General features: G+C 41.1%; 1 protein-coding gene and 1 pseudogene across 9 annotated transcripts; both read right to left on the reverse strand.

Moving 5' to 3' along the window:
* Positions 1–6,156: 6,156 nt before the first annotated feature.
* Positions 6,157–223,051, reverse strand: PLCL2 (phospholipase C like 2). 9 transcript variants are annotated; one of them, XM_061587414.1, is made up of 7 exons: positions 149,011–149,348; positions 147,509–148,061; positions 66,096–68,582; positions 60,936–61,139; positions 35,451–35,526; positions 26,096–26,205; positions 6,157–6,424 (listed from the first exon to the last, which is right to left on the reverse strand). In XM_061587414.1, the coding sequence occupies exons 2-7, from the start codon at positions 147,806–147,808 to the stop codon at positions 6,392–6,394; spliced, it is 3,210 nt and encodes a 1,069-aa protein (XP_061443398.1). In that variant the 5' UTR covers positions 147,809–148,061; positions 149,011–149,348; the 3' UTR covers positions 6,157–6,391. The 9 variants fall into 9 exon arrangements, with proteins under 9 accessions (XP_061443398.1, XP_061443396.1, XP_061443390.1 ...); XM_061587412.1 differs by lacking the exon at positions 6,157–6,424 and adding an exon at positions 10,698–10,904; XM_061587406.1 differs by lacking the exons at positions 6,157–6,424; positions 149,011–149,348 and adding exons at positions 19,166–20,207; positions 222,897–223,051.
* Positions 9,770–9,917, reverse strand: LOC133365696 (U1 spliceosomal RNA; annotated as a pseudogene).
* Positions 223,052–253,346: the final 30,295 nt, after the last annotated feature.

Below are 253,346 nucleotides of genomic sequence, written 5' to 3' on the forward strand. Positions count from 1 at the left end.
TCAGAACAGGTGTGATCTTTTAGCCATTCGCATATTAACACTCCTAAATCAGGAATGTTCCTTTTGTGTCTGGTCTTTTTAAAGAGACCAAGTCCTCATTATACACTTCCCTGACGAGATGTAAGAATGTAGGAAGAGCCTTGCTGGATCAGATAAAAGGTCCAACTACTCCAACATCCTGTTTCCTACAGTGGCCAACCAGGTGCCTCTGGGAAGCCCAGAAGCAGGACACAAAGGCAACAGACCTCTCCTGCTGATGCTTCCAACAATCTGGTCTTCAGTGGCATAAGGCTTCATAAACTGGCATATTGCCTTCACAAAAAGTGGCCATTGACAGACTTAACCTCCATGAATTTGTCTAATCCCCTTTAAAGCCATCTAAGCTAGGAACCATGGAAAAGAATGTCATGCATTAATTTGATAGATTTCCCAGGGACAACAGTTACCTCAAAATGAAGCTGGCTCAGTAAGAAGACTCTTTCTGAAAAGGAGCCTGTGTATTATTGTTATAAACTACTTGTGATCTTACTTTATTGGCTTGCCTGCTAACATTGAATGCTGATTTAATTGGCAGTCACAGTCTACTAGGAATTGAAGGTGATGCCCACCTGCCAAGACAAGGACTGAGGCCAGTGTTCTGTCCAGGTGTATTCATGGCAAGAGAGGAAAACAGAGGCAGGTTTTGGTCTTGCCATCAAAATCAAATGGTACCTTTTTGCTGCTAGCTGGGGGGGGGATTTTGTGGCAGGGAAGGAGGCGTCAGGTCCATCACTGTCTCTTTGCTTCCCTTCTGCTCAACTTGTTTGGATTGATCAAGAACAAATCCTGACAGACTAATCTTATCTCATTTTTTGACCAGGTAACCTCCTTGGTAAACTGTGGGAATGCTGTGGACATAATATATCTCGACTTCAGCAAAATGTTTGACAAAGCGTCCCATCATATTCTGATTAGCAAGATAGCTAAATGTGGGCTGGATGGAACAACTATCTGGTGGATCCACAGTTGGATACAGAATTGTGCTCAAAGCGTGCTTATAAACAGTTCCTTCTCAAACTGGGGGGAGGTGATGAGTGAGGTACCGCAAGGCTTGGTCCTGGGTCCAGTGCTATTCAACATTTTTATTAACGACTTGGATGAGGAGGTGCAGATAATGCTTATCAAATTTGCAGATGATACAAAATTGGGAGGGATAGCTAATACCTTGGAAGACAGAATCAAAATTCAAAGGGATCTTGATAGGCTGGAGCATTGGGCTGAAAACAACAGAATGAAATTTAACAGGGGTAAATGCAAAGTTCTACACCTAGGAAAAAGAAACCAATAAGATGGTATAAGATGGGGAATACTTGGCTTAGCAATACTACATGCGCGAAGAATCTTGGGATTGTTGTTGATCACAAGCTGATATGAGCCAACAGTGTGATGTGGCTGCAAAAAAGGCAAATCCTGTTTTAGGCTGCATTAACAGAAGTTCAGTTTCCAAATCACATGAAGAATGGGTTTCCTCTATTCAGCACTGGTTAGACCTCATCTTGAGTACTGTCTCCAATTCTGTACACTGCACTTTAAGAAGGATGCAGACAAACTGGAACAGGTTCAGAGGAAGGCAACAAGGATGATCAGGGAACTGGAAACAAAGTCCTATGAGGAGAGACTGAAAGAACTGGGCATATTTAGCCTTGAGAAGACTGAGGGGAGATATGATAGCACTCTTCAAGTACTTGAAAGGTTGCCACACAAGAACAAGAACTCAGACACCTGTAATAAGTCTTGGACCCAGATGGAGGTGCACATCACCACCATGCACCTAAAATATGCATCCAGCCCAGCATATTGCTCATCCAGATGTGTGTCTTCCTTTGCATCAGCTAATGTGCGCAGGCACCAACCTCCCTTGCTGGATTAGAGCAATTAACCCTGAAATACTATACATGGCTATTCAGAAGTTAGTCCCATGGAATTACGTTGGGCTTACTTCCAGGTAATTTGATTCAGCCTACGGCCACATCCACACCATACATTTAAAGCACTCTTATATCACTTTAACAGTCATGGCTTCCTCCAAAGAATCCTGGGAATTGTAGTTTGAGGGGAATAGGGATTTCCTAACAACTCTCAGCACCCTTAACAAATTACAGTTCCCAGGAGTCTTTGGGGGAAGCCATGACTGTTAAAGTGCTATCAGAGTGCTTTAAACATATCGTGCAGATGTCACCTAAGTCTCCAGTATTCCCACTGACTGCACTGACTCTTCCTACCACCAGGTGAAGCAGAGAGTGCAAAACAGTATCTTTGTATTTACTATACTGTGAACTGTAGAGGTGTAAAGCTGCACTTCAGGTCTAGGGTTTCTAACTCCCGCTGGTGTTTGTTTGTTTTAAAGGACTGTGATGTTTTAGCCTAGCATTTTCTAGAGTAGCCACCTGGAGGAAACGTGCAAATGTCACTGGGATAAATTGTTAGGACAATTTGAAGAAGACTGATGATGCAAAACCATAGGATACTATAGGGATAAGCCTGAGAGGGAGATTAGGAACAAAGTTTAACCCCTACAATAGGATAATTTAGGCTCAGACTACACATTAAGTGGAATTCCTGGGTCAGGCTATGAATTAATGGAAAAGATGGGTTGACAGGAAGAGACTGGTTAACCCTTTTTTCCTCCTGGAGGTTTTTTTGGGGGGGGTTGTACAAAATTGTCCAGAGGGGGGAAGGATTTTGAGTCCCCAAATGCACTTGACTCCAGTTATCTTGGCCGTGGGGGTGGAATGCAAAGGAAAGAATTGATATCTAGTTTGACTCTTAGAGCTGCTCTCCTGGAATGAGAGAGAAAGAATGTAAGCCACTCCTTTTTGAAGTCTGGCTTTCTACTCATAACAGCACTAATGTTGTGCCTCTAATGTTAAGAACATGAGCTTGTCTTTGCCGTTAGTCTATCAGCAGGAAAGCACAAAGTTGAAGTCTATAAATATGATCACTTAATTATATGGGGCTAGTATTGATGTGTCTTCACAGCAGGCACCATAACAAACGGCGAGTTTCCTTGTGTAACCCTGTGGAGTAATTATTTACTGACAAGCTACTAACTAGAAAGCAGAAGCACCTACCTATGATGCAACAATTGCACACTCCCATTCCCCTGAGCAGCAAGTAATTCTGGACAGTCTTCATAGGGTAAATGTCTTCTGGAGACGCAGCAATGGAAATTGATCATGTCTTTGTAAACATATATTTACAACTGTGCAGGTTGAACAGGTGCTACGAGAGATGCAAAAAAAGCACAATGTAGGAATCTAAATCTTAGCCAAATGCTACCATTTGCTGATGCTTATTCTACAGTTCCCGGTATGCAAGATTTAACCTGGATAATCGGTGCATAGTGAATTCCCATATGGGCTTGGCTATCACCCTGCTTGGCTATCACCCTGCTTATCTTTTCTATGGAAAAGGGCCTGATAGGTTTGTAAGCCACCAAGTGCCATTCAAGATGCTGGTTATTGCCTATAAAGCCTTTATCAGCTTAGGACCAAGCTACTTCAAGTACCATCTCCTCATATGAGAATCGGCTCATCCTGTCAGATTGGCTGTTGTGCCCCTCTTGCATGGATTGTTGCTTTCTGAAGCAAGGCTGACGGCCTTATCTTTGGTGGTGCCCCATATGTGGAACTCCCTGCCCCCAGAGGTTCATAATAATAAACCCTCTTTATTTGTGTATTACTGTTTAATGTATCAATTGGTGGTGCTGTTCTTTAGTTTCTTAATTTGTGTTTTAATAGTTGGCTTGATCCTTTTATGTTTGCTTTTATATTTGTAAGCCTCTATGAGCAACTCCTTTGTGGAGGGGAATAGTGAGACATAATTTATTTAAATAAAATAGTCTGCGTGTGTTCTGAACAAAACATTATTTTTTATTCTTTTGATTAATTTGAATCATTTCTATTGGGATGAACCATTGAAACAGTCTGTCCAGGTCACAGAAATGTTACAGGGAGGGAGGAAGAGTCAGCAAGCAGTGAAACTGACAGATATAAAATTGGTTAAATGCAAATCCTTTGTCCAGTCTATTAAATGTGTCTCCTTTGTCTGGTCTTTTTGAAATTTAACAGAGAAGTAATAGAATACCAGAAAATTTCATGCTGTTTCGATAGAAAACACAGAAGTTAGAGGCAGAAGGAGACTAACTGGATCAATATGGAAATAGTAAAACATGTGGGAAAGACCTAAACAAATGCAATTAAAATAAATAGAAAATGAAATGAATGCAATTTAATTAAAGTGCTTAAAATGAACATGAATGGAAAGATTAAACAAAACAAAATTTTGCACACCTTTAGTGAATGTCAACCTCTTGCATGTTGACCAAACTGTGATATCTAATTGAAAAACAGTCTATTGTATTATTTAAATTAAAAAGTTTTGTTGGTTCATATTGCCTGGTATACTGATTTAACTATTTTCTTTGAGGACCTATTTATGTTTGAAATAAGCTGCAATTGTGTTAGACGTTGTGTTGCCTGGCAAGCAATAAAAACAAGTCGTCCAGTGCTATACTTGAGACAAACTGATTAGTTAAATAATATCATTACACAACATAAACACCATTAAGCATGATAGATAAATGTAACAATCTAGCAGATCTTGCCTGTCCACTCGTCCTAAAGGTAAGTGGTCTCTAATTTCATTTTGACTGAAATTAGTTCCCAACAGTGACAACTGCATTACTCTACTTTTTAAAAGAGCAGTACATTGCACAGAAGCTGGCTGGAAAATTATATACTTCTTGAATCTAAAGAATCACACACACCACAAACATTAATGCATCTGCTTTCACCAGTTAAGTTAGAATATATACTAAGAAAGGAGCAATCATATGCTCCTGGGAGCATAGCCACAGAACTGACTATATGAGGTCAGAAAAGGAGGCCTACCGTCGGAGACCTCCACCTTGTGGCCATGGAAATCGCGGCCACCATCCCACATCTGCCATTGGTGCTCCAATACTGGTAGGTGCTGAAAAGGGGCCTTGAATCCACAGGATTGAAAGTGTTCTGATTCCCCTGACGTGCTCCTGAACTGACCAAAAAACTATACCTGGGAAATTAGGAAAACCTGTCTGCAGCAGGCAGGGGGAAAGGAAGAACCCCCCCACACACACACATCCCCATTTTCCATCCTGGCCAGCACAATCTGACTGCACTTAGGAATGGGTGGTTTCTCCAATCAAGGAGTCTTTCTCCAGTTCCTCCTCTCCCCCCCCCAATCTCCATGGACATGAAAGAAGCCACTGCATCATGGTGAATGGTCAGATCTTCACAGCTATGTTACAGGGAGTTAGTCTACATTTAACCCTGTACCCATAATGGACTGCCAATAAAGCTGAGTTAAATGCTCCATCCTCTTCTTTCTCCTTGTGGAATATACATTCAGTGACAAATGCAAAGACTTCCTGCATTTGTATATAATGAAGATGAGAGAGGGGCACAAATGATTGTGTGGGCAGTTCCTGCACTCTATTTTTTGGGCCATAGATTAGCGTGACCAATATGAGGTTCTGCTTGGGGTTTCCCATGCAGACTAATAATTGGCAAGTGGGAATGAAGAACATGGCCTTTTCAACTGTAGCACTGATGATCCAGCTGCCCTCCCTACAGAGGCCTTGTCCCTATGTACCATCCAGCACCTGGTGGATGCTTAGCTCTTTATGGAGGCCTTCGGGGAAAGGTGAACCAATGTTAAGTTATTTTTGCTGATTGTGTTGTAATAGTTTATCATGTTGTTTGATACTAGTCCTATTCAGAAGAAATACCCAGGCACTGAATTAACATGTTAACTGAAAACATGGCCACACCAACTGCTCTTGATGTTATAAACGCCAGCTAGCTCCACCAGGTGATGTCTGTGCATACGCCAGTGTCTGCAGTCTTTGTGTGAATTGCATCATGCATAAAAGCAGTGGCGACTGGTGGCTCCGATGTCAGTGAGACAGTGAATCCACACTGGGTTTGAGTCCTGACTGAAGCTGCTGAACTGCTGAAGGACATCGGACAGCTCCTTGAAAGTTTGGCCTAAAACCTGGAGCAGATTCACTGCTCCACTGACATCGGAGCCACCAGTCTCCCAGTGCATAAAAGCATCAGCACAATATGCAGCCCTGAGCACGCAGGATCCCAGATCCTGTGGATGCTTTTGTCTGTGCAGCTGTGCATGTGAAGGCTTCTTCCCTGCAGATGTTTGCACTGTAGGCATGATTGCCAGGGTGCAGAGGCAGCTGGCATCCATAATGTCAGAGAGATTTCTGGGCAACGTGTCCCCGCCCCACCCCATTCAGGCACTACTAATTCAATGTATGAACCTGCCTTCTAAACAGGGTTCTTGTCTGGATTGTTTCTTATCTCCATGTTGTTACCTGCTGTGAGTTCACCTGATGAAAGAAAAACAGGAAATTAGACATTTGAAAAAATAAAACAAAAATATTAAAACAAAGGCTGTTTTTGTGCTTTTGATGGTGCTAAGCTGCAAAAAATACAGAAGGCCTGAAATGAAAAGCATTCAATATTCAGAACGGTTTCACTCATGGTACTTGAAGAAGGCCCATTATGAAGCATGTCAAAATCAGATGGCAGCCTCAGCCCTATCATTTCTTGCAGAGCAGGGAGAAAAACAAGTCCTTTTCTCAGTAATTGGTTGCTGTATTGTCCTTATCCCCATTTTCTTACTATCGAATCTCATTTGCTCATTTATTCTGTGATTTAGATTGACAGTGCCCCTCCACTGTTGTTCTCATTACTGCCATCCAAAGGACAGTATGGTCTTCGTTCATATTGGAAGGACTCAGAAAGGGAAAGGTTGCCTGCTACAGTCCAGCTCAGATGCAATTTGATCCTTCCACACCTGCTGGTAATTTGCAAGATGCAGCAGCTGTCCCGACTGCAATTCAACAGTCATTGCTTGCACGCAATGCTAATAATGGTCTTGGGAAAGACTATAGCTCAATGATAGTCTGACCTGGTATCGTTTTGTTTTTTTTCTCCCGGGTAAGGGAGGGGGACATTTGTGGGACTTTCTGACTCTGGTACCTGCCTTGGATTTGCTGCATTTGGTGCAGGTAGCAAAATGCCTTTGGCTGACCCTGGCTGGTGCTATGGATAAACATTCCATACACACAACATCATATATAAATACCTTTCCCATGTGGGTTGGCTCATTTTTGTTCAGAATGAGGATGCACCTACTCAGACCATCCTAACTCTGCACGTGACTGGGATTTCTTGCATGGTAAGTGAATGTATATGTGGCAAGGGGCATGGACTGCTGACATAGGCAAGTACTTTACGTGTGGTGCCATCATGGTGGTTACAGCCTCAGCACATTCACAAACACATTTAGCAGATGTGTGCAGATTTACAGAGGTGTGTGCTATTTTATTGAGAACAGAAATGGCTGAGTGCGAAGATGAAAAAGACATTTCACTTAATCATGTTGTGGTAGGCAGGATTTGTGAGATCTGTACTTGTCACTGATCATAAAAAACAATATCCTTCATGGCTTGCACTTAATTCATTACTATTTCAATATGAAAAAGGGCTCCGTTCCTCACAAGCCTTTTATCCCCTAATTGGATTTTCCTGTTATTGATGCTCTCATAATAATGGCTACATCTGAATGGAATTTATGCAGTTAGGTGACATTTAAAATCTGCACAGGAACAGCACACGAAGGCACTCTCTGTAATGCACCATTAACTGTATGTCATTTCCCCGATAAGTTCTCCGCTCTCTGTCACACACACATGCCACAATTCTCAGCTATCTAGTGTTATGACATCTATGCCATTTAAATGTCTTACTATAAAATGTTTTTTCTTCCTTCCAGCACAAACCTCTTTATAACACAGACAAATTTCAGTTTTTTGTTTCTTACAAACATTTCCCAACATAAACCAATACCATCTTACAATAATTGATTTTGAGTTTGTGTTTCAAAATAAAATATCATACAGAACAAAATTACAATGTACCATTTGTACATTGGTCTAGTGCTTAGAGTGTTGGACTAGGACCTGAGAGATCAGGGTTCAAATCCCCATTCAGCCATGGTCACTGCCTCTCAGCCTAATCTACCTCACAGGGTTGTTGTGAGGATTAAATTAGGAGGGGGGAAACCATGTATGCCACTTTGAGCTCCGTTGCAGGAAAAGTGGGATATAAATGCAATAATAAATAAATAAGTAAGCAAGTAAGTAAGTAAGTAATATAGGCACTGTATTTATGGAGTGTGCTTGTTATATTAGTGGCATTTCATGGTTCAGACTTGTTCACGTCTACAACTATTCAGAAAACAGCAACCATTTTGATTTAATGGACACACCCAGCTGGTAAGTGGCATGATAAAATGTGGTTAGTTTACATAAAGTATCTAACCATTAACTGAAGTTTTATGCATGAGCACATCCAAGTTGGTATAACCCCTTTGTTGTTTGTCCGGAAATCCTTTACTAGACTTAAAGTGACCACAAAACTATGGAATCTCATGTAGCTCTAAAAATGTTTCCCAGTAATTCCATTGGTAGAGGATCCTTTTGCATTCAATGGGGCCTTACTCCCAGGTAGGGATAGAGGAGAAATACAATTTGGTTCACACTTAAAGCCAAATTAATCAAATTTGCATTTAACGAAACAATATGAAAACAAAAACACTTATCTCAATTTTATGATGCAGTTCTCCAGCCAAACAATGTTTACAAAAATGCATATAAAAATGAATACAATTAGTTGAAATAACATATAAAATATATTAGGACAAATTGGTTGCAAAAGGTTGAATGTTCATCAAAGCAGCAGACAAAATGTGTTTATTTGGAGAAATGTGCACTAAAATGCTAAAAAAAAACATGGTTTTTTTTTTAAAAAATTGCAAATTGCTGCAGAAATGTGAACAGAATTTAAGACTAGAAAAATGAGAAGCTAAGAGAACTGACATTGGCAGATCCTTCCATCCCTACTCCTTGGTAACATGGCTCAATCTAACCACAGTTTTAAATAAGAAAGTTCCAATACTAGCACAGAAAGCCCTTCCCTTGCTAAAGTATCTGTGCATTTAACTAGAGAGAACCTGATCTTTACGTACAAGACAGCATGAACGCAGAAGAAATCCTTCCACTGAAGAAATGGGGCAGAGTGTATGAGCCCACAGTAATCTGAATTAGGGCATGTGAGCTGTGTGAGGCATTCATCTTACGCAGCAGATGTTGGGGACAGCAGCTGCACGCTGGTCATTGTCCCTGGCGGCCATTCCCAGCTTCCCGAGTGTGATGCTTGCTTGTTACGTTACTTAAGTCCATTGATTTCAATGGGGCTGCTCAGAAAATGACTAAAGTTAAATATCACCCATAATTAAGAATACCAGTTTCCTTAAAAAGTATCTATGCCTGTGTTTTGAATGTACTCTCTTTCTCTTTTGGACAAATCTTTACATTATGATCCATTATCACTCTGTAAATTATAACCAACACTAAACAGTTTTCAGCCAAATTAGAACATAAGCAGTCATTATTATTAATTGTTGTTGCTTACAACAAAAAAATTGTCTCAAAGCAACTTAATTTTTTTAAAAATCCCATCCAATACCAAAATTCAAAATACACCAAAAGAACATTATTCACTAAAAGTACTCACCCTACAATAACATTAAAATATCATCTCCTACCCCACACAACTACAAGATGAACACCAATTAGGAGCAAAATGTCTGGGTGAATAAAAACATGGCACTTAAAAATTGATTACCACAAATTATGCAATCGAGTTTCCCACATTTGTAGAAATTGTAGGGGTCAGCACACCTGGAGTGCAATGGATGAGCCTCACCCTGGGACCACCTTTATGATCAAGGTATCTTCCATGCCAGGTACGTATGCCAGTCTCTGAAAAGCTTTCCTAAGGACATAGGAAGCTGCCTTATACAGATTTATATGGTCCATCTAGCTCAGTATTTTCTACATTGACTGGCAATGGGGCTCAAGGGTTTCAGGCAGACCTTTTTTACTCAGCTGTATCTGGAGATGCCAGGGATTGAACCTGAGGCCTTCTGGAAACAAAACACTGAGCTACAGCCCAAAATTTCAATATTGAGTGGCTCTTGTCTCACCTAAATTGATTTATTAGATTATCAACTATTTAGCCAATTGGAAAGTTTATCTATACGTAGTTAGTGTGACTTCATAGCAATGGTATCCTGAGCTGGGCTCGCCACATTAACTTTTATTTTGCCAAGTAACCTGATCAAGTAGCATGTGTAATGGTGAGGGAACTAGTTTTGACTAGCTTGTGATTGACATCATTAGGCTAAGAAGCTCACAAGATAATTCACTAATAGGCAAAAAACCTTGTGGTTTAAGAACGTACCTATCACCAACAGATATTTCTATAAAACTTTAAAAAGCAGGGAAATCGGGCAGCTGTAGTGAATGCACCAGGGGAGCAGGACACCTGACCTCCTCTCTGAGATTTATTTTATTTATTTATTTATTTATTTATTAAATTTATATACCGCCCGACTAGCGATAGCTCTCTGGGCGGTGAACATAAAATAGTATAAAAATACAATGAATAACAAAATAATATTAAAATACAATCAGCAATACAATAAACATTTTTAAAATTAGATCAATGTAACTTAAAATGCTTCAGAGAATAGGAAGGTTTTGACCTGGCGCCGGAAGGAAAGCAGAGTCGGCGCCAGGCGTACTTCCTCAGGGAGACTGTTCCATAGTTCGGGGGCCACCACTGAGAAGGCCCTAGATCTTGTCATCACCCTCCGGGCCTCCCTGTGAGTTGGAACCCGGAGGAGGGCCTTCGTAGCAGAACGTAGTGCACGGGCCGGTTCATATCGGAAGAGGCGTTCTGCAAGATATTTTTATTTATTTATTAAATTTATTAGTCGCCCATCTGGCTGGCTGTCCAGCCACTCTGGGCGACGTACAAAATAAAAACATACAAATACATTAAAACATTAAAAATCTCAACAATAATAATAAAACCTAACCCACCCCAAAAGCCTGTCTGAAGAGCCAGGTCTTCAAGGCCCGGCGGAAGCTCATCATAGAGGGGACATGGTTGAGATCATTTGGGAGGGAATTTCACAAAGTGGGGGCCACAATTGAAAAAGCCCTCTCTCTAGTCCTCACCAGTCTAGCTGTTTTAACTGGTGGGATAGAGAGAAGGCCTTTTGAGGCTGATCTTGTTGAGCAGCATCCTTGATGATGTTGGAGGCGCTCCTTCAGATAGACTGGGCTGAGACTGTATAGGGTTTTAAAGGTCAGAACCAACACCCTGAATTGGGCCCGGAAAACTACAGGTAACCAGTGCAACTCCTTCAGCACTGGAGTGATGTGATCTCACTGGAGGCTGCCTTTGATCAGGCGAGCCGCCGCATTCTGTACCAGTTGCAGCTTCCGGACCATTTTCAAGGGTAACCCCACGTAGAACACATTACAGTAGTCTAGGCGAGAGGAGACCAGGGCATGTACCACAGATGGGAACAGATGGTTGGGAAGGTAGGGGCGCAGCCTCCGTATCAGATGGAGTTGATACAGCGCCGCCCGGCTCACAGTCGAGACTTGAGCCTCCATGGACAGCTGGGAGTCAAGAATGACCCCCAGGCTGCCGACCTGGTCTTTCAGGGGCAATATTGGACTGTCCTATAAATTTGTCAAAATGCAAACACAATTTGAGTTGGTCTTTCACAGCCCAATCCACTTCTTGTGTAGCTTGGAAGAATTTGGTAATATGTAATAGAATTATAGGTACTCTGTGAACATGGCTGATTTTTAATGAATTTCAACAGATTATGAGAACTCTGACAGAAAAAAATCCAAAAGGGGTCTCTTTTTACACTTTGAACTCTCGATTCTCTCTGCTTTCTGTATCACCATGAACATTTAGAGGGTTGTTAAGCAAGCGTTTCTGAGTTCAGGACTATCAGTTTTGTAAGGTTTTGTTCTGAAATGAGCTTATGGGAAGCATCAGAATGGCATGGGGGGTATTTTCAATTTAACATTGCGGAATGCGAAAAATCCATGCTGACTATAGTATACAGCCACTCTTGTGGCTGTGTAATTTTGTCTTAACAGGCCTTTCCCAACCCAATATCCTTTGAAAGAATTGCTTCAGTTAAATCAATAAGCCTGTGAGGAATAAAATGGACAGTTGCTTTTTAAAAGCCATATAAACAGATATTAAGTGATTCAGCGGAAAGTTGTTGCTATACATTTGCCAAGGGAGGAGAAAAAAAGCGGCTAGCAATTGAGGACCACTGCTATGATTTGAACGAAGTTAGGAGTGCCTGATGTATTATATTCTTTGAAGAAATCACTCAGGCTAAGATACATTGGGCAGTGTAGAAAGAATAACCCAGAGTAATGCAAATATCTATGCCTATCATCAGATAGCTTACACTGCTATATATGATAGCACGGTGGGGTGAAGCGGTTATCTCAGATCAGCTCTTACAGAGAACCTTCTAATCATGTGATACCCACTAATGAATACAAGTTTATCAGTGAAACCCTGTGTGGTAATGTTTACCTCACCTGGATTCCAGTTTAATCAGACAGAGTATTGGTAAGAACTTCATTTCCAATGTAAAGAATTTTTTTAAACTGTTTTAAAGGGAAAAGCTCCACATTTTTAAAGCCAGGATGTATCAGGTTGACAGCTGGCAGAAGGCTTAGAAGTAAATTTGAATCATACTATACTGGGACAGCCTACTCTGGTAGAGACCATTTCTGACACTCTCATTGTTGTGTAGAATAAGGAATCTATGAGCAGGTGCATGTTGTCAGTCAGGCCAGCATTTTTTTAAAAAAAACACCAGTATTGCCTTTTGAATTTCCTTTTCTACACCTCTTAATGGTTGCCAATGCAGCTGGTCACCCTATGAAGCACACACATATGAAATAAACCCATGCCAATGTACCCTGCAAGTTTCCATGTAACTGCAAATGTCCTTTATGTTGTTGCCAAGTAAATGGCTTCTAATAACCTGCTCCCTGCTCCAGCAAATTATTCCAGGGCCAGAACACTGTCTCATAATGACAATGAATCGTTCCTTAAGCAACTTAATAGCACTTCACAGCAAGCCCTGTCTATCTTGAACTATGGTTGCCAGCTGTCTCGTTTTTTTTATGTGATATCCCACTTTAGAGACTTCAGGGAGTGTTCCATTTGCTTCAAGCAGAGGACAATTATTGTCCCATATGGAGAGACTAAGGTACAAAAATGCTGCTGCCTGCACACAAGGATTGCCCCCACTCTATCCTGGTGAAATCCATGGGGGCACAACTTTGACTGGAGCCTTCTTGGGCTCATTGAGAACAGGTCAGAAAGCTGGCCTATAACCATTTGTTGAGAAGATCCACTATACCAGTGGTTCCCAACCCGGGGTCCAGGACCCCCAGGGGCCCGTGAAGTAATCCAGAGGGGGCCGTGAACAGTAAAGAAATGAATTATTTATTAATTTTTTAAAAAAGTCTTCACTCCCTCTACACTGTCTGCTTTCCACTGCCGCTGCAGATGACACCTCCCCCTTGCTCCAAACAAGAGGGGAGGCCTTTTCTGAAGCTCCAGAGAGTCTTTCAGGTGCACTAAGGATAGGCATCTGCCTATAAAATACATGGCAGATGCCAAAGGAGGCTGAGGGTGGAGCTACCGGGAAGAAGAGGGGATTACTATCACTGATTCCTGTCTCCTTGCACTGCCGCTACTGGCAATGCCCTTGCTTAGAATGAGAGGAGAGGGCTTTTTGTGAAGCAAAAAGAAGCAAGGCTGCAAAGAAAGGCTGCTTTCCCCCTTCCCTCCTGGCAGCCAGCCTGCCTCCCTGGGGGGAGGGGGGTCACAATTTTTTTTCAGCTTATAAAGGGGGTCCTGTGCTCATAAAGTTTGGGAACCACTGCACTAGACGTTTCTTCTTCAGATACAATGCCACAACTTAGGGAAGAAAAAGGCCTTGGAAGAAAATCTGGAATTCATATGACATTGGTTCTCATGGCACATTGTGGCACGTAGAGAATGGTAGAATAATGGCCTTAGTTTGGATAATGAAACTTGACAGAGAGACATATTTTGTTCTCCGGTTATTGGGCTAAGTTCCATCATTTAATATTTTCAAGCAATTTGCTCTTCCTCCCTCCTTCATTCCTATTTACAGACTGTCATCTCCTTTGTTGTTGCATCCTTCGCTTATACCCACCCTCACCAATCTCTTGATTTAATAATAATATTATAATAATACAATAAATTTGCTTCATTGCTATTAGAAAATGCCAAGAGATGCGACTTTGCTCTGGAAACTTGTCTCATTGGCTGAGGCACCAATCAAAATCAGACAAATGGCAGAAAGAAGATAACCCATTGCTTATGTATTTCTTCCAGTAGACAAACTAAAAACCCTCAGGGACTTGAAACATTAGAAGGGATTAAGAAACAACTGGGAGATGAAATGAATTTAGAATAAATTAGACCCTTCATTAGCCTTCTAAAAACAACATATTTTAATTTAATAATAAGCTCGCTAAAATTCTGGACAGATTAATAGCTCAAGAACAAAGTAAGAAATTAATTCATCCCACTTCTAAAACAAACCTGTAAGACCTATCAAATCCATTTTTAATTATTTCCAATACTGTCACATTGAACACAGCATATTTTCCTGCATGTTCAAAACCATTTCATAGAATCATAGAATAGTAGAGTTGGAAGGGGCCTATAAGGCCATCAAGTCCAACCCCCTGCTCCAAAACACCCTCTCCCCCTGAATAGAGCTCAGACAGCACCATGGTATACTCCACAGTTACGAACTCTGAGGCGGGAGGTGAGATGGCTAGAGCGCCGGTGGCGGAAATCTAGCTCTGAGGACGATCGGACACGGGTTAGAGTCGCTGCAGCAGCCTACCATGTGGTGATAAGGGCAGCAAAGAAGGATTTCTATGCTGCCTCTATTGCATCCGCAGAGTGTTGTCCCAGGAGGCTGTTCCAAGTGGTCTGGAGCCTGGTCGGTCCAGTTGCCCCGGAACCGATGGAACATGTTAAGGCCTCCTGTGATGAGTTTGCAAAGCACTTTGCGGATAAAATCGATCGAATTAAGAGTGCTATTCCATGCACTGTGAACACAGTGAGCAAGCCAGAGGTGGCTAGTGGTGCTCTGGTGGTGTGGGATCGGTTTCGGCTTCTTCCTTCTGATGAAGTGGACAAGGTGCTTTCAACCTTAAAGCCAACCACTTGCTTACTCGATCCTTGCCCGTCGTGGCTAATTATAAGCTGCAAGGATAGACTGGGCGAAGGGATCAAGGCAGTGGTAAATACGTCCCTGGAAGAGGGAGTAATACCATCAGCCCTCAAGGAGGCAATAATCAAACCGATTCTAAAGAAGCCCTTCTTGGATCCCCAAGATTTGAACAACTTTCACCCAGTCTCAAATCTGCCATTCTTGGGCAAGGCGGTTGAGCAGGTGGTGGTGCAGCAGTTGCAAGCGCACTTGGAGGAAGCGGATTATCTGGATCCATTTCAATCAGGCTTTAGGCCTGGACATGGGACTGAAACGGCCTTGGTGGATGATATGAGGGCACTGGATAGGGGCAAATGCACCTTCCTTGTCCTCCTTGATCTCTCAGCGGCTTTTGATACTGTTGACCACGGTATCCTTCTGGACCGTCTGGAGAGATTAGGTATAAGGGGCACTGTGTTGCAGTGGTTCCATTCCTTCCTCTCTGGTAGGTACCAGAGAGTGGCATTGGGGGATGAGGTTTTGGATCATTGGCCTCTCACTTGTGGGGTGCCACAGGGTTCCATCCTCTCCCCGATGCTGTTCAACATCTATATAAAGCTGCTGGGGGCTATCATCAGAGGAATTGTGCTGCAGTGTCACCAGTATGCGGATGACACGCAGCTCTACTTCTCATTCAAGTCCTCACTGAGGTTGACTGTAGAAACCCTGTCCAAGTGCCTGGAGCCGGTGAGAGGCTGGATGGGAAGGAATAAGCTGAGGCTGAACCCTGACAAAACCGAGGTACTGTTCGTGGGAGACAAGGGAGGGTTGGGGGATGTTGACCTGGTCCTCAACGGGGTACAATTGCCCCTGAAAGACCAGGTCCGCAGCCTGGGGGTCATTCTCAACTCCCAGCTGTCCATGGAGGCTCAGGTCTCAGCTGTGAGCCGGGCGGCGCTGTATCAACTCCATCTGATACGGAGGCTGCACCCCTACCTTCCCAACCATCTGCTCCCATCCGTGGTCTCCTCTCGCCTAGACTACTGTAATGTGCTCTACGTGGGGTTACCCTTGAAAACAGTCTGGAAGCTGCAACTGGTACAGAATGCAGCGGCTCACCTGATCAAAGGCAGCCGCCAGCGAGATCACATCACTCCAGTGATGAAGGAGTTGCACTGGTTGCCGGTTATTTTCTGGGCCCAATTCAAGGTGTTGGCTTTGACCTTTAAAACCATATACGGTCTTGGCCCAGTTTATCTGAAAGAGCGCCTCCAGCCTCATCAAGGATGTTGTGCAACAAGATCAGCCTCAAAAGGCCTCCTCTCTATCCCACCAGTTAAAACAGCTAGACTGGTGAGGACTAGGGAGAGGGCTTTTTCTATTGTGGCTCCCACTCTGTGGAATTCCCTCCCAAATGATCTCCGTCATGCCCCCTCTATGATGAGCTTCCACCGGGCCTTGAAGACCTGGCTCTTCAGACAGGCTTTTGGGGTGGGTTAGGTTTTTTATATTGTTGAGATTTTAATGTTTTAATGTTTTTGTATGTTTTTATTCTGTACGTCGCCCAGAGTGGCTGGACAGCCAGCCAGATGGGCGACTAATAAATCTAATAAATAAATAAATACAGGAATCCAAATCAAAGCATTCCCGACAGAAGGCTGTCCAGCTGCCTTTTGAATGCCTCCAGTGTCGGAGAGCCCATTACCTCACTAGGTAATTGGTTCCATTGTCGTATGGCTCTAACAGGAAGTTTTTCCTGATGTCCAGTCGAAATCTGGCTTCCTGCAACTAGAGCCCATTATTCCGTGTCCTGCACTCTGGGAAGATCGAGAAGAGATCCCAGTCCTCCTGTGTGACAACTTTTCATGTACTTGAAGAGTGCTATCATATCTCCCCTCAGTCTTCTCTTCTCCAGGCTAAACATGCCCAGTTCTTTCAGTCTCTCCTCATAGGGCTTGGTTTCTAGTCCTGATCATCCTTGTTGACGTCCTCTCACCTGTTCCGGTTTGTCTGCATCCTTCTTGAAGTGCAGAGACCAGAACTGGATGCAGTATTCAAGATGAGGCCTAACCAGTGCTAAATAGAGGGGAACTAATACTTCACGTAATTTGGAAACTATACTTTCGTTAATGCAGCCTAATATAGCATTTGCCTTTTTTGCAGCCACATCACACTGTTGACTCGTATTCAGCTTGTGATCATTTACCTTGTAGGCTTTTAGTTTTCCTCCAGGATAGCATACCCTGTTTATCTACAGAACTGTACAAAGTTCTGATTATTCAGAAGGGAGCAATGCAGTGCAGAGGGACACCACAAATGGGATTGCACCATCAAGGGACACCACAAATGGGATTGCACCATCAAAGGAAACTGCTTGCACTTTGTTCTTCCTGTGCTTTAGTCTTTAACAAGAGGGTTCTGTTTGTGAAGAAGAAAACAAAAGCAGCTGAGGCACAGGCAGGAAGCACAACTTCCCAGTGATTTTAGGTGTGTCTTAATGCATTAATGTTGCACTGGTGGGTTTGGAATCATATCTTTAAGATGCATAAGCTAGGTAGGTTTAGACTTCTTACTGCACTGGAACCATTGACAAGTGTTTAAAAGTACAAGGTAGAGGTAATAGGCGCAGGTTCTTATAGCTGGTACTGAAATGAAGCAGCTAGGATGTTAAATTTTTGTGAAGAGATGGGGGAAAGGGAGGGACTAGAACAAATTACACATGGAGTATTGCAATACTTGAAGGAGAACAAGAATGCCCTAACCAGCTGAATGGATGTTGAGGTGCTTGACGACAACTGGAGGATGGCAACATATGATGATGACTTGAGATAACAAGGCTGTTGGTCTGCTGAGCAAAAAGGTTTTATCCATCCCAGCATTCAGTTGGGATAACCCTTCAGTTCCACAATGCTGTATTTGTTTCATCCACTTGAAAGATGCTGCTAGTTTATATACGTGCTTTGCTTTGGTAAAACATTTGGCATTTGACTGACACAACTGTACCCCATCTGCCTTCCTCACAGAGGTGGCAACCACATGTCAAAGAAGCCATTCCCAGCACCTGCCCCATGCACTAGCACAAGAGAAGTAGGACTGCTCCTACTGGTTTGTTTGTTTTATTGGTTGCACGTCTTCTCTGGCCAAACTCAGACTGTACCCTGACTGCCATCCATTCAGCAGAGTATCATCATAGACAGGGTGTTAAAGACATCTCTGTGATGACATCAAGGATGAGGAACTGATTGTGCGGGCACAGACTTCGGTATAATGTTATCTGCTATGTGCAGCCTTTCGCTGTAGAACAGCCTCCAGTATTCTCCCAGACTGATCCTCTCTTCATACTATAGTCTTGGTTTGAATTATTAATGTTTTGTACTCCAACACTTCAGTTATTTATACTTAAAACTGCAATTATCTTTGAGTAAGGTATTTCAACAATGTGGCTTAACTATAAAGAGATAACTAAATGGTGCATATATTTATTGAAAAAGCTGTGCTAGAACGGAATGGCAGTTTTGAGGAGCACAGAACTCTGGACATTTTAGATCCAGTTTGTCTTCTCATATCAGCATGGCAAACACCCACTTGATAATCCAGTCTCTAACAAAATCAGGGTTATAGTTGGCAATATTACTCAACAAAAAGACAATTTAAATATCTGAAAACTCATTTCATTTGTTTCAAATTTATTGCACCTTGTGATGTCATACCCACTCTATTATTTTTAGCAGAAACATTAGGAGGCAGATCTTGGTTTGTGTATTCAGCTACAGTGAGTGTGAAATTTTAAAAACCAATCTATGTTAAAGTCAAGTAATGAGAGTATTGATGAATCTAGAAGTTTAAAAAAATATTTAAAAACCTGAAACACAACAAAAATTAAACTTCAGTTTAGGTCAATAACATGGGGATTGTATCATAAAACATTTTAATGTGAATACTTCTTCACTTCCACAAAATGATAAAACTATTTACAATAATTTGTTTGCAGTTTGGTCACTTTTACATTAGCTGCAGATGTTCTTAGGTGGAAATAGGTATGCACCTTACTCAGGCATTTAATGGCTGACTGATTGCACATGTTCCTTCTATGCAATGGCTCTCCTACAGTGCACTGTGCCAGGAGTAAGCACTTTGTATTTACATTCCCCTTTTTATTTATGGCTCAACAACAACAACAAATAAACCCAAACATCAGTAGCACTTTCAAACCAGAACACTGCCAAGTATCTTAATCACACAATTCTGTTTAATGTGTGCATTTGCTTACATTTTCGCCCTGATTTTTAAGTCAGATGTGCAATGGGCCTAATACAACAAACTATGATAGAACTGCACCACTCCCAAATGAAGGAAATTGCACTGCACACCTAGATTTTCCCCAAAAATCAAGGCACTTTTCTGAGCAATAACAAAAGCTCCTTCCATTCCATTATAGCATATTTCCAGTCAGGAAAGCCAGTTTGCTTCTCTATCAAATGACAATGATATTTTTTCTGCACAAGGTTATTGAATGATGACATCTTTTACACATATACAGAGTGTTTTAACCAGCAATATTATTTCCATGTTAGAAACAATTCAATTGTCTTTGCACACAGAATTGCTACGTACATTCACAGTTTTCATGGATTGTAATTAGCTTCTCCAGTTGTGCTTTTAAAATTCCAGGATTTCCTTCCACTAGTAAGTGCAAAGCAAAATGTCTTGTGCAGTTACAATGGTTGCAGAGTTATAAACTCCAAAATAATGAGAATGTTCTTTCATTCTCCATTTTCTTCACCCGCCTTTTCAGGTATAGCTTCCAGGCTTCGACGGGGCTTTGACACCTCAGTCGTTTCAGATCCTGGCTTATTCAGTCCACATGAAAGAGTGGCATAGTGGATTTGTTTTAGGTTCTCCAATGCTTCGTTTTTAGCATATTTGAGAAGATCAGCCTGACCCTGTTAAGAACAAAACCAGTCATAACTATCAATAATGAAACCATTTTCCAGTCTTGAATAATTGTACATCAGTTTAGTTCATGAAGATGAAAACCAGATTACTTTGAGAGAAGAGACACACAGATACAGTGCTGGATTTCTCTGTATTCAACTGGTTGAATAAATTAAAAAGGCAGGAATCTTTCCCACCAAACAACTCGTCAGACGACTTTTGCCAGAGTTTTAGTGTTTTGGATGGAATCCAAGAACCATCAGGAGTTTATTATTGTTTCTGATCCAGCAACTACATTGCCTACATACTGAACCTCCTTGTAATCTTCAGTGAGGAAATACAAACTCTGTGCACACAGTGAGGAATCCCCAAGTGCTCAGGGACAGTTCCCTTTCAAAAAAAGAGAACTGCATTCATGCAAAAAAGACAAATAATTGGGTGTTAGAAGATATTAAACCAGAACTATCACTAGAGGCTAAAATGATGAAACTGAGGTTATCATACTTTGGACACATAATGAGAAGACATGATTCACTAGAAAATACAATAATGCTGGGAAAAACAGAAGGAAGTAGAAAAAGAGGACGGCCAAACAAGAGATGGGTTGATTCCATAAAGGAAGCCACAGACCTGAACTTACAAGATCTGAACAGGGTGGTTCATGACAGATGCTACTGGAGGTCGCTGATTCATAGGGTCACCATAAGTCGTAATCGACTTGAAGGCACATAACAACAACAAATACACAAGCACATATTCACACACTGACTTTAGGCTTTGGCTTATTTTCAGTTTTATTTTCTAGTGTACCACGTGTAGGCAGGATAACTGTTTACTTATTGGAGCTAATGTACCTATAAGAAGTTTTGGCATGGATGGCTTATGGGATAAGTACTGCATTAATGAAAATAAGCATATAGGAAGGGTTGTAGGATATGCTAGTAATATTCACCTCACTGCTAGAGGGGGCAGAAATGTCCTTTTCACTAGCAACTCCTGTGAACTGTTGGTAGGATGGCAAGACATTTCTCCCAAAAGCATAAGAAAAACTGCTTCCAGGACAATTCTCCTGACTTTATCACAGGTACAATGCTTTGCGAAGCAGAAGACCACAAGCCTGGCAGATTCCAGATCTGGAGAATAAGGCAGAAACTGCGCTCCCCTAAGGACTATGCCACTGCTCTTGAAAAAAACAGCATGCTCAATAACATCGTAGTCTAAGAACACACAGAAGCTCTTGCAGAACTAGGAAAGACAATTATTTACGTTTCTACCCAATGTTATATATAATATTTTTATGAATTGAAGAGGACTATTTTTTTTGTCTAAGTCACTTAACTGGAGAATTAAAATAGAGAGACCAGAACCCTGGAAACAAAGGGTTTTTTCTGTAAGGGAGAACAGATATCCATGTGACTCTGACTTCAACAGCATTCTTTAATCTGTCAGACGAAAACTGGTGTCTTTTTTAAAAAATTCCCATAAAACCTGAAACAAGTAAAGTTGATATAAAACATTCCAGTAGAGCCAATGTATCATATGTATGTTATCACAAATGTTTCTATGAACTTCAGCACAACATAGTTTATTTTGACTTTATTTAGTTCACTTTGTCTGATTTGTTTGTTTAAACCCAAGCTACTCACAACTGACTTTTGCTAAAATAAACTGAGTGAATTAAATGTTGGGTATAATCTGCAGAGTGCCTAGAATCCAAGTGAAGCCCCACTGAAACAAAAAGCAAGTCTTCGTGACTGAAGTTTGCTTACTTGTTACTGCTAAATCAAGTTACCTGTAACTGACGGGATTCAGAAGAAAATAGCAACTAACCAGCCATCTTATTTTGAGGTGCGTGGGAGAAGAGACAAAACAGCCCTCCCACCCATTTCAGTTATTTAATTCATATTTGCTAGCATACATTCATAGACAATATTCATCTCAGCCAATATATCAAGCCTACATTCTGATCCAGAAGTACTTGAGAGAAACACAAGTTTGCATACATAAATAGAAGCTTTGGGTTTTATTTCATTAAGTCCTACACAGAGCAGACCCACTGAAATTAATGAACCTATGTTAGTTATGCCTATTAACTTCAATGGGTCTACTCTCTCAGTATGACTAGCATTGGACACCACCCACAAAACTGTTGCACAGCCATCAGTGTGTTGATGCAAACACAGTTCTGTATGTAAAACAAGATTGCCTCTCCCTCTTCACACTACCTGTCTTTTGAGCATCTGGTATCGCTGACACCATTTCCATACAGAAATTGCATTATTTGTATCAGAGTATAGATGTTTAACTTAATTATTTATAGCTGTACATTAAATTGTAAGCTTTTCAAACAGACATCCATTGTTTGCCCACTGGGAACTTTTTTCTTTACAAGCACCAATGAAATGACAGAATTACTATTCATTTCAATAGATCTTATCAATGAGACATTCCTAATGTTTTTGCTGCAAAACATGGTTCAATGTCCCAATGACAATTGTAAAACTATTGCAGAGGAAGGTTAACATGGCATTGCTGAGTCAGTGGCAAAAATGAATTTAAAAGTTGCTTTCCACATCCATTTTAAACCCATATCTATACTGTCACAACATCCAACCCTTCAAAAGCCAACCTTCCTATTAATTATTCTCCTCATTCTGAAATATCCAGAAGACACCAAACTTTTGTGGCATAGATTTTACAATGTTAATACCATTTTCTCCACAAGCAAAAGTCAATACTTCATGATTTTTCTCTGCAAAAATTGCACTAACTTAACTCACTCTCAAGATGCATAGGTACTTCCACTGAGACTCCAAGGTAGTCTTTGCCATATGAAGACCAAAATGTTAAGCAAAATATTCAAGAAGCTTAAAAGCTGCTTATTGCTTCCAGACAACAGTTGTCACTGGATGAGGAGCACTGGATTTTATAGCCCTCAGACAGGTTCCTAGGTTTGTGGAAGTTAATTTTAATGGCAATTAATTTTAATTTTAGAATACTTTTCATGAATGGCATATGTTGATTTCTGAAATATTACTATTAAATGAATTGTATCAGGGTCCTGAGTTTGCTAAAGTTTGTAATTTGGGAGGGCAAACTGCAAGATTTTTTGTCCCGTTAAAAAAACCATTTCACTTTGTCAAGGGCTTGGGCCATGGGCCATCCTGTCACAGGTGCTTGATAAGTGCAGCCTTACATGCTGTAAAAGCAAGAAAACACTGGTTGCATGGATATGATGCGTGGGAGAGAATTAAGATGAGGGTCACAGTTTGTACGTTGAACGTATTTCTACAGTCGATCCTATGACAAACTAGTGAGTGGGAAGAATGAAGCTGAGAGGACATGAGATGGAACTGTATTTTTGAAAAATTGAAAGAAAGCTTTCAAAAGTGTGTGGGAGAGAGAGAATGGCATGAAATTTTATGTCATTAAAATAGCTTCCACAGTTTAATGCAGACATGAGTTACTTAGTGGGCAAATGGAACATTTATCTGTTTGAGGAACAAAGATGGGGGTTGAATTAGGTGATGAAATGCAGACAAGCAGCTGCACTAACTTTGTCACTTCTTCATTTGCTGAGTGGAAAACACTGCAGATAACAAATAGAAAGAACTCTGCATTTTAATTGTATACCTCCGTATGAAAAAAGGCTTTGTTTATTACATGATTTCATATTCAAGCAAATGTAAAGCAAAAATGTTCTGATGGAGTTAAGCATAGAGAAGAAGTGTGAGGCAAGCATATGCAGTTACTAAAAAAGAAAATATGTTAATACTTTCTCTCCTGTGTACATCATTAAGTACCATTGAAAAATTTTGAAAGAATAACAAAGTATTTAATTTTCTCTTTCTAACTGTATTAACATTAATACAGCTGCTTCTTTTCAAAGAAGTAAACAGATTTCTAGTAGCTACACAGAGCATCTTTAGAGTGATAATTATTCCAAGTTTATAGTCAGACAATGGAGGATTCTGCTATCACTAGAATGTTTTTAAAAAGAAAATATCAAAACAAACACACTGATAAAATTGATATTCTTTTAAATAAGGTTTAAAGAAACAAAAATAAAAATACAGCTATCTTTGATCTCTATCATTTCTCCTGCCCAAATCCATGCAACGGGCTAGAACAAGGATGGGGAACCTCTGGCCGGCAGACCAATCTTGGCCCATCAGGTGGTCCAATTTGGCCCACAAGGCCATTTCCTCCACAAAAAACAACACCCAACACATCAGTTAATGGGTGGAAGAGTGGAGTTCAAGTCTGCCTTGGCTATGCACCCTGTTCCCTACAGGGAATAGGTGCTTGGAGCTAAAGCAGCAGGATTTAATCCTCCACTTGTCAGCTGAGGAGCAGGGGGTTAAATAGAACAGATGGGCACAGCTAAAGCAAGCAGCCCTGGTTTGGCAAAGCACTTGTTTCTCCCCTCCCTATAAAGTAATCGTAAGGGGATTAAAAAGCTGCCTTTCAGAAGCATTGCCTGCACATGGGACTTCTGAAAGACAGCTTTTTTTCTCCCCTCCCCATCACTTGATGGGGAGAAACAAGAGCTTTGCCAGCAAAAAACAAGCACTTTTGTTAACCCTATGCTAACACTTCCTCAGCTGGCTGGACAACCCACCTGTCAATCATATCATGTCATAATGACATCATTTGACTGACATCTAGGTTGTCCTGCCCACCTGGCTTGTGGTCCTTATCTGGCCCCTGGAGCCAAAGATTCCCCACCCCTTGGTTAGACCAACTGGTAACCCCTCTCCAAAGATGCATGTTTAAGAGGGTGCATAACAGTATGTTTTAAAATGTCTTGAGGTCACTGAGGTGAAGATATAGCAATCTGAGATTCAGTTATGAAGTTTAATGGTCTCACTATGGGCATAGCATTCTCTTAACATAATTTACTTCATATGGCTATTGAACTCATTTTATTTTTGCCAAGTTCCTTGTATGAAGGGCAGGATCTAAATAAAACAAAAAATGTATATCCCAGCCTCTTCCTATGATCCATTGAGTCCGTATGCCAGTGATTTCCAAGTGGCCCTTTTTTTTTAGCCGCATGCTCCTTTATAGATGTGGGTTTTCCACACAAGGCAGCAGAATGGGTTATGTAGGAGTTATGTTGAGGGGTGACACACACAGATGGGTCTGCATGTGGAAGAAACTTTAGAATCCACCAGCTCAGGAAATGCATTTTCCGGCCCAAAGATTCTTAGTCCACACCTGCAGTTCATCATCTTTGCAGAACAGTGCAACTTCACAAGTGCACCTGACACCTAGAAGCTGGTACTCTGACTATCCCCAATAGGGTCCACTGATTTCACTGCTTTGCACTCATTCCATTCTTGTCATCTCTAGCTAAGATGATCAGGTAATCAGATAATGTGAAAGACCTTTGCCTGAGACCCTGAAGAGCTGTTGCCAGTCAGAGTAGGCTAGGGATAAGGAACCTGTGACCCTCCAGTTGTTGTTGGATTCTGTCCCATCAGCCCCAGCCTGCATGGCCAATGGTCAGGTCTTATGGGAGCTGGTAATCCAGCAACATATGGAGGGGGCCACAGGTTCTCCACCCCAGTTTAAACGCTTCATAATCTGTGCGGCTTTCCCCCCCCCTTTTCCTGCTATTTCTTGCAAAACATGACCAAAACTAGACAAAGTATTCCAGCTGCATCCAACTAATGCTGCAATAAAGAGTGATGCAATTACTGTTCATGTTCAGGATTCATTGTTTCTGTAAATTCAACACAAAGACAGCATTTCAATTTTCAATCATAAAACCATTTAATCAGTAGAACCATTCTTGGCATCAGTCTGATGTTAATTATCATCCTTATGGTAACAACATAAACACGACAGTTTATGGTTAAAAAAGAATTCAACCTTAAGTAAAGAGAAATACCTTTAGGATAGTAATATTCCAGGTAAAGCTTTCCACTGCTTTTTGTAGCTTTCTCTCCTTTAAACCTTCCTTTGCTCCTATACTTTGTATGTTTTCATGGAACTCCATTGCTGGGGGAAGGGGAAAAAAAGCATTTACATTTTTATTTAATTTTAATTTTCCTGCTAGATTATTTTGTTTTTAATGTGTCATAAAAATAGCAGAAATGGAAATTGTATTGTCTTCATAAACAAATATTCATTTGTTTTTAATTTTACAGTGAGGGATCCTAATCTAGCCTGGTGAATGAAAATCACAGCAAAAAACTACTAACCCACCACTGTAAGCCTCAAAACCAGTTAATAAGTGAATATGCCCAGGGACTGAAACAATTTCCTCCCACCTGTTGGAACTGTCATGCCAATAAGCTTGACTGATTATCACTGGATTTAAGAGCATGTAACTCTATGGACTATGAAGTGTTTTAGTGGTGCATGTCATGCTGATGTGAACTGGGCTGAAAAACGAGCACAATTATTTGAATCCAATCAAGAGCCGATACAGATGTTTTCAGGATGTTGGCTGGATTCCGTTTTCCTCTGCATGTGCCCCTTGTTGATTGCTAATACGTGTGCTATTACTATAGAATAAGATCAGAAAAGAAAACTAGCCTGTGTTAGGCTTCTATGGATTAAATATGTTATGGCAAAACTGTTGTATGAACAATAAAATGCCAAGAATGAATATATATCTAACAACATGAAGTTGCCACCTATGTTACTGGCTTTCACTGATCTCTAGGCTACTCACATTGGAAGGAGAAAGAGTAGGTGACCTAAGAAAATGTGAAGAAAATAAAAGGATACTTTATACAAGAAACACTTATCTATATATTAAGGTTATAATATAAATAATGAAAGATTTGCTGCAACACATCTATTTTTTCAATTAATTTGTGTGTGAGCACACAGAAGAACAAGGATCAAAACTTTGTATAATATCAATTTCATGAGGGTCTTTTCAATTTCAGCAACTTTGTGGAATCCCTTCCCCAGGGAGGTACACCTGGTGCTGTCTTTCTCCTTTTTTCCCCCAGTGCCAAGTGAAATGTTTTTCACCAGGTGCAGGAAAGGGCAACCAAAATGATCAAGTGATGGTAGCAACTCCACTATGAGGAAAGCTAACAACATTTAGGGCATTTTAGTTTAGAAAAAAAGGTGAATAGGGGAGCACAACAGAGGTGTATAGAATCATGTAAGTTGTGGAAAAAGGAGAGAGAACAAACTTCCTTCTTCTCACATGATACGAGACTGGGGGTTATCTAATCAAGTTACATGTTGGAAATTTCAGGCCAGGCAAAAAACAACCTTCTTCACACAATGCACAATTAAACTATGGGATTTACTACCACAAGATGTAGTAATCGCCCCCCAACGTGGAGCCTTTAAAAGGGGTTTAGATCAATTTGTGGAGGATAAGGCTATCAATGGAAACTAGTGATGGTGGCTGTGTACTACTTCTAGTATCAGAGTGGTGTTCAATGCATCTGAATACCAGTTGCTGGGAATCATGGGCAGTAAGAGCGCTGTTGTGCTAATGTCCTACTTGTGGGTCTTCCGTGGGCATCTAATATGCCCTGGGGGAGTTCCCAGTAGATAGAGCAGGTGACCCTGCTGAAGCCCTTGTCATGCTGTGGAACAGCGAGGCGTGTTGGGCTCTTGATACGGCATTGTGGAGCCCGGTTTGCACCTTGGTATACCAGTAAGCTAAGGGCAATGAAACAGGCTGGACAACGGCTAGAACGCAAGTGGCGAAAGACTTGCTGTGAGGCTGATCAGGCATGAGTAAAACATCATAACCATGCCTACTGTGTGGCAGTGAGGGCAGAGAAGAAGGCCCACTTTTATGCCTCCATCACATCCTCAAGTAGCCGTCCAGTGGAGCTTTTCCGTATTGTCAGGGGTCTGTTGACATCAACTCCAGGAAATGGGAGTTTTAGACCCTTTGGAGGCCCACTGTGAATTGTTTGCAAGGCACTTTGAGGGTAAAGTTGCTTGCCTCCATAGCAATCTTGATACCCCATCCACATCTACTGTAGTTCCCAATGAGGTGTCCAGGTGCAACGTCTGCTGCAACTTCTTGGGAATGGTTTCAGTTGATGCGGTTGGATGACGTAGACAAGGCACTTGCAATGATGCGGCCAGCAACGTGTCCTCTTGACCCTTGCCCATCTTTGCTTATTAAAGCTTGCCGAGGGGGTTAGACTGAGTGGATCCAGGGTGTGGTCAATGCATCATTGCAGGAGGGAGTGGTTCCAGCCGCCTTGAAAGAGGCAGTGATCTGACCACTCCTGAAAAAGTCCGCCCTGGACCCATTGGTTTGTGACAACTACCAACCGGTTGCAAATACCCCCTTTTTAGGGAAGGTGATTGAGAAGGTTGTGGAGCAGCAATTGCAAGTATTCTTGGATGAAACAGATTATCTTGACCCATTCCAGTCTGGGTTCAGGCCTCGTTATGAGACTGAATCTGCCTTGGTCACCCTGATGGAGAAGGGCAGGGGGAGTGCAACCCTGTTATTCTTACTTGATTTCTCAGCAGCTTTTGATACCATTTACCATGGTATCCTTCTGGACCGACTTGGTGAGATGGGTATTGGAGGCACTGTTTTACAGTGGCTCCGATCCTATCTCCAAGGTCACTCTCAGAGAATAGCATTGGGTGACTGTCTTTCAGCCCCCTGGCAGTTGTGCTGTGGGGTGCTGCAGGGTACCACCTTGTCCCCTATGCTGTTTAAAATCTATATGAAGCCCTTGGGAGCGGTCATCAGGAGATTTGGGGCAAGGTGTCAGCAGTATGCTGACGATACCCAGCTTTATTTCTCCATAACATCTGAATAGGGAGAGGCAGTGCAAGCCCTTGGCCGCTGCCTGGACTCGGTGGTGGGCTGGATGAGGGCCACTAAACTGAGTGTGAATCCTAGCAAGATGGAGGCACCGTGGGTTGGTGGCTCCCAAGTTCGGATAATTGGTTGGTTGCCTGCTTTGGATGGGATCGTACTCCCTCTGAAAGAGCAGGTTCATAGTCCGGGGGTGCTCCTGGATCCATCTTTGTCACTAGAGGTCCAGGTTACCTCAGTGGCTAGGAGTGCTTTTTACCAGCTTTGGCTGGTAAGAAAGCTGCAGCTGTTTCTGGACCGGGATAGCCTAACCACTGTTGTCCATGCACTGGTAACCTCTAGGCTGGATTACTGTAATGCACTGTATGTGGGGCTGCCCTTGAGGTTAGTCCGGAAGCTGCAGCTGGTGCAAAATGCGGCTGCGAGACTGCTCACTGGGGCAGGGTATCGCCAACAAGTCACCCCGCTGCTGAAAGAATTGCACTGGCTGCCCATTTGCTGCCAGGCCAAGTTCAAGATTCTGGTTTTGGTGTACAACAAAGCCCTATACAGCTTGGGACCAGGATATCTGAAAGACCATCTTATCCCTTATATACCCAGTCGATCACTGTGCTCTGCAAGTGAGGGCCTCCTGCAGATACCATCTTATCAGGAGGTCCGTTCTACACTATATATGAAACTGACCTTTAGTGTGGCGGCACCCACCCTGTGGAATTCCCTCCCCTTAAATATTAGGCAGCCACCATCTCTGTTATCTTTTTGGCACCTTTTGAAGACTTTCCTCTTTCAACAAGCCTTTTAAGTTGAGACCTATCCCAGTCTGCGTCTGTGTTGGAATTGCTTTTTAATTTTTTTTTAAAACCTTTTTTTTAAAAACAATATGTTTTTAACCCTTGTTTTTTAAGATGTCTTTAAAGCTTTTTAAAAAAATGTTTTTAAAGTTGTTTTGTTTTAATGTATTTAAAGGTCTGTTTTTATGATGTTTTAAAGTGTTTTTAGTGCTTTTGTTTGCCGCCCTGGGCTTCTGCTGGGAGGAAAGGCGGGATACAAATAAAATAATAAATAAATAAATAAATAAATGTGGTCACTGTGAAAGCAAGATGCTGGACTAGATGGACCTTTGATCTGATCCAGCAGGGTTTTTCTTGTGTTCTTATTTGCTGAAGCCTTTTAGGGGTTTTTTTTCTTGATATTTTACCTAGAATCTTTACCTGCTCTGCTATATATTGTTTTATTGTTTATTTTTACTATTTGTTACTGTTTTTATCATTGTAAACTGATCTGAGAAGCAGCCAATAAATATTAAAGGAATTTCAAGACTCATCCCAAGATATTTTTAACAGACATGACAAAAAACCTTTACACTCTTTCCTTGCATCACCATCTTAACCTATATGTGTCTATTCAGAAGTAAGTTTTATTAAAATCAACAGAATTGCAGCCTAATATAATTGGGGACTACACAAAAATAATCTGGTAAAATTTTCGTTCCCATTTTCTTTTAACATTTCTCATTTATCTCACAGCTCACAAGAAAAGAACATCATGTAACATGTTTCAAGAACTGAGACAATGTTTCATTTATTGTCTTTCATAAAAATGCACTAAAACTAATTATACGGGGTGGGGTATGTATCTATACAAACACACGCACACATTTTAATCTGCTGGTAGTTCAGATGTATGCTTTAGAATTTTAATCTTGTTTCGGTGTTTATTCCTTAAAGTTGCCACAAAAATCATTACGTTTGCCCTGGTCTAACTCTTCTATTATTTATCAGTGATTTGTTGGTCAACTTGTTGGAGACAAAACATATTATTTTTAAAAGCCTATTACGTACCCAAGGCTGCAATCCTAAACAGACTTACTATAGAGATTAATCTTTTTGAAGTTGGTAGGACTGAGTAAACATGCTTAATGTTCATAACAAAACAGTTATATTGTTGGATTATACTTTTACATAGTAGAATCTGCCCCAGTTAGTTACAACATGGACTACTGGGGAGGAGGGGGCTGTTGAACGTCAAACAGAAGGCAGGCATAAGCAATCATACATGATTCCCAACCATCCATACCCACACTTGTTTTAATGCTCAACCATCTGTCTATTGTTTGACTAATGAGCTCACATGTGAAAAGCTGTGATGACCAATCCAAGATCATTTTGGATTATGTATAGTTGACACCTGCAATGATAGCATTCAAGTAATATACATGGTAATTCCTCTGTGCAGTCCTTGCAAAAGCTACTATACAATGGGGAGACATTTCTTGAACTCTCTTTTTTTCATCTTTTGCTGTGGTGAGGGCTTATTAGAAATGGATAAGAAATCCCAGGATAATAGACACACCAGCTATCATTATATGAAAATATGTAAAAAGCAGAAAAAGCTGAAATTATTGCTGAGTTCAATGTATTGCTGAGTTCAATGCTGACTTTAGTGATATGTTGAAAAATTACAAAATCTATCTACACTAGAGGAAGAAAGCTAGTTCAACAGCTGTAAGGAGAGTGCTCATCTTGTATCATCTAGGTATGTTTTCCTCAGGACTGTCATCAAGCAAGGTAATGCTGTATTGCAATTACAGGAAATCTAAAGGAATGGGCGTGAATCATAATCTGATCTGGAAATTCCAACAGAACAGTTGAACATTTTATATAACTTTTCACATTACGATGACATCTTCTTATAAGAAGCATGAGGACCACCAAGAGGGGAATAGAGGATGCTGCTGTACCAAGTACAGTTCCAGCAGGGTACCAAACTGGAAGCTGCTCCCCCCACCCCAAAAACGTAAGTCTTTAGGTCTCATAAGATGAATGTTATGAAGCAAAATGTGCAGCCACAGTTCAAAGTAATTGGTTTGTGAGATAAAAGCCTTTAGTGTTTTAGCCAAAGAGTGAAGTCAGAGCTGTGATTGATGCTAAAGAGAAATTTCAAGTCATACAAACACCAGCAAAGAGCCCGAAATTGCTCTAAAATAACCCACCACCATGGAGAAGAGACTTCCTGGCTCATTTTGAAGCTGTCTTCTCTGGTGCTCGAGTTTTTCTCTAAATTCAGACAAAAGAGAAGAACTGCCTGGTGTACTTTGAAGGGACTTCCTGGATTATTTATTCAAGCACAGGGATCTGAATCTTAGTTGCTATAAATCTTAAATCTCTTTTGACACCACCACCCCCAATAATGCCAAGGCTGGCCTTGCACTGAATGTATTGCCAGCCTAAGATCAATTAACAAAAGCCTAAAGTAACGTAAGAGATTTACAATTCATGAAACTTTAATTCTTTGAATAGGCAGAAATTAAGCAGGTTAAGTCTTTCCTATTACAGAACTAAAATTGGGGGGAACTTTTACTGGTTGACCATATGTCTGTTGGACATCTTATGGCTTGTGTGCGGCCCTTGATTTGTTTTTGGGACCTCCAACCAACCTACAAATGAAAATGATGCAAAGTGCATGCAAATTTGTGTCCTCTTTCATGAGTGAGCAGAAGGCCCAATCCACATACAGGGTACTGGGCCCATGAATTCCTGTTAGAATCCCTGAGAAGTATCTCATTACTTTTAAGAAAAAGAGCAGATTGTTTCAAACAGCAGTTTCCCTTAATTCTGCTTTGCTAATTTGTGTATTGAGTCTGATGAGAGGAATGAATTAACCAATATGTAATTCTAATACTGATCAGTGAAGCAAATATTTCTCTCCTAAGCAATGCAACCTGATGGCGCATTCATGGTTTTTGTATTAATTCATGCCTACTACATTCTGATGGATTAGATAAAAAGGCTTACTTTCTGCCAACTAAACAAGATGCCAGTTAAGACGATAGCTCTTTCATTATGCAACATAGTGACTTACACATCTTGTTTACAATTTCAAATAAGAAAAAAAAATCCCCTTAGATCTGCATTCTTGCAATTCTCAATACAGTGGCTACAAAGGCTCTAAAAGGCAAAATTGTCATATGGCATGAATGACAAATTGCCTTAGGAAATACACTTGCAGGCTGCCATTTGGCTAAAGAGGTATTACTGCAGGAACGAACACTACTGAAAAACAGCATAAACGAAAAAGAAATGAAGATGTCTTAAAAGGGGGTTCTTTCTGATGCAAAGAAGTAGAATAATAGCTCTATACAGATGGTTTTTTGTGGTCAACGTTCTGTTGATACAGCATTAAGACACTGAGAAATCTCTTCAGTTTTTAATACTACATACAAAACTGTAACATGTGAAGGAGAACACTAGGCTGCAAATGTTCTACCTGACATGTTAGTTTTCTATGTGGAGGAAATTATTTTGTATGGAGGAGTCAGTCGTGTGTACCTCCATCTGTAGCTTGAAGTGGTACCCCCCATACACACACCTTTAGGGGTGAATTAGACTTAAAATAAACTATTGTGCCCTTTACTTAAAAAATTGTAGAGTATTTCTATAGAGGTTAAGAATGAATTACTCATTTAAGCCACAAATTGATTTAATTAATTAATTAACACAGCAAGTTGGGTTAACAGATCTTTTTTCTGAGCTTATTAACAAGACTAAAAATTTACAAGTTAACTTGTTAAGGATTCATCATGCTAAAACAGAAGCTCACATTTTGTAGCTCTACCCTTCCCAACATTTTCATATAAACCCCATATAATCAGTAGATATATAGTCGTGTGTATGAGAGAGATTTATGTAGACTGACTCATGCGCGCACATACACACAAAACACGCAGAAGGATTTTGATCCTTAAATACAACCAGCCTATGGTAAAATTCCATTGCAATCAGTTTCACCCTCATGGATTTGTGGGATTAGAAATGTAGCTCAAGGTTGCTGCTTCCTGAAATAATTTACAAAGTCAGGATACCATGTTAAAAAATACTAACCTTTCTCTTAAATCCTTCATAATGAAGGAAGACTTGGCCTTAATTAAACACAGTACAAAAAAATATTCAGCAACCTTGTTTGACATAGAATAAACATAGGGGTGACTAAACACTGGAGGTTTATCAGCTACACCAAGGTACTTATTAATACAAATACTTGACAGCTGAACATGTTACATTGAACCATATAAAGCAGTTTGCTAAATTATGCCCTGACCCATGGAGCAAGTCAGACTTCATATGTATATCTCATTCAACTACCCCATCTACCACTTCACCTACTCAGCTACACCACAGAGGGCTCCCAAATAATCCAGAGGCATGTGAAAGCTACTTAAAACTTTTACCAGTTTGCTAGACAGATTACTGAAATTGCCTGGACATGGGAAGAGGCCACATAATAGCAGTGATCCAAATAGTTAAGACATTGTAAATCACAGCAGCCATATGAAGCAGTCTCTAGGAACTTCAACATGAGGACCAGAAGATGCACACTGGCACAAAGAAAAGGCACTATGAATGAACTAACACCACCTCCAAAGTGAAAGTGCTAGTAAGACTTTTTTTAATTGGGTAACAAGTATTTCCACCAATACTTCAACAGTGCAATCCTATACCTGTCTACTTAGAGAAGATCAATGGAGTTTACTCTCAGGTAAAGATATACGATTACAGCCTTGATAGACCAAGTGGGAAGGAGCAGGTTGTTATACAATTCTTCATCAAAGAGAAGAGAGTTCTGTCCAACTAAAAAATGCTATGCTATTTAGACCAATAATCATCCGTCACTTTCTCTTTGTAAAATTATCAGACCTTAATATTTCAAACCCTTCAATAATTAAAACTGTATCTGTTCAGTTCAACGGCAAAATGCATGCCTTTGTGGTTCTAGGAAATTTAACCACACCTGCAAAGGAAGTTTTTTTTTTCTGCTTTACAAACAAGAAAAATTAAGTACAAACTAAATGACCTATAAACGTGAGATCCGCTGGCTCACAACCCACAACACCACACACATTGCTTCCAGATGGCTTAAATCCATATTTAGTGAAAATATAGTGCGTTGGCAGGATTTCTCTATTGCACAGTCAAATAAAAGATGGAAATAATTGAGAGAGGTTGTATACTATGTATTATAAATATTATATGTGATTTAAAATGCCATTAAACTTTCTTTGTCAGGTGGAAGCTGCTCATTTAATACTTGTCCCAGTTAACACGTTTAGATTTTGGCATTGGCAGACTAAGGCAATCTTGATTCTTTTCCCAGTTAAGACTCGTTTGTGACCTTTGACAAATCACTTGCCAAATGTTTCATTCAGCCAAAAAAGAAGTTTATATTCACTGTGAGTAGAAATGAAAAATGAAAGAATAGAATACTCCATGTATTAAATAAATGCCTCTAACATAACCCTTGACATATTGAACACAAAACCAAAAAGTAAGTAATTTAAATTCATCTATTGAATCCTGTTGGTTATATAACATCTTGATGTGGAAAATTTTTATGTTTAGTAGATTACAGAACCCATTGCAGAATGCAGAGCAAAAGTGTTACATGTATTTGTATTTTTTTTTAATAAGAGAGTTGTCCTTACCTGCTTTTTGGCACTGGGCTATTTTTTCATATACATTATCTGCATTTTCTATCAGAGTCTTGATAGTATGAATCATCTGTAGTAACAAAATAACTTGTTTAAGCATTTAAATGAACATATCAAAAAGAGATTCCTGACCTATCCAGCCCCATGAAGCTGGCACTGACTGTCACTCTATGTCCTGGGTCTCAGCAGAGGATCTTTCCCAACCCAAAGCCCTTTCTTACCTGAAGATACCAGAGATTAAACTTGGGGCCTTCTACATGCAAAGCATGAGTGCTACCATTGCCCTTCCTTAAACTTTTAAATGTAACATTCTCAGAAAAAATGGAATTACTACATTATTGGTGACTATTGCATTGCTACTACTTTTAAAAAGCTATTGTATTTAGAAGATTTATATCCTACTTTTCTCAGAGTCTCAAAGTATCTTTCTGATAGCGTGGATTTTAACTTGAAAAGTTCATATAGGTACTAGTCAATCTGGAGTTTGATATTATATGAATGTGCAAGTTTGTATAATAACTAATATCTCCCTAATGAAAATATATCCACAATGCTGTTATTTATACTTATTCCTTTATCTGATGAAATGCCAAATAGTCCTTCTTCGGTAGCTCATATTCCAAGATTGTGTATGAGTTTGTGGATTCTACATTCAGCTTTACAATAAAATACATAGGTTGCTCCTTTTAAAATACTTCTTCCATGAAAACATTTTATACACATTTCATTCCACAAATCCTGGAAGCCACCTTGAACTCTGATGTGGATTTTATGGCTAGAATTTAAATAGGTCCAGCGTAGAAGCATAAAGGCCCATAATCCTGAATTGAGTATCTCTTGTCAGAACAAAAAGTTGTCAAACAAACAGGGCCTGAGGTCTGTTAACCATTTTCTCACAGATCCATTTCCTAGCAAGGAGACCAGAACAATGACACTACCATGCCACTGTATTGATGGGTTGAAATAGTTTTCAGTAAAGAAAGGGAGAACAGCCACAACACTGCGTCTACAAGAAGTGTCTCTGAGCCAGATGAGGGCAACTTCGTATAGTTTTGTAATCCCCACACTCCCGAGAACAGAACTGAAGGTGTCGGAGCATGGGCAGATGGTCCTGTCTTAGTTTCTCTCTCATAAGCAGGGTGCAAAAGGTCATGCACTGATTAACTGCCTGATGTGTTTGTTTAAAACTCTGCCTCTAATAGTAAACAATTATTTTGTTTATTATTAGCAGAATGAAAAGATTACAGAGCCAACTCTATAAATAAATAAATGCACAGAAAGACAAATAACTTTTAAATTATTTTTAAACTTTTAAAAACATTAGGAAGTAACATCAATTAAGCAGACAAAAATCTTGGCATGCCCTTAATTATACTGTGCTGGATCATAAATCTTGAGCTCACCAACTGATTTCATATTCAACATTTTTAAACTTTGGCCTATGAAGCAGCCAAGTTTAAGGATAAAGGATTGGATCTAGACTACATCATGTTTAGAGTAAACCCATTAAGTCCCATTTATTTAAATAGGTTTTCTCTAAGCATGACAAAGTCTGGAGCCATCTCCAACATTTTGTGAGTGTTAACTTTGTAAAGACTCAATGCAATAGTCTTCAATGCAGCAAGAAGTGCACATCCACTTTGTGGTTGTCATGCTTACATGATCCATCTCCAAAATACAAAAAAATCCAACCGCAGTAAGGAATCCTCCATAGTCTTCTTTTTGTTTTGAGATTTATTATTTACTTATTCCTTCAGTGTCTCACTTTCAGGGTACTTGGAGTTCATTCAAAAAACTGTTTTTCATTACCTCCACTCAGTGAAGTAAATTTACTTGAGCTTTATTCTAGTTTGCTGTCTTCCTCTATCACAACGTATTTTTCTGCTTCACCCTGAAACTACTCTGTACACTGTTCCAGACCAAATGGCTCAATATGCAGAATCAAATCATGACTTAATAATCTAAGATATGCACAAGCTTTGTGCACCCACATAAAGTCCCTTTACTCCTTCCTTTGTGCAAGTGGCAAAACAAGTCAACAAGCAGCAGTTAACCATAGCTTCCCATTAAAATGTGAACTGGAAATTGTGGTTGGTGGCTTCCAAACAAACTATTTCTAATGGTACTTCATATGTGCACAGTTGTGCACCATCTTAAGTAGCTAAGAATGCTTAAGAATATCTTAACTACTCAGGGCTCAGGATCTATGCAAATATCAAATACAGGGAAAGGTGATGGTGCCAGGGCATCCGGTAAGGGAATATTAACCCACCAAACAAGGCAATTCAATAATTACTGACAGAAGATAAAAAGCTATTTGTCAGATAGTGATCCCTTGAGAACATATACTAACTGAGATGGGGAGTAACCACTGAGTAGCCACAAGTCTATCATAAGTAGTACATGAGTATGTAGAGGCCTTAGTGGGTGGTTAATCTGTGGCCCTCCAGATGGTGTTGGACTCCAGCTCTCATCAGCCCCAGGCACCATAGCCTATAGTCAGGTATGATGCGATTTGGAGTCCAACAACACTGGTTGAGTGACTGGCCCAAGGTCACTCACTTGTATCTCAGCCAGAATATAAACCTCTGTTACAGATAGCATCCAATCATAAGTCATGCATTTATGGGAGTAGGATATCACATTTGCCCAAGTACAAAAGGTGGCATATCTAGTGCTGGGAAAATCACCCAGAGAAGCACAACTTGTGCTTAGTACACAACATATAGATAACACTGCATGTTTTGTGTTACAATTGATTATGTGGAAATGCCTGGAGTTTACTTTTCAACTTTTTAATCCTGGTGCCATTATCTTCAGGATTAGGCAAAACTATTTAGTTGGTAAAGTGTCTGAGAGAAGCAGAGATTAACACTTTTATTTGTATTCAAATGCAGTATTATGAAAATTATAATGATATTTGGAAAATTGTTATTTGGTATGCATGTAAAAAAAGATCCTCCGTGGCACAGAGTGGTAAGCGGCGGTAATGCAGCCGAGGCTCTGCTCACGGCCGGAGTTCGATTCCAACGGAAGGAGGAAGTCGAATCTCCAGTAAAAGGGGTCGAGATCCACTCAGCCTTCCATCCATCCGTGGTCGGTAAAATGAGTACCTGGCATATGCTGGGGGGTAAAGAAAGGCCGGGGAACTGGCAATCCCACCCCATATATACGGTCTGCCTAGTAAACGTCGCAAGACATCACCCTAAGAGTCGGAAACGACTCGCACTATAAGTGCGGGGACAACTTTACCTTTACCTTTTTATGCATGTAAATCTAATTTTTTCTCTACACCTTTTGTTGTATGCCACCAGCACTACTACCAGGCATACTTAATTAACACAGCAAGAAAATAGAAAAGCCTTGCTGGGTCAAGCAAAAGGTTCATCTTGTCTAGCATCCTATTTAACATGGTGACCAACTCCATGCTTTTGGGAAGCCTCAAGCGTGGCATTAATCTCCTGTCTGTTGTCCTTCCCCCCAGCAAATGGTATCCAATGGCATACTTTCTCTAACCGTTGAAGTTCCATTATAACCTTCGTGACTGATGGACCTATGTTCCATCAATTTGTATAATTCCTTTTAAAGCCATCACCACATCTTGGGGCAGTAAATTCTATAAATTAATTAAGCATTGTGTGAAGAAGCATTTTATTTTTGTCTGTTATGAATCAACTAGGTGCGCCTGGCGCCAACACTGTTATCTTTTTGGCACCAGGTCAAGACTTTCCTCTTCTCCCAGGCATTTTAGCATGTGTTTTTAAATTATTTTAAATTTTTAAATTGTGTTTTAAATTGTTTTTAAAAGATGTGTTTTAAATTTGTATATTTGTTTTAATGTTTTTAGTTACTGTAAACCGCCCAGAGAGCTTCGGCTATGGGGCGGTATATAAATAAAATAAATAAAACAATAATAAACAATAAAGTTAGGTACTCCTGGTATAGACCAAGAGGATATGAGCGTGCCCAAACCACTACTATGTTCTTAGTTTATTAGCATTTTTCAATGTCGTAGTCCTCCTTCAATTCCTCTTTCAGCAAAGCAAACTAACCTCATCTCAAGTTTGTTAGTTGCCTTTGGTTAAATGCTTTTCCAGAGGAGTGGGCATGTTTGGCAGGCTCAAAAAGGAAGATGTTATTACAGAAATAATATGGCTTGGGAGAAGGCCCACTGATGATATACATATCACTCTATGGTAAGTGTAATGAGTTTCATAACTTCTATAATCATATTGGTAACAATGCATAAAATATATTAAACTTAATAGCTAATAGCTTTCAATATGATTTCTGAAACTTTACCTCGTTCGTATACATTATAATTTCAATGGTAACAACTTCTGGGACTGGTGAAGTACAGGCCTTCACTTCAGAGCAGCTTTTTATGTCAACCTCTCTGACAGCACATAGAGAAAAGAACTGGCAAACAAGACAGCAATCAATAGTAACCTCATTACAGACCAGCTGTGGTTAGGCCCAGACAGTCAAAGTCGATTTATAATGAAGTGTAATTGATCTTTCTACTGCTTTAAGTGCTGTCCAAAATTGTCAATGTAAGAAAACAAAGCTTCTGGGCGTTACTTATGTTTACACTAAAGTACTTGTCAATAAGACTGCTTGGCCAAGGTTTAAGAGATCAAATCTGTGTGAAGTTCCCAATTTCACTGCTTCTCAAATACAGAAATCATATTTATATTGTGGACTACATGGGGCCATTCATCCATGAGGCATGTAGAAAACCTGCAGAGAAAACTCTTGACCTCTGCAGAGCAGCTTGAAAGTATATTTCCTAATTTAACTACCTTAAAGTGCACAGACCACATCGCTGACAGAGCAACAAGCTGCATGTATTTAATATGGGCTCCTTTTGGGAGAAACGGCAGGATATAAATTTAATTATTGTTATTAGTAATATCATCCCTGTTTCCTCTCCTTCCTATCTCAGCTGCCTTCTGCTAAAATAATGCCCCTTCTACCCGAGAATATAAGATACAATGCAAGTTCATACATTAGTCATTAGTTGTACATATATCACTGTTTCTAGGCACCAGGTAGAAACATTTCTGTTCAACCAGGCTTTTGGAGCTTAATTTTCTACATATTGTCAGGTGGGAATGAGTTGGATTTTGCTTTTGTGAGTATTTTATAAAATATTATATCATTATGTTTTAAAGATTTTCAGCTGCTTTGAAATCATTTTTTGGAGAAACGCAACTAATTAATGATGATGATACATAGAACCTACATATCTATAAATTAGAAGGGTACAATCTGTTAAGAACGTAACAGCAGCCTTGCTGGAGCAGACCAGAGGCCCATCTAGTCCTGGATCTTGTTCTCATAGTGGCAAACTACATGCTTATGGGAAGACCACAAGGAGGCCATGAAAGCAATAGCACTCTTCCTTGTGCTCCCCAGCAACTTTTATTGAGTGTACCGCCCTGGGCTCCTACTAGGAGGAAGGGCGAGATATCAATCAATCAATCAATTGCCTCTGATACTGGATATACTTACACAGCCATCATGACCAGTAGCCACTGATAGCCTTATCCTCCATGAATCCACCTAAACTCCTTTTAAAGCCATCCAAGTTGGTGGTCATCAACTTGCGGCAGGGAATTCCATAATTTTAAGTATGTACTAGTATATTTTTCTGTCCTGAATCTTCCCACATTCAAACTCATTGCATAACCTCAGGTTCTAGTACTATGAGAAAGGGAGAAAAGTTTCTTTATATCCACTTTCTCCACATCATTCACAAATTGTATTGTTAGGAGTGCTCAGGCTAATCCCCACTTTGGGTTCTTTGGAGTCGAAGGGGTGGCAAGGCTCTGGACTACATTTCCCATCCACAGCCCATTTTCTGACTCATTGTGCCTTCCTGAGTATCATGAAATGAGGACAAGATGCAAGGACCATCTTTTGGCACTTTTAGAGAAACGTGAAGAGTCTGAATTAAATGTTATGTCAATGATTTCCCTCATGCCCAGTAGAACAATCCCATTGTTCAAAGACAGCATTAGAAACAGAACTAGTTTTTCTGAGTGTCAGCAAGAGATACACACATAACATGAGATCACCCCTCCTTTCACATTGATTGGTACGAGGGAAAGTGTATTTAAGAGCAGGGTTGGAGATCCAGAATGGTGATCTGAACTCTAACATGCATAACTATGCTCTCAAGGAATACAACGCAGGACTCCAGGCCACAGATCAGGAAGGGAGTTTGTGTCTCGGGGTAAACCTTGAGGCAAAAAGATTCTTTCCTGTTTTTTGGTCAGAGCTCCTTCACATCACTTCAGCTATATTCCACTGCCCGCTCCTGGGTCTAGGATAGGTAATCTCTGCTACCTGTCATTCCTTATAGTAGTAGGAATCTCTTTTATCTCTTTAGTTTAAAGTTATGAATGGGTTAGGATATGAATGATGAATGCTGCCACGCACCCAGTAATTTTGTCATGCTATTCTTCTCTTTTCTCTCAATAAAAGAAAGCTTTGCTTTAGTCTGGTTTGGACCTGAAATTCGTGAGTTACACACACACTATTTAGTTAACATTTCAGGGCAAAGCGCTTGGTTTATCCCTAGCAAAAGATCCCCCTCCTCTCAAGGAGGCGTGTTTAATAGGACACGTGAGTGGCAGGTTCACACACTCAGGTTCCCAACAGACAGTTCTGTCCCCCCTTACCTTTTTTTTTTTTTTGCTAAAATGAAAGTGTTGGGACACTCTTCTCTGTGTGAAAAGTGATAAATAAGTAAACTAAAATGCTGCAAACTTTCTTCAAAAGGAAGTTGCTCCTATCCCATGATCATTTTTGGTTGCCATTTTCTGTACTTATTCTAGTTCTATAATATCTTTTGTGGAAAGTTTAGGAAAGGGCAACGAAAATGAACAAGGGGATTGGAACAGTCACACAATCCTATCTGTACTGTTTTATCCCTTTCAAACCTAAAATACTATGGTGGTGCAGACACCCTTTCTTTGAATTACCTCTTCTTGGAAAGTAAGTTTTGCTTGCAATTTTTGTTACAGAATTTCCAGTGCCAAACCAGGAACCCACTACACAGTGTTAAAAGTAGCATATCTATTTGACAGTGGGATGGTTACTTCAAGAAAGCAAAATAAAACTCTGACTGCACACTAGGATCCCTTTCTGGATCCCAGCTGTCAGGTCCTATTCATAATTCATAAGAACTCTTTGGATCTCTCACGAAACAACTCCTCTGATGTCCCACCATTTTGGTATTTCACACATAACATAACCTTGGAAGGTTTACATTTCCTTACATTAAAAGTACAATCAACCTGTTTTTGTATTATCCACTTTATCTCATTGTTATAAGTTACCCATTTAATTTATAAGAACTTTCAGCTAAAGGGAAGCTGACCCAGGAACTGTTGTACTTTTGGAGACCTTCATGATAACCACAAGGCATAGTGAGAATGAAACAAAAGTGTAAATCAGAGATAGCCCATGCACTCACTATGGAAACCAAGATTTGTTTTTATAACATTCCATAAGGAAATGCCATGTTTTCAATCTATTACACAGCAAAGGCTGCAGCATGTTAAAACACAAGTTATCAACTAGCTATGCAACATAAAAGAAAGAGTTCTTATTCTTAATTTAATTTAAGCATAGTTTGCCATAACTCCACCATAGACATCACTGTGATTTACATACAATCCCTATACATTTGCAGAAACACCATTTCTTGCCAACAGAGACTTTCCTTGCCTCCTATATGTAGGTGATCCTACCAAATCATCTTTTTTGACAGATTCCTAATGTATTGTTGTGATGCTTCCAGGTACATACAACTACAAGTGTGGTTTTACAGGAGCAAATACCAACAATGTTTCACATGCAATGTGGACAGGCCTTTTGCTTTGTACTGAATCTGAGCTTTCACAGCCTTTCACCTTGCTCCTAAAAGTTATGAAAATGTGCACATATTGTAATATAGTTTCAAACAGTGTTTAAGTTTCCAGCCCAACAAAATTCTTAGATATATTAATATTAATTAAACTGATTATTTGTTTGCAACTGTAAATACAACCTCCTCACTATCTGGGCCCTGCCATCAGAGCTCATGGTAAAGAAAATGATGGTAATCCAACTGTGACTGTCCATTGACAGAAAAAAACTGTTAGCAGAATAGGGGAGGGAAGCAATTTTTGGCAACTCCCACTCTGCCCTGCAGCTTCCAAGCCCACCATCATACAGTCCACTCTGGAGGGTTCTCCAAGCTTCTGAAGCAGATTTAGAAGAGGCTGCAAGGCTGCAGGAAAGGGACTCAGCAAAAATTACCTCCCTCCTTCTTTCTGCGGATGGATGTTAGAATAGCACCCTATGCTTTTTTAAATTACCTCTCATCATCCGTTTAAAGAATGAAATCATGTATGTGGTTGTGAAACTTTAGTCTCCGTTGGCTCTCCATGTGCAATCATCCAACTCTGCAGCATAGCAAAGATGGATAATTCTCAATGCTTAGAAATGCTTCAGAAAAGTGAGGGGAATAAAAGGAGGACACTGCCAGTGTTCCAGGCTGCACAGTGGTGGGATCCAATTCTCTTCAATCAGGTATCAATAATATATTATGCCAACAGAATAGAATCCCCAAAGGAGGAGACTTTGCTATCATTCTTTATCTTTCAGTAAACACATACACATTTACACAGCTACTCAGTTCAAATTGGAAAAAGAAGGAACAGAATACAGTGATGCCCATGTGCATGATTGTGAGATCTGCAAGTATGCAACAGTGAAAACTTGCGGGACTGCCCCATGTCAATTCTATGGCCCACACATTGTCTCCAGAGCCCACCCACTCTCAGTGTGAAAATGGAATGGGTTTTCGCACATTGCTAAAAACATAAAGGCCAACAAAAAAAGATTATTTAAATACATAAGCAGCAAGAAGCAGTTAGACCAGCCTTTCGCAACCAACTCCCATCAGCCTCAGCCAGCATTGCCAATGGCTGAGGCTGATGGGAGTTGTGGTCCAACATCTGGAGGCACACCGGTTGGGAAAGGCTGAGTTAGACCTTTGGATGACAAGGGAGTCAAAAGTGCGCTAGAAGGAGAATAATGAGATTGCAGAGAAGCTGAATAAATTCTTTATTATTTTATTTTACTTATTAGATTTATATCCCGCCCTTTTTCCCAGTAGGAGCCCAGGGTGGCAATTCTTTGCGTCTGTTTTCACAGTGGAAGATATAGAGCAGATCCTTGTGCCTGAACTTTCACAGGAAGGGAGTCTGAGGAACTGAGGCAAATAAGTTTGACAACAGACAAAACAGAGGCAACTAGTGGTGACAAGAAACAAAGTTGTAGGCCTTACAGACAAAATAAAATTGCACAAATTGCCGGGTCCAGATGGCATCTACCCAAGCGTTTTTGAAGAACTAAAATGTGAAATTGTTGGTCTACTATAAGAACATAACATAAGAAGAGCCTGCTGGATAGGCCAGTGGCCCATCTAGTCCAGCATCCTGTTCTCACAGTGGCCAACCAGGTGCCTGGGGGAAGCCCGCAAGCAGGACCCAAGTGCAAGAACACTCTCCCCTCCTGAGGCTTCCGGCAACTGGTTTTCAGAAGCATGCTGCCTCTGACTAGGGTGGCAGAGCACAGCCATCATGGCTAGTAGCCATTGATAGCCCTGTCCTCCATGAATTTGTCTAATCTTCTTTTAAAGCCATCCAAGCTGGTGGCCATTACTGCATCTTGTGGGAGCAAATTCCATAGTTTAACTATGCGCTGAGTAAAGAAGTACTTCCTTTTGTCTGTCCTGAATCTTCCAACATTCAGCTTCTTTGAATGTCCACGACTTCTAGTATTATGAGAGAGGGAGAAGAACTTTTCTCTATCCACTTTCTCAATGCCATGCCTACTTTTATACACTTCTATCATGTCTCCTCTGACCCGCCTTTTCTCTAAACTAAAAAGCCCCAAATGCTGCAACCTTTCCTCGTAAGGGAGTCGCTCCATCCCCTTGATCATTCTGGTTGCCCTCTTCTGAACCTTTTCCAACTCTATAATATCCTTTTTGAGATGAGGCGACCAGAACTGTACACACTATTCCAAATGTGGCCGCACCATAGATTTATACAACGGCATTATGATATCGGCTGTTTTATTTTCAATACCTTTCCTAATTATTGCTAGTATGAAATTTGCCTTTTTCACAGCTGCCGCACACTGGGTCGACATTTTCATCCTGCTGTCCACTACAACCCCGAGGTCTCTCTCCTGGTCGGTCACCGCCAGTTCAGACCCCATGAGCGTATATGTGAAATTAAGATTTTTTGCTCCAATATGCATAATTTACACTTGTTTATATTGAATTGCATTTGCCATTTTTCCGCCCATTCACTCAGTTTGGAGAGGTCTTTTTGGAGCTCTTCGCAATCCCTTTTTGTTTTAACAACCCTGAACAATTTAGTGTCGTCAGCAAACTTGGCCACTTCACTGCTCACTCCTAATTCTAGGTCATTAATGAACAAGTTGAAAAGTACAGGTCCCAATACCGATCCTTGAGGGACTCCACTTTCTACAGCCCTCCATTGGGAGAACTGTCCGTTTATTCCTACTCTCTGCTTTCTGCTTCTTAACCAATTCCTTATCCACAAGAGGACCTCTCCTCTTATTCCATGACTGCTGAGCTTCCTCAGAAGCCTTTGGTGAGGTACCTTGTCAAACGCTTTTTGAAAGTCTAAGTACACTATGTCCACTGGATCACCTCTATCTATATGCTTGTTGACACTCTCAAAGAATTCTAATAGGTTACTGAGACAGGACTTTCCCTTGCAGAAGCCATGCTGGCTCTGCTTCAGCAAGGCTTGTTCTTCTATGTGCTTAGTTAATCTAGCTTTAATAATACTTTCTACCAGTTTTCCAGGGACAGAAGTTAAGCTAACTGGCCTGTAATTTCCAGGATCCCCCCTGGATCCCTTTTTGAAGATTGGCGTTACATTTGCCATTTTCCAGTCCTCAGGCACGGAGGAGGACCCAAGGGACAAATTACATATTTTAGTTAGCAGATCAGCAATTTCACATTTGAGTTCTTTGAGAACTCTCGGGTGGATGCCATCCGGGCCCGGTGATTTGTCAGTTTTTATATTGTCCATTAAGCTTAGAACTTCCTCTCTCGTTACCACTATTTGTCTCAGTTCCTCAGAATCCCTTCCTGCAAATGTTAGTTCAGGTTCAGGGATCTGCCCTATATCTTCCACTGTGAAGACAGATGCAAAGAATTCATTTAGCTTCTCTGCAATCTCCTTATCGTTCTTTAGGACACCTTTGACTCCCTTATCATCCAAGGGTCCAATTGTCTCCCCAGATGGTCTCCTGCTTTGAATGTATTTATAGAATTTGTTGGTTTTTATGTTCTTAGCAATGTGCTCCTCAAATTCTTTTTTAGCATCCCTTATTGTCTTCTTGCATTTCTTTTGCCAGAGTTTGTGTTCTTTTTTATTTTCTTCATTCGGACAAGACTTCCATTTTCTGAAGGAAGACTTTTTGCCTCTAAGAGCTTCCTTGACTTTGCTCGTTAACCATGCTGGCATCTTCTTGGCCCTGGCGGTACCTTTTCTGATCTGCGGTATGCACTATATATAAGCCCTGAGGTAACCCAGCAGGACCTACACCTTGCTGCTGTGGCCTCCTGCAAAACTCCATCTGCAGGCTTCCTCGGGTGTCAGCTGCTACTCCCTGCAAGGCCTTGGTGCCAGCTGAAGCCAGTTGGGGCTAACAAGGGAGAAGCCAACTGCTTGAGGGTGGGGAAGAGAGCTCCCTTTTATAAGAGCCACCTCTAGCCAAGGCTCTCCCCGCCCCCCAGTGTCAGGTGTCTTTTAACATGTGCTGGGGTAGAAGTAGTCGGGGGCCCGCCATTGAGGTAATATTGGGCAGGCGACGTAACAACAGTGGGAGGCAGACTGGCCATTACAGGGGGATATAAGACATCTTCGTGCTTGCATCCCTTCTGGTCCCCCTTCAAACCCTCGGGACACTGGTAACTATGCTGGGAACTCCCTGGATCTTACTGTCCTGCTGATGAATGCAAGGTCAGTGACTAATAAAACCACTTTAATTCAGGACTTAATCCTGGATGAATGCGTTGGCCTTGCTTGAATTACCGAAACCTGGCTAAATGACCAAGGCAAAGTAGGTTTCTCCCAGCTCTGCCCACCAGGTTTTGTGGCACTCCAGCAGTCTAGATCCAGGGGACAGGGAGGTGGAGTCACAACTGTCTGCATGGAATCTATCTCCCGTCAGGTACACCTCCAGCTTTGAGTGTGTGTGCCTGGCATTGGGTCAGGGAGACAGAGTGGGGATTCTGTTGGTGTACCATCCATCCTGCTGCCCAACAATCTCCCTCCCTGACTGGTGTAGCTGGTCTCGGCGTTGGTGTTACAGTTCCCCAGGTTGATGGCCCTCGGCGACTTCAACATACATGCTGATGTTAGACTCACAGATCCAGCTCAGGACTTCATGGCTGCCATGACAACCATGGGGCTCTCCCTAATATCATCTGGACCAACGCATGTGGCAGGACACACACTTGATCTTGTGTTCTGATCGGGACAGGAACAAGGTGATCTAAGGGTGGAGACGTTCTTAGTGACTCCGTTGTCATGGACAGATCACCACCTGACAAGGTTTAGACTTTGTGCTCCCAGTAACCTTTGCAGGGGTGAAGGGCCAATTAAGATGGTCTGCCCCTGGAGACTCATGGATCCAGAAGGCTTCCTGAATGCTCTGGGGGATATTCCCAGCATGACTGGCAATACTGCCGAAGCCCTGGTCAATCTCTGGAATACGGAGGTGACCCGGGCAGTAGACACTATTGCTCCAAAGCACACTCTCTCACTAGGGAAGGCCCATAATACACCTTGATTTAGTCAAACCTTGGGCCTGATGAAACGGCAGGGACGACGGCTAGAGCGACGATGGAGAAAAACTCACCCCACTTCTGATCGAACACAGGCTAGAGCCCATTTTCGAGCCTATCATGTGGCAGTGATGGCAGTGAAGAAAGGGCACTTCTCTGCCACCATTGCGTCTGCTCAGTGTCATCCGGAGATTCTTTTCCAGGTGGTCTGGGGTCTTTTGGTCTCTGGCCCTACATTAGACTCTGAGCTCTAGTTGCTCGCTGTGACATGTTTGCAAGGCACTTTGCAGATAAAATTGCTTCATTCAGACTGACTTGGACTCCTCATTAACTACAGTTGTGCCAGATGTCCCCGAAGCTTCCTCTGGTCATTTTTCTATGGATATTTTTCTGCTTGTAAAGCCTAAAGATGTGGACAGGATTCTGGGAGAATTGAGGGCCACTACTTGTTCCCTTGACCCTTGCCCGTCCTGGTTAATCAAATCTGCCAGAGGGGGAGTGGCTGAATGGTTGGCATATTTAATTAGCACCTCCCTGAGGGAAGGTTCTATACCAACATTGTTGAAGGAGGCTGTGATAAGACCTTTGTTAAAAAAGCCTTCGTTAGACCCTGTGGATCCTAACAACTTCTGCCCAGTCTCTAATCTTCCCTTTCTGGGCAAGGAGATTGACAGGGTAGTGGCTGCTCAGCTCCAAGTTTTCCTGGATGAATCGGACTATCTACACCCTTTTCAATCAGGCTTCAGGCCTGGCCATGGGACAGAGACTGCCTTGGTCGCCCTGCTTGATGACCGACGCTGGGCATCAGACAGGGGGAGTGCATCCCTGTTGGCGCTGCTGGACCTCTCAGCAGCCTTCGATACAATCAACCATGGTATCTTTCTGGGCCGTCTAGGTGGGATGGAATTGGGAGGCACTGTTTTACGGTGGCTCCGGTCCTACCTGACAGACAGGACCCAGAAAGTGGTGCTGGGAGACTACTGCTTGACCCCCTGGACGTTGGCCTGTGGGGTACAGCAAGGTTCCATTCTGTCTCCCATGCTCTTTAACATTTATATGAAACCACTGGGAGAGGTCATCAGGAGATTTGAAGTACAATGTCATCAATATGCTGATGACACTCAGCACTGTCTCTCCCTACCATCTGATTGCAGGGAGGGAGTGCTCATTCTAAACTGGTGCCTGGAGTCTGTGAAGGGCTGGATGTGGGCTAACAAACTGAAACTTAATCCAGACAAGAAGGAAGTACTGCTAGTCAAGGAAAAAACTGCACCAGGGATGGGGTTGCAACCTGTTCTGGATGGGGTTGCACTCCCCTTGAAGGAGCAGGTCCGCAGTTTGGGAGTCCTCCTGGATCCTGCCCTGCTGCTTGAATATCAGGTGGCTGCAGTAGCCAGGAGTGCTTGGGGCCAACTCAAACTGGTCTACCAGCTGCGTCCGTTCCTGGAGGCAGTTGACTTGGCCACAGTGACAGATGCATTGGTGACATTGAGGCTTGATTACTGTAATGCACTCTATGTGGGGCTGCCTTTGAAAACGGTTCGGAAATTGCAGTTGGTTCAAAATGCAGCAGCCAGAATGTTAACTGGAGCATGGCGCAGGGAGCATATTACCCCTGTGCTTTATTGACTCCACTGGCTCCCAATTTCTTTCCAGGCCCAATTCAAAGTGCTGGTTCTGACCTTTAAAGCCCTAAACGGCCTTGGACCAATGTACATGAGGGACCGCTTACCTGCCTGGGATTTAAGATCATCTGCCTCTGTTCTCCTTTGTGTGCCTGGAATAAAAGATGTTAGATTGACAGGCACACAGGAGAGAGCTTTTTTAGCTGTGGCACCCAAGCTTTGGAATACTCTACCCCAAGAAGTTCACTCTGCTCCCTCCCTGTCGGTTTTCCAGAGATATCTGAAAACGATCTTGTTCTGAAGAGCATTTGGGAGGGACTGAAGGTAGAGCCTGACACTGATTTTATGCCTTCTACATTAAATTTTACCTTTGTAGTCCCTTTAATACCATGTTTGATTTTATTTTTGTAAGCCACTCTGAGGGCCCTATTATAGGGTAGGAGAGACAGACAGACAGACAGACAGAGACAGAGACAGAGAGAGGCTGTATACTATAGCCAGCATGGATTGGTCACATTCCGCAATGTTAAATCTAAATAAACCCATGCCATCCTGATGCTTCCCATAAGCTCACTTCAAAACAAAACCTTACAAAACTTATAGTCCTGAACTCAGCAATGCTTGCTTAACAACCTTCTCAATTTTCATGGCGATACACAAAACAGTCAGAGAGAATAGAGAGTTCAAAGTCAAAAAATAGAGGAGGGAAACCCAGAGCCCTTTTGGACTTTTTTCTCTGAGAGTTCTCATAATCTGCTGAAATTCATTAAAGATCAGCCATGTTCACAGAGTACCTGTAATCCTAATACTGACCTTGCCCCATACTCTGACCTTCATCTTCTGCAGTTTAAAAGTTAAAAAATGCCTGGCTGATTTTTAATTAATTTAAGAAATATTGGCTGGAACCCTATGATAACGCGAGGCATGCTCGGTAAGAACCAACTGTCAGTGTCATGGCTTCCCTCAGAGAATCCTGGGAAGTGTGGTTTGTGAAGGGTGCTGAGAGGAGACTCCTATTCCACTGACACAGCTCCAGTGCCAAACTGGTTTAACAGTTAGCCACTCTGATTGAAGGTCTGTGAGGGGAACAGGGCGTCTCCTTTCAACTCTCAGCACCCTTCACTAGCTACACTTCCCAGGATCCTTTGAAAGAAGCCATGACTGTCCAAAGTGAACTAAAGGCCTGGTGTGGATGTGGCCAGGGACAGCTTTGGTTTAAATTTGGGTGGGAGGCTATGTGTGCCTGCTGTAGAATAAAAAGGTGAGGGAAACGCTGAAAAGCAATGATACTGTTCACAATGTTTTCCTTTTGGAAAGGAAAGAGTTTTCCCCTCTGTCCAGTGGCCACCCACCCAATCTCATCCCCTCCCCTCCCTGCCCCTCCACCAGGTCAGTGTTGGACTAGGACCTGGGAGACCAGGGTTCGAATCCCCACACAGCCATGAAGCTGACTGGGTGACCCAGTCACTGCCTCTCAGCCTCAGAGGAAGGCAACGGTAAAACTACCTCTGAATACCATTTATCATGAAAACCCTATTCAAAGGGTCGCCATAGGTTCGGTCAACTTGAAGGCAGTCCATTTCTTGTCAACATTTAAAAAAAACATTTTAAAAAAAGCTTTAAAAACATCTTTTAAAAAGGGTTAAAAACATTATTAAAAAAACATATTAACAAGCAATTCTAACACAGACGCAGACTGGGATAGGACTCAACTTAAAAGGCTTGTTGAAAGAGGAAAGTCTTCAAAAGGCGCCAAATAGATAGCAGAGATGGCGCCTGCCTAATATTCAACGGGAGGGAATTTCACAGGGTAGGTGCCGCCACACTAAAAGTCCATTTCCTATATTGTGCAGAACAAACCTCCTGATAAGATGGTATCTGCAGGAGGCCCTCACCTGCAAAGCACAGTGATCGACTGGGTATATAAGGCGTAAGACGGTCTTTTGGGTATTGTTAAAAGGATTAGAAGTAGAGAGTAGTAATAAGTGGACAGTTTAACCCAACTGAGGAATGGAGAAAGTGGAGCCCTCCAAGTATAGGGACCTATAATTTTTAACTTGTTCATACATTATTTAGAGTTGGGGTGACCATGACATAGCCAGATTTGCTGGTTATACCAATTTGTTCCGGGAGATTGTGATACAAAAAGATTGTGAAGAGCTCCAAAAGGATCTGTCTAAACTGAGTGTATAGGCAGTAAAAATAAAAATGCAGTTCAGTGTAAACAACTGCAAAGTGATGCAAGTTGGGGCAAAAAAATCTTAATTTCCCATATAGGGGTCTGAGGTCATGAGGTCTGAACTGGCAGTGACTGACCTTGGGATCACAGTGGCTACCTCAATGAAGATCCACTTGGATACTGAACCCAGTTTTGGTCATCTCAGCTCAAAAAGGAAACTGTAGATCTGGAAAAAGTTTCAGAAATAGGCAACCAAAATGATTGAGGGGATGGAGCAACCCCCTATGAAAAAAGGTTACACCATTTGAGGCTTTTTAGTTTAGGGAAAATGTAAGGGGATACATGATATAGAGGTGTATAAAATTCTGCATGGCATACAGCAAGTAGACAGAGAGAAGGTTCTCTCATAACACTAGAACTCAGGGACATCCAATGAAGCTAAATGTTGGAAGATTCAGAATAAACAAGAGAAAGTACTTCTTTACACAGCACATAGTTAAACTATGAAATTGGCTTCCACAAGAGACAGTGATAGCCACCAAATTGGATGACTTTAAAAATGGTTAGAAAAATTCATGGAGGATAAGGCTATCAATGGCTCCTAGCTACAATGACCATGCTCAGCCTCCGCTGTTGGAGGACTGTGCCTCTGAATGCCAGTTGCTGAGAATCACAAGTGGGGAGAATGCGGCTGCACTCAGGTCTTGCTTTTGGGCTTCCCATCGCCATCTGGTTGGCCACTGTGAACTGGATGGGCCATTGGCCTGATCCATCAGGCTCTTTAAGTTCTTAATGTGAAAATGGAATGTGTTACTATCTTTAAGTCCTTGGTGTCCAACACAGTCGCCACATGTGATAAAATGGCTATTGACCTATGGTGAATTGGTGCTTTACTTCTACCATCTATTTTTTTAAATAAATGTTTAACTAACATTCTTTTATACATGTACCAGTTCAAAAATTGTCCATCCTCAGCCTTAAAAACTCACAGATTCGTCCTTGGGTCCAATACACTTTTCCAATTCTTAAAAAATACAGAATTCATGCAAGATCAATTTCATCTTGACATCTACAATTCTCAACTCTCTCAAGAGTTTGTGGGGTTTCTTTCTTTGGAGAACCACCTTTCAAGACAGAAGTGATTTTACTTTCAAGTACTGAACATTTGAAAGATGATTCCATTGTTACGATGTGGACTAATATTTTAAATCAAAATGAATTTGTGGTTCTAAACTGTTGAACTGTTTTCAATTTTTGGTTCAACATGGCTCTGCAAATCAACTTTTTATGTGGTAAAAATAGTAAAATCAAAATATAGGTCACAGATATTGGATAAAATGTGGAGTATTCTAACTGATTTTATGCCTAATTTCCCTGCGCTACTTAATCAAAAGACATGCCAGATTTCTCACTAACTCTTTCAATAAATAATACAGATAATTATTGTGTATTTTCCTACCCTCAAAACACAGTTTAAAAATCTTCTTTGTTGTGGCAAAAATGTTAATACATTTGCCACAATTTTGGAAAAACTGTTGGACACCTCTGATTTAAGTCCACCTTTTCACTAAAGACAGAACTCGCTAGAGAGGGAGCCAACTTTGGGAAAATATAATAGAGATGTTTAATTTTAGCTTGCTAATAGCAATTTTTGTGCGTTTCCCTTTTTCATATACTAGAGGCTGTATAGTTTAGGGAGGGCAGCTGTGAGAGAACTAGAAAAGGTCCTCAAATGCAAAGATCTATCACTGAGCACTAAAGTCAGGATCATTCAGACCATGGTATTCCCGATCTCTATGTATGGATGTGAAGGTTGGACAATGAAAAAAGCAGATAAGAGAAAAATCAACTCATTTGAAATGTGGTGTGGGAGGAGAGCTTTGCAGATACCATGAACTGTGAAAATAATTGGGTGTTAGAAGATATTAAACCAGAACTATCACTAGAAGCTAAAATGATGAAACTGATGATGAATCTTTATTGCAGAATTAGCCATAGGCCATATGCAAGATACAAACAGGTAAAACATTAAAAGGTATAAAATTAACACATCATGTCCAAGCATTTCGTGTGGGACTTGGCAGGGCATTTGTCTCTGCGGCAAAGGACTCTCTCAGTTTTTGAGCTGCAACCGCAAAATTGGCAGTTGCAAAGGTCACTAAACTAAAAACATCGGATAAAAGCGCGTAAACTCTTTCGCTGTCAGAGCAAGGGCCTAAGAAATTTAAAAAGGGAGAAAGAAATTTTTGTCTGGGGTCATCAAAAAGTGGGCAGTGGAGTAAATAGTGCACGATGTCCTCGATGGCCTTGCAACCATAAATGCATTGGTGCTGGTTCACAGGAATACCCCGAAACCGTCCTTCAAGATAGGCCGTAGGCATGACTTGGAAACGGAGAGCCGTAAAGGCTCTTCTAATGGGGGGTCTATCTATGGCTTCTAAATAGTTTGAGATATGGTGATTGAGTTTGATGCAAGGGTACCATCTTGAGAAGGGGGCCATCTCAATAGATGCACGGTCCTGTGCAGCGTCATGGTCAAGAATACAATTGCGAAGGGCAATGTTACTGAGCTCCATAAGTGTAGCTGGAGAGAGGTCATATTTGGAAAGAATTGTCAGCCATTCTGAGGTTCCCTCCATCGACTGCAATTGTTCTTGCCAACACTGTTTGGCCAAAGATGCGTCGTCCATATTATTGAGTCAAAGCCAGTATCTTAGAAGAGCTAAGTCTATGCGTGCCGTTATTGAAGGCAGTCCCAGTTCAGCTCTAAGATGGGCTGCCGGGGTCCCCTGTGGGAGACCTAACAATTGCCTCATGAATATGTTCTGGATGGACTCAAGTTTAGTTCTGGCCGTATTTCCCCAGAGTTCAACTCCATATAAGATTTTGGGGAGTATTTTTGCTTTAAATATTTTTATCAGCGGGGGGATAAGCTGCCCCCCCCGTGTAAAAAAGAACTTTTTGGTTTGTCCTAATGCACGGGAACCGGCTAGGACCGCTGCCTTGATTTGCGGGATCCAAGATAAACTATTGGACAGATGTACACCCAGATATTTAAAAGTGGGAACTTGTTCAAGAGTGGCCCCATTTAAAAGCCAGCTGTTTTTGGCTTTCCTAAATTTGCCGCAGATCATGACTTTTGATTTTGACTGATTAATTTTGAGATTTTGGGAATCGTAGTACTCTTTCAATTTGTGTATCATGCGTCTGAGCCCAATTTGTGTTTGGGAGCATAATACCACGTCGTCAGCATATAAGAGGGTACTGATCTTTTTGTCTCCAATAGAGGGGGGGGGAAAGGCAGGTGATGTAAGTGCTTCAACAAGATCATTAATAAAGAAAGTGAATAAGAAAGGAGCCAATAGGCAGCCTTGTTTAACCCCCCTGAGGACTGGGATTTTAGTTGACAAGGAGCCCGTGTTGCTTTGACGTACGCTGGATTGGTAGAGAGCCCTAATCAGCCAGTACAGTCTTTTATCTATGTTTGAATTGGCCAGTTTTTGCCATAAAAGCCCCCTGTCCACTGAGTCGAAAGCCACACTAAAGTCAACAAAAGCTAGATATAAAGAGCTTTGAGATGATATAGTGTGAAAAACTGATCGGTTGTGCTTTTTTTTGGTCTAAAGCCAGCCTGTTCCTCACATATTATGTGATTTGACTGGTCCCAGACTTTTAGCTTATTTAGGAGCAGTTGGCTATACAGCTTCGATGGTATATCAAGTAGACTTATGGGGCGGTAGTTTGCTGGTATGGTGGGGTCTCCTTTTTTGAGAATGGGGACCACAATGCTGGTTAACCAGCCATGTGGGATTTTACCTGTGCTGTTTATGTGAGTGAAAAGGGCGGCAAGTAAGGGAGCCCACCATGATGAATCTTGTTTTAGGAAATCTGGAGGTAGCATGCCCTCCCCAGGGGCTTTTCCAGATTTCAAGGAGGATATAAGCTCTCCGACTTCTTCAGAAGTAATTGGTGGCCAAGGCGGAAGGCCAACCAACTCTTTTGCTATCTCCACTGGACTTAAGGGGAGTGGGCTGCCAAAGATTGAACTGAAATGGGCAACCCAGTCCTCTTGAATAATTGGAGGAATATATATATAAGGCGCTGGATCTAGATTTCCCTGCAGAAGTCTCCAAAATTCAGACTCATTACTAGCACGGGCCGCTTTTGCTAGGGTCTTCCAATTTGCCTGGTGAAAGGATTGTTTTTTATTTTTGAGTAGAGTTTTATAGGCCCTTCTCTGTGTAAGTAATTGATGGAAAGTATCAGAATTGTTGTTGACTCGGAATGATTTAATTAATTGGATAAGATGTTTCTTGGAAGCCCTGCATTCTTTGTCAAACCAGGTATTGAGGTGTGAGGAGGCTGGAAAGACCGTAAGGGCTGTTATCCGTGGACTGAGCTCAGTTATGATAGATTCACATACACTGATACTGTTCTGAGGAACTGTTATTGCCATGTGGCGTAATGAAGGGAGAGGACTTATTTGCAGCATACTGTGGGCCCTTGTCCCTATATCTTGTGACCATTTACGACATATACGGCCATCCAGAGAATCGTGACGGGAAGTCTTTGCAAGGAGCGAGTTACAAGGAACCCTAAGAGATAGCTTTAGGGGCAGGTGATCGCTTTCTGGTCTTGGTAATACATCCAGTTGCTTAACCCTGTTTATCAAAGTTTGAGAGCCTATAAAGTAGTCCACTAAGCTGGCCCCTGTCCTTGCTAAGTATGTAAAATTGCCTTTGGAAAGATCTAGAGGGGAGCCATTTAGGAAAACCAGCTGAAATTTTTGTAATCAATGGCTAAGGGCTACTCCATATTTATTTACTGTGTGATCTTTTGCTGATCTATATGAGAGAGGAAAACCCTCCAGTGAATCACAAAGATTTACATGGCCCTTTGGAAATCTTGGTCCCAACCTTGCATTGAAATCACCGCCAAGGAGGGGCTCATAGGACGGATAACTATCTTGGAGTGTTTCCAAGAAGGATTCCAGCGACTTCCAGGGAGAAACTGGCTGAGAAGAGTTGGACGGAGAAATATAAATATTGATACAAATAATGGGCGGGAGGCCAGGAAACTTCAAACCCACGGCTAGAGAGCAAGCCGGGGCCTCTTCTTTAAGCTCTATGACATGACCAGTGAGGTGAGTGGCGACCAATATTGCCAGGCCACCTCTCCCTTGTCCTTTGGGTGCAAATTTAGTGGCAAGTTTCTGCCAAGATTTATAACCCAAAGTCCGATTGGCTCATCAGATATGAGCCAGGTTTCCTGGATAAAAATCATATCGAAGGTTTGTAGGAACTGTTTAAAGGCCAGGTCCGTCAACTTGTTCTTCCATCCGGCTATGTTCCATGATAGTATAGACAATGGGGGATCCAAGGCCTGAATGCTCAGTGTATTGGGTCCGTTGTGAGTTTTGGAAGTAGAAACAGAGTCATTTAAATTAGTTAGTATATTTTGCTGTTGTCATGCACATGGGGTGATGATGTTCACTAATGGGGTTAGAACACTAACATTCAAAATTACTCAGGCTGTGAGTACTGGGTTCCTCGGGAACTCTAATTTTGTCCTCCGGATTTTATCCGGGGTACCCAATTCTTCCGGTTGTAAAAAACGCCTTTCAAGCCAGGTTAAGTTTGGCGCCGGTAAGGGGGAGTCCAGAGCCTTTTTATTATGTTGGATATCTAAAAAAACCCGTCTTACTGACAGAAGTTGAAACACCAATGTTGTTATTTGGTGCTAAGGGTTGCCAAGGAGAACAAGTTTCTAGATTTATGAATGAGGAGTCGATGAAGTCTTCCAAAGCAGAGGGAGGGCAGTTTGAGAGGTCGACTCCATTTGCCTCAGGGTGTTCCTTTGTTAGTCTTTGAATGAGATGAGATAGTCTGTTAACAATTTTTGCCTGTTCAATTTTAGGCAATCGGCCATATGATTCTAGGAGAGAATGTTCTTCAGGTAGGAAATTCTCATTATTTGCAATCCACTCCTCAGGTTTCGATCATGGGCACATGGGGGAGGAGAAGATATGTGTCCATGGCGTTTATTTTTGCTGGAAAGTACTTGTAAATGGTTCTCTTTGTGATCCGGCTGTGGCCGTGGGTGATTGAAAAGCGGGTTTGGTAGAGCCTTGTTGACAAAATAACGATGCACCAGGATGCCCTGGGAACCTAGGTCATCTCTGAGTTTATAAATCCGGTCTGCAAAATGAGGTGAATGAAAGGTCAGAATTACGCGTCTTTCCAAGTCGTATGAAAACAGGTAGGTCACGTGTTTGATGCAGTTCTTCTGTAAGTCTGGCATGTAAGGCCGCAGGCAGGTGTCGAAGAGCTGTCTTATTGAAGAATTTGGCCAAAAATCAGGTGTCTTAAATAAGAATGTAACCGCTAACTTGTTTCTCTTTAATTTTAATTTCCAGTCCGCTGAATTACAAGAAGAAGTATGAGGGGAGAAGTCGTATTGTGGTTTGATGAGGTTTTGGGCGAGGTTGGCATTGTCTGACGATTCCATGGCGGATTCAGCTGTAGCATCCACGCTATCAATAGGGGGGCCCAGTTTGCTTGGAGTCGGAAGATTTACTTCAGCCGTTGTTTTTTCCTTTTTCGGTAAAGCGTCCAGTATTTTAAATAGAGGTTTGAAATTCATTTTTCTTATCGAAGCAGGCTTAGGATTTTTAATATTCTTCTATTTTTTCGGTTTGTTTTTCTTTTTTTGTGTCAGGCCTGCTTTCTTAGAGCCTCTTTCAGTCGAACCGGAGACCTGGGAAGACTGGGTCCGAGAATTTTGGGCACCCTCAGTTTTATCTGGAGTGTTAGTTCTCTCTGAACAGAGTTGTACCATGAACTTAGTTAGGGTGGTTAGTAGGCTGTTCGTTTCCGAGATAAACACCTTGATAAGTGCCAGTTCTTCTGTTATTGCCCTTGCCCAGCCCAAGAACGGAAGGTTTAAACTTGTGGCAATTGAATGTCTTGGAGATAAAAATGTCAGTCCAGGTCCTGGTGATAGGACCTTAGATTCCTTGGACTCAGCTGCCGAATCAAGTGTGATTATTTCTGAGGGGAAGTCAGTTATCCTCGAGGTGGAGGAATAATTAAGACCCGCGTCTTGAAGCTCTTCCGCTAGATTTCTAGCATGAGTGTTTTCTTTAACTGCGTAAGTTTGTAAATGGTGATCTAAGGACCAATCGTGAGAGCTTAACAGCTGTATTTTAGCCTTGGATGAGGTTGGTGATGATGGCAAGGGTTGAAGTGCATCCTGCTTCGAATTAAAAAATTGCATAATCTTTGCTTGAGATGTTGCTAAAGAGGGTTCCTCAACGCCTGGGGATATACCCAAGTCTTGGCAATTTTTCCTTGTAAGTACCATTTTAATGTCTTTTGTCTTTGAAACAATTTTAAGATAAAGACAGTCGCCAAATTTGTATGCCAAAAACTTGAAGCCTTTTGTCCCGGTCTTGAGTGTTATGTTTAGAGAATTAGCCCAGGAAACGTTCTATCTTGCATTTGGGGGTGAGTCGAAGGAGGGAGAGTTTCTCTTTATAAAGTTCTATTTCTATTATAAAGTTTATAAAGTTCTATTTCTGTTTCTATTTCTGTTTCTGTTAGTCTTCATTATCTCAGTCTGTTGGCAGCTGTTCAAATTTTTTAGGGACGGTTGTTAAAGCAGAAACGGCTGTTTGTTAACTTGTTAAGTCGACTGGGCGTCTTTGGAAAAGATAATGCGACCTTGGGATATGCTTCTAACACTGGGCTTCAAGGACGAGGTCTATTTTTAATTTGTTAGCGTGAAACAAAATAGCTTTGGGAGCTTTTTAGATTTCAAACAAAGGGAGCCGAAGTGAAAAGCGTCTTACCAGAAAGCGGAAACTGAGGTTATCATACTTTGGACACATCATGAGAAGACATGATTCACTAGAAAAGACAATAATGCTGGGAAAAACAGAAGGGAGTAGAAAAAGAGGAAGGCCAAACAAGAGATGGATTGATTCCATAAAGGAAGCCACAGACCTGAACTTACAAGATCTGAACAGGGTTGTTCATGACAGATGCTATTGGAGGTCGCTGATTCATAGGGTTGTCATAAGTCGTAATCAACTTGAAGGCACATAATACACACACATTTTCAAAATTAGCTACTGCTAGATAGCATAAGCATTATTTCTATCACATGTAAGATATTAACATTTTTATACGTTTCAGAATAAATCTAGCTTTTAAACAGGTTTTTTGAAACATATACAAGGTGTTAAAGCTTGTAAAAAAAAGTTTGCAAAAGTGGAACTGAACCTTATGATTAATCACAGGTTTTGAAACTATAAAACAAGCTACTGTTCAGATCCTTTTCATAAAACTAAACCATAAAAACACCATAATTTTCTTTCTTCCTCAAACTAAAAACAGAACTAAAGCTTAGTAGTATGTAAAATTGCACAGCAAAATCACACACACAAAAATCTAGCATCAAATGCGGAAGAAGGAAATATACACATGTACATCAAACAAATGTTCTTTTCAGTAAGAATAATAGGCTTGTGTAGGTCACAGTTATTGTGCTAATATTTCTTCAGTTTCAGTGCATATGAAAACATTGTGTGTTCATGGGAATGATCTTCCAGCCATGTGATTGGTGGGGATGGGGGAGGAGATGAGATTTTATTATTTATTTGATTTACTATTTGATTTATATCCTGCTCTTCCTCCCAGCAGGAGCCCAGATGCTGCATATTAGACTGACATATTGTTAAAAAGATGTTTTTCAAGGAGAAAATGGTAAGAAAGACTACTCACCGTTTCATATGCTGTTACAATTTTTTTTAAAACCTCCGGAACAATTCCTTGCAATTCCATAGTAGGATATTGTTCACTGAGATTCACTACTACCAAAGGTGTGTTATCAGATCTCACCAAGCGTGTAGATACCGCCAGAATGCATTGCATGAGGTTTGCTACAGGAGAGAGGCCACACAGCTCCTTGAATAAAACCACTGCATTCTGTTAAAAAGGAAGGAATAAGTTATATTTCACTAGCAAACAATTTGAACCTCAATTATATTCAGTTTAATAGACTTCAAGCTCATGATATAATCTAATAGTTACAATAGATAAGCAATTAGTTATACATAGCTATGTCCTGCAATAATGCCAACTTTCCAAAGTAAGTGTCATAGATACTTGCAGTAACTATCAAATATATTAAGTATGCACTAACACAGTGATTCCCAACCTGGGGGCCATGATCCAGAAGGGGGGCATGAACAGTAAAGAAATGAGTTATTTATTATTATTTTTTAAAAAGTCTTCACTCCCTGGACGCTGTCTGCTCCCAGCTGCTGCTGCAAACACCTCCCCCTTGCTCCAAACGAGAGGGGAGGACTTTTACTGAAGCGCCAGAGCATCTTTCAGGCACACCGAGGGCAGGCATCTATCTATAAAACACATAGCAAACACCAAAGGAGGCTGAGGGTGGAGCTACCAGGAAGAAGAGGGGATTATTATCACTGACCCCCATCTCCTTGCACTGCCACTGCTGACTATGCCCTTACTCAGAACAAGAGGAGAGAGCTTTTCGTGATGCAAAAAGTAGCAAGGCTGCAAGGAAAGGCTGCTTTCCCCCTTTCTTCCTGGCTGCCAGCCTGCCTGCCTTTCTTGGCTCCTGCTTTGCTGCCACCTCCTTTTAAAAATTATTCTTATTTGCGAGGCTGCCCAGATCTCACCTTCAGCCCAGACGAAACCAAGGAGCAGTGAGGATGCTCAGGACTTGCTTGCCCCTCATCTCTGGGCCAAGTGTATGTGACAGCATCCCCCTTTTCTTCCACCTACATTCCACCCCCACCTCTCTCTCTCTCCAAGATGCTGTGGGGGCTAAGGGCTTCCCCCCTCCCATGTGCCCAAATGCATGCAAGCCTGCAGATGCTTGCAGGAGGGGCAGCTGTGTTTGTGTGTGTGCATGTGCTGATCTGTCTTCTGCTCCACTCTCATTCCCCAAGTGCACACTAACCAAGTCATCAGTTCTGATGATCATCCCAAGGCCTAAAAGCACTAAACCCCCTCCTCAATCTATCCACCCTTTTGTCTTCTTCACAATCCAGCACCCCACCACTGCCACATTAATGCTTCTTTTTATTATTATTATTGTTGTTGCTGTTATTGTTATTAAAGCTCAGCAGGTTGGCTGAGGCTGGGGTCCACATACTGCAGCTGAAATGTATTTGTTTATTTAATTATTATTGCATTTATATCCCACCTATCCTCCAAGTTGCTCAAGATGATGCACATGGTCCCCCCTTTCCATTTTATCCTTACACCAACCCTGTGAGATAAGTCAGGCTGAAAGACTGTCTGGCTCAAGGTGACTAAGTGGGCTTCATGGCTGGGTGGGAATTTGAACTTGGATCTTAGCCCAACACTGTCACCCACTGGTTTTGGGAGACAGGACTGTACATCTTCAGACGGGGGGGGGGGGAATACCAGTTTGATTGGACCTTTGCCTTAAGAAAAGAAAGCAACACCTCTCTGTCTCCAGGGAGCTTTTTATGGAGTAAGGGATATTTGGAGATATGATTTTGTCACGCACCATTTTTTTCAATTAACACAGACTAAAATTACAATTAGTGTGTGTGGGGGGGGGTCTCAAAATGTTTTGAACTTACAAAGGGAGTCCCATACTCATAAAGGTTGGGAACCACTGCACTAACACTTTAAAATGCTTCTATATGAAATTAATTAATTAATGCTTCTATATGAAATTAATCAACTCATTTGAAATGTGGTGTGGGAGGAGAGCTTTGCAGATTCCATGGACTGTGAAAATAATTGGGTGTTAGAAGATATTAAACCAGAACTATCACTAGAAGCTAAAATGATGAAACTGAGGTTATCATACTTTGGACACATCATGAGAAGACAGGATTCACTAGAAAAGACAATAATGCTGGGAAAAACAGAAGGGAGTAGAAAAAGAGGAAGGCCAAACAAGAGATGGATTGATTCCATAAAGGAAGCCACAGACCTGAACTTACAAGATCTGAACAGGGTGGTTCATGACAGATGCTATTGGAGGTCACTGATTCATAGGGTCGCCATAAATCCTAATTGACTTGAAGGCACATAACAACAAATATGAAATTAACTCCACTTTTCAGCTGCAATTTACAAGAATAAATTCTTCTGCAGAAACTGTCAAAGTTACTCATGCTGTTGTGACTTTCAGGTCATGCTCTCTACTTGAAAATCTTTCAGTCTTCAAGGTTGTCATGCAACTTATTCATCACTGGGAATTAAGCGATCATAGGCCATTTGTATTACCCTCCAGATTTTTTTTTAAACGCTGTATTATGTCTATGATTAGTTATTTTGGGATGAAAGAGAAGCAAGACAAGAGCTGTTGATCTTGTCCACTGTTACAGAATCTTTCTCAGTCCACTTTCGACTCTGATTCACTCCCTGACTACATAAATGGATCATAGGCTGGAGTGCGTTGTTATCCTAGAATAACTTAATATTAAAAATACCTAATATCATAGGCTTACTTAGAAAGCAAGATCTTCCATCAATATAATGTGGAATTGTCCAACTTATCTAATGAAGACCCATTCTCCACAATATTACCATCTCCTGAAAATCCAATTTCTTCTAGTGATTTTATGTGACAGAAGAGTCAAAGCAAGATAATTCCAATGATCCAGTGAGAATCAGACAACAAAAAAATGATAGAAGGGTTTCCCTATTGTTGGCTAAGAAAAGGGAATGAACATTATATTGTTGCTAAGATCCATCTCACATAGCCAGCAATAAGAGCCCTATGAAATGCAAGGCCCTGGATTATATGTTCCTTCACTTAAAAGAGTAATTTTCAATTCTTCTATTTGTAGGCTATCATTTTTTAAAAAAATAAGCATTTAAGAAAAAAATGTAATTTTAGTACTGAAATCACTGGAAGAAACAGATAGACAAGGAAATACAGGCCCAATTGCTTGTCTGACATAAGTGTGTGTACTGCATATTTTCTCTATTTTAATAGCATGTGCCAGTTATTATTTTGAGAATATGGCCCACTGAATTGTCTGGCAATGACAATTGTTATGTCTGAGGAACTGGAAATTAATTAGTTATTGAATGTTGATTTACAATTAAAATCATGCTCTTACAATTACATATTCCAAGTGTAAACACTGAAAGTCCTATTGATTTGTCTGAATATGCCCCATCTGAAAGGTTAAAAACTTCTTCCACAGGGCTGTATCAAAGTTAAATTACTTGCACATCATTTCCACTGAAATCATTAACCTTTCACATTGATTTTAATGACCAAAGTGTAACTTAGTCTGAGTCTAACTCGGTATTTTTAAACACTATCACTCTTTAAGTACCTTTGAAAGATTTCCTGTTGGTGGGTATGTGGTGTGGAGTAGGGAAACCATTGTTCCAAAAAACAGTTTGCAAAGTCTTTGAAAATTTTTAGGTATAGAACACTTGTAAACATCTTTTATGCATCCCCCATGGAAAGTCTTATTTATCCCTTTATCTGACATGACTTCACCCATGTCTTTTCATCTCTTGATAGCTGTAGAATCAAGTGATGATTTGCATACATAAATGAGATCATACACACCATAAAAACAATGCTTTTAATGCACTTAGTTCATACACTTCATACATTCAGCTGAAAGCCATCAAGCACTATACAGCCCAACAACTTTTTTCTGTAAAACAGGGGTTGTGAACATCCCTGGCTTGCAAGCCTCATCTGCCCGCCAAGCCTTTTCTGGCAGCCCACCAGCCCCAATCTAATTTACTGGAAGCCGCACTGAAGAAAGTGCCTCTCCTCTCCTCTCCTTCTATCCACCACCACTGAACAGATCAGAGCTTTCTGCAAACATGAAGGAATACTCTGATCTACTCTGATGATTCCCGAGTGCTGGGAGTGCTCCAATCAGAGCACTCCTTCCCATTTCCAGAAAGCTCTGTTCTGCTCTGCAGTGGTGGATAGAAAGGAAAGGCACTTCATTCAGCACCAACTAGGAGGGAGTGATGGGAGGAAAATTGCCCCCTTTCTGCTCTAGTGGGGAGAGGCCGATGGAAAGGAAAACTATCTCCTCCCTGACACAGCAAAGGAGGGGCAATTTTCCTCTCCATTGCCCCCTCTCTGCTAGAGCACTAGAGCAAGAGAGGGGACAACTTTTCTCCCTATTCTTAATGTCGCGCTAAAAAAGTAGTATGAAATAGAGTCACAGTGCAATCCATTTGGGTATGCTGGAGCATACCATTGGTCCATCCAGCCCAAAGTTGGGCTCCTAGGCAAGCATCAGATCCTGCACTTCTTTCCCATCTGCCATGAGTAAAAGCATCATGAAGGAGGAATGGGGGCTTTCTCCAGGCCGTATGTGTGGTGATGAGTGGGTCGTGTGTGTATGCTGCAAATGTGCTGTAAGTGTGTGCATGCCATGAGCAAGAAAGAGTGAATGTGGGGTGACAGCGTCCACTTGTGCTTTGGTCACAGCCACTATTGGGATGCAGCCGTTGGAGGGTTGGATAACATGCAATGTGGCCCTGCAATTAAAACCAATTTACTCTGGGACTGATTTGAATGAACAGCAGGTTATCAGTTACCTGATAGATAAAACCAATTAGCCAACCTTTCTATAAAATATATTGACAATCAGTCATCCTTCAGAAGAATAGTCAGATATAATCATCTATCACAAGATCCACACAAGAACAGATTTTGGTTAGGATATCATCTATGCCAGATTGTCTTATGGCTATCACTTGTGTGTACTGTTAACTATAACGCTTACTGTTAGCTACTTGCAAAGTCACTGAACATCTAAACAGACCTACTATGCTTAAATAGTTCACATCATTTATAGCAAGAAATATACATTTATTAAATCAGTAGATCTGTATATAAAATACTAATCTTCTTTGAATGTAAATAAAAGATGGTACCTGCATGTTTTCTCTCAAATCCGTGGCATCCCGTATGGGTTGGAGAGCATTCTTGAATACTTCATCAATCGTTTTAATCCATAAAGTCCTCATACACGCATATTCTCTGGATTTCTTGCTCTTCCTGACAGACAGGCCCCGTTTATGTGGCTTACCACCACCCCTTCGATTAGTGATAGCAACATGGACAAATAGGAAAGCATGTGCTAGAGCTTCTCCTGTTAAAGACTGAAGTGGAACATGCCGATAACCTGCCTGTAAACACTCAAAGGGGATTGTGTGTTGCCCAATAAATTCATCCCCGATATAGTCATCGTCTAGCACTACAAAGCGCACCATGGCAAGTTCAGGTAGATTAATCTGAAATTCAAAACTCTCATCAAAAATTGGATTGTCCCCATTTTGATGCACAGTTTTTGTCCTTTGCTCTGCACAGTCTGCAGGGATTCCATGGATTTCTACATAGACATAAGGATCTACAACATCACCTTTGGCACCTGACCCTTTGGGTTTAGGAAAGTTCTGCCCACTAATAATCTTAACATGAAGAAGCTGAGGTGAAACTCCAGGCACAGTGTCTTTTGTATTTGCACTAAAGAAAGATACTTCTTCCCGCATAATAGCAGGTCGCAGAACATAACCACAATTGCCATTTTGTCGAAACCAACCAATGTTGAGGTCCATCATTAATCCAGGTGTCTGAAAATTCATTGCTACGATCTGACAGCCACACTTCCAAAAATCCTGTGGGTTCATATTACTAGAATCAATCCTCATAGGGCTAGGAAAAACCCTGGCAAGAAAACGTTTGTTGTAATTCACAAAGTCTCCAGGGTTTTCATTGGCATATTTGGTAGCAAGCACTTCGTTAAAGGAGCAAACTTCCCAGTATTTTTGAAGCTGAAATGAAATCTGAAAATCTTTAAACTGAACTGACTTACAAATGCATACCAGTTCTGAAAGCTCTTTGCACAGCTGGAACCGTTTTACCATGATAATATTCTGCTGTTCCACACCCTCCTTTCCCATTCTCTGGGACATTTCTGCTCCTTCATCTTCATCTGTAACATCTCCCTCTAGCCCAGAGCAATTAGAAGACAGTTTCTTGGCTTTAATTAGTATTTTCCTTCTAAGAGATTCAGGAGAAGGCAGGTAAGATTCCTCTGCGTTTGGAGACTGTGTGTGCAGCTTGTCTCCCAATATTTTCTTCATATGCTGAACTATCACCTTCTGTTGCTTGAGAGAACAATGATTTTCTAAGCACAAAATAAGAGGGTACTCCGAAGCAAAGAATGCATATTTGTTTATAATGTCAATTACACTGCGGAAGACTATCTGTGAGGTCATTGTGTGCCCTGTGTAAATTACAGGCTCATTGTCAGGACCATCCCACACATCCAATTCAACACTTCGACACCCCATTTTCAGAGCACGAATGTATCCTGTGATATCAGAAGGGCCTCGGAACTGGTCCTCTATCAAGTATGTGTTATGAGATGAGTTTATGAAATAATGAGATAAAGGTTGGTTCATGTCCTGGCACACTTTTTTATGCTCTGGATCAAATATATGGCATTCTGGGGAAGTAAGATAATTTGTAAAACCGTCTATGGAAAGCCAGCCCTTTTCCTGACCCTCTTTAGATGGCTCATATTTGTGAATGATATCAAGGCTTATCTCTTCAGTGACATGTGCCATACCCTGTTCTGCTTCTAAAAACATCATAAGGTCCTTCGTGTCAAGAAATTCTTTATTGCTAGAAAATTGAACTAACAGGAAATAGATCTCAGGGCGAGTGCAAAGCTCATGAAAAACTTCAATAAACTCTTCCTTTGTGATTTCTGTACCAGGTTTGTCTTTTGTTCTGTGTAGCTCTTTGAACTTCAGTTCAATTTTACTTGTTTTTAAACCAGGATTTAAATTTTTTATGAACTGTACAGCTCTGCACATGGATATACGGCCTAAATTATCTATATCTGTTTCATTAAACATTTGTGAAACCCAAGAAGTCCGCATTTTATCTTGGCTACTTTCTAGCATATCTAGTGTATGTTTTCCATAAGATATCAAGTATCTCAATCCAGTAACCCAAATATTTGCAACATCTGCAGAATTTGCAACAAGATCTAGAGACTCATAGTTATCTCCATAAATAACAGAAAATGCACAGTCTTCTGAAATCTGTTCAGAAATTCCATTGCTACGAAAAATGTCTGTATTTTTCCCTGTTCTCACTTCTTTGATTGATTTAATGTCAATCTTTGCTTTTTCAGAATCCTTCTTTGAAGGCTCCCAACGTAGAGACTGCATATCTGCATCTAAAAGGAAGTACCGATGGTACACTCTAGAGTTGGACCGAACCTTTCTGAGTTCTGAACCTTCCACCATGGCGTTAATACAGTCACTTGCACTACTGATCTTCTTCTCAGTAGGCATGCTGCTAAATGACACCGTCTTTTTCCGTTCTCTTTTTTGCTTTGTACCATCCTGAAAACAGAGGAAGGGAAAGTTTGTAAGGTACTTGCCACATGTTATGAAAACACATTTATGCTTAATGATCCACTGAGGACTAACTTATCTGTCCACAAACATCAACAAGCATGCAGAAGGAATTAAAAGTTACATTAAAAAATAACAGATGTGCAGCTTAGACTTATGCATTTTTACTTGGAAGTTATGTCTAACTAGGCTTAGTGGGACTTATTCCCAAGTAAGTATAGATAGAATTGCAGCCTTGAGAGTTCATAATGTTTCATGATCATTATATTTCTCACACTTGCAATGGCCCTATGAGATGGTACATATTATTGCCTTTTTTTACATACATGAGCAAGAGACACAGCTCAAGGCTATCAAGCAAAGCAGACAAGAGTACACTGATTACTGTTTTGCTCCCTACAACTACATGATAAGTGTGTTGGCATAGCCATATTTTAATCTCTTTTGTTGTTATGGACCCCAATAGTTAGCACAATAACAAAAATGCTCAGTATCTTCTACAACTGCAGGCAAGAATGGGGTCGCAAATAGAGTGTGATTTGGGGCTGACTCCTCTGCAATGAGGGATACAAGAATAGGGCCCATGCCAGCAGGAGAGGTCAAAGGAGATGAGATGCCACACTGAGGGGTTAACAGTAGAGAAATATGCAGCCTAGCAGTGTCTTCCTGGCATGTAACGCAGGACAGAGGGAGCCTGAAACACTCTCCATGCAGGAAAAGCAACTACAGTCTGCTCAAGAGTAAAGGCCTACTACTCACAAGTGACGTCCTAATCAGGAGTATGAAGCTAGACAGAATAGGAAATGGGTAAAGCTTGGAAAGCTGCCAGAAGAGGCAGAATTCTAGCTTCATTTACATACTAGTAGATATGATGAGCAGCTAAGTTATTCACTGCAGGACTACAGAAGACCCATGGCAGAAAGCAGTAGTTTTAAGCCAGAATTCAAAAGTCCTCCTGGCAAAAGATACAGATCTAGGAGCAAAACCTCTGCCAATACTTAACATAACTCTTGGCTGCATAACGAAACTGAGATGATGGGGACAGGGAGAAGCTTAAGTTGATTTTGGAATAGTTTGTGCAAGCCTAGCTTGTCCTATCCTTTACGTATTTGGTGTCTGGTATCAAACAATTCTCAACAAATGGTATCTATACAGGAATACCCCACATTAACGTACACAAAGGGTCCAGAGCGAGTACGTAAACCGAAAATGTACTTACAGTGAAGCACTACCTTTTTTCACTTATCGATGCATATACTGCACTGCAATCGTCATATACGGGCATAACTGATGTAAATAACGCATTTATAACTAAAATAAACACAGTAGGCCTTATTTTAAGAAAAAGTTTGTGGTTGGAAACCGATCGGGCGGTGGTGTCATGCCATTAAGTGTCCGTTCTTGCAAAGCGACGTTACGTAAACAGGGGAATGGTGCTACTGTAAATATGTCCGTACTCGCAAGTGTCCGTAAAGTGAAGGTCCGTATAGCGGGGTATTCCTGTATGTCACCTTGCTAGACATGTGAAGGCTGGAAAAAAACTGGAAAAATTCTGAAAAATCCCAGGTTTTTTCCATTTTTTTCTGAAGACTTTTTGGTTTTTTTCTGAAAAATTGAAAAAATTGAAAAACATGAACAAAACCAATTTTTCCATGGCTTCAAAATTTCCAGAATTTTTACATCTATACACCTTGCCCATTACAAATGAACAAATGTCATTCTATTTATTGGAAGATTACATGAAACTTCTACAACTTAAGACGTCATTTTACTCTCCATGAAAACCACTTCAGGATTCTTTTTTAAAAAATATACAAAGTAGTTGAGGTCAGCATGGAGACTGAGTAGAATGGAGGGGGGATATTTCTGCATTCCTTCTCATGGTGTTTTTATTTGGGGGCAGGGGAAAAACATGCTCTTTGAGGCTGTGTACCTTTTGGAGGAACAGGGGATAGGGTTAGTTCCAGTCCTTGCACTACCCATGATAATGGTCTCTATGTTAGCTGGGAATGAGGGTTGAGAGATGGAGTAAGTGGCAAGAAGGGTGGGGCAAAGAACCAGAGCTCTATCTGCTCCTCCCGTACACACACACACATGTGCATGCACCCCTACACATCAAACCTAATGGGTCTAATTAGTAACATAACATTATTCAAAATTAAGGCAGCAGCACTGACATCTACACAAGTATTTCCGTACTCTTGTTTTATTAAGTGCATCAGTTGTAGAGTACTAGCCTCTCAACAGCAAATTGGTGGACACAGACACAGATAGAAAGCAGAGCCAAGAGTGAAAGCCTTGGAGAGGTTTGAAATGCTGCTATTTGAAACTACAGTAAAGGACGCCATAGAGAACAATGGATGTGAGTCACCAGGTTAAATTTCTGAAATTACCAAAGTAACAAAACAGAACAAAGATCTGATAAAAAGCTCATTCTACAGCAAAGCCTGTCACATTGATGGTGATAACATCTGTCCATATTGGGGCCTGTTTACACATTATAGCTGCTACACAAAAGTCACTTTAATATCTCTCCACATGGCAGCCATTATCTCCTAAGAGAACATTAAATGATGACAATAGATGTGGGAAATAAGTGTTGGGTAGACATGCTGTACAGTTACAGGCGATGGAGACCAGTTGACCACCACACATGCTAGCAAAAACTAATAGCCAAACAGGCACACTCACCAAATGCACTTAGCATAAAGACATTTAAAGGCTAACGCCTTCATCCAGAACCCCATCTCCAAAGTGAACACGCAGCTCTGGTCTACACATGGAAGTGTGTGTATGAAACTCTCACTCAGCCTTTCGTATGTGCAAAGAAATATGCAAGCATTCAGCTGCTTTCACGACTGAAGTTAATAAGGAAGCCAATGACAGCAATCCAGGGCTGTGGAGTCGGTATGTCAAACTTTCGACTCCACTCTGACTCCCATTCCTCTATTTTTCTACTTTCCGACTCCGACTCCTTCATAAATGGCAAATATTAATCTTATTTTGAAGTCAAAGTCAGTACATTTCTACCGACTCCGACTCCACTCAAAATTGCTTCCGACTCCGACTCCACAGCCCTGCAGCAATCTTGTTTAAGGTGGATCTCACAACTTCTGCTTTCACATACAAGAGATCATGAATTTGGGGTGAAGAGCGCAACACATAGTGCCTCACCCTTTTATTTAAATTTATAGCCAAAGTTTTCTAAATGCATTTTAACAGGTATCAAAGTGTTGATTCAGAAATCAGATTTCTTATTTAAAGTGCTTATATAATTACATTAATTTCATTAAAACTATAAAACACTTTAAAACACAAATAAATTAGTCCAATTTGTGCAACACAATGGCCTCAGGTTAATCAGTTGTGTTACTAAAAAGTCTCCAGGGCTGCAATCCTAAGCACCTCTGGTAACATGTTCTTTTGACATCAGTGTCACAGAAGTGGCAAGCAAAGAGTACAATGAGATATATGACTTACAAAAGTATAGTTTCATTATGCATTACAAATGACTTTACATATGTACCAAACTGTAATTCTTCCAGAAATCTGAGAACAAGGTAATGCATCTAAAGCAGCTGATGAAGAAGGCTTGTTATCTGTAAAGCTCATGCCTCAGTAAAATGTTTTCTAAGTTATGGTAATACTTTCTGGGGGCTACAGAATAATTCAGCTACTTTCATATCACTAATGTACATCAATCATTCAGCCTGACAGATTTCTGTCACTGCAAATCAGGAAGAAACCAGGCTAGGTGGAAGTCTTTCCCGAGTCAATGAATCATCATTGCTTTACAAACACCACTTTCTCTCAGGAGAATTAAACACCTTATCAAATGAAAAGTTTTTAAAAATAGAAAATATAAATCTCATTATTAATGCATATTAAAACATATCACAGAATCACCTACAGAGCTGCGGGAGACCTTGTAGGCCATCTAGCCCAGCCCCCTATGGCAGGTGTTAGGAACCATTGGCCCTCCAGATGTTGCCAAACTACAACTTCCATCAGCACCAGCAAGCATAGCCAAAGGCCAGAGATGATGGGAATTGTAGTTCAGCAACATCTGGAGGACTGAAGGTTCCCCACACCTGCCCTACAGAAAGGCTGCTGATAGAATTACCTACTTTTTTCCTTTTTACTTCAGCAGCACTTCAATCCTCTTCTGGTCCTATCTTAATGTGGGGTTAAGGGGATGCATGTTGACCTTACCTGGGAATACGTCCCACTGAACCCAATGGAGCTCACTTCTGAGTAGACATGTATTGGAGACACATATTGCAGCCTGAATCAGAAGGTCAACATCCATCCCATAAATGCAACACTTTGCCCAGAATCAATGATAAGAATAAGAATAAGAGTAAAAAGCAGCAGCAGCAAACCCTATAACTTTCATTCATTTTTCACAGGGGGTAATATATCAGCTGCTTTCTTTAAAGCAGCAGTTCTGTTGTGCACTCAAACAACAATATTTTGTCAATGGGAAAATTATGCTTTTCTTCCAGATAGTGTGTCAATTGTGATTTTGAATGATGTGTTAGAAAGTAGATGCATGAATATCATGGGCACCTACTGGATATCACTTCTAATCCCCCCCCTCCAATTATCACAGTATTTTAATGTTCCTTTTTCCCCATTTTCTCTCCCTCTTCTTAACTTCTTAAATGAACTTATTAAAACATACATGTGCACTCCCAAATCATTGCGATGTCCAACACCAACAATGGTACTTCATCTCCCTTGCAGCAATACCTTGCCACTTCATAGATCTGTGATTTTTTTTAATGCAGGAAAAAAAGAGCATAGCTATCCAAGTACAGTACCTTACACAGAGATGAGATAATTTGCTTTTAGCTCTGGAACAGTGCTGGTGTGAATATAGTTCTTTTTAAAACGTTACTGCCTAAAAGATCCTTTGGTGTTACTGAATACACAATTATCCAGAAGCATTAAAAATATCTGCATTAGCAGAAGATGTATATATCTTCAGCAGTTTTAGTCAAAAACTTTAGTGGCAAAAATTAATAGCAGGTATTATAGTTTATTATATAGGTACCTGGATTACACATTAATCTGTGTATGTATATCATGGCAAGATCATGAGCAGCAGGTCTTTAGACTATGTTCTGACTATTCATCTTTTTGGCTAATTTCCTGGTGTGGTCATTTATTCCTGTCTATGATGAAGGAAGCACACAAGCCTCTACAATCTCACGAACAGAAATAAGCAACTTTATCACTGATCAGTGAGATCCACAGTGTGTTTGGTATTCTCCTAAGTGTTGCAACACTCTCTGTTAGTACCAAACTGTGGTAACAGCAACTTACTGACACTTCAGTGCATGAAACAAAATAGGCATGCCAAGGTTGACAACAATTTAATATAGGAAACACAAGGAAGAGTAGAGTGGACTATAATTAACATAGAAAGCAAGCTCACAGCACAGACAGCACAATATAGTTCTATATGTTGTCAATGCTTGGTCATTGTAACATCCTTGCAATGCCAATATAATGACTGCTTGCAATGTTGCACTCAAACAATGGTAAGTGGTACATCGTATCTTGTCAATATGCTTTCTACCAAAGCCCAGACGAATGGAACTCTCAGAAAAATGTGCAAGATATTCAAGTAAAATTGATTTAAATTTACAATTATGGATAAATATGTCGAGCAAGTTGCTCCTCATAGTTCTGTCGCACAATCTGAAATGAACCCTAAAATTTTGCCAATCTATAGACTACTTCATTCTTCAGTCATTTCCTTCACATATAATAAAACTCTAAGAAATAAAAATAATTAGATTTATTAGGTAATAATTTATAATGACATTTTCTGTATTTGTAAATGTGTATACATTTTCTTCTTACTTGTACTAATAAATATGTAACAGTACAAGTGAGCTTGGAGTCCATAAATTCACTTGTCCAAAAAAAAATTCCCAACCATTTCTATTAGTATTTTATTTATTTATTGAACTGAAGCTGGCACCCCTTCTTAAGGCAGCAAACACATTATTAAGTACTACATAACAACAAAAGTAAACTATTTAAATCAGGATTATTCTTATTAATAAAGAATACTAGAAAATCTTGTTTAGCAGCAATAATTGCCTACACTTCATTTATCACTGGGACCAAAGACCCTGTACAGAGAAGAAAAATCCAAGATAATTCAAATTACAGTATGCCAGAAATACTGCAGAACAATCGGCTAAGGCGTTCTACTACTGCTTTCAATGAAGTGTCTTGTAAAGACATGAAGTCACTGGACATGCTACAGACAATGGCTGGGATTCAAACAACTGTTCAGGCTCATGCAAATAGCCTGCACAACTAGTACAGTGGAACTTGTGACTTTTTTCTTTGAACAGGTGAACTCATGCTATAGTATAAACTTATTTTAAAAAACCCCACTCCCCATTTCAAAAGCTGTTTGCTACATGGTATACGGATGCTGCTGTTCAAGAATGGCAAGTCTAAATTCCCACTGGATCATGCCACAGAACTAGTTTCACCCTTCAGTTTCTTGTTGTTTATGAGATTACTCTGGTGAGGGTTTTGCCTCAGTTCTTTCTGTTACATTACACCATACATTGTCCAGTTTCCTTTCTGAAACTCAGCTCCATATCAAGGCAACCCATCTTTGGTAGTCGTCCACCACATAATTAGATCATTTTCAATCAAAGTTCAAGAAATCTCCAGACTGGTTTCTGTTGCAGTTACTCCATAATTAAACTGCTGCCCTGCCCCCTAAAGCATAAGAAAATGCTTATATAGCTGCACAAACCATTGTTTGCAGTTAAATTGCTCCTTAAAATCAGGTTGCTTGCAGGGCTGTGGAGTAGGAGTCGTGGAGTCAGAGTCAGTTTTGGGTGGAGTCGGAGTCGGTAGAAATGTACCGACTCCGGCTTCAAAATAAAAACTTTCATAGGAATTTAGGAAAGTTTTCTTGTTCAGAAATTTTAATCAAATAAATATATTTTATGTTCCATCAATCTAGCCTGATGATTCACGTGGTGGTGATTAAATGCCTTGTGCTACCATTTTACTACAGTAAACTTGTTATTACTAGTTAATATACATTTGTCATTTATGAAGGAGTCGGAGTCGGACAGTAGAAAAATAGAGGAGTGGGAGTCAAAGGTTTGGCATACCAACTCCACAGCCCTGGTTGCTTGGCTTAGCATCAAACACAAACGCACTGCAAGGGGCACACAGGAACACACAAACCTAAACACTGCAAAAAGAAACACATTAATTTCTTATGGTCACCAAACAGCAGATGAAAAGATATTATGACCTCCGCTTTTTTTTTTTTTAGAAGTCTCAAGTGGGAAGTATGGTGAGCGCCCATGATATGTTAATAATAATAATAATAATAAAATTTTATTTCTAGGCCGCCTATCTGGCCGAATTAACGGCCACTCTAGGCGGCGTACATAGACTAAAATATAACATAGAGTAAAATATAACATATAATACAAAACAACAATAAGTATACTCAATCCAAACCTACCCCCATCATACAAAAATTTAAAACTAAATTAGACAGAGGTCTCGAATGCCTGCCTAAAAAACCATGTTTTCAGTTCTCGGTGGAAGCCTGTCAGGGAGGGAGCATGGCGGAGATCATAAGGCAGAGAGTTCCAGAGGGCGGGGGCCACAATTGAAAATGCCCTCTCTCTGGTCCGCACCAGCTTAGCTGTTTTGACTGGTGGGACCGAGAGAAGGTCTTAGGAGGCTGATCTCGTTTGGCGGCCTATCTGGTGATGCTGAAGGCGTTCCTTTAGATAAACTGGACCAAAACCGTGTAGGGCTTTAAAGGTTAAAACCAACACCTTGAATTGGGCCCGGTAAACAACTGGTAGCCAGTGCAGATCTTTAAGTACTGGAGTGATATGGTCTCGGCGGTGGCTGTTCTTGATCAGACACGCCGCCGCGTTCTGTACCAGCTGTAATTTCCGGACCGTCTTCAAGGGTAGCCCCACGTAGAGCGCATTACAATAGTCTAAGCGAGAGGAGACCAGGGCATGTACCACCCGTGGGAGCAGATGGACAGGGAAGTAGGGTCGCAGCCTTTGTATCAAATGTAATTGATACCAAGCTGCCCGGCTCACCGCCATGACCTGAGCCTCCATGCACAGCTGGGAATCAAGAACAACACAGAGGCTGCGAACCTGGTCCTTCAGGGGCAATCTTACCCCATTCAACACCAGGTCAAAATCACCCAACTTCCTCCTATCTCCCACAAGCAGTACCTCGGTCTTGTCGGGGTTCAGCTTCAGCCTGTTTCCTCCCATCCATTCACTTACGGCCTCCAGGCACTTGGAAATGGTATCCACAGCCATCTCTGGTGAGGACTTAAATGAGAGATAGAGCTGAGTGTCATCCGCATATTGGTGGCACTGCAGCCCAAATCTCCTGATGATGCCCCCCAGCGGCTTTATATAGATGTTGAATAGCATGGGAGAGAGGACAGAACCCTGTGGCACACCACAATTGAGAGGCCAAGGGTCTGAAGCCTCATCTCCCAATGCCACCCGCTGGTGCCTATCAGAGAGATAGGAATGGAACCATTGTAAAACAGTGCCTCCTATTCCCATTCCCCTCAGGCGATCCAGGAGGATACCGTGGTCAACGGTATCAAAAGCCGCTGAGAGGTCCAGGAGGATGAGGAATGTATGTTCACCTCTGTCCAACGCCCTCCTCAAATCATCCACCAGAGCGACCAAGGCTGTTTCAGTTCCATGTCCAGTCCTGAAGCCCGACTGGAATGGATCCAAATAATCCGTTTCATCCAAGTGTGTCTGTAACTGAGTAGCCACCACTCGCTAGATCACCTTGCCCAAGAATGGTAAATTGGAAATTGGGCAAAAGTTGTTCAACTCTTGGGGATCCAAGGAGGACTTTTTCAGAATGGGCTTTATTATTGCCTCCTTGAGGGCTAATGGCATTACACCCTCTTCCAAGGAAGCATTCACCACTGCCTTGATCCCTTCACTCAATTTCTCTTTACAGCTCACAATGAGCCATGTAGGGCAAGGGTCAAGCAAGCACGTGGTTGGCCTCACATTAGAGAGCACCTTGTCCACTTCCTCAGAGGGAAGGGGCTGAAACCGATCCCACCGGACCGGAATGCAATTGGCCAGCTCTGGCCCACTACCTGTGTCCACGGCGTACGGAATCATGCTCTTCAGGCGCTCGATTTTATCAGCAAAGTGCTTGGCAAATTTGTCACAGGAGGCTTTAGAATGTTCCAAGGGTTCCTGTGCAACCGGACCGACCAGGCTTCGGACCACTTGGAACAACCTCCTGGGACAACACTCTGCAGACACAATGCTAGTCCAGATATCTATAAATAATTAAATTACACTGACAGTTCTGCATTGACACACACAAGCATTTTCCTTCCCTAAAAGGGGGGGGGGTAGAGACCATGGTAAAAATATTCCTGTTTATAGTAAAAAGTTGTTGACAAGTTATTACTGCTTAAAGGGCTTCAGAGAGCCAGTGTGGTGTAGTGGTTAAGGTGTTGGACTACGACCTGGGAGACCAGGGTTCAAATCCCCACACAGTCACGAAGCTCATTGGGTGACCTTGGGTCAGTTACTCTCTCAGCTTCAGAGGAAGGCAATGGTAAACCCCCTCTGAATACCGCCTACCATGAAAACCCTATTCACAGGGTCGCCATAAATTGGGAATCGAAGGCACTCCATTTCCATTTTTCAAAGGGCTTCAAATTAATACTTCTCCAATACATATCTGGAAAATCCATTGCCTTCAGTTTTTATTTTTTGCATTTTCATTTTATTTTTGAAAATAAAATAAATCGCTTTATATTTTAACAAGAGGTGTGCCATTAATACAATAGTTTCCAGTCCTCATTGGTTCTTTTAATTGAAATAGGAAGGTACCTGGTTCAGATAATTAGGCTGCAATCTTATGTATGCTTATTTGGGAGCAAGTCTCACCAAACTCAGTGGGCTGTATTGTAAATTGCTCTCCAGATTGAGAGTGGAGATGTCTTTTTGGGGAGCCATGAGACTGAACAGCAATTAACTGAGCACAGCATTTGAACTTGGACGATTAGACTTCCGGGAAGGGTGACTTAGCCTGTGCCTGCTTTTGAGACGGGCTCCTGCCTCAAAAGAAGCTTATTCAGATATATCAGTCAGTTTTTTCTTTTTTTTTTTTGACTGATTAAACTTCTCCCGGGTAGGGAGAAACGAAGAGATTAACCTCAAAGCCTATTTTTGTTGGGACGACCAGATCTCATTAATTTATGGGACGAGGTCCAGCCGACGAAGGTGGGACGGATTTTCAACAGCAAGCTCTATCTGTTAAAGCGAACGTTCATCTTATCTTCTAAGAGAGAACGCACTAACAGGCAAGCACCCTTCTTTCTATATTTTTCTTTTACTTGACTTAAATTGTTGCTGTTTAAAAGAGATTTGCCAGATTGATCAGTTTTTGACATCTCACTGGGGAGCCGTAACTTCTCTCTGCTACGCACTAATTAATAGCTTATCTCTGTTTTTGTTGCAAAAAGCTGTCCTGGATTTGCATTCTAAAGATACACACAGAAGAGGGATTTCTATTCCAGATTTTTATTTTGAAAAATATTATACTGTTTTGAGACTACTCTCTTTTTGGTCTATTTTATTTTGACGAATCTGTTTCTTGACGATTGCCATTAATTGTTTCGATCCTGGGAACTGCATTTTGTTTACTTAACTATTGGAGAGATAAGGCTGTCTGCTCTGTTTATACTGTGATGTCACCAAGTTTGGAGTATTAACCCAATTGTTGCTGAAATAAGAAGTGGTTTTCCTATATTTTTCTTTTAAAATGGCAATTAAGAAAGTGGCTGAGAATCTGGAAATAACTATGTTTCAGAAAATAATGGATGAGATTGAGATAACGAAAATTGAATTGAGTAAAATGAAGCAGGAGATTAAAGATATAAGGGTCCCTGTGAGAGAGGTGACCCTGGAAGGGGTCCCTGTGAGAGAGGAGACCCCGGAGATTGGAACAGGGGTCCCTGTGAGAGAGGAGACCCTGGAGACTGGAATAGGGGTCCCTGTGAGAGAGGAGATCCCGGAGATTGGAACAAACGTGGAACAGGAACAAGATTTGGAGTCTATGGACTTTAGAAATAAAATCTATTGTTTGGAACTCAATGTTATCTCTGAAGAAATTAATGAAGATTCTAGAGATAAAGTTATCAATGGCATGGATTATCTTCTGGACTGGAATGATGTGATGGAGCCCAATATAGAGAAAATCTATGGAATTAACTGCAGCCATGTGACAATGGAAAAACTTTTAAGAGATGACTCAGTGTATTTTGAAAAAAAGAACAGAGATATGATTTTACAGCAGTATTTCAGCAACTTATTCAGAATGGATGGCAAGAAAATATTTGGGATAGAGGTAATTCCCATCAGACTCTTACTATATGACTATGGCTTTGACAGCAAGATTATTATGGAATACTGATAATGGAAGATTGGATATTGAAATTACTGGACTTAACAAGACTACTGAAGATGGAAGATGGAAAATGGAACTAATAGAGATAATAGAACAATGGCTACTGAAATTACTGAACCTAACAGATTCTGATGTGATGGATTAATTGAAATGTTTATTTTGACTATGGTTATGACAATAAGATTATCATAATTAGTAATGAGATGGATTAATCGATATGCTTATCTGGAAAAAAAAAATTGATAGATATATTTCTTAAAGAATTGAAACCTCTCTTTGACTTTTTGTGGAAAGAATAAAGTAATGTTTATGAGATTTGATGATTAAGTAAGATAACTACTGGAGGAAAGTGATTTTATAATATGACTTAAGAGACAGGATTGCTATATATTATAGACTTATAACTGATTTGATCTTTGACAAATGGGAAGTCAATATTTTACTCTTTATTTTTTATTTTTGTTTTTTTTTCTTTTTTTCTTTTTGTTTAACTATTTTTGATTTTGTTTTTTGTCTTTGAATGTTTTATGATTTTGTCTTGTATGTTTTATGAAAATCTGAATAAAAATTATTGAAAAAAAAAAAGAACATCCCATGAACTTGGACGATTAAATGGTATTGCAGGTTGAAACTGCATGACTAGATATAGTTGTAGTGATTTCAATAGGTTAACTGTGCTTCATGTTGTTATATACCCCATTTAAACTCAAATATGTACCCACATTTTAAGTCAAGTCTCAGGTACTAAAAAGGAAACTTACACAACATATTTGAAGGGGCTCAAAGTTCTAACTTTATATTCTTGAAGTATAGAATTTGGAGAGGGACAAAGCTCAATGGCAGACCACATGCTTTGCATGCTGAAGGATCCTAATTCAATCCCCGGCACTTACAGCTAGAGAAATCTGATAGCCACTGATGAGAAAAATCTTTATCAGAGACCATGGCAAGCTGCTGCCAGTCAATAAGTAAAACTAGGCTACCTGCTTTGAGACATATAGTGAAAAGTGGAATATAAATTCCTTAAATAAAAGAAATGGGCAAAGAGTTTGACCTGGTATAAGGCAGCTTTCTATGTTTCCTAACTCTCCATGTTACGTTACACAATTGCACAGCTCAAAGAAAGGGTAGCGTGAGAAGCTGATGACTTAACTGATAATCATCATCTAACAAATATTGCTTTTGCACAGGTCCAATTCATTTTCATTAACACTCACACTACACAAGATAAAATAAAGGAGTGCCATAGAGGGTCAAGCTCTCTACGCATGGTTGAAAAATTAACTATTGAAAAAAATTGTTTATGAAAATAAACAGATCCTACATTATGCTGTCAGCTTTAGATAAACAGAGTGAACTCCTCTAATTCCAGACATACTGGTGTAAAGTCATTTAGTCTTGTAAAAGAAAATGACAATATGCAGCAATTGCCTTATTTATATGTTTGAGGAGTGGTTACAAATTTATTGCCCATACGTCTACAGCATTTTCTTTGAAAACATATTTTTACATAAAAAGTAAAGCTCCCACATTTGCATTCTGCTTGTTTGTACATTTGTTTTAGTGTGATAGTGTGATGTTCCTATATTAATGTATATATGGTAAGTGTTGTTGTTTTAGAAGATACATGGTAAGTGGAGTGAAAGAGGAGGGAGAGTGAATGGGCAGTAGAATGCAAGATGATTGGCTGAGTGTTTAAAATGGCTGAATGTATAAAAGGAAGAGTGAGAGTGGAATCTGGGGGGGGAGAAGAGAAATAGGTGGATGTGGTGTGAGTTTGAGAGAGTTGGTTGCCAGGAGAGAGTGAAGAAAGAGGGAGGTGGAGTTCGGATTAGTATTGAGTAAAACCATATGCTTATGTGCCTTAAGAAGAAATCTTGTTAATCTTGTTAGCTTTGTTATCTTTAATAAATACTTAATTTGGTTTACCAAAGGCCTGATCCTTGGCTGGGGTTTCACAGACCAGAAGGGAGGGTAAGGTAATGACCAAGGCTGAAGGGGAACTGTAACAAATGGTGGCAGCGGTGAAGAGAATAACAATACCAGTATTCAGAGTCTCTGGGAATACTAGTATTGGGACGTTACTGGTGGTTGCCTAGCAGGGGGATCTGTTGAGATCTGTGCTAGAGCGGATAGGTAAACCATAAGAGAGTGCGGTCCGGACTGGTGGAGTCCCTGGTGGTGCCTAGAGACAGGCAGTAACCACGAGCAGGTAGGAACCTGACAGGGAGAGCCAGGGAAGGAGTGTCACATGTGGTGGCAGTAGCGGTGGGATACGAACAACAGAGAATCCAGATACAGTGGTGTGGCAAACAGAAATAACAAAACAAGATTACTTGTGAGAGTGACTGGCAAAGAGTGTGTGGCAAAGAGTGAGTGAACTCAAACACCATGGCTGAATACATAAAAATGAAAAGAGAGGAGTTGGTGGAGAAGTGCATAACATTCAATTTACCTCACGAGGGTAAAGGGGTAGATGAATTGAGGGTAGCACTTATAGGATTTGCAACTGCCCAGCAAAAACAACCTGTCAGAGAAGAGACCCCAGAAGGATATTTAAGCAATCCCGCTTATATAGAGTACTTGAGAGAGAAGTTGAAGATGGAAGCTGAGAGATTGAGGATGGAAGCTGATGGGAAAGACAAGCAGAGGGAGTTGGAAGCTGAGAGATTGAGGATGGAAGGTGCAGAGAAGGAAAAACAGAGGGAGTTGGAAATTGAGAGAATGAGACTGGGGTTTGAGGAGAGGGAGAAGCAACGAGCATTAGATGCTGAATTACAAGTAGAAAAGTTAAAATTTGATAGAGAGAAATTTCACTCTGAGGAGACAAGGAAAGACAGAGATGGAGCAAAAATAAAAATTACTCCAAAGGACTTTGCTGTCTATGAGCCTGGTCAAGATCCTCAAATTTACCTCAGCACCTTTGAAAAAGCAGCTCAGTTGTGGGGGCTACCTGAAGATAAATACATGCAATATTTATCAAACCTGATTAAAGGGGAATTGGCTGAGGTATACCAATATTTCCCCTCAGACAGGCCCGTCACCTATGCTGAATTCAAAGAAGCAGTGTTTAAAAGATTCAGACTGGGGCCTGATTATTTTAGAAAGCTTTTCAGAAACTGCCAGATACGGACAGGGAGGTCTTTTGTGGAACTGGGAGCAAAGTTGATGGATATATTTGGAAAGTGGATGAGTAGTGCCAAAGCTCAGTCAGTGGAAGAGGTGAAAAGCCTCATGATACTGGATCAATTATACCATCAGTTACCACCAGAAATAACTCCTGGTCAAAGACCGTTCCCCTACATCTGTGCAGGAGGCCGCAGAGATGGCGGATCACTTCGCCTCCAATAGAACTGGCTGGGTGAGGAAAACATCAAGAGAGTTTAAACCCAGGCCATATAGTGCTGGCAGAAGGGATGTGGTACCACAGCGAGTGAGTCCTCCATTAAAATCTGAAGGGCACAGGACACCCCAGAGTGGATCTGTGTACCCTAAAAGTGAGGAGAAATTATGCTACAAATGTGGTAGACCGGGGCACCTACGTTTTCAATGTGAGGTTGCCAACCCCATTAGTAATCCTGCTCAGACAAGGGCAGTGAAAACAGAGCCCAAGGCTTTAGAAACAGCGAAAAAGGTTCAGTTTTGCCAGATAAACTGGACAGAAGTAACAGACCTTGATTCAAGTCTGAGAGAGGAAGTGAGTGTACAAGGGGCAAATTATTGGGCATTGCTTGATACTGGTGCCGCTCAGACATTACTGAGGCCAGATTTAATAAAATCTGAGGTAATATTACCTCAGGAAACTGTGACTATCCAAGGAGTGAGAGGTCAACCAGAAAGTTTGCCTGTGGCCCTGGTGGATATGACTTGGAGAGGCCGAGAGGGCCGATATAAAGTAGGCATTAATGCCCAGCAACAAGAACCAGTAATACTGGGAAGGGATGTAATGGGCGCCCAAGGAAAGATCTATGTAGTGACCAGACAGCAAATTGGCAGAGAAAAAGAAGCCATATTAAGGGGGGCTGAAACAAACAGGGTGGAATCTGTTAACCAGCCTCAGGTCACCATAGCAACCACTAGCAGGCCTGCTGAAGAAGACAAACTGTATCAAGTGGTCTCTGGGGAAGAAGCAGATCAATTCAGGGAACAGCCGCATAAAGATATAAGTTTGACGCAGATAAAAGAACAAGCCCTGACCCAACAGATTCCTTTCACTGACAAACTGAGGAATCAAGTTGTGTGTGAGAATGGGATTTTATATAGACTGTGGATGCCTGCTGAGAGAAAGGATGAATGTGAACCAGTGAAGCAATTGATAGTACCTAGCAAATACAGAACCAGATTGCTAGAGGTAGCCCACGATGTCCCATGTGCAGGACATCTGGGAATAAAAAAGACCAAGAGGAGATTGGCTGCACATTATTATTGGCCAAATATCTCCAAGGATGTAAAACAACATTGTCTATCTTGTGGAATATGCCAAAAGGTGGGAAAGAGTGGAGTAAAGACGAAGGCACCCTTAAAGCCCCTTCCTATAATTGGACAACCCTTTTATAGAGTGGGAATAGATTTGGTGGGCCCTTTTTCCAAACCCACAAGGCATGGCAAGAAATATCTAGTGGTGGTGGTGGATTTTGCCACCAGGTACCCAGACGCAGAAGCACTGAGATCTGTAGAAGCCTCTGTAGTGGCAGAGGCTTTATTAAAAATCTTTATGAGGCTGGGTTTCCCTCATGAAGTGCTGACAGATCAAGGCAGTGTATTCATGGGAGAAGTGATGCAATGTATGTGGAAATGTTGTGGTCTAAAACATCTAAAGACCACTACTTACCATCCCGCCACTAATGGGTTAACAGAGAGATTCAATGGCGTTTTGAAGGGCATGATCAGAAGCTATGTTCAAGATCACCCACAAGACTGGGATGAACGTTTGGGATGCTTCTTATTTGCATACAGAGAAGTCCCCCAGGAGTCAACAGGCTTCTCACCCTTTGAACTAATGTTTACTAGAAAAGTGAGGGGACCTTTGGAACTGCTAAAAAATTCATGGGAAGGAACTCTGGGAGAGTACAAAACTTCTGTAGTAGATTTTGTATTGGAATTCCGCAATAAATTAACATCAATGATGGAAGTAGTGAAAGAGAATTTGAGTCAAGCTCAGCAGAAGCAAAGTTACTGGTATGACAGAACAGCCAGAGAACGTGTGTATGATGTGGGAGATATGGTTATGGCGTTCATACCCAGGAAACATGACAAATTACAGGCTAACTGGGAAGGACCATATACCATCAGAGAAAGGCTTGACACAGTGACATATGTAATCACCACAGACCAATTAAACAAAAGCAAAGTGGTTCATGTAAATATGTTAAAGCCTTACCATACCAGGGATGCAAAGGTGTTGCAAGTTACCTTATTCCCTGAGGGAAGTGGGCCTGAACTTCCAGATTTGGTACAGGAAAGCAAAGACAAAGGAGGGGTAGATCAAGTGGAATGGTCAGAGGAGGTGAAGGAGGAAGTAAAAGAAGAGATTCTGAGAGTTTTGAAAACCTATAGGAATCTCTTTAGCAACAAACCTGGCCGAACCACTATAGTTATACATTCCATTGATACTGGAGATCATGCCCCAATCAGATCTGTTCCGTACCGTGCGAATGGGAAAGTTTTGAATGAGATCAAAAAGGAGGTGGAAGATATGCTGGAATCAGGAGTGATCAGGGAATCCATCAGTCCCTGGGCCTCAAGTATTGTCCTGGTTCCGAAAAAAGATGGAACGACAAGGTTTTGCATTGATTATCGGCTAATCAATAAAATTACTGTCCCAGATGCGTATCCTATGCCTAGGGTAGACGCAATGTTAGAGTTATTGGGGGCAGCAACCATTATCTCTACACTAGATCTCTGTAAAGGATTTTGGCAAATGGAACTAGACGAGCAATCCAGAGCCAAAACTGCCTTCAGTACACCAGATGGGTTATATGAGTTTGTGACCTTACCCATGGGACTAAGGAACTCACTAAGTTCATTTCAGAGGCTAATCAATACTGTGTTGCGAGGCATGTCAGATTTTGCAGTGGCCTATATCGATGACGTGGCCATTTTTAGCAAGTCGGTGCCTGAGCATGTCCAACACCTGACAACGGTATTGGAGGCCTTAAGAAAAGCAGGCCTCACAATAAAAGCTAAGAAATGCCAGTTTGGACTAAAGGAAGTGATCTATTTAGGACATAAGGTGGGGAGTGGGAAAATCACCCCCTCATGGAGCAAGGTGGAGGCAATACAAGCGTGGCCGATCCCCTTAACCAAAAACCAAGTAAGGGCATTTCTGGGTGTGGCTGGATTTTATAGGAAGTTTGTGAGAAATTTTGGGGAAATAGCAACCCCCTTGCATGAATTAACAAAGAAGAAGTGTTCTGAGCGTGTGGTATGGACGGATGAATGTCAGAAGGCTTTTGATCTACTGAAGCAAGCCTTGTGCCAAGGACCCATATTAATAGCACCAGACTATGAGAAACCATTCATCGTGGCTACAGATGCGTCGGACCTCGCGCTGGGAGTCGTCTTGCTACAGGAGAGAGAAGGCACTAGACATCCAGTGGCGTACCTGAGTCGCAAGCTGACGCCGAGGGAGAAAAACTATTTGTCGGTCCAGAAGGAGTGCCTAGCAGTCGTGTGGGGACTGAACAAGTTGCGCCCATACGTGTGGGGACGAAGATTCACAGTGACTACGGATCATCGGGCCTTGTTATGGTTGCAGACTATGAAAAACCATAACACTATGCTGCAGAGGTCCTGAGTCCTACAGGACTATCAAGTGGACTTCCAGTTCATAAAAGGCAAGGACAATGTACTGGCCGATGGACTTTCCAGGCAAGTGGCTGGGACTGCAGTGACGTGACCAGACAGAGGAACAAAGAAAGACATTTTCCCCATAGAGACTTTTATTTGTTAACACGACGTATAAATCCTGGAACAGGAATAATACTCTGCTGTTTTTTAAGGGGGGGGGAAATGTGATGTTCCTATATTAATGTATATATGGTAAGTGTTGTTGTTTTAGAAGATACATGGTAAGTGGAGTGAAAGAGGAGGGGGAGTGAATGGGCAGTAGAATGCTAGATGATTGGCTGAGTGTTTAAAATGGCTGAATGTATAAAAGGAAGAGTGAGAGTGGAATCTGGGGGGGGAGAAGAGAAATAGGTGGATGTGGTGTGAGTTTGAGAGAGTTGGTTGCCAGGAGAGAGTGAAGAAGGAGGGAGGTGGAGTTCGGATTAGTATTGAGTAAAACCATATGCTTATGTGCCTTAAGAAGAAATCTTGTTAATCTTGTTAGCTTTGTTATCTTTAATAAATACTTAATTTGGTTTACCAAAGGCCTGATCCTTGGCTGGGGTTTCACAGACCAGAAGGGAGGGTAAGGTAATGACCAAGGCTGAAGGGGAACTGTAACAAATGGTGGCAGCGGTGAAGAGAATAACAATACCAGTATTCAGAGTCTCTGGGAATACTAGTATTGGGACGTTACTGGTGGTTGCCTAGCAGGGGGATCTGTTGAGATCTGTGCTAGAGCGGATAGGTAAACCATAAGAGAGTGCGGTCCGGACTGGTGGAGTCCCTGGTGGTGCCTAGAGACAGGCAGTAACCACGAGCAGGTAGGAACCTGACAGGGAGAGCCAGGGAAGGAGCGTCACAGATAGCTCCACTGAATTTGAGATATTGGAATGAATTTTAGTGCAGAGGGTCAGTGTTGTACAGTGCCTAAAGTGTCAGACTAGGACAAGGTGACACCTGGGTTCAAAACCCCACTCAGCTATGAAAGTCACTGAGTGACCTTGGACCAGCCATCGTCTCTCCCTAACCTATCCTACAGGGTTGTTGTGAAGATAAAATGGGAGAGGGAGGAGACAGATGTATACACCACCCTGAATTTCTCAGAGGAAGGAAGAGAGAGAAATGAACACACATGATGAAGGCATAATTCTGTTTCAAGGCTGAATTATAACTTTTCTCACTATCCACTTTTAAGGGGGGGCAGGAAAGATGCAAAATAAAATACAATGTGCTAATATGCATTGAACACTAAGAAATCAAACATAACATAGTTCAAACATGTTGATTCCTGCATCTAATTTCAAAACAAGGGGCAGGGAGGGAAAATATATGTAATATACTTCAATGTGATATATATTTTGAAGATCAAGATATTGGAGTTAAAGTTGGTTTGCATGTTTGCAACAGAATTCTATACTTCATGTTCATACTTTGAGCTCAAACCCCACACCTGTTTTCAAGAGCCCAAGGACTGCGTGAAGCCTCTTAAACAATGTGCTTTACTAGTCATATTGCTTTGAAAAATCAAGGCTAAAAGATTGATTTAAAACAAAAACGTAGTGTGATGAGAACATGGTTATAAATTATTTTGCTTTTCTACATCTTATTTATTTATTTATTTATTTATTTATTTATATCCCGCCCTTCCTCCCAGCAGGAGCCCAAGGCGGCAAACAAAGCACTAAAAAACTTTAAAACATCATAAAAACAGATCTTAAAATACATTAAAACAAAACAGCATTAAAAACATTTTAAAAACAACCTTAAAAAGGGTTATAACATTATTAAAAACATATTAAACAATTCTGACACAGATGCAGACTGGGATAGGTCTCAACTTAAAAGGCTTGTTGAAAGAGGAAACATCTTCATTACTGCATTGCCTGGCAATTAGGGAAGTAGAAAACAATAAAACACCATACAAAGGCATCTTGATGCACTCTGCACAAAGTCAAGATATAAAAATAGAAAAATACCAGACCACTAATGCATCAGCACAAGCAAAATGAGGCAATTTGGGAATCCAGAACCTGGGGAGAATTTTGTAAGTATCCCTATTCTCAAGGTTTCCATCAAACTCATCACTAGTTTGAGAGAATGGTGTTGCCAAGCTGTGTTTCAACTAGATAACTGCCAAATTTACTGATCATTAGAAGTTGGAGTGCCTTTAACAAAACATGAAAAATAGTGAAAAGCCATGGTTTCATTCTTGACATCAACTTTGTTGACTGCAGATTATGACTGCAATCCTCTGCACACATTCTGCAATGGAGAACACACTCGTGGCTGCATAATACATGTCAGTTGTTCCAAAAGTTTCTACAATAATTATATTATTAGTATAAAGCTGATAGCATTCCATCAAGGCAATGTCACTATAAAGGACACTGCCTTCCTTTATAATGATTCTCCCTTTAGAATGTGCATTTTTAACAAGAATTTTCAAGGCAATCTTGCTCTAAACAATTGTGACAAAATGTATGCTGCCCATAAAATGTCAACTTTGAATGCAATATTATGGAAGTTATCCTCAGAGTTCCATACCAGGTTCCCAACAATTCCCCTGTAAATGGAATGACTCATCCCATCTCCTTCCACTAGCTTTGAGACTCAACTCCTTGCAACAGCAGTTGTAATTAGCAAAAAAAGTACCAATGCTCTGGCCAGGACATTCTCAACAAATTGTGCAACAGAAGGGATTTTTTTTTTTGCAGGGTGATTGTATACAGGGCTAAGCAGCAACTTGTAATCTACTCTCCTGCAAGAGTTGTTGACTTCCTGTGAAACCTCTAGAATAGTTGGTATTATGTAATGGTATGTGTAATATGTAGTATTCATTAAATTTCATTTCCATGTTTACAACCAAGGAATTTTCCCAATTTATCTACATAACAACCATGTGAGGTAGGTGTGACTGGCCCAAGGTCACCCGCTGAGAGTTTAATAGCTGAGTGGGATTTGAACCTGAGTCCCCCCGCCCCCAGTTCTAGTCCAGTAGTCTAACCTCTGCACTACATAGGCTCAATTTTAGTCCGAAGGGCACTAAGAAGAGCAAAATCTCCTATCAGCTGTATGCAAGGGATTTCTAAGGGAAAGGAATGATATTTTACCATTAGAGCTGATAATTTAAGCCCAATCTTCTCTGTAACCATAGTAAAGTGAAATTTATTTCCTCTGATTCTAATGCAGACTGAAGTCATGGGAAAATGTTACATTCCAGAACAACATCACATTGGCAAAAACTCTGGGAACAAGGGGGGGGAGAATAGGAGTATGATCAAATGATCCATTAAAAATGTAAGTAGAAAGTACTGGGTGCATTCCATTACAAAGTTATTTTACTCTGCTTCAATAACTGAAACATTGAAAAGGGACAATCCTGCCTCAGAATACAGCATGTCATAGAAAAAGAATTCAAACTGCAATACGATAAAATACAAGAAATAAGAGACACAATAAAAATACAATTTAAATTTAATATGAATAACTAATATGAAGGCTGATCGCCTGTGAATGAAGCTCACAGATTGCTGGTGGTCCACAGACCACAGTTTGGGAACCCCTGGTCTACGATTTAGTCCTAGAAACTACTCCCTTCAGCCAGCCTTTACCAGCTTGTCCAGCAGGACTGTCTCACTTCCTTATCTGCCATAGTACACAGACTGCCACACAAAATGTCTCAATACTTATTCTCAGTCTATTCCCTGCTCTGCACCCATCCTTCACCTTACTTACCTCAGGGCTTCCAGTTGCTTAGATTCCCTTCTTCTTAGCTTGTTCCTCTATGAGGTTTAATCCCAGGCAAGACCGAAATATCTTTCCCTTTCCTTACAGAAGCTGGACACCACATTATTTAGTTCTCTGGCAACCGAACATCCTGCGCCATCCTATCAGCTCACACGCAAGTACAATACAGGTTTAATTAATATGCCTTCCTCAGACAATTACAAGAGTGGCTGTATACTATAGCCAGCATAGATTTTTTGCATTCTGCAATGTTAAATTGAAAATACCCCCCCACCATTCTGATGCTTCCCATAAGCTCATTTCAAAACAAAACTTTACAAAATGTATAGTCCTGAACTCAGAAACGCTTGCTTAACTACCCTCTAAATTTTCATGGTGATACACAAAACAGTCAGCGAGAATCGAGAATTCAAAGTGTAATATAAGAGAGAGAAAAAACAGATCCCTTTTGGACTTTTTTCTGTCAGAGTTCTCAAAGGGATCTGTTTTTTTTTCTCTCTTTTTACAGTTTGAACTCTTGATTCTGATTGTTTTATGTATCGCCATGAAAATTTATAGGGTTGTTAAGCAAACGTTTCTGAGTTCAGGACTATACGTTTTGTAAGGTTTTATTTTGAAATGAGCTTATGGGAAGCAGCAGAATGGCATAGAGGGGGTATTTTCAATTAAACATCGCGGAATGAGAAAAATCCATGTTGACTATAGTATACAGCCACTCCCGTGGTTGTATAAAATAATGGATGAAACTGACTGAGTACCTCTATTCCCTGTATGTCATTCAGCAGTAATGCTGAAACAGTTTCTATAGACTCCTGGTAATATTATTAATTCTTCCTTGAGACAAATTAACACAATTGATCAAAGTGTCTTTGGAAAACTGAACACTGGGTTTTCTTTTGAATTTCATGACAATTGGCTGTAATGCAGAAAACTGCTTTAAATGTGACATCTTTCTCTCTTTCAACTTGATGTAGCAGAGGAAAAAGCATTTTCCTTCCCCATCTTGCAATTTCCTTCTAAAATGTGTTGTGATATGACTTCAAAATTTTCTTCACTATTTCAGCTTTACATTTAGGCCTTCATTATGGCATAGCTGGAGAATTTCTGTCCCTTTGGGTAAATCAGTTACCAGTTTCTTTGAAAATTGGTGCAAAAAACATAAATAAATGGCAGCTCTCACTCTAGAAAAATTCTATGGATAACAGGAGACAAGAAGTTAAGCCCTGATCAAATGTTTTTCCTTGACATTTAGTTGCATAAAGAGGTTGATGCCTTCTAGACTTTGTACACTTGGCTCAAATATTGGTCTGCATTAGTAACAGCAAAACTACATTAGCAAAACACCTTTTAAAACCCATGAAGGCACAACTGAAGAAACCAGCCAGTTTTTATATGGCCAGGATTCAAAGCCCTGCAGCTGGATCCAAAGAAGTATGCCCAAAGGATTTTGTTATCTCTAACGGTAGCCCTTCCCCTGCCAAACAATGTCATATGGCAAACTGCTTCTGAAACTGAGATTTTGAAAATCAGAAATGGAATTCAAAAGGAAAAAAAAAATCCTGCTAGGCCTGCCCAAGTTTGAAAAATGCAGGTTTGGAAATGACAAATATAGGTCTTTGGATTCAAGCCTGCAGAATTAGTTCCATTACGAACTGTTTTTGGAACTGGAGTAGGGGAGGAAGAGTTCCAAAAGCAATCCATAATATCGCACTGGGAAGCTGGAAGTTTTAAAAATCCACTGGCTAGTACAAGCTTCTGCATTTGCCTAACCAGCTCTACAGATCCTGGCCTATGTAACTGTGGTGCAAGGCTAAAATATGCTAGTTTGGTAGCAAAATTCAGCAGAATTTTTTTTCTGGAGACTACCAGAGTCACTACAAGAGGAGAGGGAGAACCAGTACCCTCAATTCAAGGATGTCATGAGGTGATTATGTAAGAATGGGAGTTAATTCAACATTGTGCAGGTATGGCTGGTTTTTATTTATTTATTTATTATTATTATTAATTACTATTAATTATTGTTATTATTAATTATTATTAACAACAACAACAACAACAACAATAATACCCCGCCCTTTTTCCAAAACTGGAACTCAGGGCGGCTTACAACTAAAAAAGGGTAGATATAATTTGGACATATAAAAATCTACATTTAAAATACAATTAAACTCATTACAGCATTAAAACAATTAAAACAATTAAACATCACCAAAAAATACCTAAAACCAATTTAAGAATAATGTAATCAAACAGTAAAACAATATGGGATACCTCTAAAAGACCTGTCTTAAACAACTTCTACTCCAAAAGCCTGCTGGAATAAATAAGTCTATATTTATACCCCACCTTTCTTTTCATGATAGAAACCCAAGGAGGCTTACTTATGGTTCCCAGGCAGTCTCCCATCCAGGCACTGACCAGACCTGACCCTGTTTAGCTTCAGTAGGGTGCTGGCCTCATGTGCCTTCAGACCGTGGCTGAGTAGCTAGTACCAGCATCATGGCCCACAAAGGACACCACTAGCCAGATGCCAACACAGTTTTGTGCTTCTTCCACCATGTTGTGATGCCCTCTGGTAAGATCACTGGGTTCCTTTCCGTCAATCAGTGACATGCAAAAGTAGATGCTGGTAGTCTCCAGTGAACTATCATGGCATGATCAACTACTTCCCACAACACTGAGCTTCTTTAGTAGGTTGTCATTCGAAACAGGAGGGGGGTAGCAGAAAATCTATATTTGAGTTGTATTGTGTGTTGTGATTTTTATCGTATTGTTCTCTTTATTGTATTGAGTTTTGTGTGGTATGCTTTTATACTGTTATCTTTATTCTGTATATGTTTTTGAGATTTTTTTTCTTTTCTGTAAGTCACTTTGAGTTTCATTTTGGAAAAACAGCAGCTAATAAATATCATAAATAAGTAAATTTGACCCATAAAGTTTCATAGAATCATAATAAAGCTAAAAGCCATAGGAGTAGGGATGGGTTGGATCACCATAATAATCAAGATGAGTTCCAAACCACCAGGCTTGCAAAGCTTAAAGACAGATTGCCACTGGTTTGTTTTTCAAGGACACCAGATGACTGGAAAATTATCAGAAATTTTAATAATAAAAAGGAAGAAATAGTGTGAGCAGAACTCTCTTGATAGTAGATTTTTGATCCTGCAGTACATTTTTAACCAGAGGAAGGAGGGGGATTTAAGCAAATATCTCATTCATTATTCTTATTACATTAGATAGGCTTGTGCCAGGGAAGAGGTCAAACAATGATCAGTGCTTTTGTGTTTGTATATTTAGGATATGTACATCTATGTGTAAATTAATTAAATTAAGGATGCTCTTTTATTAACTGTCATGCAGCTAGGGAGGTACATAAAGTGGCTGGAGGATTTTTTTTAAAAAATCTTTTGTACAAAGAAAGTTGAAAATACGCTGTACAGAAGTCATTTGGAAGAATCCAAATAAATTTGATTGAAATAATATGAACACATGCAGTGGTGCTTTTTACTGATTAAAAAGATGAATTAATCTTGTGACTAATTTAGAGGTTTTTTGCTTTAGAAAAAGAATAGATGAATTTGTAGTGTATTCCGTCAGTGTTATTATGACTGTGCTTGTTTGAGTATGTCTTTAATCTATTGTTCTGCCAGTGATTATTTAGGGCTGCCTGGAAAACACATTTAGGAATGCCCCTTGTGGGTTTTTCTTCCTGTTCTTTCTTCCTGTTCTAGAATATTCAGTAAAAGAAAATTCTGGCAACAGAAAACTCCAATTCCTGTGTCTTTTTTGGCTAAAGGGTAGCAGGAGGACTTAACAGAATTGCTATACTATGTTAATAAATTCCAATTTAACTGATGATATTATTAACCCTTTTTAATTAAACATAATACAGAATTATACAATTTGAAAAATCGTAAAATTACTGTTCCTAAAGATCTTCTCATCTATACTTGTGAAGCTCTTAACTCCTGCTGATAACTTTTGGAGTTCCATAATAAAGAAAGGGGCATGTTGGCCCTAACTCACATAAAATGTCTTCTATCTCACAGTATCTCAAAGGTAAATAAAAACATAAGCCAGAACACTCAAATGTAAAGTAAAATCTCACAAAAATGAGAACATTATTTTAAAAACTCTTACCTATCTTTCTGCTTCCCAACACTGGCCCCCAATTTCCATCTTCATCAAAAGAGAAAGGTAAACCTAAGGTACTGATTCCTGCCCATCAACATCTAGCATATTACAAAAGGGATTTAACCTATTTGGATGAGGCGGTACTTCCCTAGAAGAATTTGATTCACAGACTCAGGGTGCTCCTAGATTCAGGCCTGTACCTGGAAGGCTAGGAAGCAACACTATGCAGGAGCACCTTTGCCCAGCTCACACTGGTGTACCAGCTGCGCCTATTCCTGAACAAGTCAGATTTACCTATGTAAACACACATCTTAGTTAAATCAGTGGGTTAGTGCAATGCACTCTACATGGAACTACCTTTGGGGAAAAAATCTTTGGAAGCTTCAGTTGGCCCAGAATGCAGCAGCAACAATGTTGGTGGGTACACACAAATAGACCAATGATAGACCTATCAAATAGTGTGTACGCTGGTTGTGAATTTGGTTCTGAGCATAATTCAAAGTACTGTATTGATGATTACTTTTAAAAACCCTAAAGAGCTTAGATCTAAGATACCTGAGGTACTGTCTCCTCCCACACTATCCTGCCCACTCCGAGATCAGGAGGAAAGGCCCTTCTCTGTGTCTAACTTAGGGCGGAATCACAGTTGACAGTGACGAGAGGCCCTTCTCAGAGGCCACACCAGCATTATGAAACAATTTGTCCCAAGAAGTGTGATTGGTTTTCTCTCTGACCACTGTATGTTGATTGGTGAAAACATTTTTAATTTGGCAGGCTTTTACACTACTGAAAAATCGATGTTTTATTTAAAATCCTGTGTTTTATCTTTAATCCCTACCTTTGCTGTTTTATAAGTTTTATTGAATGTATGGTTTATATCTGTGGGTTTCTTTTTCAGGTAACCCTTCTAGATCTTTCTTTATTAACCCATGCATTTCTCAATTAATGCAGAATCAGATCAGACTTTTAAAATACGCATACATGCAACTGTAAACTGGTTTAAAATGCTTCCAGAACAATTAGAGGTCTGGAACATCTGCTTTATTAGAGGGAGGGTTAAGATCTGCCTGCTTAAGTTTGTCTAAGAGAAGATTAAGAAGCAATCGCAAATGATGGCGGAAATGGGAGAATTGGTAACATTGTGCTGAAGTGGAATCAACTGGTTTGCTCAGGTGTTCAGTTTTAGCAGCAAACATAAATTTCTGGCTGGTAAGATAAGCTGGGAGTGAAGTAAATGCCAGTAGCTCTCACTCACCTCCATGCCAATTCTGCAAGGATTGCAATATTTACAGGATTGTTTTCAGCAAGAAGAAAATGCTAAGGCCGGGTATATTAGAATTAAAAAAAAAAAAAAAAACCTTTAGTTTTAGCACCCTGGAAATCTTGCACAGGACTCAGCTGCTTTTACTTGCCAAACATCAGTGCTCAGAATATCTAGTCTGCTGAAAGGGCAATCTTCCCTGATGTACGCAATCAGATTAGTAAAAAAAAACTTAAAATACACCATGTATATCAATATGAGTGTACATACTGTGCTTCCTAGTAGAAAAGCATATTAGGATTTTTGATGTACAACAGCAGTCGAATCATATTGTGTCAAACACTAGTGTACATTTCCTTGGTACCTGTACCCAGTTAAAGGTACATTGGCTAGTTTGGCACCTTAACATTCAGGCCAGGGTAACAATAATTATGCCTGTACAAAATAGGTGGTTTCTGCATGTAGGCAGCTCTTTAACCCAATATCTATATAAGCAGAATGAGAATCAGTAGATGGACGTTCATATTTTGTTATAAAAAATAATCACTTTTCTTCATCAATGAAAACAAATACCCATTAAGAAATGTTCACATGGATTAATCATGTGTGTCTTTAAGTTAAAACGGTACAAAAATATAGAGTTTAGCTTACACTGGAATTAAGAGGGGATCAATGTCCAGAAGCTATGGACCCTTCAGCTTTGTAAAGCCATGAATCTATAAACTCTGTTGTACACAAATTTACTCGATGCTAGGAAGCAATAGACAAACCATTTACTGTATATAATTGATGAGAACAGTGCTGCAGATGTTAAATTATCCCCAGGTAATTTACTTTGTGCTTTTGGGATAGTCCTTTGCCAACCATCTGGTACACTTTAAAATCAGACGTGGCACAAAATACCAGACATATACAGACAAATTTGTGCTCCGGTCCTTTTGTTCTACCACATGCAATTTTTTACTATTTATACTTTGATATAATAATGATGTTAAATCATACAGAACTGAAGAATGAAGTGTGGGCTATGAGGAAAGCTAAGCACACGAGATTCTAGGGTGGCAAAAACATCCTTGACACAAAAACAAAATATAAAAATACAAGAGGAGCTGGTCTTTAAAAGGTGGGAGTGACATCACACTTCCTCCTACTCTGTATGCTCCGTTTCCACTGCCAGTCTACCCTCTTCTTTACTCTTTCCAGGCAGCCAGAAGGAACAGTCTAGGCAGAGGAGGAAAAGTCTAGAGTCCCTAAAGAAGTAAGACTGTTGTCCTGTGATACCCTAACAATCTAACGTGAGTGGGGCTACTCCCACTTTATTAAAATTTTCTGCTGGAAAAAATACACACTATTTTGAGGGGACTCAACATTTAGAAGCTTTTTTACTTGGGGGAAAAAGATGGGGCCTGAATCCAACCTTTCTTTACCATCAAAGCCCATATCCCTGACTTTCACAAAGACTTGGAAAGTACACACACAGTCCTGAGCACTAGATGCAGAGACCCAATCCAGAAACCGCTTGAACAATTTTATTCTGTGCACAGTATTCTGGATCTAGCAAGGAACATGCATGCGAAAGCTCCGTTCATTGCACACATACTGTCTGCATTGAATTTGAGTGGGTTAAATTGATTGTCATTTGGGTAACACATCAGTATTGTTACACAGAAATAATACTTGTTAAAACTGATTAACGCCAAGTATTGCTGTTAAATAAATAGTGTGTAGGCACTCAAGCATTCTCTCTGACAGTGTGAAAGGACAGTCAAATGTGTCAGTGACAGAGAAACAGAAAGCAGTATTCAAACCTGACCAGATTATTATATAATTTTAGAAGGTAGTGTAATCTTAGAAGAGGGCATGACTGGGAGGGGGTGTGGCTGTGACTATCATGAAGGGATCCTGCAATCTTGAATTTGCCATTACACCCCTGGATATTATAGGATTGTGGTTTGATTTCTAAGCTTTGAGACACCATATAATAAATTTTAAGCGGCTTTTTTATTTAGAATTTCATATATAATTGCACTCCTACTTTGTGAGTTAGTTATTACTTTAAGCAAAATGCTATCTTCATATTCTTCCAGTTCCTCTCCAATTTTACTGTAGGTAGGCATATTCACACATTCAATAGTGAAAAAAAATTTCAAAATTCCTAGAAGCCTCCTCCACATAGTAGGAACAAAGTTTAAAATCCCAGGTGCCATCAAAATTTTAGGGACCTTAATGATAACAAACCAAAAGTTTTCATAGCTCTCCTTAAAATAGATGGAAACACTAACAAATCATACAATATAAGAATTTAGCAATCAATAGCAGTTACTTCCGTCATTTGTAACATATGGACTTGGGGGGGTCATGTTGCCAAATTAAATGCTGACTGAGGCTGAGATGCCACTTCCTGCTCAATGGCTGGCAGCTCTCACCTTCCCACTCAGGTGAGGAATCCCAATCCAGGAGAGCCAATATTCTGTCTGAAAAGCAATGAGGAAAACATTTGCACTTAACAAGTTCAATGGTGCACAATGAAATATGGACTGGGACAAAATTGTCTAGCCAGATGCCACTTCAGTCTCAATTATACAAAAATATACAATTATACAAAATATGCAAGGTATACTCTTCTATTGATCATGTATCAATGAATATGCAAGTGCTTATAGAAGTTTACCTTGTCACTGTAATTAGATTCTTCATCTAATCTTAGAATCATAGAATAGTAGAGTTGGAAGGGGCCTATAAGGCCATCATGTCCAACCCCCTGCTCAATACAGGAATCCAAATCAAAGCATTCCCGACAGATGGCTGGCCAGCTGCCTCTTGAATGCCTCCAGTGTCAGAGAGCCCACTACCTCTCTAGGTAATTGGTTCCATTGTTGTACGGCTCTAACAGTTAGGAAGTTCTTCCTGATGGCCAGTCGAAATCTGGCTTTCTGCAACTTGAGCCCATTATTCCGTGTCCTGCACTCTGGGACGATCGAGAAGAGATCCCGGCCCTCCTCTGTGTGACAACCTTTCATGTACTTGAAGAGTGCTATCATAGCTCCCCTCAGTCTTCTCTTCTCCAGGCTAAACATGCCCAGTTCTTTCAGTCTCTCCTCATAGGGCTTGGTTTCCAGTCCCCTGATCATCCTTGTTGTCCTCCTCTGAACCTGTTCCAGTTTGTCTGCATCCTTCTTGAAGTGCGGAGACCAGAACTGAATGCAGTATTCAAGATGAGGCCTAGCCAGTGCTGAATAGAGGGGAACTAGTACGTCACATGCTTTGGAAAGTATACTTCTGTTAATGCAGCCTAATATAGCATTTGCCTTTTTTGCAGCCACATCACACTGTTGCCTCATATTCAGCTTGTGATCAATGACAATTCCAAGATCCTTCTCACATGTCGTATTGCTAAGCCAAGTATCCCACATCTTTTTCGTAAGTGTAGAACTTTGCATTTATCCCTGTTGAATTTCATTCTGTTGTTTTCAGCCCAATGCTCCAGCCTATCAAGGTCCCTTCGAATTTTGTTTCTGTCTTCCACAGTATTAGCTATGCCCCCCCAATTTTGTATCATCTGCAAATTTGATAAGCATGCTCTGTACCTCCTCATCCAAGTCATTAATAAAAATGTTGAAGAGCACTGGGCCCACGACCAAGGTCTGTGGTACCCCCACACGTTACTTCTGCCAAGTTTGAGAAGGAACCATTGATAAGCACTCTTCGAGTACAATTCTGGAGCCAACTGTGGATCCACCTGATAGTTGTTCCATCCAGCCCACATTTAGCTAGCTTGCTAATCAGAATATCATGGGGCACTTTGTCAAAAGCTTTGCTGAAGTCGAGATATATTATGTCCACAGCATTCCCACAGTCTACAAGGGAGGTTACCTGATCAAAAAATGCGGTAAGATTAGTTTGGCAGGATTTGTTCTTCATAAATCCATGTCGGCTCCTAGTAATCACTGCATTGCTTTCAAAGTGCTTACAGATTGACTGCTTTATAATCTGCTCCAGAGTTTATCCAGGGATTGATGTTAGGCTGACTGGTCTGTAGTTCCCCGGTTCCTCCTTCTTGCCCTTTTTGAAGATAGGGACAACATTAGCTCTCCTCCAGTCACCCGGCACTTCACCAGTCCTCCATGATTTCGCAAAGATAAATAGACAGCGGTTCTGAGAGTTCTTCAGCCAGTTCCTTCAATACTCTAGGAAGCAGTTTATCGGGCCCTGCCGGTTTGAACTCATTCAAAGTGATTAGGTATTCCTTGACCATTTGTCTATCAATCTCAAGTTCCAATCCTGCCCCTTCTACTTCATAGGCCCTTCTTTGGGAGAAGACTGAATGATTCCTTTTTTTAAAAAGAGAGAATGCAATGAAGATTGTTCTAGGCTACCGCAGCTAGAATTAGTTGCATTAAATATTGAATATTTTACTGTTGCCTGATATTATTGTTCATAATAGCCTATCAACATTCCTTCATTCTTAATAAGATAGACAGTCAACTGTATTAATCAATTTTTGCTTGAATGAAGACGGGAAAAGCAGCCTCCAGAGAACTGCCAAATACCAAGCTAAAATTATGTGGAAATTACAAATAAATTCCCTATATATATTATAACCACAAATTTCTATTGTACAGCTCCCTTTTAAGTATTAAGAGGCTTGCCATAATTTTGGGTGGTACTAATGGCTTATGTTGTTTATCCTTTATGCCAAATAATGTGTACCATGTTTTATTGGTTAAAATTCAATAAAAAGTATTTTTTAAAAACCCACACATCTACATTTTTAAGGACCTGCTTAATTTTATTAAAAACCAGAGAAGATTCTTTAGTTTGCAGAACTGAGAACCTCATAGAACTATCCTATCTATTAATATGCAAGAGCAGTATTCACATCCGCAAGTAATACAAATTCAGAGGTTTAACTGTTGTATGAGGATCAAAATAACCAATAATAATCAAGAGTAGTTATACCTCAGGTTTATGTAATATATACAGGAAATGTATATTATAGTACCTTACTGTGTTTCAGAAACCAAAATAAAAAAGACAAATGTTTAATTATGTCCCCAAATCTACAATGTACAATTGCCCAATATAAGAAATAGTGTGCTGTTGGCAGGTGAATTAAAATTCTCTTTATCCAAGCAGTTAGAAGGAAAGCATCAGCAGTGAATTAACAACTGTATTATACAGAGTGTTGCTTTTTAACAACAGCCATAAATTTGATATAAAAGCAAGCAAGGCTTTGTTTTGAATGTTAAAAATGAATTAAAGTTCACATTTATAACAATCTGTAAAGCACTATAAAAATGACAATGTGTATTAATTCATTTGAAAGCTTTCCATAAGGCATGCAGGGTGTATGTTATAACAACCTGTGGTAATAGTAACTTTTCAAATTCGCCCAGACTTGGGTGAGTTTTTAAAAATCTCTCCAAAACGGAAGATCCCCCATCTCCCCACCTACTGAAATAGCAAGAGTAATGGTGAAGTGAACTATATTCTGCCCTAGTTAGGACAGTAGTTCCACAACAAATAGAGAGACCCAAATTATATCCTTTCCAAATTAAAAGCTTTCAATTTTCAATAAAACAATAAATACCACAAATCAGTTAAAACATTCTTTTCAACAATATTCATCTGTAGGAACTTGAAAAAGACTAGCTTCTAATTCCTTGAAAGGGGGGGGTATCATCAAATTCCAGCTGAAGGATGAATTCAAACGGTAAACGGATAAGAACCCCTCCTCCAAAGGAACAGGTTGCCTCCATCCACTCAACCCCCCATTTGCAACATAAATTCCATATCTGGGGCTTAGCCACAGTTAAGCATTACACTGACCACAGAAGTAACCCTAGTAAGGCTAACTAGGCTTCCTACTTAACCAGAATTTGAATATTAACTGTCTTAAACATAAGTGTTGAAGTATTATTATTTATTACATTTGTTAGTTGCTGTATACAAAAAAAGTCGCAAAGCAATTCAACAAGATAAAATTTAAACAGATTAAAAACAATTAAAAAGCAAAAAATTCAAAGCAAAGTACAATACAAAATACCTACAATACTCATCCAGTAATAAGAAGGATACAACCTATGCACACCACTGAAAGGTGAGCACCATCATAGCGGCCAACTTAGTTATCAACAGCCTGAGTGAATAAAAATATCTTAGCTTAGTGCCTTACAGAGCCGTTGTGGTATAGTGGTTGGACTAGGGTCTGGAAGACTAGGGTTCAAATCCACACTAAGCCCTGAAGCTCATTGGGTGACTTTGGCCCAGTAACCTTCTGAACCTAACCTATGTCACCAAATTGTTATGAAGATAAAATGAGAAGGATAGAGTCACATATGCCAACTTGAGTTCCTTGCAGAAACGACAGCATAGAAATAAAGTCATTAACATAAAGATGAGTGAGAGAGAAAATTAGATTCTGCTTGAAACCTATTTTTCCTACAAAAGAGAAGTACATCTCATCCCCAACTGATGATTTTGAGAGGGACCCCAGTGTTTTCAGTGGCAGAAAACATATTTTGCAAGTCAAATGTTCCTAATTCCATCCTTGTCATCTCCAGCTAAGACAAACAGGTAAGCAGATCGTATGGAAGACCTCTGCCTGAGAATCTGAAGATCTGCTGCCAGTCAGAGTAGATCAGGGATGGGGAAGCTGTAGACCCCCAGAATTTATCAATGATTATGGGAGCTATACCCCAGCAAAATCTGGAATTTCACAGGTACCCCATCCCTGGAGTAGACAATACAGGGCTAGGTGGACAAATAATCTGACCTGGTATGCAATCTACCATTTTATGTTGTTTTTATGTTTTCCTGTTAATTTTGCCTTTTTTGCACCCCACCCTGGGAGCATTTGTATGTTGGTAATAATAAATCTAAATAAAATAACAATAACCACAACATAGTTTCAAAAGCATCCATTAAGCCTGCCTCATTCTTATCTTAAATTCCTAGGCAACAAGAGCTAGAATATAGACAGTGGTACTTTTTGAAGACTCTTAACATAACTGCCCTAAACAGCCTGCTCTACATACATGCACATTTATGATACCCACAGAGAGAGGAGAACTCTGCATACCATAAGCAGGATTGCTCAATCCTCTGTATGTACAAAAGCTTTCCCCCCCAACACTGGAGATAAGGGTTCTCACACAGATCCATGTTTGCTTTGTAGTCATAAAGAGCTCTTTATCACAGCCAGTATATTTTGGACTACTGAAAAAGATACTTATGCAATTCAGAAAAGGGTTATTTGTACTTTTCTCCGGTTCATTTATGCATTGCCCCAACAGCCTAATATTTAAATATTAGGTTTTCTGGGAGTCAAAGTACACAGCATTCCAAGTCTGCATGGTCAAATTACAATCACTGGAATAAACCATTTCCAAAATGAAAATGACTGTATATGACAGACAGCAGTGATTCCTCTGTCTCATGGAAAGTCAAGATGTATTTCATGTTGGAAAAACTACAGAATAGTATTAAAACCTAAGATGCAAAGAGTTGCTACACCTCCCCCAGAGCTTAATATATCTATTAGAACTCTTTAGCTTTCCTATTATAAAGTAGAAGATCAATATCTACCATTAAAATGTTTTAATCATCCTTTTTAATGTGCATGTGGTTTGCAGGAAGTTAAAATAATAACTCGAAACTATCACACTATAGTACATTTATTGTAAAAGTACGTGCTTAGAGCTGCTGGAAACTGAGTAACAAAAAAGACATAAACTGAATTTTAAAATAAAGCAAATTTATCATGATAATTAAAACGATCGCTTTGATCATGCACAAAAGAAAAAAGTTGGTAAGCAGCCATTACAAGAAGAGCTTGTTCAACCAATACTTTGGTACAGTGCAGATATAACGGTGTCATCAAATTGTCAACTTCTGACATCCAATATGAGACTTTGGATTCTTCTGTAATACCGAAATTGTCACCTCCTTGACCTCACTTTTTTAGCCATCATGAAAGACAAAAAAATCAGATCCTACTGGAAATAAAAACCTTCCAGATAAGTATTTGCCTAAGCAATATTCCACCCCAAGAGGTGCTGTCTCTTTCCTCATGATTTGTCTCTAGTTTTCTGCTGTTCTTCACTTCTCAGTTTCTGTTCCCGACTCCTCTGGATACCCAGCATATGACTGGAGCTCCACATGATCCTGGCTTCAGTTCAACTCTGTACTGGCTATTGCCACTGTTTTCTGGCTTCTTTGACTCTTGTCGACTCTACTCTCAGCTGTTTCCCATTAGCCCTCCTTCCATGTCTCATGAAAAACCCTTCAGCTTGTGGACCTTATGTGTGTATTGCAAAACCTCTTGGAGACTCGCACTAATGTACAAATAAGAAAAAACTGGGAGACAAACACTGGACCTCCACCTTATAATGATTGCTAGTGCTGGAAAGTGGAAACATGACAGAAAGTAAGACCACCTAAATCAGGGCTAATTTGGATTTTAGAGCTAAAAATTCCAAACCTGTGCACAAAGTAGATTTAGAGATTTTGACCTGTCTACTAACTGGCATCCGCTGGTATCTCCCTTCTGCTGCTCCCACACATCTACCACTGTTCCTGTGCCCAATACACAGATAAAAGTAACAGTGAGCAGCATCAGTTGAAGAATGTATAATCAATGCATGTAAGACCATAACTTGTTTTTATAATTATTTATTGTAAGACAACCACAGAACCTTATGTTATGGAGCAGTGTACAAATGTGGTTAATAAGTAAGTATAAATAGGATTTAATAAAGATTTGATTTCATATAGTTTCCATTGTGGCTTCAGCAATATGATGAGAAAAATCAACTGCACTTTCCGATTGAGTGTTCTCTAACGGAAACTGTTTATCGTATTATCAAATCTGTTCTCTCCTCTTACTGTACATTATATCACATCACCTATTCTGATGAGGGATCTACAAATCCATTTGCCAGGAAGTGCCCCTGGAGTTCTTGTGAACAGAAGCCCTCAGTGTACATGTAAGTATTGTCCACTGCCCACAATGTATGAATAATGTTATCTCTTGCAAGGTGTTTGCCCTGAACCTAATGCTTTGAGGTCATAGACGTTTTGCTTATTTATTTAAAATATTATCACTTGTCTCATCTGTAACATCTGCTATGGTTTAAAAGACAGTTTTATAGGAATGAAATGTACAACACATATAGTACTTATTTACATTTAGGCAGAGTGCTTATGCATAGGCACACTGGAATCAAGTTGTTTTACATTCTGTATTACATTTAAGCATTAGTTAAACATGTCCTACATGTTTCTATAAAATGTTACACTGAGTGGTGTACACGAAAGACTGTATTTTGAAAGAGATTCTACGGAGATTGAACGTGTATGTTTCTAGGAAAACAAACATTGCACCACACAAAATTAAAATCTTGTAAGATCACCCCCTGAAAGTGCAGCTGCCATTATTGTTTGTAAGAACAACAACAAAAACCATCAATTATACAAAGACAGAAGTGGTACATAAGCACTGAATCAAATTAATAATTATCTACCTCTTCTGGAACAGTGGCCCCTTTTGGATGCTTCAAACGTATTAGCTACATCTATATCTGAACAAATGAGGTGACTGAAGTATAAATGCAAAAGTATAAAAGTTAGTTTAAAAAATAAACCCAAGAATGGCCTGACAAGGACCCGCAAGCTTTCAGGACTGAGGACATAGAGATATGAACCTAGTAGAATAACTCATCTCATTGTCGGTAGAGGGAATACTGAATGCCAAGAACAGGAAGTTTGCTTTTTTTGTTGTGATTTTTTTTTGTGGGAGAGTGCTTGGTACCACGCAATCATAGCTAAACAAAAACTCTGGATTTCTCCATTGCTTTCTGTGGGACATTATCATGTCAACCCTGGAAGCAGAAGGGAAAAAGAGTCTAAAGGAACCATAAGAACAAAAAAGAGCCCTGCTGAACCAGACAAAAGGTCCATCTCGTCCAGCATCTTGTTCCCACAGTAGCCAACCAGATTCCCATAGGAAGCCTGCAAACAGGACATCAGTGCAACAGCACTTTCCCAACTTGTGTTGCCCAGCAACTAGCATTCAAAAGGCACCTACCATAGCCAATACTGAAGGAAGTACACAGTGATCATAACTAGAAGCCATTGATATCTTCTATGAATTTGTCTAATCCCCCTTTAAAGCTACCCAGGTTGGTGGCCATGACTACATCTTGTGGGAGTGAATTCCACAATTTAACTATGTGTTGTAAGCACCTTCTTTTGTCTGTCCAGAATCTTCCAATTCAGCTTCATTGAATGGCCCCAGGTTCTAGTGTTACACAAGAGGGAGAAAAACTGTCTATCCACTTTCTCTGCACAACAGATGTGGATAAAAGTATGCATCATGTTCCCCTTTGCTCACCTTTTTTCTAAACTGAAATGCTCCAAATGTGGTAACCTTTCTTTATAGAGGAAGCCTCTGATCATTTTGTTCCAATCCCTTAATCGTTTTGGTTAGGCTTTTTCTATACCTTTTCCAGCTCTACAATGTCCTTTTAAAGTTGTGGCAATCGGAAGTGTGCACAGTATTCCAGGTCTGATTGCTCCACAGATTTGCATAAGAACATTATCCTATTGGCAGTTTTATTTTCCTTTTTCTCAGCTGCACATACTGAATCGACATTTTCACTGAGCTATCTACCACCACTCCAAGATCTCTTTTCTGCCAGTTCAGATCCCACTGGTGTCTATCTGAAGTTGGAGGGGGGTTGCCCCAATGTGGATCACTTTAAACTCGATTACATTGAACTGCATTTGCCATGTTGATATCTAATTCACCCAATTTGGAGATAATCTTTTTAGCCAGAAGTTTGACAAACATATGACTTTATTGATTTAGTCTATGGTCCACAGCATGTAAGACACAGAATGTTAGGATGTCAATTGAAAATGGAGGCAGAAAAATGGAAGGGGAAGAGAGAATGTTGGCCTGCTCAAGCTCCTAACAGCTTATAGTGAGTATCTTGGAAGGGAGGGGGAGGAATTAGAATTGGTGGGTAGATGCATTTATTTTATTTATTTATTTTATTTAATTTATATACCGCCCTAAGCCCAAGGGCTCTCTGGGCGGTGTACATACAATAAAGCAATCAAAATATATAAATACAATAATACAATAAAATCAAACCAACAAAGGTAAACAAAATAATCAAACAGTAGCAAAATACATCAAATACATATACTAATACGCATTAAAATGCCTGGGAATATAAAAAGGTTTTCACCTGGCGCCGAAAAGATAGCAGCGTCGGCGCCAGGCGCACCTCATCGGGAAGACCATTCCACAGTTCGGGAGCCACAACCGAAAAGGCCCTATTTCTAGTCACCACCCTCCGAGCTTCTCGATGGGATGGTACTCGGAGGAGGGTCTTAGATGTTGAGCGCAGTGTACGGGTAGTTTCATATTGGGAGATGCATGACATAAGGTTCTAAAATCCCCTCCCTGTGCTATATGGAGATGTTTCTGGAGGAAGAAAAGGAGGGCACAAATTTCCCTATTCCCACTCTCCAGAACTAAAACCCCTCTTATACAGCAATAAAAGATTCAGGTATGGGATTCACAGTCAGCCCCAAAGATAGGCTCTCCAGTGCTATACTGTACTGTACAACAGGGGAAGCATCAATGGGAGGGTGGGAAAGGAAAAAAAAGTCTTTTCCCCCCTTCCCTTCCTTCCAAGAAGCCTGGACAGGCTGTTTGAGGTCCTGCGCAATAGCACTCATGAGGAGCAGCAGTCCTAGGGAGCAGAAGCACTCCTAGGGGATGGGGATAAATCAAAATATTTCTACATACATAGCCAGTACTCAGTATTCCATCATGCTGTGATGTGACCACAAAACAGAAACCAAGTGGGGGCTATGCAGGTGGAACACGCAGGGCTATGCATATATGAACAGCCTTGACTCTGAATTACTGGGGTCACCATGAACAGGATGCAGATTTAGTCCCCACCCTGACCGTGTCTCTTAAATGCACTACACTTTCTCCCATATAAATGAATGGTTGCCATCTACTCCTATGGAGAAAATACAAGTGTTGCATTTGGGATACTGTGTTGATGGCAAAAGCTGCTCTCTGTCCCAATGTTGGGTGGTCTGATCTATCCTAAGAGAGGTCTATAAAACACAGAGGGAGTCTCGCACAAGGTGCATGCATCCTAAAATGGCTTTTATGAATTTCTGGCATTTTAATCCCACCTCTGCAGTCAGCCTTATGATCCCTAATCCCTAGCACTGCTAGCACTAATTGACATACCTACCTCTTAACCAGCACTTGGAAAATCACCATGGAATTAGGTAGCAACACTTCTGTATGCTTTTCCATCAACTTGAATATCTGCTGCTGATCTAAACAACTATTCCTAATGTTGCTTCACCCTCCCCTTCTTTAAGATGAAGCAAAAGCTAACCATAATTGCAAGCATGCAGATGGCAGCCAATAAAAAAAACTTATTGTGGCCAATATATCCTGTGGAGAGGAGATTTTACAACTGTTTGTACTAATTTAGTCATTTCTTCCAGGACAATAAAAGAGGGAAGACATCAGCTCACCCTTGTACTCTGGCATTTATGGGATACTGAGTGAAAAACACCAGCTAATTATGTTTTGTATGACTGTTGTGGTCATTGTTTCCAATATCACCATATTTTCAGAACTTCCATCCAATATATAATTCTCTGTAATTCCTTTTACTTTACTTTCTCTCAAGTAAATTGATTTAGAATTAGATGTGAGTAGACAGTACAAGTCTACTGACTTCAGTAATTCCGACTAGTCCTTTGGCAACTTTCCTAGTTTGTCAGGACAAATGTAGGATTAAAAACTCTGAATCACAGTCCAACTCATTACCCAGAGAATCATCCTTCCTCTCTTTACCTACACAAGTAAGAACATTCAGAGGGATGGTTCTTACAAATCTCTGAACCATGGGTGGGGAAGAAAATGCACTATATATTAAGTTAACTTATGTCTCATCATAAAATAAAATCCTTATGTACACAGGACCTGGAGCAGCGTAAAGATTGATGGCAAGAAGGTCAAGGACGATAAAAACAGAGACCATAAGAAAAAGGAAACACACAATTAAATTGTCTTTTGCTCAACCACAAATACATTAATGAAATCATGCTGTTATTACAGGGGAAAATACATTAAAAAAACATTTTGTAAACAGGTAATGCTATTCACAATCTGCCCAAATTATATTTGCTTATTAAGACTGGAACATAATGATGTAATGATACTTCAGTAGTATCATTTCTCTGTAAGCCACAGATACTAATCCTCTGCTTTCCTCTCAGTAACATGCTATTGTACTTAACACTAACACACACACACACATTAAGCTTTCTAGGGTTGTGGTCCTGGTGATTTTACTGGCAAACAAACCGCACTGCAATCATCTGAATATTTTCTAAAGGTACTTAAGATGGAGGTGTAAACAAGAAGAAAAGTTTTTGAAAGAGCTACAATTCATTAAAAAAAACAGACTACTATTCAGATGAAGAACTAAGAGCAGAATTTCTGCCAGGGAAATCAACAATAGATGTATTTGGGAAGGGTCATGGCTCAGTGGTAGAATATTTGCTTTGTATTAAGAAGCTCCTAGAATATCCCCTGTCTGAAACCCTGGAAAGCCACTGCCAGTCAGCGTAGAGACAAAACTGGGCTACATGAACAAATATCTGGAGCTCAGTATAAGGCAGCTTCCTTCTACAAAAACTAAAAAGACTGTGATGTGAGCTCATGCTCAATCAATAAGTACCTTCCTCACAGATAGTGATGCCCAAGAGAGGTTAAAAGCAAATGATTTTATCCACAAAGTGCCTTACAAACAATTCAGAACAGACAATGCAGCTCTTTGTATTCTTACATACCAAAATCAGGGTCAGCAGCTGCTGTCACAGAAGCTGAGGCTCTCTTATTCTGGACCCACGAGTGATTTGCATTGGGGTCCAGAGGGAGACGGCTCCAGCTCTGTCCCCCAGTGATTATTCTGCACCACCGTACTTGGCTAGAGAAAGTAGCAGCAGCAGGAATAGTTCTGCTGGTGTGGTATAGACTTGCACACACTCTGGAGCACCCTTGCCCAACCTTGGGCCCCCAGATATTGCTGGGCTATAGCCCCATCATCCCCAGCCAATATAGTCAACAGTCAAGAATTATGAAAGTTGTAGTCTCACAACATCTGGTTGGGAAAGTTTGAGAAAGGCTGTCAGAGCATGCACATAAGCTATTCAAAATGACAGCAAAGTGGGTGGTAGTGGGGTCACTCCCAAGGTTTTACTGAGCCACAGATAACTGAATGAAATCCTGTTTTATTACTGGAAGCCTATTTCTAATACTGTAAAGGGTCAGTTCTTTGTAACCATCATCACCACAGCACGGTTCATCAAGTAAGCTATGTTGTCTTCAGTTGAGACTCCATTTGAATCTTCTGCCATCTCTGCTCACAACAGCTTCATAGTTCAAAGTTCTTCACTGAGCCAAGGAGCCATCTGACTTGAAGACTATGGGAGGCAGAACCCAAGTGCAATTGTGTCCAATCATTTCTGCATTGCAAAGATTTACCGTAGCATTAACAGAAGAGTAAGTTATGCCAATGGATAAATCTCCCAAGATTTCTTGAATCTAACTGCATCCATCTTGATCTGGACAAAGGCCATCCTAATTGGTCTCCTAACCCTACAGAGATACGCTGAGCCATCTGTAGCAATTTCCAGCACAAGCAAAGAACAAATCCCATATATGCTACCAGGTCCAAGACATATTTAGATAGTCATAAAGCTGCAACATGTACCTGTCAAGGTAACTTTGCAATGGAAATTGAGATCTCTGTAGGTGACTTCAACTTCAATTTTTAAAAGTTCTTCTGCTATCTCAGAGAGATGGTCAGGCAGAGTGATGGACAGTACACTAACAGGACTCCAATCTCCCTTTGGTTCCCAACCAGTAGTATAGTGGCAAATTCAGAAGTGCAGGGTCCCTTCATGTTAGTCATAGGCATCAGAGCTGGTGCCAGGCATGATGGGTCCTTGGGCACCAGCCTGCCCCAGGCATGCAGCTCCTGCCTGTTCCACCAGTCTCTCTCCTGTCTTTGCTGCTGCTGCTTTGCTCCAAGGGGCTGATCCCCCACCGCCATCTTGGTTAATGGTATGCTACATGCGCGCACATGCCTGTCATCAACCAAGATGGCGGTATGGGCATCAGCCCCTTAAAGAAGCCTCTGCCGCCATCTTGGTTGATGGCAGCCCTGCGCACGCAGCAGCAAAGGCAGGAGAGAGGTAGGTGGAATGAGCAAAGGGGTGGGCGGCCTGGAAGCTCCCTCCCTGCAACTCTTTCACCCTAACAAGGGCCCCTCCAGGGGCCCCTCTGGGCTGTGGGCCCTTAGCCAGGGCCCGACCTGGCCGCCAGCCCTGATAGTCATGCCCCTCCCCCTTTTTTGCTGATCCACGTTAATGCCTTCTCCCACAACAGACATCCCCAGGAACCAATAAGCATGAAAGGGGAGAGTGTTGGCTACTGAGAAAAATCTTCTCAGTGGCTGACTCATCTCCTTTCATTATGATTGGCTCCAATCAGCAGAAAAGGTCAAGGAACCATGTTAGAAATTCTACTCAGTGGCTAAGACACTCGCCTTTCATGCTGATTGGCTCACAGGATGCTGGAGAAAGAGGGACCATTCTCCCAAAAAGGTAAAGTGTCTACAACCCCCGAGACCCTGGACGACTACATCCGTTCCCAACACACATTTGAACACAGTCATACATGACACTACATAACAAGCCAAGGAAATATCTGCATGGATCACAGCAGCAGCACTTCCCCACTCCTTGAAAGAGTGGTACTGTTTTTGAGTCCTCAGCTGGCAACATCTGGATCAAAACAGACATATCTGTCTCATTTAGTCAGGTCATGGCAATGCATACCAGAAAGACACCCTGATCCAAGATTACATAATGTATAATTTCTGCTTTGTTAGTGCCCAATCTGGCATTGATAAGCACCAACTGAAACTGGGAACCTAATGGAATAACACCCAGTGGGGCTGATGGGAGACTAGAAGCAAACACAGCTTCTCCATCAACTCTGGATCCCCTACCATTTCCCTTGTTGCACTGAAGATTCCTAGTTTTGATCAGTTTTGGATATGCGACTTCTAAATTGAATGAAACATAATTTGTAGCTCACATTTTGTCTTGTGAAATATTGTAGTATGAAGAAAAACTGGCCCTCTGTTCAGTATGTAAAATTCAATAGAATCTCAGTGATGACTCTATTGGTAGTTTCAATCACACTTCTTTCAGCCTTTATCCTTCAATGTATTTCAGTAATGACTATTCAAGGGTCTTTTTGGCAGCCATGAGATCAGCTGTCCAGTTCAAGAATGTTTTTTTCCCATCAGCAACAATTGTCTGTGGCTGCTTTCTCAGATTGACATTTCTAAGCCTTCTGGCAGCTTTCTTGTTATTCTATAGTCACTACATGCTAGACCAGTAAATTCTACATGAAGCAGAATCCCATCCCCCCACCCCATTCAATCAGACTGATGAGTGACCTTTACATATTTATGGCTATAATCCTAAAACACCCTTACACACTGGGACTTACGTCTAAGTAAAGAGACAAAGGATTGTGCTGCATGTCTAGCTGAGCAATCTGCTTTGAAAATGATGGTGCAGCGAACCTTGCCTAACCCTGTTTGCTTGTGTCATAACTGTGGTCTGAATTATATGGATTTATGTGCAGAATGTGCATGGAGAAATTGTGGCCTTCCAGATGTTGGGGTCCTTTCAGCCCAAGCTAGCGTGGTCAATGGTTAGGGATGATTGGGATTTTAATCGTACAGCACCAGGCCACAGCTTCCCCATCCCTGGGATCCTAATAGATCAAACAAATGGATCCAAGTGCTTTCTTTTTCTCAAGCTTTGTTTTGTCAGATATCCAATGGTAGCAGTTCTAACTCCACATTTAAAGTTGTGCCTTGTGTTGTTTCTGAAGCAATGATTCAATCATTTTAACAGTAAAAATGACAGTAGATAGCAACATGTTAGCTATGGATAAACCTTTTAATTTCAAATTAACCCACTTTCCCATCAAAACTGGTGCTCAAAGCAGCTTGTAACCTAAATTGTAGAATTATCTCATAAAGAAATATGGGCTGCTTTGCCTAAACTCACAGAAAGGTGAGCAAAATGATTAGCAAAGTTCTGATCTGTACTCACTGACCCACAGTCTCCCTGTACTTTTTCCACAGACCATCTGTAACATACAATAGTGCACATACTTTATAGACCATTATTGAAATACTAGAAGGTACAGTAGATGTGAATTTCTTCCCCAAAGTAAAACAAGATGATGATGATTATCATCATCATCATCATCCCACCCTTCCTCCCAGTAAAAGCCCAGGGCGGCAAAATTCTCCCAACAGATCTTGAAGAGGAAAGATAGTTGAGAAAAATGCTTACTGTGCACATTTACTGACTGTGTTCACTCATCACATTAAACCATAGTTAATGTTTCTACAAGAACAAGCAGTATGCTAATCTATACTGGTCAAAAGCCCCTGCTTCATTCCTCCCCTGCTCCTGGCCCACCATGCTGGGAGCAACAAACCACAAGTGGTAACCCAAAAACAAACACTGACTGCCACTCGTGGATTGGAGAGAAACAAGCCATAAGCCTGAGTCTGGTGACATAACAAACCAAGTCTTATGGCTCCCAGCATTGCAAGGAGTTGGGAAGGAGCAAATCAGGGGCTTTTGAGCAGCATGCACCAGCACATGGCTAGTTCATGATAAACCATACTTAAACATGAAGTATGGTTTAACTTAACATGCAAACCAGGCCAATGCCTGCCATCCTTAGGAGTGAGCCATAAAATCACAACCTTTTGTGATATATTTATTAATTTGAATTTTTCACAAGCCATAGATACTGTACTCACTCAGATATCATTTAGGTGGGTGGAGGGAAGGATTTAGAACCCATGAAAATTATTTTGCAAAAAGATGGCTAAAATACGTCAAGTGGAAAATAAATAATTCATATGAAATGGCAAAGCAAGCACCACTGAGGGAAACTAGTGCACTCTGTTCAAAGTCTGCTTGTATAGCAATCTTAATATTAAATGGATTACAAGTTAGATACAAATGGGAAAAAGCTGTTTTATCTCATCCTAGTCTCCCAAGCAAGGAATGGAATAGCTGAATGGGAACAGAGTAGAGCACAGACCAAACTAATATATTTAAACAATTATGCAAGTGGATTCAATAGAGAGGGTGACCCAAACCGAAGGTTAGAGTAGGGCCACCAGACACTTGTATTCAACCATTTAGATAAGAAATAGTTACCAAATCCACACCAGTTAAGAAAAGCCAATACTATTTTGAAAACCAATCAGGAAAACAAATAGTTCAGTAATGTGGTCAGCATCCTACTAAGTGTCATGAACCCTGTAGAAAGGTCTAGGTGCAATGAGGAGGAGGAGGAGGTGCAGACTTGGAGGAAGGCCCTAGTGATGTGCATTCAGATGCAATTGAGCTTGAAGACTCCAGTGCCACTGACAGTGACAGTTCTGCCCCCATAGATCCAATTAACACTGATGAGATGTTGCCTGATCAGAAAGTTGCCTCTTCACCTTCCCTTCACCCCTCTTCCTTGCTCACCCTGTGGTCGCCACAGCACAGCCCTCCTTCTTGCTGATGTAGTCCAGCCGCCTTCACCTCGGACCCGTAGACTGTGGCACCGGCAGGCTCAAAGAGTTCCCACTATTCCACTGAGGAGAGCCATGACACTTTTCTCACAAGTAGGAAGCCTGCCCATTCTGACTTAAAGCTGGTAGGGGGCCATATCTAATTGCTGTGACAACATCTTAGTGCAGTATAGTCATGCCTAGTTATAACTGCTAAAGATGCTGAATCCTGTGTAACCTGTAAGCTGATTCATGAAGCTCTGAACTGAAATTTTCCATTAAGCCTATTAAAGAAAAGCACACCTTCATATCCATGTCTGACTTCCACAAGTTTGGACCGGACACTATATAAGCAGACCAGCACTTGCATACTTTTCCATAGCACAGATCATAGGTCCAACTTAAACAAGATACTGGCATGTATATAGTTTTACACAGTGTGCTGGAATTGCTTTTTAATATGTCTTTAAACCTTCTTTAAAAAATAGATGTTTTTAAAGTTTTTTAAAAATGTTTTTAAAGATATTTTGTTTTAATGTTTTTAATTGTTGTTTTGTTCTAATATATTTTAAAGTCTGTTTTTATGATATGTTAAAGAGTTTTTAGTGCTTTTGTTTGCTGCCCTGCTCCTACTGGGAGATAGGGCAGATATAAATCTAATAAAAAAAAAAGTACACATACATTCAAGATTCAATGAGGTCAAGCATTATATTCATATGCACACTAGTACATCTTTTCACACAGACAAAGAGACTCCTTGTGCACTAGCAAAACATGCATAAGGTCCAGCATACAGGTTATTTATAAAAATGATATACCACTTATAAAATCTAAGCAGTTTACATAAAAACAATAGAAATATAACAATAAAATTTCTTGAAAAGTAGATAAAAATGAGATTACTAAAACAAAAATACAACTGTATATCACAATTAAAACTCAGCCACATAGAGTAAGAACTCAGGGAGAGGCCCTAGCTCAAGGATTGAGCACATGCTTTACATGCAGAAGGTCCCATGTTCAATCCCCAGAAACTCCCAGTAGGACTGGGAAAAACTCCTGTATGAAACCCTGAAGACACGCTGCTAGTCAGTAAACTAGATGGACCAGTAGGTGTAAGCTCCATATGACAATACAATACAATACAATGTTTTCTGAATGTGTTATCAGGCTATATGGAACTTTGTATGGAAGCTTATGAGCCATCAAGAATCTCACTTTAAACAGGTGGTCCATTCTGGTTGACTACTGGGAGCAAAATGTCTCACCAGATAAGACAGAAAAGTCATGGTTGCTAGCAGCTGGTTCAAACATTACACAAATGTATTCATAGAAACATAGAAAACAAAAGCACAAGTGAACTACAAGTATACATTCACTCCTTTTCTGCAGTGAGACCTTTCATCCCCTACAGCTCCTTGAGTTCATGCTTCTCACCAGAGGTGAAATCTGCGAATTCCTCTGTACATGTTTTGGCAGACTGTTCGATGTAGAGACTAATCTTGAGGAAAATGTTAACATCAACTGACTTACAACTGTATGTTGTAACTTGACAGCACTACTTGGCAGACAATTTTCTCATAGTATCTCCCTCTTCTCATTCTCCCCATCCTCCAATTAGCTTATATTCCATTTTCAAATCCAGGACAGTCCTCTTGCCCCTTACATACCATCCTCTTCATGACATGTCACCATTCTACCTTTGTAAATTGAACCCGCAATACAATGCTTATTTATTGACTTACATTTAGATCCTACATTTCTTCTACCATGGAACCTAAAGCAGTATATGTGTGGTTCCCAAGCAATCACCTATCCAGGCACTGACCAGTCCCAGGCCTGCTTAGCTTCAACAAAATGGTAGCCTCATATATCATACGATCATATTCTGGGGCCATACTATGTTGCAATATATCCTTGCCTACTAAACATGAGTGCTATTGGTTCAAGATTCTAGTCAGTCATGGCATCCTCTAGGATATTATAAGCTGTAAGGAGCTAAAGCAAGCCTCTACATTCCAGCCTTCCATAGCTGTTTTCCAACTGATAGTCAACATTTCATAGCTACTGAGCATGCTCAGTCTTTATTGGGATATTTTGGGGGTATTAAGCCTAAGATTTTTTTAAAAAACATACTGTTGGTAACTCTAGGGTTCCCCCAAGCATTCCAATCCCACCCTTTTGTTTTTCAGTGGCCCCATTCTTATCAATTACCACCTGGGTTTGCTAGTAAAGGTGTTGCTATATGTGCACCATATTTTGCTCCAAAGGTTTCTGCATTCTTAATATTTGTGTTTTACATTGTAATTCACTCTTCCTACAAAGAGCTCAGAGGAACTTACATATGGTTCCCAGGTGGACTTCCACTGAGGCTGCACAGGTACAGACGTACACTGCTTCAGCATTAGAATTGCTTTGGCTATGCCTTCATTCTCTTTTTTTGGTGGTTGTTTATTGTATTTTTGTTGTTTGTACTGTAAGTCATTTTGAGTGTTAAATTAACAGAAAAGCAAGGTATAACCATCACATCTAATTCAACATTTATCTCTCCCTAATGGCTAGAACACATACACTAGAAAGAGGTGCTTCAAGGCCCAGTTCAGTCCCCTAGGGACTTCTGATCTAAACCTGTGCATAGCTTCCCATCACATGGACTCCACATATTATGTACCTCAGCCGCTTTCTACAATCTTGAGCAACGAAAGTTGCCTTAAATCCCTCTCCCTCCACAGCAAAAGTCACTTACTTAAAGTAGCAACTAAAGTTCATAATGTTCACAAGACAACTCTTCTAAAGACCCTGTGTCAGCTCACATGGCTATGCAAGGTTTAAAGACTAGTTTGCTTGTGTCAGCTCGCATGGGAGTGAATCAACAGAAATGGGCAATGTTGCTAGTTTTGATCCCATGTTCAATGCAAAATAAAATCCTTGTTAAAAATTAGTTTGCCAACCAGGTACCTAGATTGCAGCCTCACTCTCTCTTCCTCCTCAACTCCTTTCAAGTACATTTTAAAAAATTACTTCACACACTCACATACCTTTAATGCTTTCCCTTCTTCCTCTCTCTCTGCAATTGCACAACCCTGCAGCTTTTATGTCTTTTCTCCACCTTATGTCTTCCTTTCTCTGTTTCATGTTTTCATCATCTCTACCACTATAAAATACTGTGCTTATTAACAGAATATGTAACGCTAGTCTTATAACAAATTTGAAATGGAAAATAGAGAAAGGTAACACAATGAATCTTCCCTTCATGTTACAGAGCAGGTGCAAAGCAGTAGTCCCTTTTGTATTCCCACTGGGATTTGGGAGAGAAAACAGAGCATGTTGCCTCTCCTTCTGGGAATTCATTTCTGGCACATGTGATGTTTGTCAAAACCTGGAAGGGCAAAGAGGATAGAGACAGTTTTTTTTAATGTTCTACATAGCCATTTTTTAATACAATCAACAGATATTCTGCCATCACCGAGCAGCAGGCTGTAATCCTATGTAAACCTGGGAACAGGAACCCCAATGAATTCAATGGGACTTACCTCTGAGTATATAAGAATTTCAAGAAAGATAAAGTTACATTCGGCGTGAATTTTAAAATATGAAAGAATACTTTAAAAAACAGCATTCTTGAATTGTGATATCATTATTTCAACATCCTGAGATGTATGGATGTTTGTGCAACAAGCTTTAAAAACTAAAATAACTTGAATTCCTACATGTACCTGAGTACTTTAGAATGAAAATGAATAGGAACAGAAGGCGGTTCTTTACTTGACAAAAATCACATCAGCATGAATATTACATGCAGGACATCATCAACAATTACTCGCTCAAAGACAGATTCTAAATTGCCACCCTGGGCTCCTACTGGGAGAAAGGGCATGACATAAATCTAATAAATAAATAAATTTGATTTATGAAGGAATTCACACAAAAATACACCTTTTTTTTTAAGAGGCAGCACTAACTGACACCCAATAATTAAAGCTCCTCACCGCTATTTTCCCTGAAACATAATAAAAGACTAATTGAAAATTTCAAAGACAACTTTTTGGCCATCTTCTCTCTGCTTATGTAAATAACGTAAATTAATTAAGAAGCATCCCTTAATAACATAAATTAAGAAGCATCCCTTAATATTTTCTTAACTTAGGAGGCTCATTGGAACACAGATGGACAAATATTTGCCTTCTTGTCATGAACTTTTGGCAATCTTTAACAACATTTGGAGTGGCCCCACATCCAGTTGTTACACACTTCTTCTGAAGCACTGAACCCTGGAAGCTGAGTTATATGAACCTTAGGACTGATCTATAAAGAATGCCAGTGGAGGCTGGACCATTCAGGCAAGTGGGGCACTCTAAATCCTCTACCCATACCCCAACCTACAGCTTAGCCCCTTTTCTGTTCCTTACATTCATATTCAATACATTTCCACACATTTAGAGACACTCTGGGCTTGTTTCTGTCCATCTCCTGTGTTGGCCAATCATCTATGGCCAGTTCAGCCAATCATAATCATCACGATGATCCCACCCATCTCCAGGGGTAAAAAAAAAAAGTTTTAGAATAATACATTCCAATAGGAGTGGTTTATGGAGGGCAGGGAACCCCTCTGAACCTCTGTTTTGATTTTATTTCCTCTTAAGTAAACAGCAGCCAAGCAGGAGTCCCTCAGAAATGCATTGAAAGTTCCATAACATTTGGGCAAGAGTATGAATGGCCTCCCAACTGTTGCTCTTCGGATGCTGAGGTGCTATTTTTGCAAGCAGCAGGTTAAAGCAGCAGCAAGGACGTTCTTCTTTATTTTCTGTGGCCAGCTAGCCAGCCTGCCTGCTAGCCTTTGAAATCAACAATAGATCTCTGTGAGTTCATTGTTCAGCTTCTGGGTTCATCACTGCCATAAATACAGATTACATATGTAATACACATAGACACCTACTTCAGTGAAAGGAGTGGTGGCAAACCATACCCTCAAAGTATGGCTGGGGGTGGGGAGGATTTTGTTGATTCATGGGTGAGACTGGGCCCTTTACTGTCCACCAAAATATTTGGCATCCAGAGGGGATCTGACTTCTCCTTGGCTCAGATCGAGCCTTTTTAATTTATTTTCCTTTATTTCAAGTGTTTGAAAATACTGATACAGGCTTCTGCAAGATAATTAACTCTCATTAGGGATAAGCGCAAGACCTTATTATAATTATTTTAATTAAAACATAAAGCTTTGAAGAAGTTTATTTTATTTCTGAGCCCAAGACTGTCTTTTGTTATTTGGGGTGGGAGAAGACAGAGCAGGAGAGTTGTTGATAACACAAACATCCTGGCTCCAATCCATTTGGCAGGGCATGTGTGGAGTTGTTACACACTTCCAGCCCCAATTTCACTCTAAGTTAGGAAGTGGAACAGTCTCTTGTCCTACGTAGATGTGGTTAATCAAAAAGGGAAGGAATTTTGAGTTAAACAAATCCCTGCTTTTATAAAATCCAAGAAATTTAAAGATACTTTGTGTATGTATTTGCACCAGTGGAGTACTGAACAAGCTTGTTGCTACAGTATTTAGAACTGATTGTATGGTGTGAAAGACTCCTTTTTCTACCACGTTGGCTTCTTGTTTTTCCCCTACTCAGCCACCTTTTTCTCTGAACAATAGGAGTTTACAGTTTATAAGACTGGTTGCTTTTCTTTAAAAAAAAGAAACTCTGGAGATCTTTAGCCAGTTATTATTGTCCATAATACTTAAACACACTGCATCAGGTCAGGGAGGTTTTTTTCTGCATACCAGGGAATAACTAGGTTCAGCTAAAATAAAATGTAATATTCCTGAATGTAATATCTGCTGTTTTCCCCACAGTCTCATACATGTAATAGTTAATTACATTGACTTGGCTGTAGTTGCTAATATAATAATAATAATAATATTTAATTTCTTCGTCGCCTATCTGGCCGATGGCCACTCTAGGCGACTTACAAATTTGTTAGAATACAATTGATAAAATATAATAATACAATATAAAAACAATACATCTGCAGCAACAATATTAAAACTGGGCAGGAGGCATTACAGTTATAACAATTAACCCTCCCCGGATACCCCGAAGGCCTGCTGAAAGAGCCAGGTCTTTAAGGCTTTCCGAAACACATTTAGGGAAGAGGCGTGCCGGAGATCTTGTGGGAGGGAGTTCCAAAGAGTGGGGGCCGCCACTGAGAATGCCCTCTCTCTAGTACCCGCCAATCTGGCTGTTTTTGTTGGCGGGATTGAGAGAAGGCCCTGTGTGGCCGATCTTGTCGGGCGGCATAATTGCTGGCGTTGAAGGCGCTCCGTGAGATAAACTGGGCCGGAACCGTGTAGGGATTTAAAGGTCAATACCAACACCTTGAATTGGGCTCGGAAAACAACTGGTAGCCAGTGTAGGTCGAACAACACTGGTGTGATGTGATCTCGGCGGCGACTATTCGTAAGTAGTCGAGCCGCCGCATTTTGTATCAGTTGTAATTTCCGGACCGTTTTCAAGGGTAACCCCATGTAGAGCGCATTACAGTAGTCCAAACGAGAGGTGACCAGGGCATGTACCACTAGTGGGAGCTGGTGAACAGGAAGGTAGGGTTGCAGCCTTCGTATGAGGTGTAGTTGGTACCAGGCTGCCCGGCTCACTGCCGAAATCTGAGCCTCCATGGACAGCCTGGAATCAAGCACAACCCCAAGGCTGCGGACCTGGTCCTTTAGGGGTAGACTCACCCCGTTGAACTTCAGGTCAATGTCGCCCAACCTTCTCTTGTCCCCCACAAGTAGTACCTCGGTCTTATCAGGGTTCAACTTCAGCTTGTTCCTTCCCATCCATCCACTCACTGATTCCAGGCACTTGGACAAGGTCTCCACAGCCAACTCTGGTGAAGATTTAAATGAGAGATAGAGCTGAGTGTCATCCGCATATTGATGACACTGCAGCCCAAATCTCCTGATGATTGCCCCCAGCGGCTTCATATAGATGTTAAATAGCATGGGAGAGAGGATAGAGCCCTGTGGCACACCACAATTGAGAGGCCAAGGGTCTGATACCTCCTCCCCCAACGCTACCTGTTGGTACCTGTCGGAGAGAAAGGAATGGAACCACTGTAATACAGTAATATAAACCAATTCATTTTACTTAAAAGTAAGCCCCTCTGTGATCATTTAAGTGGGGTTAGAATATGAATCCTGAATTGAATCCCCTTTCCCTTCTGTTTCTTCTGTGCTGAATTTTGGATTGTAAGCTCCTCAGGGCTGGGACTTGTCTTCTTGACCAGCACATAAGGATGAAATATATTAGCTGTAGTACTGTTTTGTTATGTTGTATACTGCTTTACTGTAATGGCACAATGCATGTATTAGTTGTTATTGAATAAATGCATTATCATCATTATCATCATGTTGATGATGATTATATTATTGTCATCATCCATCTCCTTCGTGCTACCCTCCAGGTCTTGGTGTCACAAGCCACCATGAAGAATATCTTCAATGGACAAAATAAACTTGGCAGAATACCAATCTTAAGATTTCAGAACAACCCAGACATATTTCCAGTAAGAAAGGAACCAAAGATCTAGAACAGCAAAAAGCATAAAGCAATAGCTTTTCAGCTGTGCCCATTGACAACCTAAAGTACAATAATATGCTGCCTAAGTGTTAATGGGGAGTTCCCTCAAATATCCTGCCTAAACTAGCAATATTCCCTAGTTAACATATTTTACCTATCCTTTCTCTCTCAAACTTAAGATACATGAAGTTCCATATTGTCATAACAACAACCCTTTTGCATCTGCTGACAATAACACAACTGCAAAATAGAACAACCGGCTAGGAATACAGTTTTCCTGTTCTAAAAAATAGCACCGCAGCCTTTCGCTTGCCGCTGGATGAAATTCAATCAGTATCAAGACACCCCTAGAGCTGCCAAGCAACAGGCATGTGAAATGGCTGGGGACTGGTGACAGTGGGGGCTGCCAGATTCAATTTTAACCAAACATGTTGGTGTGTCATACATTTACATAAAATTTACTATGAAAATCTATAAGAATAAAATTTGTATTAAAAACTATATTTGGCAATGCAGTCCCAGAGTCTCAGTTTTGAAACTGTCAAGTTTTCCTAGCATTCAGTACCACTCACTCTAGTTTCAATCCTCTACCAGTCACCTGGAATCCACCCACTCAATCTCATGGCTGATGGGTTATGATTGTTTGTTAACTAGCAAACACTGTTGCATCTCTGAGGAAAAGAAAGGATCTTCACCTATACAGCTGTCTGAAAAAAAGAAAAAATCGTTCCCTTGATATTCCTTACAAAGAGGGGTGGTTGACCTATCCCTTACACTGATAAATCCCTCTGCATCCTTCCCATTAAAATAAGGGCTGCAATGACAATAGTTAAATAGAATGAGCTACAAAAGAGGCTTACAATCTTGGTAAGGTGCCGGCTAGGTTTTATGAGCTGGTAAGATTATATTCAACACTCTATACACAAGCCTTGAAATGCAGAGGCAGTCCCAGAGAAACTAAATTGGAGGATAAAATCTATAGAATCCATGGAATCAAGCTGCATGGATGTTTTAATGCTGAAAGAGGCAATTAGCAAGGGGAAGAGTAAGAAAAGCTAAAGATTCTGACCATAGGGGGATGACCAGCTAAGATGCTGAACTAGGTTAAGACCTATATAGGCTAGAGTCAGATGTTGAAGGTGCAAGATAAAAACCAAGGTCAGAAGTAAAAGCAAGTAAGATTTTTGCATTCCATTCTGGATATGCTGTGTCTCCCAAGAGCGGTTCCTCTCCTTACATTTTGAGAACCATTAAAGAAAACATCATGACCCAACTGCAATAAATCAAATAACTTCAGTTAAACTTTATTTTAATAACATTGCCAGTTGCACACAAAATCAGACTTGCTTCTAATGCTTATTATCACTGCATGTGACTGGACAGATTCAGGCCTCTGACAAGAAGTATTATTTTGAGGAAAGAATTTGTGTTGTACAGCTTTGAGCTTTAGTTATAGTGATCACTAAGTCTTCCCAATAATCAGGTCAAAATTCCAACTATTTCCATTTAAACAAAACCCATGTCTAATTTTACTAAAATAATTGAAATCCAAACCATTTGAATCACACATACAAAAAAAATATTTATTTATTTATTATTTGATTTATATCCCGCCCTTCCTCCCAGCAGCAGCCCAGTGAAAAAGGAAAAAGAATTAAACATGTGATTATATACTTCTATGCAGCCCAATCTTGGGCACGTCTACTCAAAAGTAAATCCCTTTGTCTTCAATGCGGCTAACTCCTTTGCGTGTTTAGAATTGCAGCCTTAATAGGTAGGGTAGGCTAAGATATACCACCCAAGAGACTTTCCTAGCATCTGTAAGCTCCTTGAAGGGACAGTTCTGATTTATTTTCCTACAGAGAGATTAAGACTTGTGTACAAAAAAAGTACACACATCATGAACACATAGGGTTGCCAGGTCGGAACCATCCAAAAACCTAAGAAAATGAAGGCGGGCCCTAGTGACGTCACGGGGCGGGCCCTAGTGACGTCATTAAGCATGATACATTCTATCAACCACAGTTGCTTGGAGCATACCATTCAAAAAAAGATTATCTGATTGGAGATTAAAATAGAAATCTTACCTAAAATAGGGTGTTCCTAGGTCTATCTGAAGTGACAAGGTCATTCTTTCTCACAAGCTTAGGGTGATGCAAAATGGAAATGGACTGCCTTCAAGTTGATCCCAGATATGGTCTTCATGGTAAGCAGTATTCAGACAGAGGTGGTTTACTATTGCCTTCCTCTGAGTCTGAGAGGCAGTGACTGGCCCAAGGTCACCCAGTGAGCTTCATGGCTGTGTGGAGATTCAAACCCTGGTCTGCCAGGTCACAGTTCAACGCCTTTAGGGAACATTTAATCTAGCTTACTTGCTTCTGGCAAGAAGGGTTTACGTGCCCTCCGGCCAGGCCATTATTGGAAGAAAGGAGCTTAGTGTTGCAGAGATGTTAGATGGGAGCACAGATGGATGCCCCTGAAGGCAGCAACTGTAAACATGCTTATTAAGGAACTAAGCCCCATAGAATCAATAGGACTTACTTCTGAGTAGATATGGTTGCAGCCATGTTAAACAAATTAAACCAGAACTATCACTAGAAGCTAAAATGATGAAACTGAGGTTATCATACTTTGGACACATAATGAGAAGACAGGATTCACTAGAAAAGTCAGTAATGCTGGGAAAAACAGAAGAGAGTATAAAAAGAGGAAGGCCAAAGAAGAGATGGATTGATTCCATAAAGGAAGCCACAGACCTGAACTTACAAGTTCTGAACAGGGTGGTTTATGACAGATGGTCTTGGAGGTCGCTGATTCATAGGGTCGCCATAAGTCGTAATCGACTTGAAGGCACATAACAACAACAGCCCTTGTAAATCTGTCACTAAATTTTTCCATGTATCGCAAAGGATTGTGAGCACAAATTCTGGGTCTCAGTCTAAATGTGGGCTGCTGCTGGTCAGGCCAGTTGAACCTAAATGTTGCAACACATAAACAGAGAATATGCTAGAATGTACCCATCAACTCTCCTTTCCCCTCCACCTGTTGGAGAGGAATTTGGTAATAGTGGACAAGCAGTCTCAAACACTAAAACTTGAAGTCACCTAAAGAAGCTGGATATGCAGTTAAGTTCAGGAAATACCTTTTTCACAGAATGCACAAGGAATGTATGGAACATGCTGTAAGGCAGTCTTGCCCTGTGCCAGCCTGTGACTTTAAGATGACCCGGTATTTCTGGGCTTCCATTTATTTTATTTGACAAAATTTATATACTGCTTAGAGAACAAGACCTCTAAGTAGTTTACAGTAGACAGTCTAAAATATTCATTAAAAATACCAATAAAAACATTAAAAACAAATTAAATGAACAAAGGTTTAAAATATAAAATAAAATCAGTAATTTAAAAGACAATTAAGTGTTTTTAAAATTACTGATTTTATTTTATATTTTAAAACTTTTTTCATGTACTAAAATCATGCATCAAAATTACTCCATCACATATAAGTGGAGAAGTCATGCCTCCCTTCAATACACTCAGTGCAGAATGGGTTCTACCTAGCAAGGAAGGGGGAAATTGCTCCAAGCAATTGCCCATCTCCCAACAAGTGTCAAGCACCTCTCCCTGATGGGCATGACTGTCTTGTGAGTGGCTGGTTCAGAACCATCTGTCAGTCAAAACCCACCTGGATCAAGAACTTTGAAAAGATGTCTCTTGCCAACAGTCTTTGTCCCTCAACCTCTGTCTGACCAGCAATGCTGCTATGTTACAGGGGAGGAGACCAAAAGCTTGTTTGGAAATAGCCGCAGTGGGATAGACTTAAAACTGATTTTTCCATGCATGATTCTGCATCTTACTTTTGTCCTTTCCTTTTCCTTCATACAAATTCCTAAAATGGGCTGTTAGGTTCCCCCCAGGCAGAGACTGCTGAGCCCCATCGCGGCCGCTCCCGCCCAGCGGCGCCCACAGCATGAGGGGTGAAGTGGGCATCCTTTCCGGAGCAGGGGAACCCAGCCTGGCCTCCACTGCCACCGCCTCTTCACGGCTCCTGCTGAGGCTGCCAGGCCACTTGGGTGCCGTCTCGGGAGCGGTTGCTAGGAGACGGAGTCCGAGCGGCCTGGCAGCCTCAGCAAGAGTGGAGCCCAGGCCGGGCAGGGCCGGCTCCTTCTTAGCCCCGGAGCCGGTTCCCCTGCTCCGGAAAGGACACCCGCTTCACCCCTCATGCTGTGGGCGCCGCTGGGCGGGAACGGCCACGATGGGGCCCCCCAGGCAGAGACTGCTGAGCCCCATCGCAGCTGCTCCCGCCCAGCGGTGCCCACAGCACAACGGGTGAAGCGGCCGGGTGTCCTTTCCGGAGCAGGGGAACCGGCTCCGGGGCTAAGAAGGAGCCGGCCCAGCCTGGCCTCCACTGCCACCGCCTCTTCATGGCTCCTGCTGAGGCTGCCAGGCCGCTCGGACGCCGTCTCCTAGCAACCGCTCCCATGGGGGCTGCTGCTGGGGGGGTCTCTGCAGGGGCGGCAGCTGGACGACGGCGCCCATGCGGCAGGCGCGGGCCAGGAGGCTGGCCTCGCTCAGGTGCAGGAACGGCGGCGGCTCTGGCCCCAGGCCAGGCAGCTGCGGGCTCCACTCCAGGACCCTCACCTGTAGCTGTGTGGGCGGCGGAGCTGCAGCTGCTGCTGCAGCTGTGGCTGTGTGCCGCTCGGCAGTGGGCAGGGGCTGCTGCTGGGGGGGTCCCTGCAGGGGCAGCGGGTAGACGTGCTGGGCTGCGGCTGGACGAAGGCACCCACACAGCAGCCGCGGGCCAGGAGGGTGGCCTCGCTCAGGCGCAGGAACGACGGCGGCAGCGGCTCGAGTCTTGAGGCACCTGCTGGCAGCCGCTTCATCCTCCTGTGTCTGCAGTCCCCGGCTGACTGAGAAAGGGTGGGAAGGCGGCCAGCCAGAGCCTTCAACGTATGCGTGTGTCAATCACACATTGAAAAGCCGGAGATCCACGTGTTTGACGTGAGTATGGCCGGAGACCGGAGACGGCCCCCTTTTGCCGAAGACTCCGGCTGAAAACTGGAGATCTGGCAACCCTATGAACACATCTGTGTATCAGCTAAATTAGACTCATGCAGCCATTTGCCCTGTGATGGAGATATTTAAAAAATGGGCTGAGATTCCATGGACCCTAGAACAGTGGTTCCCAACCTGGGGGCTGGGACCCCCAGGGGGGCCGCAAAGTAATCCAGAGGGGGCCGTGAACAGTAAAGAAATGAATTATTTATTAATTTTTTTAAAAGTCTTCACTCCCTCTACACTATCTGCTTTCCACTGCCGCTGCAGATGACACTCCCCCTTGCTCCAAACAAGAGGGGAGGCCTTTTCTGAAGCTCCAGAGCGTCTTTCAGGCACACTAAGGGCAGACATCTGCCTATAAAATACATGGCAGATGCCAAAGGAGGCTGAGGGTGGAGCTACCAGGAAGAAGAGGGGATTGCTATCACTGATTCCCGTCTCCTTGCACTGCCGCTACTGGCAACACCCTTACTTAGAATGAGAGGAGAGGGCTTTTTGTGAAGCAAAAAGAAGCAAGGCTGCAAAGAAAGGCTGCTTTCCCCCTTCCTTCCTGGCAGCCAGCCTGCCTCCCTGGGGGGAGGGGGTCACAATTTTTTTCAGCTTATAAAGGGGGTCCTGTGCTCATGAAGGCTGGGAACCACTGCCCTAGAACACAGTTGACTTCTAGGAACCCCACTGTCCCTTCAGTCACAAAACACTTCCTTCAAGATAGTTAAGTGCATAGTTTAGGGACACCTATTAAGCAGCATCTCTACCCTGAGAAGAGAGATAATTTCCTCATTCCCATTTGCCTATTTATCTGGTAAAACCACCTTCAGATCTCATGTCACCACTGGCTAATGAGCAAGTGATGCTAAATCCTAACCTCCATGCCTGATGGGGGGGGGGGGGTTTACAGAAGCAGGGCAGCTCAGAAATTACCAGTCTAGAAAAAAATGCTATTCCTCATTATTCTCATTCAGTTCTGAGCACATTGATATCAAACCTTGGCTTAATCATTGTCAGTCTTTAGAACCAGCTCAACAAACTACAATAAATGCAGAGCCAGAAGATAAAAATAATTCTCTCTTTCGGTTTCTTTTCTAAAATTGCCTGTCATTCTCATGCCTTTATCTCTCTGTGTTTAATAATAATACCTCTCCCTCCTTTTCTTTAAATGCTCTACAATCTTTTTTAGCAGGCTCTGCTGTGTCCAGCTGTTTTTCTGGTGTGCTTATTGTTTTACTGTTGCTTATTTTTGTATTTTGGTTGTTTCATTCCACTCAATGTTCTATATCCTGCCCTGGTATTTTTACAGTTGAAGGACAGATTATAAATATTTTAATTTAATAATAGTAATGTTTATTGTACTAGCTGAAGGCCATTAGAATAATATTTTAATAAATAACATTATAATATAATGGTGCAATTCTGCATAATCAATTATAATCCTGTAGTTCTATATGTTCAAGTAACATTATTAGTAAAATGGGTGTGTCACAACCCCGCTCACTTAACGGAGTTGACCACTCCTTTTACAGTTTCTTGGGAGTTCATATTAAAACGATAACACCACATCCAGACAGTCTGTGGGTCACATATCTGCACACCTTCAAAGGTACTCTTGGTGATTGCTACATTAGAAAAGAAATAGCTGACCAGAGACTTGATGGAAGTGAACTGTGGTAAATTCCAAAAGAGGAAAATTTTAGTAAGAACTTCCAAGAAACTGTAAAAAGAGGTGGTTTGCCACCTTAAGTGAGCAGGTTTGTGATGCACCCATTATATTTTTTGTGTTATACATGAATATGAACCTCCAAGTAGGAAAACCAACCTAAAAATAGTTATTTACAATTTTCTGAATTTCATATATCGTATCTGTGGTGTTAAAAATCCTAGTGGATCTTTCCTAGCTGCCTGTGAAATAAACTTGTCCACTACAGGCCAACTCCTACAAGTCATTCTTCAGGAAAGTGGCAACATAACCTCTTTTTATGCCACCATTTCCTGAGCGGGAAGAAGCAACCACAAAATGTTACACCAGAACTTGTTCATAGTTAGAGAGGTTTCTAGGGGTGAAAATCAGCTACATTTGGCTGGTGCTATATCCACAGATGAATTACCAGAAATAACTGCAATAAATTCCTGTGCACTGACAGCTGTGTGCATAGTCTCACCATCACTCAAAGAAATGCAAACCCTGGTGAGTAAAATAAAAAATTATATTCTAAATCCACTTTTTAACTTGACTGAATTAATGGGAATACATATTTTAGACATTATATATATATATACACACACATATACACACACATTTAAATTCTAATATCTTCCATCCTAATGGTTCACAATACATGTCATGAATCCATAGGTTGCCTTGGGTGACTTGACATATTAGTCACACGGAGAACTGACCTAGTGTGGATTATTTAACCCATAACCAACAGTAGGCTAAGATGTTTTCTTCCCTAATAGCTTATTTCTAGGCAGACAGAGATTTCAAGAGATCCAAAATAATAATTGGGGGAAAACAACAAAGCACCTGTTGTGACAAGAGTCACCTTCCACTCTTCTGCCCCTAAGAATTCCCAGCTTTGCACTAAAGTCTCTTTCTTCCATTATACCATTATTCAGATGGTGACCTGTGTCTAAACATTTAATTCCATCTGACAAGAGCTCAAGAGGAAGTCCTACCCAATTCATGCCATTCTTTCCCCAGTTCGTGAACAGCAAGCACTCAGCATCCATTTCAACAGTGTTAAAAGTCTATGTACAAATACTCTACACATTGTTTACCCCTTTTGATTGAATGGTTGTACCCCATTCATCACTCAACACCTGTCCTACAACACAACATAAAAATGGGGTAGTTTCAGTGGCCTGGTTTGCACATAACACTAAGCCAAATTATGGCTAAGTATGAAAGCACATGTGGATACTCACAGCAAAAACTGTAGCTGCTTCGCTCCTCATCTGGGCTGCTTTCAGACATGGGGCTTATTGCGTTAGTTTAACAGATTAAAATGGTAGTGCTTCTGTCCTGATTTCTAAAATTCCTTTCACACAGCAGTACCTGTTGTGTTAAGGAACAGTAGCTTTTTCAGCTGATATACCAGCATTTCGCACAAATGTCTTTTACATTTTGTCCCATCCTGATCTCGTCCCATCACCATGCAACCCATCTCCCTGTAGCATCTGACTTTTTTTTAGTTGAATAGACACAGGTGTGTGTGTGGCAAATGCTTCTGCTATCCACACCTATGCCAGAATAGGCAAAACAAAGAAACAAAACAGGTAAAACAGAACAAAAGTGTTGCCTGTTGCAAGGGATGCATGTCACATCAACAACTGCAGCTAGTAAAAAACTCCTGAGATTTTCTGGGTTCCAAGCTTGTAAATGGATTGTTCCTGGTATTATTTATCATTAAAATTAGCACTAAACTTGCACTATATTTCACAAGATTTCGGGAACTAGTTTGCACACCGTGTGAAATATCAAATATAATGTACAAATTACCAGGTAAGAAACAGAATAACGGAATAAAGTGCAATGTGAAAACAGCCCTGGTCTTCCTGGTGTCATGCTATCTTCAGCTAAGCCATGATTTGGTTTAGTGTTAAGTCCAAACTTGGGCTCATGGTTTGTCTCATTCCACACAAGCCATGAGCAGTAAGCCAAGAACAAGCCTTGGCTATAAGCTCATGAGTTGTCTGGAGTGAAAGAAACTGCAAGCCCAAGTTCAGACTGTGATGCTAACAGGCATAGTTTGGGAATTATAGTATATGTAGTGTTAATTTGACACAGCATACAATGTGTTAACTTGAGATAGCATAGAACTAGGAAAACAAAATTCCAAGGTGCATGTGAATGCTAAATGTTCAGTTGGTGTTTGATACTTGAATGCTAGCTTACCCACCCCATGTAACAATATACTATTCTAAATAGATAGTGGCTCACTGGAATGCACAGCGCCAGGGGGAGGTAGGGACAGCATGGCTGAGTGATCAAGGCCAGGATGTTAGCTCAATGCAAAACAATGGAGAAGCCTGAGAAAGTTACTAACAAGAAGGGAGGGGCTGTTTTAGGAGCGCCTGAAAGCATATATCACTTGTGACTCTGTAATAATGCTTAGACTGGTTTTCAGGCAGGAGCCAAATACCTGGTCTGTCTTTTGCAAAAGATATTGGTAATCAATAAAGCTGTTGTCTTATATTTTCTGGTTTCCCATCTGGTGTGTATTTTTGGAGCTTCCTCCAGATGTAAAAGAGCCTTTTTGGTGTAACAAGACATAATGCCAACCCAACCCATGGCTTAGCCCTGGGTAGTGCAGCAGCAGAAAGACTAGATCAGGAACAAAACAGACACAATTTTTTGCTGCAAGTATCCACATACTTCTATTCAAAGGTTCAGTACCACCATGAATAGGCGTGGAAAATCAATAGCTCCAAGTAATGGGATGTTAAGAAGGGCCTCATTCAAAGATCTTCATGCACAGATAGGCTGGTCCCAGGGCAGCACTTCTATTTAGGATCCAAACAGTGAAGGGCTTTAATGGTAATCACCAGCACCTTTAACAGGGTTCAGAAACAAACAGGTATCCACTGCAGTTCTTTTGGAATTGATGTTACATGATTCCAATTGGATGAACTGCTCTATCTGGCAGCCACATTGTGGCTGCATTATGATAGTATAATTGAAAGATTACCCAACGATGGATCACTATGGCCAGGTGATCCCTTTCCAGGAATGAACGTAGCTGGTGAACTAGCAGAAAGTGGTGCCACCTGCACCTCCAGTGACAAAGCTAGATCAAGGAGTCCTCCCAGATTATGTACCTTCTCTTCCAAATAGAGTGTGACTGCATCCAGATAGGCTATCTATTTATCTCCTGGATCCGAGCACCACCTACCCACACAGCACATCCATCTCACTGAGGTTCAGCTTCAGTTTATTAGCCTCATCCAGCCCACTGCAGCTACCAGCAACAGATGCAGCCCTTACACAGCCTCACCTGATGAAAATGGGAGGGGGGGAATAGAGCTGAGTGGCATCCACATTAATAATAATAATATGCTGAATGTTTGTGCATGCAAACCATGTGTGATACCACTGAGCTATGGTACTTTCTTCTTTTTTATCACATATCTGTGCATAGTTTTCTTATTTAATTTGGATCGTGTTCTAATCTAACTTTTCTCTCCCATCAATATTACAATAGCAGTAACATGTTACAAGCAATTATAAAGCTTTTCTAAGTTTGTTGTTAAGAACTTTAAAAAAATATAGGAGCAAATAATTGATGCAGTGATCTAACATTAGATGTTAAATGCCATAGCAGGAGTGCAAATTAAATGGAGTTCATAGATTAACTGTAGCATTTTAGAAAGCAATGCATTTTTTGCATGACATAGCTGGCACAACACACTGAGCAAGTGTTAAGCAGGTTGGTCAGGCAGGCAAAGCTGAGAATTGATTGAGAAACCTATTCCCTTATATAGAAAAGAAGTTCATTGGTGCAGATGACATCACAATCATGTTAGAGGAAAGACCCATCTCCAATATCAGTCTGCATTTTCATGTAACCAACAAACATGCCACACGCATGGATACCTGAAGGGACCTTAAAATAAAAATGACCAGTTGAAAAATATACTAACAGATTTCACTCTTGATCCCTATAACCCTATACATATTTATTCAGAAGTAAATCCCACTGTATTTGAAAGGGATTGCTCCCTGTTATAGTGCATCTGGATTGTAGCCTCAAAGTGCACTCTAGGCAGAAAGTACTGCAGTGGCTGCACATTTTGGTCTTAAACAAACTTCTTATTCAACATGGTTTCAAAATCAATTTAGAATATAGGCATATTTCAATATTTGTCCAAATAGGGTAACATCCATACTTTTAAAAAATGGGAGACAGTCTATTTTGGTAATGGGCCAAATGGATTAGTTAGCTAACTATGCAGATTAAAAAAAGCAAATACTTAGAATGGTCACTGCAGAAGACAACCCTGGTTGGCTGCTACTGACTAAGGAATGCGGTTGACCACATCATTATTTAAAAATAACTTTGAGAGTAACTTCTGAAAAATCACAGAGACATTTGACTGAAGCTACTTCTGTGGATCATGATACTGGGCTGTTATTTTTGCATTACATTAACTGTACATTAACTGAACAAACATTTATATAAAAGTTTTAAACTATTTTAAATAGCAGTTACAAAGTTGTGTATTCTAGAGATGGTGTGATGTAGTACATAAAGTATAGACTAGGTATACATGGGCTCAAATTCCTGGACAGTTATAAAACATGCTGGGTGCGTGTCAGCAACTCTCACCTGACTGAGATGATACGAAGATAAAATGGGATAACTTTGACTTTATTTATTTATTTGTTTGTTTGTTTGTTTGTTTCATTTATAGACCACCCATAGCGAGTGGCTCTCTGGGCGGTGTGCAGAAAAAGAGCAAGGTGCCAAATTAAACAAACTACTATTGAAATTAAATGTCCCCCCTCTCACCAATATTATCTTCATTTAACACAGGAAGCCTATAAATAGTTATTACACAGTAATACCATGCTTTTCCTTGGGAAGCTAATGACAACCACCTCATAAGAACATGAACCCTGCTGGATCAGACTGAACAACTAATTTAGTCTGGCATTCTGTTCTCACAGATGCTTATGGGAAGCCCACAAGCACCTCACCCAGAACTCGCATACCAGATTAAGTTCTATAACATCCTCCCACTCACTGAACCCAATTTCCTATAATCCTGTTCAGCCTCCTGAGGAAAGCATACTACTTCAAAAGGGATTTACCAGGGATCAGCACAAGTGCATCTCCTTAAATTCTGTTAAATCTTACAGAATCTGGTATTGTGGTCCTCTGCCCAATCAATGATCAGGACTAATCAAGCCCTTCATTCTCTGTATACAAAGCTTCAGTCCCTGCCAGAACAACACTCTTTACTTAGCTGGTAAATAACTCAATTCCAGGATAACTAAGACAAAACCTAAAGGCTTGTCCCACATGGTGTCCCTCTGCTGACAAAGGCACCTTGATGCAGCAGAAGCTTCCAATGAAATAGGGAGGGATTTTCATCTATTCCTCCTCCCACCACAGCCCCCTCTGTGGCCTCCCATACTGTACTGGACCTACCCTTTGGAGCAGATTGGGGGCTGGGGAAGGAATTGTTGAAAATTACCTCCCTCCTTCTTCCACTGATAAACCAAAGTTTCTCCCATCAGCAGAGGGACATGAGGAAAGAACCTCATGAACAACAGCCAATATATTTCATGGAGACAACTCTGCAAAGACTCATACCCTGAGAAATAGTGACAAAAATTACAGCTCCTCCTATTTCTGATTTAGTACCTTAGCAAAACATTCAATTTCAATTTATGCCTAGGGCTTGCACAGTCAGATGTGGATTACATTTTTCAGTAATGTGACAATATGGAATAAAATATACAGTACTCAATTGTTAAAGTAACTAGATACCAGCATATCTAAAACTGAACTTATTTTCAAAAAATCAGTGGGACTTACTTCCAAGTAAGTATAACTGGAGGAATGAATGAAAAAGGTCAGGTAGTCTTAGAAGGTGGAGGGAACGGATTTGCTTATTTCGTTAAATTGAATGTGGACACAATGTAGTGATAATCTGCCACAACATTAAATACAGAGAAGATTTTTAATATCATAAATCCCTAATCCTAAAAAGGTTTAGGGACACAGTCATATTGATTCATGTCTATATTCAAATATGTAGGACTGACATCTAAATTACTGTGTAATGCATTTCAAATTGAAGTGCAAGGGATTTGTTTGACTGGGGTTGAGATTTTTTTGTGTAGGAATGCAAGGATTCGTTTATCTATCCTATGAAATTACATTGCACAGACAAAGAATAAATATCTTTTACACAATGTTACTTGGGAGAAACTTTCAGAATGTTGTTATACTCGGTCATTATGACAATTTACCAATTATTAGTGATAACCTACTCATTTCTCTCCTGGGTGTGGTCAGTCAAGGTGGAAGAAGGCAAGCCTATAGCCCACTCCTTATATAGGTGTAAACTTCAGGGCGGGCTACAGGGCTCATCCCTACAGGCTCACATGATGGACTCATATTATATACATTATTTTTATTGAATTTTAAATAACAGATTTTATAATAAACAAATCATAAATATTTTTGTTATTATTTTTAGTCTAAGTGGAGTCATGTGACACCTTGAGATTGTTGTGAAGGTAAGTGCTTGTGTTCCTGAGCTTAATGACTTAAAGATCTGTAACTGAATGGCTAGGAAACTGACTATTTTTATAAGGTTGTGGGGTTGGTCTGGATGACGTCTTTGAATCCTCTCTCCAGCCTCTGATTTTGAATCTGTATAGTTGGAGTTAGCATAGTAACTTGCTAAACTAATCAAGCTAGTTCATTTTATAAGCTAACAGGTCCAGCCAGGTCTGTCAAGTGCCACATTAACATGAGTAAGGATTTGGACAAGAAAAGATAGGTTGCCATAGGTACCCCCCCCCAACCTAGCTGAGGCAAGAAGTGGTTTGTGTGTGTTAGTGTTAGCCTGACTGGAGCTGAAAACTGGAAAGACAGAGGCTTGCCCTCTGTGCTGAATCCCAAGCTATAGCTTTGGGGACTCCCCTAGAAATCTAAGAGGGAAGCAAGATCTGTTGGAGTGTTAATGCAGTGAGCCCCTCCATCTTATGCTCAGGTTGTGTATATGCGTACATAAATCATATATCATAAAGATAAGACAGTCTCTGCTGACCTTCATTCCAAGGATCCCAAACCCTGGGTAAACGCAGGAACCCCTAGAAGTCTTGCACTGCTAGCATTGGGGATTGGGGTGTGTGCCACACTATATATCCACTCTACCTGATTCTTCATTCATGCATCTGAGGAAGTAAATGCTAGCCTAAGAAGGTTTTTGCCTTTTTAAAATAAACACAGTATTTAAAATGCCAGACTTTGTTTTTTTCTGATACTACGGACTAATATGGCTATCCCTCTCCTATTTTTACATGCATTTTAGACAAAAAGAAGCAATATCAAACTGCTTACAAGAGTGAGTATGAGAGAGGGTTTTTGTCAGCTAACGTGAGCTTGTTGAGCTGGCCAGCTTGAGTCAGCAAGACTTAACCCTGGTCTTAAACTGGCAGGGGTTTTTTTATCAATGAAAATACTGGGGACTAGAGTGGTTGCAACAGCAGTTCTCCAACTGCAGAATTCTGATATTTTCCACTGAATTGTGTTTAGTCCACCTTTCTCACCAATTTGCCATGGATATATTTGTTATTAGAAAGCGGAAAGCCCATTCTGAGGTTGATGTTTCCACTGGTAAAAGTACACCTACAACATCCTGCAGTGGACGCCTGAAAGCAGGGCCAGGAGGAATCTCCACTACTTCTCCCTTGACAGGAAACTTGGCTAAGTGGGAGGGAGAGTCTTCCAAGATTAAAGCTCCTAATGTGAAGGGAAAGCCAGGACAACAGTACCAAGATACTTAGAAAAGAAGCTATGAGTGGCTCTCTCATGATTTGGCAACAGATAAAGCATATTGTGACATGTGTTGCTCAGCAGCAAATGATATGTTCAAGCCAAATGTGTTCTACAAGTTGAACCTATACTGAGTTCAATGGTGCTTATTCCCAGGTACCTATGCACAGGATTGAAGTCATGCCCCATAAACTTAATTATATTAAGTAGTTTGTTAGTAGTTTATTAGTAGTTTATTTTGAATGTCTGTGTTTTAACATGAAGTTTTTAAGCAGTGTGCAAGATTTAAGCAAGATAAATAAAATCCCAGTGGTATGACCCTGGATTTGGGGGCATGGCTATAGGGGCGATCATGATGCACTTCACAGCTGTTAGGAATTGCCCCCAAATGTGCTTGCACTCATTTATCAAATACTGGCGAAGAGTGTGAAGTGACAAGAAGATTGCCAATACTTTGAACATTGTACATTGCTCAGAAACTGAATTAGTGCGCAGCAATTGTTTTGCACTCTGCACTAGCTCAGAGTCTAGAATCGTGCCTTTACCAAATAAATGCTATAAAAAGGTCACCCTTCTAAATGAAGGAGAAACAAGCCTACTGCAACTGAATGGCCAGGAAGATTAAAATGTTCCTCTACAGCCTTTTCTGTGTTACCTTTCCTAATGTCAAATTTGTGTCCATTTATTCTCTTGCATAGACGCTGTCCAGTTTGTCCTATGTACATCCATGAACATTTGCAGTTCTTAAAGTGACCATCCTAAAAGCGAATTCCAAAGACAGGACACAGTGGGAGACTGCTGAGATACCACTATAACCACTGGACCGCACACACCTTTTCCTAGGTTTAGCCCAGCCCCCCCTCCCCAGAAGCTGGAAAATCTACACCCATCACTCCTGACATCTAACAGAATGCCATTCAGAGAGTGGGAACACCACCTGAACAAGCTGATCTGTTCTTTTTTGTGATTGCTGACATAAACTGCTTATTCTGCCCTCAGAATAATTTCAACAAGAAAACTTTGCACATTCAGAAAAGTATTCATATTCCTGCCGCCCAGGGCTCCTGCTGGGAGGAAGGGTGGGATATAAATCAAATAATTAATAAATAAATAAATTCCTCCAGTCATCACTTTAATCATCCCAGGGTGAACTGGAACTGGCATTGAAATCAGATGCCTAGTTCAAACTCCTGTTACACAATGCCACAATCAACATACACAGTACAGACCACTAACAGTACCACACCTAAGTGCATGAAGAAGAGAATCAGGCAGATTCAGAAGAAGATAAAGCAAGCCACACATTAAAAGTGTACAATTTTAAGGAATTAAGTACAATGAGAGAGCAAAAAGAAAGAGGGGATTATAGGTCCTCTCTTCACCTTTGTTCCATCACCCTTTGGTGATTTCTACTGCACAGCTTTTGCAACTGTATGTCAAACCTGGCCTCAAAGACTTGGCAAGGAAAGAGATAAATTCTGAATGACCTATACACCAGGAATATCCAGAAAGGGAGTGCTTCCAGACTGGGTCATTGACATCAGGTGTTTTTATTTGTTTTTCAACCTACAGAATTTTCTACAGAAAGTGTAAAATTGGATTAAATGGGGACAAAATACGGGCTGGCATTTTGATGCCAATGACATCATGTGGACCCTGTGAAAAACTTGAAGCGCCAAACAGTTTTTGAGAAATGTTGGTTAGGCCTCAGTTCATATTTTTAACATGCTTTCTGCAACTATAAAGAGTAGAAACTCTAGATGTTGTTTTCAAACCTAATGAAAACTTTAAAATGCAATTCTGCTGCTTCCCATAAGTTCATTTCAAAACAAAATCTTACAAAACTTATAGTCCTGAACTATTGCTTAACAACCCTCTGCATTTTCATGGCAATACACAAAACACTCAGAGAGAATCAAGAGTTCAAAGTGTAAAACAAGTGGGGAGAAATCCAGAGCCCTATTGGACTTTTTTCTGTCAGTGGTCTCATAACTTGTTGAAATTAATTAAAAATCAGCCATGTTCACAGAGTATTTGTAATCCTATTAATAACCTTGACCCATACTCTGACCTTCATCTTCTGCAGTTTAAATGTTTTAAAAATGCCTGGCTAATTTTTAATTAATTTAAGAAAATTAACATTGAGGTCAATGATAAGCGTGGACATGCTCAGTAAGAATCAACTTTCAGGGTTCTAAAAGCCAGACTCACAGCTGTTTGGCTCAGCTAATCAGGGGGCCATACCCACACCAGACCTTTATTTCACTTGAGACAGTCATGGCTTCCCCCAAAGAATCCTGGGAAGCATTGCCTGTTTATTTTTTAATTATTCTGATTTTATGAGTATAGTTTCTTAATTATCAGAAACAGTTTAATGCTATTTTAAATTAGAGTCATTTTAAGTATACCTGTCTACATTTTTAATTATGTCTACAATTTTTAAATATATTTGTCTATATTTATCATTTATGTATTATATACTTTTAACTTTGGTAGGTTTTTAATTGTATGGTTTTTTTATCTGGAAGCCACTGTGAGTTCCAATTTGGAAAAACGGCAGGGTATAAATAAAGTTAATAATAATAATAATAATAATAATAATAATAATAATAATAATAATAATAATAATAATAATAATAATAATAATAATAATAATTTGTGATGGGTGCTGAGAGTTGTTAGGAGACTCCTGTTCCTTTGACAGCGCTCCAGTGGCCAGAGCGATTTAACAGTCAGCCCCTCTTCTGGGGACTGCAGCTCTCCTCTCCCCTCCCCCCTTCTTTTCCTCCCCCAGTGGTCAGTTTCACCTATCTTAAGCATGATTCCATGGGAGTAAATCCCACTGAACTCAATATGCATGCAAATGATCAGACTAGCCTTTCTCCTCCCCCCTCTCCTCTCTCTCCTTCCCTTCCCCTTCCCCTCCCCTCTTTCTTCCTCCTCCCCTGCCCACTCCAGCCCTCCCTCCCTCTCCTCCTCCTCTCCCATGGTTAATTTCACCTATGCTAAGCATGATTGCAGAGGAGTAAATCCCATTGAATTCAATAAGCATGGAAATGATCAATCCATTCTCAGCAAACTTGCACAGGATCCCATTTCTTACCTCCCGGATTAAAAAGCAGAGAAATTCACTAACAGGACAAAAAAAAAAACCTTGCGGTTTAAGAATGTACCTACAGCCAACAAATATTTCTATCAAACTTTAAAAAGCAGGAAAATTGGGCAGTGAATGCACCAGGAGAGCAGCAGACCTGACCTCTTTTCTGCAATATTGTAGTGCCCTACAAGACTGTAAAAGACCAACCCAACTTGTGTTTTCATATTTACAAATGTGTAGGGCACTACAATATCTCAGAGGAGGTCAAGTCTCCTGTTCCCCTGGTGCATTATAGCTGCCCAATTTCCCTGCCTTTTAAAGTTTGATAGAAATATCTGTTGACTACAGTGGGGCCCCACTTTTTGGCGGCCTGCTTTTCGGGGTTCCACTAATACAGCAGCTTTCAATTAGAGTAAGGCCCCACTCATATGGTGCTTGTTCCGCTTTTATGGCATTTTTCAGGCGTCGGGCACCATTGACAGAGTTTTGCTTTTCGGTGGGTTTCGCTTTTAGGTGGGGGTCTGGAACAAAACCCACCATATGAATGGGGCCCTACTGTATAGGTATGTTCTTAAATCGCAAGAGGTTTTTTTGCTTATTAGTAAATATTCTACAGGACAGTTGAGAGGCAGTGTTGTCTTGTCAATAACTAACTGGAATTGGACTGGGAAGACTCAGGTTCAAATTCCACCACTATCTTTAGGAAACCCTTTCAGTAAAGGGGAATAATTAAGCTTCAATCCTTTATCTTCTCACTTACTTGGGCCTCAATCCCCATCAAATGTGATAAGGCTTACTTTTCAGTGGATCTGTATAGGATTTCACAAGTGACCTATCCAAAAGAGTTGTTTTGAGAGAAAACACTTCGTCTGCAATCCTAAACACACTTGCAAGGAAGCAAGCCCCATTTAAGGCAGCACAACTTACTTCTAAGTAAACATAGCTTGTGCTGTAAGAAATTAAAACAGTAGCAGTGATTCAGGTAACTTGTTAGTTGTCTGAATTAACCAGGCAGTTGGATATTTCCACAAACTATGATTAGCTGATCTAGTATTACAGACCATGAATAATGCCAATCCAGCCTTTAAAAGAAGGACACGGTCATATCTTTGTACGAATATGACTGCTATTTTATGATACAAGATGCAAAACACCACCCTAAATTGTGAGCAAATGCATTACTTTGCTATTAATATTAAGGACAGCCTTATGAAACATTTTTCTACCCATTTTGGCCATGTGCAAATGAATTTACCCAACCATAGCTGAAAGCTAAAATCAGAATGATGTTTTGCCAGGGGTAGTATGAAAAATCTTTATACAATATTACTAAGCAGTTTCAAATAAGCTTTTGGATTCATACAAAGGCATTAATGTCTAGTTTCCTAGTACCACAACATAGCTATGTATGCCTATCTGGCCTGTCACCTGGAAATGGGATGGTATCTTTACACATCCATACCTAAGAATAAAGTCCAGCCCTGTCCTACAAAAAGCACAAGAGTGTACAGTGCCCATCACCACACTGCACAGTAATTCAAAAGGGCACAGCCAGTACGAAATCACTCCAACATCACAAAATCAGCTGCAACAGTGAAGAGAAAGGAAAAAGGAAAGGAGCAAAGAAAAAGAACATGAAGTACAGTAATTGTTAAATATAATTATAAGAAATTCAAGACAGAAAACATTGTGTAGTTCTCTACCAGTGTGACATGAGTACACAGAATTTAGTCCAAATGAATTCGATAAAAAATATTGCGCTTAGGAAAGCAATCCATTTTTATCCCTAACAAATCCTGGACAGACAGCCATTTTAAGAAAAGCATTATGAGACCTATTAACATATCCCATTTCATAAGACAACAAGACTTGCCTCCTTTGAGAAAGACTCGTTGTACATGAGCTTCCACTACATCCAATCAAATACCAACACACTAATAAAACCTGGTCATTTTATTTGTCTGTAACAATCTGCAAAACCCTTTATGGATTCTTGGATTTAAAAAGTACCCATGGGCTTCAATGAAACTTACTCTCAGGGATTTACCCTGAAAATGTCAGCTGAGTTTTTTTAGCCAGATGTATTGCATGGAACAAGTATACCGTATAACGGCATATTTTATTTAGTGAACTGAAATTTTATTTCAGCAATGAAATCTTCTGTCATGTATATATTTAGGAGAGTCTTACAGTATTCACCTTTTTCCTGAAGCTTTAAAACCTGAGCCCACTACTAACGTAAAATGCTTGCTTGCTCTGTATCTGGGTTCTTTTGACTGCTTTGAAAAGTATGCACTTTAGGAAACATTTTTCTGCTTCCTGAGGTTTAGGTAGCTGTCGTATAAACAAAAACTCCAGTAACAACAGCAAGTCCAGTCTAAACAGAGACTGGCAACCAACTCAAGGAATTCCTGTCCTTTGTTATAACATTATATATTTTTGCACAGACTAAACAATCCCTCTTAAAACAAATGGCGATAGTTTTGAGTCATTCATCTTCTAATTTAGTTGTGAAATAGGGCTATAACAGATACATTGTTGATACATTGCAAAAAATTATTTGCACTTTATTTATTTAACAAACAGCTCATGAAATTGTTCCAAAAATTCTAAGCAAGTGGGGTGAGGATAGAGAGCACAACTCCTAGCAATGAGAACACTTGACCATTTTGTTCCTGGGTGTTTCCCTTCTCTCCACCTCCATTCACAAATCAGTATGGAAAGATAGCTCTAGTTCTGGAATGCTCCATTCATTAAGCCTTGGCCGCAGAAGTCACTACCCTGCTTTTTTAAGATAAAGGGGGGGGAGACAAATAAAACAGTGCTTCTCTTTTGAATAAAGATGTTTGTCTGTCATAGTACTATACATATACAAAAGAAAAAAACATCTTAACACATGTTACTTCACAACAGGGATAAGGTACCTGTGGCCCTCCAGATGTTATTTACTTCAACTCCCAATAGGGCCAATGAGCATGGCCAGTGGTCAAGGACGATGGTAGTTGTAGTCCAACAATATCTGGAGGGTCACAGGTACCTCATTCTTACCTAATAGCCATAATATACCTATGATCTGCCAGACTAATTTGTGGGAAAGCTGTAATTATCCTATTTTAGTAGTTCCTTTTTAAGTGTCTTTAGCAGAGTTACTTTGGGATGATCAGAATCTCTCAACTTCTTTTAAAGTATCTCAAGTGTAGATGGTGTGTACATCCAGATGTGCTGTTAGTCAATCAAAGTCTGTAGCTGATATAGCTGTTAGAGTGACTGACTAAAGCTGGGGAGACCCAGGTTTGAATCCCAACTCACCTATGAAGCTCACCGAGTTACCTTGAACTAGTCAATACCTTTCAGCCTAAGCTACCTCACATGGTTGTTATTGTGTGAGGATAAAGGGGAGAGAACCACATATATCACCTTGAGCAATTTGGAGGATAAATAAGAAATGTATTTGTTATATTTAACCTCATGCTTAATTGATGATTTTAAAAACTATTCTGTATGGAAACATGCAGGAACAATGTTACAGAGAGTGACATAAACTTTAATAGGTTATTTCATGATAAATGTTACTAATCCATTGTCTCTTGTGGCATCTATCTCCAGAAGAAATAGGGAAGATAAACTAAGTTAAGCTAACGGGACGTAAGAAACATGAATAGAGAAAATGTTACTGCTTTTCCAGTGTACATGAAGAAATGGAAATATTGTTCAGTACACACAGGATCTCCATGCAGAAATGATGCTAGCCTGATCTAGCAGGTTATGCAGGCAAGCTAACCTACATGCCACAATCATTTGGAAGTGGGGGTTGGGCTAAGCCAATAGTGGGTTGACAAAGCAAAAGGCTTTCCAATTGGCTAACAACACACACACACACACACACACACACACATATATATATATGAAATGTATTGTTTAATATCAACCCACTATAGGAGTTGCAAAAACATTACATACAGGAAATAAAGAAAACAGTTATCAATTAATGTAAACATATACACAAATTGAATACATTATCTATAACCCCTCATGCTCTCCATATTTCTAAAGTAGCTGTCGATAGATGTCCTTGCATATTGTCATTAGATGCATATAAAATAACAATATATATTGAGCCTGGCACACTATCCAGTTTAAAGAATGCAATAATGTATAAGTTAATACAAGCATAAGAGTTGTATACACCAAAGGTGAAGCCAAATTGTAGAAGAATGGAAATGGAAGGAACTTCTACATTAAAAAAACAAACTGAACTTTATAAAATTATTGTAAGTAATATATGCATAAAATGTCACATAAAAAATAACAGATAGGACCCTGCTTGAAGCTTGTAGTGTAACATCCCACTCCTAAACTGCTGCATTAGCTTCAGAGAAATGACCAAATGTTACATTTATATCCTACCTTTCCTCTAAGGAGCTCAAGGTGGCATACAATCATAGTTCCCCTCTTTTCATTTCATCCTCACACCAATCCTGTGAGGTAGGTTAGGAAGAGAGTCAGTTATTAGCCCACAGTTACCTAGTGAGCTTCACAGCTGAGTGGGGATTTGAAACCTGGTCTCCAGGTCATAGTCTGACACTTTAACCACTATACCACACTGGCTCCTTTTGCACCACTGCAGCTATAAGAGTATAAGAGTATCCTAAGAATGACCAAGTGGGTGGCATAAACATCCAGCGCTGTTCCACTTGCCATTTAATTCCATACAGCACTGCACTGAAAACTCTTGTTGCAATCTGGAGGATCCACGTGGTAAAACTACTCTAGGGATTACAGATAGGCCATGGAGAACTGCATCACAGACATGGTCTACCATGGGAAGTAACAGATAGGTCAGCCTTTTGAAGGCACTAATCCCCTTACTATAAATCCTGAGCACAGCACAGAGTCCAAAAGAAGTGGCGGCAGCTCTTAGGATTCTACACATGCAGCCATGTCTAGCACTGAATCAAAGATCAGGTTTCAGAGCTCGCACATACGGCCACTTCTGCTGAAACTGGGACACTACCACCAAATCATAAAGCCTGCTGCCAAAGCAGAGTATTTCATAAGAACAACCACAACACTGGACAATATAAGAAGCAATAAAATGAAAGGAGGAGAAGAAAGACAAAAGGTATATAGCAGGATAGTAAGAAAAACCCATCCCCCAGCCAGAAAGATAAGCCAGTCACTGTTCATGGAAATGTAACAAAAAACATTGAGGGATGAACTGCAGAATGCCACTGTTATTGTCTGTATGATGGGCATTGCTTCAACAACTATACATTATTTGCATAAGCATGCACTCACATCAAATTTTGGCTTACATTTCAACATCAGTTTTTAGTATATTACTCAGGAGCTCCAGATATACTCAGCAAGCAAAAGCACAATTAAACAAAGATTAGTTTTAATAAATGTGAATATAAGTATATGATGTTAAAATTACATTAGAAAATACAGTTATTTTACTATCGCACAAATGTTTTGCCAAACTCTTGAATTAACAGCCATGCATTTTGAAAAGAATAGCTTATCTGTAAACTAGATAAGATAGTAACATTTAACTGATGTACAAAATTTGTATATTTGCTTATGCTACATGTGTATGGGAGAGGTATTTGCATAAGCTTAAATATGGATATCCAGAATCAATAGTATATTTAAAATTGGGCACCAACAGCTTTTACATATTTTACATTGGTGCCCTTGAAAATAAATTCATTCTGAATAAATTCCAAACCTCAGATCATTTGAAATTCCTATGGCTATAAATTCTAAAGACACTTACATGGGAGTAATGCCCATTGTACTTGGTAGCACTTGCTTCTCAATAAACACACAGAGGACCTGGCTGTAAATATGGCTGACACTCCAATACAAAATAAACATGGGCCCAGGCACCTAAAAAGTATTCACTGGAGCTCAGGCCATGTTGACCAATAATGGGAGCAATAATACTACAGAGATTATGTGAAAACAAACTTACGTAATATGAAGCAATGATGCCCTAAAAATGTTAGGAGACAAATCTATAGTTTTGCACTCATAGTTGGATAGACGAACTCCATAAGAAGTCATAGAGATGTGAAAGGCAAAATGCATTTTAATATTATCAAATTGTGGATTCCCATTCTAGCCTTAAAATAAGGTATGGTTTGGAACAATGCATATTTAATCTTACCCTTTCAGAACATAAGCTTGGTACATAAATTAATGACACACTGAACCCATTTAACAAGCTCCAAATAACACTATCATAATTGCTGTATTATTGGACTACCAGACAACATAATCACACAGTTAGAAATTAACTCTGGACTTGGGTCAAAACATATTTTGGCAGACTAAATGAATATTAAATTATACCTGCACAGGAAGTAGCAGAAGTTTGCCACTGTACTGCAGATGTCTGTCTCACATGCACACTGCTGCAAACAGTTAACAAACCTACATCACCTCTCTCTGACAGGAAGGGTGGGTGCATAATTGTCAAATGCGTTCTACCACCATCTGTCCTTGTCCTCTCCTTGATACTGAAAACAAGATCCTGCAGCTTTTTGCACAACTTGAAATTTGCTGCTAATATGGCTATTCATTCAAGAAAATTTCACTCACAAGAAGCTATTGAAAATATCTATTCTTCACAGGGAGATAATTTTGGCTATAGCTTTGCTATATGTATAGTCATACATATGGCAATTCTACTATTTTATGTAACGTTAGGTGCAGCTCAGCTCTCCTTTTAATCACCAGGGTGGATCATATGCATTTCAGCTATTGTGAATCCTATGTCCGCAAAAGACAATTTTTTAAAAAGCCAACTGTCCTTTTTACATCTAACAAGACTTATAGCCAAAAGTCAGTCATTTTATTTAATCTATGATTAACCACCAGCATTGTCTCATCTTCCCCTACCTGTACCAATAATATCTTCAAAATAATTAAGAAAGTCTGGGACAGCAAGTAAAGCTGTCATAAACATTTTCCTGATGGATGTACTATTACCTTTAGAAGGGTGTTCATATTTTCCCCTTCATTTACATTATCATTTGTTTTCACATCACTTGCTGTGGGCCTGTCAACAGGGTACAAAATTGTTCTGCACATCCAGCATCCATCAGCAAAAACCTACCTAATCTGAAATCTTTTCATGGCAGACTAATTCCATATTTTACTAGGCAACAATGCCTTCCCCCTTCCATGTCAGGAGCACAACTTCTCCCTTCCCCCATGTCCTAACTTTACCAGCTAGCAACCCTCTTCACACACACAATCTCTCCACTCATATAATCAAAACTCAAAGTCCAGGTTGTGTCCCCTGTCCCGTTGTAAAGCCACACCCCTTTCTCCTCAAATCAGTAGACACATTTAGCCCACACTGCTACCCAACAAATGATCAACTCAACTCAACTGGAGCTTAGTCTTTTTCCATGCCCAGCTCCATCACCCCCTTCCCACCAAATAGCAGAGAATCCCAGGTAGCACATCCTCTTACCTTGATGATGCTGGTTTTCCTGGGGTTACCAGATTTGCCATCTGGTTGCAGGGTGGAACATCCTCTCTCCATAGCAGGGCTGCAAGGCTGAGCTGACTCCGTGTCTTCTCTGGTGCCCACCAGAGCACAGTCTCCATTGGAGACCCCATTGCCCGCACTGTCCAAGTGGATTCTTGCAACCCCTCCACCTCCTCCTTCCCCATCTCCTGCTTTGAATGCCACCTTCCCCTGTGCAAGTCTTGGAGGGGAGGTTATTCCCCCCCTGCTGGTGCCACCCCCCCTGCTGCCAAACTCCGCCATCAACCTGGCGGGTTCTAAAGAAATAATATTTCCGACCCTCCTCTTCTCCTTCCTCCTCCTCCTGCAGTAGCTTGTTGATGATGGTATGCTTCTTCCGCTTTTTTTTTCTCCGCCCCGATATATGTAAAGGATCTACTGAGGCGGGTTGCAAAACTCTCTCCTCTGACCGTCGGTCAAACTGCAAAGGTTGTAAAGAGTCTGAGCGATCGTCGAGATCCCGGTTCTGCCAGCATCAGCCGTGGCTTTTCAGCACCTGGGAGAGGAAAGGGCGGACAGGACGAAGGAGAGAAAAAGGAAATGAAACGTGACAATCAGCTCTGAAATGAGGCGTGCGAAAGAATACAATTAATAACAATAACACTTTTTTAAAAAAAATACGATGAAGTGCATGCATTAAGGGAGCGGCAAAAATGCAACCTTACACACACAACACGGCGTGCACAGAGAGGTGAAGGGTAGGAGTCCACCCCGAAACACAACAACAAAGACGCTCTCCCTGAGGAAGGGGGGAGGAGACAAGAGATCACACCCCCATTAGAAGCTAGAGGCGCGCGCGGCTGTGGGTGCATCTGCGGTGCATCTACGGGTGCGGCGTAGCAGCATTGCAAAAGGCAATCGCTGCCACCGCCACTGCTACTAAGACCGACTTCAAAGGAGCAGTAATTATTTTTGCATTATCTGGAAGCGGGGGAGGAAAAGCGATAACAGACTTTGAAAGGAAGTAGCACGGTCCACTTCCTTATAGTATAGATGTCTACACCGTCCTCCTCACTGTTAGCATTCCCGCGTGCCAAGGAGCGCCTACCTCTTCGAAGAACACTCCCGCCTCTTTGTGGCCTCTCCTACCCTCCGCTAACGCAGGTCAGGGCACTGCAGCGGGGGCTCTGAAGCGTTCCCGTGTTGGCCCTCCCCCCGTGCGTTTGAGGGACAACAGACGCAGACAGCATGATTTTTATGTCTCGTACATGTATACACGCCCCTCTTCCTCCAGCATCAGGGGCGCCTATGTGCCAAATATTTGCATGCGCTGCTCTTAAGTCTGCTCCTCCCCGCCACCAGACCGTCAGGCAAGCGCGCGCACACGCGCGCCCCCCTCCCCAGTTTCCGGGCTCTATCGCCCGCCCGCGTCCCAGGGCAACACTTCTCCCCCTCACACACACACTGTCCCCAAAACCGTCCCTCCTCAAATGCACGCCACAAACCTCTTTTTCGGCTAGCTGTCAGTTTTCCCGCCTCCCGATCCTCTCTTGTCTCTCTTTCCAACTCCCCCGCCCAGGAATGCACACACCTCCACGGCAAGGTGACAGAAGTCCTTGCTGCTGCTCTTGGTGCGGCCGCAGTAACAGCAGGCTTCCCCTCCCTTCCCGCTATAGTCGCCGCCTCTATGCCTGAAGCCGGATACGCGCAGAGAGACTGATTCAAGTGGCTGTGCTATGCTTTCCCTCGGCTGTGCCTTGCCGTTGGAGAAAGGGTGACGGGGGGAGGGCGGTAGTGGCGGCTGCCCTTGTGGGCTGACTAGGTAAGCGGCAGCTGCAGTATGAGCCCCCTCCTATGAAAGCCGAGGCTGAATGCCCGCAACAACCACAACCCCCACCCTCCGCATAATAGTATGCGTGTGTGCTTTGCACCGGTGCCGGCCGGGCCTGGCCCAGTGAGTTGTCAATCACAGGGACGAAACCCGCTCAGATTGGGCAGCCGCCCAGCACTCCCTCCGGCAAGCCAAACACACTACATTGGGGCGGAGGGAGGGAGAAGCCAATCTGTCAGACAAATGTTACCCAGTCAGGGTGAGTTGGCTCTTTGCCTTCACAATCCCTCTACTTTTTACCTAAGCTCACGAACAGCCTCTGTCCAAAGAAGCAACTGGTTATTTCAATCCGGAAGGTCAGCCTTGGGCACTCTTCCCCCATTTTTCCTAGTGTATACTTGCTTTTTAAGGCATCTTCCTCCTGTGTCTTCTTCCAGTGCTATTTTCCTTGGTCTCTCATTATTTTTTTAAGCTGCCCTTTTGACCTTGGTGTGAACAACTATGAGTGACAATAGCACTTTCACAAATGTCTGTTTAATTGTTTTGTTTTCATTTTCCACCTCTATGATAGCATATAAAACCTAATTTGGCTTGAATGTACATCCCATTTAAAACTGACCCTATCCCACATTAATAATGTGCAGAAAAAGGGATAATTTCAGAGTAAAATGCATTCTCAGCTTCACTCATAAAAATGCCCTCAGGACTTTCAGTGGTTAATCCATCAGACCATCTGGATTCGGTTAGAGTCACATTCCTGGACGATCAATCCTTTTCCTGTCCGTTAATAGCATCCAAAGTATAAATCAGATTGAAATGGATGGATGTACATGCTGTGTGCTCAAGGACATATAGATATGTCCAAAAAGAGACAAAGAGCAGACAAAACAAGAATAAAATAATGAGTATACTGATGTAAAAGCAGGAGTCTGATTTTTGTTTACACATGCTTTTCCATAAACCAGCCATATCATAACAGTCCAAAGTACTTTTTTTGATGTGCAGTCCATCAGCTACTTAATTACCACAAAGCCTGCCCATAAAAAAGCATACTTGCATTTCAGGTCAGTTATATGATTGTATTAATAATAAAATATTTTGTAGTATTCTACATACTGTACAAAATGCAGAAGTGATCCTTACAAAATGGGCAGCATAAATGTTGCATAAGATTTCCCTCTTTCACTTTGGATTAATTGATGTGTAATAGCTACTACCCATTTGCCGTTTACTCACTAACATTAGCACAAACATGCCACAAAAGAGTTGTGGGAGGGAAACAACTCCACTTCATCTCTCTCTTTCACCACCTAGATAGATCATCTGCACTACAAAAGTATACAAATGTTGGTTAAGGAGCAACTAATATGTGTTAAATGAATTTAGTAAGTAGGTAAACATCATGATAAAGTTGAAGAGACATTAGATGGTTTGATAAAGCAGCTGCAATGAGGGTGAAGAAGGATTATTAATAGCACATGGCAGAATGGAAGACTCTGCAGTGGTCCCAAAAACACTTTGCAAAAGAAGCAGATGCTGTGAGAGTGTTTAAAACAGGAAAGGAATAACCTGATAGCAGAGAGCAAGAGTGCACTTGGAAAAAGAGAGGACTGCAGTTCTCAATACACTTACTAGGGAGTAAACCCCATTGAGTATAGTGGAATGCCTTTCTAATAGTAGGATAGGATTAATCATGAACTTTCTTCTGAGTAAACAAGTATATGATCGCTTATTGATGTACTAGACAGAAGCAAGAAGGGGGATAAAAGCAGGGTGAAGAAAAGAGAGATCTGGAACAGACTGATAAACTGGTTGCTTCAAAGTGACATAGAAATCCACAGGGGGTCAGTATAGAAATTTTAAGAGATGGACTGTAGCACTGGATATAGAAGAGAAAATGCAGACCAGAAAGAAGCAGCAAAGCTTCTCAAAGAGCGTTTTAAAAAAACCGAAGTGCAAGTACATATATAGCAGTATTATTATTTATTAAAATTATATCCCTACCCTTCCTTCCGAAGGCAGCCTATGACAAAGACAGTATATAAGAAATGCAAAAGAAGTAATAGCCTAAAAGACTTTTAAAGCAAATTATAACACAACTATGATAACAGATAACTATCTTTCCAAAAGAATTAATGAGATGATGGAGAATGAAATTCCAACAGTACTTCATGGATTTGAGAAATGAAGGGAAACCACTTTTCAAAAAAGGAATCTTCTTTAGCTGTATCTCTTGCCAGTCTAGTCTGATGCATTTACTTTTCAGACACTGAAAAACCAAATGATAACTGTGGGCATTTACAAATGTACAGTTTCATCATATCCGGTCCCCTGACTTAGATCAATGCAGATATCCCTGTACAGTGAAAAGAAACTAAGAGAAGGAATATCTACCATTTAAAAGACAGCAGACCAGCTGAGAATAGGACAGAAAATAGATTTTGTCAGGAAAGAAAGATAGCTGGAAACTTTGTAATAGCCATATTAGTGGAGTAGAACAGGTTCAAGACAGATTAGAAGAGGTCAGCAAGATATTTGGAGAATAGAAAGAACATGCTTTGCACCTAGAGTTGAGAGACAGAGGGAACAGGGCGTGGAAACTAGGGAGAGGAAATGCAGAAGACAAAAGGAAGAAGGGTACAAAGATGGTCTTATGGCATTTATGCTCAGTCATATCAATCCTCTTTGAAGAAGATGTCAATATATTTGGCAATGAGACAGAAGACAGTGAATTTTAGGAGCAAATCAAACACAGGAAAGCTGGTTGAGAATATCATTGAGAAAGGGAAGCTAGAACATAATGGATGATGAGGAATAAGAACACAAGAAAAACCCTGCTGGATCAGATCAAAGGTCCATCTAGTCCAGCATCTTGCTTTCACAGTGACCACATTTATTTATTTATTTATTTGTATCCCGCCTTTCCTCCCAGCAGGAGCCCAGGGCGGCAAACAAAAGGACTAAAAACACTAAAACATTAAAACAAAACAACTTTAAAAACATTTTTTTAAAATGCTTTAAAGACATCTTAAAAAACAAGGGTTAAAAACATTGTTTTTTTAAAAAAAAGGTTTTAAAAAAAACATTAAAAAGCAATTCCAACAAAGACGCAGACTGGGATAGGTCTCAACTTAAAAGGCTTGTTGAAAGAGGAAAGTCTTCAAAAGGTGCCGAAAAGATAACAGAGATGGTGCCTGCCTAATATTTAAGGGGAGGGAATTCCACAGGGTGGGTGCCGCCACACTAAAGGTCAGTTTCACATGTAGTGCAGAACGGACCTCCTGATAAGATGGTATCTGCAGGAGGCCCTCACTTGCAGAGCGCACTGATCGACTGGGTATATAAGGGATAAGACGGTCTTTCAGGTATCCTGGTCCCAAGCTGTATAGGGCTTTGTACACCAAAACCAGTATCTTGAACTTGGCCTGGCAGCAAATGGGCAGCCAGTGCAATTCTTTCAGCAGCAGGGTGACATGTTGGCAATACCCTGCCCCAGTGAGCAGTCTCGCAGCCGCATTTTGCACCAGCTGCAGCTTCTGGACCAACCTCAAGGGCAGCCCCACATAGAGCACATTACAGTAATCCAGCCTGGAAGTTACCAGTGCATGGACAACAGTGGTCAGGCTATCCCAATCCAGAATCGGCTGCAGCTGTCTTACTAGCCGAAGCTGGTAAAATGCACTCCTAGCCACTGAGGTCACCTAGCCACTAAGGTTCCGATCCTATCTTCAGGGTCATTTTCAGATAATAGGATTAGGTGATTTTCTTTCAGCCCCCTGGCAGTTGTGCTGTGGGGCAGGGCTGTGAAGTCGGAGTGTCGTGGAGTCAAAGTCGGAGTCGGAAGCAATTTTGGGTGGAGTTGGAGTCGGTAGAAATGTACCGACTCCGACTTCAAAATAAATTTTGATTGACAAATTTTTAAAAATATAAATTCAAAATGTCAAAGAAGCTTCCCATGAAGTCAGCTGTAGTTGAGCATTTTACCATAACTCAAGATGGAAAACATTTTGTGTGTCAGTGTATGACACAGGACCCAATGAAGACAAATGCTGTGATGCCAAGATCAGCGCATATTCAGGCAGTGATAAAAATGTTCCTATGAGAGCTTCCAATTTAAAAAGACATTTACAGCCTTTTCCAGGGCTGTGGAGTTAGAAGCAATTTTGGGTGGAGTCAGAGTCGGAGTCGGACAGTAGAAAAATAGAGGAGTCGGAGTCAAAGGTTTGGTGTGCCGACTCCACAGCCCTGCTGTGGAGTGCCGGAGGGTACCATCTTGTCCTCCATACTGTTTAACATGTATATGAAGCCCTTGGGAACGGTCATCAGGGGATTGGGAGCAAGGTGTCATCAGTATGCTGATGATACCCAGCTATATTTCTCTGTAACATTTGAATCTGGAGAGGCTGTGCAGGACTCAGTGGTGGGTTGAATGAGGACCAATAAACTGAGTCTGAATCCTAGCAAGAAGGAGACTTTGTGGGTTGGTGGTTCCTGAATTTGGATAATTGGTCAGTTGCTTGCTTTGGATGGGGTCATGCTCCCTCTGAAAGAGCAGGTCCGTAGTCTGGGGGTGCTCCTGGATCCATCTTTGTCACTAGAGGTGTAGGTGACCTCAGTGGCTAGGAGTGCCTTTTACCAGCTTCGGTTAGTAAGACAGCTGTGGCCGCTTCTGGACTGGGACAGCTTGACCACTGTTGTCCATGCACTAGTAACCTCCAGGCTGGATTACTGTAATGTGCTCTATGTGGGGCTGCCCTTGAGGTTGGTCTCGAAGCTGCAGCTGGTGCAAAATGCGGCTGTGCGATTGCTCACTTGGGCAGGGTATCGTCAACATGTTACCCCACTGCTGAAAGAATTGCATTCGCTGCTCATTAGCTACCGGCCAAGTTCAAGATTCTGGTTTTGGTATATAAAGCCCTATGCAGCTTGGGACGAGGATACCTGAAAGATTGTCTTACCCATCGGTCACTGAGTTCTGGCAGTGTGGGCCTCCTGCAGATTCCATCTTAACAGAAGCTCCATTTCGCACAACATAGGTAGCAGACCTTTAGTGTTGTATCATTGACACTTTGGAATTCCCTCCCCTTAAATATTAGGCAGGCACCATCTCTGTTAACTTTTTGGTGCCTTCTTAAGACCTTCCTCTTTCAACAAGCCTTTTAAGTAGAGACCTTACCCCAGTCTGTGTCTGTGCTGGAACTGCTTTTTAATATGTTTTAAAGCTTTTTTTTTAAGCTGTTTTTAAGATGTTTTGTTTTAATATGTTTTTAGATAATTTGTTTTAATATGTTTTTAAGTCTTTTGTTTTTAAGATGTTTTAGAGTGCTGTTTAGTGCTTTTGTTTGCTGCCCTGTACTCCTTCTGGGAGGAAGGGCGGAATATAAATTTAATAAATAAATGAATAAAATAAATATGTAAAAGTCATAATGTATACTACCCTATACTGGAACCTAAGCACCACTGATAGGCTAGCCATTGTTTTGCAAATGAGCCTTCCTGCCATCTTTGAACAATTATTTTCATGGCTATCACAAAAATGTAAGCCAGTCCTGATGAGGGGATCATAATAATAACTTAGAACTCTAGATCCCAATAACTTATGAATATTTTAATGATAATTTCATACTATTTTTATTGTATTTTTATATTTTATTGTATATATTGCTATGCACTGCTGTGTTATATTGTATGAACTGGTGGTATAAATACTTTTATAAAAATAAGTTAAATAAATATTGCACCTTCTTCTGCTAAGGATCCCAGTTTATCTCTGAGATTGCAGCCTTATAAATTTTCACTATCATTATTTACATGTTTATGTAACACAAGCTGATTTTTCCAATAGTTTTGCAAAAATTTACACAATTTGTTAATTGTTCAAAAGAAGATTCACATCTCTATATCACATCCCAGGTTGAACCACCATGAGTCACTATTCAAATATAAGTTGAACTGCTCAAATGTCCAGTCAAAAGTGAAAATCATCCGAAATAATCATCACAATGTTTTTAAATGGTTTTGAAAATCCTCATTCATAGATCAATCTACAGCAAATATTTCTGTGTTTATTTTTGCCTGGCCTCCCAAGGGAGGATAGAAATCTAGTATGTATTCATTTCAGTTGTACAGTTTCTCCATTTCTGATGTCAGCAATTATCTTGCCAGTTTGAAAGCTGATGACACACTATACTCCAAGGGGAGTGAGTGATAGAGATCACAAAGGAATTAGTATCAGTCTGATAAGTGGCAGACAAATTACATATTTTCTATTTTAGTCTAATGGCTGCTTAAGTATGACATGATACATACCTCCTGGAAAGGAAAGGAGTCCAGGCCCAGGCATAAAATACTTTGGGAAGTCTGTCTTTGCTGAACCATTAACATACTTCATTTCCTCTTAAGGAAGGTTTTGATGTTACTGTAGTATGTTAATACACCAATCTTTTACAGTAATCTGTGAGTAGCCAGAAAGTTATAGACTAGTTAGGCTAATGCCTGTTCTAGGGAAATTTGTGAAAATGAGAGCAATCTTTTGCAGGTCTCTGAGAGCATCAATAAGTATGTGAATCTAGTAACTATTATATACTTGGACTTCCAAACATGTTTGACACCTCATCAAAGGCGCCTTGGCAGTCATAGGATAAGGAGACAGGTTCATTTATAGATCAGTACCTAGTTAAACAACAGGAAGCAGACAGTAGGAAAATATTGTATCAACTGAGGGAAATAAGCAATGACCTCCCAATTGTCTATACAGGACCAATGCCAAACTTATCCTTAAGTGATCCAGAGTTGTATATGACTATATGGAACTACCCTATACTGAGCCAGGACATTGGTCCATGTAACCCAGTGCTGTGGGCAGGAAACAAAACAGCAAATGAGATTCAGTGCAACCATATATACAGTGATGGGGCCGGAACTAACGGTGGCTAATGAGGAAAGAGATATTGAAGTCATGGTGAATAGCTCAATATAAATGTCAACTCAGCACTCAGGGCTGTGCCATCTGAAGTGTTGCCCCCTTTCACCTTGTGAGGATCAATATACCTGTCTGACTCAGTACACAACTATATACTTCCTTTAGATGAAGTCTGAATTTAGGGCTGGATCCAGCTCCAGAGGGGTTGAAAAAGTAAGTTTGGGGTAAGAAAACCTTTTAACAGAACACTGTGGGACTGAACTTGGGAATATATATAAGAGAGACAGGTCAGATCCTAAGGGTGATCACGCCCTAATATGATACTGATAAACTGGGCTGGGCTATGCAGATAGAAACTCAAAGAATAGGAAACTGAATCAGAATTATTGGTCCATCTAGCTCTGTATTGTCTACTCCATTTCCCATTGTCCCTGACCATTGACCCTGCTGGCTGAGGCTGATGGTAGTCCAATAGCATCTGGAGGGCATCACATTGGCTGTATCTGGTCTACATTGACTGGCAATGGCTATATAGGGTTTCAGACAGAATTATTTACTAGCCACACCTTGCATGCAAAGAATGTGCTTGGCACAATCCTCTCCAACCCATATCCTGGAGAAACCTCTTCAGAAGCGGCTTGGGTCTCCACTCTGCAGAGAAGCCTGCTCCAACTGAAGACCTGGAAGGGCCTGCAGTAGTCCAAAGGCAGCTTGAAGAGCCCAATTTCAGGGATGCTTTGAGTGTCCCTCACCCAAAACCACTTCTATCCCATCCTTAGCTCTGTTGTGATTCAGTTCTCCCCAACTGCTCTCAGGAATGAAGACGGCAGCAGACCAGACAGGAAGCCCAGAGTCACCAGAGTGCCTGTTGGGCTGCCAGATACCTCTCTTGCCAGTGTCTGCTTGGGAGGGAGGGTCTATTCAGGATGCGGGAGATGACCTAACTGCAAGCAATGACCCAGCAGAGCTCCAAGGAGAGGAGGAGCTGGCAGTGACTAAGTCTCCTAGTCTCCTCTGGTCTTTCACTAGGTTAATAGTTCTCTTTTGAACTCATTTGCTCCAACTCTTCCTGGCCCATCTCCAGCCTTGGTCATGGACAATGCTCTGACACTATGATCCTTCTCTAAAATGGGAGTATCAGAAACCATCTGGGCTAGAACCAGGAACCATCAGCCCTGTGTGTAGCTGCCTTGTGAACTAGCTTTCTGTAAAATGGCTTGCATTGAATTCTATGGGACAAAATAAATAGTCTGTAAATGGTAACATAATTTAGGAAACATTTTTCCTCATCTCCAGCTACGCAGGGGTCAAATTTAGTCCCCTTTCCAATAGAGTACCTGAGTACATTCCTTTACTTACACACATATATGCCAGTTGCCATTTACTTATATGGAGGCATTGCACTTGGGAATAATGGTGGGGGAATCCATCTACCACTTGCTCTAAATTAATCACATCAAATGTATGTCAATCTGCTGGTTTTCAAATGGCAAGCTTGCAAATTCAGTATTCCTCAAGATGGCTGTCAAGGCATTGCAAGGAACTTTATGGGATGGGGGAGGGGGCTTAATAGCAGGCTCTACTTCCAAGGAACAAAAGCCAATGATATCTTCTTAATCATCTCTTCACCTACAGACAGCTGTTTGTTTGTTTGTATGAATAACACCTGTAATTGAATCTGAGCAAAACAGCACATGCAGATGCCCCCTGAAAGAAGACGGTTGTGAGGATAGAAAGGTAACTTGACAAATAGGAGGAGGCTGTTTTAAGCATGGAGATCAACACTGATTCATCAATGTGAATGGGGAAATGGAGATATAACCCATTGGAGAGGAATTTAAGCATAGCAGAAGAAACAAGAACAAAAAAAGGTGTACCGGTCTGTTGGTATATGCCTACTCTATTTATTTTAGTGGCTTGGTATAGTCATAACATTCCTCAAACTCTTCCCATTTCTCCCTTAAGTCCACACACCCCTGCTTCCACTTGAATATCTGCATTCATTCCTTTTTAGCACTAATGGTTCACATCCTGTTGCCTCAAATTTAATGCTAACCACAGATATAACTCTGAATTACAGCTACCTGCAGTTAGTATGAGAATCAGTGTGGTGTACTGGTTAAGGTGTTGGACTACGACCTGGGAGACCAGGGTTCGAATCCCCACACAGCCATGAAGCTCACTGGGTGACCTTGGGCCAGTCACTGCCTCTCAGCCTCAGAGGACAGCAATGGTAAAAACCCCTCTGAATACTGCTTACCATGAAAACCCTATTCATAGGGTCACCATAAGTCCGGAATGACTTGAAGGCAGTCCATTTCCATTTTGCAGTTAGTACTCAGCTCAGTTCATATGTAATGCTAATCACAGTACTGAAAGGGGAAATCTGAGCAGGAGGGGTAAGAAGGAGTACACAAGCCCTAAGAGAAAGGAGGAACATTCATATTCTAGACTGGGGAGCATTAAGACTACAATGAGTCAATGAGCTGTAGCCCTGCAAAAGAGAATAAATGAAAAAGTTCTACTGTCAAATATATTAACGGAAGAGATTTATGCACAAGGTCTAAAGGTTTCAACAAAATGTGCAACAAAATGGTTTCTCAATATATGGAATGCTATTTAATGGCACTTGCTAAAACATATCATCTGAAACAGTTATGTTGCTAAAACGTACCATCTGAAATCTGTGAGTAGTCAAGGAAGGAGCACACTGAATACATGAATAGAGTGGTCTTGTTTTAACCAGCTGATGTGTCTTCTTGTGACAGATCAGAAGCTTGGCCCTTGTCTTTGTGTTTATATTTTGTAAATATTCCTAAAATGAATATTCCTAAGCATGCTGTAAACAGTGCAGTCACACATTATCTGTTATCTAAGGAGCAAGTTCATAACTGAAGGAGACTGTAGAAGAATGCTGCTTACCAAGGCAGTAGAAAGAAGCCTTTTCAATTACTAGTTCAGATTTTTTATGTCCTCGTCAAGGACATTGGTATCCTAGGAAATACTCAAAAAAGAAATTGAGAACAATCCTAGAGTAGTGGATAACCTTTCTCCTACCACATACTGTGTTTTTCACAACTGAAGCCCTATGTCCTGCAGTTTAATTTCTAACCATAGGGTCAAAAAAATTTTCTATTAGCCATTTGTTGTTGTTGTTGTTATGTGCCTTCAAGTCGATTACAACTTGATTACGATTATGAATCAGTGACCTCCAAGAGTATCTGTCGTGAACCGCTCTGTTCAGATCTTGTACGTTCAGGTCTGTGGCTTCCTTATGGAATCAATCCATCTCTTGTTTGGCCTTCCTCTTTTTCTACTCCCTTCTGTTTTTCCCAGATTTATTGTCTTTTCTAGTGAATCATGTCTTCGTATGATGTGTCCAAAGTAGGATGACCTCAGTTTCATCATTTTAGCTTCTAGTGACAGTTCTGGTTTAATTTGTTCTAACACCCAATTATTTGTCTTTCTCACAATCCATAGTATGCGCAAAGCTCTCCTCCAACACCACATTTCAAATGAGTTGATTTTTCCATTATCCGCTTTTTTCACTGTCCAACTTTCACAACCATACATAGAGATCGGGAATCCCATGGTCTGAATGATCCAGACTTTGGTGTTCAGTGATACATCTTTGCATTTGAGGACCTTTTCTAGTTCTCTCATAGCTGCCGTACCCAGTCCTAACCTTCTTCTGATTTCTTGACTTTTGTCTCTATTTTGGTTAATGACTGTGCCAAGGTATTGATAATCCTTGACAAGTTCAATGTCCTCATTGTCAACTTTAAAGTTACATAAATCTTCTGTTGTCATTACTTTAGTCTTCTTGACGTTCAGCTGTAGTCCTGCTTTTGTGCTTTCCTCTTTAACTTTCATCAGCATTCATTTCAAATCATTAATGGTTTCTGCTAGTAGTATGGTATCATCTGCATATCTTAAATTATTGGTATTTCTCCCTTCAATTTTCACACCTTCATCTTGGTCCAATCCTGCTTTCCATATGATATGTTCTGCATACAGATTAAACAAATAGAGAGATAAAATACAGCCCTGTCTCACACCCTTTCCGATTGGGAACCAATCGGTTTCTCCATACTCTGTCCTTACAGTAGCCTCTTGTCCAGAGTATAGGTTGCCCATCAGGACAATCAGATGCTGTGGCACCCCCATTTCTTTTAAAGCATTCCATGGTTTTTCATTATCTACACAATCAGAGGCTTTGCTGTAATCTATAAAGCATAGGGTGATTTTCTTCTGAAATTCCTTGGTCCGTTCCATTATCCAACGTATGTTTGCGATATGATCTCTGGTGCCTCTTCCCTATCTAAATCCAGCTTGGATGTCTGGCATTTCTCACTCCATATATGTCAAGAGCCTTTGTTGTAGAATCTTGAGCATTACTTTACTTGCATGGGATATTAAGGCAATAGTTCGATAATTACTGCATTCTCTGGAATCCACTTTCTTTGGAATTGGGATATATATTGAACGCTTCCAGTCTGTGGACCATTGTTTAGTTTTCCATATTTCTTGACAAATTCTTGTCAAAATTTGGACAGATTCAGTCTCAGTACCTTGTAGCAACTCTGTTGGTATGCCATCTGTTCCTGGTGATTTGTTTCTTCCAAGTATTTTAAGAGCAGCTTTTACCTCACATTCTAAAATTTCTGGTTCTTCATCATATGGTTCCTCCGTGAATGAATCTGTCATCCTGGCATCTCTTTTATAGAGTTCTTCAGTGTATTGCTTCCATCTTCCTTTTGTTTCATCTCGGTCAGTCAGTGTGTTCCCCTGTTGATTATTCAACATCCCTAGTCGTGGTTTAAATTTCCCTTTCATTATTCTAATCTTTTGGAATATGGCTCTTGTTCTTCCCTTTTTGTTGTCCTCTTCTATTTCTATACAATAACTATTGTAATAGTTCTCTTTGTCACTATGTACTTGTTGCTGTATTGTTGCATTTAGGGTTCTGACCGTGTTTCTATCGCCTTTTGCTTTTGCTTTTCTTCTCTCTTTAACCATTTTAAGAGTTTCTTCAGTCATCCACTGTGGTCTTTCTCACTTTTTAACTAGAGGTATTGTCTTTCTGCATTCTTCCCTGATAATGTCTCTTGCTTCACTCCATAGTTCTTCTGGTTCCCTGTCAACTAAGTTTAAAGCCTCAAATCTGTTCCTTATTTAATCTTTATATTCTTCTGGGATGTTATTTAAATTGTATTTTGGCATTATGATTGCTTTGTTGTTCTTCTTTAGCTTTACTCCAATTTTCGATATGACCAGTTCATGATCTGTACCGCAGTCTGCTCCTGGTCTTGTTTTTTGTATGGAACTTCTCCATCTTTTGTTACCAATTATATAATCAATTTGATTCCTATATTGACCATCTAGTGATGTCCACATGTAAAGTCATCTTTTCAGTTGCTCGAGAAATGTGTTCGCAAGACACAAATTATTGGCTTCACAGAATTCAATAAGTCTTTTTCCTGCTTCATTTCTGTCTCCTAAGCCCCATTTCCCCACAATTCCTACTTCTTCTCTGCTCCCTACTTTTGCATTCCAGTCCCCCATGATTATCAGAACATCTTGTTTTGGTGTGTGATCAACTTCCTCCTGTACTTCTGCGTAGCGTCTCTCCAATTCTTCTTCTTCTGCGTTTGCCATTGGAGCATAGACTTGGATGATGATTATGTTAATAGGTTTCCCGTTTAATCTCATTGATATCACTCACTCAGACCTTGCGTTGTAGCTCCTAATTGATTTTGCTACATCACTTCTCACTATTAAAGCAACCCCGTTTCTTCTTGATTTCTCATTTCCTGCATAAAATATTTGGTAGTTGCCTGATTGAAAATGTCCCATTCCCGTCCATTTTAATTCACTCACGCCAAGTATTGTAATGTTGATATGTTCCATTTCTTGCTTGACAATTTCTAACTTTCCCTGGTTCATGCTTCTCACATTCCATGTTCCTATTGTGTGCGTCATACAACTCCGGACTCTCCTTTCGCATCTGTGCACATCAGCCTCTGGCAGCTCATACTTGTCCTTTGTTCTTCCCCAGTAGCTCAGTGAGTGCCGTCTGACCTGGGGGTCTCATCTTCCAGCACTATCTCGTGTTGCATTTTGGATACTCTGTTCATAGGGTTTTTATTCAGAGGTGGTTTACCATTGCCTTCCTCTGAGTTTGGATGCATCTTAGTCTGGTGTCTCAGCTTTGACCATTCTGCCTTGGGTGCCCCTGCTAGGAGTCTAGCCTCTTGGTCTAGACTCCTGAAGGCATTGCTCTCAGCTTCTTCAACACTCTCAAACCCCCTCACCACGTTAAGGTGTGCATCCTAAAGGGGGTCTATTAGCCATAATAGTTATATTTTTTCCATATCAGGAGTTCTCAAACTGCACTAGAAGGGCAGTAGCTCCATGGTAGAGCATTGTTTTGTATTATTATTATTAGAAATTATTACCCACCCTTCACCCAGTGGTCCCAGGGCGGGTTACAACAACACAGAAAACAGTTAAAAACATCTTAAACATCACAGAAGATAGGTCGAGTCCTAAAAATATACATCTCATGTGTCAAAGGCCAGGATAAAGAGGTGTGTTCCTGGTTCATTGCTTGGCACCTCCAAGTAGAGCTGGGAACGTCCATTGTCTGAAATCCTGGAGTTCCTGCTGCCAGTCAGTGTAAACAATACTCAGATGAATGGTCTGCCTTAGTATAAGGCAGTTTCCAACGTTCCCAGTATTCTAATGATGATCTGCATACAACTACTATGTATGTAGCCATCTATTGTGTTTTGAATTTGTTTCTTCCCGGACTGTACCTTACACATAGTAAATGGTTCATAGGAATTGTTTATCAAGAGTGTTAATCTTTGCACTCCACCATTCAACCCACATTAGGAAGTATTGCAATAACATTCAGAGTTGTAATTTGTGTTCATGACAACCCCTTCATCAGAACTGTGATGTAATCCAGGCAGGAAAATGAATGCACCCATCCCTACCCAGAGTGTGGATTAATGCTGAGTTGTCCTTAAGTCAACAAGAGATCTTGAGCCTCTCCAGTTTAACTCAAAAAGAAATAGTGATAGATCTGCTGATCATCATCTGTGTTTTTCTCTGAGATTCTCTGAGATCAATGGAAAGGAACATGAATTTGAGCCACACAGACTTAGCATATTGGCTGCATTCAGACATTACACTAAGCCATGGTTTGAATTTGGCTTGTTTCAATCAGGTTTGTTTGGTTTGGATTACACAATAAGCTGTGGTTAATTAAAAAAAATGGGAGCTTCTCCTCATCACCATGCTGGAGGAGGAGAGGGAGGGATGGCATGCAAGTCTGAGACTCACCTAAGCTCAGTCCCATAGTTGTTGTTTATTGTGATGCCCAAACATAGCCTATGAGAGCAGTTAGTAAGAGGAAAATTAAGGTTTGCGCCAATCATCCTAATCAGCACAATTCAGTATAAGACATGGGCTACAAATGTCCTGCATTGTGCTTGATTGGTAGGAAGGTGGAAATATTTCTGTCCTAAATAAGATACAGTGAGGAAGGGAGTGGTAAAGTCAGCACTGAAAGAGCACTTTAAATGCTATAATTCATTCTCTGAGTGCTTAAATATAACTGACAGAATTCTGCAGTATATGGTATTAGTGCACACAACTAACAACTCAGGATACAAATATATCAGTTGATAGGTCCAAGCAATTCTGTGGGCTTCTACAGTTTCCTCTTGCAACTGTAGTCCCTTGAAGATACCACACTGGAGAATCCTCTGACTTCTGAAAGCAGGTTTTGGGTAAAGGGGGAGGGTCTGATTTTAAAAAGGGGGCTTTCAGAAATCCTGGTTCATGTTTAGAATCTCTCTGCATAATTCTTTGGATTCTCTATGTTTTCAAGTTAAGCTGCATTGATTCTGCAGGATCTACATTTCAAGAATAAGTTGGTGACATTCATCTGAATGAATTCTATTTGAACTTGTTCAAAGTTGTTGAACCAGTTATGGAAACATTCATATCTGAGTATGAATGGAACCAGAAAGATAGAAAAAGCTAATGAAGCCAAACTGGAACTCAACCATTTTTTTAAAAAAATGCCTGGTACTCATTAGTTTTGAATAAGATAATTCAAGAGATTGAAATCTAAACTGAAGTAGATATTCAACTTGTAGCAAAAGAAATGACAATTGTATCATTAATACAGAATGCAGAATGAATGAAAGTAATTTCCCTGTTGTTAGCTGTAGCAGTTTCAGCGCAATGCAGGCAAAGCAATTAAGGTCAAGGACTAGTCTTCTGTCTTCAGCCTCTTAAACCACAAGGTTGTAGAATTATGTAAATATTAGTATGTTCCTTCATAAAATTGGTGGGATGTCTTGCTTGTTTCCACAGAGCATGAAATGCAAGTAATATTGCCAACAGCTTCTGACTACCATCACAAATATTTATTCAGCTGAGAAGAAAATTCCTTTGGCTGTTGGAATTGTCTTGGAGTTGAGTTATAAGTAAGGCTGAGTTTCCTTTTTCGACTAATGATTACTTACACTCACAGGCAACTACACTGCCATGTTAATGCATAGTGGAGGGGTCCTAGTACTAGTTAGAAAGCCAATGTCCTCTTGTTCCAGACCTGGGGTTTATCCAAACGGAGCGGGATAATCCACGGTTTCCATATTCGGTTTGTCATCTGATAGTCCTCACTTTGCCTTTTAGTTCGCTCTTTCCCAATTAAAAAAAATGCTTTTTTGCACCTGCACACGCAGCGGTAAGACCCCTACATTCTTTTTGCTTTTTCCAAGCTCCGCCTCTAAAACCTCCCCCTATCAACCAATTGGTCAGCAAAAAAATGATGTATGCTCCTCTCCCCCTTTGCAATGAAGCACAATATGGCTGTAAAGGAGTTCTCGCCACTGAAGGAAAGGGAGAAGGAGGAGGGTGGTCGGTTTCAGCCTGCCTCCGGAAAGCTTTGTCAATTTCATTCTACTGGCTGGGGTTTCTGCTTCAAATCATTTTGCTGAGGGAAGGAAAGGGAGGAGGGGGGGTGACACATTTCTTGCTTTTTTGGAGAAATAAGTGCAATTGCCAGTGTGTGTATCTCCTTAAATATCCATAAAGGCAGAAAAGCATACATTCGTTTAATAGTAATATTGCAAATACAAACAAGAAAGGGGCTGCTGGTCGGTTTCACGCCTGCCTCCTGAAAGCTTTGTCAATTTCATTCTACTTGCTAGGGTTTTTGTTTCAAATCATTTCGCAGCGGGAAGGAAAGGGAGAAGGGGGGGTAACACGTTTCTTGCTTTTTTGGAGAAATAAGTGCAATTGCCAGCGTGTGTATCTCCTTAAATATCCATAAAGGCAGAAAAGCATACAGTCGTTTAAGCGTAATATCGCAAATACAAACAAGAAAGGGGCTGCTGGTCGGTTTCACGCCTGCCTCTGGAAAGCTTTGTCAATTTCATTCTACTCCCTGGGGTTTTTGTTTCAAACCATTTCGCCATGGGACGGAAAGCGAGAAGGGGGGGTGACACGTTTCTTGCTCTGTGGTTCTCCAGTCTCTATGGTTCCGGGTGGCGGGGACGCTGTAGCAAACCACTCATATGCAGGGCAGGGAATGCCCATTACTTTCAACGGGTAGAACTGGGGGCAGAAAAGCCCATGCTTTTCAATGGGTAGACCAGACCACCAGGTCTACCCATTTGAAGCCTGCTTGCTTTCTTGTTTGTATTTGCGATATTACGCTTATGCATGCTTTTCTGCCTTTATGGAATGTATGCTTTTCTGCCTTTATGGATATTTAAGGAGATACACACGCTGGCAATTGCACTTATTTCTCCAAAAAAGCAAGAAACATGTCACACACCCCTCCTCCTTTTCCTTCCCGCGGCAAAATAATTTGAAACAAAAACCCCAGCGAGTAGAATGAAATTGACAAAGCTTTCCGGAGGCAGGCGTGAAACCGACCAGCAGCCCCTTTCTCGCTTGCTGTGCATTGCAGATCTCACCCAGAGTGGCCACCCAGTTTGCAGGCTGGCAAAAAATAAAATGCATCTGCGCAGTAGTTGCAGACCCCCCCCAACACCCCAGCATTGCGATGATTGGTTCAATTTTCCCAGGCTTATTCTTGCACATGCGCAAAAGTGCAAATACGTGATTGGCTGGAATGAGGAGAAGGGGCAAGGGGAAATGCCCAAGAACCACCCATTAGCTGTAAAGTCTGCGGTATTGCATCCTACCTCCTGAAGGCACAGCGGATGATTCCTGATTTTAAACAGCAAATCGCATTTTTGCCGGTATTGCAAGGAGCGGATTTAACCTGCGAAAATGCGTAACAGCCCTGATGCAGCAGCTATTGCCCCATATGGTTCAGCTGTACTGGATGGAGAAGAGGCTTGCATAGGGCAGGGGGATGAGTAGAAAGAGATAGTAGCTCAGAAACAGTGGGAGGCTTGTGCAGCACCCAAGGTACATCTAAGCAACCCTGACTCTTCAGCTGCTCTCCCATAGCACAGGAAATATAGAGATGGAAGTGATTGAAGTGATAAGCAGGGTAAAGCTCCACTGCTTTGCCCTGCTGTAGCTTAGAGTGCTGCTTTAATTACAGCAGCATAAGCCTGTATTTGTATCACAGTAGCTACAACAGAACTTTTAAGACTGGGATGCCTGGCATATGTTCAAATGAATACCCCTCATACACTGATGAGAGGAGTGGGGTCATGATCAGTAGCCACCCCTGCTGCATGCATATGCTAGTCACGTTCCCTGCCAGCCATGCCTTTGCTCAGTGCTTTAAGTGGCCCTACACACATTCCAGCCTGCATATGTAGAACATTTCTATGAAAAAGGGGATCCTGAAATATCAATTATCCCCCCTTGCAGACAGGTGCTCTAGGCACATAGGTCAGCACACATACAAGGACACTTCACAAGTTGGCTGAACTCATAGCCAATGAGAGGTGTGGCTACTGTACACATTGGCAGCAGAGGAACCACTAGGCACGATCCCACTCCCAGTCAACTCATGAAGTCTGTTTGTATGAATCCCTATATAGACATCCTTGAGATCAAGTATGTTCCACTCTCATTCCACATGCTGTCAGAAATCATGAACTACATACACACAACAGATCCACAAACTTGAAGAAAATGGACAGTTGGATGGATTGACACACCAGGGTAAAAGTGGTTCCTTGATACTATGAAGTCTATTAAATACAGTATCTGTCAAGTTAGCACAACTTCCCAGTTGGTTTGCACTTTACTCCAATGTTCTAAATATTTTTAGAATATACTAGTATTGTTCAAAGTAGTAATTGTAATACTTCGCTTTTTCCCTTTTGCTCTGATACAATCTTTCTGTTCTTATCTCAGCCATTAAACACTTTTACTGGATTTCAAGGTGATACAGTATGTACTCCTTAGTCATCAGACTGGCAGAATCTGAACATATTACAAAAGAAAGGACAGCAATTCCCTTTGGGAGCAAAAAGTGCTAGGTAACAGCAAGACATTGCATACTGCTCACCCTACGAGCCTCATTGCTAGTAAAATTGTGTTTGGCAGGGTTTCTGCCCTCTGAAGTGCTAGCACAACTACTTTTTATTATCATAAAGGATAAAAGACTATATCACATCTCAAATCCCTACACATTAAGGGCCACAAGACAACAGTTCATGCAACTAAGGTGCAATTCTATGAGTATTTGCTTGAGATTATATCCCATTGAACTCAGCGAGAATTACTTCTGAGTAAAGATAAATAAGATTGCCCTGAACATCTCTTTCCCTAACCCCATCGCCTCAACCCTTGTAACTTTTCCCATTCCAGCAGCCATGACAGGCTTCTCACTCTCCAAGAGCTTCTGCACAGCTGCCTATTTCTTCTGCAATTCTATTCCCCTTTCCTTCCCTCAGCTCATCCCCAGGCACCTGGGAGTCAAGCAGACTGTTTGCCATTTATTTATTTATTTTATTTATTAATTATATTTCTATACCACCCAATAGCCGTAGCTCTCTGGGCGGTGCACAACATAAAAACATCCAATATACAAGTAAAAACATATATCAACAACTTAAAAACAAGTGCCATCAACACTTCTTCCTGCTCCTCCGGCAGCTGATTCCAGAATATGGTTGGGAGAGAGAAAGGGGAGTGATAATCACAAGAAGCTGCTCTATAATAAGGCTATTGGATCAGTCTAGTTCCTTATTGTCTATACAGACTGGAAGTTATTCTCCAGGGCTTCAGTCACAATGCCGGGGAAGGAACCTGGGACCTTTTTCATGTACCACTGAGCTACATATGATGTTCTTGCAACACATACACACTAGCAACTACTTTTATTCTGTTTTTTATTCATTTTCTTCCACTGTTCAGAAACCAGATGTGGTTCACTAGGCATCTCATACAGCTAATATTTTCTCTAGAGGAAACTCCAAAATCAGCAATTTGGAGTCAAGGAACTGGCATTCTATGTTGCCAGGTTTAAAGGAGTCAATACTTCTATATTAAAACGAAACAAAATGTAATTTTGATCCTCATCAAGGTAAAAATGACCACACATGGATATAAGAGAGGTTATTTTTCAGCTTACATAACTCACTGTTTACACAAGCGTCTGTAATGTGTTATCCAATATGTGCATTGCGAATATGTGAAAATCAGCATAACAGCAATGTATCACTGCTGACAATGTTAAGTATGGCCATAAATACAGACAAATCTTTGCATTTTCAGGTCTATTGTCCCATCTATTCACCTCAGTTCTCAAAGGCAAGATGTATGGTTGTGAATGCGCTTTGGTTTTTGTCTCCCCACCTCAAGCTTCCTTTGTGCATATGCTACTCAACTAAGTACATTCAGTCACTCATTTCTATTGTGGAAATTAAACATGCAGAAGTACTATTCTGTGGTTATATCAAGATGGCACTCTAGAATTTTATTGGTGTTGGAAATACTCTTTAATGAACTACAGCAGGTACTAATATTGCCAATTTCCTAAACTCCCTTATCAGGTTTTCTGTACCAGTGGCTTATCAAGATACTATTCAAAAACTGGCTATAAAAGCCAAGGGAGCATGCACACACACATGCATGCAATCATGCAGGAGGGGATAGGGGAGAAAATAATGTCAATTTATTCTCTCCTGGAGCTTTCATAAGGTTCTCCATAGAACAGATGTTGGCAAGCTTTCTGTTAATGTTGTGAGGAAGATTTGAGAAGACACTGCTGAGATATATTATGTAACAATACTAAAATGGATAGTACATTAATTTTTAAGATGTCTCCTTCATGCTCTTACAACAATCTCATTCCTCCTGCACATTAGTAAGAGATTCAGGAGCTGCAGTAGGAAGATTAGTCATGAACTATTCTGCCAAAAATAACTGAGAGACAGCCAGGAAACACCAGGAGTACAGGCTAGGTCTTCAGTGTTCAAATGATTCCTGCCTCCTAGTGCAACTTAGCCAGTGCTATATATCCCTATTCCAAAACTTATCTACATGGAATTTAATGTGGGTTTGAAGCTGCTTGTGTCTTTATTCCTTCTTTTTTTCTCCTTTTTTTTTGCAGTGTCCACAGAGCAACCTCCTGATCTCAGTGCTCACCTGCACTCTTCCTCTACTGAAATTCTGATTTTCCAAATAAAGGAATAAAATCCAACATAAATGTGCATGCTATCCAACTGTGGATGTACTGTGCATTGTGTGAGTGAGTTTTTTTACATGCATACAGGCTGGGTGCTATCTTATCACCACACTCCCTACTTCCATTTTGTTTCCATCAGCCAAAGGAAAGAATGCAACTTTTTAAAACCATTCTTCTGCACAGAAGTGCTCTTGCACAAAACAGTTGTATTAAAAATAAAAATGAAATTTGCCCTTGCAGGTACAGGAGGTAGGAAAGAAAAAGAGGAGGAAAGGGAGTGCCAGCAAATCCAAACCCATGCTTGGTTTAGAGTGACAAACTTAAAAAAAAAAACTAGGGTGTTTTTTTTGCAAATCTGGAAAACTTGTATTTCACCAAAAAAATTAAAAAATTAAAAGGTGGCCTGGACATGTTAACAAATAATTGCTACATCACTCAGAAAACATCAAAAGCTCATGCAACAGCAACTCTTCCGCATGCCGGCATTGCCCCAGTTTCCAGGAGGGCAATGATTTAATTTTTTTAATGCAGTACAATGGAAGCCAGAGATTTTCAGACAGTAAGAAATACATATTAAAACTGCTGGGGAAAGCAGAAGACTGAAGTGTATGGTGTATGGTCACTTTAGTTGCCAGTAAAAGAACTCTTGACTTGGGAGCTCCCACCAAATCCAAGAAATATCAAATGAATCCCTGGGGTACTGGGTTTTTTGAAAAGGTGTCCAATTATAATTTTGCTGGGTTCCTGAATTAAGATTTTTGTAATCAGTATTAAATTGATTAGCAATTGGACGTAGAAAACTGGTCAAAGCTCATTTAGTAGAGCACATGGTTTGCATGCAAAACATCCCAGGTTCCTTGGCATATCCATGTAGAGTTACAAAAGACTCGTGTTTCAAACCCTAGAGATCTCTTGCCAACAAGTGTAGACCATGCTGACTGGAGTTGATGAGAGTTGAAGTCCAAAACATCTGCAGAACATCAAGTTTAACCTCAGCATGGTCAATGGTGAGGGGTAGTGGGAGTACAAAACGACTGGAGAACACCAGGTTGGGGAAAGCGGATGTTGAACACAATAGAACTTGGGAAAAGGCAGCTTCCTGTGTTCCTATTATCATTTTAGGAGATGAAGTTGTTCTTCTAGAATGATAATCCCTGATCTACATTAATCCCTGCTTGCTGACTATCTTATGTTAGTAATAGGCCGTTTTTATATAGAACTCCATCCTCGAGAGATGATAATATTGGTAACATATACATGATCACTACTCCTGGAATAAAAATGAGGGGAGTCAGTATCCCCAAATCTTCCCTGCAGAAGATTTAGGTTTCCAGCACTTTGTCACCCAACCATGGCAAGCCAGATACCCCAGGAAAGCTCACCTGATCCTCTGATTCACACTCTGTATGTGTAAAGAAATAAGACACTGAAATTAATTCAGCAATGGTAATTACAGTACAATTGATCACATATGTATGGTTTTAAGTACCATACCAATTTCAAGTAAACAGTGTGCCTTTTTTGGCTTTTTAGTGAAAAACATTTTACTCTTCTGAAATTGCCTCTAAGAAGTCAAGTGTTCTATAACAGCTCTTAGTGCTATAGAAAATATGATCAGATTACTTTATAGTACAGTAATACCGCAGTTAATGAAGTACATGTGTTCTTGGACATTACTACTTTAATAGAAACTTTGGTATCAGAGGTAGGAATAAAATGGAAATAAAAGGAATATGTTCCTACACCACAAAAAAGAAGAGCAGTTCAACATATTTCTCCAAACCTTTTATTCAAAACTAACAATATGCACATCTGAAATGAAACAACCGGATCAGGTAAGCCTTGCATACAGACCACTTGAAGGCTTCTTCCAAAATGCATCTGGGGATGCCTGCCTTGCCTTTTTTTTCTTTTATCAAGTAGCACCTTGCTATAGCTATTTAAGTAATATTTAAGTAATTTATAGCCTACTAATCAGAAAGATTATCAAAGCAGGATAAAATTACTATATATAAAATAATAAAATTGTAGGGTTAGGATGAAAGCAAGAGCTGGGACTTAAACAACAAACAGAACTTATCATAAACCTGCCCAGGCGGGGAGGCCCTTGTCCTGTGAATAGGTGTATCCACTGTGTGGGGACACAGGATATGTCTTCTCTGTGGTGGAACCTCATCTGTAAAGCTCTCTCCCCTTGGAAATATCATTACTTGGTTTTCAATGCTGTTTTAAAAATTCACCTCTTTGTTACATTTAATGTGGAATTTCAGCTTAGAGCATCTGGTAGATCAGCTCACAGATTATACAAGTCTGCATCTCTGTACAACATTAATTTGTGTTGTATTTTGTTTTTGTTGTGCTTTCTGTTGTTTGTTTGTACATGTTTTTGTGATTTTTTACTATGATATATTGTATTTTATCTTGTTTGTTCACCGCCCTGAGAGCTATTCTGCTAAGGGCGGTATATAAATTGAAATAATAATAATAATAATAATAATAATAGCACTCTAAAGCTTTGAGCATAGTTCTCCTCTCCATACACTCAACCATGCAGGCAAGGAGCAGCCACACCCACCCACCCCTGTGCTTGCTCTCTCTCCCTCTGACATCCTCCCCTATAGTCAAGCAGAGACGTGTCTGCAGTAAACAGTGCTTCCAGAGCACCAAAGCATTGTTTACTGTGGAGACACCTGCACTACCTGGTAAGGAGCACCATTCCAGTCATGTCTGAAAGAGCTGCCTTCAGCAGCTGGAATCCAGTAGACAAAGAGCCACACTCTATGTCAGAGCGTGCCCCCATGCCCCCTGCACCCAAAAAAGACTTTGTTAAAAGGAGCTTCTTTCCTGCAGGGTTTGTTAACTGAAGTATTACTGTATTTCTCGCTGTTGATTTGCCACAGATAGAACTTGTCTGTGCTCAGATACTGTTTCTGTTGTTCTCATCCAATGCATCAGGTGGATGAGAAATTTGTACAAATTAAAGTGAAGGAATTACAGAGCATGCCTAACAAGACCATAGGTTAAGAATCAAACTATGAATAGGAATCAGTGGACAAAAACTGCCTTAATCTGAAAGTGTTACATTCACACCCAATAAAGCAAGAAGATTAGTTCAGGTCAAATGGGGACTTCAATCTGCGTAAAATCAGTGCATCTATCATGAACATTTCAGATGTTCACAATATAAATATGAACCTGCATTATGCTGTTTCCATTATTATTTATTTCTAAACTACACTGCATTAGTAGAGCCTCTCCATATTAGTACAGCCTATCTGTAATTCTATAATTTAGCAAAATGAAACAACAGCTGGTTCTGTAATACAGTATGATATGATAGCTCTTCTATCAATTTCCATCTAGTTCTCTTGACAGATCCTCATCAGGCCTGTTACTAGAACATCAGTTTCCTATTTTCCTGTTCCTCTCCTTTTGGCCCAGTGCCAGTTGTTATATCCCCTGCTATTGAGATGTTCTGTTCTTTACACCTGGCCTAGTAGTAGTAGTAACTACTTGTCCCAGTCTCTGATTCTTGCACTTTGAGAATATTGGCATTTGTCTACAGATCAATCTATTACTGACCAAGCAAAATCCAAATACCTGAGACAACCCTAACTGTATCTATGTGTGTTGAGTTAATGCTGAAAGAGAGGAGAATTCTTTTCTTTTAAAAAATAGACATAAATTGGAGCCTCTGAGGAATAGAAAAGTCAGTAAACGTCAAAAATATTTAACCAGATGTGAAAAAAGAAGCATAGTGTGTAACAACTTTCAGAAGCAATAAAACCAGAAACCATTTTCATAACTGGACATGTAGTACAACGTTTCTATCAGCTTTCCTGTTTTAAATTGATATGCATGTCTGATATACTTCCATGGAATTATATACGTCTGTAGCCCTAATTGGCTATTTTCCCCTCACATTATGACAATTATGTAAGGGAGACTGGGGGTGGGGAACACATGAAGGAAAGCAGCCTCCCATTATATCATTGTCCCCGTCTTTAATGAGCTGAGGCAGGGAACCCCCTGTATATGTGGAGGCTCTGTCCCCCCCCCGGTGATTATGTAGAGTTTTAAATTACACAGGTGATGGTGGAGAGCCTCCACAAGTACAGGCGACAAGTATAGCTTTGGAAAAATGCAGAGCTTGGAAGTAACTAGTTACAAGTAATGAATTACTTGTAATTTACTACTTTTTCGAGTAACGAGTGGTTAACTTCATTACATTTTGTTGGTAATAGAACAAATAGTAACTTTATTACTTTTGAGGAGTAATTGTAATGTTTCCAGCATTACTTTTGCGCATTTCTTGGGGGGGGGGGGAATCTTCAGCTCCACTGATTTGTGAATAAAAATCATGTGCTTCAAATTGGGTTTCTGTGCAGCGTTGTTCTTCCTTCATGCTCTATGGGTGCTTAGGAGGCACCGAGGGAGGAGGCGGAGAGCGAGACAGGGTGGAGAAAACAATTGTTTAAAAATTGACAGGAGTGGAAGGAGAAAAGAGCTGGAGGCAATATATATATAAAAAAAATATGTGTGTTGGGGTATCATCATTGCTGAGGATGGGGTGAGGGGATGTGAGATTCTGTTACGCCATTCTGTTAATCTTATGGATAAAAAAAAATCTGCTACCCTCTGTGTGCGTGTGCTTATTTTTAATGTTGTCTTAGGCTACTTAAATGTGCAGCAGCCAAGGCCAGCACCTTGTAGGCAATTGTTTTTTAAAAAAAGAAACTAAAATGTAATTGTAGCAATTACTTTTGAGTAAAAGTAAAGTAATCAGTTACTTTCAGAGCAATTGTAATTGTGACGGTAATTACTACTTTGTGGGGGCCATGTAATTGTAACTTATTACTTTTTAAAAGTAATCTTCCAAGCTCTGGAAAAATGCCCTTCAACTCATGCATGGCTAAAAAGGCAGGGTAGAGATGTGATGAACTGGGAGGGATTTAAAGTTCAACTTGATGATGCTTTCTTCAACTTGCTCTATCAGGGTGAAAGTTAGCTGCCAATAATATTGTTGACTGTGTCTTTGGAAAATTGATTTAATAGCAATTAATGCTTTAGACCAGCCTTCCCTAACCTGGTGTCCTCCAGATATTGGATTCATTAGCTTCATCTAGTATGGACCATAGTCAGAGATTATGGGAGCTGTAGTCCAAAACATCAGAAGGACCCCAAACTGGGGAAGGCTATTTCAAAGGGAAAAAGAAGGGTGAAGTGGAAGTAGGGGATGGGAAATGTTTTATCTGAATCAAGCAAAAAACATTTCAATAAAAGGTTAATAACAAAAAAAATGGGGAGAGGGAAAGAATATGGAGGCACTACATCCATATAATTATCCAACATATTGGTATCAGAAAGGGCATTGTGGCATTTGTTCATGCTCTGCTTCTGGTGTGTACACACATACATGAGAGGGTTAACACTGGTGAGAATCAAGGAGTTACAGTGCCTCCTCTAATAGCTCCGGGTTGCCTTTTCTGTCAAGGAGTATCCCTGCAACTCAGCTGAAGAGCTGAATGGTTGAAAAGCTGAAGGGAGGGGACCTTGGGTGGAGAACTTCAGGCCTGGCCTCGCTATCTGGCCATTAGAACTCTCCCCAGATCACACCCCTCACCAGGGCCCTGCTCTACATCCTTTTAGAGTGCAATTGCCTGACTGGAATGTGTCCTTGACCTGTGATAATGCCTCTTGCTTACCTGGACAAGGATAGAGCTGTACATGTAGAATCCTCTGACTCTGTGCGGCTAGAATGTAGCCTACTGTCCCGTTACATCCATTGCTCCACCTATTATTGTCTCTGGCCCCATCCACTCCTAGCATGCAGCCCTCAGAAGGTTGCCCAAGAGGGAATGGGGCCTTCAGGCTGAACAAGGTTCCCCACCCTACTTTAGCATAAGTCATGACTGGCCAAGCCTGCTAATATCCTCAGAACCTGACTCAGGATCGCTCCTTCCAAATAGACAGGGCCTCTGTCTGTTTTCTCAAAACTCAGTGGAGTCTTAGATTTTTGCATATTTACTTACATAATCACCCATAAAGGCATATAGATAATCTTCTCTCACCAGTTCTTAAACAGTTCAACACTGACTGCCAGTTTTATTTCCAATGCTAATACAAAATGCTAGTTTTAACCTTTAAAGATCTAAATGGGTTGGGATTTGGGACCATGATCTTCCTAACAAACCTAACATCAGTTAAGATCTTCAGAATGAGGCCTACCTCCATGGTCCTTAGAGATTACATGGGGTGCCTTCCAGAAAGAGGGTTTAGAACTCCCTGGGCTTGGAATCCCCTCCCCAAATATCTTTGCCTTGCTCCATCATCAACATATTTTAGGCACAAGGCAAACTCTACCTTGCTTTTAACACTGTGTGGTTTTACTCCTGCTGTAACTATCCTATTGATTTTTGGCTGCTTTTAAAAATGGTATTTGTATTGCTGAGTTTAATTTGTTTAAGCCACCTTGAGTGCTATTTTTAGGAAGAAAGGCAGGATAGGAATTTCCCAAATAAATCAATCAATATCTGACACACAGCCTGGGTCTCAGTAGGAAACCAGGTTCAGAACGCTCTTTTTTTCCTCTTTTAGTTCAGACAACATACTCAGCCTTCCTTCTCTCCACTGGTAACTATAATGTACTCGCCTGCCTAGGTTACTCTATTTTTCCCCTTCCAGGCGTAGCTAACAATGGTAACCTTCAGAAGTCATAGATTACAACTCCCACCAGCCCCAGTCAGTATTGCCAATAGTCAGGAATGATGGGAGCTGTAGTCCGCAACATCTGGAGAGAATTGCATTAGCTAACCCTGCATTAGATCACTCTCTCACTGGCTCCACACCCTTAAAATAAGAGAGACTCTAGATTGATATTGACTTGTTCTTGTTTTAAGAATTCCCAATCTGAACAAATTTATGCCACATGGAAATGGTGACAAGACATTGGTTTAGGCTTTTGTAAGTGTACTGTACCTGTACACCCCCCCCATGGTAATAATAGTAGCTTCAGCTTGGGTGAGGGGAAAGGATTTCAGTCATGAAAATGCCACCGGGGATGGAGTGTGGGGAAGTTAAATACTTACTCTCCAGGCTGCAGTAGTCAACAAATTCACATCCCCACCAAACAGCTGTGTTTAAGCTTTAGAAGAGACATCCTGGGATCTACACCCTGATCTGCTGCATCGTGCATAATTTGGCAATAACAATTTAAGGAGAAGGCTAATTAGACCATTCTCCCTAAATTTCTAGTTTTGTATGCTTAGCAGTTTTTTTATAGATGGCAGCATTCAAACAGATTCCTACCTGCTGTCTGATGTGGCAAAATCCAACACCGATCACATTGGCTTTGTTCGCATGTCATGGTAAACCATAGTTAACTGCACATTTCTGGTCTGTTTTGTTCCTTCCTGCTCACAGAGGGAGCAAACAAACCACATTCCTGATGGGTTTGTTTTGCTCTCAGTAAGCTACACTCTGTAGCCAAGGTTGTTTTTTAGCTTACTGATGGTTTGTTGGAGGGAAACAAATCACTGGTTCAGATGGAATGTTAAGCCAGGAGTGTGGTCTTACACCCAATCCTCAACACTTTCTCCCATATCCCCACCATCATGGGAAAGATTCTGGGGTTGGGAGCTTCCTTGGGAATACTGGAGAAGAAGGAAAAAGAATGGCCAGTTACCTAGCAACTGTTTATCCAGTGTTCTAATTGTTACACTAATGGAATGCCACATAGAGTTACTGTAAATTAAATGGCATTTTTTTTATTATTCCTATTATTAACCACAACAGAAACAGGTTTATGTGGGGGTATCTTTTTATGTCATCCAAATTTAAGACATCTAAGGAGAAAAATTACCTTAAATGTAGAATGAGGGTACTAAGTGCAACCTGTTGCACAACTTCAAGCACTCACCTTGCAAAGAGTTGCAGTTAATGATAAAATGAAGGGCTACTACATGTTGTTTAGAAAAAACAGTCCCCAGAAAGCAGGAAGAGTGTGATAAAAGGTAAATTTGAGGCAGCATGATGGGAGGCAATGTTGGCTACAGCTTCACCCAGAATGTTACCTCATGCCCCCCCTTCTCAAAGTGGTGTATCATCTTGGCAGCAATCTTTGAATGTGGAAATGTATTATATATGCAGCACCACTAAGAGCAGAACTACTATAGAGACTGCTATGGTATAACTTTCACTGTAATATTTACCAGACTGCAGTTCCTCACAACTGCAGATAGTTCCTTTTTTCAGAGCTTGGTGACTGGACCCTGCTAACCATGACCTACTTTGAATAAGTCAACACTACACTGTGATTCCCAGCATGGGTTGGATCCAGACTAAGGCTACAATCCAGTACACACTTATCTAGGAGTAAGTCCCACTGAACCCAACGGACCTTACTTCTGAGTAGACATGTACTGGATTGCAGTCTAAATTAGTTGCATGTAGTTCCCATCAGGGTTGACCCATTTTCTGCCTGAAGCAAATAACAAAATGGTGCATCTTCCCATTATACATGCAGAAGATGGTTGGACTGCCTGCTAAATCTTTTCAACACTGGTATCTGGATAGAGTCCTCCAATGCAGCAGGCTAGTTTAGAAGGTCAGACAAACCATGCAGCATACACAGGTCTGTCCTCCAACAGAATGAAGTGGATGTGGGGCTTAGGAGGAATAGCCAGAGGCAGTTGCCTCACATTGCCTAATGGTTGCTATGGTAACTAAGGCTGGATCCAACCCTATTAATTTAACTGTGACACACGGCAGGAAGAAAAGTAATGGTAGCAAATGTGATGGGAGGAGCTAGGCCACCACTGAATATGATGCATTGCCAATATTCATCCATGGGCTACTCCAAATCATTGTACCAGAATTAATGTTAAGTTTCTGCTTGCAATCCTTTAAATGTAAGCTGCATACACACCATACATTGAAAGCACATGCCTTCCCCCAAAGAATCCTAGGAACTGTGGTTTACCCCTCACAGAGCGAAGATTCACAGAATCATAGAATAGTAGAGTTAGAAAGGACCTATAAAGCCATCAAGTTCAACCTGCTGCTCAATGCAGGAATCCAACTTAAAGCACAACCAACATTCTCAGCACCCTTAAGAAACTAGTTACCAGGATTTTGGGGGAGAAACTCATGTGCTTTAAATATATGGTGTGTGTACATAACTGAAACTGGGACAACCTTTCCTCTGTAAGTTTCTGCTGTACTGGAAGGGATTTGCTATACCCAGAGCAATTTTTCTTAGCCCAAGCCTCCTTTTAAAAAGCAAACCAAAACTGTTATCTTTTTTCAAACGCCACTGGACTGGTGTAATATAGGTGGTTATATCTGGGTTGTCCTATGTCATTTTAAAGTTATTATTTATGTATTACCTAACTTGAAATTATATGATATTTTAGAGTTTAGAGTTCTCTGGATCCATTTCAGTCGGGTTTCAGGCCTGGTTTTGGCACAGAAATAGCCTTGGTCGCCCTGTATGATGACCTTTGTCGGGAGAGAGACAGGGGGAGTGTGACTCTGTTGATTCTCCTTGATCTCTCAGTGGCTTTCGATACCATCAACCATGGTATCCTTCTGGGAAGACTTGCTGAGTTGGGAGTGGAGGGACTGCATGGCAGTGGTTCCACTCCTACTTGGCGGGTCGACTCCAGAAGGTGGTGCTTGGGGAACATTGCTCGGCACCCTGGACTCTCCAGTATGGGGTTTCGTAGGGGTCAGTTATGTCCCCATGCTGTTCAACATCTACATGAAACCGTTGGGTGCAATCATCCAGCTTTGGAGTGTGTTGCCATCAGTATGCTGATGACTCGCAGCTCCATTTCTCCTTTTCATCTTCTTCAGGTGAGGCTGTCAATGTGCTGAACCAGTGTCTGGCTGCGACAATGAACTGGATGAGGGCTAATAAACTGAGGCTCAATCCAGACAAGACTGAGATGCTGCTAGTGGGTGGTTCTTCTGACCGGATGGTGGATGTTCAACCTGTCCTGGATGGGGTTGCACTCCCCCTGAAGGAGCAGGTTCATAGCTTAGAGGTTCTCCTAGAACCATCTCTGTCACTTGAGGCCCAGGTAGCCTCGGTGGCACGGAGTGCCTTCTACCAACTTCGGTTGGTGGCCCAGCTACGCCCCTATCTGGACAGGGATAACCTCGCTTCAGTTGACCATGCTCTGGTAACCTCCAAGTTAGATTACTGCAATGCACTCAACGTGGGGCTGCCTTTGAAGACGGTTTGGAAACTGCAGCTTGTGCAAAATGCAGCAGCCAGATTGGTAACAGGGACCAGACAGTTCAAACATATAAAACCAATTCTGGCCCGCTTGCATTGGCTGCCTGTATGTTTCTGAGCTCAATTCAAAGTGCTGGTTTTAACCTATAAAGCCTTACACGGCTTGGGACCACAATACCTGATGGAACGCGTCTCCCAACACGAACCCACCCGTACACTATGCTCAACATCAAAGGCCCTCCTCCGGGTGCCTACTCCGAGGGAAGCTGGGAGGATGGCAATGAGGGAGAGGGCCTACTCAGTGGTGGCCCCCAAATTATGGAATGATCTCCCTGACGAGGTGCACCTGGTGCCAGCACTGTTATCTTTTCGGCACCAGGTCAAGACTTTCCTCTTCTCCCAGGCATTTTAGCATGTGTTTTTAAATTGTTTTTTTTAATGTGTTTTTAAATTTGTATATTTGTATATTTGTTTTTAATGTTTTTAATTGTTGTAAACTGCCCAGAGAGCTTCAGCTATGGGGCGGTATACAAATGTAATAAATAATAAATAAATAATAATAACGAATAATTCAGAGGGATGATGGGAGTAGTAGTTCAACATCATCTAGAGGGAGACAGGCTCCCCATCCCCATCCCAGTCTTAAATGAATCTTCCTATAGATAATGTATTGCAAAGAGGGATACATATAAACACAGGGGTTTGTAAACATCAAGCACATCAGAACAAATCACCATACTGGACATCAAGAAACCACATGAGAATGTACAGTTCCCTCCTGTCCAAACCAATGAAATCTCACTCAGACACTAAAATTTCATCCTACTTGCTGTCATATCTTTTCCCTCACACTTTCTGTGCAGCAATGGTATTGCTGTGGAAAGCTTCCGCTTGGATTAGGGTGCCCATGTGTTCTACTTTCCAGAGGACAGTCCTCTGTTTGAAGGGCTGTCTGGCCCAAGTCCAGTTTAAAAGATAAGGAATGAGAAGAAGGGAGAGTAGGAATCTTGAAGTTGTAGCTGGATAGCAGACAGAGCAGGTACACAGGTCACCTAGTCACAGTCTGCCCCATTATCATGAGATGTATTGTATTTCTACTTATATTATTGTAATTATTTCTAAATGTGCATCTCAACATATGTATTAGCATATGCAAATTTTATGCAAATATTGCCCTCTTTTTTGACATTGTGCCACATGGGTACCCTAGCATGACTGCAATCTCTGTCTTAAGACATACTGGACTCTTAGGGCCTAGTAAGCTGTATATATTTGAGTGATGGGAGGACCTAATGCATGATAGAAAAACCTTTCACAGATAGGTGAGCACACAGAGAAGTGAAACAGCAGTGAAGAAGCAGAAGAAACCACAAAAATATATTTTATGCTCCCTGCTCCCTTGAGCAGTGAGAAATTCCAAGGACAGCACTTCCTTTTGGTGGCTTCCTTTTGGAGGCGAGATCACTAGAGACTTTTGGCATTTTGCTACTGTTTTGTTTATTTACAAATATACAAGAACAGCATAAGTGGAGGAAAGCAGTATTCAAAACCAGCAGATCTGCTACCCCACATCAGATCCTTAGAAGAATGTAGCTGCAAATCCTCAAACTGCCTTCTAACCTACAGCTCACAGATCTCTCCACCCACCTTAAAACTGTGGGTTTCTTCTCACAGACACAGACATTAGGTCAACCACCTACCCCTAGATGGGGGGCAGTAAGGAAAATAGTCTTCCATAGACTCTTCAAAGGAGAAAGAATCAACCACCCATCCTGAGCAATTAGCAGGCAATCTCTCCAACAAAATGAACATAGAAAACTGCCTTATATAGAGGAACCTGTAGTTCTCCAGATGTTGTTGGACTACAACTCCCGTCATCCCCGACCATTGGCCATGCCAGCTGGGGCTAATGGGAACTAGCATCCAGCAATATCTGAGGACCACAGGTTCCCCACACCTCTCCAACATTTCAGGCAGAAATCTTTCCCCATTCTACCTACAGATATCTGTGCTCAAACTTGGAATCATTTGCATCCAAAGCATCTGCTCTACCACTGACCTACAGCCCTAAGTTATGACCAGGAGTGGGTAGCTGTAACAATAACTTAACACTGAACCAACAGCAAAAGTGATGGGGTTTGCTCCATGTAAAAGCACTGGGTAACTTGTAGAAGGAACTTCCTGTTCTGATTTGAATCAATCAGCAATCCAATCGAAGAAAATCAAGGTAGATATGTTTAGAGTAGAGAGAGTAAAAATAATAACAAGGCATACAGATACAGTTTAATTCTTGGATCATGAAAGATGGACATTTTCCTATGTTTGTACAGCAGAAACTGCACTAGAGTATGCCAAGTCCCAGTTCGGAATGTTAGAACAATATTAACACAAAAATATAACTATCTGGAACTTCACTGTGGTCTAGTTATGAATGATCAAATAGCAGAAAGCCAGCTTTAAGTGACACTGGACACTCTATAACTAAAACTCCTATTTCAATTCCGTTTGAGGTGCCTTAGTCAAATTGTTGTCATATCATGTGTCAACAGGTTTTCTTGCAACATCCCCAGACTTCCTGCTTTTTTCAGGAGCCCACAGAAAAACACCTTGCATTCTGAGGGTGAAGGAAAATATAGCACACGAGTGTAACAATTAAAATTTAATTAATCAAACTTGTGTGTCTCATAGTTAGGGACAAAGTTGCCTTATACTACAGCAGCCCATTGATCCATCTAACTTAGTACTCTCTACATTGACTGGCAGCAGCTTTCTAGGGTTTCAGGCAGGAATCTTTCCCAGCCCTACCTAGAGACACCAACCTGGGACCTTTTGCTTGCAAAATATGTGCTCTATCACTCAGCTATTGCTCAGTTCATTCTAATGTGATCAAAATGGCTCATCTCTTTATACAAGTTCATTCCTACTGCTCTAATATTGGTATACTTTGTAATGTACACATAGAGTAATGTGAAAATCATTTTAAAATTAATCTTCACACTGCTATGAGTAATGCTATTTTATTTCCTGTTTCTAGGAAAAGCATTCTGTTAACCTCCAAGCAGATCCCATTCTGATCACTGCGCAAAGTATTTCTGCAACTCAAGCTCAACAACAGTGGTGATGGAAAATATGCCCTTTATTAGATTTCAAAAGCAACTCACAGTTGTCATGTTTACAGACTCTTGACTAAAGACGATTGTACACTTACTATACTATTACAGACTAATCCCACTTGTTTCGAGGTTTTAAATAAATGAAAACAAGTCCTTACTTTTTCCTCCCTATTTCTGAAATAAGAAAGATTTGAAACACACATGATTTGACAGAGCAAGCTTAGGTACAATACCTTAAACCAATCTGCAAGACAGATGACATTCCCTTTCATGAACCATCATCAATAACCTGAACCAAACTGCACTGCGCTGAAATCAATCCAAACCTACCTTAAATGAAATGTCAAACTGCCTTTTCTCCAGCTCCAGTATTTTCTGCTAAGCTTTCTCTTTCTCTTTCTTCCTTTTGCCAGCCCTCTCCCCGCCCCCAGATTGCTAGGCAACCAAATGGTATGGCTGTGCATGCATGTCCAGCAACAGCTAACATGGCATGATACTTTTAATTTTATTTCTTAAATGCAAAATCAGGACATATCCTGGCAAAGTTTTGTCTCCCAATGAACAGGTTTTAGAAACACTACACATCAACCAAGAACTTTCAGACAATTAAATACCTAGAAATACCAACCTACAATATAACCATTACATAACCTTTATTATTGTCTTTAATATACCATGGATGTTTCTTTGGTTATTTTAATTGCATGACAAATGACACTTGTTGAAATTCCCTTTTTATCACGAATACTAAAGTTGTAGGAACCCTGTCTTCTTTTGGATGTGGACATTCTATCCTCCTTAACTTTCAGTGATTGGGCAGGTAAATATTTAAATAATAACCGTCATCATCCTGTCCAGCCAAGCTTAAGCATGTGTAAGGCTGCAATCCTATGCACATTTGTTTGGGAATAAGTCCCACTGAACAACAGTGGGGTTTACTTCTAAATAAGCAAGCACAGGATTAAGCTACACATCCCATTTGTTTTAATCGCAGAGGTGTAGAGCACTAGCCTAAGCATTTACTCAGTACTATTGAGTTTACTTCCAAGTGTGTGTGTATTTGATTGCAGGGCTGCATGTTTACTCAGAAGCAAGCCCTACTAAATTCAGTGGGATGTATTTCTAAGTAAGTATGCCTTACATAGGGTTCCTGTTTTAATTTTATTTTTTTGGTATCTGTGAGTCAGGGCCTTCCCTCTTGCCAAATAATCCTTGGCAGAGCAAGCTGTAGAGCTTTGACACAGTTAATTCAAAAGGTACCTTGGGTAAGCATTGTAAAATATGGTCTAAAAATAAAAGTGACAGAAGGAAAGAAGGAAGATAGGGCAAAGAATAGGATTTCCTCACCCCTGCTTTTACACACACACACTTGCCTCACTTCTCAGATATGGAGCAAGCTGTCCAGACGTGTCCAGCTTGAACAGAGAGGATTCCATCGGTACTATTCCAGCTCTTCAGGTGTGTGAAGAGTCTCTCCCAAAGGGTGACTGTTGCACAGTAAGTGCCCAACTTGGAAGCTCCTTAGAGCAGCCTTTCCCAACCGGTGTGCCTCCAGATGTTGTTGGACCACAACTCCCATCAGCCTCAGGCCCAGCCTCTTGGAGGCTGGGCCTGGCAACCAAGAGGTCTTCTGTATCTTTAAAAGTTGTGCAGGGGGAAGGGAGAATTCCATCTTATGGTTTTTCCCTTTACAGTGTTGCAAGAACACTTGCACTTGGCTGACTTTCTCTTCTCCTAAAGATACAGGATCAATCTCAGGCCCTGAGCCTGGCAACCCTATACCACAGATTTCTGAGCAGAGGTGTTATATGCTGACAGGGTCTCACCCCCATAAGCAATCTAGTAATTTACTTAACAAAACAACAAAGAGTTTAAAGACTAAGATGTTAATGACATAAGCTTTCCCAGATTACAGTCCACTCTGTCAGACATATGAAGCATTATCCTGAGTTACACACATGGAGGTGGGATTGTAAACAATGCTGTCAAAGGAAGCTGGAATGCAGAAAGTACAGAAACAGTGATAATTAACAATGGTCACACTGGTAAACTAATTAACAGATGATGTGTGAAAAATTATTTGTCCTGATTCAGATCACAAGTGATAGCACTAAACCACCTGATAAATTGTAACTGAGTGGTTTTACATTGCAGTCTCACACTGAAGTTTCTTTATTCATGTATGGCGAAGTTAAGTTAGTTGCAATGTCCCCCACTGCTTTTTGAATATTGCCATTTCTGATGTCAGATGTGTATCCATTGATTCATTTGCATCCCATTTCTTCCTGGTCTCAGAGTTTACATCTTTCCCGACTATGTGTACTTATACCTGCAATTCAGAATGTATGGACTATAGTGTATGAAAGCCTATGCCACACTTAATTTGTTAATCTTGAATTTGGTGCTACAGACTAACACAGAGACTTAGGATCCCCTAACTATGAGGAGTATGCACGTTTGCCTACATTAAAAAACATCTCAGGGCACTAAGGTTCTAGTTAAATATATAGAGAAATAGAGACCATATAAGCTTGAAGTTAGACATTTTCCTGATCACCACTGCTAGCCAAGCAAAACTGAGACACATAAGTGAGGTGCAATCAAATGAAGAGCTAGATTATTATAAGGAAGCGGTCTGTGCTGTATCCCGATCTATGTGACTACAGGTCCATTTTTATGGCAGCAATCAAATATTATTGGAAACTTCCAGCAAAAAAATCTATGTGAAATGCTGTTATGCCTATGCAAAGTTTAGGGTGTCAGACAGCTTACTATATCCCTTTTGCATTCTACAGAGAACAAACAGGCCACCAAAAGAACGGACACAAATCTGACATCAGAAATAGCAATATTCAGAAACCAGTGGGGATTTCATCCTCCCATCATACTCTTAGGCATCCATACTTGAAAAAAGGTATTTCAAAGGGAGATTACACTGTAAAACCACTCAATTAAATTGTTCTCTGCTGTCATTTATGAATTGAATGGGGTGAAATAATTTTTATTACACTACATGTGATAATTGGCATACCAATGCCAGGATATCTGTATTACCAACAACAGTTGTTTTGTGAATGACCACTGTTCATTACATAATTATGTAAGTTTACCTACCACACTGCCTAAATTAACCTGCACTTTGTTATATATTTAAACTGTCCAGTTAGTCTTTATTCTTGTTTTCAACCTAACAAAGAATTTGTGTTTTACCTAAGGATGAAGACAGACCTGGATAACCACTTTGTATTTCTGGAGATGGGAAATTGGCCATGGTGTGTTGCTCCTTCCCAAAAGGACTTGGTGTAACTTAAGACCTGCATAGGACCTACAGAGCCTCATTTTAATGTCTGCTACCTCCTCCCACATTCCATCTTAAGACTATTACAAGATACAGACTCATAGCTTTACCAGCTAACTTTTCCCCCTCCTCTCCCACCTTGCTTGGTTTACCATCCAGTATGATGAAGAGTTCTGCAGAACTCAAAAGCTTGCACACTATTTTTAAAACATTTTTGATTTTGGAATGTTTCTTATGAACCATCAAAGCTATCTTTACTTTTTGTGTAATGATGTAATTTTTGCATTTAATTTCCCTGAGACCTCACTATTTACAATTCCCCTCCAAAAAACTATGCATATATTTCCGTAACACAGTATAACACATCTTGCATCTGATGAAATGGACTGTAGTCTGTGAAAGCTCGTGTCATAATAATTGTGTTAATCTTTAAGATGCCACAAGACGTTTATGCTGCAACAGATCAACAAATCAAAACAGAGCAATCCAAATACCAGGAAGCGGGGGGCAGGGCTGGCAGAGGAGGAGCCATCAGAAAGCTCCTTGGGATTCTCCTCCCACTTGGGAGTTGTTGGCCTGGCTCAATGCCAGCTCTGCTGGGAGCCACACTGTTGACACACGTGTCTATTGGGAACCTGATGTGTTGGCCACCCATGTGTTCCATTAAACAAGCCTCCTTGAGAGGAGGGGGATCTTTTCCTAGGGATAAGCCAAGTACCTTGCCCTGAAATGTGCCTAAATAGTGTGCGTATAACCCACGAAATGCAGGTCCAAACCAGACTAAAGCAAAGCTTTCTTTTATTGAGAGAAAAGAGAAGAATAGTGATACAAAATTACTGGGTGTGTGGCAGCATTAATCATTAATATCCTAACCCATTCATAACTTTAAACTAAAGAGATAAAAGAGATTCCTACTGCTATAAGGAATAACAGGTAGCAGAGATTACCTATCTTAGACGCAGGAGTGGGCAGTGGAATACAGCTGAGGTGATGTGAAGGAGCTCTGGCCAAAAAGCAGGAAGGAATCTCTTTACCTCAAGGTTTGCACCGAGGCACAGACTCCCTTCCTGATCTGTTGCCTACAGTCCCACACTGCATTCCTTGAGAGCATAGTCATACATGTTGGAGTTCAGATCATCCCCCCTTGGGTCCCAAACTCTGCTCTTAAATACACTTTCCGTCTTACAAATCAACGTGAAACGGTCTGGGAATGAGGTGCTCTCATGTTATGTATTTCTTGCTGACACTGAGAAAACTACTTCTCCTTTCTTATGCTGCTTTTGAACAACGGGATTGTTCTGCTGGGCATGAGGGAAATCTGCCAAGAAATGTGATAACATTTAATTCAGGGTCTTCACGTCCCTCTGAAAGTGCCAGAAGATGGTCCTTGCTTCTATCCTCATCACAGTAGTTAGGGAGGCATGAATCAGGGGCTAGGGTGGGAAATGTAGTCCAGAATACTCCAGGGCCCTGCCACCCCTTCGACTCCAAATGAACCAAAGTGGGAGTTAGCTCCTGAGCACTTGTAACAGCTCGCATGAGCTGGCCGAGAAGCAGTGGCTCCAACAAACAGGCTTCCCTGGGAGTAAGTGCTCCCCATAGGCCACAATGGGAAACAAATAAAATTATTTTACCATGCCGGCCTTTTGGCTGGCAGAGTTTGCAGGGGGATTGGGACCTGGGGGAGGGGTCTGAACATGAGGAGGATCTCATGTAAGCCCCCCCACAGCTCTTCCCCTGCCATGTCCCATTTTCAGAGCTTCTGCTGACTTCTGCCAGACCTCCATCCACCAGGCTGACCGTCCCCAACGGACCTCCAGCTCAGCGGTGGCGGAGGGCTGCTGCCGGCGGAGGCCAGCATAGCCTGGTGCAGCTGGGAGCCCGTTGACACCACCTGGGCTCCACGGCCTCCAACTCATCCTAGCCCAGTGGAAAGGTGAGTTGGATTGCGCCCTAACACAGCTACTCTCTGAAAATGTCTATTACCCAATTTTTTAAAAAAATGTCCTTTGAAATCAATGATATCTCAGGTGTGCACATTTAGTTCACTTGGGACACACAGGCTAATGACGTCCCAACACAGAGAGGCTTTTTATCTGCACAGTAGAAATGTTTTATCTGCTTATGAGCTGAACAAGTGTTGCAGCTTACATATGGAAAGGTGCAATGCTGATGTAATAAAAATTGTACAATTATATATTTCTTTCCATAGGATAACCAAAAAGATCTTATCCTCACTGAAACCTCTGCAGGCAGGCAGAGGTTCTATGGGGCACCCAGAGAAGGGCCTCCAAGGATGACATATGGCCAGGTTTATGTGAAAGAATGTGATTCTTCGGTTACCCAAGTCCCAATCTCTATATGGCTTTCATAAATACCAGCACTTTGAACTGAGCTCAGAAATAGACTGGCAGCCAGTGCAGCTGTTTTAAAACCAGTGAGATCAACTCCCTTTGCCCGATCCCAATTGCTTTTTGAACTAATTACAGCTTCCAAGCAGTCAGCAAAGGTAGCCCCACCTACACGAAATTGCAGCAGTATGATTTGGAAGTTACCAACTCACTGTGACCAGGCTATCTCTGTCCATGAGGGGTCACAGTTGACACACCAGCATCATCTGGTGGAAGGTTCTCTATGCTGCAGATGCCAGAAACATAACTGAAATATCCCTGACTGTTGTCTGGAAACAGTTCTTCTTGCCCCAGAAAGCCTAACCATTGCACTGCCTGTCACCTCTTGGGGACAGTGGTTGTGCAAGTGTTGCAGGACACTCTTGGATAGACCCTATGACATCACTTCCAGGCATGTCAGTTATCCCTCCCTTCTGTCCACACAATCTTGAATTGTATGTTTATTTTAACGTCCCCACTTTCTTCAAATCTATGCACTCAGCACCTGCATACTGTATTGAAAATTGAGCTTCTCATTTAAGCTAAGCTACCTTCCACAGCAAGGTTAATTCCAAACTTTTCCACTTCATGAGGACGAAAGGTACTGAGCCACATGGCAAGTAGACACTAGGGTAAGAATACAGAAGCTTGTGTCTGGTTGGACATTGGCAACCCTAATGTGTAAAGTAAATTTTACAAAATGAGGTCAGTCAGGCCTTGAGAGTGTCTCTTTACAATTTCTTGCAGCTAAGCAAAAACTGGTTGAGATTGTGTCACACAGCAGGTTGCCAAATCCTTAATCATACTGTTGCGCACCACCCCAGTCTCCGAGTGGTGAGAGATTTCCAGGGGTCCCTGCGCTTGCCCAGGGTTTGGTTTCCTTGGAAAGAAGGTCAGCGAAGTCTGTGGTGTCTTTGTGAAATATGGTTTACTTATTTACACACATTCCAACCTGAGTTTAGGATGGAGGGGTTCAAGGCATCAGCAGTCCAATAGATCTTGCATTTTTCCTTACAGGAGACACCCTAGCTAACTCACCTGGCTGCCTATTAGACTAACAAAGGGAGATCTGGCCAGCAGAGCAGATTTCTCTTCTCCAGGTGCAGGGTTCCAAATCAGAGGCTGACGGGGACTCATAGAAATAATCTATCTCAACCCCAAACCCATAACAATACCACCTGAGGCCTTGGAAGATAAGCCTTGAATGCATCCTTGCTGACAGAACTGTAGCTGATCTCAGAAATCCAGCAACCTTCTCTACTTCATTTTTCACTGTTTATTATTTTTCCTATCTGGATAAGCTGCATAAAATCAGAAATGTTCAAACCAGGTGATGGAGCTAAGTGACAGGAAAAGATGTTGACATATATTGTTATTTTTCCTTTCATTGTTGGGATTAAGAGTCCTTCGAAGACTTTTTCCACATTATACATCCTCCACAGAATACATGTATAATTACTAATTTTGTTGGTGGGAGTCATATGTCTTCCTTCAAGGTGGTGCTTCCGCTGCATGCGTTTTCCAAGCAAAGAAAATGCACTTTGTTCCCTAAATAGAGAGTGCTGGGTGGTATGTGATTGCAAATATGTCAGAAGTTTCGATTGTCCATTGCTGTTGATAGCATTAAAGATGAGCATCGCAATTCACCCTTCCCATGCCAACATCATCCAGAGTGCTGTAGCATAGTGGTACAGAACATGAAGGCTGCTTCCTGCATTCGTTTGTAGGCTTGCTCAAACAGAATAATTTCCACAGAGTTCAGTGAAGCTTATTCACACATAAATATCAATAAAGTTTCTGCCCTTTGCATCTGCCCTTTAATCATCATCGTCATCATTTAACTGCTGCAGGAGAATTCTCTGCACTATGCCACTCCCATTTCATCTAGTCATCTTTTTTAAAACAAAACAAAACTGTTGATAATTAGCAAAGCTACCCTTTTCTCCAGTACCATGCTTTGCTATTTTGTAAACTTACATTTAATTCAGTGAAGGGCAGGTGCCACCTCTTTCCAGTGGTGGAATACACATCTCTCTTGAAGGTGTGTGCATTTTTAAAGCAAGCCAAATCTAAATAGATATTCCCTGCTTACCTTCCTTATTTATGCTTACCTTCCTTATGTTACCTGTGCACTGGATATTGTGCTGCTACCTTTGCAACAGGATTGCGTGGCAAGGGCATCAAAGACTGAACAAATGCATTTGGGATACATAATCACTGATAATCTATTCTAGATAAACCCCTAGAAACAGTTGTTTGATTTGTCTCCGACATGGGGAGACTTCATGGTTGTGGGATCTACAAGATTTACTAGAATCCTGAAGTCTGCTAATCACTAGATTGAGGTGCAAAATAGTGGCTGGATGGTGGGAGCACAGTTCAAGGGCAGATGTAGTTACCTCCTGAAATCCATGAACCACACACTGAGATGACCTGCATAAATGCATACACATCAACATCATCTGAGTGACTACAGACTAAGAGTATCTGCCTAATTTAGCTATTGCTATTATCACACAATTAGGAGTCAAAAACAATTACTGGAAATTATCCAGCTATCTACTAGCACATCCAGATCTACCTTCTGCCTACCTCTGTCCTAGACAAAGCATCAAGAACAGTATAGTGATTGTTGTAATTGGGAGACGCTTCTTTACAAGGGATCATAGGGATGCGAGTTTAGAAGGAGCAAAAGCTCTAAAGGTCATGGAGGAAGGTGAAAGCTCCACAAAGTCTCCTAGAAACTTGTTGAGGAGACTGAAAAATGTGTGGTAAGGACTCACTCTCTAAAGTGATATGCTAGTAACATCTCCTTTTGCAGAAAGTTTATAATAAATGGTAGTTAGACTAATGATGTTGCCTCTGATTTGAAGGAAAAGAGATGTAGTGATTGTTGGCATTTAGAGTCTAAAACATTATATTAACTTCTTTTTTGTTTTGACTTTTATGTGAGTGAACCCTAACATACAACAAGCAGAACATTTCAGCACAGGCAGAATCCTATTTTCTTCTTCATATGGAGCCGCATGTAATATAGTAGACATCTCATTAGTGCCTAACATTTTTAGTTACTTGTTAAATTGTACCACAAAGGCTACCCTTACAGCTGAATTTGTGATCCCAACCACCTGAGAACTAGCATTCTTCTCTTCAGTATACTGGTCATCCCAGCCAAATATCTGCACAAAGGTAAAGTGCATTATGGGGGGAAATTAGTCTGCCCTCTTAGCAGTCTTAAATAGGACTGTTGTAAGTTGGAGAAGGGAATGATATATTTACTGAATACAGGAGGGGGAAAGTGCCAGCCTAAAGTCTGGCAGCTCAGAGCCCTAAGTGTGTAAATACTTTCCATATGAATTATTTTAGTCATATGTCTAATGGAAGGCAATTCTATGGATCGGTAGAGGAAAAACAGCTCGCACAACTATCTATCTGCAGGGTTAACTCTCAATGCAACTACATACAGGTACATTCTACTAAAAGCCACTGACTATGTGAGTCACCAGTAGGAGAACTAAAAGGTTTAATATGGAAAACAGTAAGAAGGTAGGGAAGAGTGGTCTGCCTCTGGTGGGGATCCCTCTTTTAAATGTAATACATGGTCAGTTAGAACTTTATTCAGAGACCAAGTTAGAACTTAATTTGTCCTGTCTGTATCATTAATTGCTTAGCAATATGGTGTAGGGAAAATTGTAGCCCTCTAGATGTTGTGCTCCAACTCCATCATTCCTTATCACTGGCCATGCTGGCTGGAGCCCAACAACATCTGGAGAGCCACAGGCTCCCAATCCCTTGATTAGAGGTTGTCAGATTTGCCAGGTTTTAATTTCAGAAACTCTACCCTATATCTTAAAATCATCCAAGGCAGGGAAAGGATGAGGTTTCTGACAGCGCTGCTCCCTTCACCCACCCATCTATCCTATAGAGCTTTTGCATCTCTGAGTCAAAGCAGATGTGAGGGGGCATGGCCATGGCCGCAATATTTATTTATTCCAGAAGCAGCTGTGTTGCTACCAATGGAAGCAGGGCAGTTGCAGGGAGATGCTGTTTGACCATCAGCAGCTGCCTGGCCATGCCCCCTGGTGCCACTAGGCTTGTATATGTATCCCTATTGTACCATTTGTTTCTTCCACTCTATGCCCTTTGGACCCTGCAAACTCAGATTTGTTTACAGAAAATGGTCAACAATTAAAACTACTTAACTCCCCCAACCACTACCTATTCAGAGCACTTTCCAAATTTTGATATGTAGGAAATAGACGGAGACAGCCAAACATCAACGATAAAGAATTCCCACGTCACATTATAGACCATAAGTGTTTAGGCAAAATGCCCAACCAACTGCCCTTGTGTGAAGTTGGCGGTACTATTGTACCACCCTGTCACACTACATGTGCAAGAAGATACCATAACTCCAGGAAGGGGTCATTTTTCTTTATGCCCTGAAGTACTCTAATGGAGGCTATGAGTTTCTCAGCCAGCATCATCATCCATATTTTAGTCCACCAGCTGTGAATAGTAAAGGATGTGTTATTTCACAGTACCCTTTTCTAAGGCTTAGGATAGTTGTTGCTCTCTAGGAATTTATAGACCAGCCTTTACCAACCTGGTGCTGTTCAGATGTTTTAGACTGCAACTCCCAGCATGGCTATGTTGGCTAGGGCTGATGGGAGTTGTAGTCCAAAACATCTGAAACACACCAGGTGAAGGCTATAGACAGTACCTGCATTTTATGGACCATTGGCATAATTATACATAAAGCAACTCTTTATATCTTCCTCAGAAATGAGGCTCTGCGTAGCAGCACCAGTGAAGGAACCAGAAGAAGCTGTGTTGCCACCAATGGAAGCAAGGCAGTGGTAGGGAGGTGCTGTTTGACCATCAGCAGCTGCTTGGCCTTGCCCCCTGGTGCCACTGGGCTAGGCTATACATCTCCATTCTACCATTTGTTTCTTCCACTCTATGCCCTTTGGACCCTGCAAACTCACTGCTAGAAAATCAATACAATCAAAATGAAAAACAAACATTAAGAGCAAATAAAGCCAAGCACATGCAGGATTCTGGCCAAATCACGCCCATTCCTTGGCTGGGAAGTTTAGTTTACTGATGAATCCAGCTTTACATTATGTTTGTGTAATAGTATGGTCAGGGGAGGGAATCATACCCAAGCTGTTTCTTTAGATCAGCACAAGTCTTTACCCTCCCCTTAGTCATTGGTATCTAGTTAAAACCACAAATTTATCCAGAACAGGCAATTGGTTTTAACCAATCCCCCATTTCTATGCTGCCAATGCATTACTTAACTGGAGTGAGAACTGCTGATGAGAAAAATTCCCCTAATGAAATCTGGTTCTTGCATCCACATTGACTGGCGGGCACAGCGTGGAGAACTAGTGTATTTCAGGATCTTGCCTTTCTTTTGCTAGGGCTTTGTCAAGGCATTCCTTTGACTCTCAATTGTGTTGAAAATGCTGCTGCTAGACATAAAAATGTGACTGGAACTCACAAGCTGAATACACTGAATATGGCTTTTCCTATTTTATCATAGATGATAAAATGTTGACCTTTTGAGTTCGTATTATGTCAGACTCTAGGAAAGACCACAGGAGTTTGAGTAACCAAGAACTGGAAAGGCTTTCAAATGGAGGCTTGAATTGCTTCTTTCCAGCATCTGGATGGTCAGTCGTTACACCAACCCACATTAAGTTTTTTCAAATGTTAAATGGTCTCTCAACAGTTAAAGATAAACACCACAGTATCTTTTCCTAGCATTTAACACTTAAATGCTCTTGCTGTTAACTGAGCTCTTGCTGTTAGGGAATGCTCTATGAGAAGATACTGTGGTGTTTATCGTTAAGAATCAGGAAACATTTAACATTTAAAAAAGCTTAAGGTGGGTTGCTGTCATGTCAGCCACACAGATGCTGGAAACAAAAAAAGGCAATTTAAGCCTGCATTTGAAAAGCATTCCAGTTCTTGGTCAGTCAAACTCCTGTAGCCTTCCCTAAAGTTTAACAAACTACAAAGTCAAAGTATTCAGATCTGACCATCTATGATAAAATATTCAGTGTATTCAGCTACTGAGTTCCAGTTGCATGTTAGTGTTTAGTAGCAGCACTCTCAACACAACAAAGAGACAAAGGAATACCTTAGCATGTTCATCATTTGGAGGTTCTTCATCCAACAGCATTATAGGGTTGCCACATCAGAAGCATCCCAAATCCTGAATTTTGGGAGTGGGCCTAATGATGTCATAGGGGCATGCCTGAGTGATGTCATAGGGGCGGGCCCTAGTGATGTCATTAAGCATGATACATTAAGCATCAACTACAGTTGTTTGGTGCATACAATTCAAACAAAAACACTTCTCTGATAGGAAATTAAGATAGAAATCTTAGCTAAAAGGTGAAGCCTGGGTAGGGAACATTTAATCTAGCCAACTTGTTTCTGGCAAAAAGGGTTTCAGTGCCCTCAGGCCAGGTCACCAGAAGGCCATCGTAGGAAGAAAGGAGCCTAGTGTTGTGGAGATGTTAGATGGGAGCACTCAGGAGTAAAGATGGATGACCCCAAAGGCTACAGTTCTAAACACACTAAGCGACTAAGCCCCATAGAACTCAACAGGACTTACTTCTCAGTAGATATGGTTTGGATTGTGTTGTTGGTAAAGCTTGGCTAGGGATCCTCTGCAAAGACATCCATATCCAAGCAGGGTTGGCAACCCCCTGCCTGGAATGCCCCGTCCCTACCTTTTAACACGGCTGCTCCACATTTCTTTACAGGTTTGACCCTTTACTTCAGAAAGAGGTCTAAGAAATTAGTAAGAGTAAGAAGATTCTCTACTCTTTTTTGTCTTCTCTGTGGGCTGCTATAAACTCACTTTGACAGCCAACCCAATTCCAGTGAGTAATAATTGACAGAGATAAAACACACATGGTTTAGTCTACCTTCATAAGCAGCAGCTTGGGAAAAACAATTGCAGCCACACTGCCCATTATGTGAATTCTCTTTTATCACTATTGGGCAAGAAACAAACCGTCATGCAAGCAACAAGATCCATCATCAGTGGGTTTAAGGGAATAGAGCGGAGCGCATGGAACCACTGTTGTTGCTTCTATGGATGAAAAGGAGTGAGGATAAAGGTAAATGAAATGCAAATAAAAAAAGAAAAACACAACACCATACCGACCACAACAAGATTCCTATGAGTAAGGCAGAAACCTCTGTATCCTACAACCGGTCAGGATTCCTAAGCAAAAACCAAAACTAAAAAAAATATTGGCAGCCAGTTAGTCAAGGTCACAGAAATCCCCATGCAGCACAACCTAACCTGGGGGCTGCAGTTAGTGCAGAATGCTGTGGCACGATTGCTGACGTGAGTGAGATCCTATCAGCACATAATACCTCTGCTCTGAAATCTGCACTGTTTGTTGATTTGCTACTAGGCCAAGTTCAAGGTGTGCTTTCCATGTTATGGGTGCCACATAGTCCTTTAATGTGATAGCACCTATGCTTTGGAACTCCCTGCCTATTGACATTAAACAGGCACCTACATTGTACTCTTTTTGGCACCTGCTAAAAACATTTTTGTTTGGTCAAGCCTACCCAGGCATGTAGAAGCTATTATGTTTTTATTTATTTTTAACTCATTGTTGGTTTTATTATTTTGAATATTTTAGTAACCTGTCTTTAACTGTTTTTGCCAATAATTTTATTGTTTTAATTCTTTCTGTAAACTGCTTTGAGATTGTTTACAATAAAGTGGTATATAAATGTTGTAATTAAAATACATAAATAAATTTTAGAGTCACTGTGGCCCTTGTGTCTTTTTCCATTTTTAGGAACAAAGGAATCTGCCTTATACCAACTCAGGCTATTTGGTGCCATCTAGCTGAGTAATGATGACATGGATTAGCATTGGCTATCTAGGATTCCAGGCAATAGTCTTTTCCAGGAATTGAATTTTGGACCTTTGCATGCAAAGCATATGCCCTGCCAGAGCTACAACCCTTCCCTTGTTTAAAAAAATTTCTTTTAAAATTGTTGCTTTCAGTTCACTAATGAATGCACATCATACGTAGGGCAGATCCACATCATTCATTTACAGCACATTCAACACACATTTGAAGCACATGAATCCCACCACAGAATCATGGGAACTGTAGCTTGTTAAGGGTGTTAAGAACTATAACTGTGAGGGGGAAACTACACTTCCCAGGATTCTTTAGGGGAAGTCATGTGCTTTAAATGCAAGTTGGATGTGCTTTAAATGTTTTGTGTGGATCTACTTAAACTTTGCCTGCATGTAAATAGTTTTAATTAATGTTTTAAAACGGAAATGAGCTATAAAATGTTACTGGGTGACAATGGGCTACTCACCATCTCTTAGCGTAATCTGCCCCTCAGGATGAAAACAACAAGAGGGGAACCATGAGCACCCCAAGGAAGAAGGGCAACCTTAAAGTGTAGAGTAAATAATGATGTACAACCATAGTGTGAAATCAAATACTTATTGGAACATAGTATGAAGAAATATTTATATAAGTATTACTATCAAATAAGTTTATTATTGATACAACCTATAAAGATACTCAGAAGCAAGTCCCAATGTATTCAGTGGGGCTTATTCAAACAGGGAAGTGTGCACAGAACTGCAACCTCGAGAGATAAGGAACTTAATTCACCCAATCCAAAATTCAGAATCATACCATTTTAAGCTATTTTGCAACTGTATATACTTGTTTTTATGGTTATTGGATTTTAACAGGATTTATTTCTTATTGGTTTCCAGTCTGAAACCTTACCTCACAGGGTTGTTGGAAAGACTCCAGACAGGGACAGAAAGGAGATCTGTCCATAGATACCAATGAAAAATCCAAGATTTTAATGTTGGCGGAACGGGTCATCATTGTTTCCATCTTCCTCTACCCCGCAAAATCAGGCTTCCTATTTTTTTCTGTTTTTATGTTATGTGATTTTTTTTTTAACAAAAACCCTGTTAATGCAAATTCCAAAGTAAATGCAGTTCATTGTCCACAAACTGCAGGTTGGAAGAGTCTGTTGCTGGGATAGTTACAAAAATCCTCTAGTGTAGCTGACAAAGACTTTAAGTGGTTTACAAGAGCCCTGCAGCATTGTCCATAGGTATTAGATCCTATTTATTGTAGGTTAAGCTCACGTTGAGAGAGTAGTTTACAACAACCCTACACGGTTTTATATTGTTTTTATTCCTACAATAGTCTGAGAGAGAGGTATACAGCAACCCTGCAAGGTAGTTCACTACTATACCTTTATCTCAAGTAGGACTGCTGTGCTAAGAGAATATAGCTTACTCTCCACAGATCCACAGATAGTATGGAGGCCAGAGAGGGCTACTTAAATTGCCCCCTCAGACCTTCTTCCAGGCCAAATCAAACATTTAATTTTTATTTATTTATTTGTTTATTTTATTCGATTTATTAGTCGCCCATCTGGCTAGAAACCCAGCCACTCTGAGCGACGTACAAAATAAAGGCATATAAACATCAAACATAAAAGTATATAAACATCAAAAAAGCAATAAAACTAAACAACAAAGTAGAAGCTATCCCCCAACCCACACAGCCCATCCCAAAGATCAGAAAGTCCTCCTAAAGAAGCTGCGTTTGAAGGCTGGAGGGTGGGGCAAGTCAGATGGAAACAGGCTCCCCTGATGGCAACAGAGTCTCTCTCCCCTCATATGCACAAGAAAGCCTTGTGCAGGGTGGTTGCCCTTTTTAAATGTTAAAAAAAAAGCTTGTGCATGAAATAAGACCCAAGCTGGAGCAGGGCCTCCTGCTTCTGCTGTTAAATTTTGTTTTCTCAACCGCCTCCCCCAAAAGCTGAGGAACATACATTTCTAGGATGCAATGCAGAATTTCGTTGTGGGCTCCACTTGTTATGATGAGGTTCGGATCTACCTGGGACTGATGGCAGGCCTGTAGCCAGACTAAAAGTTCTGGGGGAGCTAGGTAAAAAAATAATAAAGGGACTAGGTTCCCCCAGCCCCCCTGGCCACGGGCTGCTTTGGTGGTGTCTAAAACTCTTGCTTGTATGAAGTGGCAACCTCAGCAGCTTCCTTTATTTTATTTCCATACCTTTTATGGCAAATGGAATCAAAGTGACTACACAAATAAAGTCAGTCATAAGATCACAAAGATTAGTGGCAAATCTTCTAAATTAGATGCAGATCAAAGTGATGAGATCAGGAAGGGTGTCATATGTTGTAAAAGATAACCAAACAACTCCTAAGCTACAAATTTGCTGTAAACATCAGATGATGCTCACAACACACCCTGAGCACATTCCAGTTCATACGTATAAGACATTATAGTAAGAAATCACACTCACACAGAGATCACCTCAACCTGCTATTCAAACTGACATAGAATATTTTTATTAGAGAATGTTTGACTACAAATTAATGTATAGGCAGCGAAGAGGTATATGTCATTCCCATCGAATTTGGGTGCATGCAGAAGAAATTTTAGCAATAATCTGAATCTTTAAAAATATAATTATTACATTAAGTCCACCCTTTCTTCCAAAAAACCCCACGGCAGCAGTATTGAGAATTTATACTTGCATGCATATCACATAATGTCAAGTATGAGTTTGTCACCTTTTTTTTTTTAGGAACCAAGAAAGTAATTTGCCCATATGATAAAAACAGTTGCTTGATATAAGAGAGAGAAGCATAGATGATGTCAAACCTGATGGATATCATCATGTTTGCTCTACCTCAGGGGTGAGCTGACATTAGCATTGTTGGATTTACTTCCCCCGCCCCTAGAATTCCAAGATCTACCAGCCAGAGCCAGGGACATAGTTAGAATTGAAGTACGGGGTGCTTCTGAGCCTAGGAATTTGTTATCAGTACCAGAACTGAACTGAGTTTTTTCACACAAAACTCCATTTCTGATGAGTTTTCTTCATTTCAGCAGCCCAATTTGGTTGGGAAATGTTTGTTGTTGCTATCATTAAATAATTAGTAGCTAGAAACCATTGCTGATGTACTGCAAATCACCCAGAGATGCACCAGAGTAGATTCTGATCTAATTTCTCCCACCCATCCCTGGTCCACATGACAGGATACCCTGTAACCAATAATTTTTGAAAGCATATTAAAACAACAACAATGCACTTGCTGCAGAAACAGTCTGACAAAGACTCCTTTTCCCCATTGCATGACCTTTTCCCTTCATGCATGCAGCTGCAGAAGAGAGAAAATGTTAAGTTCTCTAAAAGATACCCAACACCATCCACCATATCATTCTGACACTGAAGTGATCCTCTTGAAGCCAATTATTCTGTCATCAGAGCCAAGTCATCATCATGCCAGTTGCATAGCACAGAGCTGCAAGCTGAGTTGGTCCAATGAGTTGAGCCCTTATCTTACAGCTCTTAGTGTGCTCTTGGCAATGTATCAATAATACATGTTAAATAACAGGTGTGGAGGAATTGAAAAGTTAAATTCCATGAAATGAATTTTTATTTTCATCACAGTACATTGAAGATTGGCATGTTTATGGAGCAAGGGAGTCTGAAAGTTCTCCTTAAAATAGAAACCATTTCAACTAAGCAATCTAGCTCTTTAGATACTATTTCCTCTTAAGAATATATTTTGAGGAACACAGTAATCTGAAATTCCACAGGGGAGAATAAAACTGATACCAGAGAAACCCTATGAGGCAGCAATGCTGGGAGTTAAATGAGTTTTAGATAATGCTAGTAGCAGCAATTGCTTCATTTGTTCCCCTGACCCCTCAGAGGAGCACCCATTTTGGTGGAATAAAAAGTCTTGTCCGCTATTTGCTGCCTCAGCTGTGTTACAGAGCACCTAAGGTCGGAATGCAGCTGGTAAGAAACTGAAAGTGGGCCTTCGATTGATTTGAACTGTCTAAAACAAGAATTGGTAAAAAACGCTGTGGTGAGCTGGAGCCTGTCCCCAGATAACAGGTCTCACAGAGCGCTGAGTTAGAAAAATGGGTGCACCTGAGTTTAATTAACCAGGTAGAAAGAAAGGGAGTGTCTATCAGCAGGGTGGACTTCATATGACAGCTTGAATTATCTAGGTCAAACGTTGGATTTGTGGTATCTGCTTTAAAAAGAAAACACCATCCTAGAACTCTAAACTTCCTGAACCTGGGGATAAATGACTGCCCCTAGAGTGGGACGGTGGACACATACAGAAAATTAAACACCTGTCTGCCTCTTGAGCATATGCCTAGCTGGAGGATGTTTTCAGTATCAGAACAGTTTTTTCACATATAAATCCGTGTCTGCTTTTCCCACCAAAAGGCTGTTTTAGCAGCCTAATCTAGAGTGGGGGATGAGAAAACCCTTGATAGTGTTGTTCCTAAATAACCAGGAGTTAAATCCTTGCTTATAACTGCCTGTAAAGTCTCCACCTTACCTTTGTGCACCCCTAGCCAGGAGAAGAAGATAGTCCAAAGACAGACTCTTGTGGATCAGTAACTGGTGAAGAAACAGGAAGCAGAGAGTGGGAATAAATTGACAGTTTCCCCAACAAAGGTATGTACAAAGTGGAATCCTCCAAGGATTGGTATTGGGACCTGTCATGAACTTGTATATTTTTATGAAATGTTAAAATTATATGTAACATCATGGCTCAGTGCAAAGAACTCTGGGAGTTCCATCTTGTTAGAAAACAGGCCTCTGAAAGGGTAAAAATGTTAAGTTTTGGTTTCCAGCTGAAGACAGTTAGGGAGGCCTAAACAGAAGCACCTGGTTATCTGTGCTAATCAGTAAGAGCCTGGCACTCAAGGCCATACTAGCCTGTGAAGGTTGAAACACCGTTGGGAGGGGGGCCTGGAAGGCGCGCAAAAGTGGAGAAACATCTAGAAAATGATTACATCAGTAAACTCCTGATTGGTTAATTAATCTTGGAGCGTTGGGTTTCTTTTCCTTAAGTATAGGGCTTGAGACCCATAGCCTTTGTTCCATCAGGAAGGTTCTGAAAGGTTCCTTCTGACTGGTGCCTATGGGAGGTTACCTAAGTAGGGTTCCATTGCTTTGTAACTGATGCTATTCTCTCTGAGGAGAGACGAGACTACAACCAACTACCTCCTATGTAAGTAGATAGGTTAGTTAGGTTATTATTTTCTTGTTGTGTGAATGAATTCTCTTATGTGTACCTAAACCCGTTTGGGTGTATAGTTTTGAGGAATTGTTTGCTGCTATATTTTAATGTGCACTTATATTTTTGAATAAAGCTACTTCTATTTAACCTGGTGTGTTCATTGAGGGTAAGGGTGGTTCTGAATCCAGCACCTTGACCATTCAGCTACACAACTACCAAAAGGGAAAAGGAGTTAAAGCTTAATTCTAATTTGTGGGGTTTTACCAGAGGTTTCTTGACAAGGAGTGTAAGTTTGGCTCTTGTCTTATAGGACCTTGGTTTACCTATTTTCTGGGCTCAGAGTTCCCCTAGCTCTGAGTTGAACCAGTGACAGGGGTGGTGGCAGCCTACTTTCTACCTTGCAGGGTTGGTGTTAGTTTGCACAGCCTCGGCAAAGGGGAATTTGGTATTTGGGTCCAGAACAATTGCCCTAAGGGTGGGAATTAGGTCTGAAGCATGGTCCTCGTGCCTTGAGGGGAGGGTGGTCCCATGACAGGACCCATGTCTTTTAACTTGTTTATAAACAACTAGAGTTAGGGGTGGGCAGTTTGTTGATGATACTAAATTGTTCAGGCTGGTTAAAACAAAAATGGATGATGAAGAACTCCAAAAGGATTCCTCCAAAATGGATGAGCAGGTAGTAAAATGGGAAATGCAATTCAGTTTAAGTAAATGTAAAGTGATGCGCATTGGGCCAAAAAAATCCTAATTTCACATATATGCTCAACTGGTGGTGACTGACCAGGAACAAAACCTTGGGTCATAGCGGATAGCTTGATAAAGATGTCAACCCAGTGTGCAACAGCTGTGAAAAAGGCAAATACCATACTTGGGATAATTAGGAAAGGGATTGAAAATATATCTTATATGACAATATTATAATGCTGTTATACAGATCTGAAGTGCAACTGCACTTGGAATACTATGTATAGTTCTGGTTGCCTCACTTCAAAATAGGATATTGTAGAGTTGGAAAAGGTTCAGAAAAGGGCAACCAAAATGATCAAGGGGATGGAGCAACTCTCATATGAGGAACAGTTACAACATTGGGGCTTTTTAATTTAGAGAAAAGCCCTCTTAATTCAAAAGAAAGCCGACTTTGCCGAAGCCCACTGGCAGCGGCTAGCCCGCGCGGCCTCTGACAGACATGAGCGTCTGTTTTGGAATTTAGTTAAATCTGGGATGGGTGCGTTAAACCCCCAAGATGTACCTCGAATTCCGACACCAGCCTGGCATGCCCATTTCCAAAGGCTTTATTGCCCAGCGATAGCCTCCAATGACCATTCATTGGATGTCGATATTTCAAAAGCGCCTCCATGGCCCCCAGTCACGCCAGAAGAAATCAGTATCCTCATTGATTCTTTGAAGAATGGTAAATCCCCAGGAGAAGATTTTCTCCCCCCCAAATTATTCAAGCAATTCCCGGACTGGTGGACCCCATTTTTGGCAAGCCTTTTCTCTAGGATTAATGACTCTGGCATTATTCCTGATGGGTGGAGGCGCAATATTATCGTACCAATTTATAAAAACAATGATCCCTCTAAACCCTCCAACTATCGCCCGATCAGCCTACTAAATGTGGCTTCCAAGCTTTATAGTAAATTCTTACTCCAAAAGTTGGAAGAATGGGTGGAGACTAACCAGCTCATACATCCCGAACAGGTGGGCTTCAGAAAAGGATCTTCTCCGATTGACCATTGTCTAACCCTGTACTTCCTGGCAAAAAAGAGTATAATTGGACCCACATGACATCTATATGCTGCATTCGTTGATTTGGCCTTCGACTCTGTCGATAGGAATGCTCTTTGGTTAAAACTTTATAATCTAAACATAGATCGCCGTCTTCTCTATCTCATCAGGGCCCTATACACTAATACTAATGCTATGGTTAGAGTAAGCCAAAGTGGAGACATGACGAGCCCGATAGTAATAGGGAGGGGCGTTAAACAAGGCTGCCTCTTAGCCCCCCTTCTCTTCAATCTATTTATTAATAACATCATATCTGACCTCTCCGGTCCACAATACTTTCCACCATCTATCGGCCACAGGAAGGTGTCCGTGTTGTTTTATGCAGACGACATGGTCCTCCTGTCTTTAGTCCCAATTGGCTTAAGAAAATTAATGAGAAACTTACAGGCACTCTGTACAAAGGAAAAGCTAGAAATCAATTACCAAAAAATGAAAGTTTTAGTTTTTGGTAAGAGATTTGAAGGACATCGTTGGTCAATGGCAGACCATCAGTTGGAGCAATGTCGGTTATATAAATATCTGGGAATATACTTTGCGGACACTCTTTCTTGGAAAAGACACCAGCAACACATAAAATTAACAGCCATAAAAACTGCAGGAGCAATTCTAAAGTTCTATCGCTCTGTAGGAGGTAACTTAATTCCTCCGGCTCTAAAAATCTTCCAATCTAAAGTAATTCCTCAGGTCTTATACGGCGCATCAATTTGGGGTTGGGACAAGGAAACTGTTTTGTCCTTAGAGACTATTCAAACAAATTTCCTCAGGCGTTTACTATCCCTCCCTCCAGGAACATCAGCAGCCATCTTATGTGCTGAGACTGGCCTTCCTCCCCTGGGAGTGCATATTCATCTTGCCCTTTTGAAGTTCTCAAAACTAGCTGGAAGGTTGCCGGGCAAGGAACTATTGAATTTGTGCCTAAACCACCCCTTCTCCTCTAATCTTTGGGGTCCTAAATTAGAAGAACTATTATCTAGTTATCATATAACTCCTCAGGTTTTTATATCATTACCACCTAATCAAAAATTACGTGAGATTGTTTTCCGCCACTCTGAGTATTTGGATAACTTAACACTAACTCACTCTAGAGTGGCCCCATGGTATGGGAAGTTTAAGACCGGTCATTATCTCTCCCTATACCTCACGTATCCTTTTCCCAAAAGCCTCAGGCACGCGTTCACTGCACTACGCTTCTTCTCCCTCCCTAATGCAGACAGAGAGGGACGAATCCTCGGAATTCCAAAAGATCAAAGACGATGTCCCTGTGGATATAATAAGGAGGAGGACATTCCTCATATACTGCTTCATTGCACAATTTATCAGGACCCCAGAACTAAGTTCCTCAAGAAGCTTTTAGATGAATCTGAATCTCTTACAGAAGCGGGGAAAGTAATTTCCTTAATGTCTGATTCAAATTTGGACGTGACACATAAGGTATCCCTGTTTGTGTTAGCAGCTTTGAAACTACGAGCTAATTTTATTCTGAATCTTAATAACAGCTGCAGTTCAAGTCTGTCTTAGTTTTAAATTTTAGACGCTGTACAATCAGCATAGATTCTTATTGCCTTATGATGTTTTAAATTTTCCTTTATAGAATTTATTTTAAACTCAATTATAAATTTTAACATGGTAAGTTTGTTGTGCATGATATATTAATTAATTTTGTGTTGGCCTTTGGCCCTGCAATTTCAATAAACTATGAGAACTATGAGTTATACAGATCTGAAGTGCAACTGCACTTGGAATACTATGTATAGTTCTGGTTGCCTCACTTCAAAATAGGATATTGTAGAGTTGGAAAAGGTTCGGAAAAGGGCAACCAAAATGATCAAGGGGATGGAGCAACTCTCATATGAGGAACAGTTACAACACTGGGCCTTTTTAATTTAGAGAAAAGGTGAGTAAGAGAACATAATAGAAGTGTATAAAATTATGCATGATGTGGAGAAAGTGAACAGAGAGAAGTCTTTCTCCCTCATAGCATTAGAACTTGGGGACATCTAATGAAGCTGAATATTCAGGATTGACAAAAGAACATACTTTTTTTCACACAGTGCACAGTTAAACTATGGAATTTGATCCCACAAGCCTTACCTTACTCTTACCTGTAGCTCCTGGTGCCTGTTTATCCTATGCAACAGGACTAAATCAGCACAGTATTTTTATAGGATGCAAAATAGTTTTGAAAAAGTAGAAATTGTTGTGTAGAATGATTAATTACAGAAAGATCACGTATATTGTCTGGTACCGATTATAATGAAACAGTAGTGTGTTGTAGCAGGAGTCTATGTAGCAGGAGTCTACCTACAATTTATTTCATACACTTTGAATAATGTCCAGTTTAACATCTGCTTTGGAAATGAACTCCAACTATAATGCTATTTGTCTCATTCTATCACTTTTCAAACCTAAAGTTGAAATTGAACAGGAAATTCACCTAATCAATGAGAAACTGGTTCAACTACCTCCTTCATAAAACAAAACATGCCCCTGAAGCAAAAAATACCCACAGTGTATGCTCTTTATAAAGTAAACAATAAGTTACCAACTGTGGAAAATTAAAATTTGCTTCTAAAATAAACCCCTTTTACTCTGACTGGTATAGTGGAAACAAAAGTTAACCATCAAAAAGAAAAAGACATGAAGGTGACATTTCTAGCATAAGATGCTTACTCAGTGGTATTTTTAGAGCAAGAAAATATTTATTTCAGAGCATTGATGATGGATGAGGACTAAGACTCATCTCATGTGCTGGGGTGAGGAGAAGAGGAGCAGCCAATGAGATAAATCTGAGTTTTTTGGGTGGATGAATGAGCCACGGGGGGGGGGGGGACAAAGTGGATGCTGTTTGTTTTTGAGGGAATTGAAACTGCTTTACAGAACAATGCAGTCTGCCTGGATGCTTGTGTGCTCCCCTATGCTCAGTGTCTATTCTTAAACAAAAAGAAAACCACTATGGCACAAATGCCATGACTTCCCAGATAACTCTGTTTGCAAGGAAATAGACTCACATATTGGCACCCCCTAGTTTTTTTAATAAAATGTTGTATAAATACAATAAAAAGTTACATACCAATATAAATACAGGTAATATGCAATTTGATATACTATCAAATGGTGTAATATCAATTGATATTCACATCAAATAAACATGTATTTTCCTATTTCTGTTCAGTGAGGTCATTAATCAAATTGTTACAATTTGTTACAATTCACTGTTATTCTCTGAATTAAACTTCCTGAGCTATACTTCCAAGGTACAACTGAACTTATGATGTTAAATGTCCCCCAACAATAAATATGAATTGGCTGAATCCTGTATTGTATTGCTCTAATAAGAAATAAACATTTCTCAATGAATTTTCTTCTTGTCTATGCTCTTTCACTCTAACTAAATTCCTCCCACACACACACGTACACTAAGCAAAATGGGGAGCTGTACACAGGCAAATAATACAAAGATGAATACGAAGAGAGCCAGTTTGCAAGCAAAGAGATGGTGGAGCAATTATAGAAAGACATGGCAGATTTCCTTTTAACCTAGCATTAGGGTATGATGAAGGCAATGGAGGTCAAGTTCTGTGGCTCAGAATTACACTAAGCTCATTCATACATGCACATCTCTCAACCAAATGTTCGAATTCTGAACTACAGAAAAACATTATTTGAGCTGACATTGGGTGACTAATATGTGATGGCAGATTTGCACATTCAAGTTACTGCTTGACGCTAGAGTCAAATTATAAACATGCATCTGCGTGAACCTGCCTACTGCTCTGGTTGCATGTTTGCAAAGGATGCTTCTACACTCAAATCTAAGTCTGCAATCTTAATCCTACTTACCTGGGAGTAAAACCCATTAAAATTCAAAATGCAGCTGCTCTTGAACATGGGTATTGCCCTCCACTGGTGCTTTATTACCACTGGAAAGACTCTCTGGGTTGACAGGCTCTAAGGACAATGCTGACCCCTTTCTATATTGTTGTTGTTTTTGTAGTCTTGCTTTATATCTTCCTGTACAATATTTTTCTAAGCATCATGCTACATGCTTTTACGCAGACACAAGCCTGTGCAGAAACGTTCATGCACAGTGTGACGCTGTGGGGTGGGGGTGGTTCGTGAATCACCCAATGATAGTGGTGTGTGTTAAGTCCTCCTGCTGCCCTTTAGCCAAAAAAAGACACAAGAGTCAGAGTTTTCTGCTGACAGCATTTTCTTTACTGAATATTCTAAAACAGGAAGAAAAACCCACAGGGGGCATGCCTGAATGTGTTTTCCAAGCAGCCCTAAATAATCATTGGCAAAACAATAGGTTAACCACATACTCAAACAATCACAGGCATAATAACACTGACCCAATACACTACAGTGTGTGAGTCACCAGAGTTGCTTGGCGGTGGTGGCACTACACATTCTACAAATTGCCTGGTGGTGGCAGCACGTGAGTCATTTGCCACCACTGGCGGTACTCCTGGTGAGCAGGTGAGCGAGCGAGTTGGGTGGCGACAGAGGCAAGTGAGATACCTGGCAGTGGCTGGCCCTGGCCCTTGGTGGGTTGGTCAGTTGATGGGTGACCCTTGGAGGGGAGGGGGACCTGTGGGGGGAGGAGGGCTGGTGACCTGTCAGAGGGAAGGGAGGGAGGGCTGGTGACCTAGGGGGGAGAGAGGGGAAGTGCTGGCAACCTGTGGGGGGAGGAGCACTGGTGACCTGTGTGCAGGGGGAGGGATGGGAGCGCTGGTGAGCTATAAGGGGAGGGGAGGGAAGTGCTGGCACCCCATGGGCAGGGTGTGCTGGTGAAAGCAGGCAGGGTTGGTGAGTGAAGCGAGCAAGGGCGGAGCCCCTAGTGTAACATAAAATCCATAAAAAGTTACTTTAAAATACATCCCCGCCACGCTACAGGTATTCAGGCCAAGATAATAGCACAATTGCTATATGGAGGGCAATTCTGCACCTACAGCAACTTCGGGTGTTTGGAAGCTGTACAAGCTAAATTTCTTAGAGCCATTCTGGGGCTCCCTCCTTGCATCCCCAATGTGGCCTGCCGTTTAGAGGTGGGACTTCCTCTGATAGAGTCTCGGGTGTGGACCCTCAGGATCAACTACTGGCTAAAGCTGATCTTTACCCCTGGGGACTAGCCCCTCTTACATTAGAAGACCCCTTCCAGTCAAAATGGAAGTGGATGGTGTATAAAAAAATATACGCCTTAGGTTTCTCTCCAGAGATGCTTATTAAACTCGGGCTAACTAAGGCCAAAATGCTTATCTCCCAATGGATAAAGGACATTGAACTTCAAACTAATCTGAGTTTGCTGGCGGCATATACTAATCCAGGCCTGACTCGAAGGGTATTTCTACTGGCAAATTACCTTGTAGATCTAACTATTGTAAAATATAGAAAGGCATTTACCCTAGCCAGACATAATGTCTTGCCTTCTGCTTTGTTGGAGGGAAGATACAACGGAGTCCCCCATGGTGATTGAGTCTGCCCATGTGATAACGGGGAGGTGGAGTCAATAGGACATGTCCTTTTACATTGCTCCTTCTACAGGGACATCCGCCTTGCTTTCATCACCCCAATTTTACAAGCATTCCCTGTGGTTTGGGAATCTGATTATCCCTCCTTTATGTTAGCGGATAAAATCCCCTGGGTCACTAGTAATGTGGCCAGATTCTGTGCAGCAGCTATCAAGTGTAGGAAAATGGTTATGGATCTTGCTTAATTTTTTTTTATTTTAGCCAATTTTGTACGTTTTTAAACTTTAATTGTAAATTGTAAATTCTTTTATTATTAACCCGTTTGTATTTCACGTTTTTGTGTATAATCCAATTTTTTGTACTGGAATTAGTGATACAATGGCTGGTCTGTGACCGAAATAAAAGCATTCATTTGTTCATACTTTAAAATGCAGTAGGACTTATCTTGGAGTACTTATGGTTAGAATCATTCTGTAAGGCTGCCATCTTATGCACACTTACTTGAACTTACATCCCACTGAATTTACTGGGACTTATACCGAATAAAAATGTGTAAGATTCAGCTGCATGAGTCACTGCTCTAAGACAAGTGATACATGCTTTGATTGGGTGGTAAAGAAAACAAAGCTGACACACATCCTTTCTTGAGGACACATTTTTAGCAGCAAGTCTCACCAAATGATTTGATGAGAATTCCTGCTAAACATGCCCCTAAGGAAGGATTTGTTCCAAAATGTGCTGAGCCTGGAATAAATATTTTTTCAAGCACTTGGGGGTACTGAATGCAATTGGTACATTCTCATTTTTTGTAGAGTATGCTTTGAGTAGTAGAAAGACTTTCAGTGAATGAACAGTCTTGGGTGTCAACCAGTGAGTATACATATATGAATTGGGACCCTGCAGGGTTTTTCCCAAATCTGCTGTTCACCATTTTAAAGTTTATATATATTACTGGGGAAAATTACACTGAATTTAAGAAGATAGAAGAATGGTAGTGATGGAACTGATATTTTGCCATTTGAGCCTTTTTTATCTATATGTTGTTGTTATGGTGTTGCGTAATGTCACCCTGGCTTAACTTTTGAAGAGTAGGGTATACATTCTTAAAATAAACAATAGTAAAACTGAAATCACAGCACCAAATATACATTAATAACTTTTGTAAAACTGACGAGCACAAATGTGACAAATGATTAAGAGACTATAGATGTAAAATGTAAATAATACAGTCAAATGCACATTTATCACCTTAACAATATTCATATATGAAAATGTTCTTGGACCTAGATTCATATCCATTCTCAGACAGACAGGGAGAGATACTGACTTTGTTCACCCGAGTCATTCAATTTGACAAAAACCTTGAGCCTTGTGGGGGTAAACATCATATCCATTTTCTTATTTAGAAGTATTTTTGCCTGTAATTTTCTAAAAATAAGGATCTTGTGACTGTTCAGCAGAATAACCTACAATATTTAATGAGATTCATATTCCAGTAGTCTAAGGAAAATTAGAGGAGACAAGTGTAAAAGCATGTCTTATTTCTAGCAAGGGTAGTGGTGGAGTGCAAGAGTACAGGAAGTAACCACTCTTAAGCCAGTAACCCCTTAGCATTTGGTTTGACAGTGATGTATATACTAGGCCACAAGGCTGTACACATACACATGCTGTATGGATAAGCACTGTCTGTTTTCAGCAAAACATCTACCTGCTCTTTAATTTGGTTGTTGCTAAGGTTTGCTTTCACTTATTCCATCAGAAACAGGAAGTGTGGTTGAAAACCCATGCTGATATTCACACTACCTGCTGGTTACCATTACATAAGGAAATGCAACAAGACCCAGAAATACTTCCACACTGAAAGTAACACTTCAGATTTAAACAAAGATCAAATTAAATAACTTTAAGTTGAGCATCAAGTGCTAGCTACAGTGGGTATTGCTTCTGCTGTAACTGAGTACATGTAGTCTCCATTGTATTTTCCTTGGGTCAGGGGAGATTAAGGGAAACCATATTGAGAGTCATCAACAGATTTGGGGCAGAAGAGAGGCATTCTTTGCCCCTACATACAGAGAACAGATAAGAAGCAAGCAAGAAGGTGTGGGTCACATTGCTTTTCAACACTAGAGAAGCTTTTATGAGGAGTTGTATTAATTCCTTCCTTAGACATTTTTATAAAGGCTTGATAGCCATCTTTTGAGGTCAGTTTAATCCTGTATCTGAGCATATGTTAGAGGAAGTATAAAAAGTATACTTATCAGAGAGTTGGAGAATCTTCCCTATAATGCAAAGCATCCCCTTTCTCAGTTACACCACTTTTTCTCTACGCAACCCTTAGTAGTCTTTTTTCTGTGTACACTGCAAATCCCTCTGCATCCGTTTTGTGATTTCTCCACTCCATAGATGTATCTGCACTCCCATCTCTCCTTTTTTCCTCAGCCACATAGTAATATGCAACCCATATTACTTCTCCTCTCCAAGCCTCACAGTGCTTTTTGCATTCCCATATATTGCCCTCCTTCTTCACAGAGAACAGTTCTAGCTACAGTGGGTATTGCTTCTGCTGTAACTGAGTACATGTAGTCTCCATTGTATTTTCCTTGGGTCAGGGGAGATAACCCTGCATAACTGGGCCGGGCCTGGCAACTAAGAGGTCTTCTGTATCTTTAAAAGTTGTGCAGGGGGAAGGGAGAATTCCACCTTGTGGTTTTTCCCATTACAGTGTTGCAAGAACACCTACACTTGGCTGACTTTCTCTTCTCATAAAGATACAGGATCAGTCTCAGGCCCTGAGCCTGACAACCCTAGTTTGAATCCCCACACAGCCATGAAGCTCACTGGGTGACCTTGGGCCAGTCACTACCTCTCAGCCTCCGAAGGCAATGGTAAACCCTCTCTGAATACCGCTTACCATGAAAACCCTATTCATAGGGTCGCCATAAGTCGGAATCAACTTGAAGGCAGTCCATTTCCATTTCCAACTTAGGTTCATTAATTTCAATGGATCTACTCTGAACAGGACTTAGTTGAATATAGCCCTACGTTTGAAAGCTCAAACCATGGTTGGGCTTCTAAACTATCATGAGTGCCAATCATGGTTTGAAATAATGTCTAAACAGAGCCATTGCTGAAATGAATTAATAACACCAATGAGACATCTTATCATACTCCACATTATATTAGACAGAAGTGTTGCAGTATTAAAACTTAAGGCATGCAAACAATTTGTTTAAGAATGTATAAAAGTGAACCAAAGCTATAACTTTATGGTAAAAGTATCGCAGCTAGAGGAATGAGTAAATGGATGACAGAAGATATGAAAATAGGTATATAGGAAGCTGTCTTATACTGACTCAGACCAGCTCAGTATTATCTACACTGACAGGTGGTGGCTCTCACACACATGGAAATACACAAGTGGGTTGGTATTCTCTCTGAAAAGAATATCTTCTACCTGATATTCTACCATTTCAATGAAACATTGGTAATATCTGAAGCCTTCTGTGAGTTTTATTTTCCTCTTGAGCCACCTTTGGAGAAATCCTGGAGATGTGTATATGTGTTTTCGTTTCCCTGTCTTGGGCATGCTTAATTTTTAAGGATATTCTAATATTGAAAAGATTTTTCTTGTTCTCTCCCACTCTGGTATGTTTCATTTCCATCTTGCTCAGACTGCTGCAGTGTTCATTCAGCACTGCATCTGGATGCAGGTAATTTTGAGAGCCAAACCAGCTTTCCATCTGTTGTGTACAAATTAAAGAAATTTGTCCCTACATGTGCTGTTGCTGGCAGGTTTAGGAGCCATTTTGAGACTTAAAAATATTAGCAGAGACTTGGCTACTATGCATAGAAAACAGAAACTGGTTTTTAAAAATGAATAAATAAAGGATACATCTCAAGATGTATAGTGCCTCCTGTGACGCCCTTTCCTGGCTCTCCCTGTCAGGTTCCTACCTGCTCGTGGTTACTGCCTGTCTCTAGGCACCACCAGGGACTCCGCCCTTTCCCGGCTCTCCCTGTCAGGTTCCTACCTGCTCGTGGTTACTGCCTGTCTCTAGGCACCACCAGGGACTCCACCAGTCCGGACTGTCCTTTTATTGTTTCTCTCCCCGCTCTAACACAGATCTCAACAGATCCCCCTGCTAGGCAACCACCAGTCACGTCCTAATACTAGTATTCCCAGAGACTCTGAATACTGGTATTGTTATTCTCTTCACCGCTGCCACCATTTGTTACAGTTTCCCTTCAGCCTTGGTCATTACCTTACCCTCCCTTCTGGTCTGTGAAACCCCAGCCAAGGATCAGGCCTTTGGTAAACCAAATTAAGTCTTTATTAAAGATAACAAAGCTAACAAGATTAACAAGATTTCTTCTTAAGGCACATAAGCATATGGTTTTACTCAATACTAATCCGAACTCCACCCCCCTCCTTCTCCACTCTCTCCTGGCAAACAACTCTCTAAACCCCACCAAGCAACCCACTCAGTTTCACCTCATCCACCCCCCAGATTCCACTATCACTCTTCCTTTTATACGTTCAGCCATTTTAAACACTCAGCCAATCATCTAGCATTCTACTGCCCATTCACTCCCCCTCCTCTTTCACTCACCATGTATCTTCTAAACAACCAACACTTACCATATATACATGAATATAGGAACATCACACCTCCCCCCTTTTCTCAACATTGAAATATGTTGATAATGACAGTCAGTTAAGAAACACCTAAGTCTCACAGTAGCTTATGATATATTATGCCTATAAGGGTATGGAGGAAATAATCTGTTTGGCTCAGTTTTACTTCTAAAACCAACTACTACAGGCTCATTGCTATAACCACTATCAACACTGTGGCTAAGCTAAATCTTAATTTGGAAAGCATGCTAGGAGAGACTCAGTTGGATGGCACTCAGGTATGGCATTGGACCCTCTCACAACAAACCTTATTTCTGAAAGGTGAGCAGGCATGCAGAAAAGTAGTTAAGGGTGGGGTCCTGTGGCTACTGGAAGGGCATCCCAGAGGTCAAGGATACATCAGAGCTCCTTCTCCAGAGTCAGAGACAGACCTCTCTTGCTTTGATCTTGAAATATGGCACTATTCCAAAGACACTTGCCATGCAATCTTATGCATGATTTCTCGGAAATAGGGCTTACTTGCAGGTAAATATGCACAGCCTGTTGCAGTCTTCTTTTGAATGATCTATTAAGCAGCTTTCTACTCATTGACAAATAGAAACCAGAATGTTTATTATGTTAGTCATAAATTGTTTCTTACTTCATGCTAGCTGCTTTTATTTTATTTTCTAATAAGAAATATTACTATAATAAATCAAATGATTGCTATGCAAATAGTTTGCTTATTACTTATATTAAAGAACTACTAACAAAATATTCTGGGACCAAATAGGTTAACTTATTTGCCATGTTTTCTTCTGACAAGTGTTTGAAGTAGGGCAAGAGCAACTCCTGTTTGGGTTCTTTTGTGTGTATTCCAGAAGGAAGATAGTTAAGGTCCTTCAGGTGGCTAGGCTTGCCTACCTTTACCTGTGCTGTTCTCTACCTAACTTCCTTCTGTTGTAAACTGATATGCTCAGGGAAGCTGACTTGCCCCTCCTTCCTTTGCCATCTTCTTCGGCTGTCCAAGGAGAGAGGAGACATCTTTGTCTTTGCTCTCTCTCCTGAATCATGAGGGCAATCCCAAAGTCTGGGCATTACACCTCCAACTTAGCTAGTTAGAACTAGGTATGCCTTTTCTATCTAGTATGTATTTCTATAAAAAAGTAGTTTTTTTCTTATTTTACTAAGTCTTAAGTCTCAGTGATTTAAATGCAGAATAAAAGCTTGCTTCTTAGGTAAATACAAACACTGGCACACTCCAAGCTCAGACCACTGAGTTATTCTGCATATTTCCATAACAACAGATAAAAGACACATGAAGTATATGACAGGCAGTAATCCAACAGGTACAAGTTTTCCTAGAGATGCGGTGCTAGAGAAAGATACTCTGGTGAATGTGTCTGCTAAAAAATACAGGATACCTGTCTGAAAAGAGCTGCCAATCTAACCTAAAACATTGATACACACCTGTACATTTTCCTGGCTTTAACCAGTTGGCGAGGCAGGAATTAAGAAATTAAATAAATATCATAAAGTAGATAAGGGTGTGTGAACAGCATAGATCAGGTTCAAATTTCATCTGCATTAATAAACCAATTAGGTAGACTGAGGCAAGCTGCTATTTTTTCAGCCTACATTGTGGGGTAAAAATATTGGGTTATCTATTTTACCGGTCTTTTGTATGGACTGTTGAGAAAATTAGAATAATTCTGAATACTTGAAATGTGCCATATATATATATTGTTTATTTAAATAGGACAGCTATAAAGAAGGGACTTTTCTTGTAATAAATAATATGCAACAGAAAACAAGGGGTCTTCTAATTAACTACAATGGTGCAATGCAGAGGTACCTTTGGCTCCCTACTGACCATGGTTTGCAACATGGGAACTAGCTTCCTCTGCCTTGCAGAGCAAATTCTTCTTTGTTAGCTTTAACAATAGTTTAGTTCACCAATGCAGTGCCCATCTGATGCATACAAGATCCCCTCCCTCCCTTCTACTAGCCAATAGAAGGCTTATTTCAAGCCTAATTGCTGCACAGGAGGCTACAGCTGGGGAGGAGCGAGTTACATCTTTACCCAGTCCCATTCCAGCTGCGACTGTCCATGCCAAAAACACCCTCCCCCCTGCTCCAATTAGGCTTGAAAGAATCCTTCTATTGGGTCCAAATGTGCTTTTTTAAGTCTAATTGCTGTAGAGGGGTGATTTTCCTGGACACTACAGCTGAAGAGAGAAGGTTAAGTCTTGCCTCCCCAGCTACTCTCTTCCAGGAAGATCATCCCACTCCACCAATTGGGCTTAGAAAAAGCAAAAACACTTTTTTCATGCCTAATTGGTAGCTGGGGCCAAGGGAGAATGAATGTGTGTGCATGTGCGGTTTTTCCGGTTTGCAAATGTGCCCATGGGACCAAAAAGGTTGGTAATCCTTGGTTTAGTGTTAAATCTGCAGTAGCACTAGCCACAGTTGACACCAATCATGGTTTACACTAATCAGGGCTCCCATCATAAACAGGATTAAAATGGGAGTCCTAGCTATTGTTAACCATGGTTATCATTGATACATATGTAATGCTAGCTAAATCATGGCTAAAGGTAATAGGAGGAAATTGTTTAGAAAGAGGAAGAAGCACACACTGCTGTAGCGCAAATCATGGTTTACAGGGAACCACCAGCCCTTGCTGATATTCTGCTTTTTGTATTTGTGTGTTTTATACATGAAATTTTACTGGCCTTCTTCACAGGGGGAGAGGGTTTTTTTTTTTTTAAAAAAGCTTGCTCTGTTCACAGCTTGAGGTGAGGGGGCTTTGCAAGCTGTTAATAATAAATCACAAAAAGCATAGGTGAGATTTTTATTTATAAATATTTATATATCACTATTTCATTTAAAAACATCAAGTTTTTTTTAAAGTACAGTAAAAGCAATTTAGAATACACTAAAAATAGAGGTCAGCTATTGCAAAAAGACACTTTAATTGCCTGCATAAGCCTGTTGGAACGGAAAGGTTTTCAGCAGGTGTTTAAGAGTTAGAACAGAAGGTGTTTGCTGAATCTCTGTTGGCAGAGCATTCCAGAGAACTGGGCCAATGACACTGAAGGCTCAATTTCGTGTTGATGTTAAATGAGCCTTGCCAGCTTGGGGGACAACCAAAGACACTCCTGCAGGTGATCTCAGTGATCGAGCTGGGATAGAAGGTTTCAGGAGGTCCCTAAGGCACCCTGGACTTCAGGGCTTTGTAAATAAATACAGTGATCTTGAACCTGGCTCTGTAGTGGATGGGCAGCCAGTGCAGATGTTTTAATAGTGGTGTGACATGCTGTTGGCCATGTGCCCCCATCAGCTTCTGAACCAGGGCCAAGGGCAGCCTCACATAGAACACATTGCAGTAATCCAACCTCAAGGTTACCAAAGCATGGACCACAGAGGTAAGGTAATCCTTGTCCAGGAACCTCCAGATCATACAGAATAACTCAGCCAGGCGGTTCCTCAAGGATGCAATGAAAGCAGCAAAGTAGGATGTCTTCGCTGCCCCCACCGCCACATGGTAGGCCCAATTATGAGCCTAAACACACGCTTGGTTGGCTCCACTGTGAAATCTAGGTCACTTACATGCTAGCCCTCACCCAGTCTGTTTCATCAACCGCAGCTCCTTAGTATACCAAGGAGCATAGCAGGTTCCACAGCACTGGAGAGGGACCGATTGTGTCAATGGCCCTATGGGCCTCACCATTCCACAACAAGACTAGGGCCTCAACAGGATCACCTGCTCTATCCACTGGAAAATTCCTCAGAGCAGTCAGGAATCTATGGCTGTGGGCACACTTCAAAAGCAGCGAGAATGGTTTTTCTGGTTGTGTTTTGAAGCAACTCTGCCCTTGGGAGGACACACCTTCCTTCCTCACTGCTGACTTCAGACCTTTCAGGACCGCCCACAGCAAAGTGTTGGGCCAATCACTGTCTCTGCTTTAGCCTACCACAAAGCATTTCCACTGGCCACACCTGGAAGGGCAACTGGTTGATCTACCAATTTGTTGCAAAATCTGTCTGAAGCTGATTTTGTAAAAATTAATGCACTTGAGCTGATCAGACTAGGTTTTAGAGTAAAAAGGGGTGGAGTTTGATTAGCATTGTGTGCCCCCATTTTCAGAAAAGAGGTGGAGACACACTGGAACCAGCACAATAACTGTGTCTCTATCCCATTACATTCAATCAATCACAAGGGGCATATCATCCTAAATGAATGCTAAATATATTTCTTTGTCACATTCTCAGGATCAGTTCAAGCTTGTTTTCCCCACTCCAGCCTTCAACATGGTCTCTGTTTGATCAAGGCTATGTAGGGAAAGATATATGGATTTGTTGATTTGTGCTCATATAGGGCTAGTTTGTCCAACTGCTTCAGTAAATGCTTGTTTAATCCATACAGAAGATAAAAAGTCTGTAAGGATTGAAATGAACTCGGTTTGTGATCACATGACTTGACCTTGCTTATTTTCATGTAGTAAAATAACAATTTAACATAGAAGGCATAAAATCAGTGTCAGGCTCTACCTTCAGTCCCTCCCAAAGGCTCTCCAGAACAAGATCATTTTCAGAAGTCTCCGGAAAACCAATAGGGAGGGAGCAGAGCAGACTTCTTGGGGTAGGGTATTCCAAAGCTTGGGGGCCATAGCTGAAAAAGCTCTCTCCCACATGCCTGTCAGTCTAGCATCTTTTATTCCAAGCACGCAGAGGAGACCAGAGGCAGATGATCTTAAATCCCAGGCAGGTACATATGGACGTAAGCAGTCCCTCAGGTATACTGGTCCAAGGCTGTTTAGGGCTTTAAAGGTCAGAACCAGCACTTTGAATTGGGCCGGGAAACAAATTGGGAGTCAGTGGAGTCTATAAAGCATAGAAATGATATGCTCCCTGTGCCATGCTCCAGTTAACATTCTGGCTGCTGCATTTTGAACCAACTGCAATTTCCGAACCTTTTTCAAAGGCAGCCCCACCTAGAGTGTGTTACACTAATCAAGCCTTGATGTCACCAATGCATGTGTCACTGTGGCCAAGTCAACTGCCTCCAGGGACAGATGCAGCTGGTAGACCAGTTTGAGTTGGCCAAGAGCACTCCTGGCTACAGCAGCCACCTGATATTCAAGCAGCAAGGCAGGATCCAGGAGGACTCCCAAACTGAGGACCTGCTCCTTCAAGCGGAGTGCAACCCCATCCAGAACAGGTTGCAACCCTGTCCCTGGTGCAGTTGTTCCCTTGACCAGCAGTACTTCTGTCTTGTCTGGATTAAGTTTGTTTGTTAGCCCACATCCAGCCCTTCACAGCCTGCAGGCACCGGTTTAGAATGAGCACTCCCTCTCTGCAATCAGGTGGTAGAGATAGAGCTGAGTGTCATCAACATATTGATGACATTGTACTCCAATTCTCCTGATGATCTCTCCCAGCAGTTTCATATAAATGTTAAAGAGCATGGGAGACAGAATGGAACCTTGAGGTACCCCACAGGGCAACATCCAGGGGGTCAAGCAGTAGTCTCCCAGCACCACTTTCTGGGTCTTGTCCACCAGGTTGGACCGGAACCACTGTAAAACAGTGCCTCCTAAACCCATCCCAGAAAGATGGCTCAGAAGGATACCATGGTCGATTGTATCGAAGGCTGCCGACAGGTCCAGCAGCACCAACAGGGATGCACTCCCCCGATGCCCGGCGTAGGTCATCAAGCAGGGTGACCAAGGCAGCCTCTGTCCCATGATCAGACCTGAAGACTGATTGAAAAGGATATGGATAGTCCAATTCATCCAAGAAAGCTTGGAGCTGAGCAGCCACTACCCTCTCAATCACCTTGCCCAGAAAGGGGAGATTAGAGACTGGGCAGAAGTTGTTAGAATCCACAGGGTCTAATGAAGACTTTTTTAAAACAAACGTCTTATCACAGCCTCCTTCAACAATGTTGGCATAGAACCTTCCCTTAATTAAATATGTCAACCAGTCAGCCACTCCCCCTCTGGCAGATTTGATTAACCAGGATGGGCAAGGGTCAAGGGAACAAGTAGTGGCCCTCAGTTCTCCCAGAATCCTGTCCACATCCTCAGGCTTTACAAGCTGAAAAGTATCCATAGAAAAATGACCAGAGAAAGCTTCGGGGACATCTCGCACAACTGTAATTAATGAGGAGTCCAAGTCAGCCCAAATGCACGCAATTTTATCTGCAAAGTGCCTTGCAAACATGTCACAGTGAGCAACTGAGGGCTCAGAGTCTAATGTAGGGCCAGAGCCCAAAAGACCCCGGACCACCTGGAAAAGCATTGCCAGATGACACTGAGCAGACGCAATGGTGGCAGAGAAGTGCCCTTTCTTCACTGCCATCACTGCCACATGATAGGCTTGAAAATGAGCTCTAGCCTGTGTTCTATCGGAAATGGGGTGAGTTTTTCTCCATCGTCGCTCTAGCCGTCGCCCCTGCTGTTTCATCAGACTCAAGGTTTGAGTTGAGGTGGATTTCGATCAATACTGAACAAGTCTGACTGCCATTTTCCCTAGACAGGGGGTCACATAGACAATAGAGAATAGTGCTGTTGTAGTGAAAATGTGCCAAGGACACTGATATTGCAGGAATGAAGGGAGGACGGATGGAACAGGGGACAGAGCATCATTGTAGCATTGTAACATAGAATAATGCAATGTAACTGTTGCCATGATTGTGACGGAGGTAAAGGTATATAACTGTCTGTAACTAACCACCATTTTGAGGAAGAGAGTTGAGTCCTGTACTCTACTCTGGCTAAGCGCTTAGCTAAATAAACAACCTTAAAACAGGCTTTGGCTTCATTATTAAGTCTCCTCAAAAAGAACTCAGTTGTAAATTCCACGACAATCTTGGTGTCAGAAGTGGGATGTGAGGACCTCCTGTCTGGGTCAACCCGAAAGGGGAAGGTCGGAGAGGCGGTTTGTGCACATTCTGAGAGGTAAGAGGACCTCGTTTTGATCAAATCCTCCCGCTTAGCTCCCACCTCCAACCCCGGGACTCTTGGATGGGCGGTAAGAATTTCCCATAGTTTATCGAAGCCCCTGCGTTAAGGTCCCTCCTTGGTTACATCCACACTCACGACAAAGGGTAAGCAGTCCCACAGTCTCTGGTTTGGGTGTTAGGATAGGTTTTTAGGACGTCCTAATGAGCCGTGAATGAAACTGATACTGTTCCAACTTTTTCTCTCTGTCTGCTGGGGACGCCCGGCCTTTCTAAACTGCCCTTCTCCACAGCTTGATCAGTTTCAGCTCCGGACAAAACATGGGTGGAGGTGTGTCTTGTCCTGATGAAACCCCCCCCCGGGGTACATGTGCCAAAATTATGGAACCCGTTTGGGTCCAAAAAACTGCTCAAAAGCTGGTGAAGCTGACTCACTGGTGGAGTGAGTGCACCTCCAACCGGCCTGAGCTTCAATTCCCGGAAACGGCACTTTTGACATGGACAAGCTCACCTATTTATGGGGAAAACTGGAGAAAACAAAGCCTGGGCATATAGATTTCTGGGTCCTGTGGAAAGAGGAGGCAGAACACAGGAAACAGAAATCTATAGTAACAAATCTTCAAGATTCTAACAAAAAGTTAAAAGCACAACTGGAGAAAAAAAAGAAAATCGAGAAAGAAAAGGAACCAGAAAAAAAATGCATGCCAACGCCCCTTGCTGCCTCTGTACCCAAGCTTGCTAGCCACTGCCCCTTTGCCGCCCTATAACGAGGTACCAGAAGATATTTTGGATATTTTGGGCCCCAATGGCTGGGAATGCTCAGCCTCAAGCTCGGGCAAATGCTATTTTATAGTCAGAGCAGACACCACTTCTCCCAGCTCGAGCGGGTGCCATTTTAAGCTCTGGAATACCCAAACGCTCTAAAGAGAAGAAACACCCCCCCACACCTGAACTTACTAGAGAAAAATGGCCACTGTCTCCTGAGGAATTAACATTTAAGGAGCAGTTTCCCCATCTTGTCAGTGCAAGAGTTACAAAAAGGGTTAAAAGCAAAGTTTGAAATTGTAGCTACATCCATAGACAGCCGCACCTGCCCCATTTGCCAAATAAAGTTGAAAAAAGACAGTGATGGAGGATTTACCTCTATCCAGTTTAATCTGGAAAACTTCCCTGGGTGCTTTTCCCAAGTTCAGCCAGCCGGCATGTATCTGCATCGCCCATACCCCCCATTCCCCCATCGACTGCAGGCGGATAAATTATTTTTGTGCATGTTCCCTGGACAACTGCAGATCTCATGAACTGGTTCAGTATCTTCCCGAAACTCAGGGAGGCTCCCAATGAATTTAAAGAAAAGCTGGAAGCAATCATTAGTGTTTACAATCCAACTTGGGCTGACATGAACCAGCTGCTCTCTGGACTCCTGTCCTCAGAACAAACAAAATCAGCCCTGATAGCCCAAATGGGAGTAGGAGAGGACAATGAGGGTCTTCCATGGAAGTCTGAGGATCCCGGACATACCACGCAAGCTGAGAGAATGCTCTTAGCCAATTTGCACACCTGCACCCAGCTAGTTAATAAAAGAAACAGCTAGAAGCCGAGAAATACTGCAAACCGAAAGTACAATTGCTCTGCCCTTCCCTGTTAACCCTTCCTTGGCTCCCCACCACATTATTGCAGCAGTAGTGTTCAAGACAACTGGGCTCCCTACGCTCCATCACCCCCGCAGTTGTTTCCAAAGGAATAGTTTTAAAAAGGAAATTTTTTTTAAGCATGCTCAACTTTTAACTTGATGTTGTCTCAATAAACTAATTTCTCCACCTCTGATGCTACCATTCCTCTTACAGTTGCTGGCCAGCCGCAGCATTTCTCATAGACTCTTATGCTTCCAGGTTCACAGTTCATCAAGCTGACCTGTCTCATCCACCATCAGGAGAAATAATGACTGAGTTTGAAGTAGGAGATCAACTAGCAACCTTTTCAGCTGCTCCACTCACCTATGACCATATCTTTCTTTCCCTGGTACCAGTTCTGTCAATTTCTGTGTAAATTGCACAATACTGTTATTGCAGCTCTGATGGGTACATTTGGATCTTCCCTTTTCTAATCCTCATGATTGTTCCTTCTAAAGCTACAGAGGCCTTCCCTTGGAATGATGTGGGAAAGCTGCTAGCAGTGGAACCAATTGAGATTCGGTGTCCACCTGATAAACCTTACCCATCAGTAAAGCAATACACTCTCTCAGCTGAAGCAATTGAGGACATCCAGCCTGTGATTGCCTCACTGCTACAGCAAGGTATTCTTGTATGTAATGTGCTTCCCTGTAATAAGAAAAAGCCGCTTCGTAGGTTTTTGGGAGCGGCTAAATACTAGGCATTGGATCCCAAACTTTGCAGCCTATTGAATGAAAGGCAGAATGTGAGGCTTCCTTTGTGGATTTAAGAAAGGCTGTGGCCCAGACTTCTGTTATGTTAAACCTTTTTTCCTCTTTTGCCATGAGTCTCAGGGTTCTGCTGCAGAAGTACTCTGTCGACCTGGTGGCTAAAGGATACCCTCCTTGGAGTACAGCTTTGCTTGTCCAGAAGTCTGAGGACTTGGTGCAAGGACGTTCCCTCACTGTGTTGGTTCCCCATTCTATGCATTCTCTCCTGCTGCACAGAAAAACTCAGTTCCTTTCTTCTCAATGTCAAACTTCCTATGGAACTGTTAGTGTTCATGTACCTCACAGCATTTCTTACCTCAGCTAGTTCACCTTGGAAGGTGGATAGCTTTCCTTATTTACACAGATATGACGACAATGGAACTATTCTGCTTACCCCACCTAACAACTCTGTGCCCCTCTCAACCCTGCTTCCCTTCCACCCCTTCCTTCTGATGGAGAACCTCATTCAATCTGTCCTCAAGATTGTTTGCAGGTCATTGAACATCTCTCCACCCCTCGCCCAGACCTTCGTGACGTTCCTCTGGATAACCCTGATCTTATCCTTTTCACAGATGGCTCCCGCTTCAGAGATGACACAGGAGTTCTCAGAATTGGCTATGCTGTGTGCTCTCCACATGAAGTCCTAGAAACCTTTTCTCTGCCAAATCTCCAGTCTGCCCAAGCTGCAGAGCTCGTGGCTCTACAGAGAGCCTGCATTCTGGCATCCAGTTGCTCTGCTAATATCTATACAGACTCTTCTTATGCTTTCAAAACCTGTCGTTTTGTGGGTCAAATTTGGTCACACAGAGGATTCTTGACTTCAGCTGGCACACAAATTTCTCATTCAGCTCTTATTTCTGCTTTACTGTCTGCTCTTCAACTTCCTAATTCTATTGCTCTCATGCACTGCTCTGCCCACACCACTGCTACTGATCCTGTTAGCGGTGGCAACCGCATGGCGGATGCTGCTGCTAAGGCTGCTGCTCTTAGTGCACCTCCTTCTCCCCACCTTCCTTCTCAATTGATTCTCCTCCCCTCATCTGTTCCTAAACTACCAGAACTCGCTTTGCTTCAGAAAGCTACCCCAGAGCATGAAAAAGATCTTTGGGTCCGCTTTGGCTGTCGCTTACATCCTGACTCTGTCTGAAGGGATGTCTCAGGCCGCTTTGTAGCCCCACAAGCACTTCTTTTCCCTCTTGCTCAGGCGACTCATCACTCTTCTCACCTGAGCAAAGGGGGGATGCTATTGCAAATTTCGACTCTCTGGTTTGCTCCTAAGATTACACCTGTTCTGGCCCAAGTGGCATCCACTTGTTCAGTATGTTTAAAACACAATGCTGACAAACCAGAACGTCCTCTTACTGGCACCACTCCTTGGGCCTATGGACCATTTCAGCATGTTCAATTGGACTTCATAGAAATGCCAAAATGCCAGAACTACAGATATGTATTGGTCATCATCTGTCATTTTTCTGGTTGGGTAGAAGCATTTCCATCACGACACGCAGATGCTACAACTGTCTCCAAGGCACTGCTTAAACACATCATTCCCCGATTTGGCTTACCTCTCCAATTGGATTCTGATCAAGGTATTCACTTTACAGCTAAAGTGGTACAACAGCTTTGCCATGCCTTAGACATTAACCCAGCCCAGCCCAATTACAGTCTTTATTGGAGGGTCACAAAGAACTTCTGGTCTACTGCACTAATCTTCCCAAAATGTTGAGAACTCTTTCCTCCCAGGTCCAGGAAGCCGCTCCTGTCCTGCTAGATGTGCCTGCTCATCGGTTCCAACCTGGCGATTGGATCCTGGTTCGTGAATTTTGGAGAAAAGATTGCCTTCAGTCTCGATGGTCGGGTCCTTTTCAGATTCCTGACGACATTTACCGCACTGCGCATCGCTGAGAGGACAGCTTGGATACACGCATCCCATTGTCGAAAGGCCCAGCTGCCAGGTGAGAGTGAGAGAGGCCAGCTGGATCCTGACGGGACACCAGGAGGAAAGACCAAGGGAGAGGAGTCCCTTCCTAAGGACCACCATCCCTACCATCTGAGGAAAGGCCCTTGCGCTGCCAGAGGACTTCGTGAGTGACATCCTATCTACCTGGAAGAAGTTAAGACTACGAAACCGAAGAGTGTCTGAGAAGACAAGACAAATAACATCTATCCATTCTAGAGCCAATGAGGTGCAACCCCCTCGGCAGATCAGCTCCCCAGATAGACTTTAAGCTTATCGAAGTAGCACGTAGCCCATTGGACTCTTTTGGACCTTCTCACACCGAGGTGGGGAGGCCAGTGACTTGCATTGCTAGAGATAAGTTTGGCTTCATTGCTGTTTGCTTGCTATTTCTTATAATCACAATTATAATATGGCTCCTGCGAAAGTTAGGCTTGCTTTCCTAATATTGTATAGCCTCCTTTTTACAGGACATCCTGATTGGAGTAGGAACACATACCTAAGGCTAATGGTCGATCTCGCTAGAGGGATGAACAAGAGTACTTGCTGGATCTGTATGCATACCCCAACTTACGAAAAGGAAGGTATCCCACTGGTAGGAATACCTCTGAATGCAACTGGGCTTATCTCAGATGAATGATGAGTCTCTGAAAAGTCTCAATACTACTCAGTATGTAGCCCTGTCCGGATGGACAAAAGGTGAACTTTGTTTAAAGTTCATGGGAGAAACATTCATTGGTAGCAGCCAATGTGAATGGGTCCTTCATCGAGCCAAAGGTAAATGGAGTCTCAGTAACTCCACTGGGCCAATTATGAGGAACAGGCGGAGGGTAATGGAACCATTGTGTATGGCTCTCGGGCACCAGTGGCTCTCATATTTCAATGAAACCTGTACTCAAGAAGAAGCCACCATAGCCATGTTTATGTATGGCGAGAAAGGGGTGAGACAAGATAGATTTGCTCACATCCTTCCTCCCTTAATGGGAACAACACATAGTTATTGGTGGATCTGTGGATATAAGGATTGGAAGAAATTACCCATTAACGCAAAAGGAATTTGTTATATTGGACTTCTAGCCCCTGGAATCAGCATTGTGGACACCTTTCCTAAGGGTCTGATACGAAATTATCGAAGGGTAGCCCCAAGTCATAAAATCCTGGAAGCTTATAAAGATCTTAAAGCTCCAGGTGAGTCCTGGCTACGAGGTATCTTCCCCTTTTATGGGGCAAGGGCAAACCATTTAGATATCTTAAGAATGTGTACTCTGCTGAAGAACTTCATGAATGAAACTGCTGATGCCCTTTCTATGATTAACATTGAACTTAAACAAGTCCGACAGTTTGTCTTACAAAATCGCGTAACGTTGAACTATCTTTTGACATTGCAAGGCAGAATCTGAGGTCTTATTGGCCCAGAATGCTGCACCTACATTGTTGACAGCTCTGTAAATATCACCGGATCTATTGAGAATATTCACCTATTAGCATCTAAGGTGCATGAGGTTAAGACCTCTGGGTGGCAATGGAGTCCGGGGGATTGGTTCAGTGGCCTAAGAGGCTGGATAAAATCAATCCTTTTAGGATTATTGTTGGGTATGTTGTTCCTCTTTGCCATGTATATCTTGGTTAATTGTGTATTGTTTTGTTTAAAGAGTACCATGCAAAAGACCACCCAAATGTTAACACCAGCTGAAGTGAAACAAATGTACTTGGAATTTGATAGACAACGGATGGAGGAGAAAGAGAAGGTGTTATCTATCATGCAAATTGGGATGGGACTCAAAAGGAGTCCCATAGGGGGGAGTGAGGTGGATTTCGATCAATACTGAACAAGTCTGACTGCCATTTTCCCTAGACAGGGGGTCACGTAAACAATAGAGAATAGTGCTGTTGCAGTGAAAATGTGCCAAGGACACTGATATTGCAGGAATAAAGGGAGGACGGATGGAACAGGGGACAGAGCATCATTGTAGCATTGTAACATAGAATAATGCAATGTAACTGTTGCCATGATTGTGACGGAGGTAAAGGTATATAACTGTCTGTAACTAACCACCATTTTGAGGAAGAGAGTTGAGTCCTGTACTCTACTCTGGCTAAGCGCTTAGCTAAATAAACAACCTTAAAACAGGCTTTGGCTTCATTATTAAGTCTCCTCAAAAAGAACTCAGTCGTAAATTCCACGACAGAGTAAACAAAGGTGAATTACGGGCCTTCCCTGGTGGGAGAGGGCGCTTTGGAGCAATAGTGTCTACTGTCCGGGTCACCTCTGTATTCCAGAGATTGACCAGGGATTCGGCAGTATCGCCAGCCACGCTGGGAATATCCCCCCGAGCATTCAGGAAACCATCTGGATCCATGAGTCTCCAGGGGCAGAGCATCTTAATTATTTATTTATTTATTTTTAAAACTTATATACCGCCCGACTAGCAATAGCTCTCTGGGCGGTGAACATAGATACAATAAAATACAATATAATACAAAAACATCAGTCTAAAATCAAATTTCACAATCTAAAAACAGGAAAGGCTAAAATCAAATTACAAACATTACAATCATTAACAAAAAATTAAAATGCCTCGGAATAAAGGTTTTAACCTGGCGCCGAAAGGATGATAGTGTCGGTGCCAGGCGAACCTCCTCGGGGAGACTATTCCATAGTTCGGGGGCCACCACTGAGAAGGCCCTTGATCTTGTCACTGCCCTCCGGGCCTCCCTATGAGTCGGGACCCGGAGGAGGGCCTTCGTAGCAGACCGTAGTGTACGAGCCGGTTCATAGCGGGAGAGGCATTCCGACAGATATCGAGGTCCCGCGCCATATAAGGCTTTATAGGTTAATACCAACACTTTGAATTTGGCCCGGAAGCGTATTGGAAGCCAGTGCAAGCGGGCCAAAACAGGTGTTATATGGTCAGACCGCTTCGTTCTTGTTAGCAGTCTGGCCGCCGCATTTTGCACCAGCTGTAGCTTCCGAACCGTCTTCAGAGGTAGCCCTACGTAGAGCGCATTACAGTAATCCAAACGTGAGGTTACCAGAGCATGTACTACTGATGTAAGATCCTCCTTACTCAGGTAGGGACGTAGCTGGGCTACCAATCGAAGTTGGTAGAACGCATTCCGTGCCACCGAGGCTACATGAGCCTCAAGTGACAGGGAAGAGTCTAGAACGACTCCCAGACTACGAACCTGTTCCTTTAGGGGGAGTGTAACCCCATAATTGGCCCTTCACCCCTGCAAAGGTTACCGGGGGCACAAAGTCTAAACCTTAATTATTATTAATGGAGTTCAAGCTTCAAGATCAACCAGGACACTGAGAACACAAGTTCTTGAACACACTGTTAGAACACAGGTCAAATCATACACATATTGATAATAGTTCAAATATGATACAGATTTGTTGGTTGACCTGAATTACATGAGCACCTCTTGCTAGCGTCGCAATTCAGAGAATAAAGCATGTGGAGACTTAAATGTTTTCACAGGCAACAATGAATTTCCTTTTTTTGCTCTCATTCTTTCACAGAGGTTTGGCATGGAGTCCAGTGTTTATTCGTCTTTTGCCCTTAAACACTTTATATTGAAGGGGGGGGGAAGAATTGCTGCCATCTGCTGTACAAATTACTATTGAGAACTTAGCAGGGAATAGGAGAGGATCCATCACTGTCTGTTATGGAGTTCGAAGAACCGTAATTTTCAGTTCAAATGCCACAAGGAAGAGCCCTGACCATAACAGGGACAAAATATTAAAGGCTGCTTGGAAATAATAATAATAATAAATTTAATTTCTTCGTCGCCTATCTGGCCAATGGCCACTCTAGGCGACTTACAAAATTGTTAAAATACATTTGATAAAATACAGTAATACAATATAAAAACAACACATCTGCAGCAACAATATTAAAACTGGGCAGGAGGCATTACAGTTATAACAATTAACCCTCCCCAGATACCCCGAAGGCCTGCTGAAAGAGCCAGGTCTTTAAGGCTTTCCGAAACACATTTAAAGAAGAGGCGTGCCGGAGATCTTGTGGGAGGGAGTTCCAAAGAGTGGGGGCCGCCCCTGAGAATGCCCTCTCTCTTGTACCCGCCAATCTGGCTGTTTTTGTTGGCGGGATTGAGAGAAGGCCCTGTGTGGCCGATCTTGTCGGGCGGCATAATTGCTGGCGTTGAAGGCGCTCCGTGAGATAAACTGGGCTGGAACAGTGTAGGGATTTAAAGGTCAATACCAACACCTTGAATTGGGCTCGGAAAACAACTGGTAGCCAGTGTAGGTCGAACAACACTGGTGTGATGTGATCTCGGAGGCGACTATTCGTAAGTAGTCGAGCCGCCGCATTTTGTATCAGTTGTAATTTCTGGACCGTTTTCAAGGGTAACCCCACGTAGAGCGCATTACAGTAGTCTAAACGAGAGGTGACCAGGGCGTGTACCACTAGTGGGAGCTGGTGAACAGGAAGGTAGGGTTGCAGCCTTCGTATGAGGTGTAGTTGGTACCAGGCTGCCCGGCTCACTGCCGAAATCTGAGCCTCCATGGACAGCCTGGAATCAAGCACAACCCCAAGGCTGCGGACCTGGTCCTTTAGGGGTAGACTCACCCCGTTGAACTTCAGGTCAATGTCGCCCAACCTTCTCTTGTCCCCCACAAGTAGTACCTCGGTCTTATCAGGGTTCAACTTCAGCTTGTTCCTTCCCATCCATCCACTCACGGATTCCAGGCACTTGGACAAGGTCTCCACAGCCAACTCTGGTGAAGATTTAAACGAGAGATAGAGCTGAGTGTCATCCGCATATTGATGACACTGCAGCCCAAATCTCCTGATGATTGCCCCCAGCGGCTTCATATAGATGTTAAATAGCATGGGAGAGAGGATAGAGCCCTGTGGCACACCACAACTGAGAGGCCAAGGGTCTGATACCTCCTCCCCCAACGCTACCTGTTGGTACCTATCGGAGAGAAAGGAATGGAACCACTGTAATACAGTGCCTCCAATTCCCAATCCCTCCAGGCGAAGCAGAAGGATACTGTGGTCGACAGTATCAAAAGCCGCTGAGAGATCGAGGAGGACAAGAAAGGAGGATTCTCCCCTATCTAATGCCCTCCTCAAATCATCTACCAGAGCGACCAAGGCTGTTTCAGTTCCGTGACCAGTCCTGAAACCCGATTGGTATGGATCCAAATAATCCGTTTCATCCAAGTGTGCTGGAAAAAAACAGAAAGGAAAAGTCAACAATAGCAACAACAGGTGCTGGGTGTCATATACATACTGGTAACACTTCACTCCAAAACTCCTGATGCCAGCTTCCAGCAGCTGCCACATAGGTGTTAAATAGCGCGGAGGACAAGATAGAACCCTACGGGACACCACAGGAAGTCTCCCATGGCATTGAACAGTAGCCTCCCATAACTACTTTCTGGAAACATATCTGCAGGCAGTGCCCCCAATACCCACCTTCCTGAGCCGCTGGAGAAGGATACTGTTGTCAATGGTATAAAATGACACAGAGAGATCAGGATAAAAGCCCATTCACCACTTGGTAAAGCTCTGATCGGTAGCTACTTGTGGATGCAATAGTGACAGAAAAATAGACTTTCTTCATCGCCACTTTGTGAGGTAGGTGCAGTAATGTAACCAGCAATGTAAAGTAATGTTACATGTGTTCAATCAGGTTCAAACCAAGATTTAAACCACCTGCACTTTGGCTGTCAACCCACATTGCACACCGGGCACTAGAATACCAAGGTGATCTATGTGCTCCACAGTAATGTCAAGGGCAATAAGGAATGATTGTGTTGATAGCTCTACACATCTCATTATTCCAGTGTGACAAGAGCCATGTCAGCAGGAAAAAAAAGAATCCATCAGATTCCATACATTTCCAAGGGCAGACCATCTCAATAGGTCCCTTACTCCTGCAGCATGGAGTACCTGCATTTAGCCCAAACCTCATTAGGGTATGATTCACCAATGACAATGGACTCAAAACAAGCCCCCAATCAATTGAGTATTACCAATGTGCTTTATGGCAAAGACCAGATCAAGGATATGTCCAGCACGTGTCAGATCAGTGATGTACTGAGACAGCCCCATGGCTGTCATAGAGCCATGAAGTCCCAAGCTGGCCCCTTTGCGGCAGCCTCAACATGAATATCAAAGTGCCCCAACATTACTGTGAAGGGGTTCTCCAATAACACATCCGAGATTACCTCTGCCAGCTTGGCTAGGGAGGTTGTAGTGCAGCAGGTGAATGGTGTTGGAAATGGGGCAAGAGCAACTCCTGTTTTGTTCTTTTGTTTGTGCTCCAGAAGGGAGATAGAGCTAGGGTCCTCCAGATGGATAGGCTTGTTTACCTTTACCTGTGATGCTCTGACTGACTTCCTTCTGTCGCTAGACTGTTATGTCTTTAGAGAAGCTTACCTGCCCTTTCCATTCCTTTCTTCTCTGACTGGAGAGAGGATACATTCCTTTGTCTCTGCTCTCTCCAAGCCATGAGGCTAACCCCTACACCTGGGCGTTATGCCTCCAACTTAGCTAGTTAGTTAGAACTAGGTATGCCTTTTCTATCTACTATGTATTTCTATAAATAAAGTAGCTTTTCCTATTTTACTAAGTCTCCAGTCTCAGTGGTGCGGATGCAGGGTAAAAGCCTGCTTTCTTAGGTAAACGTACGCACACGCTAGCACACTCGCATTTCAACATCTGCTGTTACTCTCTGCTGCTGTGGTGCTGCTTTTAAACGAAATTAAGCAACACAACTACACACAGCACAACAAATGGTACACTAACATCCCCATTCTGTCTCTCTCACCCAACACCACAAACAAACCCTTGAACCCAGACGCAGTGCAGATTGGTTTCCATTTGGTCATTCATATCATGATGAGCTTGGCTAGCATACCATGATGAAAGGTAGCAGTTTGTACGGTTGAATTCAAAATCTATCCTTTTCATCTTCCATGACTGGAGGAGGGCTAATGTTGTTCCTATCTTCAAAAAGGGCAAAAAGGAGGAGTCTGGGAACTACAGACCAGTCAGTCTGACATCAATTTCTGGGAAAATTCTGGAGCAGATTATGAAGTGGCCAGTCTGTAAGCACCTTGAAAACAATGCAGTGATCACTAGAAGCCAACATGGACTTCTCAAGAACAAATCCTGCTAGGTTAATCTTATCTCATTTTTTGATTGGGTAACCTCCCTGGTAGACTGTGGGAATGCCATGGTCTTAATATATCTTGACTTCAGCAAAGCTTTTGACAAAGTGCCCCATGATATTCTGATTTGTAAACTAGCTAAATCTTACTCAAAGAGTGCTTATCAATGGTTCCTTCTCAAATTGGGGGGAGGCAACAAGCGGGATACCACAGGGCTCAGTCCTGGGCCAAGTGTCTTTGACATTTGTGTTAATGACTTGGATGAGGGAATATCAAGTTTGCAGATGATACAAAATTAGGAGGGATAGCTAGTACCCTGGAAGACAGAAATAAAATCCAACATCTTGACCTGGTGGAGCATTAGGCTGAAAAAAAGAGAGAGAATGAAATCAAACAGGGATAACTGCAAAGTTTAACACCTAGGAAAAAGAAACCAACAAACAGCCATAAGATGGGGACACTTGGCTCAGCAATACTACATGTGAGATGGATCTTGGAATTGTTGTTGATCACAAGCTGAATATGAGCCAACAGTGCAATGTGGCTGCAAAAAGGCAAATGCTGTTTTAGGTTGCATTAACAGAAGTATAGTTTCCAAATCATGTGAAGTACTAGTTCCCCACTATTCAGCACTGGTTAGGCCTCATCTTGAGTACTGCATCCAGTTCTGGACACCGCACTTTAAGAAGGGTGCAGACAAATTGGAACAGGCTCAGAGGAGGGCAACAAGGATGGCCAGAGGACTGGAAACAAAGCCCTATGAGGAGAGACTGAAAGAACTGGGCATGTTTAGCCTGGAGAAGAGAAGAGAAAGGGGAGACAGGTGTGCACTCTTCAAGTAGTTGAAAGGATGTCACACAGAGGAGGGCCAGGATCTCTTCTCGATCGTCCCAGAGTGCAGGACACGGAATAATGGGCTCAAGTTGCAGAAAGCCAGATTTCGACTGGCCATCAGGAAGAACTTCCTAACTGTTAGAGCCATACGACAATGGAACCAATTACCCAGATTTCAGGTTGGGGAATAATGTGCTCGAGTTACAGGAACCCAGATTTCAGTTGAACATCAGTAAAAACTTCCTAAGTTTTACAGTAGTACGACAATGAACCCAGTTCATAGGAAGGTGGACTGTCCAACACTAGGGGCATTAAAGAGGTAACTGAATAACCATCTGTCAGTACCATTCTAAGCAACTGATGTGAAATGAGCCAGTCTGGCAGCTCCTGCATGTCACTATTAGTCAATTAGTGAAGTCAGAGCTGTGACTGATAGGTGAGTTGTTTGGACACCAGGAAATAGGAATCCCTGGGGACCTAAAGAGCTCCTGTTTTCCCTTCCCTTTTAGTGCACTTTTCCTACTTCTGCCTTTTTTTCTAGTCCTTGAAATGCCCATAGTTTGTCCTTCCATTTTCCCTAGCAGCCAGAATACATCTTGCCTGTGTTGGGTTCAATCAGGAAGTGCCTAGATATTTTTTTCTGAAAATACTACCACACAATAAATGTGGGCATAAGTTGGAGAATCCCCCTCCTCCCAAAAGGCAATGTGAAAACTTTGCAAACAGACTTAGGCATGTCTCTTGCTTTGCAGAGCTAAAGATCAGGGACTCATTAAGAATTCACTGTATAGTTAACTTATAGTACAGTGATATACATGTCTACTCAGACATATGCTGTGCTGATCTTGGTTTAGCAGGGAGGAAGCAACAATATTAAAACAGTTGATATAGTTCAGATAGCCACTTTAAATGTTTGATTTACTTTACAATTTTAGTGAAGTTTTGTATAGTAAATCATTTTCTTTTGCTTCTGTTTCTGTGAATATGTGAAGTACAGCAACACTTTGCAACACTAAAAACAAGCTCCAAAACAATTGTGGAATAATAGCACTGACTGTTCTGCAGAATAGTTTCCAATGGACATGAGGTGTGTCTCAGTTTGCACAAGATAAGACAAGTGGGAGGCGAAATATTTTCTAGCAAAATTCTAGGTGTGCTCTATGTTTTTAATTGACCATGCCCACCTTTCCTTAAGTGGAGTAGTTTAAGCATAGCAGGCTGAGAACATGCATCTTGGGAAGGCCAAGTTTGTTTTTTCAAACAGCTAGAGTCATTGCTTAAGTAGCAACATATTGTAATCAGTCTGATTTTACATCTAACTGCAGTTTCAGATTCCACAATGCTCCCAAAATAGAAATAGAGCATAACCTCCAGTTTGAAACACAAAAGGCTGTCTTCACCATCGTATGACACTGACCAATAAAAAGGCTTTGAAATTAATAAAAATAAATTTGACACAGATTTCTATGATGAATAATGAGAGAAATGTAGTTTTCCATCTCTGGAGATGGCAGGAGTTGCCACCATTCACCATATGCTCAGAGCATATGTTACCAAATTCTTCCAAGCTACACAGCAAGTGGATTGGACTGTGAAAGACCAACCCAAATTGTGTTTGCATTTTGACCAATTTGTAGGGCAGTACAATATCTCAGAGAGGAGGTCAGGTCTCCTCCTGGTGCATTCATTATAGCTGCCCAATTTCCCTGCTTTTTAAAGTTTGATAGAAATATCTGTTGGCTATAGGTACATTCTTAAACACAAGGTTTTTTTGCCTATTAGTGAATCAATCTTATAGTGGCACACAAAGGACATAGGGATTGTATAGTTAACTTATAGTGCAATGGTATTCATGTCTACTCACACATAAGTCACTTTGTGTTTAATGTGGCTTACTTCCAGGTAAGTGGATACAGAATGGCAGCCTAGGCTTTGGTTTACAGTTAGTATTGGGGAAAATCAGGGTTCAGAAATTCAACAGGTCAAGCATCTGCTAGTATGGAAGTATAATTATGGTGAAAGCTTCATCATGACCACTCTCTAATTTTGTATTATGCCATGCCCCACTGGAGGGGTGTCCCCTCAATAAATTCTAGCAAAATCTGTAACTATGGTGAAAAAAACAACACTCCCCTTGCATATAGAAATGGTAACAAACAGCATGCCAAGAAATAACGATAAAAATGGGTACTGTATCAGGAAAAGTCTCAGCATTGACACTGGAAGAACCTGGGGAAAAGACAGAGAGAACAGGACAGGAGGTCTTCCCCAGGATTTAAATTAAACACTGGCTGAAAACCTAAGTATATTCTTAGCCAGATAGCATATGGGGTAAGTGGGGTAAACATCTCTGCAACACACAAGTTGAATAGCAGTACAGAGAAGGGGGACAAGCAAACAAAGTACTATCACATTTATACTTTCCCACTGCTCACTCAAGACACCCACTTTTAAAGCAGATCTCCCCTCCCCAAAGAAAACATGACTGTGAAACTTATTCATGATAATTATCCCTTCGGTTATATTCTCAGGGCAATTTACAATAAGAATAAAACTATCAAAATGTCATTTAAAAAACAATAATAAATTAAAAGTCACAAAATCATAAACTTTAAATGTCAGAACTTAATTGCCAGACCCCCCCCCCAAATAAAAGCAAAGTAAATTTTCTGGCATTCCAATGTACTCTACAAGCTTTGAAAGATATCAGCTTGTTGGGTGCTTTAGACAGGTAGAGCAGTCTCCTTTAGTTCTGATTCATCCTGGCTTGTGATCAGACTTTGGTACATGTCTCTGTAACAGTCAAAGTTCACCTTTCATAACTTACACGTATTAATGGTCCAGTGCAGGGACAGAAGACAGACATATTGGAAAAGTTGTCACAAGCTCCAGATCCACTATCTATAGTACTGTGATAACAACACTGACAAATCCAAAATTGGATAGGTTGGTATTTTAAACTGAAAGACTCTGAGCAGTTATATATTTGCTAAGTACTAAATACAAATAGTACTTTGGTATGATATTCTTCATCAAACATAATGGAATAGTACATTTATTATCAGCTACACCCAAATAAAATACGGTTAGAAAGCTGCAGTCCCTTTTAATAGGTGGTGGTTTAACCGTAAGTGTTTTGCATTTATTTATTTATTTGTTTTTTTATTTATTTCCCACCCTTTCTACCAGCAGGAGCCCAATTTCAAAAACTACATAAAATAATACAGAAAGGAACAGGTTTTAATGGCTGTTGTAAGAAGACAGTTCAACCTACCATCTTTTGTTGTCAATAAGGTAATGAATCCCCCTCTAGGATGCACACCTTAATGTGATGTGCAGGCTTGAGAGTGTTGAAGAAGCTGACAACAATGCTGTCAGGAGTCTAGACCAAGAGGCTAGACTCCTAGCAGGGGCACCCAAGGCGCAATGGTCAAAGCTGAGACACCAGACTAAGATGCATCCAAACTCAGAGGAAGGCAACGGTAAACCACCTCTGAATACCTCTTACCACAAAAACCCTATGAACAGAGGATCCAAAATGCAACACGAGACAGTGCTGGAAGATGAGACCCCCAGGTCAGAAGGCACTCATCGAGCTACTGGGGAAGAACAAAGGACAAGTACGAGTAGTGCTGTGACTAAGGACACAGCTGGGTCAAAGCTGAAAGGAAGCCCAGAGGCTGATGCGCACAGATTCGAAAGGAGAGTCCGGAGTTGTACGATGCACACAATAGGAACATGGAATGTGAGAAGCATGAACCAGGGGAAGTTAGAAATTGTTAAGAAAGGAATGGAACATATCAACATTACAATACTTGGCGTGAGTGAATTAAAATGGATAGCAATGGGACATTTTCAGTCAGGCGACTACAAAATATTTTATGCAGGAAATGAGAAATTAAGAAGAAATGGGGTTGCTTTAAAAGTGAGAAGTGATGTAGCAAAAACAATTAAGAGTTATAATGCAAGGTCTGAGCGAGTTGTATCAATGAGATTAAACGGGAAACCTATTAACAATAACCATCATCCAAGTCTACGCTCCAATGGCAAACACAGAAGAAGAAGAATTGGAGAGACTCTACGCAGAAGTATAGGAAGAAATTGATCACACACCAAAACAAGATGTGCTGATAATCATGGGGGACTGGAATACAAAAGTAGGGAACAGAGAAGAACTAGAAACTGTGGGAAAATGGGGCTTAGGAGATAGAAACGAATCAGGAAAAAGACATCGATTCTGTGAAGCCGATAATTTGTTTCTTGTAAACACATTTTTTGAGCAACCGAAAAGACGACTGTATATGTGGACATCACCAAATGGTCAATATAGGAATCAAATTGAATATATAATTGGTAGCAGAAGATAGGGAAGTTCCATACTTTCTGGGAAAACAAGACCAGGAGCAGACTGTGGTACAGATCATGAGCTGGTCATATCGAAAATCACAGTAAAGCTAAAGAAGAACAACAAAGCGATCATAATGCCAAAATACAATTTAAATAACATCCCAGAAGAATATAAAGATTAAATAAGGAACAGATTTGAGGCTTTAAACTTAGTTGACAGGGAACCAGAAGAACTATGGAGTGAAGCAAGAGACATTATCAGGGAAGAATGCAGAAAGACAATACCTCTAGTTAAAAAGTGAGAAAGACCACAATGGATGACTGAAGAAACTCTTAAAATGGTTAAAGAGAGAAGAAAAGCAAAAGCAAAAGGCGATAGAAACACGGTCAGAACCCTAAATGCAACAATACAGCAACAAGTACGTAGTGACAAAGAGAACTATTACAATAGTTATTGTATAGAAATAGAAGAGGACAACAAAAAGGGAAGAACAAGAGCCATATTCCAAAAGATTAGAATAATGAAAGGGAAATTTAAACCACGACTAGGGATGTTGAATAATCAACAGGGGAACACACTGACTGACCGAGATGAAATAAAAGGAAGATGGAAGCAATACACTGAAGAACTCTATAAAAGAGATGCAAGGATGATAGATTCATTCACGGAGGAACCGTATGGTGAAGAACCAGAAATTTTAGAATGTGAGGTGAAAGCTGCTCTAAAAATACTTGGAAGAAACAAATCACCAGGAACTGATGGTATACCAACAGAGTTGCTACAAGGTACTGAGACTGAATCTGTCCAAATTTTGACAAAAATTTGTCAACGAATGTGGAAAACTAAACAATGGTCCACAGACTGGAAGCGTTCAATATACATCCCAATTCCAAAGAAAGGGGATCCCAGGGAATGCAGTAATTATCGAACTATTGCCTTAAATCCCATGCAAGTAAAGTAATGCTCAAGATTCTACAACAAAGGCTCTTACCGTATATGGAGCGAGAAATGCCAGATGTCCAAACTGGATTCAGAAAAGGAAGAGGTACCAGAGATCATATCGCAAATGTAAGTTGGATAATGCAACAGAGCAAGGAATTTCAGAAGAAAATCATCCTGTGATTTATAGATTACAGCAGAGCCTCTGATTGTGTAGATAATAAAAAACCATGGAATGCTTTAACAGAAATGGGGGTGCCACAACATCTGATTATCCTGAAGCGCAACATATACTCCGGACAAGAGGCTACTGTAAGGACAGAATATGGAGAAACCGATTGGTTCCCAATCGGAAAGGGTGTGGGACAGGGGTGTATTTTATCACCGTATTTGTTTAATTTATACGCAGAACATATCATACGGAAAGCGGGATTGGACCAAAATGAAGGAAGTGTGAAAATTGGAGGGAGAAATGTAAATAATTTAAGATATGCAGATGATACCATACTACTAGCAGAAACCAGTAACGATTTGAAATGAATGCTAATGGAAGTTGAAGAGGAAAGCACAAAAGCAGGACTACAGATGAACTTCAAGAAGACTAAAATAATGACAACAGAAGATTTATGTAACTTTAAAGTTGACAATGAAGACATTGAACTGTTGGCACAGTTATTAACCAAAATGGAGACAATAAAGAAATCAGAAGAAGGCTAGGACTGGGGAGGGCAGCTACGAGAGAACTACAAAAGTTCATCAAATGCAGACAGATTGCATGCAATCTGCAGAAATTCCCTTTCATGAACTAGAACCTGAGGAAAACCAACTTGCTGACTTGTATCTAACATTACCTGAACCTGAAAGAGTGGCTCTCATAAACAGACTCCACCATTTAATTTCCCGACTTAGATCCTCAACCTCAATCAATACTACAATGGAGGAGACCCCTTCTCTCTTCCCATCAGAACCCTCTTCTATACCACATCATGCTCTCAAGATTGGTAGTAATACGGATTACAATGCACCTTGCTCATCTCAGACTAAGCAAAGAGCTAGAACCAGAACATCGCCTCCAGTAAAACCCAGCTGTACTTTAAGCCAAAGGAACTTTCTTCCATCTCAACCTGAGCTTATGCCAAAGCGAAAACAAGCTATCAGTAACGGAGCAATCTTTAATGATGTTACTGATTCCTTGAACACCATTACTGAACTTAATTGACAAGGCCAATCTACATTACACTCCGAGCCCTCCAATCCCCCTATGACTCTTGAACCCTCCCGCAATGGAGCCTCCCTACCCATTTTCCCCGAATGTACCCTACAATTTCTATCGTGGAACATTGCAGGTTGGAATTCAAGGGTTGGAGAATCTGATTGGATCTCTTACTTGAATGGGTTTGATATTATTTTTGTGTAGGAGACTTGGCTTGTCCACAAGCCCTTCTTAAATGGGTTCTTCTTCCTAGATCTCCCTGCAACGCCTTCCTTAAGCGGCAGAGCAAAAGGGGGTCTAGCGATGTTATTCTCAACTTCTTTAAATATTGGTTACTCCTATTCGCCCTCTTGAGCCTATTGCAATGGCAGCCCTACTGGAAACTGGTGCTCTCTCCCTGCTACTTGTAAATATATATATACCTCCCTTTACGTCTAATTCCTGCATAAATTCTAATTGGGAATCCTTGGATCAATATATCTCAGATCTTGAGCAGATTTATCCCAATGTTAAAACGTTAATTATGGGTGACTTTAATGCAAGGACTGGTCCCAACATTGATGCTCTCCTCTCCTCTAAGTTATGGCGGGAAGAAGAATGTGACCACTTAGCATTCCCCTATAATAGAGAATCGAAAGACCTGAAAATTAATAACGGTGGAATTTGTTTAGCCCGCTTTATAGCCAGTCACCATCTGATCATTTTGAATGGTCTAGAAAATTTTGATGCATGTGCAGAGTATACGTACATTTCCAACTCGGGAAGCAGCGTAATAGATTATGCTCTAGTATCCCATAATCTAATAAACTGGATAATAAAATTTGCTGTTGGAAATAAACTAAACAGTGATCACCTCCCAATTAACTTCTCTTGTGGCACACAAGAGAAGCTCCGCTTATCTCAAACTAGCAATGCTTCAGCAAATTTTTCTGCCCACTATAAGAGATCCTATTGGACACCTCTTCTAGCCTCCAAGATCGAAGAACTCTTGTCCTCCCCAAATTCCCTACAACTTTGCTCCCTCTTAATGAACTCCGACTCCCCCGATGAATTCCTTAATATATATGATATCCTATCCCAGTCTGTAACTTCTCTTCTATCTTCAAGACCTCCTCAACATACTAATAAAATTGCACGTCCCTTATGGTTTGATGATGAATGTTTAACTTTAAAATCCCAAGTAAGATCCATTTACACAGAATACCGCCAACAAAAACTGACCCAATTGCCTTTAATGTACTATTCTATCAAAAGGAAATATAAGTTAACCCTTGCACATAAAAAGAAACAGGCTCTCAAAGAGGAATGGAAAAATCTCATTGATGCCTCTAGATCAAAAAATCCGCCTACTTTCTGGTCTATTATAACGAATGCTTTTAGACAGTCCACCCTACCCTCGTATACCATTTCTTCTCAAATATGGGAATGGCATTTTACAACCTTATATCAGAAGGTTCTCTTGAACAATGTAAATATACAGCTTTCCGATCTCCATTTACTCCCTGACTGCCCCCCTGTCACCCACTCTGAAATAAGGGAATTAATAGTAGGGCTTAAAAAAGGGAAAGCCCCAGGTCCAGATAATATATCTGCTGAACTCCTATATAACTTCCAAGATTGGTGGGTCCCCCTACTAGCCAAGTTATTTACTAGTATAAACGACTCTGGCCGTTTCCCAAAATCTTGGTCGGAAGCAATAGTGATTCCCATTTTTAAAAAAGGGAATAGACAAGACCCTTCAAATTACCGCCCTATTAGCTTATTATCAGTAATAGGAAAACTTTATGCTTCTTTTCTGAAAATAAAACTGCAGTCCTGGATAAACACCCACAATATACTCGGCATGGAACAAGCAGGCTTTAGGAAGGGATCTTCGACCATAGACCATTGCCTTATTCTACATCATTTGGCAATGAAATACAGTAAATATCAGGGTACCAGCTTGTATGTAGCCTTCATTGACTTAAGAGCCGCTTTTTACTCCATACCCCGTGATAAACTATGGCATAAACTATCGTGTACATCTATAGATAAAAGATTACTTCTCCTTATCCATAACCTGCACCAACATACGTCTATTCAAGTCTCCTGTACCAAGGACGGAGGCCTAACAAATCCTATTCCAATGTTTACAGGGGTGAGGCAAGGCTGTATTCTAGACCCTCTTCTTTTTAATCTCTTTATAAACGACTTGAAATATCACTGCCTTTCCCAGGAGTTCCATATCCCTAAAATTGCTGACGTCCGTTGTCCCTTGCTCTTATATGCCGATGACGCTGTACTTTTATCCTTTTCCAAGATTGGCCTCAAACGCATGATAAGAGCCTTTATGTCCTATTGTGATGAGAACCAACTTACTATAAATTTGGACAAAATCAAAATTCTTGTTTTTTCCAAACGAAGAAATCTCCATGTTTGGAAAATCAATGGCTGTCAAATTGACCAAGTCACCCATTACAAATATTTAGGGATAACCTTTCATTCTTCTTTGAGTTGGTCTACACACATTAAAGAGGCAATACTGAAAGCAAAATACTCTGTTAAGAGTTTACTTTGATTTTTTTATTATAAAGGAGGTTGTTTTGTCCCAGCACTTATTAAATTATTCAACTATAAGATCATACCTCAACTCTTATATGGAGTTCCACTCTGGATCCACTCTATGGATTATACAGTTGAACCAATTCTTTCTAGTCTACTACGTTGTCTGTTAGGCGTCCCGAGATGCGTTCCATCAGCGGCACTCAGGCTTGAATGTGGTCTTCCCTCATTGGAATGCCAGGCCTGGCTAACGACGGCCAATTATTGGATAAAAATCTCTTCTAATAATTCGCTGGGCCTTCTTTCTGCATATTGGAAAGATTCCAGTCCTTCCTTCTGGAACACCAATATCGAATTAAAACTGCTGAAAATGGGTTTAGCTAAAGAACATCTAATCCAATACTCGCCAAGTGATGCTTTAGTCTTAATTCGTTCCTATATTAAAGACATTGACTACCAGAACTCAATCTCTAGGGCCACGAAAATATGCTCCCCCTTACATCTAAATTTACCGTTTGAATATGGTAAGATTGCCCCATATCTGCATTTTCTTACCATTCCTAAACTTCGATTAGCCTTCTCCAAAACAAGGTTCAATTGTTTAAATTCCGCAATCCTTGAAGGAAGATTCAATGGAACTCCATATGATCTCCGCATTTGTCCCTGTGGAACTAACAGTACTGAAACTCCTTATCACTGTTTATTTGAATGTACCTTTTATACTCAGATTAGACATAAATTTCTTAATCCTACATTCTCAATTCCTTATTACCAATCTCCCGATGATATGATTGTTTCTGCTCTTTCCGGTTTAGACAAAGGAATTACTATTCAAGTTGTCAAATTCGTCTATGCGGCCCAACTAATCCGTGCTAATATTTAAATCAAACTGTTATGGTTTATTCCAGCATACTGTATATTCCTGGCAGCTGTTTTTAAATTGTTTGTTTTGTACTGTTGAAACGGGTCTTTGACCGCAAATAAAGAATATATACATGTCATCAAATGCAAAGATGTATCACTGAACACCAAAGTCAGGATCATTCAGACCATGGTATTCCCGATCTCTATGTATGGATGTGAAAGCTGGACAGTGAAAAAAGCAGGTAAGAGAAAAATCAACTCATTTGAAATGTGGTGTTGGAGAAGAGCTTTGTGCATACCTTGGACTGCAAAAAAGACAAATAATTGGGTGTTAGAACAAATTAAACCAGAACTGTCACTAGAAGCTAAAATGAAGAAACTTAGGTTATCATACTCTGGACACGTAATGATTCACTAGAAAAGACAGTAATGCTGGGAAAAACAGAAGGGAGTAGAAAAAGAGGAAGGCCAAACAAGAGATGGATTGATTCCATAAAGGAAGCCACAGACCTGAACTTACAAGATCTGAACAGGATGGTTCGCGAGAGATGCTGTTGGAGGTTGCTGATTGATAGGGTCGCTGTAAGTCTAATCAACTTGAAGGCACATAAGAACAACATACAGTACAAGGTAATGAATTGTAATTCCCAGGCACATCATTTAAGCTGTTGGGCTAAGAGGTCATTAAAATCAACACTAATCACAACCTCTTATCAGTTATTCAAGCTCTAGAAGATTGATTGTTTTCACTTGTGTGAACTCTGTATTTGGTTCACAGCATGTGGTCTATTGTATTGCGAGTTGTTTCTCATCCAGAATGTCTCTTGTTGATTAAGGAGGAAGATTAGCAAGGAAGAAAGCATATATGTGTAGTGTATACAGGGAACGAGGCCTCTATGAAGAAAAAACTAGCCTTTGCCAAATATAAGTTGCAGACTAACAGTATCTTCTTTGGCATGATTGAAAAAGTGGAATTTGACTCTTCATTTAGGTAGGTCATAGATTCAGGAAGCCAGGATCTAATATGAAGGCAAAGAGTACATTGTGATATTTAAATCACGTTTTAAAAATTGAAGACATCATATAAGCAAAGAATTTCAGCATTAGTAAGCATATTATTAGGAAGCTAATTACCAAAATGGTCATGCAGATATAATACCACTGACAGTGAACAACACAGCATTACACTACATATGCATAATGAAAGTGTACAGTAAAAAGGTTTAAACTTAATGAGTTCTCTCTATGTCCCATCTGTACGCTGTAGAACTCTAGGGCAGAAATTGTAAACCACACTTCATGGAGCAGCAGGCCAGCTATCTTGGTTCAAAGTGGGAGCCAGGAAATTATGTTTTACTAAAAGGAAGAAAGATTAGGATTGCCCAGGATAGTACTTGCTGCAATGGTCAGTGCTTGGGCAGAGCCTCTTGCCCCCCCCCATGCACTTCCCTTTAAGGTTGGCCCCTTCAGCTACTGTTTTAAAAGGCTTTGAGGGCCACAATATGGCTAAAATTTGGGGGAGTTAGGGATGGGGCTTTTGCATTTCATTAAGGGACTGCCTAGTTTACCCTCTCCCCTCCAATAATTTAAGCACTGGAATTGGTGGGCACTAAGTCCCAGCCTTAAGGCTTTTAGGTGTAAGCTTTCTAGTAAAACCAAGTCTGGCTGGTGATTTAGAGATTTTGAACATAAGTGGCTCATGAAAATGAAATGGACTACCTTTAAGTCGATTCCGACTTATGGGCAACCCTATGAATAGGGTTTTCATGGTAAGCAGTATTCAGAGGTGGTTTACCATTGCCTTCCTCTGAGGCTGAGAGGTAGTGACTGGCCCAAGGTCACCCAGTGAGCTTCATGGCTAAGTGGGGATTTGAACCCTAGTCTCCCAGGTCATAGTTCAACACTTTAACCACTACACCACGCTGGCTCTCTAAGTGCCTCAACCTAATACAAAATTAGCAATGTTTTAACCCATTTCATATAGAATCGCACCCCCACTCCCGGATACTTAATAGGAAGCAACAAGATCACCTGAGCTTTACAGATGAGAACACAGAAAGGTCATTTAACAGATAAAGGAAATTCAAAACATTGTTTGTTGTCTGGATATCATGAGTTGTTAATGCTCAATGACTGTCATGCATTTAAGAAAATGCTTGGAATCTTTAGGAGATAAATGGTGGTGATCATGATTGCTTGGGGGTTCATATGGTGCTTTTAAATCATTATAGTGAAAGAAATTCACACAATGATGCTGCAAGGTGTTGTTGGTAGCTCACAAGGATAGACTAGGTCATGAGAGAGCAACAAGAGAGTAAATTCACTGTTGGATCTGGCAGAGCACTAAATGATGGGCAAATGCTTTCGCTTCACCATGTTGTATTAAAAGCATCATGACTAAACAGAAATTATTGTCCTATATTAAACATCTTCATTTCTTCTCTAATGAGAGCAGCTTTTAAAAAAAAAAATTAGGAAACCTCTTTCCTGCTCTTGCACAACAGAAAGGTATAATTGGATCTGCGGTACCAAAGGACTTGACCCTTTCTCACACTGTTTTCCTGTTAGGATGAATTTGGAAAGGGAATCCAAGACCCAAAATACTCATACCTGGAAAGTATAAAAGTGAGTCTGTATCCTTGGCTACCTCTGTATTTCCCTGTCCTTCTAGTCCTTCTGCGTTCCTTTTACAATTAAAAACAAACAAAAATTTGTAATAAGAATATTATTTTAAAGAATGTCTAAATTTTGGGTTACAAGAATTCATTTATGAATGCTTGAGCAATCATTCCAAACCAAATACTTTAATCATTCTTTTGTGATTAATGGAGAGGCAGATCATGCATTCATGGACATCTGTATGATTTTTTTTCTAGGAGCAGGGATGGGCAAAGGACATGTGCCATTTCTGGTAGTTGCTGCATGGCAGGGTGGACGGTACACCAGCAGCAACCCTAGTTTACTGTCTCCTTGGCCCGACACTGTTGCGCTGTGTGTAGTTGTGTTGCTTAATTTCGTTTAAAAGCAGCACCACAGCACCAGAGTAACAGCAGATGTTGAAATGCGAGTGTGCCAGCGTGTGCGTGTGTTTGCCTAAGAAAGCAGGTTTTTACCCTGCATCAGCACCACTGAGACTGGAGACTTAGTAAAATAAGAAAATATACTTTATTTATTTATAGAAATACATAGTAGATAGAAAAGGCATACCTAGTTCTAACTAACTAGCTAAGTTGGAGGCGTAACGCGCAGGTGTAGGAGTTAGCCCCATGCTTGGAGAGAGAGCAGAGACAAAGAAATGTCTCCGCTCTCCTGGACAGCCGGAGAACAAAGGAGTGGAAAGGCCAGAAGGAGGAGGAGCAGGTAAGCTTCCCTAAAGGCGTCACAGTCTAGCGACAGAAGGAAGTCAGTCAGAGCATCACAGGCAAAAGGTTGTTTGTTGTTGTTATCTGCCTCCAAGTCAACTACGACTTATGGTGACCCTATGAATCAGTGATCTCCAAGAGCATCTGTCATGAACCACCCTGTTCAGATCTTGTAAGTTCAGGTCTGTGGCTTCCTTTATGGAATCAATCCATCTCTTGTTTGGCCTTCCTCTTTTTCTATTTCCTTCTGCTTTTCCCAGCATTATTACCTTTCTAATGAATCATGTCTTCTCATTATGTGTCCAAAGTATGATAACCTCAGTTTCATCATTTTAGCTTCTAGTGACAGTTCTGGTTTAATTTGTTCTAACACCCAATTATTTGTCTTTTTTGCAGTCCATGGTATCCGCAAAGCTCTTCTCCAACACCACATTTCAAATGAGTTGATTTTTCTCTTATCTGCTTTTTTCACTGTCCAACTTTCACATCCACACATAGAGATCGGAAATACCATGGTCTGAATGATCCTGACTTTAGTGTTCAGTGATACATCTTTAAATTTGAGGACCTTTTCTAGTTCTCTCACAGCTGCCCTCCCCAGTCCTAGCCTTCTTCTGATTTCTTGACTATTGTCTCCATTCTGGTTAATGATTGTGCCAAGGTATTGATAATCCTTGACAAGTTCAATGCCCTCATTGTCAACTGTAAAGTTGCATAAATCTTCTGTTGTCATTACTTTAGTCTTTTTGACGTTCAGCTGTAGTCCTGCTTTTGCGCTTTCCTTTTTAACTTTCATCAGCATTCGTTGCAAATCATTACTGGTTTCTGCTAGTAGTATGGTATCATCTGCATATCTTAAATTATTGATATTTCTCTCTCCAATTTTCACACCTTCTTCATCTTGGTCCAATCCCGCTTTCCGTATGATATGTTCTGCATACAGATTAAACAAATAGGGTGATAAAATACACCCCTGTCTCACACCCTTTCCGATGGGGAACCAATCGGTTTCTCCAAATTCTGTCCTTACAGTAGCCTCTTGTCCAGAGTATAGGTTGCGGATCAGGACAATCAGATGCTGTGGCATCCCCATTTCTTTTAAAGCATTCCATAGTTTTTCATGATCTACACAGTCAAAGGCTTTGCTGTAGTCTATAAAGCACAGGGTGATTTTCTTCTGAAATTCCTTGCTCCGTTCCATTATCCAATGTATGTTTGCGATATGATCTCTGTTGCCTCTTCCCTTTCTAAATCCAGCTTGGACGTCTGGCATTTCTCGCTCCATATATGGCAAGAGCCTTTGTTGTAGAATCTTGAGCATTACTTTACTTGCATGGGATATTAAGGCAATAGTTCGATAATTACTGCATTCCCTGGGATCCCCTTTCTTTGGAATTGGGATGTATATTGAACGCTTCCAGTCTGTGGGCCATTGTTTAGTTTTCCATATTTCTTGACAGATTTTTGTCAAAATTTGGACAGATTCAGTCTCAGTACCTTGTAGCAACTCTGTTGGTATGCCATCTATTCCTGGTGATTTGCTTCTTCCAAGTATTTTAAGAGCAGCTTTCACCTCACATTCTAAAATTTCTGCTTCTTCATCATATGGTTCCTCTGTCAATGAATCTGTCATCCTGGCATCTCTTTTATAGAGTTCTTCAGTGTATTGCTTCCATCTTCCTTTTATTTCATCTCGGTCAGTCAGTGTGTTCTCCTGTTGATTATTCAACATCCCTAGTCTTGGTTTAAATTTTCCTTTCATTTCTCTAATCTTTTGGAACAGGGCTCTTGTTCTACCCTTTTTGTTTTCCTGTTCTGTTGCTATACAGTAACTATTGTAATAGTTCTTTGTCCCTATGTACTAGTCGCTGTATTGTTGCATTTAGGGTTCTGACTGTGTTTCTATCTCCTTTTGCTTTTGCTTTTCTTCTCTCTTTAACCATTTTAAGAGTTTCTTCAGTCATCCATTGAGGTCTTTCTCTATTTTTAACTAGAGGTATTGTCTTTTTGCATTCTTCTCTGATAACGTCTCTGACTTCATTCCATAGTACTTCTGGTTCTCTGTCAACTAAGTTTAAAGCCTCAAACCTGTTGGAATAGGCAAATGTTACATGTTCACTTTAAGGGATATTTGGGGAATATCCCATGTACCTGTTTTACCATGATGTAACTTCCTAGTGGGTGAGGTTAGTTACCTGGTTTCCTCCTCCTTTGTCCTGGGGGATTTCTTGCATATTCTCCATTGCTGATCAATCCACCATTGAGAGAGGCCGCATGGCAAATGATGCTCTCTGCTGAGAGCATCAATACCAAACACTAAAATTGACTGAATACCTTCTATTTTCTTTCATCTAAGCTACAGCCTATGTTTCTAACATATGAGGAGGTCGTGAGTAAATGTTTTTATCTTTTACCTAAGAAGATTGTGTCTGTTGTTATTTATATAGAGAAAGGTGGGGCTGGTTACATTCTCACTCTGCTGCTTGTGTTTTTTATATCTCTGCTAAAAAATAGGGCCAACCAAATTAGTTCCTATTTCTCTCTGGTATTTTTATAATACCGAACAGGTTATGTTGCCCAGAAATAGTTGCGAATTAAACCAGATTGTTGGGGTTTTATTTTAAGTATTTTTTGCGTATGTTTCCCCCTGCTCTATATCAGGCACTAGTTTTAAAAGAGACTATTTTTTGCTGCTGTTACTTCCTTGAGATGTTTAGCATAACAAAAGCTCTTCTCAAGACCAGGAAGAATGTATCAGCAAAGCAATAGAGGTTTTCAAGAAGAATGCCTGAACTATCTGCTGTTAACTTTGACCAGTGGAAAAGTAGAATCAGAATTATCCTAGCAGGAGAGAAAATTCTGTGCTGTATTGAAAATCCTAAACCAGAAGGGAATGATCAAGAAGCAAGCATTTGGGAAGACAAAGATAATCTTGCTAAGGCGATAATATTTGAGGCTCTAAGGGATGATCAGCTTGTTTATATAAATGAGTGTAAAAGTGCTTCAGAGATGCTGGACACGCTTCAAATAGCGTTTGGATTTCGAAGCTTTAGATGCCAAACCATGTTGATTCGAGAGATAATGAATTTAAAATTGCAGACAAAGGAAAATTGTGAAAAACATATCACTTCCTTGTTGCTTATTTTCAACAAATTGAAATTGGCTGGACTTGATTTTAATCATCAGCAGAAATTGGGTTTTCTAATGGGATCTCTTGGAAAGAAATTTGATCCTTTTATTCTCTTTTAAATCATTCAGTTTGAACAAGCCCTTGCGAAACTATGAGAGGAATGTATGATTCAAAGAGATTCAAATGATAATGGATTGAATTGAATTTATTCTTGCGGTCATAGACCAGTACACAATATCAAACATCATATAAAACTGGTTAAAAATCATACATTTGCTAACTATAATCATGGCTGTATAGGCAGTTGGGCTAACAATGTTCTGCGATCAATGATTGCCATAGCACAGAATCTTGCAACACTACACGTGATTTGAGTATATTGATCCGATAGAAGATAGGTGGTGTAAAAGGAAAGGTCCCGGCCAGGAATCAAGTTGATTATTGGAGTTATATACAGGAGACAGAGATCATGATAAAAAGGGCAGATTAAGAGTACATGGGTTACTGTTTCAATTTGTGCCATCCCACAAGGGCATAATCGCTTCATACGGGGAACTCCCTGATATCTGCCCTCTAAAAGAGCAGATGGGAGCACGTCGAACTTCGCCAATGTAATGCTTTTCTGTATCTCACACTAGGGAGCGAGCTGAAGTAATGCGGGAGCGCAAAGCCCCTGGTGTGGGAAAGGGAATCATCCTTGAATGTCATCGACAATTGATGACTTTGTAATTCTGCATCCATGATTCGTTGTGATATACCCAGCCATGCTTTAGAGTAGCCCAGCAAATGATAATGGATCAAATTAAATGGCTAGCAGAGATAAAGGGAAGGGAAAAGCCCCTCCCAAGAGCCAATCACAATGCTGTTTTTCATGTGGGAGGCGTGGTCACCTGGCTAGGGACTGTGACTCACCCAAAAGGTCAACAGCCAATGGTAGCTCTCCAAGTTTTAAACCAAGAGAACAAAGGCAGCATGCTTTCTCAAAGGAAAAGCAGGAACCTCAGAGAGGAAGAAATTTCCTTTTAACTCATAAGAGTCTTGTTGCTAATAATTATAAGCAAAAATCAAACAATTGGATTTTAGACAGTGGATGTACAAACCACAGTTGTTATAATGAAGATTTGTTTGATGAAATAAATAGTGATACTAAAGGAAGAATCCAGACTGCCAATGGTCAATATATGAATATTAATGGATCTGGATCCATTGCTCTAAGGTGCAAGATACCTGATCAAACCATAGTAAATGTAGCAGATCATGTTTTATTTGTCCCTGAATTGAACTGCAATATGCTTAGTGTTTCAGCTTTAGATAAAAAGGGATTTGCAATACATTTCCAGGATGGTAAGTGTACAGTGACCAAAGATGATGAATTGCTTGCACTAGCTTATGAAAATTGTGGTGTTTATGAACTGAGTCTTACAGCTGAACAACCAAACACAGCCATGGTGGACAAGGAAGAGACCAGCCTAGAACTTTGGCACAGATGACTGGGACATCGCGATCCAAAGGCGATCCTACAGCTACAAAAGCAGAACCTTGCCACAGGTATCAAGGTAAACCAACAGAACCATGATAAAGCAAGCGGGTGCGTAAATTGCATTGAGGAAAAGGGTGTTAGGCCCTCATTTCCACCAAGGACTGAAAAGAGAAGCACCAAAGTGCTAGTTCTCATACACAGTGACCTCTGTGGACCATTTAATGTACCCTCACTTGGGAAAAATAGATACGTTCTAATTTTTGTGGATGATTTTTCAAGGTACTGTGTGACTTACTTATTGAAGGACAAAAGTCAAACACATGAAGAAATACATCTCCATGATGTCCACAAAATTTAAAAGGAAGCTGAAAGCTCTACAAAGTGACAACGGTGGTGAGTTTATATCGTACCAAACACAAAGTTTCCTGAAAGTTTCATTTTGCACAGGAGGACTGTCAGTCATACTCCAGAGCAGAATGGGATTTCTGAAAGGAGACTTAGATCTCTTCTGGAAATGACAAAATGCATGCTTGCTGACGCTGATCTACCCAAAAGGCTGTGGGGTGACACGACTGTGGCTGCAACATATATCCAGAACAAATTGCCAACCAAGGGCACCACACACACACCATTCCAGTTGTGGCATGGCAGAATTCCAAACCTAGCACATACCAGAGTGTTTGGAAGCATTGCTTTTGCCTACATAGCAAAACAAAGGAGGCAGAAGCTAGATGCTAGAACAGAATAGACTATTTTGATGGGATATGCTCCTGGTAGCAAAGGCTACAGAGTTATGAACCTAAAGACAGGTGAAGTCAGCACAAGACACGTTGTCTACTTCGATAAACGAAGCAGAGCTGACAAAAGAGGGACTGTACTAGATTTCTCAGAAGAGCAAGGACACCACGTCCAATCTCTTATAGATATGCCAGTACCCACATAAGAAATACCAGTGACATCACAGATATCTGCACAACCTGACCCAGGCCTTGAACAAGAGGAAGAGGTAGAGATTGCAGAAAGTGATGATGAGGCTGAGAGAGGTACAGACGCAGATGAGAATGATGAGATGACTGGACTAGAAGATGCTGCAGAGCTAGACCAGATCCCAGAACAAGTTCCCAGATACTCATCACGAACCAACAAAGGTGTACCACCTCTACGCCTGTCCTACCTCGCAAAGTTGGTGCTACCCAGAGAACCATCGACTTGGGAGGAGATCAAGCAGATGCCAGCATCTGAGGGAGCTCAGTGGAGAAAAGCCGCTCAGGAGGAGATGGATACACTGCACAAGAATAAGACTTGGACCCTGACAGAACTTCCACCAGGCAAGAAAGCCATAGGATGTAGATGGGTGTTCAAGGTGAAGCAAGATGCAGGAAGAGAAATTGAACGCTACAAGGCAAGACTTATTGCCAAAGGTTTCCTGCAGAAATATGGAGAGGACTATGATGCTACTTTTGCTCCTGTTGTCTGACACAGCACAATAAGAATGCTACTAAGTGTGGCAGCCTCCAAACAGATGCACGTCAGACACCTCGATGTCAAGACTGCCTTTCTGCATGGAGAAATAACAGAGGAGTTGTACATGCAACAACCTCCAGGTTTCGTGAACCAGAAGCAAGCACATCTTGTAAGCAAACTTAAAAAGGGCCTGTATGGACTCAAGCACGCCGCAAGAGCCTGGAACGAGAAACTGGATAAAATGCTCAAGGAGCTAGGATTCAAGCAAGGTGAGGTAGACCAATGCCTGTACACCAGAAGCAAAGATGGACATTTGACATATACTCTGATTTATGTCGATGACTTGATCGTGGCGACTCAAAGAGATCAAGACTACAGAGAAGTTGTACATCATTTAAACAAAGAAGTTGAAATCAAAGAGCTAGGCACTGCAACAAACTACCTAGGCATCCAGATTGAAAGGGAAGCAGATGGCTCCTACCTACTCAAGCAAAAACAAAAGATTGTTGATCTTCTAGAGACTCTAGAACTCAAGGATGCCTATCCTGTAGCAACGCCTTTGGCAACAGACTTTCTTAAAGACAATGATGTAGGTGAACCTTTACCAAATAATAACAAGTACAGAACAGCAATAGGGAAGCTTTTGTACTTGACCACAAACACCAGACCTGACATAGCAAATGCAGTAGGGATCCTATGTAGGAAAACTAGCACACCCACATAAAAGGACTGGATTGCTGTCA

Source organism: Rhineura floridana, chromosome 10 (genome assembly GCF_030035675.1).
Source record: "Rhineura floridana isolate rRhiFlo1 chromosome 10, rRhiFlo1.hap2, whole genome shotgun sequence".
Taxonomy (NCBI): domain Eukaryota; kingdom Metazoa; phylum Chordata; class Lepidosauria; order Squamata; family Rhineuridae; genus Rhineura; species Rhineura floridana.

Bases quoted from the DNA above. Each gene is read 5' to 3' on its own strand.
- PLCL2 (XM_061587406.1), bottom strand. From the start codon at position 147,808: ATGGCGGAGTTTGGCAGCAGGGGGGGTGGCACCAGCAGGGGGGGAATA. The intron at 61,140-66,095 runs GTACCATCTTTT...CCTTTTTAACAG, and splicing joins ATTTGAGAGAAAACATGCAG to AATGCAGTGGTTTTATTCAA. The intron at 20,208-26,095 runs GTATTTCTCTTT...TGTTCTTAACAG, and splicing joins GGAATATTACTATCCTAAAG to GGTCAGGCTGATCTTCTCAA.